The 256,529-nt window shown below is 45.6% G+C and overlaps 5 protein-coding genes and 2 long non-coding RNA genes across 13 annotated transcripts; 2 read left to right on the forward strand and 5 right to left on the reverse strand.

Moving 5' to 3' along the window:
* Positions 1 to 6,749: 6,749 nt before the first annotated feature.
* PRPF39 (pre-mRNA processing factor 39) lies at positions 6,750 to 37,616 on the reverse strand. 4 transcript variants are annotated; one of them, XM_083166702.1, is made up of 15 exons: positions 36,833 to 36,971; positions 34,732 to 34,788; positions 34,520 to 34,645; positions 34,043 to 34,148; positions 33,792 to 33,910; positions 26,864 to 27,031; positions 16,059 to 16,209; positions 15,825 to 15,932; positions 15,353 to 15,517; positions 14,924 to 15,050; positions 14,568 to 14,836; positions 13,839 to 14,023; positions 13,012 to 13,086; positions 9,721 to 9,847; positions 6,750 to 7,609 (listed from the first exon to the last, which is right to left on the reverse strand). In XM_083166702.1, the coding sequence occupies exons 4-15, from the start codon at positions 34,067 to 34,069 to the stop codon at positions 7,550 to 7,552; spliced, it is 1,581 nt and encodes a 526-aa protein (XP_083022828.1). In that variant the 5' UTR covers positions 34,070 to 34,148; positions 34,520 to 34,645; positions 34,732 to 34,788; positions 36,833 to 36,971; the 3' UTR covers positions 6,750 to 7,549. The 4 variants fall into 4 exon arrangements, with proteins under 4 accessions (XP_083022828.1, XP_083022826.1, XP_083022829.1 ...); XM_083166700.1 differs by lacking the exons at positions 34,043 to 34,148; positions 34,732 to 34,788 and adding an exon at positions 37,386 to 37,616 and having other exon boundaries at positions 36,833 to 37,125; XM_083166703.1 differs by lacking the exon at positions 34,043 to 34,148.
* Positions 37,617 to 37,731: 115 nt separating this feature from the next.
* Positions 37,732 to 53,123, forward strand: DORIP1 (dopamine receptor interacting protein 1). 2 transcript variants are annotated; one of them, XM_083167797.1, is made up of 5 exons: positions 37,734 to 37,892; positions 45,648 to 46,172; positions 47,542 to 47,631; positions 47,731 to 47,865; positions 50,493 to 53,123. In XM_083167797.1, exons 2-5 carry the CDS (start codon positions 45,649 to 45,651, stop codon positions 50,674 to 50,676), a joined length of 933 nt encoding a protein of 310 aa, XP_083023923.1. In that variant the 5' UTR covers positions 37,734 to 37,892; position 45,648; the 3' UTR covers positions 50,677 to 53,123. The 2 variants fall into 2 exon arrangements, with proteins under 2 accessions (XP_083023924.1, XP_083023923.1); XM_083167798.1 differs by lacking the exon at positions 47,731 to 47,865 and having other exon boundaries at positions 37,732 to 37,892.
* An 11,919-nt stretch (positions 53,124 to 65,042) lies between these two features.
* On the reverse strand, positions 65,043 to 78,145 carry KLHL28 (kelch like family member 28). Its single transcript, XM_083166119.1, has 5 exons — positions 77,969 to 78,145; positions 72,844 to 73,742; positions 71,033 to 71,476; positions 69,294 to 69,502; positions 65,043 to 66,748 (listed from the first exon to the last, which is right to left on the reverse strand). Exons 2-5 carry the CDS (start codon positions 73,740 to 73,742, stop codon positions 66,585 to 66,587), a joined length of 1,716 nt encoding a protein of 571 aa, XP_083022245.1. The 5' UTR covers positions 77,969 to 78,145; the 3' UTR covers positions 65,043 to 66,584.
* TOGARAM1 (TOG array regulator of axonemal microtubules 1) lies at positions 78,126 to 145,749 on the forward strand. The gene is made up of 18 exons (XM_083166118.1): positions 78,126 to 78,420; positions 82,699 to 84,243; positions 102,483 to 102,612; positions 110,879 to 111,123; positions 112,092 to 112,300; positions 119,482 to 119,582; positions 120,929 to 121,087; positions 121,554 to 121,652; positions 128,304 to 128,458; positions 129,224 to 129,365; positions 130,697 to 130,783; positions 132,615 to 132,750; positions 134,415 to 134,520; positions 135,349 to 135,584; positions 135,723 to 135,881; positions 138,085 to 138,211; positions 141,738 to 141,853; positions 143,296 to 145,749. The coding sequence occupies exons 2-18, from the start codon at positions 83,032 to 83,034 to the stop codon at positions 143,330 to 143,332; spliced, it is 3,456 nt and encodes a 1,151-aa protein (XP_083022244.1). The 5' UTR covers positions 78,126 to 78,420; positions 82,699 to 83,031; the 3' UTR covers positions 143,333 to 145,749.
* Positions 145,750 to 147,819: 2,070 nt separating this feature from the next.
* LOC146049908 (uncharacterized) lies at positions 147,820 to 191,809 on the reverse strand. The gene is made up of 11 exons (XM_083166589.1): positions 191,272 to 191,809; positions 187,535 to 188,078; positions 179,451 to 179,547; positions 178,120 to 178,221; positions 175,611 to 175,711; positions 167,837 to 167,932; positions 154,440 to 154,551; positions 152,732 to 152,830; positions 150,659 to 150,802; positions 149,631 to 149,755; positions 147,820 to 148,127 (listed from the first exon to the last, which is right to left on the reverse strand). The coding sequence occupies exons 1-11, from the start codon at positions 191,534 to 191,536 to the stop codon at positions 147,953 to 147,955; spliced, it is 1,860 nt and encodes a 619-aa protein (XP_083022715.1). The 5' UTR covers positions 191,537 to 191,809; the 3' UTR covers positions 147,820 to 147,952.
* Positions 191,810 to 223,606: 31,797 nt separating this feature from the next.
* Positions 223,607 to 224,547, reverse strand: LOC146050523 (uncharacterized). 2 transcript variants are annotated; one of them, XR_014466322.1, is made up of 4 exons: positions 224,522 to 224,547; positions 224,134 to 224,229; positions 223,953 to 224,038; positions 223,607 to 223,811 (listed from the first exon to the last, which is right to left on the reverse strand). It is a non-coding gene; the product is annotated as an uncharacterized LOC146050523 (long non-coding RNA). The 2 variants fall into 2 exon arrangements; XR_014466321.1 differs by having other exon boundaries at positions 223,953 to 224,229.
* Positions 224,548 to 228,698: 4,151 nt separating this feature from the next.
* Positions 228,699 to 229,647, reverse strand: LOC146050561 (uncharacterized). Of its 2 annotated transcripts, XR_014466333.1 has the most exons (4): positions 229,622 to 229,647; positions 229,226 to 229,321; positions 229,045 to 229,130; positions 228,699 to 228,903 (listed from the first exon to the last, which is right to left on the reverse strand). It is a non-coding gene; the product is annotated as an uncharacterized LOC146050561 (long non-coding RNA). The 2 variants fall into 2 exon arrangements; XR_014466332.1 differs by having other exon boundaries at positions 229,045 to 229,321.
* Between the last annotated feature and the right edge of the window lie 26,882 nt (positions 229,648 to 256,529).

Here is a 256,529-nt window from a genome sequence, read left to right on the forward strand (position 1 = left end):
CGGTGGACAGCGTTTTCTGAGAGGCCAGTGGCAGTGACTTGTTTTAGCCGGTTTAAGGTAGGACACTTCCTTACTACTCAGATACCTCATATGCTTAGAGGATATCTCTCATGGGAATATGTTCATTCAGGTCCTTTGACAGTATGGAACAGCAGAATCTGCCTTCCCCCACTAGAGAAGAGAGTGCCCCTGTGAGGTGAGCCTTGTTATTTTTTTATGCTAATAGGAATAGGGTTTTTTTTGTTATAGCATAGTGACAGGCTTTCTTTCTCCATAGTGTGCCGGATATTGAGGTACAGACTGGAGCTAGGAAGAAAACAATTAAGAAAAAGCATAGAGAAACATGCTGCATGAACTGTGACAGAAAGTTTGAATTTGTACATGGCAAAACACTATGTGGACAGTGTGAAGTACGACCTAAACAGGACTCAGGAGCAAGTAGTGATAGTCATACTAAGATGCTTAAGGATTTGATGGACTGGATGAGAGACTCTTTCGTTTCTAAAACAGAGTATAGGGAGGATCAGGGCTCTAAAAGGTCCAGAGATCAAGCAGGTCTGCCATATGAGGATCCCAATACTTCTGATGAGCAGGACGGGGCACAGGTTGCCGATGATGAGCCTGGTGAAATCAAGGAGGACACTAGAATATTCAATTTTGAGACAGTTGAGATTATTCTGAAAAATATATATAAAACCATGAATTATGAGGATCCGGTAACTCCCGTGGAGGGGGCGGATGTATTATTTGAGGATAGGTCGAAAAAGACAAGATCCTTTCCGGTACACCGTGTAATCAAAGAGGTCATTAATAAAGAATGGACGAATGTGGAGAAAAAACAGGGCAAGTTGTTCCGAGTCGACCGGATGTATCCCATTAAGGATGATGATTTTGTTAAATGGTGCGGATTACCAAGAATTGATGCAGCTGTGGCGGAGGTTACATCTCGCACTACCTTACCGTTGGAGGACGGAGCCTCCTTCAAGGATCCAATGGATCGAAGAATGGAGAACTCATTAAGAAAGCTACACTTCTCCACGGCTGTATCTTTGAAGGCGGGTGTATCCATGGCATCAGTAGCCAGGGCCCTTAGGGTATGGTGTACCACTCTTCATAATGACATTGAGGAGAAAATCTCCAGACAATATTTATTAAAGAATTTAGAGGTGATCCAAAAATCGGTGGAGTTCTTATGCGAAGCCTCATTGGATGTGACAACATTTGCAGCCAGGGCTATGTCAGCTGGAGTAGCCACAAGAAGAGCTCTATGGCTAAGGCCCTGGGCTGCTGACTCCAATTCAAAGAACCGTCTAGTATCGTTACCTTTTGAAGGAGCATTCCTATTTGGGACCAAACTGGATGCACTAATTCATAGGCTTACGGGAGGTAAATCCTTGAAATTACCTCAAGATAGGAAGACTCGTTTCCAATATCCTTCAGGCTCCAGACAAGCGTTCAGAGAAGCCAAATCTTATAGGCCAGGTAGGCCATACAGTCAGAGAGGGGCTTTCGCCTCTTCTCGCCAGTCCTTTCGTCAAAACTTCCGAAGAGGTGGCAGGCAATGACAGTCAGCAGTTTCCCCCGGTAGGAGCCCGGCTGTTACTATTTACCAACATTTGGGGGAATTCAGTTCAGGACATTTGGGTTCAGAACATAGTGTCCGAAGGTTATCAGCTGGAGTTTGCTCAGATACCAATCAAGAATTATTTTATGGAATCAAGAAATCCGAGATCAAAGTTGGAAGAGACAGAATTGAAGAAGATCATAGTCAATCTGCTACTAATAAGAGCAATAGAGCCGGTTCCATCAGAACAGAGGATGGAGGGGTTTTACTCCAATCTTTTCCTAGTCAGGAAGAATACAGGAGGTTTCAGAACGATAATAGACCTAAGGCGTCTGAATCAATACCTGGAAGTAAGGAAATTCCAGATGGAGACTATGAAGACGATCACAGCAGGAGTAAGAAGAGGAGACTTCATGGTGTCTCTAGACTTAAAGGACGCCTACTATCATGTTCCGATCCACAACAGTCACAGAAAATTTCTCAGGTTTTCAATCAAGGGAAAACACTATCAGTTCACGTGCCTCCCCTTCGGGTTAGCCTCATCCCCGAGGGTATTCACCAAGGTGCTAATAACAGTGATAGCGAATCTCAGGAAGAGGGGGATTCTGTTATGGCCTTATTTGGACGATATTTTGATAGCTGCTCCCTCCAAGCAAATTCTAATGAAACAGCTCAAGATAGTAAAGGAGCACTTGCAGTCGCACGGATGGCTAGTGAACGAAGGAAAGAGCCAGCTGGAGCCAACACAAAGAATAAAGTTTCTGGGAGTGATGATAGATTCCGTGAAGTTCACCATTTCCCTGTCAGAGGAAAGATGTTTGAAGATAAGAGAACTAGCGGTCGCCTTGGCAGGAAGAAGAGTTGTAGTTCTCAGAGATTGGGTAAGGCTTTTGGGAATGATGTCATCCACGATCGGGATAGTTCCATGGGCTCAATGGAACATGAGAGAATTACAGTGGGCAGTGTTGCCATACCTAAAGAGAAGATGGACAAAGGCAGAGAAGGTGTCAATTCCGGACAAAGCAAAGAAATCTCTGTCATGGTGGAGCAAGCCAACCCTGAGGGACAAGGTGACATCGTTGAAGATGCCCAAATTTATAGTCATTACAACCGACGCGAGCCAGTTAGGCTGGGGAGCCCATTCCGAAGGAGAGACGGTACAAGGGCTATGGACAAAAGGAGAAAGTCGGAATTCATCCAATTGGCGAGAGGCCGAGGCGGTATGGAGAGCAATCGAGTTCTTTTCTCCAAGAATCAGGAAGTCAGATTTAAGAATCTTCTCCGACAATACCTCAGTCGTGGCCTACATAAATCATCAGGGGGGCACGAGGAGCAAGTCCCTAATGAATGTAGTTGCGAAGATAGTGTCATGGGCAGAGGAGAATCTGAATTCACTATCAGCCTTATTCATGCCCGGGAAACAGAATGTGCTAGCAGACTTTCTCAGTCGAAAACAGATCCTCCCAGGCGAGTGGGAGTTGAATGGGGAGACCTTCAGGGAACTAACCAGCCGGTTTGGAGTTCCAGAAGTGGACCTCATGGCGACACATTTGAACAAAAAGGTAGAGAAATTCTTCTCCAGATTTTGGCTACCCCAAACATCAGCAGCGGATGCCTTGTCAGTCCAGTGGACGTTCCGACTAGGGTATGTGTTCCCACCATTTCCATTGATTCACAAGGTGTTAAAGAAAATAATGGAAGATCAGGTAGAGGTGATAATAATCCTTCCTTTCTGGCCTCGGAGATCCTGGTTCTCAACAGTACAGAGATTGGCGATTCTGGGTCCATGGACCCTCCCACTGAGACCAGATTTGTTAAGACAGGATCAAGTGCTTCACCCAGATCCAGCTACTCTAGCTTTGACGGCTTGGAGATTGAAAGGAACTCCTTGAAGCAGAAAGGTCTGTCAGACCAAGTGGTGGCGATCCTGCTACAAGCAAGGAAGAAAGTTTCTTCGAATATCTACTATAGGGTATGGCGTACCTTTATCAACTGGAGAGGGGTAACATTACCAATACAAGAGACATCCACAGCAGAGATTCTACAGTTCCTGTGTAGAGGGTTCTCCGAGGGTCTGGCCAACTCTTCATTAAAGGTGCAGATCTCAGCCTTGAGCGTCCTGGTGGAGAGAAGGCTGGCAGAAGAACAATTGATTATAAGATTCTGTAACGCAATTAAGAGGATGAGACCTCCAATTAGAGCGCTAGTAGCATCATGGGATCTGAATTTGGTGTTGACGACCTTAATGAGACCTCCATTTGAACCCTTGTCCGAGACTTCGTTGAGACATTTAACATGGAAAACAGTATTCTTAGTTGCCATAACATCGGCAAGAAGAGTCAGTGAACTACAAGCCCTTTGGGCTGAAGAACCATATTTAAAGATACTTCCAGGAAGAATTGTTTTAAAGACAAATCCACATTTCGTTCCAGAAGTGGTTTCTGAATTTCACCTCAATCAGGAGATCTCGCTACCTTCATTCTATCCTGACCCACAGAGTGAAGAAGAAGAATTGTTACACAGACTAGATGTGGTAAGATGTATTACCATTTACCTACAAAGAATGGAGGACGTTAGGCAATCAAGAAGCCTGTTCATCATCCCGGAAGGAGCCAGAAAGGGGCTCACACCTACCAAGCAGACCATCGCTAGATGGTTGAGAGAAGTTATCTCATTTGCATATAAATTGGAAGGAAGAGAAGTTCCGGCGATCATTTCGGCACACTCCACGAGGGCTACGGCGACTTCCTGGGCTCTGAAGGCGAATGCATCAGTCAAGGATCTGTGCGACGCCGCTACTTGGTCCTCAGTCCATACCTTTTCAAGGCATTATGAGCTAGATGTTTCAAGAACTCAATTTGGGAGTCAAGTTTTGCAGAGTGTGTTTAAAAAGTAAAATATTATAGAACATGCTTTCGTGTCCCTCCCTTTCTTATTTGCTTTGGTATTTCCCAATGTTAAGGCTGCCATGGGATCGTAGAAGAAAACATCGGATTATACTCACCGATAATTCCTTTTCTTCTTAGAGACCATGGCAGCCATGGTTTGCCCTCCCTTTTGTGTTCTTTTTTCCCAGGAATGGAAGGAGACACTCGAAAAGACACCAGGGTCTGGGAGGAGCAGGGATTTATACAGGAAGGGGAGGTCCCTGGGAAAAAAGTAACCTGTCTAATTACGAGGAGGAGGGATGGAATCCCAATGTTAAGGCTGCCATGGTCTCTAAGAAGAAAAGGAATTATCGGTGAGTATAATCCGATGTTTTCTGGGGTAGTCTGACCGACTGTCCCGTACAGATTAAGAATCACAGCATCCTGCTAAGTAGCAGAGAATCTTCCAAAGGTAAAGTAGCCAGTCAACTTTTTAAAATGTGCATCTGCACATCATAGAAGAAACCGCAATCGTCTTCTTGCCGTGACTCCAGCAGTCATGGACCAAGCGGAGAACAAGGTCACATCTGGAGGCTTTATATTGAAATTATCTAGAGCGGTTGAATTTATAAGTTTTCATTTAAAAAAAAAAAAAAAAATTTTATCCTCTAAATCAGTATGCATATTAGCGCTCCAACACAGAGCCCTAGATGCTGAAAATACATACACCCAATTTTAACCTTTTGAGTGCTGAATGTCAAAATAGGCGAAATTGCAAAACATACATTTTTATTCATAATGACTTGTAATTAGGGTGGCCAATCCCGGGATCGGGATCGGCGGGATCCCGGGATTTGGCCCTAAAAAGTCTGGGATTTCAATCCCGGGATTGGAGTATCCAATCCCGGGATTTCGGTATTAGACTGCGCATGCGCAGTCTAATACCGGGCAGCGTCTGAACACTCGCTCAGACGCTGCCCGACTGTTCCAGACCCCTGCGTGCGGCCTGCGCAGCGTGACGGTCACGCTGTGCAGGCCACGCACACCGCCCACAGTGTCGCTCCTCCTGCCCGCCCGCCCCCACCTCTTCTCCAGCGCCGGCCAGCCCGCCCCGTTACCGACGCCAGCCCACCCGCGCCTTCCTCCCGGCTGCAAGGATGATCTGAGGAGGTGCACGAGCCCGACGGCACCGTGCACCTCAGAACCCACACCACTCCCGGCCGCCCGCCTGCCAATGTAAGTAAATCTGCGGGTCGGCCGGTGTGGGGATGGGTATAGGGCACATGCCAGCAAGGTAGAGACTAGTTCCCAGCAAACGAAGGATGCCAATCCCGGGATCCCGGGAATCCCGGGATTGAGCATTTTTCAATCCCGGATCCCGGGATTGAAAAAATGCCCCGGGATTGGCATCCCTACTTGTAATGTTTGCCATGTGTGTGTATATATCATTTTTTAAACAAATGTGAGCTGCGCTTTTTTTAAGCGGATATTTTGCATAGCTCTCACATGTTAGCACTCAGAGTAAAGGGCTACTGCAGAACAAACATCCAATTTCTTAAAAAGGAATTGACAAAACTTCTGTCAATCGCATCCTTAACCCCTTGAGTGGTAATGCCTGGAAATTTTCCAGGCTCAGCTGCGCTGCCGCAGTAGGCTGTCCCGGAAAATTTCCAGGCATACCACTAACATAGAATAGGTGTGCACCACTGGCACAGCACCTCTAGAGCCCCCACCCACACACACACACCTGGTAGATACAGGTGTTCTACCATGGATTATTTTGTGCCATTCCTTGGAGCTCTCTCAACCAATCACAGGGCAGCCCAGTGTTTTCAACAATTCTCCCGCCACCACTAACCCCCCCGCCGGCCACAAGCGCTACACTATTTCGCACCCGCTGTCCCGGGCTGAGGATACCAGCAGGTCCGCCGCCAGCAGTCCCCTCCCCAAACTGCTGAATGCGATCCCTCTGACCCCCACCCGCAGATTGTATTTGAACGATCGCATGTGGTTAAAAACTACATGTGATTGCTCCAACAATTTGATATTATGCGCAGCACATAAGATCAATCAACGCAAATTTTGACGGCGTGCCTGCGCATCACGTCGAAATGTCCCTTAAATCGAATGATTGTATGCATTTTTATCAGCCAGATGTGGTCGAAATTGAATGATTGTATACAATATCTCACAAGTGTATGGGCAGCATTAGTGCGAGAGATTGCGCCACGACTGAATATGCATTGCGCAGAGAACAAAGCAGTAAAGACACATCTGTAGTACCCTTTTTTTTTTTTTTATTATTATTATTATTATTATTATTATAAGTAAATTTCAATGCAGAAACAAAGAAAAAAAAAATGTATACTAATAGCACAAGAATAAAAAACAACTCATGCTACAACTGCCAAAAAGCCACAGTACCAGAGCACACTGCACGACCGCAGTGCACATCCCGCCTGGGACGATCAGTGTGGAAACTGCACCAAGACAAACAGTGGAAAAATGAATCCAACTTAGAACTTCAATGTCCATTTAATGTATACGATACAGGAGGTGGCGGTAAATTGCCAATCGTTTTCATTAACAGACCATGACAAATAGTGAGAGAAAAGTTATACAGATGAATATGAACAACGCTTCTAAGCTACCCAGATGCTTCGCAACCGAAAAAAAATATATATATAAATTTAGCATCATGTAATAAATCTCAACGTTATCCTGAAGGTCTTCAGCCATATGTGTACATGTCCCTTTTCAAACACATTTCTAAATAGAAAGACTTGCACGTTTTGTATGGTTTTTTTATTTTTTATTATTAGTCCCAAAAGATTGGTTAAACACTTGTACAAAATGTCAAGAACCGGAGGAAGAAAAAAAAAAATAAAAAAAATCTACATTTGAATTCTACTCCCTTCCAATGAAAGAAAACCCGGAACACAGAAAAATATATAGAGATGAGTGGAGGGAATACATCTTCCCCTTTTCAGTGAATTTCAGGAAAAGCAACAGAATGCCATAAACTTTCCCTCCCCAAAGTGAAAGACAAAAATTAGAACATTTTATAATTTAGGTCAAGGTCGGTTTTGAAAGGAATCTTGGATGAAATGGAGCGCCATCAAGTGGAAGGAGGGTGGTAGTACTGTCCATAATTCCAGGTGTTCTGATAGTTATAATCCTGAAAGAACGCACAAAAAAATTCACATTTAACAGGTATAAATGTTAACATTTTTGTTTTCTAGTCTCCTCTGTAACAGGTGAGTGTTAACCCCTTGAGTCAAAGAAGTGTGTGGGGATAATGAATATCACCACCAAGTGGCGCTGCTCCACTCAACAATGAGGCAATGGTTAGGGAAAATAAAAAAAATCCTTCTTTTAATAAAAGGTCACATATTATACAATAAAAAAATGCGCATTTCCATATAATTATACACTCAAATAAGACATATAACATAAAACACACACAAGGCATGGGCTGGCTGTGAGGCTTATATGGCTGCACTATTATTCTGAGACAATATCCGATTTGTATATGAGCAATAATTACCAGTCCCGCATAAATCTGTGGATTCTCCGCTGCGAATGATACTGGATGACCAGGTCCTATATCTGAACGCTGTATCTTTGCTGTAATGCAATAGATGGTTTGCTCCCTGATGTGGGAGACAGGCTCCAGGTACTGGTTCCACTCCAGAAAGTTCTGAGTCCACAGTGTGGTATTTGTAATCCAACAGGCTGGTGACTGGCAACACAGTGGGGCAAGAACGGGCTCCAAAATGCGTTTCTCCGCCTCCTTCCTCAGCTGGATCCATACCCCACTGTGGACTCAGAACTTTCTGGGGTGGAACCAGTACCTGGAGCCTGTCTCCCACATCAGGGAGCAAACCATCCATTGCATTACTGCAAAGATACAGCGCTCAGACATAGGACCTGGTCATCCAGTATCATTCGCAGCGGAGAATCCACAGATTTATGCGGGACTGGTAATTATTGCTCATATACAAATCGGATATTGTCTCAGAATAATAGTGCAGCCAAATAAGCCTCACAGCCAGCCCATGCCTTGTGTGTTTTATGTTGTATGTCTTATTTGTGTGTATAATTATATGTAAATGCGCAATTTTTATTGTATAATATGTGACCTTTAATTAAAAGAAGGATTTTTTTTATTTTCCCTAAACATTGCCTCATTGTTGAGTGGAGCAGCGCCACTTGGTGGTGATATTCATTATCCCCACACACATCTTTGGTTTTTGCTCACAGATACACATCCCCTCTGTATATGTGGCAGCAGCTCTACCCAACTATATAAATAATCTAAGGGTCTGATCCCCTGTAACAGCCAGCGCTACTGAGTGATTTATTCAACCCCTTGAGTGGTATGGCCGGAAATTTTCCCGCAGCAGGCTGTCCCGGAAAATTTCCGTGCAAACCACTAATATAGAATAGGTGTGCACCAGTGGTGTCGGCGCGGCTCAGGGGGACTCAGGAGCGCTCAGGCACCAGAGTCCTCCCAAGCCGCCGCAAACACCCCCCAGCCTGCCGCCGACATCACTGCAGTGCTGAATATGACAGGCGGCTTGGCTTAGGCAGGGGGGGGGAGCGGAGGCAGGGAAGCTCCGGGGAGGGGGCTTCCAGCTTTCTGTGGTGGGTCCTGCCCCAGCAAAACACACCACTCAAGGGGTTAATAGATACTTGTGTGGATAAGACTACACACACACACACACACCTTACACTGGCCGAGGTGATCCTGCTTTTCTCGAAGATGATGCTTTGCTTGGGCAGTAATACTATGTGCCAATACCTGCAGATTATTACCGTACTTCAGTACAAAACTAACAGCCTGCTACAAGGCAAACCTGTTTGGCCTTTAAGTGGGCGATACCCATGGAGAGATGGGGAATAGACAGACTTCAGAGCTCATTTGCCAAGATCTGGCATCAGGAAACACAAAAGGGATAGCTAGCTACAAACGTGGTCACAATTTATTGACTAGGGCTTACACTTTAATGCAAACAGAGGGGTGGAAGCTACAAAACAATGTTTGTTGTTTCAAAAGGAAGTAAAACGGCAACAGAGGACTAATTCCCACCAATCAGAAACAGCGCTGTACATAAACACATTAAACAATGAAAAAAAACAAAAAACTCATTAAAAAACAAAAAGACTTTAACAGTCATTTGAGATGCCTTAACAAAGAGCTAGTCAAAGATGAAACTGTGTGTACTTGTAGAGATTCTGAAGGAACACTTGGCTAACATAGATAGATGATCAGTAATACACACGTACCTGGTACCAGTTGCTATAGTTATAAGCGGGCTGTGCAGCAGCGGGGAGCGTGGCAGCGGCCATTGGACCAGCAGCCACCACTGCACTTTCTTCTGTGTGCAATCTCTTGGCATCTGGCTGTTCCAACCTGCAAAAAAAAAAATAATTAAAAATCAGTCCCGGGCCCCCAAAATTCCTAGTGGCTGCCCTGAGGGGATGAGTGCGCTTTTTTTTATTTCATTTTTGAAGGACGAAGGTGTTATGACCTACACTAATTTAAAATATAGGTAGTTGTTCACTGATATAAACAAGAGTTATGAGGTTTAAAATTTTTATTAGTTCAAGTTTTGCAGATCCTTAGCGATGAACTAAATCTTAGGTCAATGCCGTCTGTGGTCCCGCATGTCAGACATTATCCCATTTTAAAATATTTGAAAATGTGATTGTCTCACATCAGGCACTCGGGTGCGATAGGTCTTTGAAGATGCATTTTCTTCATTCGCACTTAGATTTTGTTCCCAGTAACTGCGGCGCTATTAGGCTGTGTACACACGGGGGCGATTTTGTCTAATATCGCGGGCAATATGGTCGCTGAGCGGCCATATTGCCCGCGATGGGAGTGTGCACCGGCGATATATCGCTGGGTGCGCGCTCCCGTTTTCTCCCCCGTAGTGAGTGCTGGTCACAGAAACATGCTCCTGCGACCAGCTGATTTCCACTGCCGGGCTCCCCCGGCAGTTTCTGTCTCATCAGCGACCATCTCTGGTCGCTGATGCAAACGGAGAAACTGAGCAATATATCGATCGCGAGCGATATATCCCCCCCGTGTACGGGGTTTTAGTGATGAACACTGAACGTTTTCACCAGGATATTTCTGAGATGGAGGAGATACACCAGGGAAAATGGAATGCTTCAATGCTAGCAGACTATTGTTGGACACTTGTCAGAGATGCTCCGGAAAATAGTGTACAAGCGTTTAGCAAAACAAAAGCGCCATTAAATGCAATGATTTGTATCAGTTAATGTTGTGTACGTATATTAAGCTATTTGTTTTGGAAAACAAATGTTAACTATAAAACGGCAACAAATGTTTCAATTTCATTGTAATTTTTAGCACCCTAAATTCTATTAACATGTTTTATGGTGTGTACACACGGGGGAGATATATTGCTAGCAATATATTGCTTGCAATATATTGCTGAGTTACATAGTAGGTAAGGCTGAAAAAAGACTTGCGTCCATCTAGTTCAACCTGGTAATATATTGCTCAGTGTACTTGCAATATATGTCCGCAATATATTTCTCAGCAATATATTGCTCAGTTTCCAGTTTTTCAGAGGGACCAGCAATTTTCCCTGAAAATTGCTAGCAATTTTGACTAGATTTTTTTTACCCTCTATTTAAATTAATTTATGATTGACATGGGTTGTGGGAAGTCCTTCTGGAAGGGAATAAAAGTGTATATGGTGTATATACAGGTGTAGCAGGGGTCATCTTTGTAGGGGCAGGATGATCTAGCGGCAGCAGCCGCTAGTGCCCCGCTCCTGCCAGGGGTGTGGGGGCACAAGACGGCCGTGCGGCCCCTGCCACCCCGACACCAATGCCCCCTTCATTTATATTGAGTCCACATACTATTGGTGTGGGGCAGCATGGTAATGCTCATGCTGCCCACCGATGGTGCAAATCACCATCGATGGGCAGCATGAACATAATCATGCTGCCCGACACCAATGCCCTCTTCATTTTTTCAATGTCACATACTATTGGTGTGGGGCAGCATGGTAATGCTCATGCTGCCCACCGATGGTGCAAATCACCATCGATGGGCAGCATGAACATAATCATGCTGCCCAACACCAATGCCCTCTAAAGACAGCCTATGCACTGACTAGTGCGGCTGCGGGGCGCGCAGGAGGTGTGGGTGCTGGCAGATTTGGTACTGGCAGATTTGCGCAGCAGCTTCTGTGCTGTATGCGCGGCCAGGGAAGGAGGAGGAAGCAGGGGAGGGGCCGTGTGTCACGCTGTGACAGGGAAGGTGGGCGGGTCCCGGCCAGCGTGTAACGCTGTGACAGGGCGGGTCCCGGCCGGCGCTGGACGTAGTAGGTGTCGCTTGTCGTTGGTGCACAGTGCTTTGTGCACCAGCGACCAGCAATTTTTAGGGAGAATCGGAGGAGCAAGCTCCTGCGACCAGCGACCATGAAGGGCTGGCCGCGGGAGCGCGCTCCCAGCCATTTATCGCTGGCTGCACATTAAATCACTGGCAATATGGTCACTGAGCGACCATTTTGCCAGTGATTTCATGACTTATTGCAGCAGTGTGTACGCACCATTAGGATTCCAATTTTTTTTTTTTAAATTTGTTGTCAAAATAAAGACAGCTGGGTTAAATGCTGCTTGTGAGATCTGGCAAGAGCAGCCCATCATCACTGCCAGTTAAGTCCTCCCACGACGGCCAGACAGCCAGGGGCCAAGTGCCGCTTGCGGCTGCGAACATCAAGCCACTAACAAAAGGCTACATCCATTCCGCTGGGCTGTGTGAGCCTGATACACCTGCCAGGGGACTCCTTTGCATCATTCAGCCATCACGAATGCCCTGACCGCTATTCTCTGCACTATTGGTTGCAACAGTGGAGGTAATTTGCCCCATGAATTTAAATATTAACATAAGGGATTAATCCCCAATTAGCGCCCAACAAAAATAAACCTAGGATTAATGTGTACATGTACATGTGGTAGGGAACAGATTGTAAGCTCCACTGGGGCAGGGACAAGAATATTCTATGTAAAGCGCTGCGGAATGTGTGCCCTATATAAATAAATTTGTAATAATTAACATTTAGCGTACACACCAGACAATTTGTACTACAGGTTGAGTCTCCCTTATACATGTATTCCAAAAACCAAAATATAAAAAAAAAAAATCTTTTTTCAGGGTTCCTTTTTGGAATCGTGACGTCTCTGGCGCGCTCCTGCAATGCATCCTTGAGGTCGGGGATGCTGCAGGAGAGCATTCAGATTCCAAAAACAAACCCTGAAAAACAACGGTGCATTGTGACCCCATGGCAACAGAGATGCCGAACAGCAGATTCCGAAGGCCGCCAGGGTCACACCGTGGACATCGGGGAACCAGGTAAGTATGGTGGATCCCAAGCATTTCGGATAAGGGATACTCAACCTGTATATATAGTAAATCGGAAAGTATACCCAGCTTAAAGCTGAACTGAAAGCAACATGCAGTGAAAAGGAACATGTATTGCATGTTACACTTCCCAAGGTATGAGCAAAACAAAATAGCATAAAGAAAACAGTTACCCATTTTCAGATTTTCTCTTTAGATGTTCTTGGTCTTTTAAAAGCTTCTGGTGCTCATCATAGGTGGACAACAATCTGAAAACAAAATAGAATAAGAAATTATAGCCTTCCAGACCACACTTCACTGGTGACTGAGCATCGATAGTTGGGGTAAGATTTATGCGGGTGTGGTATAGGGTTTCGACAGTCAGGATCCCGACTGCCGGACTCAGACAGCAAGGTGAGCGCAACAAAGCCCCTTGCGGGCTCGCTGCGGTCACCCTACACCTATTTTATACTCCCTCTATGGGGGTCGTGGACCCCTACGAGGGAAAATAGTGGATGGCAGTCGGGCACCCGTCTGTCGGAGTTTCGACAGTCGGGATCCCAACGTCGGGTAAATGACTGTCGGGATCCCGACTGTCGGGACTGCATCCGGCACCCGATTTATGCGGGGTACACACTAGGACGACCCACCCACGTTGCACAGTCAGTGTTTCTTTAGTCCAGCTCACGATGTGCACCGTGAGCGGGTCCGATCCGATGGCGACCCGCACCTGGGAGTATGGTCGTTTCCAGATCATACCTGCTGCAGGAAGGATCTGAAAAACATACGACCGACCCGCGGGACCGTGCATCCGATCGGTATCGGTCCACACCAGGAGAGAAAAGGGCCAAACCACCACACAATCTGCATACAATCGGTCGGAATTGGATCTAGATTGATGGGATCAGATACTGGTCGTCCTGGTGTGTACCAAGTATTACTTAATTTTCACAGTAATTTTGACAAATCCACTTGGCACACAAAGGGTTAATGTCCTAAACAGAGCGCCGTTTTAACTCACTTGTTGATGTCTGAACCAAAATCTTCCAAAAACTCCACTTTCCGCTGTGAGAAAATAATTCTTGTTGCTATCGGCATTGAGCTTTTTATCGCTTTATCAAAATGTCCCAAGATGTTGGCTTCGTTTTGTGTCACATCAGCGCTGAACTCCAGATCGATCAGGTTGAGGTATAGCTTCGAGTTTTCCTGTGAAGAAAGAGGTACAAGTTAGACCTTTCCCACAAGGTATTAACAAATTCCAGCTAGCTGGGCAATGCCAGCTTAAGAGGAACTGGTCTACACTGTAAAAATGATACATTTTATCACTATTGCACGGACCGTGGTAGCAGTCCGTGAAATCATTACCTACTGAATGGACACAATTTGCGGAGATAGAAATGCTGTCTTAGAGACCTCCCCTTTATAAGCTTCAGTACTGTTATTAGGACGATGGCAACATGTGAGAATGCAGTCTGTCAAATTATGCCTTGAAGTGATTCTGAATGAGCGAGTTAGTTTATTGGTCGAGCATACAAAATTAGCGCCTACTTAGTGAAAAATGTAAATTAACATCCATGTCTCGTATATTCAAATAATAAATCACCATTAGTAACTGAAATAGCACATTGCGCATTAAAGTTGGGAACAAAACAGTAATAAAAAGACTGAGTGATGGCAAGAAGAGCGACCTGCTCACAGCTTTTAATCAGGAATTCCTAACTTCTGACACCGGAGGGTTAACATCACTTACTTTGTCTTTCTGTACGGCATCGGTTAACACTTTTCTTGCTTTCGCCACGTTTTTCTGAACCTTGAAGTAGTGTCGGGCAAGCTTCACAGCGTAAAACGAGGAATCGCTTGGAGTGCTTGCGTTTTGCAAAGCCTCGGACAACAGATTCTCGGCCTCATTTAAATTCCCATGGCGTCGTTCTAAGTTGACCCTCCGCAATCTAACCATTGCCAGGCCACCCACAAAAGATTCCAATGTTTTTAATATGCGCTTTGCTTCCTCAATATTACCTAGAAGAACCAGAAGACGCTCAGCACATCCTAGAAGCAGTAATTGCTGGTCAGTAACAGCGGCCGTGACAGGTTGCGGTATCTTACCTTGCTGCTCCTCAAATCCAGCCCATAAGTAGTGAGCCAAAGGCTTCTTCTGGAGGTGGACGTTGCAGGCCCTGTTGTAGACGTGCCTCACACCTTCTACGCTGTGGTTCTCCATATACTTGGCATACTAAATACAAGAGATTGAGAGTGTTAATCTCTAAGAACAATGTGAAATGTGAACAATAATTATTCTTGTTTTAAACCCAGTCAGCACCTTTATTGAACCACTAGACTAGATTCTGTAAGGAAGGGCGAAGAGAGGCAACGCTGTTGGCATATGCAGCAGTCAAATCTGGTTGCAAGCAGACCATCCCCCTAATGCAATAGATACAGTTATAGATGAACAGAATTCAACAAGTATACAGGCTTAGGCACGTGATCAATGCGTCACATCAGACGATATCGCGCGGTGGTTTTACCGGTTCTTACCTTGATCCAGAACTCCTCGTAGCAGGCACAGGCGATGACGCATCTCTCAAACAGAATAACCACTCGCTCGTGTGACCCGTTCTCAATCTCAAAGTCCAAATAGTCCCTCCAGTTATTTAGCTGCACTTTTTCCAAAGACTTCACATGAAAATAGGGTCGCTTAATCTTACAAAAAAGAAATAAAAATGGATACGTAAGCAACGAAATAAATTGTAAGGCCTACAGTATCCCAGAATGCTTTTGAGGTAGAATGCATGCAACCAGTTAGGAACCATGGGTTAGATTTATGAAGAACGGTGTTAATGCGCCAGTCAGCTCCTAATTGTCATTTTACAGGATAGTTAAGAGCCGATTGGCTGGTGCATTAGCACTTCGATAGGCTCAATAAGTCTCCCATTGTTTGAATTAGGATGGCCATAAATTAGAAAAAAATTTAAATCAATCTCCAAACAAAATCGAATATAAAACCTACTCCGTCCTCAAAGGTCCATCGCTTCTGGACTTCAGTTTCATTGGCGTTAAAAACCTCTTGATGCACTTCTATGATCCGATGTCGCATGTTCTCCACTTCAGTCGTTCGCTGTAAAACAAAATAAAAAAATTGAGGAAAGGTCAAATTTGAGGACCCTGCCAAACATATCCAATTTGATAGAAGTGCCGCTTACAATAAATCACCAAATACGATGACCCCTGCAGTGCCACTCACCTGTGCTGGGTCACTGATCTCCTCCAGACCGGTAGGATAGTCCATTTTAGAATTATGCAGATTCATAGCAGAAAGTTCTTTACGTAGCTCAACAAATTTGTCATCCGTTAAAAACGCTCGAGGTAGATTTCCCTGTATGTGCTCTTTAAACCTGGAGGTGGAAATAGCGTTAGGCCCATATAAGGTTTGAACGGCGAACATACGTAATTCAATTAAAGGAAGAAAGGTTATCAAACCTAGTCATCCATTCAATCTGTAAAGCAGCATTTCAAATCCAGTGAACTGAGCCCATGAGCCCTCCTCGAAAATGAACCCTCTGCGTAGTACAATACTTAATCTGTTAAATGATAGAGCACAGTGTCACTTGCTCCTGATGAAGCCGGGGGTGCATACCTCGGGGAAACGCGTTGAGCTTTCATAAAACTGCTGTTTGATCCATCCATCTACCAGTGACGTGTCCATCACCCACAGACGCCCCTCACCATCATCTGGATACCAATTTCTATGGGATATCTGCCTGATCCCTAATCTCCAGCCAATAGAGGAGGACTGTCTTATTGGGAAAAACCTGAGCCCTTGAAAATATAGGGCAACCTAGGACTCTTTCGTAACTCATTCCTGGACATTAATCGCCCAGACACCACGGGATGGTAATATACACAGCACTTTTTATCAGCCGCTTATACAAAAAAACAGCAAGTAGCCCTGAGATATATTTTATGATTGTGCACAAATATTCTTTAAGTCTACAATATTTGCATGAATAGGTGAATCGATTTAAATTAAATAAATGTATGTATTTTTATTTTAGAGAACCGTGTTGTTTTTCTAGTTCTTTGATACAGCCAGCGCCGGCACATATTTCTTCTTTTACACTGGTAAGAAGGATACATAAGCTGGGACACTTTATCAAATGAAGCCATAACTTAGCATCTATTTTGTTGATGCTGCAGGGAACCATTGTAAGCATTTTTTGTCATTCAAGCCCTCCCACACCCCACCCTCTCATGATACATTTGGGTCTCGTAAGTTCACAGGGAGCTTCCCTTTGAACACCCGGAATCAGTGGAGATTTACTTGTATACTTAGAAATAAGCTTTCTTCCTGGCAATATCTTCAACAAGGAAAACTTCGGAATTTGCAGTCATTTTGCAAGTTTTCCATTTAAAAATGGGGTGGTCTTGGAAATCATTCTTTCAGATTTAAGAGCCCCCATACACTAGACCAATTTGGTCACTTTTCACCAGATTACAACAGATCGGGCTGAGGAAACGGGTGAAAAGCGGCCAAAACAGATGTATTTGACATCTGATCCGCTGCTGTGATTATGTCCACAAATTCTTCATATCGCCCCTAGATCCAGTTCAAACTTTTAAAGTTGTGTTAAGCAGACTGTAGATATTCTTAAATCTGATGTCCACCCAGTTTTATAGTATCCAAATAAAAAAAAAAAGTGAGGTTGGCTGGCATATAAGCCAACGGTACCAAGATAGTTTACCATAACAACTCTACACATGCCGAGAGCACTTCTTAGGCTGCAAAGCAGGATCCCTGGGTCACACAGTTCTGCAGGAGGTAGGAAGACATAGGGCGTAAGAGGAGATGGAATGCAACCTACCCATATCTAATGCTCTCGCCACATTACATCTGCCACTCTCGCAGTGCAACATGGTTTTGCCAAGCCGCTTGCTTTACTTACACACGAGTCATGCTCAAGGTACAAAAACAAACATGGTATGAACAGGACAAGAAAAAAAAACTTATTTAAAGCACAGAACACAGGGGGGGGGGGGGGGGGGGGGGGGGGGGAGTGAATATTTATCTCCTTTTCTCATTGACAGAGATCAGTGGCTCCAAGCTTTTGTTCCTCTAACGTAGCCTTTATTGCTGGTTCGCCAATAGCACAGGGAGACGCTGAAGGCAAAACCTAAAGTGGTGCAGCATGGTTTAGCTCAATGGCAATGGGAGACTTCTTCCGCCATTACCAATATTATTTTGAAATAGCCCCAAGTTGGAAACCACTGACCTAGATCAATTGAATATCCTGTTCTGCTTATTCCAATGGAAGGAAGCTCCTGGCTCCCTGACTGCCACTGTATCGCACCAAATCAGTGATTGAATCCTTATGGATTCACACCAAATGAACGAGGACTTCACACCACGCTTAATTCTAGGACTTTAAATCAGTCTGGAGCACGGAGGCTGAAACTGCCAATTAAAGTGTGACCGTGCCGAAGCCACCAGAGCGGACATGCGTTGTACTTCTTGCCCAATTCAGTAATGCAAAAATTAAATCTCTTGTTCTGATATCACCGTATAAGCCACCAGTACAGTAACAAGATTTCTTGGGACATGGCGCTATGTAGTCTGGACACATCATGGAAACAGCACTTGAATGGAACTGGGCGAATCGCATGGCTTCAAAATATTGAATTCATTTTCCAGACCCCTTTCTAGGCCGTGTAAGCGATACTTGGCAACAGGCGAACGACCGAGCCCTGGATAAAAGGAGCAGATAGGATTTCTGGGAGGTGCAAATCCAACTGGGACACCAGTAACTGCTGCATCTTAGTAACGTCATTAACTCCGCCTCGATCAAGAGATTGACCATGTAAGACATGACCATAACACAAGACGCCATAACTGCCACCGATCTTCGTGAAAACCTACGGTGCCATCAACGGGGAAGAAATGGTATCATACTGGAACCGTGACGAGGCACTGGTGACCATCACAGACTAGAACATACAAGTAAACATATGTAGTATGAACATAATTCCTAGAACTTCTTACCATTCCAGGCTGTAGACAGAAGATCGCAATTGTATCTTGAAGCTATACACTTGACCATTAACCACACTCGCCCATTTAAGCTTTTTCATTAGGAGATCAAGTCACCGGCTGGTATTAAGGGCATGGTTATAATCAGAGGCATCCTATATGAAAATGAGAACTCTGCTCCTCACTTCTACGGGGGGAATTCAAGTGTTTTGCTAATGCTGACATTCCTGTTATGTAATGCGGTCATTTTGACAGGCTGGTAAGTAGTGGTTACTAAAATAAGTCCCCTTTTTTATAATGACAAAGCGTGTTGTAGTGTAAGCTGTCTCGTATTAAAAGCCCAAATATGAGAAAAAAGGGCAGAAGGAACCGATCTAGGCAAGGTAAGATATGAAAGTCTTCTCTACCAGACTGAAGAAATCTCTAAGAAACAGCCGTGACTGCTTTAACCTCCCACGCGGTGGCCACTTGGTCCAGCAAAATGAGATAGTACAGATTAGTACCTGTTAATAGGCTTTCCTCTACTCCACCATGGCAGCATACTTCTGGGTTACGCCCTCTTGGGTAGATATCTGGAAAGGAACACAAAAAAACAGACACTGCCCCTATATAAGGACCTCCTACCCTGGGCTCTGTGTCTTAAATTAAACAGCTCCATACACAACACATGTAACAACAAAACGGGTACGGGAAAACGGCTGCCATGGTGGAGTAGAGGAAAGCCTATTAACAGGTACTAATCTGTACTTTCCTCTACCTCCCCATGGCAGCATACTTCTGGGTATACCCAAGCAGTTTTATTTCACTGGGTGGGACAATCCATTATCATAATGAAAAGAAAAAAAGGATACGGTTACTTCACCATCTCCGTCCGTAGCCTGTACATTCTATCGTCATACTACTGCACTCAATATTTTGCTAGCATAAATGACTAGCATCTTGGGATGCCGTAACGTCTACCCTGTAGTGCTTGGTAAACGTGTGTGCAGATGACCAGCATGCTGCTCTGCATACTTCTTCTATTGACGTGGATTCCTTTTCGGCCCAGGATGCCGCCAAGGACCTGGTCGAGTGGGCTTTAAGCCCCACAGGAACTTCCAATTTCCTAATCTTGTATGCTTCCCTGATACATGTCTTTATCCACCTAGAAATGGTGGTTTTTGTAGCTCCCAGCCCCTTATTCCTGCCTTCCATCAGCACGAACAACCTTTTTGACTTTCTGAAAGGCTGTACTTTTCTTATATATGCTTTTAAGGCTCTAGTCACATCTAGATTATGTAACCTTTCTTCCTTAGCATTTTTAGGATCCGCACAGAAAGAAGGAAGGATTATTTCTTGATTGAGATGGAAACTGGAAACTACTTTTGGTAAAAAGGTAGGGTTTGTTCTCAGCACTGCCCTATCTTCGAAGAAATTTAGAAACGGTTCTTGTACCCACAGGGCCTGGAGTTCGGATACCCTCCTTGCTGACGTAATAGCTACAAGGAAGACCACTTTTATAGTGAGATAGTTGAGCGATATCTCTTCTATTGGTTCGAACGGAGCCTCTGTCAGTACGTTAAGAACCAAATTGAGGTCCCATGGGGCCATGGGGTTGTGGAAAGTTGGTCTAATCTTCTTGATCGCTTGAACGAACCTCTGAATGTACTTATTGTCCGCAATCTTGATGTCCAACATTGCCCCAATGGCCGAAATTTGCACTTTCAAAGAATTCGCCGCCAGCTTCTTTTCCAACCCTGCTTGCAGAAAGTCTAGAATGGTCGGGATTAATCTGGGGTTTTTGTTATTTTCTTTACAGAAGAACACATATTTGCCCCATATTCTATAATAAGTTGCTGACGTCGACATCTTTCTTGCCTTCAGTAGTGTATCCACTACCTTCTGAGAAAACCCTTTTCCTCTTAACGTCCTAGTCTCAGTAACCAGGCCGCCAGGCTCCAACTTGCTGGTTGCCGTTGATGATACCGACCCTGCCAAATGAGATCCTTGTGATCGGGTAGGACCCATGGCCCCCCTATCGACATACTTACTAACTTGGCAGACCAAGGTCTCCTCGGCCAGTATGGCAGGACCGCTATTACCGTGGCAGTTTCTCTCTGTACTTTGTTCAGGAACCTGTGGATAATTGTGAACGGGGGAAAGGCATATGCTAACTCCACTCTCCACTTTGCAGTGAGTGCGTCCGTCTGCCATGCTGTCGGTTCCCAGTGTCTGGAAATGAACCTCGGAACCTTCGCGTTGCTCGCCGTCGCCATCAGGTCCACTTCTGGCACACCCCATTTCTGTGTTGCTTGTGCGAACACTGCTGTTGACAACTCCCACTCTCCTGGGGTTAGCCTGTGCCTGCTCAGAGCATCTGCCCTGACATTTTCTTTTCCTGCCACGAACACTGCGGAGATGTTTCTGACATGACGTTCTGCCCATTTCAGGATAAGCGCCACTTCCGACATCAGCTTCCGGCTCCTTGTACCCCCTTGTTTGTTTAGGTACATGACCACTGACTGGTTGTCTGATCTTATTATCAGATCCTTGCCTCTTACTGGTTCCTGAAATTCTTGACATGCCAATAACACCGCCCGCATTTCTCTTACGTTTGAATGTTCCCGGCTCATAGCCTGGTCCCATTCTCCTTGTATCGACTGTTCTTCGCACACAGCGCCCCATCCTGTCTCGCTGGCGTCTGTTGTCACCATCACCTGTGGTCCGGTCGCGAACGACTTTCCTTTGGTCAACCTGTGCATTTTTGACCACCAAAGCAGATCTTCTACTGCCCCTTTTGACAGATATATTCTCTGCCTTCGGTCCTTTGCATCCCCGTTCCACTGTCTTAAGAAGCAATTCTGCAGTGTTCTGATGTGAAATCTGGCCCACCTGGCCGTGTCCAATGCGGCCGACATGAGGCCAAGTACCCTCATGCAGTCTTCTGAGTACACCGCCTTTTTCTTTAGCATTCCTCTTACTTCTTGTAAAAGTTTAAGCGTCTGTCCTTTGTTAGTTTTATAGTCATCTTTCGTGTCTAAAATGACCCCCAGGTATTTTACCTCTTGCTAACTTTTTTCGAGGTTGATTAACCATCCATGTGGTCTTAGGTAGTCCAGCACTACCCTTGTATGTGCCTCTGCCATTTCTTTGGTGTCTGCTGCAATTAAGAGGTCGTCCAGGTACGGCCAGATTGAGACGCCTAACACCCTTAGGTTGGCCACCAGTACCACTAGAATTTTTGTAAAGGTTCTCGGGGATGTTGACAGGCCGAACGGCAGCGATGTGAACTGGTATGTGATCTGTTTTAGGCAAAATCTGAGGAACTTTTGATGTCCTAAAAATATTGGAACATGTAAATATGCATCCTTTAAATCGATGGTAGTCAAAAACATCCCTCTTTCTATATCTGGCACAATGGATCTTATTGACTCCATTCTGAATCGTTTCACCTGAACGTAGGTATTTAGTCTCCTTATATCTAGAATAGTTCTGAATCCCCCTGAAGGTTTTTTCACGACGAAGAATCTTGAAAACCACCCCAGATCTTCGTCTTGTTTGGGAACTCTTATGACTACTCCTTGCTCCATCATGGTTTGTAGGCTGCTGAACAAGGCCGCCCTTTCTTCCAGATTGCTGGGAATAGGTGACACTTCCATCCAGTTTCCTGGTACTGTAACAAATTCTATTTTGTAGCCTGAGGTAATTACCTCCAGCACCCATTTGTCCTGTACTGACTGATGCCAGGCTTCTTGGTATTGCATCAGCCTGCCGCCCACTTTCTCTCTGGCGTCGTTGCTGGTTTTGCCTGAAGGCAAACCTGCCATCTCTACCTCTTTGGCCACGAAAACTATTTCTGTTACCGAGCCAAGGCCTGCGAAAACCTCTGCCCGGCCTATATGTTTTTGCTTCCCTGAAGTCCGTGGACTGGTACCGGGATGATTTATTAAATGACCCCCTTCTTGCGGCCTTATCCTGGGGTAGCCATACCGACTTACCCCCTGACACTTTCGTAATAATCTCATCCAAACAAGTAACTTCCCTGGAAAGGCAATGAGATTAACTTATTTTTGGACTGACTGTCCGCCGCCCAAGGCTTTAGCCACAAGGCCCTTCTTATAAATGCCGTTGTAGCGTTGGATCTGGCCGCCAAGCGCACCATATCAAGTGAGGCATCACACAAAAACTCAACAGCCACCTGTATGTTTTGTACCACCTTCAGTAACTCTGATCTTTTAATGCCGTCCAGCATGTCGGACTCTAGGTCTTGGCACCATGACCTTAAAACTCTAGTAGTCACCGCTGCCGCTGATGAGGCCTTCATTGAAGCCCCTATCGTCGTGTGCTGCTTCCTCAGACTCATTTCAATTTTTCTCTCGTGTGAGTCCTTAAATATATTCGCATCCTCTAATGGGAGCGTAGTTTTCCTTGAGATGCGTGCTATTGCCGCATCCACTTTAGGTGCCTCATCCCACTTTTTAACCTGCTCATGGTCAAAAGGGTACATTTTGGATACTCTTAAAAGGCACCGCCACCTTTTTATCGGGATGCCCCCATTCCTCTTCCACTACTTCCTGTAGCGTCTTAGACAATGGGAATTGTTTAGTTTTTTTCTTTTTGTCCTTAAACAGGAGGTCCTGAAGCTTGCCCTCCTCCTGAGGGTCTTCTATATTGAGTGACTTATGGACCAAACAGAGTAGGTTTTCTAGTAAGTCTGGGTTGAAATCCACTCCTTTTTCTTGGAAGACTTCGCCTTCCTCAATCTCTTCCTCTGCCTTCACCTGGCTCTGAACCCTCTGAGTCAGAAAGTACAGCTCTAGGCCTCTTCCCTGATGATTTGGCAAAATCTTCTTTAGACATAAAGGTGTCTGCCAGCTCAGTCTTGAGTAACTTCACCAAGTCTGTGATCTGGATAGATCCCATTTGCAGCGAACCTCTACATTTGCTGCACACTGAACCTGAGCATTCATCAGGCAACACTTTGTCACAAGATGAACACTTTCGCTTGTGTTTAGTTTTAACCTCGCTTTTTTCTTTGCCAGTTTCAGACCTAGCAAAAGAAACCCATATTCAAGCATATAAAAAAAAACTTTGTACTAAGCAAAAAACTGCATCTTTAATCCGGCTTACCCTGGCTTAATCGGCTGCTTTTTTTCATCCTCCATGTTAACCTCTAGCACCAGAGACTCACTGTAACAACATATGATCTCTATTTAGGCGAAAAAATAATATACCCAAGTCCCAGCAGCGCCGCTGCTTAACGGGACCTTACCCCAGTCTGCTGGTATCGGGAAAACTTCCACTGGCCTGCACCTCCGTGACAGACGCAGCTTCCACACTCACACGGCCGCCGGTATCTCTCTTCCACAAACGCTTTGAGACGCCTTCTGATGACCTCAGACGTCGGCCCGGCGTCTTTCTAATACCACGCGTGACGCCTTGCGTCACCACGCGCCGCGTCACGCTAGTGCGCCCGCTCCGTTTCCATGGCGCCTGTTTGTGCAGATACCGGCGCCATTACCCGCAACCGCTCCCGGCGGCGGGGTACTCCAGCAGACGGACGGCCCAACTGCCCTTGACAGCGGGAGTCCTATTATGCCATTACCCCTTACTGCGCTCGGCAGGGGAGCCAGCTCTACAGCCTCTTCACAGGGTAAGCCCATACATCTACCCGGAAAGGAAAAAAAGACACAGAGCCCAGGGGAGGAGGTCCTTATATAGGGGCAGTGTCTGTTTTTTTGTGTTCCTTTCCAGATATCTACCCAAGAGGGCGTAACCCAGAAGTATGCTGCCATGGGGAGGTAGAGGAAAATTCAATGTTACATTGTGGTCCCAATAACACCTGTATCCATATATAGAGGTCTCCTGTATATCTTCAAAGCAATTAACCTATTAAAAACTAGGTATAACGCGTTTCGACCCTCATGAGGGTAATGAGACGACATGCAGCATAAAACATGGCATGTATACATACCCACTCTCCGTCTCTCCTGCACCTCGGCAGAAAAGATTGGGACATATACTAATGGTTGCCCGAGCCGGCTAACCGCAGGCAGATTTTGTGGGGACACCCAGATCCCGCGATAGGGTGCCCGAAAGACAGCCAAGAAATATACTTTCATTTCCTGAAATTATATACAATGTAAGTAGTCATCTACTACAATTTAAGTCCGACTACGAGCACAGTCGGTGAATAACATGTCGATATGCCGACAATTATAACTAGAGTAAAGAGAAACGCATCCATTCCGTTAGACCATATTACTCTTTTCTTCTAATGCTGTCACACCTACCGACAAGTATATGAAGAGAGTAATGCCACTTATGCTGTTTACGCTACTTACAAATGTTGATCATACACGGATCAATGAAATTAACGTGTCATATAGTCAGACCTATGATTACACACCCCCAATCATCTCATGAATATGCATTAGATGGGTGGAATAAAAGGAGCTTCCGGACGCACACCGGGTGGTCCTGAGGAAGCGTTCTGAGCGAAGCGTACGCTGACCGACTAAACACACTCAGTGTGTTGTAAATCCCCTCTTCCCCATCCCACTTACAATGTTATAAAATTTATCTGTACCGCTGCGCAACCTAGGTCACTGGTTCATTCCGTGACCAAGACGCGAGTCTGGCGCCAGACTCAGCGTCATCTGAGCTAGCCGGGTGAACGAGGCAAGTGCACGCCTGCACACCTCCGATATAGTTCACCAACGCTCAGTACACAGGAGACGGAGCAGTCTCAGGGGCTGACAGCTGCACCATACGGGACTACCCGATCTGCATACTCTAACCTGATCTGACAAGGCGGTCTCTGTGAATGATACAATCTGATGCATACGAGTTAGCACCTAAATGTATCAAACAATAGAGACATCAGACTTAACACCGCAAGTCTTTTGTCCAAACAGAGAGCATTCACTCTCTTGTGGTTGCACACCGTACTTAAAACATATATACATAGGGTAGAGGAGATCTGGGGTCACACTGAGTCAGAGGAACATCTCCCCTTTTTTATTAAATGTTATCATTCTTGTATGTGTGGTTTTATTTCGCAAAATTTTTTTTTATATAAACTTAATAAACGTTATGTATTATGAGTCTCACTTTTTTTCTTAGGTGCACCAGCAAAAGGCATTCTTTCTGTCTTTCCTACTCTTAAGGTCCCAGTATCCACCAATGGCCGTGCTTTCTGTGCTAGAACGCATTACATCCAGTTCACATCGCACGCTGTTGTAGAGCATTGCATGCGATTTGAACTAGATGCGCTACGATCTAGTAAAGAACGCAATGAGTACAAAACAAAAAAAAGTGTGTGGGCATTATAAGACTGGTCGTGCATCATCAGTAAAAATATTTTATTTTTGTCAGAATGCTCTAAAGACTAAAAACTGATGGATCAAAAAACTTAAGCTCAGTTAAATCAGCCAGTTACGGTACATTTTTAGGTTCAAAGCATTAAAATAATGTTTAAACATCTTAGGGGGGGGTATTTAATCCCAGATTCCAACTGTCGGGATGATCTGACAGTCAAATACAGTCTGTTTCCGACAGTCGTTAATTAATGTACCGTATGTTGTGTCGGAAAGTCTGTAAATTGTTGAAAATTCGACAATTTGCAGTCGTTTCCGACAAAACAGATCTGACATAAAAAATAAAAAAAAGTTGGATCTGGCAGCCTTCAAATGGCGCCAACAAGAGCAGCATTGAATAGGTGAGTGACGATCTTTCCATTGTCAGTAAAACACCGGCACAGATTAAATAACCCACTTAGCATTTCATAACAAAAAGGTCTAGTTTGGTTTGACACTGTATTCACTCCTTACTCGTGTACTCATTTGCAGGCTTTGCACGTTCCAGGACCGGTTTCACAGTCTTAATACACCGTACTCTTAAACGAGTTCAATTAACCCATTCATTCACAGATCAATACACCCTACTTTCAATTAGGATCCCTTAAGAAAAGTTTAACATGGTTCATAAAACAACATCAAGTATAGAAGCGTCTCCGTAGCGATGCTGTATTAATATCAACTTACTTGTAAAAATGGGTAGCGTATAGTTGTGTAGGAATCCCCAGCAGGCGGCTGTAAATGGATGTAACCCCGCTTAGGTTTCCTTGCTCAGTTTCATAGGTTATATACATTTCCCATAGCTTGTCGGAATGAAAGTCTAAACCTGCTGACATAATGCCATGCTCAAATGTTCTGAAAGACAGAAAGGCACTGAATTATACATGTGTGTAGCGATCTGAAAATACTTACGCACAAACACTGCAGTCAAAACGCAAGACAGATGAAGCAGATTAATAAATCCAATCTAGGCAAGTAACTTGTTACAGAAATAAATTAACAAAATAGAAATACTTTTTTTTAATAGTATATGGAAACTTGTGTCTCTGCCACAGGGGACATTGGATAGAGACCATAGAGGAAAGGAGGTTGGGCAATAAATAGTTTATTTTTCTGGGTTAGCCCGTGCTGCACAGGCCAGGAAGTTTTCATATAGCAAAGTCTAAAGGTGCACCCACACGGAACGATGGCGGAAGCACCCAGACATCGTTCAAGAGTGTATTGTGCGTGCACACTGAATGATTTGATATACTTCACAAAAGATTGGTCTATGGCAGGGGTGGCCAAACCGGTCCTCGAGATCTACAAACGGTCCACGTTTTCCAGGTTACCTAGCTGGTGTACAGCTGTAGTCATTACTAACTGTCACATTTTAAAACCTGCTGCATTCATTCCTACTATAGATCCATAGGTTGCCTGGAAAACATGCACCGTTGGTAGATCTTGAGGGCAGGTTTGGCCACCCCTGGTCTATGGTCTTCCTGCATCCAAGGAGAGAGAAAAAAAAAAAAAGCACAGTATTTTGTACAAGGTTTTCAAAAACAACGGGTAAAGACAAAGATAAAATGGCGTTACCAGTGTATAAAGTTGATAGCGGGTCCAGACCTGTGCCTTCTATGTTGAGACATCACATCAAGAACACTCAGCCTCAAGTCCACCAGCTCTAAGCCGCTACTTCGTGGGACAAACCTGGAATCCTCACCCATTTACAGACAGCGACACCCCAGACTAACACCCAGCCTGCAGATATTGCTTCCAGACCATACAACAACTCATAGCGTCAATTTAACGAGACTACCTCAGTCAGATTCAATCAACATTTGGACTGGCATTAAGGTCACAGAGCACCAGCACCCTATTCCATTGTCAGTGCCCAAAAAAATAACACTGGCCTTCAGGAGTGCTGGGCCATCAGCCAGCCTGCCAATACCGGGTCAAGATACAGTCCTTTGAAGAGAAGATGATCTTGCCCAAATGAAAGCAGCTATAGACTGGCGTGTGGGATAGGACTAGCATGCCATGAGAGGCTAGTCCAGAGCAATGAGCATGAAGGTGCCTGTAATGCCTCACAGGGCACCGCCCAAATAATAAGGGTCAGTAGCGAAGGAGGAGAGGGGGGGGGGGGCTTAAAGACAAAGTATATCAAAAGAAAACTCCAAGGAACCGAAAGTGCATCAAAGTGAAAAAAAAAAAAAAAAAAAAGAAAAATCGGCCCCCATTTCTCCACCCCGGGATATAAACCGCTTATACCAGGGCTGGGCAATTGCGGCCCTCCAGATGTTGATGAACCACACATACCAGCATGCCTTGCATCAGTTTTAGCATGGCCACATAGCAAAACTAATGCAAAGCATCCTGGGATGTGTAGTTAATATTTCATTCTGTATATGGAACATAAGACTCCCTTTCTGAGTACCTGAAAAGTCGCTTCTTGAGTAACATCCCTAAGCTCCTGAGGCAGAAGCAGCAGTGCGGAAAATCTACTACACGATCAGCAGACTTGTCCAGCAGAGAGTGGCCAGCCTGCAAGGATAATGGAGTCTGGATGTGAAGGTGAAAATCTATCCTTCTGGCCAGAAATTACGTCTGAAAGATCGAGGAATGGAAGTAGGAAAGAGACTCTCCCATGTCGAAGGTAAACCCATCATCCGTAGGACTTTCATGCATTGTGCAGAAACTCTCAGTACCGAAAAGAGGAATTGATGAAATATCTAGCAATACAATCTTGTCCCTAGAAAGAAGTACTCGTTGAACTTTAGTGTGTAAGTGGGCTCCCAGATGCTCCAAACTTTACTTTTGGCAGTTAATAAGCCACTTGTGGAACTGAAGCAGCTGAATGATGAGGGACAGATGTTCTTGCTGAGAGACTTCTTAATGGAATGCCAAGAGACCTGTCTAGGTAAAGTATTCTGATGCTGTAGGGCAGCCAACTAAGAAGCGGTTAACAACCCGAAAAGGCAAATCCCGAAACTGGCAGTGGTCCAAAACCACAAACTGCTGCAACAGCCAATGTTGGAGCAAAATGGGAATATGCAGGTAAGTAGCCATGTAAACAAGAGATGCCAGGAAGTTCCCCCCTCTTCTAGGGAACCTGGGACCACCCTTAGAAACAGGCTTGAGGCAGCTGTAGAAGTGATTAACAACCAGTGAAAGGACACAAAGGATCTCACCATTGAAAGGCAGATATAAAACAGCTCACCAAATGCAAAACCAAAAGGCTTTCCTAACTGCCACTGCCGTGGCTGTAATCAGAGCGGAGCAAATAATGGGAGTCTAAAAGATGCTTCTCTTAGCAAGGTCGCCACCTCTTGACATTCTCCACCATTAAAAGAGGGGGGGGGGCGTACCTGACCAAAAAAACACCAGCACGTCTCCAAAGCAAGGGTAACAAAAGCAAGGCTCATTGGCTCACCTGCAGGTTAAAAAAAATATGGAAGAATCCACAAACAGAAATCACCCAGTTTAATCTAGTAGAATTTTTTATTTTTTTTTAATTGAAATCTGACACCCCTTTTTAGGAAGGGCCCAACTTTCCATTATTAAGGCCTCCATGCTCACAAGACTAGTATGTGCTTTCCCAGGAACAAAATTAACTGTTGGAAAAAAAATCCTCTGGAAGGGAGGAATCTTTAGAATCCTCTTCATTGCCTGACTGAAGAGGTATAGGTAACAAATGCTTAGGAGAACATAGGAAAAGCAGGATCCAGCAAGTGAAGTGAAAACTTGGACTATGCCCTGGACAGACAGAGACCATGTAATAATCAGTGCTGGTATCTTTATGATCACACTTATGTGTGGGCAATGTATAAAAGGTCAGAAGCACTAACAATTCCGATATCTGCAGGTGTCATTGCCCCATTCACAGCCACTGTGGTGGCTGCATGTGGGTGATCTTGCCACAGTTGTTGGATCTCTTGCATGCATACTGGAGCTGGCAGGGGCAGACAGTGCATCTATAAAACGCTGAAGGATGGGGGCACTTTGTCAGCTCGTCACTTAACGTGCCACTGCCTCAGCGATTCCACTCCGATGGAAGAGCATTGTATTTACAGGTGCACTGAAGAATGCATCATTTAATACTTACACCATTCCATTTTACCCTTAGCTGCCTATGAACTTATGTGGTAGCTAGATTTGCGATATCCTCTAGCCAACACTTAGGATGCCACCAGGTCCAATATATCAAAAGTTTCCATTAGTGTGTCTATTAAGGAGAATTCTTATATAGGTGTACACCCGATGATTATTGTTCTAGAAACGTACTTCAGTACACCTGACCTGTGTTGGTGAGGAAGTGGTGACATTTGATAGTTCTTTTAGATCTGGTGGACCTGCTCATAAATTGAGCATCCTTGAATGATAGTTCATTCATTTATAACCCATTACATCCTGGCCCCTCCCATCAACCCGGCTACGCTACTTCTGTGTCGGCCAACCTGCCAGACGCTTAAGCATACGTATAGATTAATGTTTTAGATTTCCTGTGCAGCTAAATACCACTTTGCTAGAGCCTGAAAGCAAGGAACTCCAGTTTCATCAGGAACAAGTGAACCAGATTTTTTTTTAGAATAAAATATTTAACAAGTCTCCAAAACACGGTGGATCCGTTTCACGCAATCTGGCCTTCTTAGTAGGTTTTACATTACGCGACCCTTCCTGGTCTTATAAGATTGTCCTCTTCCTCCTCTTATCTACTTCTATTCTATGGTCCCTCTCCTACTCTTCTCTTACTTCCTCTCATCACCGACTTGCTCCCTCTCTTACTTCCCTCTACTTCTTTGGGTCTTCTGTTCCTGGGACCAGCTTCCGTCTCACGACCTCACTCTCCTGTTTAAATATCCTCATTAGCCCTCATGAAACATTCTACATTGGTTTAGGCTGCTCAGCAGTTCAGTCATTCTTCTTGTGGACAATGTTGACAGGCTAATATCTCAATGTTTCCCCATTCTTTAGAGATTTCCCATTTCCTTTTTTCGCTCAGCCATGTTACTTTGTTTCTCTCTCATACTAGGGCCCATACACACTAGAAGATTATCTTTCCAATCTGGCTGTTTGGAATGAAAATCCAGAATATTTTGGGAATAAATTACAATTAGCCATTTGCGACAAAAAGTTCGAAAATAGACAAGAACAGTCATCTGCACAAATGAAATTTAACTAATTTGTCTGAATGACCATTTCCGTCTATTTTCCATGTTTAGGGATCAAATGGTCAATTGTCATTTGCTACCCAAAATTTCCAGATTGGAAAGAATCTTCTAGTGTGTATTGGGCCTCGTCAGTCAATTTTGACTGCCTCAAGGTGGTCCTTTGTTAATTGCTTAATTACAAATCATTTTCTTGTCAGCATTATATAATCTTTTTTTTCTGCCTACAATCACGGTTCATAAAATACTGTTGCTTTATTATTTATTTACAGTTTCTTATATAGCGCACACATATTCCCCAGCACTTTACAGAGAATATTAAAACAGTCACATCAGTCCCTGCCCCAGTGGAGTTTACAATCTATATTCCCTACCACATGTACACACACACACAGACATTCTAGGGTTAAGTTTTGTTGGAAGCCAATTAACCTACCAGTATACACACACACAGACATTCTAGGGTTAAGTTTTGTTGGAAGCCAATTAACCTACCAGTATATTTTTGGACTGTGGGAGGAAGCCGGAGTACCCAGAGTAAACCCACGCAAGCACGGGGAGAATATACAAACTCCGCACAGTCAGGGCCATAGTGGGAATCAAGCCCATGACCTCAGTGCTTCGAGGCAGTAATGGGGAGGGGGGGGGGGCTGCTTAACATAGAATTTGACGGCAGATAATATCCCAAGCATGTTTAAATTGTACTACTGTATTTGCGTCTACCACCTGTTGGGAGGCTATTCCACTTATCTACTACTCTTTCTGTGAAAGAATTCTTCTTCACATTTCCCCTGAATCTTTCTCCCTCTAGTTTCAGTGCATGTCCTCGTGTTCTGTTGCTCCTCTTCCTGTGAAGAATGTCTCCCACCTGTACCTTGTTAAAGCCCTTGATATATTTGAAAGTTTCTATCATGTCCCCCCTTTCCCTTCTCTGCTCTAAAGTATACATATTAAGATCTTTTAGTCTTTCCTGGTACGTTTTGTGATGTAGGCCATGCACCATTTTAGTTGCTCTTCTTTGTACAGTCTCTAATGTATTTATATCCTTCTGGAGATATGGCCTCCAGAACTAAACACAATACTCTAGGTGAGGTCGTACCAATGACCTATACAGTGGCATTATTACTTCTTTCTTTCTACTGCTGATACCTCTCCCTATGCAACCAAGCATCTGACTTGCCTTCTTCATTGCTTTGTTACATTGCCTACCTGCTTTTAAGTCCCCTGAAATAGTGACACCTAGATCCCTCTTTTCCTCAGTAGTTTCCATTATAGTGCCATTTATACTATATTGAGTCTTTGGATTTCTGAGACCCAAGTGCATGATTCTGCATTTTTTGGCATTAAACTGTAGTTGCCATTCTCATGACCATTTCTCTAATCTGCCTAGATCCTCAATCATTTGTTTTACCCCTCCTGGTGTGTCTACCCTGTTGCATACCTTTGTGTCATCTGCAAAAAGGCACATTTTACCCTCAATTCCATTTGCAATATCACCAATAAAGATATTAAAAAGCACCGGTCCAAGTACAGATCCCTGGGGTACTCCACTTGTAACCTTTCCCTCCTTTGACTGTACTCCGTTTACTACAACTCTGTTTTCTGTCCTGCAACCACGCTCTTATCCATTCAACTATCTTAGAATCCAATCCCAAGCTTTCAAGTTTATTTAACAGTCTGCGATGTGGGACAGTGTCAAAAGCTTTACTAAAGTCTAGATAAGCTACATCTACAGCCCCACCTTGAACTATTACTTTAGTCACCCAGTCAAAAAAGTCAATAAGATTTGTTTGACATGATCTTCCCCCAGTAAACCCATGCTGTTTTGGATCCTGTAAATTGCTGGTTTTGAGATATTCTACAACTCTTTGTTTTAAGAGTGTTTCCATCAATTTCCCTACTACTGATGTAAGGCTCACTGGTCGATAGTTGCTTACCTCTTCCTTGCTTCCACTTTTGTGCAGTGGGACTACATTCGCTGTTTTCCAGTCCTCTGGGATTACTCCAGTACATAGTGACTGGTTGAATAATTCTGTTATTGGTTTTACCAGCTCCCCTTTAAGCTCTTTTAGTATCCTTGGATGTATCCCATCTGGCCCCATTGATTTATCCACTTTCAGTTTTGAGATTTCTGTGAGGACTTTCTCCTCTGTAAATGTACTGGTCTCTCCCTCAGTTTTCTGACTATACTTGCAACTTAACTGTGGCCCCTTCCCCTCTCTTTCAGCAGTGAATACTGAGCAGAAATAATTATTAATATTATCTGCTATGAGCATCCATCAACCGTCGCCACTGCTATACCCCATGGTCTCACTCGTGTCCCCTAACCTTTGTATATGCCCAATTTCATATCTAAAAGCCAGCAGGTAAGGTGGAATATTGACCCATATCAGGGATTGGAGATATACTCTATCATACTATATAAGTCTTACAACTGTAGCTTTTGCATGTGTTCAGTAGAAACTCACCCTCTCAAAGTGTTACAGGTCTCCGGGTCAGCAGGATCCAATGTCTCTTTTAAGAACTGGATATAATGAATCCACAGATCAACACTTAATGTTATAGCCTGAATTCCTCTACGATACACCTGCACAAAAGAGAAGGGGAAACAAAAAAAACAGACCAAGGAGGATGATACACTGGTTCCAAATGAAAAACTTGTATTCGGTCAACCTTACAAATGCTAAATATTTGGAATTTCATTGAAATCTGCCATTACCATTGAAGTGGAGGTTGGATAGAACATGGTTTATGTTCTGAGCCCCACTTGCAGTATCTTGGATCTTCAGTGTGCAGATGTATTCTTAGCAGGAGCTGAGGGCTGGCTTTGGGGTACAGACCATAAGGCACAGACCCATTAGAATCGCATTCACAGCTTCTGACCACAAATTCATAGCAAAAGCAACACAATGTAACCAGCAGAATTAAAAACTAAGCCACCACACAACGAATGACAGAAAAGACCTGCCCCTACATGTTAAGCTGCAGTGTAATAGAGGGTTGCACTGCACAGCTTGACAAACTGTGGAGATATAACGCACCTGTCAACAAAGAAAGGAGATATTAGCACAAATGTCACCGCTCGTGACAAATGTCATAATAATAATCCTGCTTTAATTGTACACAGGGCCTGCATTAGTGTCCGTGCTAAATAGCGTCTGGTCTTCTCGGTCTGTCTACGCAAACATCAAATTACCTCATCCGCTTCCATGATGTTATTGTTCCGCTTCTCCAAATCCGCATACTTCTTCCAGTAGCCGTAACAATACGGATAATGAGCGAGAAATGTGTCAAACGCTTTCCGGGAAGCAGCAATGTGATTCTAGATAAAGAAACAAACGGGTGGTCAGATGGTGCTGTGCCAAATACGCAGGGATAAATTGTATATTTAAAAAAATATACACATACATACAACCTTGAAGCCTTGGTTTTTGACGATTATAATCTGCCATGTGTTTTGGTCCTCTTTAAAGAAAAATGAAACATATTTATACGGTTTATCGCAGAAGTAGGCAAGCCTGCCTTGTCAGTGATTGCAGCAGCTGTATCAAAGCCCGAGATCTTATATAGCCTAAGCTAGGATAATATTTACATTTATGGTTCATATGCTTCAATAAGTACACACTACAATATGCCGGTACAATGGGTACACTTTGTGACAAAGATTCCCTGAATTAGTTACTGGGTTTTTTTTCTATAGGGAGGAAACAAAAAACCTATATAGCCCTATACAAACCGCATTTGCCATTGCAAGACCAGCAGCAGAACCAAAAAAGAATGCTTCTCTACCCACATGCAGCATTGGCCAACAACCATCAGTGATTTGAAATCATTGATGGTTTATGGCCGATCTACAATAGTTTTGACATAGATTGGGGGGGGGGGGTTTCTCTCCATCAATGTCAATCAATCCCCCCCCCCCCCCTTTCCCCCAAGGGGGCCAGGACACGGAGCACAGATCCGCTCCCAACACCCTTGAATACCCACCCGCATGTTTTGATTGGCCAACATGGCCAATCAGTCAAAGAAAATGGATGACCATCGATAGGTTAAAAACATCAATGGTCATCCATTGCATAGTATGCCACCATCAATGGCCAGATGCACTATTACCATCGATGTCCATCCCAACCCACATGGAGCCTATCATCTGAGTCTGATCAGGCCTCCACTAATACATTTGCAAATATGACACTGACTTCCTTTGTGGTGTAAAAAGGCCAGTATTAAAAAAAAAAAAAAAAAAAAAAAAAAAGCCGGACATCCATGTGGGATTCAGAATCTGATGACGCCAGTGACAGAACCTACTTCATACTGAACAACACTTGCTAAAGCCGCTTGTTGGCGTCAGGATGAAGAGCAACAAGTTGTTCCACTGACTGAGGTAGAAAGGGGTTGAAGTAGAAATTCTGGCACCTCCGCGTCCCTGGGATCAGACAAGTGACTTCGGGTTCCAAAAACGTTTGGATGGTAACCCAGAAATGCATCCATGTTCTAAGGTCAGGACATCGGCGAATAAAGAATCCATCATTTAGCATTTTATGCTAAACTTACATGATCACCTTCACAATGTTGATAACTATGGGCAGGGGCACAAACCACAATGGGTAATTGCAGGAGGTAAGCCTCCATTAACCATAAGCCAACCGGGTCCAGAAGTAACAGGTGTTCTCTAATGACGTTGGGTACTTAATTCACCCAGTGAGAACTTACAGGAATTCTTCCAAAAATGACTTCAACTAGATCGTAATAATACGGTTCAATTCAAGCCCAAAGTGGGTCTTCACAAGGAGAGAAAAAGTGGATGAGATTGAGAAGATTAGCTGCCCAGAGAATAAGTGCGGCCCAAGTGAGTCACAACTGTTTCTACAGAGGCCCATACTCATCCATGTTCGGAAGCATGAGTCGTGCAGCACCCTGTACTAGCCTCAAACTTCATAAGAGTTGCTTCAGCCCCTAAAACGTTTCATTTGCTGTACAACTGATCAGTCTACAAAAGAATGACGTCTCATCTTTTTTGACCACAACACTCTAGGAGAGGAACTATTATTTTAAACTGCGCATACCTTATAGATGTAATAGCTTAACCTCACGTTTCCCTGCAAGAAGGGGCAAAGTAACAATATTCTTTAATGTGTTACATAGCTTGTACTTGGTTTCACTTTACCAAGGTCCCAGAAGTAATCAGAGGATGAAATGGAATCTATAGCAGTCATATCATCCAATAATCCCCTCACTGTAACTTGGACAGCTGTTAGTATGTGAACCAGAAGACCGGAGGGAGCATAGTATCGCTCCTCCATGGAAGTGGGAAAAAGCTGAAGATCACCTATGAGAAGGGTCAAGGGTTGGGATCCAGTTTTCCTTGAAAGCTCTGAGAGTGAGGCCTGCCTAGCATGTAGGTCAGAAACAAGAGTGCAGAGAAAATAACCCGGGGGACGGGACACATATGGAGGAAAAGTATCGTAGGTGGCAGATATTGAACTCCCTCTAGTGTTCTGCTACTGACCTCTTGCTCCACATAATGCAGCAGGTACGTCCAGGTGTTGAAGTCCTCAGTATTCGCTTCCAACACCTTCCAGTATTTATCAAACTCGGGAGGAAAAGGCGGCTCTGGGGGCTCAGCGGCCTCCTCCCCCACCCTGACCACATCCTGCTCCGGGGACTGCTCCATGGGCGTCACTTCCAGGACGTCTTTATTGGCTGGTGCTGCCTCAGGCATGGCCGCCGAGTTGTCATCTGCCTCTTTCAGCGGGGGACTGGGATCTGCCTTCACATCCGCCATCTTCACCGTATATTCCTCTAGATTTGTTGAGGAGGGGAAAAGATATATTAAAAAGAACCCAAAATAATGTCTATGTACAATATACAGAGCACCGTACTAGTTAATAGTGGCAACTGCACGACTCAGCAGCACTGGAGCGCTGGCCTACAGGAGATATGAGGCACGGCGGCCTATGGAGGTATATTGCTCAGAGGGGACGCACAGCAACACGCGGGGTAACAGTCCAACACACCCAGCCCTGAGGGCACTGGCCCCGCTCCCTGGGCCTCATACATACCGGTAACAGAGCCTGGGCCTGGTCTGCAGCGCGCACACGCGTCTCTTACGTCCCGGTCACCTCGGCAGCGCCTCTCCACAGTCTCCTGGGCGCCTCAGCTGCAGCAGCTCGCCAATAACACGCGCCGTCAGACAGGGCCACACCGCCCAGCGCGCCCGCACACGTTGGGTAAGCACGTCACTGCGTCGTCGTGACCACAACCACGGCCTGACCCGTTCCTGCGTGTTTACGTCATCACGTCAGAGTGCGTACACACACACCCGCGGCCTGCCCTTTTCCGCGTGCTTACGTCCCAACGCCTGGCGTGCCATGAGCCGGAGGTTCTTCCAGCGTGGAACGCACGCCGCGGACGTGCTGACGTCACGGGTGTTGTTGTTATTGTCGTCGTGCGCAGCTGGGCAGAGGCCGTGTGCGGACGAGCAGCTGGATCCATGTCGGAAGTGGCCGGAGCCGCCCCCTGGGGCCCCGCGACCCACCTTCTAGGCTGAGTGCGAGCACCGCTAGCGGGTGAGACACCCCTCCCTTTTTCGAGGCACGCAACTGTGCTCAGCAGACCGCAGGGGGCTGTGTAGGTGATTCCTGGCTGCGAGAGGGTATTGCATGCAGAGCCAGGGTCACACTGCACAGCACTGTGCATTACATGTCCATTATCAGGGCTGTAAAAATAGTGCAGGTCTGTTCCACGGCGGTTTACAGGGATTACCTAGTCGTTGAGGAGCCTGCACTATGTGTTCCCTGCCCCATGTATACATATTTACACCAAGGGTTAGTTTATGTCATAATCAAATTACCCCATATGTTTTTGGAGTGTGGGAGGAGGTAGGCGCATATGTGGGAAGAACGTACAAACTCCATACGGGTCCTTGGTGGGACTATAACCCAGGACCCCCGTGCTGTGAGGAGGTATTGCTAACCAGCCCTTGCATGTCAGTATACATCTCATTGGTTTCGGTTGATAGATCTACAGTGTCTAGATCTGGGGTAGCCAACCCTAGTCCTCGAGAGCTACCAACAGTGCATGTTTTGCGGGTCTCCTCACAGAATCACAAGTGAGCTAATTAGTTCCATCTGTATATCTTTTAAAATGTGTCAGTGATTAATGAGTGCAGCTGTGCAGCAGCTAGGTTGTCTTGAAAATGTGAACTGTTGGTAGCTCTCGAGGGCTAGGGTTGGCTACCACTGGTCTAGACAATCAGTCAATACTTCTACCCCAACTTGTGTGATATGCACCCATCAGCTAGACACTTCAGGTCCATCCCTGCCAAGTCGTCAAGAACCGCAAAAAGCTTCCCGACAGCTATTCAGCTATTAAACAATGTACTCTAAGATACGGCTAATCTAACCACCTGACTGCTCCATCTAACCGTGCAAATCATAACATGTGAATTGTCATTTGTATGTGCAACTGATGCAATGTATGTATGTCCTGTTATCCCTCTTGTACCATGCTTGAAGCTGCACTGTATCCACAAAAAAATTCCTAGTGTACGAGAGTATACATGGCCAATAAAGTGATTCTGCTAAGTTCAACAGGGTCAAAAATTCGACATGCAATAGGTCGACAGTGTCAAACATGAGAAAGGTAGACACAAGAAAAGGTTTATTTTTTAAGCAGCTTGTTCTTACTTTACCATTCATGTTGGTATAGCGGGAGGCAATAATAGTGTGCCAGCACTGTGCCCGAAGCATGGCTTGAGGGTCTATGTCTCCAGTTGTTAACATTGACTCCCAAAAAGAAAAACTCATGTCTAACTTGTCCTGTCTACCTTTTTTATGTTGACATTTTGACCCTGTCGACCTTTTGGGTTAAACCTACTGACTGTCTATCTAGACACTGTCTATGTAATAATCCGCAACCACGTCTCATTATCTACAAATTACTCTGCTCCTTTCATTGAGCATGCAGCCGCTTCTCGACAGGGTACCCTACTCCACTCATTCACCGTGCAGCTGCTTCACCAAGGATACCCTGCTCCACCCATTCACCGTGCAGCCGCTCCTCTGCAGGAAACCCTGCTACTCTTATTCACCATGCAATCGCTCCTCCCAAGGGTCAACCCAGATCAACATTCCCGGTCTCATACCCTGCTTTATTCCTGGGTCAAAGGCCTGGGAATGTCGACCCAATTTGACCCTTTCACACAAGAAAAGGTTCCGTGTTTAAAGGCAAAGTACCAGGTAGAATAGCTTGACCTAGTCATCTGCTTTTCAGTGTGAATGGGGTATTGGTGAGCTTTATGTCACTGATGATTGCATGGATCAATTTATCGTATTACTGAAAACCACCTGGTATAATTGAAAACTCACTAAACACTATTGTACACCCCTAGTGTTCACTCTAGGATTTTTTTTAGGGCAGGGTGCTGCCCTCGAGTAGGCACCGCCCCATCACTTAGCAGGACACCCCCCCCATATCTTACAACTTACGTCGAGGTGGTGGTGGCAGGGAGGCACCTGGAAGAGCTGACACTCCATTCTTAGTAGAGGTGAGCAGTGTATCAGAGCCTTATGCAGCTGGAACAGCTGCTCTCATCAGAGGAGGTGAGCGATTTGTCAGCGGCGGATGGGATGAGTATAGCAGCGTGTCAGCTCTTTCAGCAGCATCCTGCCCCCCCGCCGCACTGAAAACCCGATGAAATCCTCTGATAAGAGCATCTGTCGGCTCATCACATCCAGCCGGGTTATGATGTAAATCGTCTACACTGTAGATGGTCGACAGTTACAAAGTCGACGGGGTCAAAAGGTTGACATTGAAAAGGTCGACAGGGTCAAAATCTGGACATAGTTAAAAGGTCGACATGGTTTTTAACGTTTTTGGGGTGTCTATGTCAACATAGCTCGACATGGACACTGTCTAAGTGTACCATGTCCTCTTTGCGTTCGGTGCCCAGCTGCGCTCGGCACACTAGTTTATTCTCCCTCCACGCTCTAGTGCAGGCTTTCCAAACCACGGTCCTCAAGGCACACCAACAGTGCAGGTTTTAGCGATATCCAGGCTTGAGCACACAGGTGAATTTATTAAGACCGGAGTGATTCTGATTAAACCATCTGTGCTGAAGCCTGGATATCACTAAAACCTGCACTGTTGGTGTGCCTTGAGGACCGCGGTTGGGAAAGCCTGCTCTAGTGGATGGTAGGGCATGAAATACCACCTGTCGGCACATGTCGGCTAAAATTTTTGTAGAAAAATGCATGTTGACCTTTTCCATGTTGACCTATTGCCTGTCGACTATTTGACCCTGTCGACCTTTTGACTGTCGACCATTAGTGGTCGACCATATGATTGTCTATCATGAGTCAGTCTATAGGTGCGTACACACGTATAGATTTTCTGTCTGATTTATCTGGTGGGAACAAAAATCTGGAAATGTATGGGAGCAACTGACAATCAAAAAATTGGTCCCAAACACTTGAAAACAGACAGTGATCAGTCAGACAAATTGTTTAAATCATTCTGATATAACAAATTTATCAAAGCATTTTTTTTTCCTGCATTTGGGTAGAAATTTTTGATTGTCATATGCTCCCATACATTTCCAGGATTTTGTTCCCACCAGATAGATCGGACAGAAAATCTGTACATGTGTACGCACCTTTAGATCTGTCCGGATACCATCCAGTCACATCCCATCCCCCGCTGCTCTCAGCACAGTGGAGGGTGTCAGAAGGCGAAAAAACAGGCAGGGCACTAAGTTACACATTAAGCCACACACTGTAATGCCCACTACACATTATGGCACACACTGTAATGCCCGCTACACATTATGCCACACACCGTAATGCCTGCTACACATTATGCCACACACCGTAATGCCTGCTACACATTATGCCACACACCGTAATGCCTACTACACATTATGCCACACACCGTAATTCCCATTACACATTATGCCACAAACTGTACTGCCCATAACACAATATGCTGCACACTGTTATGCTCATTACACATTATGCCACACGTTGAATGTAATGCCCCCAGTAGTGCACCTTTCACAATGCCCCACAAAAAGTGCCACTTACATTTTGTTCCCAGTCCAGCCAGGCAGCCCAACATTCGCTGCCTTCACTGCTGCTATGGTGGTGGAAGGAGAGCAGAGCAGCTACACAGAGAAGAGATGTGCTGCAGCTGTCTCCTTTCCTCGGCGCGGAGAGGGAGAAAAGAGGCAGCCTCCCAGCTTCCCCGCTTCGTGCTGCTGCCAGCGGATGGGGGGTTCATAGCCAGAGGGACGGGGTTAGGGGGAGAGGAGGGAAGAAGCAGCTTCTGCTCCCTGGTGGGATGGGAGGCAGCTTCTGTCTTTTCGGCAGCGGCGGGGACACTGATGTAACAGACGGGACACCTGCCACTACTCTGACCTACACAGGAGTCCACGCTCCGGAGGTGGACTCCCGGCCGACACAACACATGATTGTCTATGTACCGGGGAAGCCGGGTAGCGCGCACAATTTGGGCACTTCATTCAAAAAGTATGCAGGCCGCCGCTGTCACTATTGTGGGCGTGCCCCATCTATGGAGATGGAGGGATGGCCATCGTTGCTATTGCCATTGATGGTGCTAAACTATGGAATGGATGGCCATCGATATTTTTACTTATCGATGGTCATCCATTTTGTTTAACTGATTGGCATGTAGGCCAATCAAAACACAGGGGCGTGGCTTCGCAGGTGTCCCAGCACTTAAAACCCCCCCCCCGCAAAACATTGGTTTTGCTGTACCATTGATGGAGGGAAACCATCTGGTTCTCCCCCCATCGATGGAAAAATTATTCTACATTGGCCATAAACCATCGATGATTTTGAATGGTCGATGGCCATCCCTACGGAGATGCTGGGATTCCATCCTTCCCCCGAAGTCTCCCTTGCATTCACTCACACTGGCTGTTTTAGCAAGGCGCTGGTAAACGGGCAGGACGCGATTTGCCCTTTAAAGATTGGGCAGGGCGCAGACTAGCGGGAACACTACACCCCACGATATACAGGTTTGTCACCCCTTGTTCGCTGCTCATATATTCCCAATATTCTGCTTAATTTATGTAATATGCAGGTAATCACCCCTTGTATACTGCGCAACTCTATCCAGTGTACATCTGATCGCCCATTGCTGAATCTCCTTTGTGTCCTGTTATTTGTCCCTTGGTACAATAGTCTACACAAAAGCTATATACAGCGTATTGGCTGCTTTTCCAACTTACACATTCCTTTCGTACATATTCACGCTCTTGTCCCTGAAAGCAAACAAACTATTGACGCCTATTATTTAAAGGCTTTATTGTATTTTGTTCTAAAGCAGGGGTGGGGAACCTTCGGCCCTCCAGCTGTTGTTAAACTACACATCCCAGCATGCCCTGCAACAGTTTTAGTATGACGAAATAGCAAAACTGTAGCAGTACATGCTGGGATGTGTATTTCAACAACAGCTGGAGGGCCGAAGGTTCCCCATTCCTTTTTCTACAGTCTGATGTTGCTGTGCCTTGCATAAGCAGAGGATTTCATTTCATGTGACAGCTGCCGCTGTTCAGATCTCTGGGATCCGGTCCCTGGGTCGACAATGTATGTCAACAATGACTAGGTCGACCACTGATGGCCGACAATGAGTAGGTCGACATACCCTAAGTCAACAAGCCACAGGTCAACATGAACATGGTTGACACTGAAAAGGTTGACACAAGTTGTTCGTTTTTATTTTACTGACTTGGTTTGCACCGTACTATCCAAGTGGGCATAGAGTTAAACAGTGCCTGAAGCATGGCGAGCAGGCGCGGGACACTTATGTTTATGTCGACTTACCTTGTGCCGATCTTTTGCTACCGTCAACCTGCAGTATGTGGACAGTTCTTAGGTGTTGACCATTAGTGGTTGACCTAGTAACTTGATGTAGAGATTGTCTATCATCTGTACCAGTGGTTCTCAACCTCGGTCCACAAGGACCCCCAACAGTGCATGTTTTCCAGGTCACCCGGCAGGTGCACAGGTGCACTCATTATTCACTGACACATTTTAAAAGATCACAGGTGGAGCTAATTAGTTCACCTGTGATTCTCTGTGGAGACCTGGAAAATGTGCACTGTTGATGGTCCTTGAGGACCGAGTTTGAGAACCACTGATCTATACCATAACCAAATCTCTAGTCCTGTTTTTGGATAATGTTACTGACCCTAATCCGGGAGGAGGGACTATTAGTGTCGCCCCAGCACCCTGCACGGTACTTGTTTAGTTTCACGGCGGCACTTCCCAGCAGATTGCATCGCATGCAAATTGTATGCAAATACCGCACGAGATTTGCATGCGATTTGCGTACGATTCGATCCGCGATGCGATTTAGCACACCCCCACTATCCACGTCAGGCCGAAGCGTGGCGAGCGCAGCGATGCGGTAAGTGTCCTCCTGACCTGTTCATACCCCCACTATCCATGTCGTCGCGGAGTGTGGCGAGCGCAGCGAGACACCTAGCCTGAAGCGTGGCGAGCGCAGCGGAAAACGAGCCTGAAGCGTGGCGAGCGCAGCGGAAAACGAGCCTGAAGCGTGGCGAGCGCAGCGGAAAACGAGCCTGAAGCGTGGCGAGCGCAGCGGAAAATGAGCCTGAAGCGTGGCAAGCGCAGCGGAAAACGAGCCTGAAGCGTGGCGAACGGACATGGATTACTTGATGTGTATTCCAAGGCCCCTCGCCATGCTTTGGGCTCGTTTTAAGCGGTACCTCGCAGGACTCGCTGCGCTCGCCACACTTTATAAAATCAATTCCAAGCCGATGTGGATAGTGGGGTATGAACAGGTCGGGAGTATGCGTATCGTGTCCCCTCGCGGGGCACCCTGCGCTCGCCACGCTTCGGGCTGACGTGGATAGTGGGGGTGTGTTAAAACGCATCGCAGATCGAATCGTATGCAAATATTGCATGCGATTTGCATATGATTTACATACGATCTGCTGGGAAGTGCTGCCGTGAAACTAAACAAGTACCCCCTGACCCTTATCAGAGAGGAGGGCGTATTAGTGTCACTCTAGCACCTAATCAGTGGGGAGAGGATATTTGTGTCACAGTAGTTATAGGGCGCTGCGCCCTGCCAGATAGGCCCACAGGACATGCTTCATGGGTACTTGTTTCGTAGCAGGGCGCCCAGTACGCTCTAAGTGTACAGAGCTATTCATTGGCATATATTCAATGCCGTGGGCGAGCGGTGACTGCGAGCAGGACTTTTTGCTCGCAGTCACCGCTCACCCTGTCAGTATTCAACTGACCCCCCCTCATTCGCAAATTCCCCCTCGCTCCGTTTTTTGAGCGAGGGGGAAGTTGCGAATGTGCCTCCAAAAACTGCGAGAATCGAGGCTAATTACAGCGAGTTTGCTGCACTAGCCGCGGCTCTCGCAGTTTAGGGGAATCCTCGCAGTTTTGTGACTGCGAGGATTCCCCCGGAACGTTGCATAGTGCGAGCGGCCGGCGCGGGGGTTAAACTGTGAGGATCACTGGTTTTCTGTGATCCTCGCAGTTTAACCCCCTCGCCGGCCGCTCGCACCGGCATTGAATACTGGCCTTTGTAGTAGCATCGCATCGCATGGGCCATTTTAGTGCGATGCGATTTTTTAATGTAATTTATTCACTGCTCTGTTGGCCCCAGGGGATCGCATCGCACCTCACCTCAAAATCAAATGCGATCATTAGCTATACACTTGCATGACATACAATGAGGTTTTAGTCACCCCCTCACTATCCATGCCACCCCGAAGCGTGGCGAGCGGCGGCGGAATGCGTCCTCCCGACCTTTTCATACCACCACTACCCAATGTCATTGCATCACACCCTGTAAAATCGCATGCGATTTTGCGGGGAGGTGCGATGCGATCCCCTGGGGCCAACAGAGCAGTGAATAAATTACATTAAAAAAATCGCATCACACGGCACTAAAACGGCCCATGCGATGCGATTTCTCTATGGTACCCTACGTAACAAAACTGGGCGCCCTGCTAGGAAACAAGTACCGCTTTATGTCCTCAAGTTATGTTAAGAGAACATTTTTCCAAGATGAAAACACAGGGAGCGCTTGAGAACACTGTCAGTATTTTTTCTGTACTTATTTTTCCAAGATATCCATGCTTACGCACAGGTAATTTAAGTAGTGCCTTATTTAATTGGATTTAACCCATCTGTGGCCACCAAAGACGGTTACGGTGCCTTGAGAACCGATTTTCAAGTACCGCTGTTTCAGAATGCACCATATGTGCCAAGCTGTAACTGATAACTAGGAATACTTTACTTCCGATCTCTCTACAGGATGAAGACATTGTTTCAAGAGATCAAAGCATCCATCAAGAACAACTCTGACCACGACCGCTCGTTCTGGAGGCCGGTGCTCCCCTGGGGCGGTGTGTTCACCATTAAAGCTGGCCGCAAAGCGGTGTCTTGTATGCCTCTTTACGTCGAGATAACGCTGAAGAACACGTGTACCATCGATGGGTTTTTAATGCTTCTCTACGTCATCCTACGGGAGAATAACTCGTTCCCCCGGGAACTGGCTCACTACCTTGGCCGGGAGTTCGTTGATTACTTCCTGCACCTCATGGACACCTACAGTTTCACATCGGTAAAGCTGCTGTGGATATGGGACAAAATGGAGAAGCGCCAGTACAAGTCCGGCATACACAAAGCCTCTCTGGAGATTGACTTGTTTGGCAACGAGCACGAAAACTTCACTCGAAACCTGGAGCACCTGATGGCCACATTGCAGGAGAGCTATTGCTCCAACCCACAGTGTCCGATCCGTGTTCAGGAGAGTCACATGCAAACTATACTGATCAAGTAAGCTGCTATTATCCCAGTGACGAGGCATGTTCCCGTCCCAGGAACACAAGCTAGAATTACAATACGTATAAGCTGAAACGTTGATTGCAGAATTTGTACATGCGTGGTATTGGCGTGTTCCCAGGGGCATTGATAATGCCAAACGCTGATACTACGTTAACAATTTATTTGATCAAAACCTCCAATTTTTAGAACGCCTCTACGTATAACCGTACATAATAAAAAATAAAGCTGAAGAAATACATTTGCAATGCAGACCCCCCCCCCCCCCCCCCCCCAAAAAAAAAGCACATTGGCAGTACGAATGAATCGGAAAATCCATTTGTGGTCTGCTTAAGGGACTGTGGGGGTTATTCGGTCCACACCCATGACGGTGTGCTGGGGTGCCGGGCTGCTCCATTACCATATAAGGCTTTCCCATGTAAATGCTGGGCGTTGTCATGGTAATAAGGCGGTGGAGCGGGGGGCTGGCAGCTGACATCACCGGATGTCAGCTGCCCGCCCATATCCGTGCCAGCGTGCACGCATATGGAAGTGACTTAAAAGTCGAAAGATGTGGGCGGTTACCCGCGGCATACGAATGGATGTCTATGCTAAACATCCATTCGCGGCCTGTGCGGGCAAACCCGCACTGCGAGAGGGGGGGGCGGGTAGGCATCCATTCGCCGGGAGGGGTTTGGTGCATCAACGAGAATATCCCCCTGTATTACAAGCAGTCTGGTGTGTATGTGGCAGTAAAATCTGGTACCGTATACAGGCGACTCCTGTCCAGTTCTGTATAGCATCTGGTAATAACATTATCAGGAGCAGGGGCGGATTGGCCTGACGGAAACCGGGGTAACCGCTCACCCCCCTGGCTGGGCTGCGGACCGCGCGACCGACATCCCCGCGTTTAGCAACCGCAGGACTGTGCCCAAAATCAAGATGGCCGCCACCAGCCTCATGTCTTACAGCACTAAAAATAGCCGCGGGAGGGCTGGTGCGCATGCATGGCCACACACAGCCGCTCCCGCTGGCGTCATCTGATCCCACCCGGGCTGCTTCAAGATATTTCCCAGGCTGGTTTTAATTCCCAATCCGCCCCTGATCAGGAAGTTCAAAAATCAGAGCGTAAAAGGAGGGAGTGTAAAAAAATAAAATTGATGGCCAAAATGGGCTGACGTCCTGCGACCTGCCTGTGGCTCCATTGTCAGGAGCATGGAGGCTGACCCACCACTACTCCAGTGCCAAAAATGAGTTATCCCTTTTCACATGGTCAGTGTTTCGTTACTTTGACTACACATTAAATTCTTAGGAAAAGCATCTTCTCTGATTCTACCATGTGGTTTATACAGTAAAGACTATGCCTGTTTCTCCACCATTTCAGCCCCCCTCATGACATACCACACGGAGACCTCATTCAGATGGCGGTGGATGAGCTGTTCTGCTCCAGGATTGAAGTATGTGACGAGACCGGGTAGGTGACCCCAAGCACTGGACGGTGATATGTGTAGGTATATACAGTATATAGGTGTGTGTGCTATAATGGTAGGTGAGACTTTTCTGTCTCTTCTAGGTGTGGCTGCTTGAGAGAATTTTCTCAGAGAATTTTCTGTCATGGAGCTCCGCCATTTGTTATCTTAAACATGGAACAATGGAAGTCAGAAGACCTGGCTTATGTACCATATAACTTGGATTTATCTGAACATAAGTAAGTACAAAGCGATCGTAAGCTCCGTAATAAGACTCCCAGAGACTGCCTGAGGTATCTCAGACTGTAGGGCAGTGGCGCCAAACTCAAGGCCCTCAAGCTGTTGTGGAACTACACATCCCAGCATGCCCTGCCCCAGTTTTAGCAATCCATTATATAAAATCTGTGGCAGGGCATGCTGGGATGTGTAGTTCCACAACAGCTGGAGGGCCATGAGTTTGACACCACAGCTGGAGGGCCAGCAGCCACTGGTAGCGAGAATGCATGCTGGGACATTTAAACAAGAGCCATACTGTATGTTTGAGGGCAACGTGGTTGTTCCCACATATAATTACTGGGGGTTCCCATCTTCACATGGCTATCGAATGTGCCCATGGACAATTAAAAGTTAATGTTTATTAATACATTTCGGAGGGCACTTACCAGTTACTTTAATTCACATAAAGATAGAAAACTGTGTCCCGTTCAGCAATAAGTAATGCTTAAATGTTTATGGGCTTGAAGTAATACAGAAAGATTTAAGGGGTGTACACACGGTGCGATTGCCTTGTTATTCCATTCCAATTCAATCGGGTTCAAATCGCATGGCAAGACAAACGCATTCGATTTGGACAATATCGTCTTGCCACAGTCTATTTTTTCTATTGAGTTTCGGGATCGAAAGCGTTCGATTTCGGTTCGATTTTGCTTATGTAAGCAAAATTGAATAGAAAAATGGACCACATCTGAACCGTGTGTATGGGGCAATAGTGTCAGGATCACAGGTGGGGGGGGGGGGGGGGGGATTCAATTGGGCGCAAGGTTTACATTTTTAATTCCACATGTGGTCCCGATATCTGCAGTGTCCAATTGAAAAAAAAAATGCATGTATATACGGTTCGATTCATTTCTGCTTACCAGGCTGCCTATATTTGCTGGCCAATGATGCCTGAATCCCCCCACACTAAGCTGTGAGCAGACGTGAATGGTTGCATGCGCCCGCACAGTAAAAATCAATCATCCAATGATTTTTCTTCTGTTTGTTGTGAAAAGTAAGCCAGGACTTATTTTCATTTGAACAAAGACTATTTGGAAAATTGGAACCTAAGGGGTTCCAGAGCAAGTCCTAATTATTAACAATTTGGGAAATGCCAGACCTGCTCTTCAGGTGCGTGAAAAAAAAAAAAACAGTGATTTTTTTTTTCTTTTATATAAAATCACAGTGTCTCATTTTCTCGCTAACGGAATAGTAAAACTCTGTGTCTGGCGGAAACACCACCTGCTGCAGGATTTTTCAACACGCAATTGAATCCCCCCTGTAGAGTTTCGTACTTCACAGTGAAATTGCATACACAGAGCAGTTTGGGATTATATAAAAACAATAGTGGATAATATAAAGTTAGCTGATGGTGGGACACTTGATATTGAGATATGTGCAGGAGACTGTACTATGACTTGTAAACAAACTGCAGAGGGAAGGGAAGAAATGTATACATTGGGCATAGGATGAATTGGAAGTATTGCCAAACCTGGGCTATAACTGCTTTTAAATGTAAACTTTTTTTTCCCTAACAGAATATAGTCCATAGAATAAGATTATTTGTATAGTATTTTACTTTCATGATCTTGTGTTCAGTCAATAAAGATAAATGTGTTACACGTGTCCACACTAACCGACTGCTACACTTCCGTTGTGTAATTAAAGCTAGTCCCCTCTTTTTCTGTTATTAGTCGCAATGGTTGCTGGATGGGTGTTACTGCAAAGACACAAATCTTGTTATCACCCCCACCACCAGATTATCCCCCTGTACCTGCTTTGCCAGTTATTATAGGACAGTGGTTCTCAACCTTGGTCTTCGGGATCCCCCAACAGTTCACGTTTTCCAGGTCTCCACACAGAATCACAAGTGAAGTAATTGGCCCCACCTGTGGATCTTTTAAAATGTGTCAGTGAATGAGTGCACCTGCTAAGTGACCTGGAAAAGGTGAACTGTGGGGGGGGTTCTGAGGACCGAAATTGAGAACCACTGCTATATTACATTGATACACTGCAGCATAAGGCCATCATATGTCCATTTCCCCATCCTGGAAATGGTTACTAATTGCTGACCTTAGTGCAGGCATGTCCAAACTATGGCACTCCAGCTGTTGTGAAACTTCAAGTCCCATCATGCATTGCCACAGTTTTGCTGTTAGGGAATGCTAAAACTATGGCAAGGCATGGAAAGATATGTACTTGTCCTGTATGGTGACAATATGTATTATGATGTATCATACAGCTGTAGGCGGCCAGCTGGTAACTGCAAGGCCATAGCTGTTCTGTCATTAGCTGGGGGATGTGTCAATTATACTGAGCCTGTTATCTTACACGGGAAGCTAGTGACATAACGGACACCTAGCTGATGTCACCAGGAAATAGAGACTTGATAGGCTGCAGTCACATATAGTCCTGTTTTCCAATAGTTTGTAAGCTCTTGGTATGTTTTTTACACGAGTCTTGTTTTATTACTCCTTTGTTAGCAGTTGTAAAGCATAATGTTAATGAATAGTAAATGAGTCCACAAAATAACTGATTCTTGTGGGAGGTCTGTAGTGAGTGATGTTGGATAAAACAAGGCTTGTGATTGGTTTATCTGCTCTGCCTTCAGGTACCTTCTGGAAGGCGCTACCCTGTTCAACAGAGATGAGCACCATTACTCCGCAGCCTTCCAGATTGACGGATACTGGATGCACTACGACGGCTTGAGGAACGTGAACTTAATCCTCTTGAACAAGCCTCCGGAGCTGCTGCTTCTGTCGTCTTTAGTTTATGTGCGGTCTGCAGAGAAATGACTGATGAAATGAACAATTGTTCCTGAAATTCCTTTGTACATTTGTTTTGCAAGGGGAAAAAAAAAATGATGCTGTTCTTAATGTTAGCATCTCCCACATAGCGGACAATGGTCTGTTAAAGGGCATATATGATTAACTGTGGCCCAAGCCATTGGTTAGGCTGATGCAGTAGTCAGGCAATGGCAATAAATGGGTGTGTCAAGAGCAGGGCAGGTGGCTGATGGCCGTGCAACATGACCGAAAAGAAGCGCTTCAGTGATGTCATAAGTTGCTGGCCAATGGACAGACGCGATTCTTCCCCGTAGTGGTCAGGTCATAAATTGGTGACCTGCACTATGTTTAGGGGGTCAGGGACCTTTCAAAGACAAGGATTGGATGTTCTAAGTCAGGGTTAGGAAATTGGGACGTTCTATACAAAGTGCCACACGAACAGCTGCTTCTGCCTTACCTCATCTTATATATGTCTAGTGTCCGTGTGTAAACGAAACACTGCCATCTGCTGGCAGCGAGTGAAACTACATCTTTCACACATACAGAAAAACAGGCAATGAAAAGGTAGCAGATTAGCTTTCAAAGCTTTTGCTTCGAGCGGGCTTAGCTAGTCCGGTATATTAAAGGCGTAGTCATAGTCTGTGACAAACTAAGGCAAACTCACAGAATCTTTCTATAAAACTCTGCACTTAAGCCATGATTGGTAATTATGGGTTATATAGTCAGAAACTAGAGTTAGAAGAGGACTGGCTGACAGCATGTGTTAGTGTAACGTGGCGGGGTTAGTGTGGTACCGTAACGTGGTGGGGTTACTGTGGTACCCAGTCACAGATGCTGCGTAGCCACAATTCTTTTCTGTTATGCAATAACCGGATACTTTTCACATCTGTTCCCAACACTTTATCTTTCCTGTTCTCTTTAAAAAAAAAAAATTTGGATAATAGATCAAATCTAGCATTACATTATAACCGTTATATCTACATTTCGTAGAGGCTCAGTGAGGCAGCTCTGATGCAGCCTCCAATGGGACTACGTCAGTCCTGACCAGGCAACACAATGAAGGCTGAATTTTAGGGTGTCCGTCACACACACAAGGATCCTGTATAGTGGTGCACGGTGCCTGTTGCTGTGATTTGGGTTCTGGCATATATTCAATTGATGCCGTTTCCATTCCGAAATAGTTTTTCCAGAATGGATTTGGCATACATTCTTAATGCAGCTGTGAAATCCAAAGTCGAATTTGACTGCTGATGCTCACCTGGCTGGCATGGGGACCAGGTGAGTGCGGGAGCCAGGACAGGCCTGGGTGAGCTGTTCTCACCTGGTGGTGGTGGTGGGTACGGGAGGCGGCGGCAGACAGGAGGACGGCGCCGTCCTCCCTGCCTCAGTTCGGCATCTTTTTATGTTGAACTTTCGGTTTTGGCTGTGTTTCCGTGAAAAGCAGGTGTATTAGCAGCTATTCAATCAATCCACCTGTTTTTTTTTCGGCAGGTCGGAACATTTCGACCTGCCAGATTAAAAAAAAACAGATAGCATTTAATAAATCGGAGCCTCTTCCGATCGGTTTATGTTGAAAACTGCCATCTTTTCGGCAAGACTGCAGTTTTGACATGCATTGATTATAACCCCTCTGTGGTAAAGGATAACTTTAAAACAGAATGTAGTTGACTCATTGGAGTCCGTCGGGATTCTAAAGACCACTCTTCCATGGCAACTGCTGTGTGGATTACAGAACAGTGATGAGGACAGCTGTTAAAAGTATTATTCTTTTTTTTTTTTTTGTTATGTTGCGCAGAAGTGTTATTTTACAACTGAAGTTGTATTGGTAGTTTGTTTATGGGTTTTTTTTTGTTTACCTTTTTTCCCCTCGCTGTGCAGCAAACTAGTAGTTTGTATTATGCCAGTCTGGCTAGCCACATTGCAATGCCAGTTTACAGGGTTAATGTGCTGCAGCTTCCACACTGCAGGAGAACATGGAATGTACCATAAACTTCATTTCTCTATCTGTATTCTCAATGAACTTATATTTTGGTTCTCAGGACCCCACACCAGTCACGTTTTCCAGGTCACCTGACAAAATGTCAGTCAGTAATAAGTGCACGTGGAAACCGTGAACGGTGTGGAGCCCAGAGGACAGAGTTTGAGAACCTGTGCACTTAACAGATGGCGCTTTCTTCAGCTTTGCAGCCCTATCCTAGAATAGATTGTAATAAATCACCAGGTGACTACTGTGCAGGAACAGAATGGATGATTCCAGATCAATAATACAGAGAAAATACAATATTTTACAATTATTTTTGTACCTTGAGAGTAGGGAACCCTTTAGCTATAGGAATATCACATTGCTCAATGGTAGTATTCGCCTGGGGAACGAATACAAAAATGGTTCATTGGAGAGTTCTTAAAAATGTTTTATCAGATGACAGATGTTGTGTCCATTTCCTCTCTCCCCCCCCCCCCCCATCCCTCTCAATTTCCAGCACTTTTGCTTGAAAAGGAACGTGGAAATAGGTCCTTAATGAATTTTTGTTAAAGTGTGTAATAACCTAAACACTGTTACTGTACTTAGTATATTAAGGGATTCACTGCTTCTTCACACTTGGCATCCAAGATGGAAAAAAAAGTTTGGACTATGATAGTTCTGTAACATGTAATATATATATATCTATATAGCTCAGCTAAAATGATCAGGTTGGGGAGATGGATCAATCCTTGGTGCTAGATCTAAAACCAAACAAACAATCAGATTTTGCCATTTTACAGGCTCTGTATTAAGAAATGGCAAGTTTTGATAAATCTCCCCCATGATGAAAATAAAATAAAGTCTATGCAATACTTTATAATTATTTTACACTATTGTTTACAGAAATAAAATTTATGATAAAAAAAAAAAAAAAACCCACTTGTGTTTATTTCTGGAGCCAAAAGGCATGAGACTCATGCAGAAAATGGTTCTAAGATGAGAGGCAGTGAGAACATCCATGGTGTTTGTGATGAGTCACCGCGATTGGTTCCTAGCCTGCAGACCGCATTCATGTTGTCCATAGAACAGATTTAGGTTCCGTAGTACAAGCGTTGTGTGCACACACTAATAGATGCAGCTTGGAGAGTTCCTATGACCTGTACAGTGCGTGCCTCAACATTCAACATCCAGGACCGGTTTTGAGCGATATTATTTATAAATATTGCTTTGTGCGTTTGTTCCGTATCGCCAAGAATGTGTGCATCTGTGGTGTGGTAGTCCTACCATCGGGATCCCGACAGCGGAATGCTGACTGCCGGTGCATTTAAACAGTCTGGATTCCGATGTCGGAGTACTGACCGTTGAAAACCCGACTGGTCGGGCAGTCATTGAGCATCCGTGGATTATTAACAACGTCCTCAGTAGTCCTGCATGTACAGACGATTGAGCACACCATCAACAAGGGCAGTATGGCTCACACTACCCACCACCAATCGACAAGTGTGTATGCTCTTGCTGATGCCAGCACCTGACCAGATCCCCTCCACCACTGAGTCGTGTAGTGTGCACCCAGCAATATTGTCGTGCCGATAGAACTTAACGGATGTACAGTAGCAAGTAAAGCCAAGCACACACGGGGTGACGGGAGTAGGAGGTGGGGCTAAAATCACCCGTGTATACGCCCCTTAACAGTGAAAGATACACGCAAATGTGAATGAAGGCTAAAGACTTCTACATTTGACTATGTATTTATTAAACAGTTTACAAGTTCACCACAACATTACTGTTACAACAAGTATACGCAGCATGAAAGAAAAAAATAAAATAACAGCTTTTGTAAACAAATATTCTCTTACAATGAACAGTAATATTAAATATACATGTATAAAATGATCGCCCTGCTAAACTGCAGACATTAATATAAAAGTACACCTTCATTCAAGCAGACGGGCCCGCATCTATACACTAGATGGCACCTCAAGTGTCGCTCCATTTGGGCGCGCTCTGACATTACTGTTTTGTTATTCCGTCACTTTGACGAGCTGGTAATTATTTGCAATATATAACCCACACTTGAGCCCCGATCTTGCGGTTCATGTCACCTCAGTGTTTAAGGATACCTATCAGATACGTCATCTTCCATATTGCACGGGGATGGGATAGCGCCGTTGCTGATGGGTTCTGAAAGGAAGACTAGGTCGGGTATACGAAGACAGATCTAGGAGTATATATATAATAGGCCGCTAGTTTTTGGCGATACAGCAGTTCTAATTCTAGACAATTTTTAAAAAGGATAAAACCAGACCGTTATAAAACAGCTGCGTCCAGTCAACGTAGCAGCAACATTGCAGAACACACACATGCTACTAAATATTCACCTGTGGTATATGAGAGGGGCCAGGAGGAACGAGAGAAAAGATATATACACCTTTAAATAGAAGGGTAAGGCTAGCAGGGCGATTGTTTTATGGTGTTAATGTAATACCACTGTATTTACACAGTCTGTCTCATCATACACCGTCTATCGGAATACAAAAACTGCACTCCCTACTTATTTCATGACACTCGAAGGGTGATTCAGGTCGGTTTGTAAGAGCAAACTCCTTTAATAGACAAAACCGTGCTGCACTGCAGGTGGGTCAGATGTTACACGTGCAGAGAGTTACATTTGGGGCGAGTTGTTTCTGTGCAGGGTAAATACCGGCTGCTTAATTTTACAATGCATTTTAGATTTCAGCTTGAACACATCTGCCCCACATGAAGTGCACATGGTTTTGCCCTTTAGAGATTTTGCTTTTGCGAGACAACCTGAATTAGGCCCTTGCTTTGAATGAAAATGACATCGAGGGACAAAACAGCGCATAAGGCAATTCGTACAGTAAATCTCCAGTTTTGCTATGTAAATTAAGTTGGATAATAAGTTTAAGGCAAGCTTGGATTTTTTTTCTTTTTTTTTTTTGCATTTTATCGCTGTATAATGAGTTATGTATCGCTAGTCTCCATAGGAACGCACTTTGCAAGATGTGCAATACGCTCCTTAAAGGGGTTTAATAGTCTTGTGTCATCTCTTACAAATCCTCAGCAATGTAGCATTAAACAGTGGTTTCCAATTTCATTTCAAACCGTGCTTCCTCGGACGTCTTAACGGTAGTACGTGGGGAGAATCCTCATCCCATGACGCATGTAGCAGGGTCCTGGTGCGCACACGTGTAATGCTTTCCATTACAGATGCTGTTTAGGAGCTCAGCAGTGTGGAAGGCAATGGACAGAAGTCCTAGCTGTATCTATAAGGTGGATCATACCACGTAAAGCAAAACGGTAGGGGTCTGCACAAAACTATTATTGGGAAGGGAGGGGATATCGTTATATACTTACAGTGGAAAACTCATTTTGTTATAGAGTTTCTAGTACAGATTTGATGGTACCTTATAGAATTTGTCTAAGGTTTACAATAAATGAAATAAGAGGCGAATCTATAAGAAAAGGCATAAACACATGAATACGGAAATTAAGGCATGTGACACCTCTATGTACCAGTGAAGTTGCTGTGTTATCAGCCATTTCAGCGCTCACTCTAGCATCTACACCTTTCAAAACCGGTGCAGTTCATTTTTCCAAGCACGCAGCGTTTCCACAGCAAACTACACCACCACAGACAGGAAAGAGGAACTGCAGATTTCGATAGGTGCAGGGTGCTAGAATGAGCAAAATAAAAAAAAATCTTACACACAAAAAAACCAGACTACTCTCCCCACAATCCGTCATATACAGCGCTAATACGGAAATCAACAGTTCTCTATCATACAAGGGACATAGAAGTACAACTTTTGAAAGGATGGGTTTTAGATTTTATTGTGTGAACATTTTTTAAATTTTATTCAAACCACAATTTTATCTTTTATCGGATAATTCATTGCGAGACGGGTGTGGTATAGGGATCCGACAGTCATTAGCCGACGTCGGGATCCCGACTGGCCGGACCCAGACAGCATGGTGAGCTCAACTAAGCCCCTTGCAGGCACGGTGGCTACACGAGCCACCTATTCTATTCTTCCTCTATGGGGTCGTGAACCCCCACCAAGGAAAATAGCCGACGGCCGTCGGGAACCCGTCCAGCACCCTGGACAGCCATTACTGCAACCAGAAAGCTTAAAGAGGAAGCCTGATACTACGCATATAGATGAAAGGCTAAGGGGGTATTCAATCCCAGATTCCGATTGTTGAGACGCCCCGACAGTTGGAATCTGGTCCGTTTTTCATTCCTTCCGAAAGGAACACGACAGTCTGTATTGAATGTATCGAGTGTCGGAAAAACAGCCGTGAATACAACAATCTGCGGCTGTTATCGTCAAAACAGATCCCACTTGTTTTAAAATCGGATCTGTTTTGTTGGAATCCGCCTTCAAAGCAGTAGGCAACAGCAGCATTGGAAAGCAACGGATGCTATTTCCACTGGCGGCAAGAGCAGCCGCGATTGAACACCCCCCCTTAATGCTAATGATCAGTCACATGGTTGTATAATGGTTTGCGCAGAAGATATAATGAATCCTGCTCAACTTAAATCAGTGAAAGGTAAGGAAGGTGCATTATTTTGGAACACACAAATATCCTAATTAAGTTTGACAGGAGGTTTGTACCCTGAAGGGCAACCTCCCCTGTATCGCCAAGGGTCTAATAGTCCATACTTTCTTCTTTAATCAAGCGCTATGAAGCTATACCGCAGAGCAGTCGTACAGAATAATGGACCTCAGGAAATGGGAGGTGGAGGAATCGGATATGGCAGCTTAGATTTAATGGTATATAATAAAAAGACAGGATAAGCTACAACATCGTCTGTGCAGCGTTTAGCAAACATTTGCAACAGCGGTCCTCATTATTTTTTGGGGTGTTACCACTAGGACCCCCACAATATTTTCTCCATTTAAAAATACCACGTGACCATAATTAATAAAAGCAATAAAAAATAAAATAAAATGGGGGAACAAGAGGAGGATTTTTGAGTACAGAAACACAAATTATTAATAGTGCTGAAAGTGCCGTGCAACCAGTTATTGCAATTACCAGCAACCCATCTTCTCTTGCTAATTGAGGTGTTTATTCACTGGGAACACTGGATCCCTAGGGAACATGTGGGTGGACAGTAGTATTTTAATCCAGGTTGGTCTGTAAATCTAACTGAAGGACCATCATATTTAAAATTGTTCCAACATTACTGAGAAATCCAGTTATAGGAATAGAACCTCCACCAAGCACAATCTCTAAGCCCCTTATGCTGCCCATACACTTGTGCAATCAGATTCGATGCGACGATGTCCATCGAACCCGATCGCATCTTGTGGTGCTAAAAGTTCCCCCTTTACAGCACCCGATGGCACATCGGGTACTGGAAGAGGGCAGGCAGAGGGCGGTGAAGGTAGCGCAAGAAGTAGCACTAGCGGGCGGCGGGGGTCAGCGGTGGTGGCAAAAGTGTTTAAACACTGGGCAGCCCTATGATTGGCTGAGCTATCTCAGACAATCAGAGGTCTTTGAGCACATCTATAAATTTGCATAATATAAAATTATACAGAGCAGCTAATTGGTTGCCATGGGCCACTCCTCCTCCCTTATAACCGCTTTATAAATCTACCCCTGCATGACTAATAAACTAGGTATATGGGACCGGGGTTATCTTGGCTGTTGAGATTCCAACAGTCAGAAGACCAACAACAATACGCTTGTTTGGTAATTATTAATTTATGCGTAGTAGAGAATAAGCCAAATCCCAACAAGACAGTAATTAGTCTTGTGGGGTTTTTTTTTTTTTTTTTTTTATGATATTTGGGGAGCTTTAAGTTATGATAGTGACTGAAGAAGGTCCCATACAGTAAAAAAACAAAAACAAACAAACCCTCAACAACTCAATACCGCGCATGTGGAAATGTCCAGCGCTGCAAAGAAACTCACAATTTTTGATCCTTTTTACATTGGAGGATAGATCTCATTTGAGCATTTCAGGCCAACATGCTGACCGATCATGTATTTATCACCGCCAGGAGATTGTAATGGATTACTAACTCTTATAAAGAGTGACTATTATTGCTTTTATATTAGGTCTACTTCTATTATTGCTAGATGACATACTCTTAAGTGTACATGTCCCTTACAAATGGGGGCAGCCATTTTGTTGGCAATATTCAACCTATCAACCTCGGGATTAGTCACATCGCTGAAGACTAAAGCATAAACAGACCCACGCATTAGTGGTTATTGGTTCTACATGGACCTGGATAATATTCTCCACGAGCCAGAGGGAAACGTAACAAACCAGCCAGTTTGTAATGTAAAAATATGAAATAAAAAAAAAATATATATAAAGTTATCCAGCTGAGATTATGCATTATACAGGCACTGCTTATCACACCAACAAATACATAACAATTCCACCACCTTTTTGTAAGAAACAAAATTTTCTACTTGTTAAAATCCTGTGAAAATGACGGCTTCTGCAATATACTTAGTTTGCGCTGTGACCGTTTTTACTTTCACTTTGAGCTGTGACCGTTCTTATTTTTTATGATATATAAAATATAGAATAAAAGGTCTTGGAGACGCGTACTTAATTAGCTTTAACCTGATTTTAATTTAGAGAAATATACCATTTTAACCAGCAGTGCTCACATTTGCATACAACTACTGTATGTGGCACGCAATGAAATTAACTTATATGTAACCTACTATGCCACTGTGATTTGAATTATTTTTGGGGGGAAATATGCAAAAATCACAAGCAAACTAAGAAAAAAAAAAAAAAGAGAACACAAATGGTTCGGGAATGATCAGGACAGGACCAAAACTAGGTTCACAATAGATCTATTGAACACAATTTACGATGACTGACATTTTGTTCCAACACATTCTTACAACTGTTCAGTGTGTATGCACCGGGGGTCTAATTCTGGTTGGCTTTCGAGTATAGTTAAGGGATATTTAAGAAGGTACCGAAAGAGAAAAGCTACTGCGTCGTCATTTATTAGACATCATTATTGACACCCCATGAAGGACAGCGCTATACAGTTATTAGGACGACATGCATTGGGTCGATATACTTTATATCGATGCCCGAAATAGGTTGACACAGGTAAGGTCAAATAGGTCGACATGGGTAATGTTGACGTTATTGGAAGTTCGACACAAGCATTAGACCCACAATGGCAAGGTCGAAAGTCAAAATGTTGACATGGGGTTTCTTTTAACCGACAGGCGGCATTTCATGCCCTACCATCCAAAGCGGCATGGTGGTAGAATAGAACAGTGTGCCCAGCGTATCGAGGCACCGCGCCGGAAGCATGGCAACTGTTGACATTCAGTACAAAAAAAACTTGCGTCAACCTTTTCAGTCGACCTTCCCCTTGTCGACCTAATGCTTGTGTCTACCTTCCAATCACGTCAACATGTCCTGTGTTGACCTATTTGTCAAGGCCTGTCAACCTTCAGTGTTTGACCCAATGCATGTCGACCTAAACTGGGTCAACCCACTGACCCATACCCAAACTGCGTGAGGAGCACTACTGAATGTCGCTAGCAGGAAGCAGTTGCCATGGTCATTATGGGTAGAGTATCCTTAGAATATTTTGTTTGTATCATTTAGGCACAATATCCCAAACTACATAAAGACTTCAGAGTAAATGTTACTAAACCTTCTAAAAATTAAGAGACGTTGTGCAAAGCAACCAATGAGATTTTATCATTGATCTATTATGTCCAAGAAAACAAGCAACATGAAAATTTTTTTTAAATCTTTAGAAGTTTTAGTAAATTCAAGCCTTACACTCTTAAAATCCCTGATAATATAGTCCAGCGGTTCTCAAACTGTGGGTCCTGACCCCAAAGTGGGTCCCGACCTTCTCAGCATGGGGTGGTGACTCCATGTTGCTGACTATCAGGCTGATGACAATTCTAATCTCAGTCAGTGATTCAAGGAGTCTGAAAAATTTGTTGAATTGTCTGTCGTTTTAGACTCCTCCCATCACTCTGTGCCTCCACAATGCTGCCATGTATGTGCTGTCTGCTGACTACACCTGTGATGTGATGGGTTATGGTATATTAGACTCCTCCCATTATCTTGTGCCTCCACAATGCTGCCATGTATGTGCTGTCTGCTGACTACACGTGTGATGCGATGAGTTATGGTATATTAGACTCCTCCCATCACTCTGTGCCTTCACAATGCTGCCATGTATGTGCTGTCTGCTGACTACACGTGTGATGTGATGAGTTATGGTATATTAGACTCCTCCCATCACTCTGTGCCTCCACAATGCTGCCATGTATGTGCTGTCTGCTGCCTACACGTGTGATGTGATGAGTTATGGTATATCAGACTCCTCCCATTACTCTGCGCCTCCACAATGCTGCCATGTATGTGCCGTCTGCTGACTACACGTGTGATGTGATGGGTTATGGTATATTAGACTCCTCCCATCACTCTGTGCCTCCACAATGCTGCCATGTATGTGCTGTCTGCTGCCTACACGTGTGATGTGATGGGTTATGGTATATCAGACTCCTCCCATCACTCCGTGCCTCCACAATGCTGCCATGTATGTGCTGTCTGCTGACTACACATGTGATGTGATGGGTTATGGTATATTAGACTCCTCCCATTATCTTGTGCCTCCACAATGCTGCCATGTATGTGCTGTCTGCTGACTACACGTGTGATTTGATGGGTTATGGTATATTAGACTCCTCCCATTACTCTGTGCCTCCACAATGCTGCCACGTATGTGCTGTCTGCTGCCTACACCTGTGATGTGATGGGTTATGGTATATTAGACTCCTCCCATTATCTTGTGCCTCCACAATGCTGCCATGTATGTGCTGTCTGCTGACTACACGTGTGATTTGATGGGTTATGGTATATTAGACTCCTCCCATCACTCTGTGCCCCCACAATGCTGCCATGTATGTGCTGTCTGCTGACTACACATGTGATGTGATGGGTTATGGTATATTACACTCCTCCTATCACACTGTGCCCCCACAATGCTGCCATGTATGTGCTGTCTGCTGACTACACGTGTGATGTGATGGGTTATGGTATATTAGACTCCTCCCATCACTCTGTGCCCCTACAATGCTGCCATGTATGTGCTGTCTGCTGACTACACGTGTGATGTGATGGGTTATGGTATATTAGACTCCTCCCATCACTCTGTGCCTCCACAATGCTGCCATGTACAGTATGTGCTGTCTGCTGACTACACGTGTGATGTGATGGGTAATGGTATATTAGACTCCTCCCATCACTCTGTGCCTCCACAATGCTGCTATGTATGCGCTGTCTGCTGACTACACATGTGATGTGATGACCTTCTGCAGTAACTTGCTGGGGTCCTGTCATTATTTTTATTGTCTAATGGGGTCCCAGAGCAAAATAGTTTGAGCACCCCTGATATAGTCCATACTTGTACACCAAAGGAGTATTGCTACACATTTTAGTAGAGGAAATCGTAAGACCCCTGCCACTCTGAATGATAGAAATTGATACATTCATAGAATGCAATGGACAAATTGTGAGAGTAAAGGTAATTTTCAACAAAAAAAAACCCAACATTTAATAAGTATAAAGAGAAGCATTAATGCAACATTATTTGTAAGTTGAGAAAGCGGCGATACTGTAAGACGAGACAGGAGAAATTAGTAGGGGAAGACACTAGACAGAGGCAGCTCTTTTTGGGTGTATCTGACACTCTCCTAACAGATCCACTGATTAGCAGTTTACAGTGGTAACCGTAGTGCACAAATCCCTACAACGTAATGATCACAGGTGATGCTAACTTCTTCCGATTTCCATCTCCACCCATTCCTGCACACAAGTCATCTACTGTAATACCCAACAGGGAAACAGATTACACAGTTACTAAGTATTCATCAGCTGGATCACACTGCACTTAATCAACATTTTAATAGTTTATGATGGGTCTCGCCAACTGGAACTAGGGTGGCCAATCCCTGAATCGGTGGTATCCCAGGATTTGGCCCTAAAATTGCCGGGATTTGAAAAACACGGGACTGGAGTTTTCAATTCTGGGATTTCGGTATTAGACTGCGCATGTGTAAGTCTAACGCCATGCAGCGCCTAAGCACCCGCCTCCCGGTGGGGTGGCTCTACGCAGATTTACGTTGTCAGAGGTCACGCTGGGCAGCCCACCGGCCGCATCGCCTCTCCTAAGAAATATATTGATAAAAACCCAAATTAACTCCTGTCAAATAAACAGCCCTTTATTCTGGCAAGTTCTATGGTGTCAGATTTTGCAGACTATAAGACACCATAATGACTAATAAATTTGATAAAGTGCTGTAGAGCGTTAAACTGTCCACCCCCCACCAACAAAATAGTTAAAAGTGAACATGTAAACATCAATGTAATAATTATAAAAGAAGAAAATAAAAATCCACTTCTGCAAAACAGAATTGATGGTGATATTTGCAAAGCATCTGGTTGTAAAATCAGGCACTTCTGATCGTTTGTGCTGGAAATTTAAAAGTGCAAAGCTTTTACCTGGCATAGTGTTCCCGCTAGGCTGTTTTAGCAGGGCAGTGCGCCCTGCCTGATTTTTAAAGGGCTAAATGCGCCCTGCCTCTCTGGCAGCGCCCCTCTAAAACAGCCTGCCTTCCTCCCTGCAGGTGAGACCGGGGATGCCCGGCGCCGCTGTAGATAGCGATGCCCGCCGCTTTGCCAGCAGTGCAAAGCCTTCAAGGCGGCCGGGCCCGCCCCCTTCTGTGACGGCTGTGGCGGGGCCCGCCCCTTTTCTGAACGCTGGCAGCCAGGCCCGCCCTTTTTCGTCACGTCGGCAGGCCCAGTCCCCCCCTTCACGCTGCCCACTTTGAAGCGGCACCCTGCCCGCCGAAGTTCCTAGAAGGAACACTACTGGCGTATCTAGTTAGTAAAATCATTGCCCTTTTAAAGAAATTGGACAGAAACAACGATAAAAAGAATTATAAAACTCGACCCAATGTGTGGCATCTACCCTTACAGAAATTAGTTGGCGTTGGTCAACTCAAATTATTTGTGACACTCACCTAGAACTCCTGCTTCTATTTATTTGCAAGTGAGCTGCCATATGATGCTTTTTGGCAAAATTAAACAACTGCCCCTTTTGGCCATAACAGAATGAAGAAAGGTAGCAGCATGCTTACCATTGGTTATCTGGCACAGACCATTCAGCATAAATGGGCGTGTATTATGCTTCAAAAGGTGCAGCTTGTTTTTAGTATAATCACATTACAAAAAGCTGTAAACCACTTTAAAAATAAAAAAACCTCCAGGTAAGAAAAAAAAAAAAAAAAAAAAAAAAAAGATCTTTATGCTAAACCAGCGCATCTATGAGTTACAGGCGGAAGAGAGAATGATGTGCAATTCAGGGACAGGCCTTTGACAAAGTCGTGGAAGATGCACACCCAGCCATCAATCATTTTTTAGTTGGCTTCATGTACTTCCCCAATCTTGTATTACAGCACCTTTTTCTATGCTCCAGTTTCTAGAAATTGTCCCAAAGGGTAAGACTGGAGGACATTGACCGAATACCCAACATGTTATAGATAGCACCGTTGTTTATTAACACATAAAAAGTCTTAAGAAAGCAATGAAGTAACGGACGAGGGGGCCTCTAAAACACAAAGCCTGGACCCTGACGTATACGGGATTGTTAGCCATCTAATATATCCGCCATCTTCCCCATTCCCTGACCACCTCTGCACGTGAGCAGGACTTACAGTAAACCCATCACAATGGTCTTACATCTTAGAACTTTATTTCACATCCAATTACATTTTTTGGGAATAACCTACCCTTGCTTAGTGGCTAAACTCCGCACTGTGTGTACAATTCATAAATGCAAATTGTACTTATTGTAACAATTTAGATTGTAATCTATGGCATTAAATATTTAGGGGGAGATATACTAAGCATTGCAGAGAGATATTGTTGTTTTGGCCAATCTGCTCCTAACTGCCATCTTACATGCTGTGCTTGGAAAATGACCATTGTGAGCACTGTGCGTATAGGACACGCCCCCTTCCTGCTAGCAACCCCCCCCCATTTTTAAAGGAAACCGCTCATGTGTCTGAGACAACCTGTGGATCTATAGTAGGAATGAATGCAGCACGTTTGAAAATGTGACAGTTAGTAATGACTACAGCTGTGCACCAGCTAGGGAGTCTGGGAAATGTGCCAGTTAGTAATGACTACACCTGTGGACCGTTGGTAGATCTCAAGGACCTAAAGTAATAGTATTATCTGACACTCACAAATGTTTGGATTTTCATTGTCATATACAGAGATAGAAGACCATGATTACTCAGAATATTAGATTATTTCTGATTTGCCATTTTAGACCGTTTCCAATAATCTCTCAAAATTTTGATAACATAATATTTAAACATTTATTGAACAGTGCCGTACAGGCACCAATCAGATCGCAGCTGGTCACTGTATAACAGAGAGGCTATGAAGCCAGGGTACACATGAGAAGAGTAGGCTGTACAGCACACGGATGCTTGACAGATAAAAGATTTTTCATCAGGTTTGGTATTTTAAAATCCTACTCCATTAAAATAAATCACACTGAAGTGTACTTGTTGTCCATACAGAAAGGAGGCAGCCATTTTGAACCAATAGTCATGACAATATAATCTCTCAATTAACAAGTGACAAAATGGAGACATGACTTGCATGAGGGGGTCTAGGCCAGAGATGGGGAACCTTTTGGCACGCCAGCTGTTGTTGAACTCTACATACCAGCATGCCCTGCTACCGGTTTGCTATTTGGCCATGTTAAAACTGTTACAAGGCATGCTGGGATGTATAGTTCTGGAGCTGGAGTGCCAAAAGGTTCCCCCACCCCTGGTCTAGGCAATGTGACTGGTTCTGAAAGGAATCCGACACTTTCTGGGTGAAATTGGTATAGATGAAAATGGCGTATGTCAATTCACTAGGGACAAAATGAGAAGACAGACGGTCTAAGCAGGACGTGTCTCGGTGATACGGCTTAATAGTGCGGAACAGGCCGCCATTTTGTTTCACTGGGAACCACTTACATTCCCTTAGAATCTACTTTGCATCTTTGGAATCAGTGACATGTTTACCACACACAGGATGGGTTTTGCTTTTGTTTTAGGACTTAAATACAGAAACCAAGACAAGGGAAGACTGATATTTCGGTAAGATTAAGAAACCCTTCCACAACCAATGTCTAGTGCAATTCAAATACCAACTGTATATATCAATAAGCAAAGAACATATCTATACTTTGAGGACACTGTAGAAGACCAAACAGTGATTTCAAATTTCAATTATTTTGAGATCTTAAATTTGGAAGAACCGTACAATCGCGCCCGCACATTCTCCTGCGACACACCCTGCATGTTACTGATTTTGTGGTTACGTAAAAGGTTTCCCATACGGGCACATTAAAGAAAATAAATTGTTGACATCCCCGCTCACCACCCACTTTCCATGGTAGACATAACATGGCATGTCCTCTATCCGTCGCGGACCCTTATATTGAAACCGTCCTGAAAGGGAGGATTGTCAAGTTACAGAAAGAACAACATATCCGCAAATGTTAAACAGACCCAACACAGAATCCTTTTTTGCTCTTCATTGTAAACTTACATCTCCAGCACCAGCAATAACCACATCCTGTTCTTCCCACGAACTACAACTGCAAATGGTGGGTAATTATTCTAGAGTTTTCCAGAGCTTTTGAGAATACGATAAGATTGGGAAAACGGAGTCATGCTAGTTAAGATTTACTGAATACAAAAATAAGTGACCGTAACTGCTGAAGGGGCGTCACCCGGCAGTCGATCTGAATTCCCCTGAATCGCCACATCTTCGATTTCCTGGAAACGAGGTCTCGGACGTCTGCTCATGCAGGAATATATTATTACACAATGTGCTTATGGTTCATCAAAGGGCCGTTAGACCAAAGTTACACCGAGAATACGCCATTCCGGCCGAATCCAGCCAAGTGTCCGAGATGGGGTCGTATTTCTGCACTGTATTTAGATAGGAGGACCCTGAGTGACCACCGACCACGTAGAGGTAGTTCTCAATCACCGCTGCTCCAACTCCTGCACAGGAAGGAAAAAGAGGACTATTAAGCTCTAGAAATGTTTTTATTACAAGTATACTATATACGAGGATTGGTTATTCTATCATCTTCATTACTTATGACTGGGTGCTCTGATAATGGTTGGGAACTCAGGGCCTTATTCTAGTTCACTCTGACAAAATCCTTCTTAGATGGACAAAACCATGTGCACTGCAGGTGGGGTAGATGTTACTTGTGAAGAGAGAGTTAGATTTGGGTGGGGTTTTACTTCAAAGTGAGATCTATATTGCAGTGTAAAAATAAAGCAGTCAGTATTTACCCTGCACAGAAACAAAATAACTCACCCAAATCGAATTATCTCTGCACATTACACATCTGCCCCCCTGCAGTGCACATGGTTTTGGCCATCTAAGAAGGATTTTGTCAGAAAGAGTGAACTAGAATAAAGGCCCTCAGTCAGGTGCACCAAGTATGTCCGGCCTTGGTGCGAGTGCTCAATGACTCCACTTTTCCTAATAAATAGGGCTGTTCTTGCCTTTAGTTCAGCATCTAGAACTACACAGTTTACCATAGGTTCTAGAGCAGTGGTTTACCATTACCAGAAAAGGGGGAGAGGGGGGAATGGGAGACACTAAGCCACCTAGCCCAGATGTTATTAAACTTAAGGTCCATACACACTGGGGGATTTTGCCCAGCGTGTATGGACAGAGATGACCGCTGTCATCGTTGGGGGAAAAGCCGCTCAATCCATACACAATGAGCGGCTTTCCCCCTGCCCGGCGCTGTCAGAGGTGTCGACGGCTTTGCATAGACAACGCTATGGAAAGCCATCCACAAAGCCGCTTATCTGCTGGTAATACCAGCAGATGAGAGGCTTCCCCGGCAAGGATGTGGGAGCGTGTATCACCACTCACTGCCGTGCCGTACACACTGGGCGGCTTTGAGCTAAAAGCTGCTCAAATCACCAAGTTTGAGCGGCTTTCATATCAAAATCGCCCAGTGTGTATGGGCCTTAAGACTCGGTGCCTCTAAAGCAGTTATTCCTGTACTGTGGTGTTCTGTAGCACATTCCACTAGGATTAAGAGGTGTGGGTGACTTCATACTGCCTTAACTAAATGGTCACCAATACTTTACACTGATATTCTATCTGTGGTTCTTCCATAAAAAAAAGCTCTGCCTTACCGATCCCTGTGTAGGAGGCAGAATGGAACAATATTGGTCCTAGATAACGAGCTTTTATGCTACTACCCTGAGGTTCCGTGTCAGAATCTAAAGGTGCCCATACACTAATGCGATTTGGGCACTTTTCATCCAAATTCAACAGACCAGTTTGATATAATCAGATGAGAAAAAAAAACAAAAACATTGTGAAATCGCATGGGTTTCACCCCCAAATCAGTTGCCATGAGCGGTCCAGTGCACATCTTATCGGAGCCGGAGATCCCAAGGCCTGCATTTTAGAAAGCTTTGCGGAAATCGCCAACGATACAATGTACATAAAAGGACTGCATACAACACACCCACCTGGAAAGATGCCGGGTGGATCAAGGGGGATCGTATGTGACTTCTTCCCCTTGGTGTATGGCCACCTTGTTGTACACCCTCCATTTAAGACCTCATCAGCTGGTCTTTCCCCATTCTCCTCTTATTATTTTCCTCCCAGTTTATTTTTACATGTTAATATCGGCTACATAATACGGTTTGATTTGACTTCATTGCATAAATTGTTCCAATGTTTATGATGAATTAGGATGACCTAGATGTTAAACTGACCTCAATATGTCTGTACAAATAATGGGTTGGTCCTTAATAAAACATAAAGTGCATGAATAAAAACCAACAACAACCCTTAGACTCTGCATTTGTGGCTACAGAAATGTTACATAGGAGTCTTCTCCTACAGGACATAAGGCGTGCCTGCGCAGATGTGGTCGAAATCGAAGGATTGCATGCGATATCTCACACATGTATGGGCAGCATTAGAATGACCTCAAGTACAAAACCACAACAAAATAATTAAAAACCTAGAGAGCACAATAAGTATAATGCAGGGTTTTGTGCAAGACGGTGCAGGTATCCACCAGCGAGCTGCTGGCCTGTCTTGTGGCGTTCCTCTGCCGCAGGTGTAAGGAGAAGGGATCATCAACATATATTGCTCAATGGCTGACCACTGGGGATCATTCCCTCACCGGAGTCAGTCAGACCATCATCTTCCTCAGTCCGGCCAATGTAATGTTTCTCCACATGCTCTCAGATCTGATGCACATGGGACCGCGCATCGCACCTTATGGCACATCAAACATATTGGATTTGGGCTGATTTCTCTGCCCGATCCATCGGGAACAGGTGAAATCAACCCAAATCGTTGAAGTATATGAAGGTCCTTTAGTTATATAATCTGTTCACTTCTTCCTCTTGGCTTATGGAGAGATTATATATTGGGTGAGGAGCAGAACTCCTAGGATTTCACAAACAAAGTAAATAATTGATCAAGACCGCTACTAACATTCACAAGGAGGCCTAAATTATTGATCGTCCATGTTATATTTCACATTTCTCTCACCTGTCCTGGGCTCTGTCATCGGTCTGCAGACAGTCCACTGATTTTGGTGAGGGTCGAACCTCTCGATGCTCGACAAGTGAGACACTCCGTTGTGACCGCCGACGACAAATATAAACCCCAGCATAACGCTCACTCCAAAATTAATCCTTTTGTCTGCCATTGGAGCCACCATATCCCAGGAGTCTTTAGCAGGATCATATCGCTCCACGCTAGATAAAGAGAGCGACAGACAAATAAAGGCAGCGTTTAAACATAATCGCAAGCTGACCGTCATCCATAGGATGATGCAGACAACATTCTGACAGTTAGAAACTCAGGGGTAGATGTATGAAGCAGTGATAAAGGGAAGAGAAGTGATAAAGTGCCTGGTATCACCGGCCAATCATCTCCTAACTGTCCCTTTTTAAACCCAGCCTGTAACTTAACAGTCAGGAGCTGATTGGCCGGTGATAAAGTACCAAGCATCGGCATCCTGTGTTGAGGATCTGCGCATGCATCGGTCTTCTCTACGGGTGCCCTCAGAGACTTGAATAGTCGCAGCGGGGGGGGTTGCAGGGTACGTACTGGGTGCTTTCACATGCGTTTCCTGTGCATACCCACAAAACCGCTTGGTGTGCCGGGGAAAAAGATGGGCTTGTTAATGCAAATGGGGGCGGTTTCCTGCCTTCCATGGGCGGGTAGCTAGCATCACCAGAGAGTGATTTAGCCTTATGAGCACTTCTGAAATCATCCAATGGTCGGTGACCATCGAATGATTTAGGGGCCCCACGCAAGGCTGCTAATGGTTGTTTATGCAAAACATTTATTTGCAGGCCTGCAGGGAAATTCGGCGGGTAGTGGGGGTGGGTGTTCTTGCAGAGCAGCAAAAAAATTCTGCTTTTCAAGTCAACCAGAATGAGGACCATAAGCCCCTGCTTTAACCCACTTCAGATCATGGACACAGAGTCTGGTTTGGAGCAGTTGTTTAAATACTTACCCCAGTCCAAGACTAGGGTTGTCATCCCTCAAAGTTGACCCAGGTATCCTTGTAGTATTGGACGCTTAGAGATTATTTACTATATGGATTTTGAGGACACGGAGGGCCGGACTCAAAATTTTTAATCGTGCCCGCGATCCCCTGCTGTTTTATGGCCCCGGCCAACGTATGAATGCATTCATACTTGACCCGATAAAGCCGCTGTGTCCCATTCGCCAGCGCCGGGCTAGCTAACCCTGCTGCTGGCTCCAGGCTGCACTTGAGATCTCGCGCATGCTCAGAAAGGCTGGCCGGGGGGTGAAGAGACCGCTCATCATCACCGGAGGGAGGAGTTTGCGCTCCCCTGCTTCGGCAGACAAGGTGTTAATAAATCTTGTTGATGTCCCTTCCTGCTTTGCATCGTTACGAAGCAGGAAGTGTTATAGCGCCAGGATAAGCGCCGCTATAATACATCTACCCCTGACTTTTTACATTGTTGAATTATATAAAACTTTAATCATCTGCAGGAAAACCACTGGCTAAAAACCAGTAGTTTGTTAAGGAACACTGAAGACTCTCTGCCGGCTTAGATTGTGGTATCTCTTGTATTTACACATAGAAGTGGTTTCCTTAACAACCATGTATTAATAGCGACAAAGGTGGATAATTAAATCCCTTGATGATTATTACCAGAAGGATTTAAATGCTGCCTAAAACAAACATAACACTACACAACAGTGTGTGTGTTTATCTATATGTACACACACACACACACATAAGGTACCTGTTCATATGAGCTGGTCCATAGCCACCAATAGCATAGATCATTCCATCCAACACCGCTCCTGCAAAGCAGCTCCTGGTTTTTATCATTGGAGCGACTGGCTGCCATTCTTTAGCCTTGGGTATATATTTTTCCACCGACTGTAAGCACGATTGTCCGTCATAGCCCCCTAAGGCATACAGTTCTCCCGCTAAGACCACGGCACCGAGAGTGCTCCGACACTCGTTCATTCTCTCCACTGCCGTCCACGTGTTGGTCACGGGGTCCCAGCACTCCACTGAGCTTTCATGCTTCCTGTAGTTGATTCCCTGTCTGACATGGGTGGCGATACCCCCGACAACATACACTTTCTGGTCCAGGGTGCAAAGTCCAAATTCATAGCGGGTGGATCCCAGGGGTGCCAGGCCTATCCACGAATCGTCCTGGGGGAAATACATCTCCATACTGAAAGGAACGAGAAATGATGAAATAATACTTATCAAGATGTATTGAAAGGTCGATACTGAACTACTAATGCCCATGACTCTGCTCCTGGCTCCAGTGCTGTACACTGATCAATAGAGACAGGATTATATGTATCTGCAGATTTTTCCCATTCTCACAGGTTATTTACCTAAAATCTAGTGATGGTGCATATTTTTTCCAACTGTGGGCACTTCACAATTAGGCCCCGCCCCTTTTCCACCCGCGAATCACGGCACTGCTTTGCCCTGCTGCTGTTGGCCAGGTAGAAGTAGAGTGTACAGGCCGGGCCAATATGTGAGACCTTGGATGTACGCTACGTCTGACACTGCTCTAGGCTGCCAATCCATTTTACTATGTCAGTCGGGGCGGACGCCGTCACAACGCTCCTGAACCTTTGCCTGCCCCTGGACTGGGACTGAGCAGAGGAGGTGTGTGGAAGAGTTGTGACATCACGCGGAGCGGAGGAAATGCCGGGTCATAGTGAGTATGCGGCGCAGGGAGGAAGCCTTCCAACGGCGCTGCCCTCACATGCTATGCTGACATTGGATCCACCAGCGCTGGAGATGAGGGTCCGTGTAGTTGACACAATCTTACTACCGAACATTTGGAACAGTACCTGATTGTTTACATTTTCAAGAGCAACAAAATATTAAATAATTGTTAATTATCAATATGTTATTCTACTGCTTACTAATTGTATGCTGATTTTGAAATAAAGAAGTAAAAAAATTACTTTTTTATTATTATTTAATGTAGCATATTTTAACACTTTTCATGCATATTTGCATGTATATGTCAAGCTTTTTATGTTGCATATAATCCTGTCTCTTCTGATCAGTAACAGTCAAGGAAATGAATGACAAAACCAATCAAGTTGCTCAATTAACAGAGCATACAACAACATATAGATATAGGATGCTTGCAACTAGGGATCATTACAAAAAACTTGTTTTTCTGGCGTATATGATAAATTCCCATCAACCAGGTACAGTCACCTAACACACAAACACCGCTGGGCCGTACACAATGGGCGGCTTTTGAGCTGAAAGTCACCCAGTGCGTATGGGCCTTAAGGTCCATACACACTGGGCGATTTTGCCCAGCGGGATGGACAGCGATGATCATTGTCACCACTGTGGGGAAAGCCGCTCAGTGCATACACACTGACCGGCTTTCTCCCTGCCCAGCGCTGTCAGCTGTGATAATGCGGGAGCATGCTGCAGCTATTAATACTCATCGCTGCCCCGTACACACTGGGCGGCTTTCGCGCTGAGAGCCACTCAGGGAGTTTAGGTCAACAGAAGCTGGGGCACCAAGGGACCCTGGATGAATCTATACACACGTACCTCTCTAGGCATGCGAACAGTCCAGCTTTCCCCCCCACCGCACAAAGCACTTTGGGAGCACAGCGTGGCTGCGTCTTTAGCACCGTCTGATGGGAGAGTCTATGTTCAGGCATAAAATGGTATTTCAGAGCTTCGTTCAACAAGTGTTTACATGTGTGGTCATCGCGTATAAGGTGATTAGCTTCGTACAGCCTGGTGAGAAACTTGACACTCAGCAAGGGCAGACGGACACAGTGCAATAACTGAGAAAGGAACTTCTGCCTCTCTTGCACATCATACTTAATCCATGCTTCTAGTGCATAGAACACGCTCTCCTCGCTAACAACATTCAAACAGTCATTGGAAACGATCTCGTGCAACTCGGAATTCGTCAGCTCGAAAAACTCTTCTGTCTGACAAACGTCCTCAAAGTTCTGGCAAATGAACTTGTTGGCGGCTAGGTAGAGTTCGTGACAGCCGTAAGTCTCGGCAAAACGTGAAATCCCGATGCAATTGCCTACATCTAGCTGGCTCTCCAGGAACGCGCAGCATTCCTTCAGGACGAGCTTGATCTGTAGGAGGTTTGCGGCTGGAAGAAGAGATTCCACTGTTTCCTGCGAGATGAAGACTGTTCCTGTATATGCGTATTCTATGATGGCCTGGAGGGCAGCCTCGTCCACGCACTGGAACTCCACCTGCGAATTCTCTTTCTCCGAAAGGTTTCCGGTGAACATGGCTTTGAAGTATGGGCTAATGCTGGCGAGCACCACTTTGTGGGCGTGTATCTTGACATCGCCCACCTGGAGGACGATATCGCACAGCTCGTGGTGCTGGCGGAGGAGGTTCAGGCCTTGCAGAAGCTGTTCTGAGTGCAAGTGGGTTATGTTGGCAAGCATGTAGGACTGAGAGGACTGGTCCATCTGGAGAGAGAAGGAAACACATTCAGAAGGTCAATGTGAAGGTCATTTATTTTTATGGGCACATTACTATAGGGATCTTGTCAAGGACACAAGTCAGCAAATGTGCTATCCCAAGATTGAACACAGGGGTCTTATTCAGATGTGGTTGGAGGGGAGTCTCATATCGCAGAGTACCGACTACCAGTACCTTACACCAGACCTGTACAGTGTCTTTGCAGCATGGTTCTCAGACATAGGATCCAGTATGACATCAGTCAGGGATTGACAGTCCGGTACTGTTAGGGGGCAGGGGGAAGTGTGTAACTGCCATTGTGGATGAGGCCAGGAACTTTGTGGAAGGACGGAGATTTCCTGGCCTCTTCATTGCATCTACGACCGCCGGCTTTGTGTGACCACATGGGTGTTGGAGGTCATCCGATGCAGCGTCAGAAGTAGGGTTTACTAGGATTTTTTTTTTTAGGGCAGGGTGCTGACCACCGAGCAGGGCACATTTTACACGAGAAACAAACAACAAAAATTATATATAAAAAGTCACATTGCTCCAGGATTACACCTATTACACATGCTACACACTGTAGCCCATTACATATTATGCCACATAAGCATACCTACATGCTAGTTGCCAGGGATTACATGCTCGTTGCCTGAGGGGGTAATTCCATGCTCGTTGCTCAGGGGGCTGGAAAAGCTGACACGTGGCTCTCAACAGAGGAGGGGAGCGGTGTGTCAGCGCCATGAGGGACAGGATACAGCAAGATGAACAGCTCTCAGACGCATCCCATCCCCCCCCCACACTGACAGGCCGCTCAACCCCTTGGTTAAGAGCGGCTTGTTGGCTTTTCCAGACGCATTCCGTCCCCTGCAGACTTCAACATTGCAGCTGGGGGCGCATGGAATGCACAGCAATTTACAGGGCATGGCGGCTTTACAAGTTAAAAAACGGTCAGGGTACAGCACCCTGCAAAAGAAAGCTAGAGTGAACACTAGAGATTGGATCAGTAGTGCATGCAAAAGATGTGATGCCCCCTGCTGCATTACTATATTGGTGCTATCGCTGCTGCTTCCATATAAGCAGCACCAATCGCCTCTTCTACCGCATCTGAATCAGACCCAGTATACAGACGTATATGTTTGTACAATATAGGTGCACATTTGCTAAGTTAGTGTCAGATTTACTACAGGGATCAATTCAATTAGCTGCGGTGGGTGGAATGAGCTCAAAAGTGCTCGTTGCTCCATAAGGCGGCAAGCAACTTTGCGCGAATTTGGGTTGAAACCAGCCCACGAAGGCTGTCAAATTGGCTGCTGTTGCAAACAGCAACGCACCTTGCACCCTACGCATTTAATAGGATCGACCCCAAAAGACTGCTGTGTAATACTGGGTGAGACGATTCAAGGGCTATTAAGAATGAAGGGTAATATTGTACTTCACCATGTCTCAGACATTATAAGTTTCAATTTGTAAAGAAAAGTGTGTGTTAAAACTAATAAAGCTAGTCGATGTTTATATATATTTTTTTAAAAAGGTTACTGCTGAAACCAATCCCCATGGTTACAAACCAGGACTTTGCAGCATCTCAGCTCACTTTACTGATCAAATGGCTGGGGTCACAGCAGCACATGAATGAAGCCCACTGATACCTGTAGGGTCCTTTATTTTTATTTTTCTAACACAGTGATCAGCCTGTGGTCTATCACACACACTTTACTGATCACTTGGGCCGGATCCTAGCTCAGCCTTCACTGCCAGCGGGCAGAGAAGGCTGTGCATGGTGTACAGGAACCAAAGGGGGAAGCCCCATTAATGCTATCTGAAAATAGTGTTATTATGACAGGGCTTCTCAGGGTATTAATATTTTTTTATTTAAGTAAATTCGGGAAGATCACATTTTCCATTATGAGGGCGGGAATTAAATTGTCTCCTCGCCAGCAGATAGCACCCAACGAAGCTGTTAAATTGTCGTTCCGTTTAAGTGAGATTAGCTGCCGCCGCCATTTCAGCTTGCACCCCCCCCCCCAGGGACACAACTCAGCCTTTGTGCCATCACTTTATTCACATTTAGCCGTTTTACGCAGCAAAACCTGACCCTGATGAGTGTGATTCCCATTACTTTAGATGGGAAATCAGGGGTTGATAAAGAATTGAATTTACTCCTACAGTATGTACGGGAAATGCAATATGGTTACAAAAAAAAAAAAAAAAGAGAGAAATGTAAGGGTTTGGAGGAGAATTTTTCTAATTCTCCAATTGCCCATTAGTACAGTGATACTAAAAAAGCAGAGAAACTAAAATAATATTGATACTGATCTAGGTAGACAGTAACAAAAGATCAACAGTGCCCAAGGATCGACATAAAAAGGTTGATGAGTTTTTCATGTTTTTGCAGGTTCCCGCTGCACTTTACAATTAGAAACAGGGATAAAACAAATTGGGTTGTTACAGACAATCAAATGGTAGGAGGGCCCTGCTCGCAATCTTACTTCTATAGAATCAATTGTTTGAGGGAATAAGCTCCTGTCTAGCATTTGTTTGCATGACCAGCCCAGCTGTGGTCACCACATTTCGGCGCCCTTATGCATGAAATTAGGTATGCTGAGTGGCTTCCCTGTATGAAGGACCTGGCACACACATTCATCCCTGAAACCCAACACTATGCAGAATTCTGCTCCAACCTCAGGAGGGGGCGTGAGAAGAAACCCAGGGTAAGTGCAGCCTCGGGACTGGTCGCTAAAAATAATTGAATTAGCTCTCAGCCACAGTAATTCCCAGATACAATTAAATCTCCCCTCCAAAGAAAGATGGACTGTTCCTTTCTCCTACCGCCTGGGATTTATAATCAGAAAACCGCAGGAATGTGCAAAAGTAAACCTCTGATTTAAGCAAAGTCATGCTTGGCTGACTATCAACTGGGTAACCTAGCATGATAAACAAAGTCCTAAAGAGGCCTCACTAGACTACTCCAACCACCAGATACAACTAAACATGATATTACTAACCTACTCCAATAAGCAATCAATTCTGAACATAGTACTAAATCACACACACAAGCAAAACATAGACCTGCAGACTGTTTATTTTTTATTATTAATACTACTTTAAACATAAGCAATAGAGGAAATGATGTGTGCTTATTTAACACAAGCTTTTGGAGCATGCAGCATAACGCTCTAACACACAACATAAGTCCATTTTAGTAGCCGGTTAAGCTCTGGGAGTGTGGAATGAAACCCATGTAAACACGGAGAACATGCAAACGCCACACAAACAAGACTTTACTCAGAATTGAACACATGATTACTCTGCTGTGAGGAAGCAATGCTAAGCTCTGTGCCACTGTGCTGCCCCACAGACTTAAACAGCCAACTGGTTTCACCCAGTGCACTCAGCTCCCCGGCATACGGAGCACTCAGCTACCTGGCACCCGTTACCCCATGCACCTGTCAGTTTGGCCAGCCCCCACTCTGGCAGACATCAATTTGGGTACTCAGCTCCCTGGCAGCTGTCACCCTGGACAATCCTGACTATGACACCCGTCATCCTGTCCAGCCCCCACTCTGGCACCCATTACCCTGGCCAGTCCCTACTCTGGCACCCATCATCCTGGGCACCCAGCTCCGTAGCACCATTCAGCCTTGGTGGCACCTCGCTCCTTTGTCCCCATCAACCTGGGCAGCCCCCACTCTGGCATCCATCAGTTTGGGCAGTCCCCTTTCTGGCACCCATTACCCTGGGCATTCTCCACTCTGGCACCTGTCAGAGTGGGTTGAACTCGATGGACTGACGTCTTTTTCCAGCCTTAATTATTAGGTTACTAAGTAGATTGGGCACCCAGCTCCCTGGGACCTGTCAAGTTGGGCATCGCCCACTCTGGTACCTGTCAGATTGGGCACCTAGCTCCTGGCACCTGTCAACCTGGGCAGGTTTCCCCCCTTCTGGCACCTGTTAGATTGGGCACTCGGCTCCCTTGCACCCTTAACCCTGGGCAGCCCTTACTCTGGCACCCGTCAACCTGGGCACTCAGCTCTCTGGGACCCATCAGTTTGGGCAGCCCCCATTCGCTCACCCGTCAGTTTGCGCAGTCCCCTTTTTGACACCTGTCACCCTGGGCAGTCCCCTCCGGCAACCGAGTAAGCGCAGCGTTCTGTCTGTCACCAGGCACCTCCCCATCCCCTCAGGCGCCCATATCGCCGGCCCCCAGTGACACCAGCACCGCCGGCCCACATACCTGTGTCACCCAGAGACGGCGGAACAGACACGAGCGCGGCCTCCTCTCCGTTCACACAAACCCAAAACACAGCGGAGAGAGCGCGTCACTTCCGGGTCACGGAGGCCCCGCCCTGAAAGATTTGCTCCGCCATGAAGGCGCCCTGGAACATGCGTGCGCACCAAGGGGCAACGCGGCTGCTTCCGGCGTCACGCTCTGCCCTTCCCAATAGTGGGCGGGGCCGTTGCGACTCGAGCCGGGCGAGCTGATGCAGTGGGCGTTTCTCTGGCGGAGTGGGCGGAGCTAGGCCGGCAGCACAGGGAGTGAGGAGGAGACGGGAGAGACAACACACTGTGACTCGGTGTCTCTATGGCCGGACCGGCGCCTGTGTGACCCCGCAGGAGCTCCCCTGTGCTTCCGCCCGAGGCTGCTGCAGGTCGTCATCACCGTCCCTGCACCACGGTGCTTCTTATGTGGGTGTCACTAGCATGTAGTGTATGGCTTCAACTGTGTATTGTGTCATTTGTGTATAGTAATTGTCTCATCTCCATATAGACTGGCGTATTGCTTTACTGCTGTGCATTATATTGCTTTATTTATATACAGTGGCTTGTATGTGTATGTAGTACAGTGTCTCTTTTCCATAAAGAATAGAATATTGCTATATTTCTATACAGTTTATGGCTATCACTAGATAGTAGCTTGTTTTACTGTATATGGATGGGTACTATGGGTCAACGCGTCGATACATCTTTGGTTGACACCTGAAATAAGTCGTCAGGGTCGGAAGATCGACACAAGCATCAGGTCAACAATGGGAAGGTCGATGTGAATTTTGCACTTTTTCTTTTGTCCCAAATGTCGACACAGTCGGCGTGAACACCGTCCAAGTGTACCGCGTCCCCTCGCATCTGCACAAGCCATGCTTTGGGCACTGCTTTATTCTCCCACCGCACTGTAGTGGATGGTAGGGCATGAAATACCACCTGTCGGCTCAAAAAAAGTCAAAAACTCATGTCGACCTTTTGACTGTCTACCGTCCCTGTCGTCCTTAGCCTTGACAGCCAGGTGTCGACTTAAGGTGGTCAACCCAATGCATAATGACCGTATCTATGTATATGGTACCGAATGTCTCATTTCCATACAGTATATTGCTGCATTTGCTTTATTGTAGCTTGTATGACTGCATGTGTATATAGTACATTGCTTTGTGTATGTATATTCTGTTGCTTTATTTGGATCTAGTTCATTTGTGTATTTTCTGTATAATACATTGCTGCATTATTATATTGTCTGGCCCCCAGCCTGGGCAGTGGTTCTTATCTTGGTTTGTACTCGGGGGCTGATAAAGCCGTTACTGCACTTTTCATATAGAAGGTTCCTATGTATAGTAGTACTTGGGATAACAGCTGCCCTGAATTTTCCCTGTATAGATGAACTCTGCAATCAGACATTTAGCAAACTCTATACCATTGGCTTCCAGAGTTTCATGGTTCATTGCACCCTTAGGGTCTTAGACTTGACTTGGTCGACACTGCCAAAAGGTTGACACAAGCTTGGCACACTATTATAATCCCAGTCTATGCCCATTTGGATAGTAAAGTATGCAAGTGGACATAATCATGAAAAATAAAAAAAACCATGTCGACCTTTTGTCAGTGCCGACCTAAGGTATGTCGGTCCTTTTTGGTGTCAACATAGTCACTCTCGACCATTAGTAGACAACTTAGTGAATGTTGACCTAGACTTTTTTTATCCACTGACTCCATACCAACACAAACTAACACACCGGGTCCCGGAGGTTGGGGACATGGTGACACAAAGACACTGGGTCCTTGAAGGAATTGAAACCTGTGACACATACATACTGGGGCCCGGTGGCTACTGATTGCTTGTGGTGGCACAAATTTCTTGCTCCTGAGGGGATTGGAGAATATAAAACCGGGTCCTGGGGGATGGAGACATGGTGCCACACACACCACATTGGGTCCTGGAAGGAGGTGAAAATTACAGACTGGGGTAGTGATTGGTTGTGGTGGCACACATACTTTCATGAGGGGCATGGTGGCACATACACTAGAGCCCGGGGGAAGGAGAGCCACACTGGGTCCTGAAAACCTTAACACAAAATCACTGCACACTGCCAGTCCCCCCCCCCCCCCCCTCGCTGACTGCGGCACACTGCCAGTCCCCCCCCCCCCCCCCCTCACTGACTGCGGTACCCAGTCCCCCCCCTCCCTCACTGACTGTGGCACCCTGCCCCCCCCCCTCACTAACTGTGGCACACTGCGCCCCCTCACTGAATATGGCACACTGCCCACCTTCGCTGACTGTGGCACTCCCACACTGACAAATGCTTAAACTGTTCACTCATTATACATCATTTAAATGAAACGGCCTATTCTGAGCTATTATCCCCTCCACTTCTGTATCTGTTTCATCAAAAGAGCCATTTTCTAGGATATACCACTCTTGGGTGTTCGGTTATGCTCTAATATACGCACGCCTTGGTCAGAATTCACTACCTGCCCTGTAAGCTGTACACTGTGACAGGATGTTGCTCTACAATTTTATTTCCAGATGGCGCTCTTAAAAAGTAGACTGAATGGGTCGTCCATCATTCTAAGAAAGACAGCTGAGTTAACTTTGGTAAAGAACAGCCAGTTACCTTGCATCAAGTGCATTTTAAAAGAAAATTACCAATTGCTGTCATGATTTATTATTATAAGTATAGCTCTGCAGATCACAAATGTAACTAAACACCCCTCAGTAAGTTGTTTTTGATGAAACGCGTTTACTTACTTATCCCTACATCCCTAGTGGCTATTGCAGATTTATAGGCATTTTCCTATTTTAAGCATGTCTAAACCTTACTTTGTATAACTGGTTATCCAGCTGCTGGACAGTTTCAGGAATTCCCTGCCCTCCTGCTATTTCCACAGCAACTGGTGGTTTTTATAGCAGGGCCCTATAGAAATCTGTCCTCCTTGTTGCTCATCTGCTGGTAACGTATGCCGTGTATTTAACTGCCAGGGCCCCTAGCAAAAGTGTTCTGTGACATTATGAGATCATAGGGCCATCGGTACCGCTAGAAGGTGACATGGGTCCTTTACTGTTCAACTGACATAGTAATTATTATTAATACAGGTTAAGTATCCCTTATCCAAAACGTTCAGGACCGCAAGCATTTTGGATAAGGGATTTTTTTCATACTAACTGGTCCTCTGGCGGTCCCCCGATGTCCATGGTGGCCATCCTCTCCAGCGGCATGCCCGGTCCCAAGGATGCATTGTGTGACTTCACCGGTCCACCTGCGCCATGGACACTGGGGGATGAGGTAAGAATGAATAAGGGGGGGGGATGAGTGGACAAAATAATAAGATTTCGGTTTTGGGATATACGGATAAGGGAGACAACCTGTAATAATAATACATTTTATTTATAAGGCGTCACAAATGGTTGGCAGCGCTGTACTTAGGGCACATATATTAGAACAACACAGGGTACACAGGACTACACATTACAGTAACTGAACTGATATAACAGCAGCAGACTTCTGAGTACACAATACAGCTGAGATGTAGGGAAGCAGAGGAGTATCCTGCATGTAACCAGGGGGAAGGTTGTCATTGGTGGAGATGAATGAACACAGGTGAGGAGAGATGTGGGTTAAGCTGGAAGGATGAGATGTACTAAGCTTGAAACCTGATAAACAGCCAGTCAGCTCCTATCTATCATTTTTCAAATGCACCCTGTGACATGGCAGTTAGCTGCTTATTGGCTGGTGGTTTATCACTCTCTATTTTATCACTTTTCAAGCTTAGTACATCTGGCTCTAAGAGAGCTGTAATTGAAATGCAAGAAAAGGGCTGAGTGAACAGGAGGTAAGAGGGCCCTAGTCCAATGAGCTTATACTGTAGACCAGGGGAGGCCAAAGCTTACCTCAAGATATACCACCGGTTTATATTTCTCAAGCATCCTGTGGATCTACAGTAGGAATGAATGCAACATGTTTGAAAATGTGACAGTTAGTAATGACTACAGCTGTGCACCAGCTAGGGAATCTGGGAAATGTGCCAGTTAGTAATGACTGACTACACCTGTGCACCAGCTAGGGAGTCTGGGAAATGTGGCAGTTAGTAATGACTACAGCTGTGCACCAGCTAGGGAGTCTGGGAAATGTGCCAGTTAGTAATGGCTGACTACACCTGTGCACCAGCTAGGGAGTCTGGGAAATGTGGCAGTTAGTAATGACTGCCTACACCTGTGCACCAGCTAGGGAGTCTGGGAAATGTGACCGTAATGACTACACCTGTGCACCAGCTTGGTGATTTGGCAAACGTGGACCATTGGTAGATCTCGAGGACCGGTTTGACCAGCCCATGTCCAGAGGGAGGGGATTATTTCAGTGGGCTCTTCCAGTTATAAGCAACGATATAACTTATACCAGTTATTAATGCAGGTGCCACACGTCACAGCTGCCTAAACTCTCAAATCTGGTTGTTGCACCATAGGGTTCAGCAGTTTTGGGTGAAATCGGGCTGATTGAAGGGTGCGCGTTTGGGTGCCATTGCAGCAAAGGAACTTCACACCGTTCGATTGGATTGAGTCCCAAATTTCTTATGACTTAGCAGTTACTGCTGTCTCATTGCAGCCCCAAAATTCCATTTTGCTCTCTGCAAATAGTTGATGTGTGTTTATCTGCTGATTATTTTTGTTTAATTAGTGTATTGTTCATTCTATTCACACAGGAATCACGCCTGCCTGGGATGTGTGATGAACAGCAGAACTTTTGACGACAATGAAGTGACCAAATCGTTTATTTTCAGCCATAAGGAGCCAGCCCATTGTTATCTGATTGGTTTATTTTGATATCCTTGGGAGGGTGAACGATAATCAGTCTTGCTGCCATTGTCTTTTTGGAAAAATACCCTTATCCTTGTAGCATTTTTATAGCCTGGTTCCTGATCATAATCAGTATTACCATCGGGACAAAATTACGAGGTAGTCCTAAAGGCCACCTCCGTCTCCAGGGTTGTCATGATGAAGACAATGAAGTTTTCTAACCTTAAATACGTTTTCCCATGTTGAGAATAAATATGCTTTTTAATGGGGATACTAAACAGTTGAAAACTGCGTCCGCAAGGAGAAGGTCACATACGCAAGACAGCACTTATTATGATGTACCAAGTGGACCAGTTACGCGGCGGAGTGGTTCTCAAGTTAGGCCACATTCACATACCCACAAAACCTCGCCGGTAATAACGGAAGGCAATGGGGTCCACCCATACGTGTCGGGAAGCGATGGCAGCTGCGGAGTCATCCCACCGGAGCTGCAATCCAGACTTCTCGATCTGAAGGACTATAAATCTAGAACGTACGCCATTGAGGAACTTAAGTATCTTATCCAGGATTGGGACTTTAGTTCAGTATCGCACGCCCATATGGTTGGGTTTATCAGCTTTTTATGCAATCTACTAGATGATAGTAACTTCACCGTTGTTCTGGTCACGTTGGACGTCCTTTATTGCTTTGTAATAAATCTTGGTGAAAATGTAAAGGAGTTCCTCAAACCTATTATTGCCGCAACAGTGAAACTGCTCGGGGATGGGAAGATAACGGTTAAGCAGGAGTACATGAAAATATACATGAGACTCATGAAAGTGGCTGGGCCTGGCACCGTGTTAACCGTGCTGCTTGAAAACGTGAAACACAAGTACTCCCGAGTGAGGGAGGAAGTCGTCAACATTTGTATTGTGTCCTTGTTGACCTACCCAAGTGAAGACTTCAATTTGCCGTATTTGGCCTGTGAAATCGCACCTTGTTTAATAGATAGTAAATGGAGAGTCCGTCATGCCGCGTTGGAAGCCTTTGCGGTCTTGGCTGTCTCGATGGGCCAAGGGAAGACCAGTCTCCTTAAAGCAGTTGATGAAGTAGAGTTACTTGAAGATGGCGATGGATTAATGATGGCTGTTCAGGCCAGATTGGCACGTAAGACTCTACCCAGGATTTCCCCACAAGGTTTGGTAGAGTATGCTCTTCCATTCCCGTCATCTGCTCAGATGAGAGGGACTTATCATTTGCCCGGAGCTGACACCGACTGGCTTTTGACAGGGAACAGAGCTCTTAGTAGACAGTCTAGAGCCGCTGATCACAGTGGTAGAGTCATGGTCCCTCACATTGATCCTGTAGCTCGGAGAATGTTGAGCGCTGGGAAAGGAAAAAATAAGTTCCCTTGGGAAAGTCAAGACCCAGGTGTTGTGGATCTGTTTCCAGGATCTCCGACCTCTGATCAGGTATGTGCTATGTGTTGATTTCATGTTTTCTCCCTGTTGGTTTCATTCATTCGTCACGCAACATCCCTGCATCTGTGACCTTTGCCTGCTCTCACTTCCCATAATATATAACCTTTTTCTGAGCTTTAGGGTTCTTTAGGACCTTTGAACTTACGCTAGTTTTTAAAAAAAGTGTTTGATGGACAAAAAGTATGTGGAATATAGAAAAGTGAACAATATCTTGCATTGTTTGTTGTATGATGAATGCAGCACTGAACATGTTATTTCAAAGGATATGGGGGTATTCCATCCCGGCAGCTATTTTCACAGGTCCAAAATATCCAACTGTAATCAATCCGCCAATATATTCCTCCAGGGTACATGTGAGTTATCCGGACGCCCGATTTGAAAATCGGGTCGGATCGGGCACATCGCATCGCATCGCATGCGACCATCGGATGCGATGCGATGCGATGCGATGCGATGACCCGATTTTTCCATAGGAATCAATGTTAAAATGGACTGAGTCCATTTTAACATGGAATTCAATGGGAAAAAGGGGTCCTTTTCATACCCCTACTATCCAAGTGGGCATGGAGTTGGATATAAACCTGTGGCGAGCGTAGCGAGCCACCGAGCCCGAAGCGTGGCGAGCGTAGCGAGCCCCGCGAGGGGACACGGAATACCGTCCCCTCGCGGGGCTCGCTTCGCTCGCCACGCTTCGGGCTCGGTGGCTCGCTACGCTCGCCACAGGTTTATATCCAACTCCATGCCCACTTGGATAGTAGGGGTATGAAAAGGACCCCTTTTTCCATAGGAATCATTTTAACATTGATTCCTATGGAAAAATCGGGTCATCGCATCCGATATCGCATGCGATGCGATGCGATGCGATATCGCATCGCATCGCATCTGATTGTATGCCTTAACTTAAGGCATACAATCAAAAAATCGGGCGTCCAGATAACTCACAAGTACCTCCTCCAGTCTGAAAAACGGAACCCATGTTGTATATGTTGAATTACATTCGGCATATACAATGTGGACGCTATTTCCGCCCAATGAAAACAGTGGCTGGGATTGAATTAGGGTGGCCAATCTTGGGTTCGGGATCGGCGGTATCTTGGGATTTCGCCACAAAATATCCGGGATTTCGGAATGCGACCCCGGTCTCCGGCCTGTGCAGCTTGACTTGGTCACAGGTCACGCTATGCAAGCCGCACCTCTGCCGCCTGAACCCTCCGCTTCGTAGCTTGCGCTCCTTGCCTCCTGACCTGCAGCTGCAATCTCGGTGGCACATAACCCACCTGCTGGCTGCCTCCCCGGCGGCCGTATCACCTGCCACAACGCTTCTGTCTGCCCCACTCATCCTTGTAAGTAAATGTGGGGGACAGGGGCGTTTTTCTTTAAAGCGTATTTCTTATATTAAGAAAAGTCCACTGAACCTGGTTCAGATCCAGGCATTAGATCTACAGTGTCTACCTAGACAATCAAAAGGTCGACATGGTCTAATGGTCGACAGTCAATGTTCAACACAAGTTTTTCTAAACTTTTTGGGTAAAAACTGTCTTGTTCATAATTTTACCATCCATGTTGGCATAACGTTAGAATATATAATAGTGTGCCTGAAGCATGGGGATCGCAGAGGTAGACGAAAACAGACTCTAGAGAGACACTGTGCCCGAAGCATGGCGATCGGACGCGGTACTTGTACGGTGTCCATGCTGACCTATGTCGACATAAACAACATGAAATTCTCATGTCAATCTTTTGATTGTAGAACTAGACACTGTAGATCTAAAAGACCATAAGCGATTCACATGCAGTCACAAAGCGGCTATTTTAAGCATATTGGATTATGTTTTCTTATGAGCCGCAGTGCACACGTACAGCAAGTGAATTGCTATGGCGGTCGCAAAGTGAATGATAGGAAGACCATGATTGGGGGTGGTAACGGTGAGTGGGTGGATAAATACAGGTGTCATGGGCGTTCAGACGGCGTTTTCTCGGGGTGCATAAATTATCATTATATAATTAATGTGCTTTTGCTCGCCAATACAGATCAGGTCTCAAAGTGGTCCTGGAGAGGTGGTGGAACTACTTTCCCCTGAGTGCTGCACAGTGATTTTTGGTGGCTCATGGAGAGGGGGGGGATGCTTGACAGTGGACCTTGAACGGGGTGGAAAAGTGCTGTGGGGTGGACACTGAGTGGATTGAGGGAGTCTCTGATGCCGGCCCTGGTTCAGTGACCTCATCCTCCAGGCTCCACCTACTGCTGCCGCCGTCTCTCTGTGGTTTGTGGATCCATCCGTGATTGGTCTGTTCCTTCTACTGGCAGATATGAACTGTGCTCTGCGCAGTGTGAGTGATCGCTGCTATTGGTATCGTAGGTGATAAGGGAGAACCGGCTTGCACTGCCGCCCTCAATGACCCGTCGCGGGAAGGTGAGCGGTGCAAGACCTGTAACGTCGGCTCTGTAGTGAGCAGGGCTCCCGGCAAAGGAACATTGTCTGTCTGATCTGCAGCCTCCCTATGTACTGGTTCCCCAGCAGCACAGAGTATGTCAGGACATGGATGCTTGTGATGGGACATGATTTCGGAAGGAGTAGGGACAGAGCTCTCTATGAGCCCATTTATAATAGATTGCTTATTCGCTGGGAACTTCCCCTCCTGACAGATCAGTGGGGCATGGGCAGCGTTGGCCAACGTTCCCCTCTCCCCCTCCTGCTTTTTTTTTATGGTGAGTTATGGTGCCCATACATGGTATGTTTTGTACCGTGTGAGGCGATGCATGCTCCCGTGCATCACACGGTACAAAACGTATGTGTGGCATGTACTTTTTGAACAACATCACATTGCATCTGGTGCACATGGCGCGCTGCTGTAGCGCATCTCATGCATTTTGTAACTAGATGTGATGGGAGCTAAATGCGCCGTGTGTGGGCACCCTTTGGTTGTCTGGCTACGACACTTTCATCCTGGCTCCTAGATTTTCAAAAAATGTGTCAAACCACACAATAGTAACTCCAATTAACATTATGGCACAATCCATATACACATTACCCAGCGTGTAGCGCCCCTGATTCATATTACATTATATAGTGGTACCCCTTATTCACACAGTGGTGCCCCTTATACACATCATTTCCATGTCCCTCCAGCAGCCCACTCTCCTCTTTGTGTCCCTCCAGCCCCCTCTCACCCTGTCTTCAGCAAGCACAGAGCCTGCTCCTCTTATACCCCATTCACACCACAAAACAAATTACCGGGTTAAAGCTTTTCAACCCGGTAATTTGCCGCAAAACCTGGGTTTTTTGGTGGTGTGAAAGGGTCAACACGGGTCTTGAATCCTGGCGCTCCGACCCTGCTCTTGACCAGGGTCGGAGTGACGGGATTCAAGACCCGTGTTGACCCTTTCACACCACCAAATAACCCGGGTTTTGCGGCAAATTACCGTATTGAAAAGCTTTAACCCGGTAATTTGCGGGTGGTGTGAATGGGGTCCGGCTGCATCCGGCGCTTAAAAATACTGGGTATTGCCGGGTGGCTGGTGTGAAAGGGGTATTAGTGTTTCTTCTTCACTCCAGCAGCGGTGACCACATGACATCACATACGCCGTGACTGAAAAAGAAGCCACTGGGACAGGCTTTTCTGTTGGAATGACTGTCCCAGCCTGTGGTGGAGGTGGAACTCCGTCCCTCCTACCATTACAGGTGGTGATGGAACCATGTTCCTCCTCACTGGAGAGCAGCTTGGTTTGCTCATCTATAGAGGCGCTGAGAATCTGCGACCTGAGCCATCGCTGGAGATGGTGCGACATCAGACAGTGGGCATCCCTGTGCTCGGCTAGGTTCTGCCAATATCGGAATATAATTGCGATTACATACCACAAAAGAGATCAGCAGCAACCACATCTCAATTGTGCCCACTGTGCCAGTGACTATTCCAAGTATATACCATAGGTGACTTCATTAGGTGACTTTCCGAGGATAACGAACGTAGTGGGGCGTTGGTTTAGTATTGTATGAGGTATCTGGTAAAATATAAGGGCATCCGGTTCAAAAGGTTGACATAACAATAGTCGACACACATGTCAACACACGTTGTTTTTTTTTCTATTTTTAAAATTTTTGAAGCCTACTGCGATTGGGAATAGTAACTTTTCTGAAGCGTGAAGACACCCAAAAAAAAACCTTTCTACTGTCTACGTATCCCATGTCAATATTTTGCATGTCAACCTTCTGTATCGACTGCTATTTTATCTGTAGATCTGTTGATCCTCACCCCATTGTATGATTAGTGTCTTTTTTGACACTTGGGGCTTTACTTTAATAGTCAAAAATGTATTTTAAAGGTGTTCTATAATCACTGAGGCAGTATACAGGAGTATTTACCATACCTAGAAGTGTTATTTCAGGCTGCTATTAATGATTTATAAATCTGCCGTTACCATGGCGAACACAAACACATGGCGTATGATGTAGTGAGCAGAGAGACGATGGAACACCCTTTGAACTCACATCAGTGGCTCCAGGTGCAAAAATATAATATAGGCCCCTCTCCTCCACCCCAACGCAAGTTCACAGTATGTAACACGGCAGTGGGCGACTGGGACAGGCACAGGGAGGCAGAGTGTCATAGTGAAAAACAGCGGGTGACAGGCTAGCAGTGGGCCCCTTGGTCCTCAGGGGCCCCGGTTCTGCCTCTGACTCACATGACCTACTGTGGAACACTTCTGAACTCATGGGACCTATTGAAAGCTCTGTGGCTATGTGGAGATGTATCAAACCGTAAAGGCCTTTATTCAGATCTGATCGCAGTACAAATTTGTTTGGAAAATGGGCAAAACCATGTGCACTGCAGGTGGGGCAGATGTAACCTGTGCAGAGTGTTAGATTTGGGTGAGTTATTTTGTTTCTGTGCAGGGTAAATACTGGCTGCGTTACTTTTACACTGCAATTAAGATTTCAGTTTCAACACACCCCACCCAAATGTAACGGTGTGGTATAGGGTTCCCACAGTCGGGATCCCGGCAGTCATTAGCCCGACGTCGGGATCCCGACTGGCCAGACGCGGACAGCATGGCGAGCGCAACAAAGCCCCTTGCGAGCTCGCTACGCTTGCCACCTATTCTATTCTACCTCATGGGGGTCAAGAGGGAGAATAGACGCTGGCCGTCGGGATCATGACTGTCGGGATCCCATCCGGCACCCAATGTAACTTTCTCTGCACATGTTACCTTTGCCCCACCTGCAGTGCAGCATGGTTTTATCCACTTTCCAAACAAATTTGTACTGCAATCAGATCGGAATAAGGGCCATAAAGAGGACAAGTGGAGAAGTTTCCCTTAGCAACCCGTGGCTGGGTCCCAGTCCTGAGCCAGCTTCCCTTTTTTTTCACCCACATGGCCAATGACGGCTGTGGCACTGAAGAGGTTAACCTGCGGCATGAGCTGCCCACAGGCGGGATTCCGAGGGTCATTATACCAACGTCGGAATCCTGACTGCCGGGACTCCGACAGGGAGGTGAGCGCTACAATGCTCTCACCATGCTGCGGGCTTTGTATTTACCGACACTGCAAACTCCCAAACTGCTTTTTTGCGATCTGGGAATGACCGTGGATGGATCCGGCTGTTTTATTGAACCACTTTCCAGAGTCTGTTACTTAGTTCATGGGAAAATCACAAATGAATGTCTTTGAGATTAATCTTTTTTCCGAACATTGTGGTGAAGAAATGATGAAGACGGAGATATTGAAGAGTAATACTGAAGCCCTTGGACAATGATATTGGTGTACTGGAAGGCTTTTAAAGAACAGCGGAGACGAGGACCTGGAAGAGGATGCTTTGCTAAAATGATGCCAGAAGAGAAACCAAAAGATGTTGAAGGGGAACTCTCCCGTCTGAGCAGCGCAGACACGGGGTCAGTGTTAGGCTAGGATCTGCAGCTATAATAGCAGCTCAAATATCTCACCGCGAAATAGGACAGGAATCCAATAGGCAACTGAGCATGGAAACTGGCAGAGCAGTAGACTAGCAAGAAGACCTAAGTACGGGAGACTCTGAGAACCACGTGGCACAGAATACTCTTTGCACTGACAGCCACATAGCCCAGGTAACCCCTCTATATACCCAGGGTACTGCTATCATTGGCTGAACAGAGCTTCGGCTGGCCAAATACAATGCTGGCCATTTATCAGACCGCCTTCAGCCGCCCGTCAGACCCTTCTGGCCTCTTACCAGACCCGCCGCAGCCTCCCGCGTCCGGCTGGCAGCATGAAGAGCCGCCACAGCGCATGGATGATTGAGTACCAGGCAGTGTCCCGTGACACCGTAGGCACGGTTAGCCCGTTGTCTGTTTAAAAAAAAGAAATAAAAGACAATTGCATAACTATTGGAGAAGAAAAAAAAAAGGCTTATTATTAACCATGATGAAATATCCACATGGGTCCACAATCGTGGTCTTCGGGGTCAGGGTTGTGAGCCTTCAGCATACGGGTAAGTATTGATACCCTAACCTTTACAGTGATCCTTACCTCTAGTGCCTAACGCCGGGTACATAACTGTCCAATAATCGGACCGATATCCGGTGAAGAGCTGACAATTGTATAGATATGGATGCAGCGCCGATGCAGGAGCATTAACTAATAAACCACTTATAACGCCCGCCCAAAGATGCCACCTCCCGGTCCCAACCGTATGTGCTGGACTGCCGCCTCACATTGTGTCACCGCTGGATACATACCGCTCCTCTGATCTGAAGCATTTTAATATGATTAGCCGGGGATCAAATATGTTTGTACCCAGCTTTACCCTAACGCTCCCGCCCACAACCTAACCATAACGACACTTCATCTGTCGACATTCTGAATGTTGACGTGGTCGTTGAAATTTGAGCCGTATAACAGTTACCGCATAAGATTGAATACTACTGCATAGTAACCCGGCCACATTCAGATCTGGGTGTCACCGTATACAGAAGCCTTTGTCTTTTAAGTCACAATTTCTGCCTGGACGCGTGTCGTTATTATTTATTAGCAGCATAAGTTAAACATTATGTCAGCGCAGAGCAGGAGAAGCTTTTTGTACTTGCCAGGCACAAGTTTCTGTGGGTAATGAATAGAGGAGGTGTGGTGTTGCCAAGAGACGGACAATAGAACTAGTTCCACCGACTGCTCTGTCCAAGCTTGTCACATTTCCCTTCCATATAAACCCATTCAGCTCATTAGAATGACGTTTGCCGGTGACAGTCCTAATTATGGTGCGCTGTAATTGCTTCTATAGCATTACAGTGGAGTTTTACTTCTGTGCCTTAGGCCATGTACGCACTGGCGGCTTTCTTGTGATGTCATTGTACAATAGAAAGTTTGGGAGAGATTAGTCATTTCTTAGGTCACTTTTTGCGTGTTCCTCATTTATGACATCATAATACCGACCTTCACCTTGCCCTAGCCTTAAAAGTCATTGGTTCAGCTGTATTAAGCTTCAAAAAGGGGCCAAATGGAAATTGATAAACAACCAGCCAATCGGCTCCTAACTGCCATGTTACAGGCTGCATTTGAAAAATGCCAGGTAGAAGCTGATTGGCTGGCTGTTAATCACTCTCCACTTTATCACGTTTTGAAGCTTGATACATCTGACCCTTAAGGTGCCCATACACCAGTCCAATTTGCGCTGATTTCACCCAATTGGCTCAAATCAGATGTGTTTGACATCCCCCCCCCCCCTCAGTTTCGATGCATGGTCCCATGCGCAATGAACCAGAGCCGCAGGTCGGACCTGCTGCCCGCCTGACCTCCGACTTGGCCCCACTCCCGACGGCGGGGAACGAGGTCACAGGCGATACATCACATGTAAAAGGACCCCATGGGATGTGTCACATGCGATTCTGCCGCTCGGGGCGGCTCGATGCAATTGAAGTGCAGAATGTCCGCTTTAATTCAGTGGGTTGTACTAAACATTGCAACCATTTTTATAGAGTCCCCTGTTTCCCGCGGACTGAAGTGTGATGGAGAATATTAACATAATCCTACATAAATTATACATTTTGAATACATTGCTGAGAAGCTTTTGCAGACAATGGCCAAAGTGTGAAACCCACGACTTCACCAAATGTTGGGTTTCCTCCTTTTGTTATGTCTTCATTTGTTTGTTTGTGGATCTTTCTGTCTTTGGCTTTGTCTTCAGCAATTGAAATGCATTCTTGATTGATCTGAGATCAGGTGATGGACTGGGCAATTGCAGAATATTACACTTTTTCAAGCAGCCATCGGTGGATGCTGGGATAGGGGGGTATTCCCAGGCTGGAGGACCGAGCACCAATGAGATGAACTTCCTTGTGTCACACTCAGCCGCGGCGGTGCGCGGCGGGCATATTACTCACCCGTCCGCGCCCGCCGTCGGCTAGCGTGTAGTGGTCTCCGGGTCAGCGGCAGCGGGCAGCGGCAGTCTGGTGGGCAGCAGGCAGCGTGGGACGCCGACAGGTGTAGCAGTGTGTGCTGTAATGGCGCCGGGAGGCCGGCGCCGCCATCTTGGTTAAGGGCAAAATAGCAGATTGGCCCAGGTCTGAGGTTTCCTCCCATACTGACCTGACAGCCAATGGCAGCCGCCCTCTTGGGATATAGGGGATCTGCCTAGGGCTGTTCAGCATCAGTGCAAAGAGTCTCCAGAGGCGTTCACAGCTCCCAGCTGACTCCGGCTCTCTGACTCACCTCTCCTGACCTTGGTGCCTTGCTCGTGCTCTGTGTTGGTCTAGGTTACTACTTAACCCCATCGCTGCCAGTTCTCTCCACAGTCTGGTCTCTGCCTGTATCCCTGAGCTTCCTGGCCTAGCCCTTCAAGTCTCCTGCTTCCAAGCAATTCTCCAATCTTCATTCATCATTCATCTTCTTCCAGTCTTCAAGGATCCTTCATTTACCATCAAGTACATTCTCTTTCCGGATCCTCTTATTCTTCAAGACCCCAGCCTGCCGTCCTATGCTATTTGAACTGTCATTATTCAAATGAACTTTCTCCTTCTAAAGTGCCTTGCAGGCTCAAGTATTGTTTATCACTAACTGCCACTTTAAGAAAGTATTCAAGTGTGTATTGTTTCCATTTATGAATTCTATTATTAAACTTGCACGATTTAATCCTTCATCCTCTGGTCCGTCTCCAGTTGCTACACACCACACGACTTCATCCAGCCCTTCAGTTGTGACAGTTTGCACTGACCCGATGGAGTCGGGTGAAGTACAGGCTTCCATGGCGGACGTCTTTCAAGGTATCGTGGCTCGTCTTGAACAAGTGGAAACTACCCAACGCCAAGTGGCTCAATTTCTTCAGGCCTTGTCCCCGCCCCAGGCGGCTCCCTCAGTGTCGGTGGCTCCAGCACCAGAGATTCCAGTTCCTGTTTCCACACCAGGATCCGTAGTTCCTCATCACATGCAACTCCCTACTCCCAGCAAGTATGATGGTTCGCCAAAGGCATGCCGTGGGTTCCTGAACCAATGTGATGTCCACTTCACCTTGCAGTCATCTCACTTCCCAACCTCCAAGGCAAAGGTGGCCTATATTGTGTCTCTCCTGGCAGGGTCAGCTCTGGACTGGGTGTCCCCTCTCTGGGAACGCTCTGACCCCCTGCTCAATGACTATGAAGCTTTTATTACCTCTCTTCGTCGCATCTTCGATGACCCTGGCAGAGTGTCCTCTGCCGCCACTGAAATCCTGAGGATTCGCCAGGGTAGCCGATCGGTGGGACAGTATGTTGTGCAGTTCCAGACCCTAGCCTCAGAATTAAAATGGAACGAAGAGGCTTTCCTCTCCGCCTTCTGGAATGGGCTGGCAGGTCGTATCAAGGATGAATTAGCTACTCGTGACTTCCCGGCTACCTTGGTCGAGCTCATCTCTCTGTGCAACAAAGTAGATCTACGGATGCAGGAATGCCAACTAGAGAGAAATCGCTCTGATCGCCTTCGCCCTCGCTTCACCCCAAATGCTGTTCCCGTTCCTAGACCAAGTCCTTCCACAACTACACCACCTGATGAACCTATGCAGATCAATCGTTCTCGGCTCTCACTGGAAGAAAAGTCCCGTAGACGACGGGAGAATCTCTGTATGTACTGCGGGTCTTCTGCCCATTTGCTGTCCTCCTGTCCATTGCGTCCGGGAAACGGACGCTCCTAACCTCCCCGAGGGAGGCCCGGTTAGGAGTCTTGCTTTCATCTCCCTCCTCAACTGTTTCCACCATTCCAATTACCATTGTGTGCCCTCAAGGGGAAAATAAAGTCCAGGCCCTATTGGATTCCGGAGCGGCAGGAAACTTTCTTTCTTCATCTTTCGTCTTTCAACACTCCCTGGCAGTACAACCCTTGACCCATCCCCTGGTTCTCACTGCAGTGGATGGGAGTCGTATCTGTAGTGGGCAAATCACCCTTCAAACCAATCCAGTGACAGTGCTAGTGGGTGCTCTACATCAAAAGACTCTAGAGTTCTTAGTTCTTCCTCAGTCATCACACCAGGTGGTCCTGGGTCTGCCATGGCTCGCTAAACACAATCCTCATATTGATTGGACCAGCATGGAGATCAAGGCCTGGGGTACGAACTGTTTAACCACTTGCATGACTGTATCATTCCGTCGTGGTGTATCTCGATGATATCCTCATATTCTCTCCTAACCTTCATCTCCATCGTCAAACTGTATCTGAAGTCCTGCGCCGTCTACGCCAAAATCAATTGTTCTGCAAGCTAGACAAATGCGTCTTCGAGGTCACTTCCATTCCATTTCTTGGCCACATCCTCACCAGCACTGGGATAGAGATGGACCCAGGGAAAGTAAGAGCCATCCAAGACTGGACAGCGCCTACCACGCTCAAAGGTATCCAGAGGTTCCTGGGTTTCTCAAATTATTATCGTCGCTTCATCCGGGACTTCTCCACCCTTGCTGCACCCCTTACAGCTCTAACCCGCAAGGGAGTAGATCCAAGTCAGTGGCCACCCGAAGCCTCGCTAGCTTTCCAACAACTAAAGAATGCATTCGTCTCTGCTCCAATTCTTCTTCAGCCGAACCTCGACAAACCCTTCATTATCGAGGTGGACGCATCCTCAGAGGGAGTCGGGGCAATCTTGTCACAGAAAGGGGAGGACCAGGAACTTCACCCCTGTGCTTTCTACTCTAAGAAGTTTCTTCCAGCGGAGAAAAATTACCCCATTGGGGAGCAAGAGTTACTAGCAGTCAAGTTAGCGTTGGAGGAGTGGCGGTACCTCCTGGAGGGGGCACGACATAAGATCACGGTATACTCTGACCATAAGAATCTCTCATTTCTCAAGCATGCCCAATGTCTTACTGCTCGTCAAGCCCGCTGGGCCATGTTCTTCGAACGATTTGATTTCCAGATCAGATTCAGACCCGGGTCAATGAATGCCAAGGCCGATGCCCTTTCACGCTCCTTCGATACTCCGGCCGACCTAGAGACTCCTCCTCGACCAATCCTCGACCCTCTGGTTTTTGCTCAAGTTACGGTCCAACCTTCACCTCCTCCGGGCAAAACCTTTGTTCCCCTCAATCTTCGCAAAAGAGTGCTGTCCTGGGCACACGCTTCCCGTTTTGCAGGACATACTGGTGCACAGAAGACCCTAATGTTCCTGTTACGTTCATATTGGTGGCCCAGCATAAGTCCTCCAGAATATCTCCTGCCTGTCCTCTTCTACCTCTAGCCATTCCTACAGAACCATGGTCCCACTTGTCTATGGACTTTATCTGTGAACTTCCTCCCTCCAAAGGACATACGGTAATCTGGGTGGTGGTTGACCGGTTCTCAAAAATGGCGCACTTCTTCCCATTGAAAGGTCTTCCATCCGCTCCAGTTCTGGCTCAGCTCTTCATCTCCACAATCTTCAAACTTCATGGGTTGCCCAAAGAGATTATATCTGACCGTGGAGTGCAATTCGTTGCAAAGTTTTGGAGGGCTCTCTGTTCCGCTGTACAAGTCAAACTCAAGTTCTCCACTGCATTCCACCCACAAACCAACGGGCAGACGGAACGGGTCAACCAAGACTTGGAAGCCTTCATTCGTTTATTCATCTCTTCTTCTCAAGACGACTGGGTGGATCTTCTGCCTTGGGCGGAATATGCGCACAATAATTCTTATCATTCATCCTCCGGCACCACTCCCTTTTTAACTGTTTTTGGCAAACATCCCCGATCTCCAGATTTCTCAGACTTATCTTCATCCGATGTTCCTGCAGCTGCTGCTTCTTTACAACGGTTTGCGAAGATCTGGTCAGATGTTCATACCGCTCTCCTCAAAGCATCCGCTCGATACAAAAGGATGGCGGACAGGAAAAGAAGAGCGGCTCCCAAATTGAAGGTTGGAGATCGAGTGTGGCTGTCTACCCGCCACATACGCCTTCGGTTACCATCCATGAAGCTAGCTCCCCGATTCATCGGACCGTTCCCAATCACGCAAGTCATTAATCCTGTTGCATACAGACTACAGCTTCCTTCTTCCCTGAAGATCTCAAATTCTTTTCATGTGTCTTTTCTAAAGCCCTTGAGATTGAACTTATATCAAAAGAAGGTGCCCAAACCGCCCAAGATTGGTTCTGAAAGAGAGACTGAGTTCGAAGTGAGGCGCATCATCGACTCACGTTGTCGCAATGCCCATCTGCAGTATCTGGTGGAGTGGCTTGGATTCGGTCCTGAGGAGAACTCCTGGGTTGATGCTGCAGATCTCCATGCTCCCCGTCTGGTGAGGCAATTCTTTCAAAGGAACCCACATAAGGTGCGTAGGTGCCCTGGGGTCACCCAGAAAAGGGGGGGTACTGTCACACTCAGCCGCGGCGGTGCGCGGCGGGCATATTACTCACCCGTCCGCGCCCGCCGTCGGCTAGCGTGTAGTGGTCTCCGGGTCAGCGGCAGCGGGCAGCGGCAGTCTGGTGGGCAGCAGGCAGCGTGGGACGCCGACAGGTGTAGTAGTGTGTGCTGTAATGGCGCCGGGAGGCCGGCGCCGCCATCTTGGTTAAGGGCAAAATAGCAGATTGGCCCAGGTCTGAGGTTTCCTCCCATACTGACCTGACAGCCAATGGCAGCCGCCCTCTTGGGATATAGGGGATCTGCCTAGGGCTGTTCAGCGTCAGTGCAAAGAGTCTCCAGAGGCGTTCACAGCTCCCAGCTGACTCCGGCTCTCTGACTCACCTTTCCTGACCTTGGTGCCTTGCTCGTGCTCTGTGTTGGTCTAGGTTACTACTTAACCCCATCGCTGCCAGTTCTCTCCACAGTCTGGTCTCTGCCTGTATCCCTGAGCTTCCTGGCCTAGCCCTTCAAGTCTCCTGCTTCCAAGCAATTCTCCAATCTTCATTCATCTTCTTCCAGTCTTCAAGGATCCTTCATTTACCATCAAGTACATTCTCTTTCCGGATCCTCTTATTCTTCAAGACCCCAGCCTGCCGTCCTATGCTATTTGAACTGTCATTATTCAAATGAACTTTCTCCTTCTAAAGTGCCTTGCTGGCTCAAGTATTGTTTATCACTAACTGCCACTTTAAGAAAGTATTCAAGTGTGTATTGTTTCCATTTATGAATTCTATTATTAAACCTGCACGATTTAATCCTTCATCCTCTGGTCCGTCTCCAGTTGCTACACACCACACGACTTCATCCAGCCCTTCAGTTGTGACACCTTGAGAGAGTGCAGCCCGTAGCTCCACCCCCCCCCCTCTTAATTCCGCTTCCTGTCCTCAGAGACAGGTTTTTTTCCTTGGTGTTCTGAGGAATAGGGTGCCACTTCAGCCCTAAGAAACCACTAGACCACCAGGGATTTTTTTGTGCTGCGGGGAAACAACAAGGCAATTTCACACCGCAGCGCTCTGTGGTTTCAGGAAAGGGGGCAGCTGTAGCCTTGTTACCCTGCCCCCCTCCCCTCCTGGGTTCCTACCAAGGGCGCTCCTCTCCTTCCCCCTCTCTTTGTGTCGGGGCCACTTTAATCACACGGCAGCTGGCTGTTTGCAGGAGAGGAGCTCACAAATCCCCCCCCCCCCCCCCCCCCTCATACCTTCACTACTGTTTCAATGGTCTGGTTATTTTTCCTTCTCATACTCCTTTGTGTTGGTGCATGATTCAAAGTGATTACTATTTCTTCTGTGTCAAATTTCTTTTCTTATACTGTTCTGTATTTGACAGTCTATTTCAGGAAGCCCGGAAACACCCAAATTTAAGATTCCTGCTTTCAAAGCACATTCTTTTTGCCCACTTTTTACCCTCTTTCGGAGGATTATAAACAATGGGAGGATCCTCCTCAGGTAGATGCCCATGTGACTAGACTAGTCAAGGCAACTGCTCTACCTATACTGGACGTTACGTCACTTATGGACCCAGTGGATGAAAAGTTGGATCAATTTCTAAAATCCATTGACACTAATGCAGGAGCTGCCATTTGTCCATCTACTATGGCTATCAGTCACTTGGCTGAGGCTTTATCAGAATGTCTGCAGCCTGGCACACGTAGAGCTGACTTATTGTCCCTAGTGGACAATATTAAGGAGGCGGGTACTTACCTCAGGTAAATGCAGGCATTTTTGCATCTAAGATATCAGCTGTTTCAGTGGCAGCCTTGTGGTTGAGATCCTGGAAAGCGGATAATGACTCAAAGAAGGCTTTAGAAGCCCTACCTCTTTCTGGATCAGTTATTTTCAGTCCAGAATTGCTTCAATTGCTGCTTCAAAGTCAGCTTGCCTTTCCACAGGTGTTCCAACACCTAGGCAACAAGCCTTTTGTTTTTTTTGCCCCCAATGCAAGGCAAGAACAGACTCCTTCAAGAGTTTAGCATTCTTTCCCAAAAGCTCAGAAATCCAAGCCCCGACAGGGCTCGGCCGGCCGTCGCCAGGCCCCAAAGCAGGCTGACACCATACCGCCATGAGTCAGCTGTCTTGTGGGTAGGAGGCCGTCTTCTTCATTTCGCAGAAGCTTGGCCAAACTCCATGCCCGACTCAAGGGTATTGGATGTTATATCATACCGCTATTCCTAACCTCTTGGTCCATGCCCCCAACACAGTTCTTCACAATGGGTCTCCCAGTAGACACTTTGAACGCCACGTCCCTCGAGACAGCCATCTCAACACTATTGGGGTCTCGGGTGATAGTCCCTCGCCCTCCAGGCCAGAGAGGGGCAGGCTTTTACTCAAACCTCTTTTGTTTGGCAATTATCCACCTAAAGAGACTGAATCTATTCCTCCAAGTGCCGAAATTCAGGATTCAAGATCGAACTGAGGGATTCTCAGTTCGAGTTTGCAGTCCATCTAACCAGGAGATCTGATGGCGTCATTGGCTATCCAAGACGCTTATCTCCACATACCCATAAAGTTGGAACACTAGCATTTCCTTCGCTTTGCGGTACAGGCCCATCACTTTCAATTTCGGCCTCTCAACAGGTGTATTCCCAAAAATCATGGCAGTAATGGTGGCTCGGTTACACCTCCAGGGAGTCAGAATTCTTCCCTACCTTGACGACCTCCTTCTCTTGGCAGAATTGAGGGAAGATCACCAATCTCCATTACAGCTGACAACCATCCTGCTTCAGTCTCACTAATCAATTGGAGGAAGTCCAGCCTAGTTCCCTCGACCTCCATGGTACACCTTGGGGCCCTTATAGACACAATATCTCAAAGGGTTTTTCTTCCACAGAACAAGAGATTGGAAATACAAACCCAGATCCGATCATTCTTGGCCCAACGCAGAGTGTCAATCTACCTCTGCATGAAGATACTGGGGAAGCTGTTGTCCAGCTTTCCACATGGTGGAGTTCGGGCAATGCCATTCTTTTCCGCTCCAATTGACATTGCTGAGTCGCTGGAATCGCTCACATCTCCATCTCAAAACACAGTTTGTTAGCAAATTCTAATCTGGCTTTTCTATTTCTATGGCTTATGAAGTTTGCAAACCAGAGGGTTTATCTGCACTTCTTACTTATACTAGTGGGTTGACATGGCAGAATTCTAACAGCACAATGAGATATATTATAACAATATATATATTTATATGTAAAAAATATAACAAAAATAAACACATAGAATACACCTATATGACGGTCAATAAGATAAGTAATGCCACAATTGGCAAGCCTAGAACTATGTAGACTATACCCTGAATGAATACTAAAAAGGTGGATCTCTTTATAATAGAGACCATTATATAGCTTGAATTGGTGAACTGAAGTGGTAACGTCTTTGTTACCTATGTCTGGGTGTGTAATTAGATGAGAGTCCATCTGTGAGCTGCCGCTTGAGCGCTACCGAATGTGGGGTCCTACGTGCTGGTGAGGCGGCCGCGTCTCTCCTAGCGTTGTCTGCAGTAGACACCCAGGCAAATCCGCATTGGCCGCAGGCGCTAGGTGGTCTCCCTCCTCTCAAACGAATGTCCATGAATGGAGCATAAAACCAATTGTTCAGCAGAGACCGTGGAGAAAGTAACGTGTCCTCTTGCTCTCTAATGCGTTTCGTCCCTGGTGGGGACTTTATCAAAGAGTCTAATGAAAGCAAACCAGGCTGCGGGGAGAGGGGGTTAAGCTGCCTAAAGGGGGGGGGGGGGGGGTTAGGTACTACTGGGGATAGTAAGGGCAAGATTGCAGGGGAGGGGTTTAGGCTGCAGGACAGGAGGGTTAGGGCTAGTTTACTTAGCTGGCCCCTGTCGGGATTCCCTCCTGGCGTCTGTATTCTGACCGCTGGTCGTCTGCATGTATCCTGTTTGTTACATATCCAGAAACAGACTGGTTGTGTGTGTGTGTGTGTACACCTGTGAACATTGTCTGTAAAGCGTTGTGCAATGTATTTGTGCTGTAGAAATATCTGGCCTGACCTTGCGCTGCAGGTCACTGGCTGAGGGCTAGGTTGTTGCCAAATTCAAACCAGGCCTATTTCTACTGCCCTCAGTATAATGGTCTTCTGTGTGCCCGTGTTACCTAGTGACTCTGACCCTTCCGTTTGCTGACTTTGTATTCCAGGCCCCCGCTTTGCCTGACTATGCTTCAGTTTGTTCATTTGGTTCCACACAGTATTTGTTAACCAGCTGAGCCGCGACCTGCTGCCAGATCACCATTGGCTCAGGCTAACAGCATAGGAACAGGTAGAAATGCTAAAAAAAAACACAGCGCAAATAGTGACACTCAGCCCAGGAGATAGAAATAAGCCTTCACCAAAGCCCAAACAACATAGGACAACAACAAGGATTTTTTTTTGTAAATCCACTGGCGAGTTAACACAGAATAAATATATAACACTTACACAGTAAATACACACCGATCTTAAAGTCTTTTGATCTAAAAAAAGGGTCAAAACAAGACAAAGACCATAGTGCAGCATTGTCTGAAATAGGATGGATTTATTTATTATTCAGATTCACTCACATTCTAGTGATATCAATGAGGTCTTTCTCAATCGCTTCCCCCAAACAGTTTCCCTAGGGGCTCGATAAGAAGTATATAGTGCGATTATGTCTTTTAAAGTAAAACATGACCTTTATTAAACAACTCACATTTAATCAATAAAAACAAGCGTATCAACCCTTGGGGGTAGTCCGATCCATATACTGTGCCTCAGAGACGAAAAATAGCTCCCTCCAAATAGCCGGCCAGCGGTCCTTTGTGGGGATGCGGCTACTCCGGGTGACCTCAGGACTGGATCCGTTCGGTGGTGTTCACACAGCTTTAGCGCGCTTTAGGGCAAACCATGCCCTTCTCAGGCAGATGGAGCCCCTCTCCGCCGCGCCCGCATGATCGCTTCTCCGCCAGCGCAAGGGATCTGGCGTTTACCGGCGCTGTGTGAGAGGCACTCGCTAGTCTTGCCAGGGACGCCGGGAACAGCTGCAGCTCACGGGGACAGTACGCTGCCTGACGGGACACTACGCTGACTACGCACAGCTGCCGTGGGGACAGCAAGCTGACTACGCTAGGCGGCAGTTGGGCTACGCTGACAACATAGCGTAGCCTGCCACCGTGAAACTACACAAGTACCAATAATTTTTTTTTTTTTAAAGTGACAGCAAATCTTAAATGAAATGCTAATAAGAAGGTTCCGTGCTTTAGTGTGAAAGCGTTAAACAAGTGATAACGCGCCTGCAGTATTTTTATTTATGGTTTGCTGAATTTGTTTCTTTTCTGATACAAATGAGTTGACTCGACAATTCCGCCTTCTGTTGTCGTGTTGAGGGTCCTCGTTGCTTTGTGTTGTCGGTATAACATACTATGTGGCTATTTACTGATTCCGTTGGATCTTGTATGTTTCTGCCCGCAGCTGCCTGCCACTGCTGAGGTTCCCCACAAACGCTATGTGAGCACCCCAGAGATTAAGATCAGAAATTCACCTATGAGCCAGGCCTCTGCCAACATCGGCCTCCACTCTGAGCCTCTGCCTGCGTTGTCCGGTGAGTTGGTTTTGTTTCTTGTACGTCGCCTTTCTTATATTGATAGTGATAGTCATTTAGCTTCTATCTATGTGCAATACAGGTTGAGTATCCCGTATCCAAAATGCCCAGGACCAGGAGAATTTTGGATAATGGATTATTCCGTATTTTGGAATATTTTAATATTTCAATGATGTATTTTGATGTATCTTTTTTTTTTTCAGTTTCTGGAATGTACGGTTTTCGGAATAATTCGGATAACGGATATTCGGATACGGGATACTCAACCTGTATTAAAAAATAAACCTAGAAAGCAGTTAATAGAGTGAATACTTGTATACGCAGAGGTGTAGATGGCAGCTGTAAGTTGTATGGTGCTGGGGAACCAGGGTATTCAATTGTTGCTGATCTTCCCCGACAGGGGAAATATCGCACTCACCTATTCAATGCTGCTGTTAACGACCGCATTGAAAAGGCGACGGATCTGACTTTGAAGAAAGTCGGATCTGCTTTGTCGGAAACTGCTGTGGATTGTCGTATTCACAACCATTTTGTGGCACTTCGCGGGCGTTTTCGCCCGATCCACGGACTTTCCGACACTCGACAGTCAGAGCATTGAATTCCGACTGTCAAGTTACTGTCGGACCGGATGGAAACGACTCAGGATTCCGTCTGCCGGGACGTTCCGACAATCGTAATCCCGGATTTAATACCCCCTGTAGTATAGTTCTACTGGGTGTTCGTATATATGAAAGGCCTGGCCATGCTGTGGCTCTCCAGCTGTTGTGAAACTACACAAATCCCAGCATGCATTGCCACATGTTTAGCTTTCTCTAATAGCAAAACTGTGGCAAGGCATGCTGGGACTTGTAGTTTCACAACAGCTGGCGAGGCATGAGCTATAGTGTCTTCCTTTAAAATGTTTGTTTTATGGAGGTAAGAGAAAATCGTCTGAGGCCGCTAATAAGGCATCTCTACCATGCAACTCTCTGGCTGGAAACAGTGCTGGAGACTGTAGTACATGGGTCTTCAAACTGTGGCCCTCCAGATGTTGTTGAACTACATGTCCCAGCATGCCCTGATAGTTTTGGCATGCTCTTATAGGAAAAAATGTGGCAATGCATGCTGGGACATGTAGTTTCACAACATCTGGAGGGCCACAGTTTGAAGACCCATGGTGTAGTAGTGTTCACTCTAGAAATTGCATCGGGGGGCGGGCCGGGGCAGCCGACGGCACACTTGTGGGCGGTCCCGGACCGCCGACGTCGCTAAAGTGGGCAGGCCGGACCGCCGACGTCGCTAAAGTGGGCGGGCCCGCCCGGCGGTGTCACTAAAGTGGGCGGACTGGGCCGCCGGCTTCACTAAAGTGGGCGGGCCCGGCTGCGCCGATGATGCTGTCACCACAGGGGGAAGGTGCCTTGATGCCGGGGAAGCTCCGGGCATCGCCGTCTAAGGCGGCGCTGGGCTTCCCCGTGCAAGGAGTCGGGCAGGCACCAGGCTGTTTTAGCGGGGCGCTGCTAGAGGGCAGGGCGCATTTTGCCCTTTAAAAAACGGGCAGGGTGCAGCGCCCCGCTAAAACAGCCTAGCGGGAACACTAGTGTAGTATGACCTTGGACAGGTAACCTTGCTCTTCTGTGTCCCAGTTTCCCAACTTTTAACTCCGCTGGACAAATAGACCGTTCTTGAAACCAAACTGAATGTATATCTATAACTAAGGCCTGACCTAAGATACCCAAACGCACTTTGATTCAGCTGACCATGGGCAATTGGTAACCTAATTGGCTGCAAATCGGCATTCATATAAGAAAAAATGGGTAGAGGGCATCAAGGCGCTCGGGGTGCAGGCAGAAGGAAGACTCTGGTAGAATCGCGACAGCTAGAATCCTGAATGTAAGAATCAGTGGTAGGTAAGGCTTAGGCTGGGGGGGTTGAGGGTTATGGGGGAGGTGGTGAATATACTTATCTTAGAAGTGCCAGAATTGTGGCCGTCGGAATTCCAGGCTCGGTCTTCTGACCACCGCCGTTCTTAGCGCCTGAAACACGGCTACAAGTGGAGGTGCAGGGGAGGGGGGGGGCATGTTGTTACTCGCCTGTACATATACCGTTGAATGGAGATGGGGGCGTCATTAATGACCCACCGGGAGCGTTCATAATTTTTTGGTCATAGCGTACACACTGGGCGATATTTTGAACGTTATCGCTCAGAAGGTGCCAAAGTAAAAGGCGTACACACGGGGCGATTTGAGACCCTCTTCTAATCGATTTGAATCGATCACTTAGAAAAGGATCACAGAACGCTCCGTGTGGATGCCCTGCAGCGTTGGCGAAGCGCATCACTATCACCCACCGGGAAAGCCGGAGCTTGCACTGGCTTTCCCTAGATCGCAGCACTTTGCCTATTACAAAATAGGAAAAACCCCTCTGAGCACCATCCCGGGTGCATCGTGCTGCAGCAATGTCACTAAGGGAAATAGCCGGGTTGCCCCGTGTTTGTGGGGTTTAATTGATTTAATTATCTCGCCCAGTCCTACGCACCTTTACATGAAAGAGAAATACACCGAGTATAATTAAGCAGGAGAGCAGAATGACGGGTCTGCTTACGGCTCAGTATTTCTGGAATGCCAGTGACGTTTCCGCTTGCTAATTATAAGGTGAGAGATCTAAGGAAGTTCGGGCCGTCAGCACAGCACGTAATAGAGGGGTTGTTCAGGCAAGAGCTGCAAAATACCAGTCTTTGTGTCTCGCACAGGTCATTGTAAGGTTATTGCTTACACTTCCCCACGGGCATTTAAACTTGACAAGAGGGCCCTCATTGCATTTACAGTGTGGGGCTAAATAGGTTCTTTATATCATGGGGGGTTTTTATTGGTAAGGAAAAAAAAAGTGTAGTAGAGTTAAATAATATAAGGCTTAAGCAGGAGCGGACACATGTAAATCTCAGTTATGCAGTAAAATATACAGGTACCATATGTCTGGCGCCTGGTTCGTTGCAGAATCTGTCAGTCTCTACAGTTAATGACACACAATGCAGGGACCAATGATGTGGTCTGTGCTGAGGGAGGGGGCTGCATTGTAGTCTACTAGTGGGGCGCTGTAATAGGCAGCACTTACTCAGCGTAGGGAGGGTTCTGCGATTAGTATCCGGTTGGCGGATCTACGATGTCTAGGTTGACCACCCTTAGTCAAACCCGTCTAGTTAGATGCCTACAGATAGTCTACCGCGTTTAGATCGACAGAAACAGAAGTTCGACGTCAATGTCGACGGTCACATGGTAGACGTGAGTTTTTCACACTTTTGTTGGTGCCGACTGTCACAGGTCGACTTGGTTCATACTTCACTATCCGAGTGGACACAGAGTGAGATTATAATAGTGTGTCGATCATAGCGAGCCATGTGAGGGGACACTGTGCACATTCAGCAACAGAAAAATGTATTGTCCCCTCGGCCTTCAAGCATGCTCTTGTCTGTCCTATCCTTAAAAAACCTACCCTTGATCCGAATTCTCTCGCTAACTACCCACCCATTTCTCTCCTTCCCTTTTGCCTCCAAACTCCTTGAGCGTATTGTCTACAACTGCCTTTCTCTCCTCCCACTCCCATGCTCGGTGATATGGTGTGATGGAGCACCCCCAAAAAATGTATTTGCTCCCATTAATGTACGTTGACATCTGTAGGTGCAACATACAGCAGTAATACGGTAGGACATGATTACAGGGTAAGAGTAGGTAAATGCACTATTATGGGAACACAAGTGGCCTGGGGGTCCCAAGGAAGGAACAAGATGGGAGAGGAGTCTGTGCGTTGGAGCATAAATCAGGCATGTCCAAACTGTGGCCCTCCAGATGTTGTGAAACTACACACCCCAGCACGCCTTGCCAGAGTCTTAGCATTCCCCAATAGCAAAACTGTTGCAAGGGATGATGGGACTGTTTCACAACAGCTGGAGGGCCGTAGTTTGGACATGCCTGGCATAAATACTCAGGGAGTAACTGATCTATACTAGGGAGATCGCTGTAAACATATTGGGCCTGATTCTCAGGTTGGAGCAAACCTACTTAGGGGGGGATTCAATCCCGGGTCACGACTGTCGGTCCGTCCTGACGGCCGCGACCCTGGCCCCATTTTTATTCTGCTCGGCCGCAAATCGGCAGGTGTGATTCAATGTCCCGCCAGCTGAGCGCCGAAAAGGAGGCGTGGCCGTGAGAAACGGCCGTGGGTCGTTGAGATACAGCTGTGACCTTGACAATCCACGGCAGTTCTCGGCAAACCGGGCCTAATTGCTTTTAAAGTTGGGTCCGTTCTGCCGAGATGCTTCTTCAATGGTGTTGGGAAAGAGAGCGTTGAAAAGGCGCCCACCGCTATTTCCGACGGGGGATCCAGACTGCCCGGACTCAGACAGCATGGTGAGCGCAGCAAAGCTCCTTGCGGGCTCGCTGCGCTCGCCACCTATTCTATTCTCCCTCTATGGGGGTCGTGGACCCCCACGAGGGAGAATAGCGGGTGGCTGTCGGGCACCCGTCTGTCGGAGTTTTACAGTCGGGATCCCGACGTCGGGTAAATGACTGTCGGGACCGCGTCCGGCACCCATGCTAGTTCTAATTGGCCCTACACAGAGAGATTTCTGCAAGAGCTTCATAACGGGAGATTCAGCATGAGACATTTAAAATCTCTCACAGAAAGGGCCTTATTCAGATCTGATACGCAGTACAAATTTGTTTGGAAAATGGGCAAAACCATGTGCACTGCAGGTGGGGCAGATGTAACATGTATAGAGAGTGTTAGATTTGTGTGAGTTATTTTGTTTCTGTGCAGGATAAATACTGGCTGCATTATTTTTACACTGCAATTTAGATTTAATTTGCAGCACACCCCACCCAAATTTAACTCTCTCTATACATGTCACATCTGCCCCACCTGCAGTGCACATGGTTTTGCCCATTTTCCAAACAAATTTGTACTGAGCTCAGATCTGAATAAGGCCCAAAGTGTTTGTTTTTATTTATTTATTACCAGTTTCTTATATAGCGCACACATATTCCACAGCGCTGTACAGAGAATATTTGAACATTCACATCAGTCCCTGCCCCAGTGGAGCTTACAATCTATATTCCCTACCACGTGTACACACGTACACACAGACATTCTAGGGTTAATTTTGTTAGGAGACAATTAACCTACCAGTATATTTTTGGATTGTGGGAGGAAACCGGAGTACCCGGAGGAAACCCACGCAAGTACGGGGAGAATATACAAACAGTTAGGTTCAAGGTGGGAATTGAACCCATGACCTCAGTGCATTAAGGCAGTAATGCCAACCAATACACCGTCCGTACTACCCTGTTTAGGCGGCTTTTAGGGGGAAATTTACTATTGTGGCCAAATACGGCCGATCCCAGTACGAACAGGTACGACCGGGATCGGCCGTATACGACCTAAAAATATGAATGAGAAATTTACTAAGCTGTCATTTTTTTCTCATTCGTATTTTCAGATGTCATAGCCGTTCGTACCCATAACGTGTCGTAATATGTATTTGGCGGCCGTATACAAATACGTATGGAGTGGCAACATTGCACGGATCAGTGGGATCCGTGCAGTGTAAAATACTGAAAGAATGAATGAATACATTTTAAAAATCGGCATGGGGTCCCCCCCCACGTCTAGAACCAGCCCCGGGCTCAAAGAACCAGTCCTGGTTTTAGAAATTGAGGGGCCAAAAATGTTGGGGTGCCCCCGGATTTCTAAAACCAGCACCAGGCTCAAGGGCCAGCCCTGGTTTCCAAAATACGGGGGACAAAATGAGTACTGGTCCCCTAAATTTTGGCCAACAGGGTAATGCCACAGCCAGGGGAAACTTTTTACACATGTTCCTCTGGCCAAAGCATTCATCCCTGCGGCTATCAGGCAAGGCAGGGACCCTGGGGGAGTGGGGACCCCCCCATGAAGGAGTCCCCCCTCCAGGATACCCCCTGCCCGGCCTGAAGCCCGGGGCTGTCCCCGGTGCCCCAGGGCGGTGGGCACCGGGCTGATTGGACTGTTAAAAATAGTAACGATTCTACATTGTTGTGGAACTACAAGTCCCAGCAAGCCTGCACCTTATGCTGGGACTTGGAGAACCACAAGTCCCAGCATGTTGAACAATAAAGGGCCAGCTGGTACTTGTAGTTCTACAATAATGCAAATAGTAAAAAAAAAAAAAAAGACACACAATATTAAAAATAGAACTTTATTACATACTACAATGACACACAATATACTTACCTATAGGTCCACCGCTGGTCGGTCCTCTTGTCCAGTAAAATCCGTTTGTTTGTCCCGGCGGTGACATGCGGCTGAAGGAGGTTGAGGTGGCTGGAGGAAGCAGCAGGCCTCCAGGAGAGGTACCGCTGGACGCCGGAGATCGCAGAGGCTTCTAGGCGGCCGAGGGCTGGTGCGATCTGTGTTGGATCCTGCTGCTGCAAGCCCGTCCTCTTCTTTTAGCTGGTGCACACCAGCGGGGACAGCAACAAGAGACAACGGGAGAGAGCAAGAGATAGCGGGAGAGACAGCAAGTGAGTGGTAGAGACCGTGTGAGATGTGGGAGACACAGTGAGAGATGGGGGAAATGGGGAGCAAAAGCTAGAGACAGGGAGGGCAAGAGGTTTTTTTCCACTTACCCAAACATTAGTAAGTACCGGCTCTCTGCTCGGCAGTGACTACAGCATTGAGTCCCGGCTCCCCGTTCGGCACCCCACTCTCCAACACAGAAGGCAGCGAGTTCCGGGCTCCTTGCTTAGAAACGAATCTCGCCTCCCCACTCAGCAGTGCTTGGGAGGGATGGAAGTAATGCTGAGTGCGTCCGACTTCCCGGTCTCAAGGCAGTGAAAGTATATTAGTGGGACAGAATCCGCCACTGCCTGGAGGCTTGCTGCTTCCTCCAACCACCGCAACCTCCTCCTCCTTCCTTCACCGTTATGTAAAATCGCTCAAAGTGGCTGAAAATCACTCTGTGTGTAGGACCCAGAACACTGGTGGTAAGATCAGCTGCATCCCCTAATCAAAGGAAATGTGTACCTCTGTGGATTAACAAAAGTGTGGGGTGGCGACAATAAAAATTGACACCTTAGAAGGCGCAGCTGCACTCAATATAATAGTTACAACAATTTAAAATAATGATTTTTAAATTTTTTGTTTTAATAAAAAATAAATGAATTTATAATTCCAGAAGTGCACTTCAATTCCATAATGACCTACAACATAAAACACAAAGATATAAAGAAGCAAAAATTGCCGATTTTCCTTTGAATTTGTAAGGCTTAAATGGCTTGTATTCCCTCTGCACCTGAAGCATCTGCCCCATCTGCAGTGCGGCATGGTTTGCGCAAGGTGCACATGTATTTGCTCTCTTATGCTTTGCTTCCAGTCCATATCAGCCCTAATATATGATACACTTTTTATATTACTTGGGCGTTGCTGGGTATCTGAGAGAGAGCGCACGTTACTGGAGCAGTGTTGGTGTTGCACTAGCGATGGTGAGGTTTACCCTGTAGAAATGATTAGCACAGAACACACTTATCTACTCTCCCAGATAGTGCTGGAGGCAGCCGGTAGTCCCCCAGAAGTGTGGTCGTCCCTACTTTCTAGTGAAGTGGGCAGAATTGGGAGAATAACACTGATACTCCACCAATAACCCAACACCCTTGTTTCAAGCATTGTACCGGATTATCCATGTTGCCAAATTATTGGTGGTACATAGACAAGTCACAAGCATCCTGATGGTTTACCACCACCACTACTTAAATTTGCCTCCCTCTATGAAGCTTAACTGAGCCCTCCCACTGCAAAACACTCCACCACCACCCCTGCCCCGCAGCCAAATATCATCCCAGCCCCTGATTCCATTGTAATCGCATCACGCTATTCAGATATGCAGGATTCATGGCCTGTTGACATGAACGGATTTCTACCACAGGTAAGCTAACTTGGGGGTGGGGCCGGACTGGCCCCACCCCCAAGTTAGCTTACCTGCGGTAGAAATCCGGGGAGGAAACCGTAGTCCGTAATTATGACGTAGAGCTGTAAATCTAGTAAATTATATTATTATAATAATTTTATTTATATAGCGCTCCTTCTCCAATAGGACTCCAGGTGCTTAACAGAAAGCATAAATGTAATACAGTACAGGAACAGTGAAGTACAGAAAAGCTTTTCATAAGTGTATTATGTGCCTTATATACAGTTGTGTTTTTCAGTTTGTCAGTTGGGAAAAAAGACTTCTTTCAGTTCTCATTACGTTTTTAACCCCCAGGTAAGGATGATTCGGCAGTTCCACTTAAAGATCCAATCACGCGACTACCATCGGGACGGAAAGATCTCAATCGGTCCAAACCTGTCCCTCCAATCACCAAGGGGACCAAGTTTCCAGAAATTATTCCAGTAAGAGACCGTTTTGTTTGGAATGATTCTTCACCCGTGGAGAAGACCAGCGATGAAGAGAACCTTGCGATTGACTTCTTGGAATTAAGTCTGAGAGACGAGGATGACCATGAAGAGGTTCGTACTTCATCATCTGAGATAGAGACCATAACTGGAATTTAGCACATCAGAGAGGTGCACAATGCGTTTAGATAGCGCGGTCACACAGTCTAAGGTCTAAATTTACTAAGGGGAGAGTTTTTAGAGGTGCGAGGTGTTACCTCTAGCAACCAATGAGATTGTATCTATTATCCTCTAGATGTTACTAGATCTGATAGATCTAGATCTGATTGGTAGGGACAACATCTCATACTTCTAAAACTTTCACCTTAGTAAATTTACCCCTAAAGGCCCATACACACTTGGCTACTTTGAGCTGAAAGCAGCTCAGCTTTCTCGTTTCAGCCCAAATCCGCCCAGTGTGTACGGGGCAGTGGTAAGCGCTGGTGTGCGCTCCGGCATCATCGCTGCTGTCCGCCACTCATCTGCGGGTATAACCAGCAGATGAGCGATGGGAGGACGGCTTTCCAAATCGTCCTGCTATGGAAAGCTGTCCACCCCTAGGAAAATCGCTTTGTGTGTATATATACGGAGCGATTTTCAGCCCAGTGATTTTCCCCATCATCATCATTGACCATACATGCTGGGAAAAATCACCCAGTGTGTATTAACCATTTAGTTTTCATTGGGATGCATGCTCCTGAATCAGCCCCAAAGTATGCCGCAGAATGGGGGAAATTTACATTTCCCGTCCTTTGCTCATTTACTAGCACGCGTCTTGTGCCAAATGTTCCTTTTCAAATGTATATACCCTTCTTTATCTGGTCATCCCTTCCTACCTTAGTCCTGGTTATTCATATTATTTTTAGATGTAGCGCTAGATAGTTTATACATGAAAATACAATGTTGTAAACATGTGCTATCCTATCTTGAGAAAATTGATAAAGTTGTCTTTAAAAAAAAAAAAAGAATGTAGCGCTAGATCATTGAATGCCGTCATTACAACTGATTTATGTGACGAATCTTGTCTGCGATCCCCGCTGCAGATGATAAGTTCTCTTCGACACCTGCGGAACAGCGCCGCTAAGAAGAGAGCCAAAATTAGCGGCAGTCTCTCTGACCTCGACAGCCCGGATTCCATGAAAATCGATCTGAATATGGATTCGCCGATAGATGATGGCTATAGTGAGAGTGGGGTCTACAGCCGGGAATCTGTGACCTCCCCGCTCTCTCCCACCCCACAGCTGAAGAGAGTGTGAGTGCCCACTTGATTTATTTCTCTTGCAACGACTGCATGAATAGACTGCCAGGTTAATAACTGTTGGTGGCCGGAAGGGTTCTCTGCAGGTATTGCTCCGTGACCTCCTTAGTGACCAGGTATTTATTTACTGACGTTTACTGGCATAGATTAGATGGCTTTTGAATTCATGTTGTCTGCTAGTGTCCTTAGCAATACCGGTTCTTCAACTTGTCTATAGTGATCATTAGGTAAATTATGGATTAGTAAATTGAAAGTATCCAGTAAACTTTGCACCGTGTAATTATATTTGGCAAAGGGGATTTGCAATCCTCGCATCTAAGTTCTCTCAAGGCCCATACACACTGGGCAATTTAAGCTGAATGCACCTCAGTTTTGCCGTTTGAGCTGCTTTCAGTTCCAAAGCCGTCCAGTGTGTAAGGGCCAGCGGCGAGCGCTGATGCGCGCTCCCGCATCATTGCCACCCGATGCCGCTCATGTGCTGGTATTACCAAGGTGGACAGCTTCCCATAGCAGGATGTCCACCCCTGGGAAAATCGCTTAGATGTGCGAAAATTGCTCAGTGTGTATGCACCGAGTCATTATCAGCCCCGCGATTTTCTCCATCATCGCTCTGCAAAAACGCCCAGTGTGTATATGCCCCTTTTAAGGTGTGTACACACGGTACAATTTCGTCGCTGAGCAATTTTCTCTTAATATCTCTCAGCAATATATTGCTCAGTGTACCGTTTTCATCAGCAACCAGCAGTTTGAGCTGGAAATTGAAAGCAATTCAGTTTCATTCTGTCTCTACCTCATTTTGACCACCAGCGACTAGAAATTTTCAGCCGTAATTGCAGGAGCCTGCTGGTACGACCATTAAGGCCTGCTGCGGGAGCACGCTCAGGAGTTTAGACTTGTCTTGGAGGCTTTTCTTCCGGGAGTCTGTCCTTTTACTGATAGACTTTTCCTGCAAGGACACACCCCTTGCAGGAAGACCATGCCCATTTCAGTGAGGCCACACAGTGTGCCACCAAAGAAATATGTAAAAAATGTGCATGGGGGGCTTTAAATTGCATTTTGTACTGTTGGTACTGGGAGCCAAATTGTCTAGAAATGGTTTTAATGTTTGCACAACTTTTGGTGGTGGTTTAAGATTTTTTTTTTATTTATTTTTACTGAGTATATATGTTTTGCAAATGAACCTGAAAGTTGTCGGTACAGTCTATCATGGGAAATCTGACAGTGCATTTAGATTGTTCTAACTTAACAACGAAAAAAATATTGCATCGGTCACCAAGGGCTGTGCCACTACCAATTCTTGTTGAACTGGTAACCCCATCGCCAAGGTCATGCAATATCACTTGCAATCAATCCTATAGTGATCCACCTGATGTGATAAATCTGAAAGGACCTTTTTTCTTTTTCCCTGCGATGTACACGTGCGAGTCGTCAGGCGGGATGGGCTTTTACCGTTTATAAACATTTATTTGAGTAATCTCATGCGTGTGAACGCATTGCATGTGTACAAATGTGCTGCGGTGTGCACCTATTCATGTGCGATTGCGAGAAATATTCATGGCAGCCCGTCTGTTCTGCGATTGAGATGCGAGGTGCACGGGAGCGCGCCTGTCCTCGCAATCGCAGGAAAAGGACATGCAATGTGCCAGTTTGAATGCAATGCATCGGAATCGCGTGAAAACAGGCCCTGTCGCGCTAGTGGATGAGGCGCCTTTACCCAGGACTTTTAGTTCCAAAGATAAGAGCCTTGATATAGTTACTGCCCACAGTAAGCTCGGAGGATTTTGGTTCACGCCATCCTGAAGCATTTGCTGTGGGGCGCAATTGCATAGCTCGGAAACACGTGGCATTGTTAAAATAGGGCTGATGTAAGCAATAGAAATCTCAGTCTCTCCAGTGTCGGGAGGATGAGCAGGTACCTGCGCTCCTCATTATCTAGTCTCCAGTATATGGTGGTAGGCAGTATGTACCACTGAATTGTCCCTCTTATATTGCAGCCAGTAATAGGTCTCATTGACCTGTCCTTGACCTTGCCTTTGCCTATGCTGCAGCCAGTACATGTGCAGTCCAGGCGTCACCAACAACTCGACATGTCTGTGAACAACGGACCAGTATGGCGTACTCGCTCTCTAACCTACAATTTACAACAGACAGACGTTACATTGCCCAGTGTGTACCCAACTGTGACCGCACCTCCTTATCCGCACCCAGAACCTCTCCCTGTGTAATCTGCAAAGCCCTCATTCTCCACCCATAATCTAGTGACACTGCACTGGTCATCGCTCCCCACTTATCTGCACCCCCTTACAGTAGCGGCACGCTCTGCGCTCCGTGGCTACCGCTGTCACCTTAGCGCCAGACTCTTCCTTTCATCCAGTTCGCTGACTCCCGGCCAGCAGCGGTGTTATAGTCTCAGCAGCCTAAGACGCACATTCTCCCGCTCCCAGCACAAGCTGTGCAATCTCCTGCGCTGCCTTTGTCCTCATACAGAGACCCGTCACACTCCGGGTCCAGTCTCCGTGGCAGTACACCCTCTGCAGTAAGTCTTTAGTAAGGGCCTTTATACGCACTAAGGGCCTTATTCTAGTTCACTCTTAGAGGCAAATTCCTTCTCAGATGGACAAAACCATGTGCACTGCAGGGGGGCAGATGTAACCGGTGCAGAGAGAATTAGATTTGGGTGAGTTATTTTGTTTCTGTGCAGGGTAAATACTGGCTGCTTTCTTTTTACACTGCAATATAGATCTCACTTTGAAGAAAAACCCCACTCAAATCGAACTCTCTCTGCACCTGTTACATCTGCCCCACCTGCAGTGCACATGGTTTTGTCCATATAAGAAGGAATTTGTCTCTAAGAGTGAACTAGAATAAGGCCCTAACCGCTTTACTGCAAACTTTGGTTCCCATGAGGCAGTGTGTGTGTGTCTGTATAATAATTATCCTGATGCCCCCTCACTTGTATGTATATAGTCAGCCATATACGAGGCTGAGGCGTATTTCTGAAGACCATGCAAAAATGTTAAATGTTGTGTACAGTGATTGGATGCTGCCATGCAGACGTGACGTTACAGCTAGGCCAGCTTGCAGATTGCAGAGATGTGCCAGATGGACCCTAGATACACATCTGTAAGCAACCAAAACACTGCACTGCGCTGTATAACATGGGGCACAATTAGGGGTTCCATTTCACAAGCCCCCTTTAATCACCAACATGGTATCTGCTGTACATAGTGGGATCTATGTTTTCTGGAAAGTGTGTAGTTTATTTGGAAACGAAGGGCCTGATTTCTAATTCACTCGGTAAGCTGTGAAGCTTGTAGTTTCCCAAGTCCTTGTGACGTTCTACAGAGCAGCAATACGGCGTCTCTGCAGCTGCTGGAGGTGGTTCTGCCATTAATATAAGAACCAAAAAACAGATCCCTAGCGATGATCTTCTACTTAATCTCCTCTGCAGCATCGTAGCTATATACTTGGCCGTCCGCGTGTTTTACTAAGTGTTCCAAGTGCATACCTGCTGTATTGGCTGTAAAAGAGTAACTAGGGCTCAGACGGCCAATGTTTAGAGGAATGTGGTGTGTCCGCATGAAATGAGTTGACATAGTAAATGATAAACCACACAAGTTGTCTGGTTACTAAGAACATTAACCTGTCGCTGTCTGCTGTAGTTCAAACACAGCAGGAATATTCTGTATGTGCTTGTGCGTATATCCTCATATTGTAATGCGGTGGAGGGGGGTGGGGGGCAAGGAGAAAGTCCTGACGTAGCCTTACTTCTTGGCTCTATACGTCACACAGCAGGAGATGGAATATGCAGGAATTACTCCTACAAGACAGTACTTGCGCTTATGCTGGAGCCGCCAGGTCCTATGGTCGATGGTAGTATAGGGATTTGCTTATGGAGGGGCAAGAAATAGACCGGCGCTTGATTGGGGGATAATGGAGGGGCAGGGGGGGATCGAGATTAGTTTCACAGAATGAGGAACAAGAGAATGGAGATAGAAAAGTAAATAAAAATACGGATAAAATAAAAATAAATAAATAAGAATAAAAATAATGAAAATAAAAAATATAATAAAAAATGGCGATAATGTTTTACAGCCCCTTTGAGGTGTTTTAGAATGTCCCGGAGGTTGACCTGTACTGTGCTACCTCTATCCAAAGTACCTGGAGTCCGTTATTGGAGCTCCCGTGTGCAGCCAAGCGATACAGCGGCAATGCGCTGTTTGCTGGTTCCAGCGTGTCGGAGCTCCGGCGGGTGACGTCACCGTCTCTTCGGCAGCTTGTAGAAGTAGCGAGGAAGCGCCTGACAAGTCTTCTTCTATTCTGGGGGTTCTTTTTAGAATGATCCAATCCTTGAAAAAGCGTCCTAGTGACGGGAAATGCGTTGGATCGTTTTAAAAAGAACCCCCAGGCATAGGCGAATCTAGAATTATGGTAATGGGTGGTCCCAGATCTAGACATAATAGCAGGGGGACCTTTGCGCGGCGCAGCCGCGCGTCAAAAAGGGGGCGTGGTCTCATGGGAAGGAGGCGTGGCATCACAAAAAGGGATGTGGTATTACACTTTCGACCATACACAGTAATGCCCATTACACATTTTAGCAAACTCTGTAATACCCATTACACATAAAGCCACACGCCGTAATGCCAATTACACATAAGGCCACACACCATAATGCCCATTACACATTGTGTCACACATCATGATGCCCAGTACATACTATATAACAAACCGTAATGCCCATTACATATTTGCCACATAAGTGCTGCTTACCTACGTGCTCATTGCTAGGGGGTTCTTGCTTGATGGCACCATAGTACCCATTACACATGATGCCGCATAACATAGTACCCATTACACATGATGCCGCGCACCATAGTACCCACTACACATGATGCTGCACACATAATGCCCCTTACACATGATGCTGCACACATAATGCAGCTTACACATGATGCTGCACACCGTAATGCCCCTTACACATTAAGCCACACATTATGCATAATGCCCCCACATACCGCCACTTCTAGCGTCCCTTAAGCAATGCCCCCAAAAGTGCCACTAACTGTAAACTTTTATATGGGCCTTCGCTGCTGCTGCTGCAGGGAGAGATGGAGAGCGGTGCAGCTGCTTCTATGGGGAGAGGAGCAGAGCGCAGCGCAGAGCACGCTCCCACTCCCCTCCTGGTGCCCCCTCTAGCCGAGTGGACATTTGAAATATTGTGCGCGCTGTTGTTGTGCGTGACGTCGGGGGAGCACGCCGGGCGCCGGCACTACATGATTAAAGGGGGGGCGGGCTGAGGTGAAAGCGGGGAGAAGAATTGGATCGGAAGCTGCAGGGGTGACAGCTGTATTCAGAGCACTGCAGGTCACGGCTGTTTGAAATAATACCCCTTTCACAACAGAAAATGCAGGGATTTACCCGGGATTATGGTCCCAGGATCATGCAGGGACATTCTCAGGCTGACCCTCAGCCTAGACTCTGCATTTTGTGGTGTGAGGGGGAGAGAAAACCACTCCCCTCTCCCTACCCCCCTTTAACCAACCAGCTATATTTTCGGAACCAACTGACCCATTTAAATGAGACCAGTATCATATTGAAGAACTTTTGAGTTGGCTTCGAATGATTTTGGTCCCGTGAAACTGAGCTGTTTGGTTCCAGAGAAATCTGCCCTCAAAGAACATAAACAGTCATGAAATGACATTTAAGAAATGAAAAAAAAAAACGGTTTAACCTCAATATCTTTGGAACCAATTAACCCATATGGATCCAGCCTGGTATCAGATTGAAGGCCCAGCGATTTGGGTTGGACTGAGATCAACCTCGAGCTTCATTGATGCCGAAAGGGGGAACTGGCAGCCGTTGAACTGGGTGGGGGTCGGAATTAGCGGGACCCATGTTATCCTATAGGGAAAACGTTCCAGCTTTGCCTGGCCGTATCTCTGGTTCCCAGGGGGCTAGAGACACGGGGCTGGGCTCATTGGAAAGCCCCATCCCTCAGCTACACAATGGGCACCCCCGGACCACCCCCTAGATTCGCCTATGCCCCCAGGGAAGAAGACTTGTCAGACGCTTTCTCGCTATCTCCACAAGCTGCCGAAGAGACGGTGACGTCACCCGCCGGAGCTCCGACACGCTGGAACCAGCAAACAGCGCATTGCCGCTGTATCGCTTGGCTGCACACGGGAGCTCCAATAACGGACTCCAGGTACTTTAGATAGAGGTAGCACAGTACAGGTCAACCTCCGGGACATTCTAAAACACCTCAAAGGGGCTGTAAAACATTATCGCCATTTTTTATTATTTTATATTATATTTTTTTATTTTCATTATTTTTATTCTTATTTATTTTTTATTTTATTCATATTTTTATTTACTTTTCTATCTCCATTCTCTTGCTCCTCATTCTGTGAAACTAATCTCGACCCCCCCCCCCTTCCCTCTCCATTATCCCCCAATCAAGCGCCGGTCTATTTCTTGCCCCTCCATAAGCAAATCCCTATACACAGCAGGAGATGCCTGGTGTCAGTGAGTTGACTGAAAATGTGCAAACTCTGTTAGCTTTGGGAGTCTCTTTTTTTTTTTTTTGGTCTGTCCTGTTCTAGAGGGTGCTAAAGAAATAAGTAGATTCTGATTGGTTGCCCATAACAACATCACATATGAAGTAAAATACACATCTTAGTAAATTTCCACCTCTGTGTTGTTGTTTTTTTGGTTGCATACACACAGATTTGCAGTATGTTATTAATGCCGATAGCAAATTTCTCTTGGTCTAAAAGACCAGCCTCTCTCATAATTCAGCAAGTACTCAGGCATGTCGTCTTCTATGACGTTATATTCTAACATGAGCTTGAATACATTAAACATTCACTGTTAATTGTGCAGCAAGAATATCCATTTGCTGTGACGAGCAGGGCCCTCCCTACAATAAGTCATGTCAGCCCCTTTTCTTGCCTTCCTGTGCCTGTTATATTTATTAATGACTTGACGGCCATCTGTGTACGGTGTCTGTCTGGTGCTGCAGTTGTTTTACCTTCAAAGTAAACATCGATGATCATCTTTATGTGATATGTCCCCTCGTTCTCTAGTGATGTTCCGGACTATACATTTTTTGTTGGGTCATTTTACTGTCTTATTTTCACTAACTTTTTATATCGCTCTGTTCTATGCAATTACAGGCCTGAAGTGTCTTCTGTTCCAAAGCCAAAATTACGCCCCTCAAGAGTACTGTCCGCCAGAAATAGGGACGCTGTGAAAAAGCCAGAGAGTCTCCAACAAGGTGAGTTATCTGTCTATATACTTATTTATTGTCACTTCTAATGTAAAGCTTGGTAACCATGGTGATGACCTAAAAATCTCAATAACTGCGCAGTCTCTTAGCTAAAGGCAATTTTTTTATTATTATTTCTGTTTCTCCCTTACTATCTCTGTTAGGAACATTAGGTCGACATGGGTTTTTCACGTTTTTTTTGGAGCAGACGTGCTGACAGGCGGTATTTCATGCCCTACCTTCCACTTAGGGCATGACTGTCGACCTAATGCTTCTGCCGACCCTTTGACCCTGTCGGCCTTAGCCAAGACGACTTTTTCCAAGCGTCGACCTAAGGACCGTCGGCCCAATGTATGTCGACCTTAGTTCGTTCGATCGAACGATCCACACACTCTCATAGGGTTATACATAATCCCCATAGTACCCAAATAGCTGGCTAAAGTCAATGCAACATTAAAAATTGGATATTTTATTTTAGACGCCAAAAGAGCAGCTTCATTTACACCACATGGACATAGTGGCTTTGAGATATACTGGGTTTGCATAAAGAAACCTTTATGTGTATAATCTCTGTTTATTAGGAAGTGACTATGGTACGTTTTATGTGAAACAGGCGAGGGATAGATCCCTATCACTGAGTATTTTGTGCACATGGGTGAAAAGAACCAGACCTATAAAGATTAAGAAAGCATTACACCTTTTGTTTATTTCATGGTTACAACTTTAGGAGGAGAGTTATACCTGGAAACAAAGCAAAAAATAAATAAATAAAGAAACCTCTATAAAAACATAAGCACTCTATACAAGTGTTGCTTGTATTATATTAATATTTTATTGTTTGTACTTATTTTTCTGTCGGTGGTTTAGCACCTATTAATCTACACTTTTTAAAACCCATTTTTTCTATTGTATTGATTTTATCTTTGTGTCTTTTTTACGTTCGTTTCCATCCTTTCAGCCTCATATTTACTTTTCTCAGTTCCTTTACTTTGTTCTAAAATTAACCCCTTGTCCGTGCTGCCTAATTTCTGCAAATAAACAAGTATATTAACCATTACTATAAAAAAATAAAATAAAATTTTTAACCCACTGGAAAGAGCTATATATTACATAATTTTTCAGCATTTCTTTTGTCATTTGTCGTTCATGTCTCTTCTATCAACTGAGATTCAGTTGCCCCGAGTATCTGTTGCGCGCACACAGACAATTAAGCATGTGATTAATGGGCAGCCTTTGATGTGGAGTACTGGTGTGCGTGTGTGTGTGTGTGTATTCCTGTGTGTCATCAAAGATTTGTCATCTACCCTTATGTTCAGTATTGTTTTTTTAGACCTCTTTTTTTTTCAATTACACAGGATCCCCAGCCAAGGAAAAACCAGTGACTGTTATTGGACAGAGGATGAATTACAGGAATGGGACTACGGATGCTGAGGAGGATTTTCCCAAAGAGATTACTTCTACGGTTACCAGACGTCCGTCCAAGGACCTGCAGAAACCAGCAAGGCCCATGAAAGGTAGGATAACACGCGGATCATCTTTCCGTGACCGGCTCAGTGATTCCCCCCTTCCCCCATTGTCATAGAGCTGTGTAATTATATTTGTGAAGTCTGTATGCCTCTCTGCAAATATCCTAAATGGACTTTTATGCCTAGAAAGCAGTCAGTCAATGAGTGCCAACATCTCAGAGATCTTCAAAATATCGCTAAAAATGCAAAAGTCTCTCACATATGTTATATAAATTCAAATAACAAAAAGTGTCCAAAAATATTATATTTCCTATGTAAGGCAACATTACAGGTCATTATGATAAATACAAATGCTTGCTTGCCAATTTTCACACCTATTTTGACAAATTCACTTGGCACTCAAAGGGTTAATGCTGCTGTGTGCTGAAGTATGTGCCGTCCTATGTCTGGAAAACATGGTTGCTCAATTTTTTTTTTTCACATTTTTAATTTGTTTTTTTAATGTACTATTTAGGGATAACTGGATCAGCCGCAAATTTCCAGCAGACTTACAACCATGACTTTGAAGCGACCAATCACCTATCGGAGGATACTGTGGCTGTGATTGGAAGAGGTGAGAATGAAAGGCAAAACACGCATTTTAGGTTTTTTTTGTGTATTTTTCCATTTATTTTTTGTTGTTAATTTTGTAAATAAGGGAAAAACTCCATTTGTTCAACGACTAAAGGCAAAACCCGATGGGGGATACACTGTCCGATTTGTCTTAAGGACAAGTCGGAACAGTTTGCCATTGAGAGCCCCCGGTAGCTCCCGGGAGGCTCCCATGCGATCTGGCACTTGTGCCATTTTTACATGCAAGAAATCGATTTATTGCATGAAATAATACTCCTGGGGAGCTTCTGCAGGGGCAGGCAGCGGGGTCCGGCCAGCTGGTGGTGCCGGGGGGTGGGTAGCGTGTAGTTGCGGGCAGCGGGGTCTGTCCAAGCAGCGGGGGCAACTGGGCGCTTGCAGCCAGGTGGTAGGGTGGGATGCGGCTGATTGAAATTTTAAAAGGACTGGCCAGACACTGATTGGCTGAGCGAATTCTCTCAGCCAAACGGTGGCCTCCCATCTGATTGGCTGAGAGAATTCTGTCGGCCAATCAACGTCCGGCCAGTCTTTTTAAAATATTCAGCAGCCACATCCCACCCCGCCGCCCGGCAAAATGCCGCTACAAGTTCCCAGCCGCTGCCCGCCACTAGGAGCTGCCTGGACCACATTGCCCGGCGCATGGGGAGGGAGTTCCCAGGATGGGTGGATAAACAGCCAGCAGGTCCGACCACCGGCTGTGGTCCGATTTGCTCTGGACCACGCATCGGACCTGAGGGGACATCAAACTGAGCCGATTTGGGCTGATTTCACCGCCTGATTTGTGGAAATAGGCCCAAATCTGCTTTGTGTATGGGCACCTTTTAGATTCTGTTAAAATTCAGTAAGTGTTTGTTTTAAGCTGGGTACATATTAAGACAATGTGTACCCAGCATTACATTGTAGGTGAAGGGACCTGGGGGAGAGCCCGCATCAGCAAGTGCATACACACTTGCCAGTGCCGCCAGAGCCAGCGGCGTGCATTCGGCAGCATGGGGGCCCTGCCTGCCAACATCCCCTTTGGCCCTTCATTTCGAGTCCACAGAAGATGGTGCAGATGGCACTCTGGAGCGCTCCTTTTCAGCTACATAGTGCCCGCACATTGGACGATTTGACCGCTTTGTCGACCAGATCTGTCGGAACTGGGTGAACACATCAAATTATTATCTAGTGTGTACCCGGCTTTATTGTTGCCTAGTGTGTACCTGGCTATATTGTTGCCTAGTGTGTACCCGGCTTTATTGTTGCCTAGTGTGTACCCGGCTTTATTGTTGCCTAGTGTGTACCTGGCTATATTGTTGCCTAGTGTGTACCCGGCTTTATTGTTGCCTAGTGTGTACCCGGCTTTTAGGTCTTTGCTATTCATAAATAAAGGAGAAAAGAAGAAAAAAAGGGTTTGTATTGGATGCACTCCTTACAGTTGATCAGAGACTTTTTTTTGGTAAATTCCTCTTTACTTATTATTTAAAAAGTGGGAGCTCCTTTTATCTTTATTTGGTATTTGATGGATAAAGAGACGGCCACATGTAGCGAAAATGAGAGGTTAAAAAATACACATTAAGACACAAACATTAATGGTGTTTTAGGAAAGAAAAATTGGTGATTTAAAATGTAGGTAGAGAGGACTGTATAGTGTTGGTGCTTAGGTACATACAGGGGTATATTCCCCACCAGGGTGTATTTCTGACAGTATTATGAGATCACACTTGTAATCTCCACCACTTTACACTTTAGGTATTTGCCTTTAATTGGCTTTCAATAGTGTAAGTGGCTCCCTTTGTGGGATAAACAATATTTTGGGGCAATTCCAGCTGCAGGTGGCTTCGGATAAGTCTCTATGAGCTTGCCACATCTTGCCACTGGGATTTTTGCCCATTCCTCAAGGCGGGATACGGTCATTGGGTCACCACCAAATAGGTCGACAGGGTTATTAGGTCGACATTTAAAAAAAAAAAACTCTTTACTTGAGCCGATATTTATACCGACAGGCGGAATTTCATGCCCTATCATCCACTAGGTCGTGGCGGGAGAATTAAATAGTGTGCCGAGAGTAGCGAGGCACCGTGCCCGAAGCATAGCGAACTGATCCACACCCCTCAAGGCAAAACTTCTAGAAACATAGAATTTGATGGCAGATAAGAACCACTTGGCCCAGCTAGTCTGCCCCTTTTTTAAACATGTTACCTCAAACCATATTTGATCCTTATTTTTTTTGTAAAGATATTAATATGCCTATCCCAAGCATGTTTATATTGTACTACTGTATTTGCCTCTACCACCTCTGATGGGAGGCTATTCCACTTATCTACTATTCTTTCTGGGAAGTAATTCTTCCTCACATTTCCCCTGAATCTTCCTCCCTCTAGTGTCCGTGCATGTCCTCGTGTTCTGTTGCTCCTCTTCCTGTGAAGAATGTCTCCCACCTGTACCTTCCTCCCTCTAGTGTCCGTGCATGTCCTCGTGTTCTGCTGCTCCTCTTCCTGTGAAGAATGTCTCCCACCTGTACCTTCCTCCCTCTAGTGTCAGTGCGTGTCCCCGTGTTCTGCTGCTCCTCTTCCTGTGAAGAATGTCTCCCACCTGCACCTTGTTAAAGCCCTTGATATATGTGAAAGTTTCTATCATGTCTCCCATTTCCCTTCTCTGCTCTAAAGTATACATAGTAAGATCTTTTAGTCTCTCTGGGTAAGTTTTGTGATGTAGGCCATGCACCATTTTAGTTGCCCTTCTTTGTACACTCTCTAATGCAGTTGTGGGGAAGCTCAGGCCCGGGGGCCGTATGTGGCCCTCCTACCCACCCAGCAGCTTTGCCGGGAGTCAAGTACAGGGAACTTCTTGCGAGAGGTCGGTAGTTCTTGCGAGATTCCTCTTAATTAACAGCAACCAGAGACTGTCAGTCCTATTCAGCGGCAGTCACCGGAGCGTGGGATGGCTGAAGTAGGACAATTTGTAAGAGACATTTTTACATATGGCCCCCGAAGGATTTGTCCATCATACAATTGGCCCTTGGCACCAAAAAAGTTCCCCACCCCTGCTCTAATGTATTTATATCCTTCTGGAGATATGGCCTCCAGAACTGAACACAATACTCTAGGTGAGGTCGTACCAATGACCTATACAGTGGCATTATTACTTCTTTCTTTCTACTGCTGATACCTCTCCCTATGCAACCAAGCATCTGACTTGCCTTCTTCATTGCTTTGTTACATTACCTACCTGCCTTTAAATCCCCTGAAATAGTGACACCTAGATCCCTCTCTTCCTCAGTAGTTTCCATTATAGTGCCATTTATACTATATTTAGTCTTTGGATTTCTGAGACCCAAGTGCATGATTTTGCATTTTTTGGCATTCAACTGTAGTTGCCATTCTCTTCACCATTTCTCTAATCTGCCTAGATCCTCAATCATTTGTTTTACCCCTCCTGGTGTGTCTACCCTGTTGCATATCTTTTGTGTCATCTGCACAAAGGCACATTTTACCCTCAATTCCATTTGCAATATCTCCAATAAAGATATTAAAAAGCACTGGTCCAAGTACAGATCCCTGGGGTACCCCACTTGTAACCTTTCTCTCCTTTAATTGTACTCCGTTTACTACAACTGTCTGTTTTCTGTCCTGCAACCACGCTCTTATCCATTCAACCATCTTAAAATCCAATCCCAAGATTTCAAGTTTATTTAACAGTCTGCGATGTGGGACAGTGTCAAAAGCTTTACTAAAGTCTAGATAAGCTACATCTACAGCCCCACCTTGATCAATTACTTTAGTCACCCAGTCAAAAAAGTCAATCAGATTTGTTTGACATGATCTTCCCCCAGTAAACCCATGCTGTTTCAGATCCTGTAAATTGCTGGTTTTGAGATATTCTACAACTCATTTGTCGATAGTTGCTTACCTCTTCCTTGCTTCCACTTTTGTGCAGTGGGACTACATTCGCTGTTTTCCAGTCCTCTGGGATTACCCCAGTAGCTAGTGACTGGTTGAATAATTCTGTTATTGGTTTTATCAGCTCCCCTTTAAGCTCTTTTAGTATCCTTGGATGTATCCCATCTGGCCCCATTGATTTATCCACTTTCAGTTTTGAGAGTTCTGTGAGGACTTTCTCCTCTGTAAATGTACTTGTCTCTCCCTCAGTTTTCTGACTATACTGCAACTTAACTGTGGCCCCTTCCCCTCTCTTTCAGCAGTGAATACAGAATACAGTGAAACTGCTCCAGCTCCTTCATGGTGGATGGTTTCCACTTGTGAACAGCAATCTTCAAGTCTGACCACAGATTCTCAATTGGATTGAGATTGGACTAGGCCATAAATGTTTCCCCCTAAACCACTCGAGTGTTGCTTTAGCTTCGGGTCAATGTCCTGCTGGAAAGTGACCGCCGTCCCAGTCTCAAATAACAGGCAGACAAACGGGCTTTGCTCAAGAATATCCCTGTGTTTAGCACCTTCCATCTTTCCTTCGACTCAAATCAGTTTCCCAGTCCCTGCTGCTGAAATACATCCCCACAGCACGATGCTGCCACCACCATGTCTCACTGTGGGGATGGTGTTCTTGGGGTGATGGGATTTGTTGGGCATTCGCCAGACATCGCATTTTCCTTGGTGGCCGAAAAGTTAAATTTTAGTCTCATCTGAGCAGAGCACCTTCCTCCATACATTTGGGGAGTCACCAACATGCCTTTTGGCAAACGCAAAATGAGCCTTCTTATTAACACTAAGTAATGGCTTTTTTCTGTCCACTCCTCCATAAAGGCAAGCTCTGTGGAGTGCACGGCTTATTGTGGTCTGATGCGCAGATACACCAGTCTCTGCTGTGGTACTCTGCAGCTCCCCAGGGTTATCTTCCAGTCAGAATATTACAATATTTTCATCCTCACTCTTTATGAATAACATTTGTATAACCTGGTAATATTGTCAGTTTTATCCGTGTCGGAAATACCGATTGTTGACCATTTGGCTCTAGAATATGAGACAGTGTACAGTATCCGAGGCCAACGGTTGGTTCAAAGCCAGTGACATCGTTGTACTGATATTGGGATTGCTGCACAGCATGTAACAGCCACAATGTTATGCTGTAGTGTTTTCCCGCCATACACCGTAACATAATGTGGTGAGCATATACAGTCGCATACAAATGTAGTTATTAAGTGTCTTAGCGCAGCAGATTCCGTTGCGCGTTACAATAGGAGACAGTGATACAACAAACTGGGTATTTACAGACCAAGGCATGAGGGCCCTGCACACAGACAATGATATGCTCGGTATGTTATTGCGGCTGTATCCGCATAACACATTATGTTGGTGATTGGCAGGAAAATATTGTAGCATTATATATTTATTTTATGCAGATACAGTGGCAAATAGACAGAGAATACAGGCATGCCACATATCATTTTAATCAGCAGAAGCTGGCTGTGTATCCAATTTGCAAAAGATGTATTTTATTTGAAAAAAGTATCATTAAAAAAAAAAGATTGTTTTTGCAAATGTACTGTAATTTGTGTACTTGTAATTAATTACCATCATTGCTGAATACTAGGTATCCCCAAAAAAATACGAACAAACGCTCCATTTATTTATACCCTAATTTATATCGCTGAGGTCATGGGTTCGATTCCTACCATGGCCCCAACTGTGCGGAGTTTGTATATTCTCCCTGTACTTGCGTGGGTTTCCTCCGGGTACTCCTGTTTCCTCCGACAATCCCAAAATATACTGGTAGGTTAACTGGCTCCCAACAAATTAATCCTAGAATGTCTGTGTGTGCGTGTACATGTGGTAGGGAATATAGATTGTAAGCTCCACTGGGGCAGGGACTGATGTTAATGGCCAAATACACTCTGTACAGAGCTGCGGAATATGTGTGCGCTATATAAGTAACTGTTAATAAATAAATACATAAATAAACACCTTACATATGTATAGGCCCAACATCTCCCTTCTGTAAATGTACAAAAAATTGCGTAATTTTGAGAGGATTTTTAAAGCTTGAATTGAGGACCGGTGTTGGTGGCTGGTCGTCCTCTTGCTATATAATTTGCCTTTTGTATGTGTTGGTCTGGGCCTGTAGTCCCATCTGCCCCCCTGCTAATTTGGCCTTGCTCTTGCGATGAATTAGATGGATGATCTGCAGCGTGACACCAGATCTTACTGTTTCATCACATTGACTTGGCTAATTATTTCTCTGCATCCTTCTTAAACCCTGAACTCCAAGTAGGGATGGCCATTGACCATCGATGATTAGAAAACATTGATGGTTGTTGGCCGATGTCAAGTAGCTTTGCCATCGATGGGGCAGAATCAGATGGTTTCCCACCATCGATGTCCAGGTTAAACTAAGTTTAGTTTTCCTGGGACATGGAGCATAGCTCCGCCTAGGACACCCTTGAAGCTCCGCCTCCATATTCTGATTGGCCCACAGGCCAATCAGTCAGAGAAAATGGATGACCATCAATATGTAAAACATCGATGGTCATCCATTGCATAGTTATGGACCATCGACGGCCAGCTGCCCTTTTGCCATCGATGGTTAACATCGATGGCAAAGGCAACAATGGCCATCCCTAACTCCAAGATTTATACTAGTTTTGTGGATTCCGGAAGTTCCTTGAATTGAGGATGTCTTGTCTTCTTTTTTTAAGGTGTGTTTGAAACATCCCCCTCTGCCTTCCAGTCACACAGTCAGTCTTCCTTCTCCATGCCAGAGGATTCCAGTCCGGTGAAGCAGAACATTCAGCCTCCAACCGGTGTCTATGGCAGAGCGGTACAGCAGAGCACTCCTGCTGTAGAAATTGATGTAAGATGACTATTACCTTGGTGAAGTATTTGTCAGCCTCCGGCATTAGACTTTCCCTCGTCAGGGACTGATATGGTGGTTTTTGTTTTGCGATCGCGATCAAGAGAAAAGGAATCTTCTGATGTACAGAGGGAGCCCTCCTCATCCAGCCCTTTAATAGGAATAAGTGAGCCAGAGCTGTCGGACTTAGGGCCTTATTTTGGTTCATTCTTTCTGACAAAATCCTTCTTAGATGGGCAAAACCATGTGCACTGCAGGTGGGGCAGATGTAACATGTGCAGAGAGAATTAGATTTGGGTGGGGTTTTACTTCAAAGTGAGATCTATATTGCAGTGTAAAAATAAAGCAGTCAGTATTTTCCCTGCACGGAAACAAAATTACTCACCCAAATCTAATTCTCTCTGCACATGTTACATCTGCCCCCCCTGCAGTGCACATGGTTTTGTCCATCTAAGAAGGATTTTGTCAGAAAGAATGAACCAAAATAAGGCCCTTAATCCTATGATAATCCCCTACTGTGTTGTTCTATGTATTGTATTGCAGCTGAGAACAATAGGCCTTGGTGAGCCATGGCTATCCAGAGACGGCTAGCTGAGGAGGGCTCCATCTGTACATGTCTCTCACTGACACGTTCTAAAACTTTAAACTAATTATTACTCTTATGAACTGTTTGGGGTCCTGAGGACTGAAGTTGAGATCCTATTACTTAAAGTTTGAATTTCTGTTGCATTTTAATTAAAAACTAGCATTCATTCTATCGTGCAGGTTAATGTCATGATGTCCACATCTGCCCGGGAGAAGATGAGACAGAAGAGAGAACACAGCCTGAAAGAGCTGTCGGAGTACAGGGATCCGGAGAGGAAAGAGAGACTTTCTCAGACGGATCCAAGCCCTGTGTGCAGAGAATGTTAGTTGACCTTACTCGCTTGTTGGCTCCAATATTCACTATTCCTCCGTTATTGACCCTAGTTCTGCATTTTGGAAAGTTCAGTGGTTCTAATCCAATATGGTCGAGAATTTGCCTTATGGGCTCTTCAGGAATCTTTTGAATACATAGAGATTTCCAAAAATTATCAAGATCTGGTTTCCGCAACTACTCAATTGTATGAGACCCAGAATCAGGCCCTATGTGTTACACAGGCGATCTGTAAAGTGTGTAACCTGCTTTCATTGGTGCATTCACTGTACGGTGGCTTCTGCAGAGATCAGTTGTTCCTGGTACACTGGATGACATGAACTCAGTGGGGGGACTCAAATGTTTACTTTTGGGCATCAATGTTTTCCCACCTTTCAAATTCACGCATCTGACGTCTCTGACGTCTTTTGAAGTGATGGCCGAGTTTGCTATTCAAATGTTTTTTCTTTAGACGTCTAATTTGCTGTAGTTGGTCTTAATTATGACACCCATTTATTCCCTTTTTTTATATATCACAGAATGGGGGTATTCAAATGTTCATTTTTGGGCGTCCGTATTTTTTGATACCTTACAACCTGACGTTTTTTGAAGTGACGATCGGGTGCGTTATTCATTTTTTTTTTTGGGGATCGTCTTACCAGGGGCAGGAGGGCTTTATGATTGCGCCCTTATACTCCCCGCTGTGCTGTGGATATACTTCTGGGCACAGCTGTCTTCAGAGGCTGGCTGGCCGCCAGCCTCTGAAGAACGCTGTGCGGGAGGGACAACCAGAATAACCCCCTATATTAGGGAGGGGGGTAGAGCGTGTTCTGGGGTGGTGCTGGCTTGGGAGGGGAGTGGAAGTCAAAACACTTGCAAGCTGCTGGTAAAGTGTCCCACTGTGCACTGGAAGGGAGGATCAATTAAGATGGTAGCAGAACTTCCACCTCACCTCTTACCAAAGTCAGAATCCAAAATTAATGAAAAAAAAACATTACATTAAACATCACTGTTTAAAGAAAATAAAAAGGATACTTATATCACCACCCGACACCCAGGTGAATAAAATGACGAGAAAATGTCCAAGTTTAGACAACTGTTAAAAGGCGTGAAACTTTTCACCAAACATTTGAATACGAAGCCCATTGAAAATGACTGTGAAATAAAAGATGATCAAAAAACTTTTAAAAGACGGGGAAGAATTGAATATCATACTGATATCACGACATATAAAAAGGAGAAAAGGGGAAAAAGGGAACACGCCAACAATTGACTCCCCCCCCCTGTGTGTCTGGCTGGCTGGTTCTTCCTCTTATGTCATCAGTGTCCTGACTCTGTTTCAGCTTGGAGACCGCGCTCAGACTGCGTGGAGATTGCAGACATCAAACCACCGACGGTCAAGAGGGCTTCCAGCATAAAGCGTTCCACGGGTAAGCTCTGCAGGAAGCGTGGTGCAAGCACTGTGTTATATTCTCATGGCAGGAGAAATAATATTCAGTCCATACATAACATTGTGCATTACCATTATCTGACCACGGTGCAGCCCCTTTTATCTACGCAGCCTTCAAGCTTTCATTGTTAGGGAGGAAAAGGCCAGAAAGCCTCTGATGTAGTAACGGAACGGAATCAAACTATGCAGAGGAAGAGACGGATTAAGAGGGGATAGGGGAGGACGTGGCTCTCTCAGCCACCCCTAGCATTTCATTCCGTGGGATGCAGAATGTGGAGTCTGTGCACGGAACGTAGGCGTGAGGAGGGTAGGAGCAGATGCAGACAGTGGGGTAAATGGATGAAGCTTGGAGATGTGGTATTTATCCTCATAAAGAACGTTAAGTGCAAGGTGATCATGCACCAGCCAATCAGCTCCCATATGTAAATCGACAGTTGGGAGCTGATTGGCTGGAGCATTATCACCTTGCAAATAATGGACCAGATGTATAATGCATGGAGTGAAAGGTGATAACGCACCAGCCAATGATCTGTGGGGTAGATGTATGAAGCAGTGATAAGGTAGATGTGATAAAGTGCCTGGTACTTTATCACCGGCCAATCAGCTCCTGACTGTGAAGTTACAGGCTGGGTTTAAAAAGGGACAGTCAGGAGCTGATTGGCCGGTGATACAGTACCAGGCACTTTATCACTTCCCTTATCACTGCTTCATACATATACCCCTCAGTTTGAAAATGACAGTTGGGAGTTGATGGCTGGTACTTTATCTCCAGTTTATCTCTTCTCCAGGCTTAATACATCGGCCCCAGTGATCTTTATGGGTTGGTTTGATTTGGTGGCTGGCTGACTACTGAGACAGAGCCCAGGTGGGTCTGGAGTAGGCACAGTCCAGCTGGGGGCTGAAGCCAGGGACCAGTGTCCTTGGGAGACACTGGGACCAGGCAGAGGACAGTGTCTATGGGGGACATTTACTAAGATTGGAGTTCTATTTCACCTGGGATGTTGCTATGGGAAACCAATCAGAATCTACTTGTTTTGTACCTTCTAGAAGATAATATAGGATCTGATTGGTTACCGATAGCAACATCCCATCTAAAATAGGACTCCCACCTTATTACATTGTCTCCTATGTGTCTGCACCTGTAGGAGGCCAGGAACACAACCAAACACTGACACCGCACTTTGGACACACTGCCAGCCAGCCATGCCAGGGCAGAGCCTCGGCTATACCCGCAGGAAACCGGCCAGGCGGAGAGACACTTTGTGCTTCTGACTAGTTGCCCATATAGAGAGGGACTATGGGGAAGATGTACTACGCTTCAAAAGTGATAAACATCCAGCCAATCAGCTCCTGCCTGACATTTTTCACACAAAGCCTGTGACATGGCAGGCAGGAACTGATTGGCTGGCTGTTTATCACTCTCCATTTTATCACTTTTGAAGCATAGTACATCTGGCCGTGTGTGTGTGTGTGTGTGTGTGTATATGTGTATATGCATACCCCACCAACTGCCTCATCTTGTCAGGATAGTCCTGGACATGAATAAATAGCACACATCCAGATGTTGCCATTTTTACCCACTTTGTATCCCTACAAACCCACTATGGAGCATCAGTTATTGGAAATGACCGCCAGCCGTCCCCGCAATCTGTGTTGCTTTTCTTTTGTTTTGTTTTTTTAATTTATCGCTTCCCTATCCCCCCACCTCTAGCCTCATGAGCTAACGGTCCCATGCACCTCTCGATGGAAATGAATGCACCTTAGGTGTGACAGTGTCTGATGTGTATTACACCTGTACGTGTCGTCCCCAGCCCCACGGAGCTCAGTCCGGGACCGATCAGCAGCCAGTCGTAGTTCGGAGGTTATTGATGCATCTGTGCCCAGGGAGCTGCCCAGACCGGACCAGTCTCTCGCTGAAGCATTTAAATTGTTGTCCAACGATGACTGGTAAGCGGGTCCATGTTCCTGCGTCTCGCCTGCGATTAATGTCTCTGTCCTGCCAGATTTCCATTATAAATAAGCCCGTTAACCATATTTCTATATCGACATTTGTACTACGAACGCCATATTAGCCGTCAGTCAATGTGTCATGTGCCGTAGCCACAATGGCCGCGAAGCTTAATAACCAATAACTGGAATTCTAAAAATAGCCAAACAGCTCATAACTGTCATTTCTCAAGCACCGCCTGTAACTTGCAGACAGTTAGGAGCTGATTGGCTGGTCCTTTTAGCACTCTCCACTTTTATCTCTTGGTAAGGCCCATTGTATATAGATAAACTGGATCTTTTGCAATCAGACCTGGTTGTGGTCACCGAGTTCTCATTATTGGAAATCGGGATGGCCAGGTCCAGATTCTATTATTTATTACATTGTATAACTATTTGTGAGACTTATAAGCCTTTGTGGGGACGTTTAAATTGTAATTTGGGCACCCACCACTAGAGCGCGCCCGCCAGCAGCAATCCAACTAATTCGACTGCGGACGCTAAAATTTCTAAAAGTGAACTGTTTGCACGGCCAATTACTATCTTTCACAGTGCAGGCAGGATTTTAGCCATTTTGCGCGATTAAACCCGATGTTTTAGATCAGACGCTCTAACATCCGCGCCCCCCCCCCCCCGCGCGCATTACCACTTACCACATCCATACTAATCACATATGCAATTAGTAACACAACGGACAACGCTTGCGATTAGAGCCGTCCTTTGCGATGCTATTCCGGCATTGGACTTCCGGTTCTGAGAACCCGGGAGTCCCTCTGTACAAGTCCGGAGTGATGGCGCCGGACGCAAGGCATGCTGGGTGGGATCTGTGACAGATCCTTCCTATAGCGCTGCAGAAAGAACCCCATAGGCTTCTATAGGGTATTGCTAGGGTTTTCTGGCAATTCCCTCCATGGCGAGGCCCCGACGGAGGGGCTTTAGTGTATACGAATACGCAAATATTGAAAATATGAGATCGCAGCAAAGGAACAGCTTCACCTCTCAGAACATTCTTTTAAAGGGCTTTAAAATGCTTATGCTGAGGGTCACAGGGTTGTATGTTGCCTACATGACAGTAATACAGAATAACTCATAGTACTTGTGTGGCTTCACAGCGCCACTGCCCGCGCATCGCATGCGATTTAGCACACCCCCACTATCCACGTCAGCCCGAAGTGTGGCGAGTGCAATGCGGTACACGTCCTCCCAACCATGTTCATACCCCCACTATCCACGTCTGTGTGGAGTTGATTTTATAAAGTGTCGTGAGCGCAGTGAGCCAAAGAGCCCGAAGTGTGGCGAGCGGGCGCAGAATACACGTCAAGTAATCCGCACCCCCTCGCAGGGCTCACTGCGCTCGCCACGCTTTGGGCTAGTTTTCGTAATACACGTCAAGTAATCCGTGTCCCCTCGTGGGGCTCGCCACGCTTCGGGGTGACGTGGAAGTGCTAAGTCGCATGTGATTTGCGTGCGATGTGATGCAATGGGGGGGGGTGCTAAATCGCATTGCATGTAAATCCCATGCGATGCGATCCGCGGGCAGTGGTGCCATGAAACTACACAAGTACCTAACTCTTTGTGTTGCCCAAGCCTTCCTAGTATATACAAAGTGTTCTCAATGTTCTCAGGGAGAAGAAGATTGAGGGTCTGGCGTTGGTGCGCTCTCTGACCTTGTTCCACTCGGATGTTGTTCTGGAGAGACTGCATGACCTCAGCGTTGCACTGATACAAGAGGTAACTAGATCTTGTACATATAGATCTGCAGGTGTACCGTGGTTATATGTATGTTCTATGAGTGAGGAGAGCAGCGGCTTCATCACTGTAACACAAGTACATGAAGTTGTGTTGGTTCTCATTGTCCATCTCCTCGAGTTATGGTCCATTCTGTATTTCATGTTGTCCCGATCCTGCGCTCACACAATCGTTATTTTAATCCCCCTTCCAGGAGAAGAAAGGTCATTTCTAAAGATGTATCAAGCTCTAAAAAGTGAGAACATGGAGAGTGATGGACAGCCAGCCAATCAGCTCCTAACTGTCATGTGACAGGCTGGGTTTGAAAAAAATGACAGGTAGAAGCTGATTGTCTGGTTTATCACTCTTTTTAAAACTTGCTACATCTGGCCCATAGAGATCTCTAGAAAATCCTGGACCGTGATTCCACGTGTGTGCAATCTAACAAGTAGATCTGCATCAGCTGCAGTGTCTAGAACCTGGGTGGGGCTTCCCTCAGCAGGGGAGTGGCTTCCAATTTCAACCTCTACTATGGCAGTCCCAGGAGGAGCTACTGCCTTCCTAGCATGTGATTCGCAGGGAGGGCTTCCAATGGGAGTCTAGTCTGTGCAGATAGTGTATTTTACTGGGGAGGGGGGATAGTCCGAAACTTACATAATGACCCATAGACTGTTCTGTACAACTGAATAAATTGAATCAAAATATTTTTCCCCCCAAGTTAAAATAACAGCAATTGAAGCTTTTTTCTTTAATAATGTAGCAGGATTTAATTTTTTGTTCTGTATAGTTTGTAGTAAAAAAAAACTTAATTTGTTTGATTCTGTCAATTAGGTGAAGAACTTGCGTTCCAGTGTTTCCCGGGCAGCAATTGGCTGTTTAGGAGACATGTTCACGTACCTGAAGAAGAACATGGACAATGAACTGGACAATTGTGTGCGCGTCCTTCTGTCCAAGGCGGGAGAATCCAATCTCTTCATGCGGGAAGATGTGGACAAGGCGCTCAATGCGATGGTGCAGAATGTGACACCGGTACGGGCTCTCGCCTCCCTCATACACGGAGGGCTCAGGTAATGTCACACTGGGTGACCTTTCAGTATTATTCCTACATTACATTGTGTTATGTAATATATATGTATATTATAATGTTTAGTAGTTGGTAACTTGTCTGCTTGCTGCTTACGTGGGTTTGTGTTCTTAACCCGTAGCCACCTGAACACCGCAGTAAAAAAATGTGCAGCCCAGCACATGTGTGATTTGGTGGAGAGAATGGGACCGGGGCGAATTCTGTCCGGAATAAAGGACATCACAGATAAGACTCTTCCTGCGATCACAAAATTTGCACAGGATAGTTCTCAGGAAACCAGGTTAGTGGTTTGCTTTATCCCGATATGTATGTCTCTATACCCGGTATCTCGCTAGTCCTCCTGGCCTCTCCATACTGTGTAGAACATTGGCACATTGAAACATTTTAGGTCTTTTATCTCTCCTACCTCCCCGTCCTGCAGGCGACTCGGGCTCATTTTCTGCTGCCTAAACAGACTTGGTGATGTTGTTGTTAGTTAATGCAACAAGGTGGCAAATTATAAGTGTAGGCCAGTCTCACTCACCTGCTTTCTTGGTAGAAACCTCCTGTAACCTCAACAACATGAGGGGTCTCTTGTCTCTGCCAACTCTGGCGGTAGTCGTCTGTTCTGAGCTGCTACCATGTGGTTAGGTAGATGTATCGGAACGAGCCTGTCAGTGTGGTAAGAAGCGAAGTGCCTCCTCCGGCCCGGTGCTGATGAGAGTATCGGCACCATCTGTGACCCTTGTCGCATAGGCCTACAAAGGTCGCTTCTCATCTAATAGAGGTGGTCAGAACAAAAACATCTGCTAGATCATGATCCCAGCTCCGACACTTTCACACTAAACACGAGTTGCCCATTATACAGAGGGCGATCCCTGTTTAACCCTTACAACCTGGTTTGAATTGCCGGGTTGGTCGACCCGGGTTATCAGCTGTGGAGCTTTCACACCACACCTCGACCCGGGTCCACACGTTACCAACCCACCGACCCAGGTCCGAGGTGCGATGTGAAAGGGGTATATAAGGCAGATGGGCTAAGCCTTGGAAATGGATAAAGTGGAAAGTGAAACTACCAACTAATCAGCTCATAACTTTCATTTTGAATACACAGCCTAGAACATGGCAGTTAGGAGCTGGCTCTATCAATATCCAAGGTTTAGTACATATCCCCCCTATACCTGATCTGAACGGCTTCCTACTGACACCGTGGTGGTCAGTGAAGGATACATCGATCCATCTCTTTAACTGAGTCTTCATAGAGTTGCCCAAGACGTCTCCGATGTCGGCCTAGTCCTTAGCAATATGAGCCAGTTTGTGTGCAGTGTTTGGCTGAATTGGTTTGAGCTGTGCTGGATCTATTTCTCCGCGTTAGAGAGGTTTCTGGAGACCTCCTGACTGGCTGTATGAGGCTAATTCCTGAGTTCTGTATTAGTATGGTCCGGAAGTGTCTCATTCTAAGTGCTCTTCCCAAGTACTGGGTGATGTGGCAGAGGAATCAGACTATGAGGATGCTATGTGCAGGCAGCTTACCGCGCGATACACGTACACTGCGTAGACTAACCGTACTGTTACTATGAGGAACAAGCAGATGTTTTCCTGTCCTCATCCACATTTCCCTGCTCTTCATGTGGGCCACAGCCAGGCATCAGACATCTCTATATACATGGAATGTGCCATTTATGTTGTGAATGCAATAAGCTGTGAGCTGCAGAAGCCACAGGATGTCATTCATTCCGATGCTAGAATTCATGCCACTGGAACATGCTAATTACTTAATCAGGCCACACATTGGACCGTCTCCAAGAACATGTAGGTAGCTCCTCCCATGCTGTGGAGACCACACCCTCAATTGGGAGTATCCTTATCCTTAGTGGTCCTGTTCTCCTTCACTGCTGGTACCAGGGTCTGCGGTCACCAGGGGACGTGGAGGCTCTGATAATTGTTCTAACATTAGGAGTGTTCTGTCCTTTGGGGTTGGTTAGACATAGAACAGAGGGCCTGATTCGGGCTCGCTAAGCAGCATTCTTTCGCTGGTTAGTGAGCGGCTAAATGCCGCCCGCATCCCCTCTGTAAATAAGTCAGTGGGCGTCAGCGGCTTGCCCAGAGCAGTGAACGCTGCGTGGGTGTTCCCCCTCCAGCCGCCCCTCCCCTACACCTGTGAACACCTCGGCAGGTGTGATGATTGCCGATGGCGTTTGCACAGTGGGTCTACACACTCAAAAATACGCACATGGTTAGATCCAAGCAAAATCACCCCCAGACGAGCAAACGAGCCGCTTTACCCCGTGTTCCACTGTCAGTCAGTGGATTCAGAGACACATACTTTGGATATAAGACCTGGATTCCCGCACCACTCAGTAACACGAGATATATAATGTGGCCGCTGATTCGTGGTACACGCTGTCCCCAATATGCTAATGTATGCAGAACATTGGGACGCGTGGAGATGTTACATTGATCCGATCTGGTGTAACGTCTCCACAAATGTGGTTTTATTGCAGGTTCTACGGCCGGAAGATGCTTCACTATCTGATGTCTCACCCGGATTTTGACAAAATGCTGGACAAATACGTCCCAAGCAAGGAGTTGCCTTATATAAAGGAAATAATCCGACATATACAAGCCAAGGTAAGATAAAGACGTCTTCTGCGGGTCACTTATTGACAATACTTGTGTAGTTTCATGGCGCCGTGCTACTTCCGGGTTCTACGCTCACCACAAACTATCTAAAATAAAGTAACTTAACTCCATGCCAACATGGATAGTTCATACCCCCACTATCCATGTTGGCATGGAGTTGATTTTAGATAGCGTAGCGAGCCACCGAGCCCGCAGCGTGGGCGAGCAAAGCGAGCCCCGCAAGGGGACTCAGACGCACGGCGCCATGAAACTACACCAGTACCGACAATTGATATTTTGCTTCTGTGTCTTTTAGTCTGCATGTGAAATGACAGCTTTTGCAATATCTGTAACGTATAATGCACTGAGCTGCACGTCCTTACAGCCCGCCCATACAACAGTACTCTGTACATAATTGCCAGCTATGGCGGCGGTCCTTTAGTTCAGCAACTGGTTGAATCTGCTTTACCGTTCTCAAGGATACCTTTCAAAGTTGAGAGACCAGTTGCACTAGCACCCTTCAACCCAGGCAGTATGTATTTCCAGCAATGGGGTGTCATTCCTCTGCGGTGTCTGTGCTAGCACAGTCAGGTCTGTATATCAGTGCTGAGATACAGACCAGACTGGTCCAGAAGCACAAAGAGCCATTGACACACCAGGCAGGAAAGAGCAACTGTACAGATTTTTCAAAGGTGCAGGATAATAGAATGAACAACGGTTACAACATCTATGCGCTTATCGTTGTAAATGGTGAGAAACTGGTTTTCTTGCATCTGTAACTTTTTTTTTTTTATATAATTTTTTTTTTTTTATGGTCTAAATGCTTTTTGGTCTAGTTGTTTCAGGACCCCCCTGCCTTGCTCCTCGGCTACTTCAGACCCCCACTCACCCGTCTTGAACCTTCAGCTGCCTCATAAACCCAAATTTTGGCAACTCTCCAAAATTGTGATATGCGTTTGTTAAATGCTCCTGCTACACACATTGCGCTGACCACTAGGGGGCAGTGTGTATATGCTGCTAGCTGCCAATAGAGAAAGGATGCTATTCGCCCATGCTAAAACTGATGCAAAGCATGCTGGGATGCATAATTCCAACAGCAGCTGGAGGTCCAAAGGTTTCCCACCCCTGCCCTAAAGCCTCTGTAGCTGTGCGCTTATCCAGGATGTACAGGAAATGTATTTCTCACCTGTAATCTATCACAACTCTCCATCCTAGAACCTCACACTTCATTGCATCGCATGTCCCAGTATTTGCTGACAGTCATCTGGCAGATAGAGATTACACTAATTGTAGGATGATGCTGTCTTAAGGTGCCCACACACTAGAACGATTTTTTGGCTGATATATTGTCCGATGTTTACTGATAATCGGCCGAAAATCGGTCTGATGTGCGCTCCCGAGGATCTTTTGCTAAATCCTCTGATCTTAAGGCCCCCATACATTAGGCCGACTTGTCCTTAGGACAAGTCGGACCCAATTCTCCTGTGAGCCGCCCGGCAGCTCCCCGGGAGGCTCACATACAATTTGGCACTTGATGAGCCAGTTTTTACATGTGATTATCACATGTAAAACAAATGGGGAGCTGCAGGGCGGTGAGGAGCAGTGGGGGCGGGCAGCGGCAGTAGTGGGGGCGGGTGGTGGCTCTCAAATGAGTTCCCGGCGGGTGCGGCGAGTGATGCTGACCTGGCCGGGCAGCTGTGATCACAAATAGCAGCGCTGCCGCTGCGGGGCGGGGCGGGACGGGCAGTGCAGTAGTGGCGGCTATTACATTTTCAAAATACCTGTCAAATGACCGGCCGTTCTCTGATTGGCTGAGAGAGCTCTCAGCCAATCAGAGAACGGCCTATCATTTGACAGGTATTTTAAAAATCTAATAGCCGCCACTGCACTGCCCGTCCCGTCCCGCAGCGCTGCTATTTGTGATCTCATGCCCGGCCAGGTCAGTGTGTGTGCGCGCTAGTGCTCAGAGACCCGCTGCTCCCGGTCAGTCTGCATGCATATGCCTGTCAGGTGGGCAGGCATATGCATAGCATACAGGGAGGTCGGATGATCTTATGTGCTGACCGTCCGACATCCCTGATCCGATGCGCACGGGACCGCGCATCGGATCAGATCAGATGTCACACAACTGCGATTTTGGGCCGATATCACCCGGTTATCGGCCCAAAGTGCCGACATCGTATGAAATCGGCCCAAAATCGCATAGTGTATGGGGGCCTTTACGTGCTGCATGAAAGATCAGAAGATTTAACAAAAGATCCATAGGAACGCACACGGGATCTTAAGAAAAATCGGTACTTGTTTCCTATCTGGGCGCCCGTCGCGGGCATCGCGGGTACATTTATGCCTGCCCGCGACGCGACGCCCGCGATTTTCCCATTGAAAACCATGTTAAACCTGAAAAATCGCGTCGGTCGCGTCGCGGCCGGCCATAAATGTACCCGCGATGCCCGCGACGCGATGCTCACGATTTCCCATAGGAATCAATGTTAAAAGCCGCGATGGACCCGATTTTACTGTTAAATGCCTCAATCCACCCGATTTGGCCATAGGAATCAATGTTAAATGGGCCACAGAGCCCATTAACCCTTAAATGTCCCCCCAAATTTTTGACGCCACCCCACGATCGACGCCAACCCGAAGCGTGGCGAGCGCAGCGAGCCCGCGAGGGGCGGCGGTACGCGTCCTCCGACCTTTTCATGCCCTACTATCCACTAGGGCGTGGTGTGAGAATATAATAGTGTGGCGAGCGCAGCGAGCCATCGAGCCCGAAGCGTGGCGAGCGCAGCGAGCCCCGCGAGGGGACGCGGATACCTTCACAATTATGCGCGTCCCCTCGCGGCCTTCACAGTGAAGGTATCCGCGTCCCCTCGCGGGGCTCGCTGCGCTCGCCACGCTTCGGGCTCGGTGGCTCGCTGCGCTCGCCACACTATTATATTCTCACACCACGCCCTAGTGGATAGTAGGGCATGAAAAGGTCGGAGGACGCGTACCGCCGCCCCTCGCGGGCTCGCTGCGCTCGCCACGCTTCGGGTTGCCGTGGATCGTGGGGTGGCGTCAAAAATTGGGGGGGACATTTAAGGGTTAATTGGGCCTAATTCAGGGTTAATATGGCCAAATCGGGTCAATTGAGCCATTTAACAGTGAAATCGCGGTCAATCAGCCTTTTTAACATTGTTCCCTATGGGAAAATCGCGGCCATCGTGACCATCCAATTTTACCCGCGATGCCCGCGATCACCGCGATTTTTACCCCCGATGACCGCGATTTTGATCGTGGGCGCCCAGATAGGAAACAAGTACCGAAAAATCTTTGGTAAAGATGTGCGCTTGCCTGAAATCTTTTGTCCAGGACAGACAAAAGATATGAAGGCTAAATTATGTGCACATCTTATGATCGCAGATCTTTCTAGTGTGTGGGCACCTTAACAATCACAAGTCTGTCCCAGCCGCCCCACAGACTTTTGTACATTCACTTTCCAGATGATTTGCTTGTACCGTTTGCACAAACCGATCCTTCTCATTCCGTCTTGCAGGGTGTCGGAGAAATCCAGGATGCGCCCTCAGCCCGAGGGAGAAGATCTTACCATGGCAGTGTCGGCAGTCTGAGAGCTTCCTCTGTCTCGCAGAACGCTCACGTTACACTAGAAAGGTGGGTGGAATGGATGAGCCCGTGCTTAGAATCCTCCACATGTACATCCCAGAGTGGGCTCGCATAGCTCCGCGGTGCACATTGTAGCTCAGCGTAGTTGGAGGTGGTAGGCCACATAGGAGACTAACGTGTTCCTTGAGATCAGCCATGACCAAACTGTGGCCCTCCAGCTGTTGTTTAACTACACATCCCAAAATGCTTTGCTACAGTTTTAGCAAGGCCAAATAGCAAAACTGTAGCAGTGCATGCTGAGATGTGTAGTTCAGCAACAGCTGGAGGGCCAAAGGTTCCCCAACCGTGCTTTAGATCAGCCATGTCCAAACTATGGCCCTCCAGCTGTTGTGAAACTACACATCCCAGCATGCCTTGAAATCGTTTTGGCATTCCCTAATAGCAAAACTGAGGCAAGGCATGATGGATAGTTCCACAACAGCTGGAGGGCCATCGTTAGGACATGCCCGCTTAGATCATAGAATCTTGTGGTGAAGAAATGATAAAGAATCCTTTAGAAACGGTCGTATAGTTCATGGCTAGCTGATCCTGTAATTCGTTCCCGCCCAGGCCCATTCCGAGGTTCATAGAGGCCAAGAGAAACCCAAGCTAACCCTTTGAGTGCCAATTAAATTTGTAAACAAATAGTGACAGTTGCCAAGCAAATATTTGTATTCATCATAATGACCTGTAATGTTACCTTTTTATATAGGAAAATATTTTTTTTTTATTTTTTTTTAACACATTTGTTATTTGAATTTATATAACAACTGTGAGCGATGCCGGCCTTCTTACTGGATACTTTGCATATCTCCCAGAAAGATGCCGGCACTCAAAGGGTTAATAGTACCCCAATCCCCATTTTTCTTAAATGTATTTTAATGCTTATCTATATTACAATATACAAATAAGGTACTGTAGACACAGACTGATGTGCTGGATTTACTAAATGCCAATCGCTTGGGGAAGGAATAATCCCGGCATTAAAATTATTTTCAGTTGGTAATGCAACACCCCTTTTGCTCAAAGCCTCCAATCCGCTTCTGACATTCAACTGACACAGTCTTTGCAATGACACACAGAAGCTGATTGGTTGTTTCGGGTAACTTCTCAGCTCACTGTTTGGTGAATTTCCCCTATAAGGAAGTTTGACATTGCGTGACCTTGTACCCAGTGCTCAGCGAACCCCATCTGTCCGCACATAGCAGGCATATAAATGCTTATAACCTCTGTCACTAGTTACAGCGCCGCTACTAGTGCATTGGCAATGTGCCGATCTGCAGAGACACACTGAGTTTACTCCCCAATCCAACCTGTCAGTGGAAATGTGTGTGGGGTTTGTTGTTTCATTACATTCCTTTCTGTAAGTTATATTAATAATTTGCACACATTTTAGGACAGTAATTGTTTTTTTTCCAGTGTTTAAATATTTTTTTTCTATTTGTATGCAGTGCGTCACACAGAGATGACATCACAGTGCGTAGCTAACGCCTGCAATATACACTGACAATCTATGATAATGAGACCTGCGTACGTGGAAATCCGTCTCTGGAGGTGTGTGTGCAGCATGTTTTATAGATCAAGAGAACACTAAAAGACACTAAGCGTTTTTAGATGGATCTTAATTGTGTAAAGGACCAGAAGAGTATTAAATGCTAATTACCTTGTAACATTTCCTTATTGCTGGGACTGTTCTGTGTCATGTAGGGATCTCCTGGGTCCCTCTCCTGTACAGTACAGTAGCCTCAAGACTTACACAGGTACATCTATGGGGTGGTTTTTGTTATTAATATAATGTGCATTGTGTTTAATTCTTCTGTCTACCCACTAAAAGTAACTTTTACTAGTGGTAAACGTGCATGAAGCGAACACGCTGTATGGGAAATACTAAACTATTGAATGTGTTCTATATCTAGGGAAAAGTAAAACAGTTCATGTGGATTTGTGCCTTTCATGTAATTACACAGAAAAATTTTACAGCAAAAGAACTTTTGTTCACCGTGTGTAAGTAATAATAGAAATTCTGGAATGTAAATGTCGTTCGAAGCGCCAGCGTGCGTTTCCTATCACAAGAATACAGGGCAACGTTTGCCGCATGTGATAAAGGTCAGTGGCGGAAAGGGGAGGGGTCAGTAAAAGAGAAATAAGTCCAAAACTTCTGCATGGTGGTGGGGGGGCTGGTTACTATTTGTACTTGTGCCCATATTACGTTGCCTGACAGGGATCCCCCTGCAGGGTTGGCATCTGTAAAATATTATGACCTAAATCATTCTAGTTTTAGAAGACACCAAATACTGTAGGCCATGGGCACGGTTTTTGGCTGACCGCGTGATCCCTGTGTTACCAGGCAATGCGACACAATTAGAAATTGATAAGAGGTTCCCCGTAAGGCAAATTCCTTTGGGGTACCCGGTATTGGGCTCATGTATCAGAAGATAATATTTTGCTGTAACTGCTGAGCTGTAATTCCACGCCGCTTGGAAAATGTAACAGACTGTAGAAATCTCTTCAGATTTTACGGTCTATGTAACAGCTGCTTTTTATTTCTTTTGTACACTAGGAATGAAACCATTCCTACGATGGTCACCCCTTTAATGATTGTCACCAGTTATTTTTTATGACTTTGTATTTTGGTTTTAACCCTTTGAGTGCAAAATATCCGCTAAAAATGGCAGGGTCACAAAGACTTTTTGTTTTTGGAAGCAATTTTTAACTAAACTTCAATTAATCGACTTCAGATAATTTCCCGCCAATAACTGAAGAGATTCCTATTCCTCCACTACGGCGCTGCCATATTAGCGGCTATTTTGCACATCTCCCACAGCGACGTTGGCACTAAAAGGGGTGTATTCAATGCTTTCTGCGAGCTGTGACAGTGAGCGGTGCTGCCTGCCCGCTGACACAGCTCGCAGGGTCAGTATTGAACTGACCCCCTGCACACGCAGTTTCCCCCTTGCTAGGTTTTTGGAGCAAGGGGGAAACGGCACCCTAGAGCATCAAAATATTTTCAAGGCACCCCGAGGCCAAATGCTTCTTATCGAGAAATTTAGAAAATAAATATTACATTAAGTGCATTGTGTTTATATGTCACAGTTATCTGGTGAGGGAAAGGATTTACTTCTGTTTGTCCACATATATTATGATTGGCAGCCACCAGCACTGGTTTTGTCTGGTACATTGACCATAAATAATATGAATTGATCCTGGTCCACCAACCCAAGGCACCCCTGCAAGTGTCCTGAGGCACCCCAGGCAGCCTAGGCACACAGTTTGGGAACCACTGGGTTAAGCAGTTCAGCTTGAAAGAAGTCACATTGTGGGCTTCCCTGGTACTTCTTTGTAGCATTCTGGTACCTTCAGTACAGTCTAGTCTAGCAAGTTCCAATTCCACTGCTAGGGTGGAGAACCTTTGACTGCAAACAGAATACCTCCAAAACCCCACCGATTATAACAGCGCCACTGGAAATAGAGGCTGGTACACAGATATCACATCAGTTGTGATGTATAAGTCTCATGGTTTCCTAATAAATGACAGTCGGGCCATATTGGCTTATATTGGAATAATTATTTTCATACTGTAGCTCGCTATTTTGGTGTCATATTATATCAGAAGATATAAGGAGAGCAGACCATAGAATATATCACAAATATATATACAGAATTCCATCTCCTTACAGAGTATATTATATATATCATTTATTAAAGGGTAACGGAATGTGAATGAGCATATGTACAGAAAGCCTTATTATTCTCTGCAGTGTTGTGTACGGCTATACGTGTCTCGTTGCGAGTATTGAACGCTATCTGGAAATTCCCATTTCCTTGTCTACATTGTATATTGTAACTATCAGAGGCATTTTTCACATCTGTACTTATCAAATGTTTGGAGTGAACCTAAAAGAAAATTATTATTTTTCCATGTTGTGACTTGGGCTGTGTATTTTATATTTATTTTTTTACATCGTTTTCTGTTTTTTCTCTGGGTCGAATTACGACACTGCTCATTATATGTGAAAATTACACTCAATGTACGTTTTACCTATATATATTTTTAATGATCTATATTAATAAAGAATATTTTTTGAAGTTTGCTGTCTTTTGATGTCTTGCTTAAAATGTTGACCAGGAAGGTGCGGGAGCCAGACGGTAGGTCGACAGTCACTTAATCCCCAAACATGTTGGTTTTAGGGATTTCTTTTTAAAGTTTTTTTGTACTTTGATCGGAGCAGTGAAGTTAAATGGTAGTATAACTGCGCAGGACCCAATCTGCACAGGTGCTCGAGGTGGCTGGAGTTTCTGGAAACCTAGACGTGTCGCCCCCATTCTCCAGGAGTGACCAAGCCAAGGACCGTGCAGTTTCCTTGGCCTCACAAGCCACCGTGCAACAAGCAGCCTGAGTGAGGTTGGACTTACAGTAGGCTGTAGTCGCAGAGAAGCATTGCATTTTCAGTAATCACAAATGCAGGCAGGCGCCGGTATATCTTTCTGTATTTGCATTGCTATAGATCACAATTGTTTGACAATTTCTTAGTTTTTTTACATTTTAACCACTAGATGGCACTAGTGCAGCGGTTCTCAAACTAAGTCCTGACACCAAAGTGTCTGTTTAAACGTATTAAAATATAATATGATTGAGTGAGATGGCTGCACTGTGTAATGAATCTGGACTATAATACCCCTTTAACATCGCCGACACGTTTTAAAAACCGGTATTATAAAACGGTAATTAAAACGGGTCAGAGCCTTAACATTGCCGCAGATTACCGTTTTAAATACCGGTTAAGTCTCATTCAACATAGCAGTCAAACCGTTTCAACCCGAACACGTTTCAAGCCAGAGTGTCAACATTGCCTGTCATTTTAAAGGGGACAGCCTATCACTGCTCTGTAGCTTGTGTTGTTTGCCTGAAATACCGTTTCAGACACATTGTACACATTCACATTGCTCAAAAAAACGGCAAGGAACCGTGTAGGACTCTGCTTTTTAGACGGTTCGAAATACCAGTTAACTTTAAACGGTAAATCGGCTGTGGTGCATTCACAGTGCAGGCTTAAACGTTTTAAAATGAAAAAAAAATCGTCAATTTACCGTTTTAAAAGTGCGATGTGAAAGGGGTATTACAGTGTTGGGAGATTAGGGGGATAGTCTAATTTGTAGCCCCTGTTGCCTACAACACCAGGCCACTTAACATTATCAAGGGCAACAGCTGACTACAGAATTAGTAGAAAAGATCATTTTATTATACAGGTTTCTTATACAATTTTACCTTACGTGATTAAGTTCATTGTATTGATGAATAAATGTATCCATTTAGTAACACAAATAATTCCAACAATGCACATCAATGTACAGAACACTGCTAGTTCGTAATGAGGTCTGAGCCTGACCACAGCAACACGAGTACACTTAGCCTCAAGCAGAAGCTGGTCACATGCAACAAACCTCCCATTATCCGACAACCATACAAATCAGGAACAGTTACTAGAGTCAGGTCAGTCATTGCTATACCATTCAGCAGTAACATATTGATAATACTTCCAGGGTAAATGTGCGCAAGGGCCCATTAAACACTGCCCGCCCTGCACCCATTGAAACGGCTATACATCGCGCCAATGGTTGGGGTAATTTCCCTTTGCCACTGAACATGCCAGAATGCCTGTTTCATTGTCCATTAAACGGCACAGCTCCACATGCACTAGTGGCCGGTAGGCCATGTACAGCGGCTGACCAGAAGATGCCTCAGACAATATGTAAAATTTGGTTTTCCGATATGGCAGATCATGTCGCTATCATCCTGATGTGTACTCACTCTTAACCCTTGGCCGCTGGTGCTGAGCTTCCTGTGATTTCATTGAAATCTATAGATTTTCGAAGAAATCACCAGAAGCGTAAGCGCTGAACCCTTATCTACTACGCAAAAAGTCCCACTTGGCTTATCGCCCCGAAAATCTTACCATAGAGAAGACAACAGAAAGTAAATAAATAAAATATTTTATTTCTCTAAGGCGGCTCTAATGCCCAATCATATTTACAACACATTTATATTCCAGATTGTAAGTTCTGCGGTCTGTATCCAAGCGGAGAAGCATTGGTATCATTGTGGTGATGCTAGCATGGGCAGCAAAGGAAAGTCTTCATCTTACCCAACTGAACGTCCTCGAAGAAGCGCAGTTTGTTTTCCTCAGACACCATCTTCCTCTTCCGTATATAATATAAAAGATCTTCCTTTTCTTTACCGCGAACGTTCCCTTTAATGTTCAAGATGGCCTTCAGATGCTCTTCCCTGATGAGTGAAGGATTTTAGGTCAGGCCACAAGTACACATCAGAGGACGGAATGATTCAGTAGATAAGGGGATACTTCAAACTGTAATTCCATATCAAATACAGTGATGCACATACTGTATATATTATGTAAGGCAGGGGTGTCAAACTCCCGGCCCTCCAGCTGTTGTGGAACTACACGTCCCAGCATGCCCTGCCACAGTTTTAGCACTCCATTATATAAAATCTGTGGCAGGGCATGCTGGGATGTATTGTTCCACAACAGCTGTTGTGCTGCGAGTTTGACATCGCTGATGTAAGGCGTCAGTAGGCAGCAACCCCTTTGTGTTATACAAACTAATGTGCGACATTGGAAAATTGTTACTGGTTTGGTCATATTTTCATTTTTTACTGTGTTTCCCACATTTATTTCTAGGGCTCGGTGTATATTACGGATGCCTGAGAAGAAACCACGTCAGGTCCATGCCACCAGCCACCTCCCTATTTAAGAGAACGTTCTAGTGCCTTGATGGCTAACCTGGACACTCCAGCTGTTGTTGAACTACACATCCCAGCATGCTCTGCTTCAGTTTTGCTATTTGGCCATGCTAAATCTGATGCAGGGCATGCTGGGATGTGTAGTTCAACAACAGCTGGAGTGTCAAGGTTAGCCATCAAGGGTGTAGTAGAATCTTCTGACGCTAGAAGTTCCGCACCCCTGCAATATGTCCAGGTTTTTGGTAATTGTTCTGCACCGTCCGTCATCTGGAGTACGGTGCTTGCAGCAGGAAAATGTAGCACCTCCTATGGGTACAAGAACCTGCTGCGCATATGTGGAGGTTAGCAAGCAGGTTTATACTGCCTGGGCAAATGCACGCCCCCACCGAATTGGGAGCGGGCGCTGATGTCATCAGCCCGTCCCGAGCAGACAGGGGAATGCCTGGCGTGCCCTGGGGTCCACCCACCGTTTTTCTGGGTACACCCACGAAATGCTGGTTGTCCACCCCAGAGCGCACGGCAAATTATACTTTCAACGGAGGCGCTTGCTGCGGGGGTCTGTACTTGCGCATTAGCGCCTATGCCGTCCCCCACCATCGGTGACTGGTCTGAATCAGCCTCATAGTACCATCGCTATAAGCTGTATCAGCCCCCCCAAGAGCTACACCAGTTAGTCACCCTTCCATAGTATAACGCAACATCAATAACCGTACATGTTTCCATACAGTACAATTTTGTTTAAGCAAGAACTATATAAAATGAATGTAAAAGAAATGAATGAAGCCTCATGTTAGACTGCAGTTAGTGGCATTAGAATCCTGCGATATTCTCGTTAATTATCACATTCTATAAGTCGTACAATTACATTTAGCCTGGAATAAATGCCCATAAATGGTTAAAAATAAAGACAAATGGCTAAAAGAAAAGAAAATGATAACTCTATAACTAACAGCGTTGTGTTTCTAGTTTCACTCTACATAGGAAATCAATGGAGGAAGAGAACAGAAGGGAACGGGAGGGATTCACCTTAAGTCCGGGTGCTCAAAGACAAAATATACAATCGTCGTCCGTAAGGATTCGTGGTCTCTGGCAGACAGAATATTTGTTATAAAATCCAGTGGATTAGAACCCAGCAGATCCTCATCTAGAACCTTCACATGAGAAAACGCATTAGCGTGACTAGAATATACACTTCTGGACATTACATGTGTACACAGACTACTAGGAAAACATTTCTATATGATTACATTTTATTTATTTATAAGTGGTTTGCGGCGCCGCACATCAAAGCTTATAAGAAAGGGGCGAATTCTGAATTGGGAGCGAATAAGATTTTTTTTTTTTTGCAGCTGTACAAACATATCGCACTGCAATAGGTATAAATACATTTTCATGTTGCATGCAGGATAAATACTGTCTGCTTGTACATGTAGCCCACAAATGCTGGACACTGCAATGGACATATGAGCTCGGACACAGTCATCCCAAACTGGAATCTCTGTGCACACTTATACCCTTTTCACACCACCCCAGATGTGTCAACCTGGGCCGAGGTGCAGTGTGATAGCACCTACAGATAGGGGCCACACTTATCTGTCCTCCCTCCATGCTGCTGTGAACCGTCTCAGCGGACAGCGCACCAAGGTAGTACGCTGCTGTGCAAAGGGTGGACAGATCAGCTTGGCTTCATCTGCAAGCTTATAACCCGTGTCGACCAACCCAGCAATTAGACCCGGGTTAGGAGAAGGGTAAACCCGGGTCACCCTCTGTATAATGGGAAATCCAGGTTTAATGTGAAAGGGCCAGCCCCGGGTCGGTTTTCCAATGTATTTTACCCAACATGGACACCGTATCCGTGCACCGCTGCGCTCGCCATGCTTCGGGCCTCGCTACACTCCCTTGTGGATGGTAGGGCATGAAACACCGCCTGTCGACACATGTCAACCTAAGCCCATGTCGACCTTCCCACATGCGTGTTTACCACTGTAAATCCCCTGCATATATTTAGAACACCTTTAAAATATATTTCTTGGATCTGGTTTTTGGGCACTTACCCATTTAGAGGCAAATTCCTGCAACTTTTTACTCCCTTTTGAAAAGGTTTCTCCTGTATTTATATGGGATGATTTCTTGCAGCACTTGAAAAATGATTTAATGTACAGAACAACCAGTCTGTGGTATAGAAGTGTCATGAACGTCTGTTGGGAGGAAATATATATATTATCAGTGTATTATTACTACGAGCAAATTCCTATTTTATTCTTTGCAATAACAAAACATAGAAGAGAATGTAACTGCACAGAGCCGAGTGGGGTGCTGCCAATGACCAACGCACCAAGCCCTTGTTATTCATTGTGATTGGCTGGCAGAGGTTTTGTGCTGTTATTGCATGAGATATGCTTAGAAGCTATAGACACTCCCTTACTTATTGTGAAAGCGTGAATCTTCAGGGACAGTCCCTCGGACCATGGACTAAACAACCTCCTCTTTTCAAGGGAAAAATGTTCTAAAGGGCCTACACACCGGAGCGATCGGAGCAGTGTAGATCGCTGTAGAGCGATCTGTCCGGGCTAATGATCTCTGGTAAGAAAACTGGCCCTGCCCGGCGATTACTAGATTTATCCAGCATGCTGGATATTCATGGCCAGGCGATAGCGATGCGCGGGGCCACGCAAAACTATGGCAGCTACACACGGAGAGATTGCAGGGCTGGGGAAACTTCGGCCCTCTGGCTGATGTTGAACTACACATCCCAGCATGCCCTGCAACAGTTTATAGTATACCAAAACTGTAGCAGGGCATGCTGGGATGTGTAGTTCAACAACAGCTGGAGGGCTGAAGGTTCCCCATTCCTGGTCTAAGCAATCTAGTGAGATTGCTTAGAAAATGCCCCTAAATCGCTACATGTGTAGGTCCCATAAGCCTTGGAGAGATATATGCCCCTAACTGTCAGGTTACAGGCTATGCTCCAAAATGTTAGTTGGGAAATGATTGGTTGGTAGTTTTATCTGTCCAATTTATCAATCCCCAATTCTTAGTACATCTCTCATTTGTCTTACAGTCAGTAATAGTGCCTATTATCCCATACCCTCCAACATGACCCATTCGTTTAGGTACAATATGCTCTGTTCCTGGACTTCCCTGCCAGTGACAGTTACAGAGGTGGGACTCCAGCACAGTCTAATATTCAAAGAGGGGGGTCAACTTCAACTGCCAGTGATTCCAGGACAGTGATGTTTGGGGTGGCAGTAGGTGCGGCTTCCCTTTTTGAATATTGGACTGTGGTGCAGCCTCACGACTGTAACTGCCACTGGCAGGGAAGTCCAGGAACAGAGCACTTTGTACCTAATGGAATGGGCCATGTTGGAGGGTATGTTATCCCCATTATTTTCACCTGATAACTAAAATTTCCTATCATAATGGATACCCTCTCCAAAATAATGTGCAATATTTAAGCCATGTTCCAGAGTGCTAAGATGTTCACAGTTGAGTAAATCATATTTGGGGGTGTTTTTTCGTGATAACCTAACTGAGCCCAATAAGCCAGAATGGAGCCAGATTTTAGGTGCACATAAGCAGGTATCTAAAATGAATGATGGAAGGAACATCCCTTATCCCGTGTTTTGTGCCATGGAGCTAGCTCTGGCCAAGCTACGCAGGGTGGACTTACCAGTGAAGGCCTGACCAACCTGCGGCCCTCCAGCTGTTGTGAAACTACACATCCCAGCATGCCCTGCCACAGTTTTAGTATTCCCTAATCGCAAAACTGTGGCAAGGCATGCTGGAACTTGTAGTTTAACAGCTCGAGAGCCACAGGTTGGCTAGAGCATACGTATTCAGGAGTGGATCCCCAGGCTCTGTATAGTGATGTCTTAGAGGGTTATTTACAATGATTGAAGTTCTATTTCAGATGGGATGTTGCTATGGGCAACCATTCAAAATCTACTACTTATTTAGTGCCTTCTAGAAGATAGTAGATAGTATCTGATTAGTTGCCCATAGCAACAACCCATGTGACATAGAACTCCCATCTTCGTACATATCCCCCTTAGCATCACTTTCCTCCTTACTGGCTGTTATATAATAAACACAACACGAATAGCGAGAAGTCCCTCCGGTTACTGTACCAGGTCTTGTAGGTCTTCATTCTGCAATGTGTATTGAAGGCGCCGTAGAATACTTTCATACTCAGTGCAGTTTTTCATAAAATGATTTTGGAACGCTTCCTAGAAAACAAAAAAAAAAATCACAGCTTACCACTGATGATAAATGTGGATATTTTTGTATGTGACAATGTTTTTGTGGCAACCGCAGCGCTTGTTACAGTACAGTGGTGCCTTGTTGACATATGTAGTTTGTACTAGACTGTAAGCTCCTTGGAGCAGGGCCCTCTTTCCTCCTGTTCTCACAGCCCTCTTCTTGTATTTCAATCACAGCTCTCTTGCTGCGCTACCGCAGCTTTTCTCACCCGTGTTCAATCATCTCTACCTATGACAACCTGCCCCTGCAAGCAGGCGGACAACTCCTATGCTTCCCTATATCTTTGCTGTATTGTGTACTAAATTGCAGCCGAGCAGAGCACCAGGAAGCACAGTTGCCCTGCCAGACCCAGTCTCTGTGTGCCGGACAGCCGAGCAGAGAGACAGGAGGCAGAGCTGCTAAACCAGACCCTGTCTCTGTGTGCCGGGCAGCCGAGCAGAGCACCAGGAAGCACAGCTGCTCTGCCAGACCCTGTCTCTGTGTGCCGGACAGCCGAGCAGAGATCCAGAAAGCACAGTTGCTCTGCCAGACCGTCTCTGTGTGCCGGACAGCCGAGCAGAGCAACAGGAAGAACAGTTGCTCTGCCAGACCCTGTCTCTGTGTGCTGGACAGCCGAGCAGAACACCAGGAAGCACAGTTGCTCTGCCAGACCCTGTCTCTGTGTGCCGGACAGCCGAGCAGAGAGACAGGAGGACGAACTGCTAAACCAGACCCTGTCTCTGTGTGCCGGGCAGCCGAGCAGAGCACCAGGAAGCACAGTTGCTCTGCCAGACCCTGTCTGTGTGCCGGACAGCCGAGCAGAGCACCAGGAAGCACAGTTGCTCTGCCAGACCCTGTCTGTGTGCCGGACAGCCGAGCAGAGCACCAGAAAGCACAGTTTCTCTGCCAGACCCTGTCTCTGTGTGCCGGACAGCCGAGCAGAGAGACAGGAAGCACAGCTGCTAAACCAGACCCAGTCTCCGTGTGCCGGACAGCCAAGCAGAGACACAGGAAGCAGAGCTGCTCTGCCAGACCCTGTCTCTGTGTGCTGGACAGCCGAGCAGAGCACCAGGAAGCACAACTGCTCTGCCAGACCCCGTCTCTGTGTGTGTGTCCGATGGCTGGGCAGTGCCAAGGGCGTAACTAGAAATTCGTAGGCCCCATAGCAAAATTTTGTAAGGGCCTCCTATTTAGCAACTGATGGTGATAAATGTATGTAAAACATATTACTTAGGCAGTAGAGATGGGCCCCCTTGAGCTATGGTAGTTACGCCCTTGGGCAGAACACTAAGAGACGGAGTTGCTTGCCCAGGCCTGTCTTTGAGAATCCCGACCGCAGGTACTCTGACAGTAAAGTGAGTGCGATGAAGCCCCTTACGGGTGTGGTGGCTCGCTTCGCTTGCCACAGATTCTATTCTCCCTCTTTGGGGGTTGTGGACCCCCCACAAGGGAGAATAGCCCGTTAGTCAGGATTCTGATGTCAGTGTACTTACCGTCGGAATCCAGACTATTGGGCCGTCATCCGGCACCCATGACCAGTCTTGGCCCAGATTGCATGGCTTAGCTATATTCTGTTACTAGTGGAGAATATTGTACCTTAATAGTTGGCTTTAAAGCATTAAACACAAGGTCAGTCCCTTTGTTCTCACACTGCGCAAGACGTATTTCCATCTCTTGACAATTATTTTCCGAACATCTGGCTGTAACTCTGCATGGGAGGAAAACACAGATGGAGATGTACTGTAGGCAGTAACATTGTTTTGTATGTCAGTGGTCCTCAACCTCGGTCCTCAAATCCCCCCCCCCAGCAGTTCACGTTTTCCAGGTCTCCACACAGAATCACAGGTAGAGTAATTAGCTCCACCTGTGATCTTTTAAAATGTGTCAGTGAGTAATAAGTGCACCTGCCGGGTGACCTGGAAAACATGCACTGTTGGAAGTCCTTGAGGACCGAGGTTTAGAACCACTGTTGTATGTTATATATAGGGCAGCAAATCCCACCAGATCAGTTTATCCTTGGTTTACGTTGAAATTAGGCTTTGTGACTTTACTCTCCCACTTCAATTTCATCTTATCCCTCTTTACCAGGCAAATGGTAAATTCAAACTTCATTATACATTTAGGTAATTTCCATGAATTTGGTCGCTTGTCTGACCATCCCAAAACCATATTCAGAGGTCCTTAAACAGCCAAATTCAAGATCATATTGAACAACTTTGATTAGTTTGATCATTGGTTAGTTATTGGGCAATATTCAATGAGATTAATTGCTATGTGCAGCGAATCCTGTTTCAGATTTGCTGCACATTTGTTGCGTTCTGGAGGGTTGGAGCATTCGCTGCCAGCCCTCCCTCTCCCCCTATTCAACGCCTCAGGGGCTCACTGATTTTTAAACTCCCCATATATATATTCATGTGCTGCAAGCAAAATGGTGAATCATGGCAAAAATCCTGCTGAAAGCAGTTCTCCATCCTAGCATTGAATACGCTCTCGGCCAATCCCAGTGAAAACCCCATTGAAATACACCAGCGAATTGCAGCGAGCATGAAACGGAGAACTGGCCGGCATTCACTGTTTGCTTTCGGCGAACAGTGAACATTGAATAGGGTGAATCACATTTTCAGGGGCTGCCCTAGGTAAAACTCACAACGTAATCCCGCAAAAAGACACTTGACAATAAGGAAGACTTAAGTTCAAATTTATATACCCTAAAAGGAAACAAGCACACAAAACAAAATAACAGAATGACGCAGAGAACGGCCGCTGTAGGCAGTAACTCAAACATATCAAAGTACGCCTAAACAACCAATAATAGTGTGAGAGCCACAACTGCAATACATGTACAAATAGGAGATGACAAAGTACAATGCTGGTTGATTAACCACAGATCAAGAGAATAAAGCATCTTACAAAACGCTGGACTTCAAAGCAAACGAAATACTAATTAACACTAAACAAGCCTGATGTAATTGCTGTTTGAAATCCATCAGTCCGAGCTGCCAATCATTGTCAGATTAGCAAACCCAATAGTAAATCTGCCCCAGGCTTTAACTGTTTAAAATGTTTTTGTGCATACAGGAACGGATATTTTGAACACATTGAAAGGATCGTTCTTCTAAGCTTAACCCTTTCCATTTAACTAAGAATTGAAATTTGCCTCTAAAGAGTCGCATTTATCAATCAATATTTGCGGCTAAATCCCCGAAAACACCCGTCCTCAATGTATTCTTTTAAGACCTTTAACTCTGGTTTATAGAGAATGTTCATTTTTCCTACAGACACTGGAATTCCAGGGACAAAGATGCAGTCCGACGCCAGGACAATAATCAGGCCCAGATTTCTGGACTGTTCCATCTAATAGGAGAACTGTGGCCAGATAAGAGCCAGTAGAGGGCGCAGCTTTGCAATGATATCCACTATTTCTGCAGGTGTTGAGGGACAACTACAGCATCTCTAAGCCTTCGTGACAGTAGTCCAGCGAAGCTTGTGGCCATGACCTGGACCACCAGATGACTGCCTGGAACACCCTCTACAACCAGCGCCCTTTTTAAGACTCATTGCAGCCCATCTATGGAGGTGAATGCAGCACGGATGGTGTAATGGTTAGCATTACTGCCTCTCAGCACTGAGGTCATGGGATCGATTCCCACCATGGCCCTAACTGTGCAGAGTTTGTATATTCTTCCTGTGTTTGCGTGGGTCTCCTCTGGGTACTCCGGTTTCCTCCCACAATCCTAAAATATACTTGCAGGTTAGTTTGTAATTTCCTGACTGAATATTCCTTTCTGATACCATAAATTCTCAAAGTTTAAAACTTTTTCTATCAAGTGCAATCAATTTCAATTATAACTTCTGGAGGCACTTAAACGTTGCTACAGCAAATCGATGAGGAGCCCCCCACCTCTAATGAGATCGTAACTTCAATCTGAGACGTAACGGGTAAGAGCAAGAAAGAGCTTATGTAAAAATCGATGGACCAATCTATAGGGAAAATTATGTTAAATTGTGTGTTATAATGCTGGACATCATCAATTGATTTTTTTACTATTTATTTATTGTCTGTATGTACGGTTTTTATTAATGTGTTAATATTTTATATTCATTAAATAATTGATAGATCAACACCGTACGCTCTCTTAATTGATGTAGTTTAATTTGTACTTTGTTCACAATAAAAATGTAACCCTAGAGTGTATGTACATGTGCGGACTTCCTAGGCCAATGCTTTTTTTCTGACGTCAAATTCTAGGTTTCTATAAGTACTGTTTGTGGCATCATACTTATTTTATGGATAACTTTGATCAGGCGTCTATGTGATCTCCATTATGATAGCGCCAACTGCATTTGGGATAATGTTTTGTTCTGTTGATCTTCGGTGTAATATACCAGCACTGTATTTTGTCATTGCCTATTTATGTATAGAAGGTGTCTGCATTTTTGGCTCTCATACTTTTTTTTTGAAGTTTGGTCAACTTTGATGTCTGATTGTTCTCACCGTAGGTGTTACTGATCACAGATGTTGTTTATTATTTTATTTTTTTCTTGTGTGTGCTTGTTTCCTTCTTGTGGTACTTGTGCTTTAGTCATCTTTATCGTCATGTGTCTTTTGTCTATCTGTGGGTTTGGCATTGTGAAGGTTGTATTTATTTATCCTATGTAGACTGTGTATTTGTTATCCTGGCACCTGCTACTCTTTGGACAGGACCAATGTCTCTGTATTACTATAAATAAATCCATATTTGTTACATCTTACAAGAATGTGCCAATTTATAATTTATCTATTTAGAAAGGTGAGTTCTGCTATATAATTATCCCAATTTTCCTGGAGAATGTTCTCGTGTATGTGTTCTGCTTTCTTATCCCTGCAAACAGTGGCGGATCCACCATGGGTCGATTAGGGGTGGTCGCCCCGGGGCCCCCACACATCCAGGGTCCCCACACTCCAGGTGAGTGTCAGGCAGTGGGGTCCAGGCAGCACGCCTCTGGGGTCCAGCGTGGAGTAGGCACTGCTGCAATTCTTCACACCCTGCGGTGGCTGAACAGTCAACGGCGGGGTCCCTGCAGCGGATGGGAAATAGTTCCCATCTGCCGCAGGGACCCTGCCACTGTCCATTCCGCCACAGCGTGTGAAGCATTGCAGCAGTGCTGGGGGACAGATGCTGTGTTCTCACACTCACCTGCCAGCCCCGCATCTCCACGCTGCCCTACTCTCTTGTCACACTATCTCCGGGGGGACCTACCCCACTCTCCCCACCTCACCCCAGGCACCATGAAGAGGCCGTGCCCGTGCAGCAGCTCCGACTCTGATGGGCAGCGAGAATAACTGCTCAGGTTAGTGCTGCAGGGGGGGGAGGGGTGAAAGAGGGGGCGCCCACAGTTTTTGTTGTCCAGGGCCACCACAGACCTTAATCTGCCCTGCCTGCAAACATTCTCTCACAGGGTGCATGATGGTATAGGATGGTTTCTGTACCCCCTTTAACACCAGAAGGACTAATTTGGGAACTGTGGTGCAATATAGCCCTGAGTATGTTGCCGGAGCCAATAGACAGCTCACCAATCCAGACTTCTATACCACATTAGATAAAGCTCTGACAAAAGAATTTGGTCTGAGGTTACTTCAACTCTTTAAAAAGGAGGCTTATAATGACCAGGTCATCTCCAGGTATTGCGAACACCCCCTTACACCCATTTATTATCACCATCTCAAATACATAAAACACTCACGTCACCTCCTAGGCGTCTTATTATTTCTGGCATCCATTCACTTTCATCTAATTTATCATTTTATGTAGATTCTTATTTACATCCACGTGTCTTTACCCTCAGGTCCCCCATCAAAGACAATATGCACTTCAAAATACAAAATATCAAATGGAAGAACACATAACTATTTCTGACATTGGTTGTAACAAGTTCATATTCCAACATACCACAAAGACTCGGAAAGGAAGTTATTGCAAGATTGGTGTCAGATAGGGACCCTGGGGGAGAGACCCCAACTTTCACAAACTCTATTAGTTATATTCTGGAGCACAAATTATTTTTTATTTTAAGACACTTTTTCTACAGGTGATGTGAACGGCCATGGGGACCAGGTTTGCCCCTAGTTACGCCAACCTCTACATGGGGAGGTTGAACAATGCTACATCTGGGATGGTGACTACGGGGTGAACCTGGTCTTGGCCTATGGCCGTTATATAGACAATTTATTTATAATTTGTGAGGGGGACCCAGTTTTATAACAATTTTTTGTTAATCACCTCAACAACACTAATTCTTATCAATTCACCCACACTATTAATCCAAAGCGAACTTCCTTCCTGAACATGACCCTTGAAATAGAGGATGATATGATAGTGACCTTGAACTTTACCAATAAATTGGGCTCAAATGCCTATCTCATTAGCGCTCATTAGCCTCCCTGGAAAAAAAGGAATCGCAAAGGGGCAACTCCTAACATTGTACGAATTTTACCACATTTGATATAAGAGACTGTTGTGACGTTGTCTGAGAACACTCGAACATGCGACCCCTTTATATCTTCTGCAAAGAATTTCACCGCCTGCCACACCGCTCTCAACTCTCTGTGGTTTGATGACTAGTCCTTCTCTTGCATCGACCACCTTCCTTGGCACGACTTTTCCATCCCATGTGCCCCCCAACCGGAGGCGCTGGCATCTGTAGTTATTACTACAAATGACGGGCTTTCTAGTGACCACTTTCTTTCTTTCAACAGATCGTAGCTCCACCACTCTAGGGATTCTCTTACTGCGTTTGGAATCTTTATTATTTGATCCAACGATGTACGACTTCTTGAGAACCTAAGAAGGAACCATTGCAATGGCCTCATCCTCCATCTTGCCCACGGAGTGACCTCTACTGCTGAGGCCATCATCCCCAACAGACTCATTGCAGTTCTTAAGGGCATGCGAAGGTCGTTGCAAATGAGTGAAACTAACCGTTGAATTTTCTCGCATCTTCTTTCTGAGAGAGCTATTTGGAAAGAGATTGTGTCCACTAGTATGCCTAGGAATTGAATTTTCCATGAAGGGATGAGACGACTCTTCTCCCAATTGATCATCCAACCGTGATCCTGGAGGAACTTGATGGTATAATCTCTTGCTATTACGCTTTCCTCTTCGGACTGAGCTGCTATCAGGATGTCGTCTAGGTATGCCCACACCATAATCTTCTGCCTTCTTAACCTTTCTATTAATACTACTAGAACTTTTGTGAAGACTCGCGGGGATGAAGTTAGGCCGAACGGCAGGCATGTAAACTGGAAATGTTTTTCTTTTATGGCGAACCTCAGATATCTTCTGTCGTTTGGAAAGATGGGGATGTGAAAATACGCATCTTTTAAGTCGATAGCCACTAGATAATCGTTTTTTCTGATCTCCATCAAGATAGATTTGGTTGTCTCCATGTGAAATTTCTTCTTTCTTAGACGATCGTTCAAACTCCTTAAGTCGAGGATAGTTCTGAGCCCGCCTGAAACTTTGCTTATGACGAACAACCGGGAGTAATACCCTAGTCCTCTTTCCCTTACTGGGACTTCTTCGACCGCCTTTGTGTCGATTAGGTCTTGCACACTTGATTTCAAAACTTCCTTTTCGGTTTCTAACAGAGGAAGTTTGGAACTTAAAAATCTTGCCAACCTTGGCTTTGACAGAAATTCTAACCGATAACCTTCGGAAACTATCTCTAGCACCCATTTGTCTGTGATGCTTTGTACCCAGATATGAGCAAATTCCAGGAGTCTTCCTGCTACCGGGATCTGCTCCATGGGACCTCTGGCGTCACTGCTTTTGAGTTGCGCCAGCACTTTCGCCTCTTTTCTTAATGTACTGGCGAAAAAATGCATGCGACGTACCTGAGGCGTACTTGTCACGGAACGGCCTACCTGGCCTGTATGATCTGGCTTGTCTATACGCCTGCCTGTTGGAATAGGAATTAAACCTACCCCTCCTATCCTGGGGTAATCTCACGGATTTGCCACCCGACATTCTTTGAATCATTTGGTCGAGCTTACTTCCGAAAAGAAAGGCTCCTTCATATGGAAGTGTAGCAAGTTTATTTTTAGAATGCGAATCTGCTGACCATGATTTTAACCAAAGGGCCCTTCTGGCTACTACTCCTGATGTCAGGGATTTGGCCGAGAAATCCAACATGTCTAATGACGCCTCACAGACGTTATCCACGGCCATCTGGATTTGTTCCAGACTTTTGCTCATCTGGTCACGAGAAGCTCTGTCTTGCAGATCATCTTGTAATGCTGCACACCAGATTCTTAATGCTCTAGACAGGGAAGCCATGGGTACGCCAGACTTCATTGACACCGATGTAGATATGTGCAACCGTTTTAAGGCACTCTCCATCCTCTTTTCCATGGGGTCCTTTAAGGACGCCCCGTCTTCTAATGGTATGGTTGTACGAGTAGTCACTTCAGAAACGGATGCGTCTATTTTAGGTATGTTACTCCATTTCAAGAACTCCTCATCTTCTATAGGGAACATTTTATCGATTCTCTTAAAGGACCCCACTCGCTTGTCTACATTATTCCATTCTTTTGTTAATATTTCTTTAACGACCTTATGGACAGGAAAGCACCTGCCCTTCCTTGACCTGTCCTCGAATAATGTATCCAACTCTGTTTTCACCGGTTGCTTATAATTCAATGTTCTATAGAGGTTTTTTAACACCACTTCCACCAAACCTAAATCAAACAGGCGTTCGTCCTCAACAACTTCCCCTGACTCAGCAGTGGAACCACCTGAGGCACCGTCATCAGAACCGGCCACAACTGACCCACAATCATCGTCTAAGTCCAAACTGGTCTGGGATCTAGACCTCTTGTTGCTAGCGTACTCCTTCTTTGAAACAAAATTTTTCTCCATCCATTCTCTAAGCTCAGAGATCTGATTAGACACTGAAGAAGCTTCTTTCTTTTGAAGACAATTTTTACATAACACATTCTCTCCAGTAAATGACTTGTCACACTCCGGGCAAATCTTATCCAATTTCTTCTTAGCTGTTTTCTTTTTTACTACTACAGACACACTAAAACGAGAAAAAAGATAGACTAACTAACTTTCCTTTAGCCTCAGCATAAAATAAATAACCAGTCCTCATAGAGGACTTACCTGGGCAGCGGTACATTAACATTGGGAGAGGCATCTTCCATAATGTGCAGCTTTAGAATCCACCTCCAGCTGAGACAATGCAGCAGGCGCTATATATACCGGCACTTCCGGTATCTGGAACGCACGCGGCCTGCTATGGAACGCAGACCGCGTGCAGACGCGCCGGAAGTGCGCGTCACTTCCCTCCGGCGTCTGCTGCACAGAACAGCTACAAACAGACGCCGGGTACAGTGACCACGCCGGACATGCTGCCGCTGACTCTCCCAGTGCTCTGGACTCCACCACACGCGCCCAGGCACCCCGCTCCTCGGGCTCCATTCTTTGGTGAGTTTACACAGAATATTTGGGCACGAGTTTCACCCATTCCGCCCTGTCTTCGCTTGGGTTATAGGCACCGCCAACCCATACCATAATCAGTAGCACTGACCCATGCCACCGGCCCGGATCCAAATTAGGGTAAGGCACCGCCATCCCCTCGCTGCCAGGTTACCTACTATCTATACTAACCTAACTACCTGCTTACAGACAGAGGAGACAGGAAAAAAGACTATGGTCAGAGGGGAGGTGCTCAGTTATATAGGATAAGGAAGAGGAGGAGGAGGAGTTGGATCCTAGGGAGAAAAAACTACCTGTCTAATTGGGAGAGAGGGGGATAAACCCAATGTAATGGCTGCCATGAAGTATGAAGGAGAAAATAGGTATTCTGTGGAAAACCAAGAGATCGAAATCATCTCCACATAAAATGATTAACACCCTAGAATAAAAAGAACTAGAATAATCTTAAGAATGAATATATTTGATGTGACTTTCTTCCTGTTGAACCTAGATTCCTTTTTCGGAATGTTTTTTAATACATTTTTGTGGCATTCAAATGATTACCCCAAGATGGCGTACTAGAGACGTTGATAAAAGGCTATCTCAGACAGAAATGAGATGGATTCACCGCCTTAACACCCTCGGTCCAGGGGGGTTAAATGGTGAATTCGAACTCAAACATTTCTTGTCTTAAAATGACCATCCCTCCTTTTTTACACTATGAAAATCATCTTTTTTTACATACTGTATAATCATCATTTTTAATGTATCCTTTTTAATAGATCACTGTTTTTAAATATATTATTGAATTAAGGATTTTTTAACTTAATTTTACATATATGGAAGTTCACTAAAAAACGTTTTTATAATATATATATATATATATATATATATATATATATATATATATATATCTTGTTAATATTACTGCTTTCCGCACCGTATTGATTCTAGATGTATGCAGAATCACGCTGGAGATATGCATAGTATGTTGCTCCATATGTATTTCAACACATTATGCTGGTGACACGCATAGCGCAAACAGTTGGAACGCACAACCATCTTTAAAACCAGAGTGCGCCCAGCAACGTGTATGCGCATCCACAATTAACGTTGTGGAACGCATTTCCGGCCGTATGGAACGCACGGCCATACTGTTTCCGCCCAGAACGCGGAAGTATGTGTAATTGATAACGCTATTTAAAGCGCTCAGAGACATGGTTAGGAACGCTACTGACGAAGGATCTATATGATCCGAAACGCGTTTAGCGCTGCCTAACCTTTGACATTCACCCTTATCTGGACCTGGGACCATTGTTAAGGAACGGACATTCGGCAGGAAGGACTCTGACCAGATCTAGACTGGATTGCCCTACCGCTGAGACTGCCTTGTATCCTGCATTGCCCCTGGTTGTGGATATCTACATGTTTTCATACCCCCCACAATTGTAAGTGTACATCCTGATTAAAATAGATTTAGTGTTTATCAGTCTGCACTATCTGTTTTTTTCTTTCTCATTCTATGGTACCATTTGTGGAGGAGGAGTGTTTCATTTTGGATACAATCATACAGTGTCTATGAAAAAGGATCTTATGGTGATATAACTTTTAAACATTCACCCAATCACTAAAATTGGTGATTTATCTGATGGGAACCACCTGAGCGCTGGAGAACTGTTCTTTCTTTTTTCTGTACTATTGTTGTTAGGTGCTTTTGAATGGCACCTTAAGGACTGTAGATCCAGCTGCTGAACGGTGTCTATATAAGCGCACAAATTCACAAAAGTCACTCTTTTGTCATATCTTTTTCGGAAGTACCAATCCCTAAAGAATATACTTGCTCCCAGCTTCCTTAACACAAATTATCTTGGTTGAAAGTAGCCAAACCTAATGGTTTCTTCCAGTAGGTCGCCACCCGGTGCCTCACTTGTCAACACGTAGCAGGAAAAAACAGGAATGGGGAAGAGAAACCCTACTATTTAAAAAGCTTCATAAATTGCAGTACTTATAAGTGATTTATATTTTGGGAGGGAGAACAACCTGCTCACTGAAATTAAGTTATCTGGAACATTAATTAATAAGTTACTAACACACAATGGGGGTTATTCTAGTTCACTCGCAAAGGCACAATCACTCTCTAATGGACAAAGCCATGTGCACTGCTGGTGGGGCAGATGTAACAAGCAGTGAGTTAGATTTGGGTGAGGTATTTTGTTTCTGTGCAGGGTAACTACGGACTGCTTTATTTTTACACTGCAATATAGATCTCAGTTTGACGTACACACCCCACCCAAATCTAACACTCTCTGCACATATTACATCAGCCCCACCTGCAGTGCACATGGTTTTGTCCGTTGGAGAGGGATTGTGCCTTTGGGAGTGAACTAGAATAACCCCCAGTGTGTCAAAACATTTTTTTTTGATCACAATGGAAGTGATCCCAAAGGGCTATTTCACACGCTCCAGCTCCTGCTGTGCCGCACACTGTAGTTAATAATGGGCACAATTGTGTCCATTCACACGGGACAGCCACGGCCCGGCCGCCCGGTTGCAGCCGGATCCCACCACTGGAAGGGACGGCTGCTGGGCTGTGGCCATCCCCTCCATTGTAAACTACAGTGTGCGGCACGGCTTCCTGGCCGTGCGGGATTTCGATGTCCGGCAGGAGCCGGAGCGTGTGAAATAGCCCAAAGGCTTATGAATAATAGGGGCTTAATCTATTCCCAAAATCAGAAGAGGAGGGAAACAAGAAGTTTGCTGGATGTACTGAATGGATTCCCTCTTCCTAAAAAGGTGTCCACGCGATTTTTGGGCCGGTTGCCCAATTTTTCGACCGATCAAACGATTTGTACACAATGCTGATGTTCAATCAGCTGATAATGTATTGGTAGACTGTGCAGGTGCCAAATTTCTCTATCAAGGGGGTAGATGTATTTAGTCTGGAGAAGAGATAAAGTGAAAGGAGATAAAGCACCAGCCAATGAACGGTGTTTGAAATGACAGTTAAGAGGTGATTGGCTGGTGCTGTTTATCTGCAGTTTATCTCTTCTCCAAGCTTAATACATCTGCCCCATTGCCAACTACAATTATCATCAAAAATATAGTGCTATGGATGGTTTAAGGGAGGGCCCCAAATCGGTATCTTGACTAGGGCCCAATGAGATTTAAATCCGCCTCTGCTAGAAACCAGTTGCCGATTGCAAGCTTGGTGGTCATCGCTATGCTTTGGAAACAGACCTGTATTTACAGTACATTTCAACATTAGCGTTGTACTGGTTAGATGACTGCTGTTTATAAAACAGCGCATTGTTAGCGGTAAGCACATTGAGACCGAATAATTACTGATTGCTATAGTCTGCACAGTTTAATATTCAAATAGGGGAGCCACACCCCCTGCCAGTGAGTCAGTTTGGAATGGCAGTAGGTGTGGTTCCCCTATTTGAATATTGAACTGTGCTGCACTGCTGCAGCCCCTCCCTCTCTAGCCGCCACTGTTTATAAGTAACGTATTGTAAATCAGACAAATTCAAGGGAAGAAAACGTGATCATACATACATACATACATACATACATACATACATACATACAGTATACCATGGGTGGACATATTTAAAGCAGCTCTTCAAAAGTGAATTGCGAGACAGTACCCACTCTAAGATGCAAAATGGCAATGGAGGCAAATACAGAGAAGCCTCAGTGCTTGGATGGTTCCTGTGGTGCTGGATGCATTCAGCAGAGAGGATAGGTAATATTGCCCATGATGGGTAATATTACCCGGTATTCCTTAATAGGCAGTTTTGGGCACCCGATTTTTTTTATCGGGTCAGAAAAATCGGGTCGACCAAATCACATGCGATGGACCCGATTTTTACATTGGATCCAATGTTAAACGGTCCCTGAGACCCGATTTTACATTGGGTCCAATGTTAAATGCCCCCCAGACCCCATTTTTTATTGCATACCCACCCTGTTTATACCCCGACTATCGATGTGGGCATGGAGTTGATTTTATATAGTGTGGCAAGCGCAGCGTCCCTTTGTCACGCTTCGGGCTCGCCACACTATATAAAATCAACTCCATGCCCACATGGATAGTGGGGGTATGAACAGGGTGGGTATACAATAAATAAAAATGGGGTCTGGGGGGCATTTAACATTGGACCCAATGTAAAATTGGGTCGATTACATCGCATTGCATGCGATTTGGTCACATGCAATGCGATCGACTCGATTTTTCCGAAATCGGGTCCATCGCATCTGATTGTATGCCTTAAGTTAAGGCATACAATCAAAAAATCGGGCGCCCAGATATTACACAAGTACCGCAGTTTCTGACATCCATTCTCTCTGCATCAACAGTTCTGTATCTTACCAATGGCCAGGGTACTGGAAAGTTACCCTAGACCCAAACAGAGGTGAGTGGATGAATGTATAATGTTAGGTATATAAGAAACTGATAGATTTCGGGTGGGGTGTTGAAATGATGTGGAGTACATTCCGGCAAACATCGTGGTGAGAGGGTGTCTGCAGGTCTCCTTCACCTCCCAGTCCTGAAAGCCCTCTGCAAGTGATGTCTACAGTGAGTTAGGGATGACCATCGATGATTAGAAATCATCGATGGTTGATGGCCGATGTCTAATACTTTTGCCATCGATGAGGGAGAACCAGATGGTTTCCCTCTATCGATGACACAGCAGAATTTATGTTTTTTTTCTTTTTTCTTCAAGGTACAGGTTCATGGAGCGTAGCACCATCCTCCGACATCACGTAAGCCCCACCCCCAAATTCTGATTGGTCCGTGGGCCATTCAGACAAAGAAAATGGATGGCCATCGATAGCTAAAATGATCGATGGTCATTGACATAGTTTATTACCATTAATGGCTGGTTGCAGTATTGCCATCGATGGTAACCAACGATGGTGACTGCACCCCGATGGCCATCCTCCTCCTTGCTGCAGCTGAAAAGTGAAGCCGGACAGTGGGCTATGTTGCTAGGGAACAGGTTGTTGCTGGAACTGAGAGGCAGCCAATACAGGAGGCAACGGGGGGGGCTGAAGTAGAGCGGACACTGCCATATCATAGAAACGGAGGCAACATCTGTAATATTACTGACAAGGATAGAGACCTGATGTTGAGTGTGCACGTGGGAAAAATGACAAGGAAGCCGGTGATTGGTTAAAATTCTCGTCTGTTTCCAACGAATGACTAGGAAGCCAGCGATTGGATCAAATTCTAGTCCGTTCTCTAGGAAGCTTCAGGAAGCCAAGGGTGGTGAGAACTTGGCCCTAGCCATATACATGGGACACTCACACAATTTCTAGTTACGTCAAGTTACCGTACTTCACTTTAACAAATTTTGTTTTGCTACAAGAGGAGAAGGGGGGCGCAACCAGACATCTTGCCTATGAACCAGGCTCTCATGCTCCCGTGGCTCAATAGCAACAACAATATCAAAGGACTAGTATCCCTAATTATGTAGGGAGGCTCCTATTATTTTCTAGTTCGCTTTTATTGCAACAACAAACAGTAATTACCTTAGAATGGCGCAATTCTTTACAATCCTCAGCCCAACGTCAAACCCATTTTCTGAAACCATCCCATCAACCTTTTCTTTCAAAAATGTTTCATACCTAGATAAAAAAACATCATAATCAGTGCAGTAAATCAATAACAACCAATTTCATTCGTCAAATGCAGGGGCAAAATATATATATATATATATATATATATATATATATATATATATATATATATATATATATATATATATATATATATATATATATATATATATATATTTTTAAATATATCAAACACTATGGGACAAATGTAATAGGGTGCAAGAATCAGACAGTGATAGATTGAGAGAGTTTTGCCATTTTTTAAAAAGGGGCAATCAATTACACTGAAAAAAAACAAAAACAGGTTGATTTTGCTATGCAATTGATTGCCGCTTTAAAAAAAAAAAAAAAAGACTTTCCCAAAACCTCTGACTTTCTGATTCTCACACCATATTTCATTTGTCTCTAGATTTGTTTATCTAAAAAGTGGATATTGGTTAACCCCACAAAATTGCAGTCTCCATTGTGGAAGAAATGGGTACACTTTATGCTAAATGATTAATATTTTACTAATTATACATTATAAGTTAACAGTAAGTACTGTACATCCTAATGGGATCTGATGCAGGTCACTTGCAGGCCTGGACTGCAGTCATTTAAGCTGCTTTGACATCACTAACATGACTCAAAACATTCACAGTGCAAATGTTTGCAAAACAAGTCTGCAATTTTGAATGTTAAAGGGAGGTTAAAGTTGTATTTTAGTGGTGTAAAATAAAGAGGGCTCCGATTCACATCTCTGCCGGTAATAATATGTACACAGCTAACTCTGTTCAGTGAAACTTTTGTATTTTGACATTGTCAAGATGAATATATTGTAATATCTCATGTACATAAATATAATTGAACAGTGTGTTTGGATGTTCCACGATAACTCTCAAAACGCCGTCTTTAACCTTTGCACATTACCATATCATCTTAAGGAACAACCTAAGTTCGACGATGGGTTTAATCGAGTGAGCCCTTAAGGGTGCTGTCATATCGGTCCATGCATTGTGATATGTCGTTGGAAAGCGAATGACTTTCTGTATACAACACAATAACCAGACCCCCTTAAGTGGATCCTTCATGGCCTATAAGGGTCCATTAATTAAAAACATTTTCACTTTATAAAACGTTGGACAAACTGAAATTAATAAGCGACTCATCGGCAGAGTGATCTGTGAATCGAACACTGTATATCGTTGTAAAATCCATGTGAAATCGGTCAGTTGATCTCTTGATTGTCTGCTTATTCATTGAGGGGTTTTGGGATCTTCTGTACCTGCTGCAGCAGCTTCTGCCCTGCTGTGGTTGGGAAGGGAAGGTAGATAGTTGGGGACTTGCTGTAGCAGCTTCTGCTGTGCAGTGGTTGGGAAGGGAAGGTGGATAGTTGGGGACTTGCTGTGCTTGCTGCAGCAGCTTCTGCTGTGCCGTGGTTGGGAAGGGAAGGTGGATAGTTGGGGACTTGCTGTAGCAGCTTCTGCTGTGCAGTGGTTGGGAAGGGAAGTTGGATAGTTGGGGACTTGCTGTGCTTGCTGCAGCAGCTTCTGCTGTGCCGTGGTTGGGAAGGGTAGGTGGATAGTTTGAGACTTGCTCTGACTACTGCAGCAGCTTCTGCCCTGCTGTGGTTGGGAAGGGAAGGTGGATAGTTGGAGACATGCTCTGGCTGCTGCAGCAGCTTCTGCCCTGCTGTGGTTGGGAAGGGAAGGTGGATAGTTGGAGACTTGCTCTGGCTGCTGCAGCAGCTTCTGCCCTGCTGTGGTTGGGAAGGGAAGGTGGATAGTTGGAGACTTGCTCTGGCTGCTGCAGCAGCTCCTGCCCTGCTGTGGTTGGGAAGGGAAGGTGGATAGTTGGATACTTGCTCTGGCTGCTGCAGCAGCTCCTGCCCTGCTGTGGTTGAGAAGGGAAGGTGGATAGTTGGAGACTTGCTCTTTCTACTGCAGCAGCTTCTGCCCTGCTGTGGTTGAGTAGAGTAGGTAGATAGTTAGAGACCTGCTCTGGCTTTTGCAGCAGCTTCTGTCCTGCTGTGGTTGGGAAGGGAAGGTGGATAGTTGGAGACTTGCTCTGGCTGCTGCAGCAGCTCCTGCCCTGCTGTGGTTGGGAAGGGAAGGTGGATAGTTGGAGACTTGCTCTGGCTGCTGCAGCAGCTTCTGCCCTGCTGTGGTTGGGAAGGGAAGGTGGATAGTTGGAGACTTGCTCTGGCTGCTGCAGCAGCTCCTGCCCTGCTGTGGTTGGGAAGGTGGATAGTTGGAGACTTGCTCTGGCTGCTGCAGCAGCTCCTGCCCTGCTGTGGTTGGGAAGGTGGATAGTTGAAGGCTTGCTCTGGCTACTGCAGCAGCTTCTGCCCTGCTGTGGTTGGGAAGGGTAGGTGGATAGTTTGAGACTTGCTCTGACTACTGCAGCAGCTTCTGCCCTGCTGTGGTTGGGAAGGGAAGGTGGATAGTTGGAGACTTGCTCTGGCTGCTGCAGCAGCTTCTGCCCTGCTGTGGTTGGGAAGGGAAGGTGGATAGTTGGAGACTTGCTCTGGCTGCTGCAGCAGCTTCTGCTCTGCTGTGGTTGAGTAGGGTAGGTGGATAGTTGGAGACTTGCTCTTTCTACTGCAGCAGCTTCTGCCCTGCTGTGGTTGAGTAGGGTAGGTAGATAGTTAGAGACCTGCTCTGGCTTTTGCAGCAGCTTCTGCCCTGCTGTGGTTGGGAAGGGAAGGTGGATAGTTGGAGACTTGCTCTGGCTGCTGCAGCAGCTTCTGCCCTGCTGTGGTTGAGTAGGGTAGGTAGATAGTTAGAGACCTGCTCTGGCTTTTGCAGCAGCTTCTGCCCTGCTGTGGTTGGGAAGGGAAGGTGGATATTTGGAGATTTGCTCTGGCTGCTGCAGCAGCTCCTGCCCTGCTGTGGTTGGGAAGGGAAGGTGGATAGTTGGATACTTGCTCTGGCTGCTGCAGCAGCTCCTGCCCTGCTGTGGTTGAGAAGGGAAGGTGGATAGTTGGAGACTTGCTCTTTCTACTGCAGCAGCTTCTGCCCTGCTGTGGTTGAGTAGGGTAGGTAGATAGTTAGAGACCTGCTCTGGCTTTTGCAGCAGCTTCTGTCCTGCTGTGGTTGGGAAGGGAAGGTGGATAGTTGGAGACTTGCTCTGGCTGCTGCAGCAGCTCCTGCCCTGCTGTGGTTGGGAAGGGAAGGTGGATAGTTGGAGACTTGCTCTGGCTGCTGCAGCAGCTTCTGCCCTGCTGTGGTTGGGAAGGGAAGGTGGATAGTTGGAGACTTGCTCTGGCTGCTGCAGCAGCTTCTGCCCTGCTGTGGTTGAGTAGAGTAGGTAGATAGTTAGAGACTTGCTAAGGCTGCAGAAGCTTATGCTCTGCTGTGGTTGGGAAGGGGCGGTGGAACAAGAATTGCATAAGCATAAACTTTTGCCCATCTATCGGACGGGCCTTAAGACTAGTGAAATAAGAACTGTAACCAGACTGTGGAAACTTAGAATTATATTTAACGAAAAAAGGGGATGTGTATTGAAAAATTCCATTTTCTAGTGAAAACAGCAACATTTCTATTCAGTACTAACACCTACACTAGGTGCACTGACCACATACGCGCTGTGGAGACTTTCACTTCATTATTCCATTCAATCTCAGCTGTCATGTTACACTGAAAGAATCTACACCAAAACCAATACCTATAATATACAGTGATTCATATATAATACACATATAGCAGAAAAAAATAAAATAACTATCAAATCCTGTCATTGAACAGAGCCTTTCATAGTCCTTAACCCTTTGAGTGCCAAGTGAATTTGTCAAAATAGGTGTGAAAATTGCCAAATAAACATATGTATTCACCATAATGACCATTAATGCTACCTTATATAGGAAATATAATTTTTTACACAACATTTTTTATTTTAATTTAACAAATGTGAGTGACGCTGACATTTTTAGCAGATACTTTGGACATCGCTCAGATATGTTGGCACTCAAAGGGTCAGGACAAGTGATTATAATAAAGAATTTATTCTGATTAATTAAAAATTTGACAGTTTGTTAACACATTTATTTGAGATTATCGGGGTGATTTCAAATCTTCTGCATCTCCCGTGCGGATAGTCGCACCCATGGGAACACCCTGGTAAATCAGCCCGTGATGTGGGTGCCGGGGGCGGGCAGCTGTCATCACCGGACGGCAGCGGCCCACCCACTTCCTGGCAAATGTGCACGCATCTCTAAGGTATCCTGAGAGACGCTTTAGATATGCGTGCTCTTACCACATCATTCGATGGTTGGCGACAATCGAATGATGTGGTTATTTCCACATACCCTGTGAATGGATGTTTATGTTAAACATGCATTCGCAGCCGGTGCAAACAGACGCGATGTGCGAGGGGGGGGTGGACGGACCGGCATTCGCCGTCTGAGGGACTTGCCAGGCAGCGGCCAGAATAACCTCCTATATGTAACAGATTAGTGTCACCAGTAAAAAAAAAAGGGTACTTGTTTCCTATCTGGGCGCCCAGGTTTTCTACGTACGGCACCGTACTGAAATCGGATCGCATCGCATCGTACACATACACGATATTGAACGATGCGATGCGATGCGATGCGATGCGATCCGATTTCCCATAGGAAACAATGTTAAATGGCTCAATTTAGCCAAATTATCATAGGAACAATAGTAAATGGGCCAAAAACACCCCTGAACATTGAAATGTCCCCCCAAAAGTAGTTGACGCCACCCCGCCATCAACGTGAACCCGAAGCGTGGCGAGCGCAGCGAGCCCGCGAGGGGCGGCGGTACGCGTCCTCCGACCTTTTCATGCCCTACTATCCACTAGGGCGTGGAGTGAGAATAGAATAGTGTGGCGAGCGCAGCGAGCCACCGAGCCCGAAGCGTGGCGAGCGCAGCGAGCCCCGCGAGGGGACGCGGATACCTTCACAGTTATACGCGTCCCCTCGCGGGCTTCCCAGGTGTCCATGGCGACGCGGACACCTGGGAAGCCCGCAAAGGGACGCGTTTACCTGTGAAGGTATCCGCGTCCCCTCGCGGGGCTCGCTGCGCTCGCCACGCTTCGGGCTCGGTGGCTCGCTGCGCTCGCCACACTATTCTATTCTCACTCCACGCCCTAGTGGATAGTAGGGCATGAAAAGGTCGGAGGACGCGTACCGCCGCCCCTCGCGGGCTCGCTGCGCTCGCCACGCTTCGGGTTCACGTTGATGGTGGGGTGGCGTCAACTACTTTTGGGGGGACATTTCAATGTTCAGGGGTGTTTTTGGCCCATTTACTATTGTTCCTATGATAATTTGGCTAAATTGAGCCATTTAACATTGTTTCCTATGGGAAATCGAATCGGATCGCATCGCATCGCATCGTTCAATATCGTGTATGTGTACGATGCGATGCGATCAGATTTCACTACGGAGAATAGCATGGTGCTCAATTTACTTAGTGGGCGCCCAGATAGGAAACAAGTACCAAAAAAAGTGCTGATTGTGTCACATTGCTGCATTGATGCATTTTGGGTACGGTCAGTACTGTAGTGACGATGACGACATCATTCGGTCCCATCTCTATACATCAAGTTTGAATGCATTCTTGTTTTACTTCTACTATTTAATTGTGGACACTTTTTAAAACTTTGAGAAGTATTTATGAAAGCAGGGAGGGTGATAAAATACCAGCCAACCAGCTTCTGCCGTACAATTTACAGGCTGTATTTGATAAACGACAATCCTGGTTGGTTGTTATATTAAGCAAGCTTTGATAAATAACCCCCTTTATTTTATGTAATGATCCCCTATCCCAGTGTATTGGAGATGGGACATATTTACATGATAACTATGGCAGATCAATAGCTCCAGACGAACATTATAAGAATATAAGGTACTTGTGTGGTCACGTTACTCGATGCGGTCAGCGTAAGCCAACGGCAGCCTATCGGTATCGGTAGCCTGGCAAGACTAGTGACCCCTGGGCAAGCCTAGTGGGCACCTCTCATACAGCACCGGTAACCGCCAGATCCCCGGCAGACGCCGACGGATAGGCGCTCCATCTGCCTGGGAAGCACGAGCGTCGGGGTTAGGGTTTTGGTCGGTCGCACGTGCGCCTCGTGCACAAAGGGGGGGGGGGTGCAGGCACAAGTGCGTCATGCACAATAAAGGACACATTTGGCAGTGCTCAATGTTACAAACAGACTCCATTTAAAACCCCCACTATCCAAGTCAGCCCGAAGCGTGGCAAGGGATCAGAGGTAAGGCTCGCCACGCTTTGGGCTCGGTGGCTCGCTGCCATCGCCACACTTTATAAAGTCAACTGCCTACCGACGTGGATAGTGGGGTTATGAATAGGTCGGGAGTACTCGTCCTCCAGACCTATTCATAGCTCCACTTTCCACGTCGGCATGGAGTCGACTTTATAAAGTGTGGCGAGCACAGCGAGCCACCGAGCCCAAAGTGTGGCGAGGCGGAAAATGAGCCCGAAGCGTGACGTGACATAAAGAAGATAAACAATGATCAATGTTAAATAATAGCGTGGAACAACAAGTCCCAGAAAGGTCAAAAACATTTATTCTTCCCTGACAGCAGCCCCTCCAGATGCAGCTGATGTTGATGCAGCTGATGTCAAGTAGCTGCGTCATACCCGGCACCGGCTGCTTTGTCGGCAGTTGGGACGGGAGTTAAAGCATGTAATATACGCAGGAAAGGTCCTCTGCCCCTAGGGTTTTACGCCACAGAAATTCTTGTAATTAATAGTCCAGGTCCTGGCATGCAGTGCCCCTCTTCCTCTTATTCCTTCATTTGCTGGAGCCCCAGAGCCTCTCAATATTCTGTGTATGCACCCCAGTACCTGGGTCCACAAAGTTGTACCGGTGGTTGACGTGCATGTGGTGGTACTCCGTCTGCTCTAATTCTTGCGTACTGTACACACACCAACAGTCTGAGTAGATGGCGGTACCTGGCTCAATGTGTGCTTTTTTTTAACATCAATAATTTTTATTGAGAATATAAGTACAGTTCAAAATGAGCAATTGAGAAAAAATACAATACAGTTAGTGAGGCACCTAAACCGAACTTCCCACAGCAAAAATAGATATAGGCGAGTTATATGGTTTCTGTGCAGAGAAAATACTAACTGCTTTATTTTTACACTACAATTTAGATTTCGGTTTGAACGCGCCCCAGCCAAATCTAACTCTCTCTGCACACACGTGACCACTTGATGGACTAAATTGCTCCTTAACAGAAAGGGAAAGCAATCTTTGCAGGGACACAGATCTGTTTCTATATATGGAGAGAGGGAGCTGTGAAAACAGAGATTGGAGGTAGGAGCAGATAGGGACTGGGGGTGGGGTGGAAATTTTGCGTGCTAAAAACTGTCACAGCTCAAAGTGAAAGCTCATTGCCAATGATGTCATTTTTTACAGGATTTTAACTGGTCCATATATAATTTACATTTGCTAACTTCACAGCAGCTATCATTTTGCTGCACAAATACTTAGACATAGACTTCGGCGCACAAATAATTTGTAATACCGCGGGGACAATCTCATGAAGTTCGTGCACCTGTATCATTGGTTATGGATGCAACTTGTCCTAATATACCTAGCATCAGGGCTGGGGCAGGGCTCACAGGCCCCCTCTGCTGGTCCCTCACCCAATGGGTGAGGACATCAACAGGGTGTAGGGCTGCCGGAACAATCCTGGTGACACATCGTATATTATTACCTGGACACAAAGCGGGCAAGCTCCTCCCAGTAGTAGGATTTAAGCACAGACGCTAATGTATTCCCGAGGTCCTCGGCTGCCTTACAAATCTCGGTTGCTTCCTAAATTTGAAAAGACAGTTTATGTATTAAGCTCGAAGATATGTCCTTTGTTGCACAGAACTAGCTGGATGAATGTGGTCATCTGTATGAAAAACCACAAGAGGATTAACACAGGAGAGAAATAGTCGTTCTAGAAGGGAGGGGGGGGGGGGGGGGGGGGGGGATGGTCATTGTAAGACACTTTGGGCGGGATGTACTAACGGGAAAATGCGGTAAAACACCTGTTTTACCGCATTTTCCTATGTATCAATACCCGTCCGCAGCATTTTCGCTGGGCAGGGTATCGCCACCCTCTGGGTGGCGATACCCTATAGAAGCCTATGGGCTTCTTTCGCCGCCCGCCGTCCGACGTCCGCGCGCCTACCCCCTCCCGTCCTCCTGTGATCATCTCCTCCCCCTGGTGTCACAGCAGGCAGGACATCCGGCTTCAGGGGGGAGGAGGAGACACAGGGGGACGCTGGCAGCCGCCGGGAGGTGACGGAGACCCCCGCAGCCAACATCACAGGTATCGCGGGGGTCTCCGTTACCGCAGCCCGATGCTGGCCGCATATGTTAGCACATATGCGGTAGCATCGCGGCGGCTGCCGTGCGAAGGGCGGAGGTGTATGTTGATACATCCCGCCCTTTGTCCCGAATGTCGACAGTTGACATGGACACCATGCGATAGCGGATGGTCGGGTATGAAATACCGCATGTCAGCTCAAAGTAAAAACTTGAAACACTCATGTCAACCTTGATTGTCAACCATCCCATTGTCGACCTAATGCTTGTGATGACCTCCGGCCTATTTCAAATGTCGACCATTAGTGGTCAACCAAATATATGTCAACCTTCACAGGCTGGCGGAGAGGCGCTTCATCTGACGGGGAAGCACGAGCATCTCAAACGCTCGTGCGTCCAGTCAGCATGGCGGCGGGTAGCGGATTCCATGCCCGTCTCTGCTTCAGAGAGATGGGCAGGGTTGCAGGGGGCTATGGGCAAGACAGGGGGGAGCAGCGGGGAGCTGGCAGAGGGAGACGACGGGCTCCGTCAGAATGGGGTGCGCGATTGTTTTGTGCGCAGGCTCCCCCTTCTGGTGGATGCTGAACAGCGGTGATTGGCTATAGAAACGCCAGGAGCAGCTCTAACGAGAGTAGTGACCATTTCCCAGAATATGTGCATACATCCCCCAGTGCCTGGAGCTGGGAATAAAAGCCTGATACTGGTACTGCCCCATTCAGTTCAAAGTGTCTCAAATACATTGGCAGGACTGGGAAGAACCATTTGACAGTTACAACCAATTTACTCAAATCTTTAGGGGTAATAGTTGACTTGTATAAAACATTGGGCCCTATTCTAGTTCACTCTTAGAGGCAAATTCCTTCTCAAATGGACAAAACCATGTGCACTGGCGTAACTATAGCACCGCAGCCCGCGCCACCGCGCGGGGGGGCGCTGTGCATATGGGGGCGACGGGGGCTGCAGTGCTATAGTTACACCTCCCCCCAATCCCCCGCAGGCTTACCTATTTCGCTGGTCCCGGCGGCTCCGTTCTTCTGCTGAGGACCACCACAAAATGGCCGCCCCCATATAGCAGACAGTTCTCTGAAACTGTCTGCTGTATGGGGGCGGCCATTTTGTGGTGGTCCTCAGCAGAAGAACGGAGCCGCCAGGACCAGCGCGAAAGGTAAGGCTGCGGGGGATTGGGGGGTTTGAATGGGCGGCGGGGGGGCGTCCAAAACGTATCTACGCCACTGACCATGTGCACTGCAAGTGGGGCAGATGTAACAGTGTGTAATGTGCAGAAAGAATTAGATTTGGGTGGGGTTCTATATATGGGGAAGTGAGATCTATATTGCAGTGTAAAAATAAAGCAGTCCGTATTTTCCCTGCACAGAAACAAAATAACTCACCCAAATCTAATTCTATCTGCACCTGTCACATCTGCCCCACCTGCAGTGCACATAATTTTGTCCATCTGAGAAGGAATTTGCCTCTTAAGGTGCCCATACACGCACCAATTTTACTGTGCTATGCGTTTTTGACTGTACAATGGTTCTATAAAATTTTCCTGCCAGAATGCGATGCGATGTGTATTTTGATGCGTGCGATGCGATTAATCCATGTTTGTACTGTTAATTTTCAGATGTAGTCTACAAAGTATGTGCTGCACATACTTTTTGGAGCATACAATATGGGACTCCCGGGAACACACATCGCATCGCTTCCGCCCATAAACACGCTACGATTATTGTATATGCTATGCGTTTTGTACTTTAAAAGTACAAAACGCATTCGATAATTGGTGCGTGTATGGGTACCTTGAGACTGAACTAGAATAAGGCGGGTACCTTGAGACTGAACTAGAATAAGGCCCATTGTCCAATTCAAAATGCTGAAGAAAACCTTAAAATATCAAAGACACTTACCGCTGGGACGTCACTGAAGTAATATTGAATTTCTGGCTTTGGGAATGAATTCCACACAATCTCACTCTGCAGGATTTCCAGTAGTGCGCTGCGGATTTGCTCCTGTGATGGGAATATGAGACAATGATTCGCTGCGTTATTACCAATCATTATGTGTGATCGTATTACGTACTACATTCACAAGCAGAATCAGCAATCTGTGTTGTTGGACTGCAGGGAAAATGCCTTGTTTCCAGCACATTCTATTGAATGATGCCAATCGACGGAAGGTTGTCGCCACACCAAGGTTTGTGCTTTAGGGTTCTATCACACTGACCTAGATCATGTGCAGTGTTCTTTGCGGATATTTTAGTATTGTCAATAGATTGTCATAGTTTTATGGGAGCGAATGCCCTGAAAAGTCTGAAACTCACCGAAGGCGTTCACTAAGGGAGTTTGCACATGCACAAACCCCCCAAAAAACAGCCAGGGTAGCGAATTCAGCCCATACCGCCTGAATCCCCCCCCCCCCCCGTGACTGGACAGAATATTTACTAATGCTATTTAGCCATTTGCCATTTTCCTGTCCGCCATGATCTGCATTTCAGTGTATAGGATATGTTTTATCTACTCAGAATTAATGGCATGCTTGCCAGGAGGTGGCAGTCCCGTTGCCAATGTGGGGGCCAGGTGGATGGCGTGGGGGATGTAATGGCACAATTGAGTCTTTGTGCCCATCCCTGTTATTTGATGCCAAGATTACCAGCATTGTGAAGTGGTGGTGTTGTAGGCGTGTCATGGGAGTGTTATAGGCGTGTCACAGGAGTGTTATAGGCGTGTCACGGGAGTGTTGTAGGCGTGTCACCTCAAGCGGCTTCCATCCCAGATGAACAGCCACAAGCATGGAAGTCCGCAGTCAGACAGAAAACTACGCCTGCCACAGAACTGGTGCAAGTGTCCATAGTGTGAGCGATGGTGGTGAAGAAACCTGGTCAGTAACACAGCAGGACACTGGGTGTCTCAGGCCTTGCACACGATGAGGCAGGCTTGTACACGGGGGAAGTTAGGATACTAATATTTGCACATACACATTGCTGCGCCTCTGGCAACAGACAACAGCAAACACTGCTGCATCCATCTAGGAGTCAGACCCTTAAGGCCCATACACACTGGGCCACTTCCATGTGAAAACCGCTCAGTTTTCTCATCTGTGGCTTTCAGCATGAAGGCCGTCCAGTGTGTATGGCGCAGCGATGAGCGGTGGACTATAGTTAAGCGCACATAAACACTTTAAAATACGTCGGTTAGTACATCTCACTACCCACATCAAACTACATAAAAGCAGAACTTACTTTTCCTGTGGACTCTATGTTCTTCCCAGTGATGTGAAACCACTTCTCAAACAGCATATGATCAAAGTCCTCTGATATATACTGGGGTATGCAGAGCCTGTATGGAAATGTAGACTTGTCTTTATATATAGAATACCGTACACTGAGAAATACATATATGTTCAATATACAACTCGTGTCTCATTCGCAGGGAAATGTATCATACTCTCCCCCCCCCCCCCCCCCCCACGGCCGGAAGCCTAAGCAGGTTGTCCCTAGTGCTTCCGCCAACCCCTGAAGCTGGAAGGACCTCCGCTGCGTTGCTAGGGGGAGGAGGAGTTTACCTTCCGGGTCCAGGCTACTTGGAGGAAGGTATGCTGGGGAGGGGTTTGTCGGCATCTGCGGCGGGAGCGATAAGAAGCCCATGGGCTTCTATAGGGTATCGCTACCCAAAGGTGGCGATACTCTGGCCGGTAAAAACGCGGTGGTCGGGTCTTAATACATTTGAAAATGCTGTAAAACCCCTGAAAATGGGTGTTTTACTGCATTTTTACCTTAGTACAATGTATAGTCAGACAGTCAAAAAGGTTGACACCTAAAGTTGGACATGCAGACATTGACAAAAGTAACGACACAAGTAAAATGTCAATGGGTCAGATGCACTAAGCCTCAAAAGTGATAAATTGGAGATAAACAATCAGCTTCTACCTGCCATGTCACAGACTGTGTTTGAAAAATGTCAGGCAGGAGCTGATTGGCTGGTGGTTTATCACTCTCCATTTTATCCCTTTTGAAGCTTAGTGCATCTGGCCCAATGGGCCTTATTCTAGTTCACTCTCTCTGACAAAATCCTTCTTAGATGGACAAAACCATGTGCACTGCAGGGGGGCAGATGTAACATGTGTAGAGAGAATTATATTTGGGCGAGTTATTTTGTTTCTGTGCAGGGTAAATACTGGCTGCTTTATTTTTACACTGCAATATAGCTCGCACTTTGAAGTAAAACCCTGCTCAAATCTAATTCTCTCTGCACAAGTAACATCTACCCCACCTGCAGTGCACATGGTTTTGTCCATCTAAGATGGAATTGATCAGAAAGAGTGAACTAGAATAAGGCCCAATACGTGTACATAGGCCCTGTATAAGTGTACCGCTGCACTCGCCCAGCCTTTGGGCACAGTGACTCGGGCACTATTATATTCTATGCCCACTTTGATAGTAAAGTATGAACAAGTCAGTTAAAAAAAAAAGTGCACTCAATATCCCAAAAACTGCCCTTTTTTTTTTAAAACACAATTTATTGAAATAATCACAATACAATTGACGACCATGCCAAAATACAGTAAAAGCAAATAATTAACCAGAAGTCTGGTTATCAGGGTGGCCTCCAAACAAGTCTTGTTGTCAGATATTCAAGTATCAGAGTATCCATATATCAGGGGCCAAATGGGGAGAGAGCATTTTCCGAGGTCAGCCGGGGACACCAGACTGTTAAACGTTTTGGAAGAATTGTGTATTATAACAGTCACGTTACACATACTCCATCTTGTAGACATACCACAGACGGGATAGCATTGCCTGCATGGGGGATGGGGAAGGCTTTATCCAATCAACAGCAATTTGACATGTCATAGCAGAGACAATGGGGGTTATTTTGGTTCACTCTTTCTGAGAAATTCCTTCTTAGATGGACAAAACCATGTGCACTGCAGGTGGGGCAGATGTTACTTGTGCAGAGAGAGTTAGATTTGGGTGGGGTTTTACTTCAAAGTGAGATCTATATTGCAGTGTAAAAATAAAGCAGCCAGTATTTACCCTGCACAGAAACCAAATAACTCACCCAAATCTAATACTCTGCACATTTTACATCTGCCCCAGTAGCGCACGCAGGGGGGGTTTCTGAGTACCCAGAACCCCCCCCCCAGGAGTCTGAGGGCACTAGGCTGAAAGCTGAGGGTCCCCTCTTTCCATGGGTACAAGAATTTTAAAATTTGGCCCTTGGGAATCGGAGATATCGGACTTCAAATCAGTGGTCCCCATCCAAGTCTGTTAATTGCTCTTCCCAGTCAGATATTTCAGGTTCTGTCTGATTTATATTCCAAAAGCTGGGACTCTCTCCCTTTGATGGACACTAGTAGCTTGTCTCTACTGTTCCCAGAACCAGAGATATCAGCCTTCCAGCAGCTGGTTACTGCTCCAGCTCCACACACCTGGTATGTAGTTTTATATCCTCTTTGGCGGATTGCTCTGCCTCCTGAACTCTCATCCCCTAGTAGGTACAGTAGGTGGGATTCTCTAGTTTTTAATTCCATTAAAAGCTAAGAAATCTATTTCTGGGAACTGGAGATATCTGCAGTCAAGGAAGCTGTCCTCCCACCAGAAAATTATGAATAATAAGCCCACTCCCCTATACACCCCTCCTCTGCATATTAAACATCCTCTACCGCCCTGGAAGTTATGTATCAGGGCCCTTCATTCAGCCCAATGCCCCCTTCTCCCACCATCTGTGCAGTAAAGGGGTAATTAGTGGAAATTACTGATCCAGGCCCTACATGCTGAGCGGTTGATATAATACCCCTACCACCCGCGGGACATCAAAGCTTCCCCCACACCTACTGCTGGAGGATCGGTAGGTGCCCCAATACATTGCTATGCCCAGGGGTCTACACTGCTGTTGACGTGTGTGTGTGTGTATATATATATATATATATATATATATATATATATATATATATATATATATATATATATATCAGGGTTGCTTACCTGACCCTCTCCTTCAGGCAGAAAATGCTCTGTTCCTGGACTGCCCTGGTAATGTAGGATTGCCATCACCTGTGGTGACACCTTTCTTATCAATTACCTAGCTCACCACAGGTGATGGCAACACTACATTATCAGGGAATTCCAGGAACAGAGCATTTTCTCCCTGAAGGAGGGGGTCAGGTAGGCATATACTGGGTCACCTAAGTGTCCATCTCCGTGCTTTGCTCCGCCCCTCTGGAAACCCCCTTCTGAAAATCCTGCGTTTGCCACTGTGCCCCCCTGCAGTGCACATGATTTTGTCCATCTAAGAAGGAATTTGGCAGAAAGAGTGAACTAGAATAACCCCCAATGTGTATGTTGGTGCCGGGTAAGAGTGAGGAGAGTTACAGGAAGTATTTTGGATCAGAAGGAATAGGGGTGTCACAGAGGCGTGAGAGTAAGGTGAAGATTTATTGCCAAATATCACCAAGTTTCAGACAAGAGCACCAGATATGCAGAAAGGATCCCTGTTCTGTGCAACCCCTATAGGAAGTATCTGGGAACAAAGGGCCTAATTCAGGTTAGCTCGATATGCTGTGAACATCGTAGCTTACGTAGCACCTGACACCACCTGTCCTGCCGCCGCAAGCGATTCCCATCGGTAACATGCGAGGGAATGTGTAAGGAAAAACACATCCCCTCGCATGCCTCCGCTGCAGGACAAATCATACAATGGGCTCCTGGCTTCGCAAATAGAATTCCGTTGGAACGGCCTTTTTATTTGCGAGCACTAAAGACGGGAGGACAGCTGTCGTCCTGTGACATCAGCTGTCCGCCACCCCACGCCACACATCGTCCCACCTGCGCACACATGGGGCCGCCCATAAAATGCTGGGTATTCCATTGGTGGACCCCTGTCCGGTCACCTTCCAACCTCCACCTTCCCCAATCCTTGCGAGCGAGACGTTTGCAATAAGGGGAGCAGTATATACCATGCGCAGAGCCCCAAACATCACAACGGGGCCAAATTCGCCACGTTCCAAATAAATCAGAATGAGGGCCCAGTACCAGTGGTTGTGGTACATTCATTCTTCCTGAAACGGATGATCCTTTCAGTCCAGTCTTCCTCCTTATCTCCAATCTCCTCCTCCAATCAGGAAACTTTCCTGGTCTCAACAAGCCTTCGCTCACACAACCGCGCACACACTGAGCAGGTAAATGCCACCCTCAGATCAGCGACTCATCTCCTGAAATCAAACTCTCTTCCTCTTTCCCAATCTGGCTTCTCAGAGATCTGGGCAATTCCAGGTGGGAGGGGCAAGACTGTGGGACTACAAATCCCGTCATTATGTGGAATGGGTGTGGCAGCAATAGCGAATCATAGCATCATGCTATCAAGCTGTCGTAATGTGTAGGGGAGTGGCACATGCTATTTATAGGAGTATCCTGGAATTTCCTGGAGAGTAATTAACTATGCCCGAAATATGTTGGGATGTGAGCATCAGGATCGTCTGATTGGTTACAGCATGATCTATTCCCGTCAATCTTTGGACATAATGCGGGAGGAAAGGATGTCAAATGAATAAAAACAGGTTCTCTGACTCTGATCTGAAAAAAGAATTACAATTTAAATTTTTACAGTTTCAAAAAGCTAATGTAGACTGAATTGTACACAGCTGTCATTGACAAACTGTAGACACAAGCAGGGGGGGGGGGGGAGGTGCCGGTGATCGCTACACAGCACAAGGTGCGTACATGCACAGCATCTCAAAATTGCATGGAGAGAGGAGGGCAGCCCAGCACCTCAAGGACAAGCCGGCCCTGAGCTCCCTGAGAGGGAAGGTGGCTGCAGAATTGAAAAATCCTATTCAAAAGACTGAACAGCCACTGATTGGCTGACAGAGCTCTTTCAGCCAATCAGCGGCCGTCCAGTCTTTTGAATCTGATTTTTCAATTCACCCTGCATGCCGCAGCCCACACCCCACCCAGTTTTTGATGCGACACATCGCGGGTGCTTAGCACCCGCGATGTGCCGCTGAGGGCTGCGCATGATCTGGATCTGATCTGATGTCATACACTTGCGATTTAGGCAGATTTCACCGGATTTCTCATCCCGATCCACTGGAATCTGGTAAAAATCAGGCCCCAGTCGCGTAGTGTATAGGGACTACTACTGTTCACCAGCCCCAACATTTCCTAAAATAACATTTCTTGGCACAATAAAGTACAAAACAGACATGGTTGAGTCACGTCCTCTGTATATCACACGGATGAGAATGCCGCCCTATGGAAAGCATGTACAGTGTTTGGCAGCAGCTTCTGGGATGACAAAATAAGCAAAGTCAAATTTCCAAACCACTGCGGGCTGGCCGGGGGAAATTCCCAGGCACCAGACGGTTTCCTTGAATGTTTACACAGACACCAAACAGATCCAGCGTATCACGCCAATATTTTTATATCACATTCCTATCTCGGCTGAGTCTGAGTGCTGAGAACACGGTCACGTTTACAAGCTACTTTCCAGAATCATGTGGGGCCGTCAGCTATTTCACTAGTCGCTATTAGATAAAAAGGTTTTGGTGCTGCTTCATATATAAAAAGCTAACTACTCCTCACCCCTATGAGGTGAAGTACTGACACTGACCACTCAACAGACCAAATTACTCCTTTGTGTGCTGCAAGATGTCATAACAGAAAGTGAAAGCAATTTTTGTAGGGACACTGATCGGTTTCACACTTGCCGGATCTGAAGGGAGGGAGCTGTGAAGACAGAGATTGGGAGGTAGGAGCAGATAGGGTCTGGGATGCTCTAAAGCAAAAATGCGGTAAAAACGCTTATCTTTGCGACACCTGCCACCCCACACTGACCCCCGCCGCTCCGCACTGGCCACACCGCTCCCCCCTCATTTGTGTCCGGGCAGCACAGCAGGAGTTACCTCCTGCTCCTTCCTAGCACCGTACTTCCCCTTCCGGGTGCAGGGAGGAGAGCCCTGCAGCAGCCGCCGAGGACAGCAGGAGCCGAGAACAGCCGCCGGGCACCCGCTGACACATTGCCGGCTGCTTCGCAAAAGGGACGCTCTTAGATCAAGAGTTGCCCTTTGTGAAAATAATGGCATAGCTTAACACATATGCGATTATTATCGATGCGGTAACCGGCGATGTGCGCCCGTGGATGTTAGTGCACCCCCCCAGGGACTGCCGGTGGGGTGGAGAGATTGTGGGCTAAGAGCGGTCACAGCTTAAAATGAAAGTACATTGCAGAAGCGGGCTTGAAAACTAGTAAAAGCAATAAATGTGCAAAAATGTTATTTTAAAGAATGAAAACAGCTAAAATTTTTTGAAGCAGCGCCCTAAATTGGGTAAGGGGTGGAATCCATGGAAGGGGTAAGTTCTGTCCTTTGCGATGATAGGACTTCTGTCTTTTTGAGCTGGAGTCCGATCTGCGCAAGCATCTTGTGATGCACATGCTACAGGGGGTTCTGGGAGGGATCCAATCGGATCCCACAGGCTTCTATAGTGCAATGCCATCTAAAGATAGCGTTGTCCACCACATCCAGGGCACAAAATCTATCATATTCTGGTTGGTGCATATGAGGTATGCGGCCAAACCACGATAAATGGCATTTTGTTTCATGGTGCTGCATCCTGCCCAAGAACTTTGTAACTCAGATAACTATTTGCTGGTGGCACAGAAGCCCCGCCCCTCCTGCCAGTAACATACACACAGCGGCTGAAATCCAGAGTGGACCCATGAAATCTACTCAAGTTAACCAGAGTTTCAATCGGCAACCACAGTCTTATTTTCATAATGGGCGAGGGATCTGCTCTTGCCTCAAGCCTGGTGTCACCCAGCGCTGTGAAGTGGCCTGTGATGCAATATGTTGATGTTTGTATACAAAACATCAGGTGAGTTGCAATAGTCGCGTCACAGTACCGGGAAACCAGGAGTTTTTGCGGGCGGATCGCCAAAGCAATATAGCCCGAGGCGGACACTGCGCTCTTCCACCATCCTGCTCATTCCTTCACACTCCAGTCCCTCCTGACATTCATACAAGTCACAGCACTCAGGAAATAATGTTGCACCGTGCCTACATGACCAGGGCCTGATAAAAGGTTCCAGGTGCCCTGGGCTACCACACATGTAGCTCCCCTCGTAATGCTGCTAAACACACGTGTATGGGAGCTCAGGGACTCGCCAGTCATACTGCCCATGTGCATGTAACGAAGGTTATACAACTGGCGTAAAGGATCTAATGCTGGTGGCGTGTGATGTAGACTTTGGCTTTAGGCTGCCCAGCTGGCGCTGTAGCACAATATACATAGAGTAATGGTTCCGTTAGTAAGTTACATTGGTACAGCCATCTGGCAGTCACCTTAAGAACTTTACCCCCCACAGTACATCGGGAACAGGTGACAGCTAACTAGCATGGAATAAATTAGGCCTTTATTTTATTCCTTGGCTGTCACCTGCAAGTGGCCCCCTACAGTCCTGGGGCCCTAGGCTGCAGCCTAATTAGCCTATAGCACTGTACATGACAGTATGCATTGTGGGGTCCCAGGGGTTCGAGTGTGTGTGCGTGGAACAGTGATCCGCCCCTGTAAGGGTGAAGTGGAACTAGTTTCCAAAGGGGCACCGAAAACCTTAGCGCTGGCCCTGGCTATGCCCAATGAGGGAGGGTAAGGGGGCAATTAGGTGGCAGAGGGAAATAAGTTACCCCACCTCTCCAGAATTACGTTAAGCCGTGTGGTCCCAGTTTTAATACAGAGGGACGCCGAGACATCTGGCAAACCTAATTACTACAGAGTGGGCGTGACAAAAGCCCAGTATCACACCAGAAGCCAAACCGTCTGCACAGACCCCACGCCGGAAGCCATACTGCTTGCACAGATCCCACGCCGGAAGCCAAACCGCCTGCACAGATCCCACACCAGAAGCCATACCGCCTGCACAGACCCCACGCCGGAAGCCAAACCGCCTGCACAGATCCCACGCCAGAAGCCAAACCGCCTGCGCAGATCCCACGCCTGAAGCCAAACCGCCTGCACAGATCCCACACCAGAAGCCATACCGCCTGCACAGATACCGCGCCGGAAGCCATACCGCCTGCATGTTTTGGAAGCCATACTGTTTAGAAACACCCATGTGCATGGTACCACAGTATGGGTGAGATTTAATGGGATGAGATTTTCAGAAAGTGAGAGATTTGGTGAGGCAATCATTTACACTGCAAAATCAAACTGGTTCTTGCAGTGTAAATGATTGCCGCTTTAAAAAAACCTGGAGATTTCTCACCAAATCTCTCACTTTCTGAAAGTCTCATTCTATTAAATCTCACCCTATATGTCATATCATTACTTACCTTCTATGTTGCCTATGCGCCCATTTATACAGTAGCACATGTTGTTGATAATTTAGTTGTGTATCCGACATAGAGGTCAGATGGCTACACATGTAAGCACGCAAGCATTTCAGACAGCTAGCAGACAGATCCTTCGGAAGAAGATCCAGTTTGATTATGATCTCCGATATTTTCTCCTCAAGTTCCCCCAAATGCTTTTCCAGACCCCCTTCATCCGTTTTCTTGTGTACAAAGGTTGGCATGTGCTTCATGATGTAATCATCAAGGAGATGCTCCAGGTCCCTCTGCCACGCTTGTGGGAACCAATCAGGAGCGTTGTTGCACTTCTGCTGCTTAGACCAAACGATGCAGTCACCGATGGCCTGGAGCCCTGCAGCCTGGCCGGGATCCCCATCAAGGGCCTTGATCACCACCCCCCACATCTTCTGCGCTACCTCCTTATAGCGTTCATTTCCATCTCCAATGCCATTTTGCTCCAAATTATAGATGAATAAACAGGCGTCACAGAACTGCATCTTGGCCAGGAGACTTCTGATTGTTTTTTCTAGAACAGGGTGCATAATAGGGGAAAAAAATGAAACATTGCTGGAAGAGCACTGCATTGTTCAAATACATATCTTATAAAATGAAAGGCTCTGCTGCACCTCTTCTCTATTGGGGAAAATTCAAGTGTTTTGCGCACCAGCTGCCCGTCCCATCAGGTCATTACCTTGGGAACGCCCATAAGACGCTGGGTATTCCCACGCCTATACCCCCCAACGCCACCCCACTCCTGCACTGTTAGGTGCAAGCGGGACAGCGAACATGAAATTTCGCCATTCCCGCTCAAACCAAGCGTCTGTGCACATGTGCATAAACTGTGTATGTGCAGACAATAAAAATCCTTCTGCGTGGGGACCGATTGTATCAGAATAACCCCCATAGTATAGTCTGGGAACGCCACCCCTCCGGACTCTGTTCTTAACCCTTTTAAGTCCAACATCTGGTCAGGCTCAACAGCCCTAGCGCTAGCAGCAGATCCAATGGTGAGACACTTTAAAATAAGAACATTAACATCGTTCAACATTCAGTGTAGACCATTTAAAAAAAAAAAAAAATACAATTAATTTAAACCAGACTGTTTGAATTGAAAAAAATAAATAAAAAAAAATGGACTGTGAAGGGTTAATTATCGGACTGTTCAGAGTAATCCTGTATGGGTGGTAACCCTACCGCCAACGCTGACATTGCTGTTCTGTAATTCCGGATTGGTAACTAGTAGGGATGGCCATCGACCATTGATTATTCGAAATCATCAATGGTTCATGGCCGATGTTGAATTCTTTCCCATCGATGGGGAAGAACCAGATGGTTTCCCTCCATGATGGAAAAGCGAAACGATGTTTTTTTTTTCAAAGTGCCGGGACACGGAGCATAGCTCCACCCACGAAGCCCCACCCCCTGTGTTTTGATTGGCCCACAGGCCAATCAATCAAATACAATGGATTACCATCGATATGTAAAAATATCGATGGTCATCCATTGCATAGTTAAGCACTATCGATGGCCAGTTGCAGAATTGCCATCAATGGCAACCATCGATGGCCATCCCTAGTAACTAGTCTCACATAATTGCAAAACTAATGCTGTGTACACACGGTACAATCCAGCATGAGATTATGACTATATAGTCAAAATCGCAAGCAGATTGTATGCAGATTGCACAGGGTTTTTTACCTTGCGATCCCGATGCGCGCTCCCGAGACAGCACAAATCGAAACCCAGATAGACAGGGCAGCAATGACTGTATAGTGCAAATATAATGGTGTGTACACACGGTGAGATTACCTTGCTATTTGACTGCGATACAATCTTTGCTATCTCTGTACTATTTACATACAATTCTTGCTATCTACATTCGATTTGCACTGTATAGTCATTGCTGCCCTGTCTATCTGGGTTTCGATTTGTGTTGTCATGGGAGCATGCATCGGGATCCCAAGGTAAAAAACCTGTGCGAGCCTGCATACAATTTTGACTATATAGTCAAAATCTCATGTTGGATTGTACAGTGTGTACACACCATAATTATTTTGGCTGTTCTACGAGATGTGCTATGTGGCTGGGCAAAGGGGTGAGTAATGCTGTGTACGCACGGTGAGATTTGACATTAGATTTTGACTATATAGTCAAAATCGCATGCAGATCGTATGCAGATGGCACCGTTTTTTTACCTTGCGATCCCGATGCGCGCTCCCATGACAGCACAAATCGAAACCCAGATAGACAGGGCAGCAATGACTATATAGTGCAGATTGTATGAATTGTATGTATAAAGTACAGAGATAGCAAAGATTGTATAGCACTCGAATCTTAATGGTGCCCATACACGTTACAATTATTGTATACAATATTGTATACAATATCGCATCTCATCCGATCTGGGTTTTGCGATGACATCAAATGAGATGAGATCTAGTACAAAAAGTACGTGCTGCACATACTTTTTGTACTAGATCTCATCTCATCTGATGTCATCGCAAAACCGAGATCGGATGAGATGCGATATTGTATACAATATTGTATACAATAATTGTAACGTGTATGGGCACCTTAAGTCTAATAGCAAGGGAATCTCACCGTGTGTACACACATCGGCCACACCGGATTACTCACAACAGTTATTTTCTATAAATGAATACAGTTTTCAGTTTGACTGATAATCACAGGTGTATGGCAACCAAACCGAGTCAGGGGAAATTCTAACCCCCACGCACTCACATTTAAAACACGAGTTTCTCCAGCTGATACACATAAATAACACGAGTGTACGGCCACCGTTCATTCACATTTTACCGTCACGGGATGCGATAGAGTGAAAAAGAGTGAAAATGTGATAAAAGCCCCGTTTTCTGGGTTTTTACCACATTTTAGAATGCATCAAAGCCCCTCCATCCTGGAGGGTAACGCCAGCAAAAGCTGGGGTGCAATATTTAACTAAACTTCAATGAATGGACTTCATTTAAATTCGACGTCCAAATTCAAAATACAATTCCGTATGTTTATCCATTACATCTAGTGACTTGCGCTCTATTTACGGTCAGATATTGGGTGGACCACAGAAGTTCGACATGGCTTAGGCCAGTGATGGCTAACCCTGACGCTCCAGCTGTTGTTGAACTACACATCCCAGCATGCCCTGCATCAGTTTTAGCATGGCCAAATAGTAAAACTGTAGCAGGGCATGCTGGGATGTGTAGTTCAGCTGGAGTGTCAAGGATAGCCATCACTGGCTTACGCCAACACATTAAATAGGTCGACGTGACTAAGTTCGACAAGCATTAGGTCGACAGTCAAAAAGGTTGACATGAGGTTTTCACATTTTTTTATACTGAATGTCAACAGTGGACATGGACACCGTCAGAGTGTACCACCGTGCTCGCCGTGCTTTGGGCACACTATTCCATTTTCCCACCACACACTAGTGGATGGTAGTGCATGAAATACCGCCTGTCGGCACATGTCGGCAAAAAAAAAACACAAATAAAAATAATTTCGACCTTTTGACTGTGCCCTATTTAACGTGTCAACCTTCAGTGGCCGACCCAATGCATATTGGACCCAACGACCATATACCCTATATAATTCATATATGTGCCCGCAGGGATTGCTGGGAACATGCAGCTGACACAAGCCTGCCGTACGTAATGAATGCTACATATGATAAATGCTGCATATAAAACACTGCCCTTTCTTACCTGCAGATTTCCAGGGCTCATCCCGGTCAGAAATAAACTTCATGGTCTTTTTATGCATTACAAAAGCCTGAAAACCTTCTTTTATTTTAAGGATGGCGGCGTTCTCTTTGGGTCGGCTTTCAGCCAGGAGATAATCCCTTTCTGCCTGAGATGCATGTCCGCTCTTCAGGTTCTTCTTGGTGTATTTCTTTTTGCTGGCCATGTATGCAGGCACATGGGACACGCGTGGTGATCTGTGGTGCACGGTGCACTCACTCTGCACCATCCCAGCTGCTCTGATTAAGCTCTATACAAAGTGAAAGCTAAAAATCCCCTGGGCTGATCCCACAGGGATGTGACACACCCATTCATTTGTTTGTAATAACGAAGTAAACAGTTCAGAAACATTTAACTTATCATGGACTCAAGGTAAAATCCTCCACTTCTTCTTTTTGTCATCAAATTGTATAGTACCCCTGAAATACCACAGCATGTGCGAGGCACAGGACCAGCGCTAACAGGGGCGTGAATTCATCCTAGTCGCCCGGAGGCAAGATTCAGTCTGTTACCTCCCCCTCCTCAGAGGCTATGAGCTTGTGTGTGCGTGTGTGTGTGTGTGTGTGTACTTTCCATAAATTAGCATTAGGTAGATACCATTATGTCGACATGCATTAAGGTTGACATGACTGTAGGTCGACATGGGGTTTTTCACTTTTTTTTGTACCAAATTTCGACACAGTCGACATAGGGCGGGATGTACTATTACTCGCATTTCTGTAGTGAAGTGTAGTTGTTTTTTTCGTGATGATTTCGCTCTCTTTTTGCGGAGATCTCCGCGTTATGTACTAATTTTTTTTCCTATCTTCATGTCCGCGTTAACTCTGCTATCCTTCGGAATATTTACGCATTTTTTTTTTTTGCGCATGCGCAATGACGTTTACTCCTGTCATGCGCAGTTGTTTCTGTGTGCTGCGCGGCGCGGGTTTCTCTCACTCCCAGGTGCCACCTACTCTGCCCATCAGCAACGCCCTACCACCCCTCAGAACCTACTGTGCCCATCACCAACGCCCTACCTCCCCTCACCCCTAGCACCTACTGTGCCCATCACCAACGCCCTACCTCCCCTCAGAACCTACTGTGCCCATCACCAACGCCCTACCTCCCCTCACCCCTAGCACCTACTCTGCCCATCACCAACGCCCTACCTCCCCTCAGAAACCTACTGTGCCCATCACCTCCGCCCTACCACCCCTCACACGTGCCTATCAATTCAGCCCTACCACCCCTCACCCTAACAACATCCCTTGCCTTAATTTAACAATGACGACACCTTAATCTGCTTGAAACCAAACCCCATTTTGCAATTTGGCATTACCTCAAACAAATCCATACAATCACATTGCCCTCATAAGCCACGGCTATCCAGCAAAATGCATTCTAATGAGATGCCCACAAGACAACCAACACCCCTATTAACTCAGACAAAAAATTACCTTCTTGTTTAATATATTTGTGACACAAAAAACCCCCCATGAGATAAAACAGTGTATAACGCCTGAAATACAAGGCGAATTAATACCACACAAAGCTGAGCGCTGCGAGTGTTAGTACATCACAAGGTGCTTCAGCTACACAGAGATGAATGAGGGGATCTGCCGCGCCGGAAACTCGTCGAGAACAGAAGCCGGCGGAGTTTTTTTTTTCAACAACACAACGAAACTTGATTAATACATAACACGAAGCCATTGCGGACGCGAAACATGGATGTCTACAGAGCGGTAAGCGTTAGTACATCCCGCCCATAGACACTGAAACATAGCACCGCCTCCCCTCGCATGGCACGCCATGCTTCGGGCACGGTGCCTCGGTGCGCTGGGCACACTATTTTATTCTCCCACCACGCCCTAGTGTCAGCGCATGTCGGCTCAAATAAAATGTTAAAAACCCCATGTCGACCTTTTGACTGTCGACCTTCCCCATGTTGATCTAATGCTTGTGTCAACCTAATGATCCTATCGCCCTAACCCATGTCGACCTTCATGCATGTCGAATTTAATGCATGTCGACCTAATGGTGTCGACCATCTGCTTGAAGACCTAGTGACCGTAACACATTACCATAAACAGAACTGTCGTATTAGTGTTAAGGTGCATACACACTGGCCAATATATATTAACCGTCGGACCATCGGCCAGTATATACCATCGACATATTTGTGAATGGCGCCATGCACAGAAATATCGCGTCAGCTGTGCAACACAGCCAATGCCCGATCGTTCTGTGTGTACGAGTGATCCGCCAACCGCCCGTACAGCCGCTGCAGGAGCCACCTGTGATTGAGAGCTTACTGGGCCGGTGTATGAAAGATAAGCCCGCCCAATTTGATGTCCATCACGACGGATCGGGATTGTCTTCAAAACTGGGTGGGTGCATTTGCATGCTCCTGCCCAGTGATCTGTCAGTCACCGGCTGCTCTGGCAGCGGCTGTACGGGCGGTCCGCGGATTGCCCAGTACACACAGAATACACACAGAATAATCTTTAGATATATTGAGCATCGGCTGTGTTGCACATAGATATATCTGTGAACGACGCCGTTCACATAAATATCGATAGTAGACCATACCTCCCAACTTCTTGGGAGCAGGAGGGCGTGGCCTAATTTTGGGGGTGTGCCTATACTCGCGGCTCACCCGCGAGGCCACGCCCCTGTTTTGCCGCTATGGGGGCATGACCCAGAGGCTCTAGCCATGCCCCCAGCCCCCTGGCTGTGGGAATAGTCGCTGTGCGCACAGCGTTTATTCCCCGCTGCTCACCAGCCGACAGGGGGGGGGGGACTCCCAACAGCCCCCCCTCGCCGCGGGACACTGCCGGCTGCGGGAGGGACGCGGGAATCCCCGAAAACCGGATATCATTGTTTCAAAAAATCGTCCAATATGTACCCGCTTATCACCCCCCCCCCCCATTTCCTAGGTGTCCTAATAGTTGGGGCTAAAGTCAAGTCAGGACAGAAGTGTGCACATGGGGTCCTAGAAGATAAAAAGAATGTGCATAAAAATTAGGCATTGATCAAACTAATCCGCATTACAATAAACTTACAAATTCAGAAGCTTCAGCTCCACTGGGCAATATTCCCTTTGCTACAATACTGTATATGTAATGTGTTTGTGTAGCCTGTGCTATCCGGCACACATCTGTGAGTACACACTACGTTGTACAAAACCATGCAACCAATTCCGTTTTTTAACGGACAAGTTTTATTGTTTGTACACCGCAAGTAACAATGGGTAGTGTGATAGGCACCATGCCAATCAGCACATGGCATTTTCAAGGGTAAGAATGAGGAAAGACTGCTCAAGGCACCTGGCAGGTATAGGAGAACAGTGATCCTTATCTTCAGCAATACACTTTGGGCCTGATTCAGAGCTTATTGCTGGGCTGCGATTCTTCACCTCGCACAGCGATGATCACTGAGATCACTTTGGGCATACACACTGACGCTGCGAACGGCTTTCTATAGCAGGAAATTATGGAAAGCTGTTCAGGATGCTGGTAAGACCATCAGATGAATGGCGGACACTGACGATGATGGGGGACCGCGCATCAGCACTTACCGCCCGGCCATAAACACTGGGCAACTTTTGAGCTGAAACGACAAAACAGCGCTGCTTTCAGCTCAAAATTGCCCAGTGTGTATGAGCCTTAAGTGTACACTGGGGCTGGCCAGTTTACCCATGTTATTTTGGAATTTTCATTCTGACGCAGCAAATACTGGGGAAGATGTATTAAGCCTTAACGAGAGATTAATCCAAGGGTGATAAGGAGAGATAAACGATCAGCCAATCACCTGCTAACTGCCATGTTACAGGCTGTGTTTGAAAAAAGTCAGTAAGGAGCTGATTGGCTGGACGTTTATCTCTCCTTATCACCCTTGCATTTATCTCTTGTTAAGGCTTAATACATCTGCCCCACTGTGCTTTGTAGTTCCACTTCACCGAAAACTAAAAGGCAATGATAAAAATGATAGGGGCAGATTTATTAAGGCTGGAGAAGCAATGAAGTGTCCAAAGGGGGTGTGGGTCATTGTGTCAAGTCGACACATACAAAAAATGTTGACATGCCTAAGGTTGACAGGGTCAAAAGGTTGACACATGAATTAGGTCGACACTGAAGGAAGGTTGACATGGGGTTTTCACTTTTTTTTGTCCCGAATGTCAACGTAATCAACATGCACCTATTGCACCGCGTTCCGAGCACACTACTCTATTCTTCCTCCACGCCCTAATGTATGGTAGGGCGTGAAATACCGGCTGTCGGCACATGTCGGTTTTAAAAAAATGTGAAAAACCTATGTTCACCTTTTGACCTAAGGCCTGTCAACCATCAGTGGTCAACCGAAATTTTTGTTGACCTTAATTGTGTCGACCTCACGACCGTGTCCCGCTGGGGATAAGGTAGCAGCCAATCAGCTGGGGTCCGTATCGCACTAGTGGGTGGCGGCCTCCAGTTGCCTAATTAGACAGTTCCTGCTTTTGGTTATTTATAACCTGCACCAAGTGAGCACAATAGGTGTCCTGTGTCTATTACACAATCAGCAGGGGGATTTCTACCTGAACCATGGCCATTATTGTGTTTAAATAGCAGCCTCATTGCTGGGAGCAATGGCTTTTGTCTATTATTACAGGTCTCTTTTCTTTTCTTAATAATTTAACCCTTTGAGTGCCAGCGTTGCTTTGTGAACCTCAGAATATCCGTTATAAATGCCAGCGCCGCTCACAGCGACTGTACTTTGTTTTGGGTGCCGTAGGCATGCCGAAATTTTCGGGGGCGTGGCCTAATTTGGGGGCTTGGCCTATACTCCCGGCTCTCCCGCTCTCCCGGCTCTCCCGCGCACAGCGTTTATTCCCCGCTGCTTAGCATCTGACGGGGGGACTCCCAACAGCACCCCCACACCGCGGGACACTGCCGCCCCCGGGTGGGACAGCGGGACAGGCCCTGACAATCGGGACTGTCCCGATAAAATCGGGACTGTTGGGAGGTATGCACCTGCCCGGCCATTCCGGGAGTTCCTGGAAATCGGGTCAACCTCCCGGCCCACCGGAACAGTATTGGGCCTCACGGAAGCCGCGAAGCCTTCCGCAACTCCCCCGCAGCAGATGGGGCCGTGGGAGCAAACTATGCAAATTACATCTTGTAGCCCCGCCCCCGCTGTGCAATGCCTGTAATACCGGCATTGCATGGCAGGGGGGCGTGGTCATGAGGGCGCAATCACATTGGTCATGCCCCCACACAGATTATCCGCCGGCTGACAAACCCCCCCCCCCCATGCCACACTGAACTGGCTGCCCTTTTTAGCGGATATTTTGAGGATCGCTCACCACAATGTTGGCACTCCAAGGGTTAAAGATAAACTTTAGGGGGGGGGGGGGGGGGGGGGGGGGAATTACCAGCACATAGTTAGGTTGTTTTTATAACAGATTAATTATATATTGGTGGCTGTGAAAACTTATTTCATATGATATAATAATCACTTTTTTTCATTTTTTGACCGCTGGAGAAGTAATATAATGGGAATGTCCATGGGCAGCACGGTGGTGTAGTGAGCAGCATTGCTGACTCACAGCACTGGCGGATATGGTTCCGCTCAAAACAAAGGGAAACATGTGTACGTTGATTCCTCCAGTGGCACTATATCAAACAATGGGTATGGATCATTGCGTAGACAGCATGATGGTCGACAAACATTAGGTCTACACCCTTAGGTCGCCATTCATTAACCCCTTCCCGACATTTGACGTACATTTACGTCATGGTCGGGATGTACTTCCCGACACATGGCATAAATGTACGTCATGCATTTAAAGTGTCACCGCGTCTATAGACGCGGTGATAGAGGGGAGATGGCTGCTGTCCCTGACAGAAGACATCTTCCCTCATTGCCCAGGGGGGGCAGCGATGCCCCCCCCCCCATCGGCGATCGCTGCGATTGGCTGTTCAAATGTGAACAGCCAATTGCAGTGTTTTCTGTGTACCGGCGAATAACGGCGCTCGGTAACACAGGGATCGGTGGTGATTGGTGCTGTTAAGTACAGCACCAATCACCACCGGGTGTAAAGGGGTCACTGGTGGTCACCCCACCTCACCCCACCTGCCCCCAAGGCTGTGATTGGTCCGTCGGACCGACGGACCAATCACAGCCATTACACCTCAGAGAAAATAACGGAGACAGCCCTGCAGCCGCCATTCCGGTCAGGAACAGCGTGCAGAGCGGTCTCCGTGCCCATCTGTCCTCTTATACTGACCTGATCAGCGTTGGTGGTGTGGTGGCATCCGTGCTGCCTGCTGCTGGTGCTTCCTGGTTGTTGTGCTGCTGCTGCAGCGTCATTGTGTAATATAATTTTGTGCTGCTGCTGCAGCGTCATTGTGTAATATAATTTTGTCTCTGCTGCCCCCTGCTGCCCCCCTTTTGTGCTGATCAGTATAAATTAACTGATCAGCAACTTTTTTGGGGTGCAGGTTTTTTTTTTTATATATATACCCCGTCAGGTTGCACCAAAAGTTGTGCGCCTGCTGCCCCTCACTGCTAATCAGTGTTGCATCACTGATCAGCAGTTTTTTTAAATTTTTTTTTTTTTGGAGGGTGCTGTGGGGTCTTTTTTTTTAATTTTTTTTACACCCACGGTGATTTTGTGGGTGTCCTGTGGCCGCTGAGCGCTGATCAGTGACGGACGTTACTGACCAACATCTGTGCTCAATTTTTGGCGCAGGAGCTTTTTTTTTTTTCTTTTAACCCCTTCAAGGTTGTACCAAAAGCTGCCTTGAAGCTGCTGCCCCTTAAGTGCACTTGCACGTGTTAAAGCACTACATACACACTACATACCCCCCGTGTTGAAATAAAGTTTGTACCCCCCCTACACTATACACGTGTTGAAACACTACACTTACACAAACACAAAAATAATAAAAATGTCCCAATCATCCCAAAGACTGTTTTCAGCGGAGGAGGCATATGCCCTTATTGCCTCTGACATTGACACAGCCAGTGATGTAAGCGATGAATTTGCATTCGTCTTAAGCTCCTCTTCCTCCTCTAGTGATGAGGGACCCCCTCAAAGACGCCCCCGTAGAGCAGCTGAGACCCCCCCCCCCCAAATGATTGATCCCGTATGGACCCCACCCCCAGACAATTTTGAGCCCCAGGTTCCTGAGTTTTTGGCCAACCCAGGAATCCAATTTGATACTACAGGCCTCAAAGAAATTGACTTTTTCAAAGTATTTTTCTCTGATGATTTTATAAATTTAATGGTGGACCAAAGTAATTTATATGCCCAGCAGTTTATTGCTCAAAACCCCACGTCATCATTTGCTAGGTGGACCCCTGTAGATGCAGTAGAGATGATGACGTTTTGGGGTCTGGTGTTACATATGGGCATAGTTAAAAAGCCAGAAATTAGACAATATTGGAGTACAGATGTTCTGTACAGCACCCCACTTCATCGTATGGCCATGACCCGGACTCGTTTTGAGACGATCCTTAAATTTTTGCATTACAACGATAATGCACAGTGCCCACCCAGAGATGATCCCACCTTTGACCGGCTATTCAAAGTCAGGCCGGTCATTGATCATTTCAGCGCCAAATTTGCTGAGATGTACATCCCCGAAAAAATTCATTTGTGTAGACGAGTCACTTATACATTTTAAAGGAAGGGTTAAATTCCGCCAGTACCTTCCCAATAAGAGGGCAAGGTATGGCATAAAAATGTATAAGCTGTGCGAAAGTACCTCAAGGTACACCCACAGGTTTAGGGTATATGAAGGGAAGGACACAAGAATTGAACTGCCAGAATGCCCCCCCTCCCTCGTAGGTGTTAGTGGAAAGATTGTCTGGGATTTAGTGCACCCCTTCCTGGATAAGGGTTATCACCTCTATGTGGATAACTTTTACACCAGCATCCCCCTGTTTAAGGCCCTTGGTTCAAGAGGTACAGCAGCTTGCGGTACTGTGCGCAAGAACCAAAGAGGCCTCCCAAAAACGCACATTGCCCAATTACTGAGAAAGGGTGAAAGCAGGGCACAATCCACCGAAAATATGTTGTTGGTCAAATATAAGGACAAGAGGGATGTCCTTATACTGACAACAATTCACGGAGACAGTACCACCTCCGTCCCTGTACGAGGTACCAGTACCCACACCTCAAAACCTATTTGTATCCTAGATTACAATAAGTACATGGGCGGAGTGGATCTTTCAGATCAGGTACTGAAGCCGTACAGTGCCCTGCGGAAAACAAAAATATGGTATAAGAAGCTGGCCGTGTATATCATCCAGATGGCACTGTATAACGCTTACGTACTATTCCGTTCTACCAGCCAGACGGGGACATTTATGCACTTTCAAGAGGAAGTCATAAAGGGCCTAATATTTGGGAACCAGCAGGCAGAGGGCCCCAGTACTTCTAGTACTGGCCCCAGTACTTCTAGTACTGGCCCCCGTATTGTATCAGGGCAGCATTTTCCTAACGAAATCCCCTCCACTGGAAAAAAGGGCAGGAAACAAAAAAGGTGCAAAGTTTGCTATAAAAAGGGAATAAGAAAGCAAACTATTTTCCACTGTGAAACTTGCCCCGACAAACCCGGCCTATGTATGAAGGAGTGTTTTAAAATATACCACACATCTATGGATTATTAGGTTCATCATTTCACCGTGCTTCGGGGGTCTTGCTAATGCGACATAGCACCCACCATTCATTCCACCAGAATCTGTGCTGCAAAATTCAAATATCACTCCTTCCCTTCTGAGTCCTGCCATGCACCCAAATGGTATTTTTTGGTCACATATGAGGCATTGCCATACTCGGGAGAAATTGCGGCACAGATTTTGGGGTGCTTTGTCTCCTTCATTCCTTGTGAAAATGAAAAATTTTGAGCCAGAACTGCATTTTTGTGTAAAAAAATGTAATTTTTCATTTTCACAGCCCAGTTGTACCAAAATTGATGAAACCCCTGGGGGTTTGAAATGTACACTATACCCCTAGATGAATTCCCTGAGGGGTGTAGTTTGCAAAATGGGGTCACTTGTGGGGGGGTTCCACTGTATTGGTGCTTCGGGGGTCTTGCTAATGCGACATAGCACCCACCATTCATTCCACCAGAATCTGTGCTGCAAAATCCAAATATCACTCCTTCCCTTCTGAGTCCTGCCATGCACCCAAATGGTATTTTTTGGTCACATATGAGGCATTGCCGTACTCGGGAGAAATTGCGGCACAGATTTTGGGGTGCTTTGTCTCCTTCATTCCTTGTGAAAATGAAAAATTTTGAGCCAGAACTGCATTTTTGTGTAAAAAAATGTAATTTTTCATTTTCACAGCCCAGTTGTACCAAAATTGGTGAAACCCCTGGGGGTTTGAAATGTACACTATACCCCTAGATGAATTCCCTGAGGGGTGTAGTTTGCAAAATGGGGTCACTTGTGGGGGGGTTCCACTGTATTGGTGCTTCGGGGGTCTTGCTAATGCGACATAGCACCCACCATTCATTCCACCAGAATCTGTGCTGCAAAATCCAAATATCACTCCTTCCCTTCTGAGTCCTGCCATGCACCCAAATGGTATTTTTTGGTCACATATGAGGCATTGCCGTACTCGGGAGAAATTGCGGCACAGATTTTGGGGTGCTTTGTCTCCTTCATTCCTTGTGAAAATGAAAAATTTTGAGCCAGAACTGCATTTTTGTGTAAAAAAATTTAATTTTTCATTTTCACAGCCCAGTTGTACCAAAATTGGTGAAACCCCTGGGGGTTTGAAATGTACACTATACCCCTAGATGAATTCCCTGAGGGGTGTAGTTTGCAAAATGGGGTCACTTGTGGGGGGGTTCCACTGTATTGGTGCTTCGGGGGTCTTGCTAATGCGACATAGCACCCACCATTCATTCCACCAGAATCTGTGCTGCAAAATCCAAATATCACTCCTTCCCTTCTGAGTCCTGCCATGCACCCAAATGGTATTTTTTGGTCACATATGAGGCATTGCCGTACTCGGGAGAAATTGCGGCACAGATTTTGGGGTGCTTTGTCTCCTTCATTCCTTGTGAAAATGAAAAATTTTGAGCCAGAACTGCATTTTTGTGTAAAAAAATGTAATTTTTCATTTTCACAGCCCAGTTGTACCAAAATTGGTGAAACCCCTGGGGGTTTGAAATGTACACTATACCCCTAGATGAATTCCCTGAGGGGTGTCGTTTGCAAAATGGGGTCACTTGTGGGGGGATTCCACTGTATTGGTGCTTCGGGGGTCTTGCTAATGCGACATAGCACCCACCATTCATTCCACCAGAATCTGTGCTGCAAAATCCAAATATCACTCCTTCCCTTCTGAGTCCTGCCATGCAGCCAAATGGTATTTTTTGGTCACATATGAGGCATTTCCGTACTCGGGAGAAATTGCGGCACAGATTTTGGGGTGCTTTGTCTCCTTCATTCCTGGTTAAAATGAAAAATTTTGAGCCAGAACTGCATTTTTGTGTAAAAAAATGTAATTTTTCATTTTCACAGCCCAGTTGTACCAAAATTGTTGAAACCCCTGGGGGTTTGAAATGTACACTATACCCCTAGATGAATTCCCTGAGGGGTGTAGTTTGCAAAATGGGGTCACTTGTGGGGGGGTTCCACTGTATTGGTGCTTCGGGGGTCTTGCTAATGCGACATAGCACCCACCATTCATTCCACCAGAATCTGTGCTGCAAAATCCAAATATCACTCCTTCCCTTCTGAGTCCTGCCATGCACCCAAATGGTATTTTTTGGTCACATATGAGGCATTGCTGTACTCGGGAGAAATTGCGGCACAGATTTTGGGGTGCTTTGTCTCCTTCATTCCTTGTGAAAATGAAAAATTTTGAGCCAGAACTGCATTTTTGTGTAAAAAAATGTAATTTTTCATTTTCACAGCCCAGTTGTACCAAAATTGGTGAAACCCCTGGGGGTTTGAAATGTACACTATACCCCTAGATAAATTCCCTGAGGGGTGTAGTTTGCAAAATGGGGTCACTTGTGGGGGGATTCCACTGTATTGGTGCTTCGGGGGTCTTGCTAATGCGTCATAGCACCCACCATTCATTCCACCAGAATCTGTGCTGCAAAATCCAAATATCACTCCTTCCCTTCTGAGTCCTGCCATGCAGCCAAATGGTATTTTTTTGTCACATATGAGGCATTGCCGTACTCGGGAGAAATTGCGGCACAGATTTTGGGGTGCTTTGTCTCCTTCATTCCTTGTTAAAATGAAAAATTTTGAGCCAGAACTGCATTTTTGTGTAAAAAAATGTAATTTTTCATTTTCACAGCCCAGTTGTACCAAAATTGTTGAAACCCCTGGGGGTTTGAAATGTACACTATACCCCTAGATGAATTCCCTGAGGGGTGTAGTTTGCAAAATGTGGTCACTTGTGGGGGGGTTCCACTGTATTGGTGCTTCGGGGGTCTTGCTAATGCGACATAGCACCCACCATTCATTCCACCAGAATCTGTGCTGCAAAATCCAAATATCACTCCTTCCCTTCTGAGTCCTGCCATGCACCCAAATGGTATTTTTTGGTCACATATGAGGCATTGCCGTACTCGGGAGAAATTGCGGCACAGATTTTGGGGTGCTTTGTCTCCTTCAATCCTTGTGAAAATTAAAAATTTTGAGCCAGAACTGCATTTTTGTGTAAAAAAATTTAATTTTTCATTTTCACAGCCCAGTTGTACCAAAATTGGTGAAACCCCTGGGGGTTTGAAATGTACACTATACCCCTAGATGAATTCCCTGAGGGGTGTAGTTTGCAAAATGGGGTCACTTGTGGGGGGGTTCCACTGTATTGGTGCTTCGGGGGTCTTGCTAATGCGACATAGCACCCACCATTCATTCCACCAGAATCTGTGCTGCAAAATCCAAATATCACTCCTTCCCTTCTGAGTCCTGCCGTGCACCCAAATGGTATTTTTTGGTCACATATGAGGCATTGCCGTACTCGGGAGAAATTGCGGCACAGATTTTGGGGTGCTTTGTCTCCTTCATTCCTTGTGAAAATGAAAAATTTTGAGCCAGAACTGCATTTTTGTGTAAAAAAATGTAATTTTTCATTTTCACAGCCCAGTTGTACCAAAATTGGTGAAACCCCTGGGGGTTTGAAATGTACACTATACCCCTAGATGAATTCCCTGAGGGGTGTAGTTTGCAAAATGGGGTCACTTGTGGGGGGATTCCACTGTATTGGTGCTTCGGGGGTCTTGCTAATGCGACATAGCACCCACCATTCATTCCACCAGAATCTGTGCTGCAAAATCCAAATATCACTCCTTCCCTTCTGAGTCCTGCCATGCAGCCAAATGGTATTTTTTGGTCACATATGAGGCATTTCCGTACTCGGGAGAAATTGCGGCACAGATTTTGGGGTGCTTTGTCTCCTTCATTCCTGGTTAAAATGAAAAATTTTGAGCCAGAACTGCATTTTTGTGTAAAAAAATGTAATTTTTCATTTTCACAGCCCAGTTGTACCAAAATTGTTGAAACCCCTGGGGGTTTGAAATGTACACTATACCCCTAGATGAATTCCCTGAGGGGTGTAGTTTGCAAAATGGGGTCACTTGTGGGGGGGTTCCACTGTATTGGTGCTTCGGGGGTCTTGCTAATGCGACATAGCACCCACCATTCATTCCACCAGAATCTGTGCTGCAAAATCCAAATATCACTCCTTCCCTTCTGAGTCCTGCCATGCACCCAAATGGTATTTTTTGGTCACATATGAGGCATTGCCGTACTCGGGAGAAATTGCGGCACAGATTTTGGGGTGCTTTGTCTCCTTCATTCCTTGTGAAAATGAAAAATTTTGAGCCAGAACTGCATTTTTGTGTAAAAAAATGTAATTTTTCATTTTCACAGCCCAGTTGTACCAAAATTGGTGAAACCCCTGGGGGTTTGAAATGTACACTATACCCCTAGATGAATTCCCTGAGGGGTGTAGTTTGCAAAATGGGGTCACTTGTGGGGGGGTTCCACTGTATTGGTGCTTCGGGGGTCTTGCTAATGCGACATAGCACCCACCATTCATTCCACCAGAATCTGTGCTGCAAAATCCAAATATCACTCCTTCCCTTCTGAGTCCTGCCATGCACCCAAATGGTATTTTTTGGTCACATATGAGGCATTGCTGTACTCGGGAGAAATTGCGGCACAGATTTTGGGGTGCTTTGTCTCCTTCATTCCTTGTGAAAATGAAAAATTTTGAGCCAGAACTGCATTTTTGTGTAAAAAAATGTAATTTTTCATTTTCACAGCCCAGTTGTACCAAAATTGGTGAAACCCCTGGGGGTTTGAAATGTACACTATACCCCTAGATAAATTCCCTGAGGGGTGTAGTTTGCAAAATGGGGTCACTTGTGGGGGGATTCCACTGTATTGGTGCTTCGGGGGTCTTGCTAATGCGTCATAGCACCCACCATTCATTCCACCAGAATCTGTGCTGCAAAATCCAAATATCACTCCTTCCCTTCTGAGTCCTGCCATGCAGCCAAATGGTATTTTTTTGTCACATATGAGGCATTGCCGTACTCGGGAGAAATTGCGGCACAGATTTTGGGGTGCTTTGTCTCCTTCATTCCTTGTTAAAATGAAAAATTTTGAGCCAGAACTGCATTTTTGTGTAAAAAAATGTAATTTTTCATTTTCACAGCCCAGTTGTACCAAAATTGTTGAAACCCCTGGGGGTTTGAAATGTACACTATACCCCTAGATGAATTCCCTGAGGGGTGTAGTTTGCAAAATGTGGTCACTTGTGGGGGGGTTCCACTGTATTGGTGCTTCGGGGGTCTTGCTAATGCGACATAGCACCCACCATTCATTCCACCAGAATCTGTGCTGCAAAATCCAAATATCACTCCTTCCCTTCTGAGTCCTGCCATGCACCCAAATGGTATTTTTTGGTCACATATGAGGCATTGCCGTACTCGGGAGAAATTGCGGCACAGATTTTGGGGTGCTTTGTCTCCTTCAATCCTTGTGAAAATTAAAAATTTTGAGCCAGAACTGCATTTTTGTGTAAAAAAATTTAATTTTTCATTTTCACAGCCCAGTTGTACCAAAATTGGTGAAACCCCTGGGGGTTTGAAATGTACACTATACCCCTAGATGAATTCCCTGAGGGGTGTAGTTTGCAAAATGGGGTCACTTGTGGGGGGGTTCCACTGTATTGGTGCTTCGGGGGTCTTGCTAATGCGACATAGCACCCACCATTCATTCCACCAGAATCTGTGCTGCAAAATCCAAATATCACTCCTTCCCTTCTGAGTCCTGCCGTGCACCCAAATGGTATTTTTTGGTCACATATGAGGCATTGCCGTACTCGGGAGAAATTGCGGCACAGATTTTGGGGTGCTTTGTCTCCTTCATTCCTTGTGAAAATGAAAAATTTTGAGCCAGAACTGCATTTTTGTGTAAAAAAATGTAATTTTTCATTTTCACAGCCCAGTTGTACAAAAATTGGTGAAACCCCTGGGGGTTTGAAATGTACACTATACCCCTAGATGAATTCCCTGAGGGGTGTAGTTTGCAAAATGGGGTCACTTGTGGGGGGTTCCACTGTATTGGTGCTTCGGGGGTCTTGCTAATGCGACATAGCACCCACCATTCATTCCACCAGAATCTGTGCTGCAAAATCCAAATATCACTCCTTCCCTTCTGAGTCCTGCCATGCACCCAAATGGTATTTTTTGGTCACATATGAGGCATTGCCGTACTCGGGAGAAATTGCGGCACAGATTTTGGGGTGCTTTGTCTCCTTCATTCCTTGTGAAAATGAAAAATTTTGAGCCAGAACTGCATTTTTGTGTAAAAAAATGTAATTTTTCATTTTCACAGCCCAGTTGTACCAAAATTGGTGAAACCCTGGGGGTTTGAAATGTACACTATACCCCTAGATGAATTCCCTGAGGGGTGTAGTTTGCAAAATGGGGTCACTTGTGGGGGGGTTACACTGTATTGGTGCTTCGGGGGTCTTGCTAATGCGACATAGCACCCACCATTCATTCCACCAGAATCTGTGCTGCAAAATCCAAATATTACTCCTTCCCTTCTGAGTCCTGCCATGCACCCAAATGGTATTTTTTGGTCACATATGAGGCATTGCCGTACTCGGGAGAAATTGCGGCACAGATTTTGGGGTGCTTTGTCTCCTTCATTCCTTGTGAAAATGAAAAATTTTGAGCCAGAACTGCATTTTTGTGTAAAAAAATTTAATTTTTCATTTTCACAGCCCAGTTGTACCAAAATTGGTGAAACCCCTGGGGGTTTGAAATGTACACTATACCCCTAGATGAATTCCCTGAGGGGTGTAGTTTGCAAAATGGGGTCACTTGTGGGGGGGTTCCACTGTATTGGTGCTTCGGGGGTCTTTCTAATGCGACATAGCACCCACCATTCATTCCACCAGAATCTGTGCTGCAAAATCCAAATATCACTCCTTCCCTTCTGAGTCCTGCCATGCACCCAAATGGTATTTTTTGGTCACATATGAGGCATTGCCGTACTCGGGAGAAATTGCGGCACAGATTTTGGGGTGCTTTGTCTCCTTCATTCCTTGTGAAAATGAAAAATTTTGAGCCAGAACTGCATTTTTGTGTAAAAAAATGTAATTTTTCATTTTCACAGCCCAGTTGTACCAAAATTGGTGAAACCCCTGGGGGTTTGAAATGTACACTATACCCCTAGATGAATTCCCTGAGGGGTGTAGTTTGCAAAATGGGGTCACTTGTGGGGGGGTTCCACTGTATTGGTGCTTCGGGGGTCTTGCTAATGCGACATAGCACCCACCATTTCACCTACACTTTGTTTTAATTCCTGTGAAACACCTAAAGGGTTAACAAACTTCCAAAATGCTGTTTTGAATACTGTGAGGGGTGCAGTTTTTGAAATGGCATCATTTATGGGGGTGTCTCACAAACAAGTCCCTCAAAGTCACATCAGAACTGAACTGGTCCCTAAAAAAATCAGTGTTTGAAATTTTCTTGAAAATTTGAGAATTTGCTATTCATATTTTAAGCCTCCTAGTGTCCAAAAAAATTAAAAGGAGGTTGAAATAATGATGGCAACATAAAGTAGACATATGGTCTTTGTTAGTTATTAACTATTTTGAGTGGTATGATTATTTGTCTCACAAGCAGAAAATTTAACATTTTACAAATTGCAAAATTTTAAATTTTTTTACGACATTTTGGTATTTTTCACAAAAAAACACAGACTGTATCGACCAAAATTTACCACTAACTTAAAGTACAATGTGTCACGAGAAAACAATCTCAAAATCACTGGGATAAGTAAAAGCAATAAAAAGTTATCCCCACATAAAGTGATACATGTCAGATTTGAAAAAAAGGGCTCTGTCAGGAAGGCAAAAACAGGCTGCGGCGGTAAGGGGTTAATGTCGACATGCAGGAGTGTCGACATGACTGTAGGTCGACAGGGTCATTACATCAACACAAGCATTAGGTTGACATGGGGGTTTTCACATTTTTTTGGTCCTAAATTTCGACACAATCGACATGGACACTGAAACATAGCACCGCGTCCCCTCGCATTGGCTCGCCATGCTTCGGGCACGGTGCCTCGATGCACTGGGCACACTATTTTATTCTCCCACCACGCCCTAGTGGATTACAGGGCAAATACTGCCTGTCGGCACTTGTTGGCTCAAAAAAATAAAAAAAGTGAAAACCACATGTCGACCTTTTGACTGTCGACCTTCCCCGTGTTGGCCTAATGCATGTGTCGACATAATGACCCTGTCGACCTACAGTCATGTCGTCCTTCCTGCATGTCAAACTAATGGTGTCAACCTAATGCTTGACTACCATCTTCTTGTAGACCTAGTGCCTGTATCCCCAAATCATTGCCCAGAGACAAGTACAGCCACAATAGCTGCTACCGGTATCTGGTCCCTGGGTCAGCAACATCAAGGTCGACAGTCACTAGATGAGCCACTATTGGTCGACAGTGACTAGGTCAACACCTATGAATAGTCGACATACCCTAGGTCAACAATGACAGTCAACACAAGCTTAAGGTCGACATTTACATACTCTGTCAACAAGCGTAAAGTCTAAATGTACATGGTCAACACTCCACAGGTTGACACAAGTTTGTCATGATTTTCCTTCCCTGTAGCCGGTCACAGATGCAAATAGAGCAATTAATAAAACAAAGCTGAGGCATCGTACCTCATAGCTGCTTAAACTAGAACAAACTGTAACAGTGACGTAATCATGGAACATCATGTATGCAATGAGCGGGTATTACAGTCTGTGTTACATAGATCCGATATACGCACATGAGCGGGTATTACAGCCAGTGTCACATAGATCCGATATACGCACATGAGCGGGTATTACAGTCTGTGTCACATAGATCCGATATACGCACATGAGCGGGTATTACAGCCTGTGTCACATAGATCCGATATACGCACATGAGCGGGTATTACAGTCTGTGTCACATAGATCCGATATACGCACATGAGCGGGTATTACAGCCAGTGTTACATAGATCCGATATACGCACATGAGCGGGTATTACAGCCAGTGTTACATAGATCCGATATACGCACATGAGCGGGTATTACAGCCAGTGTCACATAGATCCGATATACGCACATGAGCGGGTATTACAGCCTGTGTCACATAGATCTGATATACGCACATGAGCGGGTATTACAGTCTGTGTCTCATAGATCCGATATACGCACATGAGCGGGTATTACAGTCTGTGTCACATAGATCCGATATACGCACATGAGCCGGTATTACAGCCTGTGTCACATAGATACGATATACGCACATGAGCGGGTATTACAGCCTGTGTCACATAGATCCGATATACGCACATGAGCGGGTATTACAGTCTGTGTCTCATAGATCCGATATACGCACATGAGCGGGTATTACATCCTGTGTCACATAGATCCGATATACGCACATGAGCCGGTATTACAGCCTGTGTCACATAGATCCGATATACGCACATGAGCGGGTATTACAGCCTGTGTCACATAGATCCGATATACGCACATGAGCGGGTATTACAGCCTGTGTTACATAGATCCGATATACGCACATGAGCGGGTATTACAGCCTGTGTTACATAGATCCGATATACGCACATGAGCGGGTATTACATCCCGTGTCACATAGATCCGATATACGCACATGAGCGGGTATTACAGCCTGTGTCACATAGATCCGATATACGCACATGAGCCGGTATTACAGCCTGTGTCACATAGATCCGATATACGCACATGAGCGGGTATTACAGCCAGTGTCACATAGATCTGATATACGCACATGAGCGGGTATTACAGCCTGTGTCACATAGATCCGATATACGCACATGAGCGGGTATTACAGCCTGTGTCACATAGATCCGATATACGCACATGAGCGGGTATTACAGCCTGTGTCACATAGATCCGATATACGCACATGAGCGGGTATTACATCCTGTGTCACATAGATCCGATATACGCACATGAGCCGGTATTACAGCCTGTGTCACATAGATCCGATATACGCACATGAGCGGGTATTACAGCCTGTGTCACATAGATCCGATATACGCACATGAGCGGGTATTACAGCCTGTGTTACATAGATCCGATATACGCACATGAGCGGGTATTACAGCCTGTGTTACATAGATCCGATATACGCACATGAGCGGGTATTACAGCCTGTGTCACATAGATCTGATATACGCACATGAGCGGGTATTACAGCCTGTGTCACATAGATCCGATATACGCACATGAGCGGGTATTACAGCCAGTGTCACATAGATCCGATATACGCACATGAGCGGGTATTACAGCCAGTGTCACATAGATCCGATATACGCACATGAGCGGGTATTACAGCCTGTGTCACATAGATCCGATATACACACATGAGCGGGTATTACAGCCAGTGTCACATAGATCCGATATACACACATGAGGGGGTATTACAGCCAGTGTCACATAGATCCGATATACGCACATGAGCGGGTATTACAGCCTGTGTCACATAGATCTGATGTACGCACATGAGCGGGTATTACAGCCTGTGTTACATAGATCTGATATACGCACATGAGCGGGTATTACATCCTGTGTCACATAGATCCGATATACGCACATGAGCGGGTATTACAGCCTGTGTCACATAGATCCGATATACGCACATGAGCGGGTATTACAGCCTGTGTCACATAGATCCGATATACGCACATGAGCGGGTATTACATCCTGTGTCACATAGATCCGATATACGCACATGAGCCGGTATTACAGCCTGTGTCACATAGATCCGATATACGCACATGAGCGGGTATTACAGCCAGTGTCACATAGATCTGATATACGCACATGAGCGGGTATTACGCCTGTGTCACATAGATCTGATATACGCACATGAGCGGGTATTACAGTCTGTGTCACATAGATCCGATATACGCACATGAGCCGGTATTACAGCCTGTGTCACATAGATCCGATATACGCACATGAGCGGGTATTACAGCCTGTGTCACATAGATCCGATATACGCACATGAGCGGGTATTACAGCCTGTGTCACATAGATCCGATATACGCACATGAGCGGGTATTACAGCCTGTGTCACATAGATCCGATATACGCACATGAGCGGGTATTACAGCCTGTGTCACATAGATCTGATATACGCACATGAGCGGGTATTACATCCTGTGTCACATAGATCTGATATACGCACATGAGCGGGTATTACAGCCTGTGTCACATAGATCTGATATACGCACATGAGCGGGTATTACAGCCTGTGTCACATAGATCCTATATACGCACATGAGCGGGTATTACAGCCTGTGTCACATAGATCCGATATACGCACATGAGCGGGTATTACAGCCTGTGTCACATAGATCCGATATACGCACATGAGCGGGTATTACAGCCTGTGTTACATAGATCTGATATACGCACATGAGTGGGTATTACAGCCTGTGTTACATAGATCTGATATACGCAGATGAGCGGGTATTACAGCCTGTGTCACATAGATCCGATATACGCACATGAGCGGGTTTTACAGCCTGTGTCACATAGATATAAAAATAGTAGCAGCTCACAAACGGCAAACACGTAGACGTAATAATAATAATAATAAACCAAATTCCGCTTTGGGTTACAGGCAAATGAATACAATAGGTTTGTGTTATGGGATTACCTAATCCCCATTTGAGAAGTTCAAGACAATTGTGCACCTGTCACCCAGCGTTCAGATGGGGATTTTTTTTATCTAAACCCAGTGATCTAAATGAAAATGTCGAAAAATGTAATTGGATAAAATGTGGTATAGTATTTCTATAGAAGCAGCAGAAGTGGCACTCATAGGCGTGCACAGCCCATTTTCTTAGGAGGTGCACCATTGGAGGGGCATGTCCATCACTGCCTACTGGGCGTGTCCATCACCGCCTACTGGGCGTGCCCATCACGCCTATTGGGAGTGTCTATAAAAGCCTATGGGGCATCAATGCAAACTAAATAGAAGGTGACATGTATATGCACTTCAGAATTAATCCCCCCCCACACACACATACTAGACTAATGCCCATTAGATGTTGCACCTCACACCGTGATGCCCCTTACATGTTACGCCTCAGACCATGATGCCCATTACACATTACGCCTTATACCGTGATGCCCATTACACATTAATCCACACACTGTGATACTCATTGCGCATTATTTGACATGCGTGATGCCCATTAAACATTATGAACATGCCGTAATGCCCAGTACATAAAATACCACACATCATAATAGGTGTTACATATGATGCCACATAAGTGTCGCTTACCTACATGATAATTGCTAGGGGTTTCATGCTTGATGCCATGGGGGCTTACATGCTCGGAGGGCTCAGGAGGACTCTGGGACAGCACACATAAGGCTGGAGCACAGTAGTACTGTACTTGCCATGAACTTATTGGGGGCAGCAGACTGGGCACACTGGGACTGGCTGGACATCGACAGGCAGCAGCCAGATGTCAGCCAGCCTTGTAAATTGAAATGGCGCTGGGTGCAGCCCCAGCATCCTTCAGTAGCTTCTGCATATGTGCGGAAATAGTGCGTTGCGCGTCCAGTGCTCTTCCAGTGACAGCAAAGCCGATTTAAGAGACCAGAGGGACTTAACACAGGGGGCCCCTAAGGACTAAATAAATGGGGGTGAGAGCAGGTGTGGTGTCGGGGGGGGGGGGAGGGGGGCAGGTGTGGTGATGTCGGTAGTGTGGTGACAGGGGGGTGTGAGAGCTGGTGTGGTGATAGGGCGAGAGGGGGTCAGTTGACGGCGGGCGAGAGGTGGTGAGGTTATGGTGGGTGAGAGGGGGTGAGGTGACAGGGCCAAAGTGGATGAGGTGATGTGGGGTGAGAGGAGGAAGAGGAGAGGCTAGGGAGAGGAGGCAGGTCTATTTATTTTACCAGCATTGGCTCTCAGAGCTCCCCAACACCCCTGCAAGTACACCCCCTGATATCACTGTGTCACCTACATGACATCTGTCACCCCAGCCTGACTGAGATGCACATCTATTGAACAGATGTGATTCTCAGCAAGGCTGCTGTGGCAGATGTCATGGCTCTGATATTTGTATACTACCCCTCTTTGCACTTATGCCACTCTGACCTGTGTATGCTGCCAGCATCACCTGTTCTAGCAGCCGCAAGCAGGGGACAAATTCATCAGTGTCCGGCTGCTGAAATCACATGCCCCGGCTTCCCCCTCCGTACAGCAGCCATCCCTACTGCACATCTCCAAGGTAGCCGGCCCAGCGCGGACTGTGAGGGCGGTTGTGGCTTCCAGCTTCTTGTCTCTCAGGAGAAGCGGGAGCCTGACCGCACACAGGAAAGGCTAGCAGCAGGCTGCAGAAGACCCCCTGTCTCGTCTCTTGCTAGAACTTCCTGTGCACATCGCAGCGCTGCGAGCGCTGGTCAGAAATGGTGTGGGAGGTGTTGGAGCAAGTGCTCCGGGCGACCTAAAAATATATATATGTGTAGTGCTTGGCCGGTTATTAGGGGGTGCCTGTGCACCCATGGCACCCCCCGTGCGCACGCCTATGGTGGCACTATGGCCTACCATTGCATTAAAGCCCACTCCGATCACCCCAACCTCAGCATCGCCCCCAAGTGTTTGCTCCTGAATGCCAGGGGCGTAACTAGACATTTGTAGGCCCCATAGCAAAACTTTGTAAGGGCCCCCTATTTAGCAACTGATGGTGATAAATGTGTATAGCACATATAACTATAGACTGTACAGATGGTGGGCCCCTTCAGCTCTGGGCCCCATAGCAGCTGCACCGCTTGCACCTATGGTAGTTATGCCCTTGCTGAATGCTAATGGTGTATATGAGGTTGCACAACATGGTTTAAACTCACTTTGGGACCGATTCAGACCAGCTCGCTTGGGTGTGTACATTCGCTGCCTAGTGAGCAGGTAAACATTGCCCCGCTTAACACACGCCCACCCCATTGTCCGATTCCCCACGCTAGGCGGATGTGTAGGCTTACACATCCACTCGCATTTGATGGTCGCTCACAAATTATTTTTCCTCTCTTTGCAGATAAAAGTACTGTAAAGGCCCCCATACATCGAGGCGATTTGGTCCGATTGCGACCAATCGGCCCGTTAAATCGGACCAAATCGTCTCTTCCTGACATGCCGTCGGGTCTGATGCGCGGTCCCGTGCACATCGGACCCGACCAGGTGGTCGGACCGGCAGGCCGCCTGACCACCCGTTCCTCCAGGCGGCGAACCGGGCGGGAAGCAGGGACGCATGTGATCCATCACAACGGACCGCATGCGTCCCTGTCGCTGGGAAGGTGTCGGGTGTCCGTACACTGCAGGGAGACGTTGCAGGCAGTGTATGGGCAACTTTATAAAGATAGAGGGGATTGGTTTGAAATCCAGGCGATCGGAATCCCGGTGGTCAAAATCCCAATGCAGGAATCCCGATCGCCGAAAACCCAACAAGGGGGCGGGGGGATGGGTATGTGTGTGTTTGGATCGCCCCCCCCCCCCCTTACGGGCTCGCTGTATTCTCCCTCTATTGGACCGCCTCTGCAGTGGTCCGTCACCGCCCCTGTCATTACTTAATCTGCAATCTTTTGCCGAGATCTATTCATGTGTCTAAATCAGGCCCTTAATTCAATAAAATAATGGGGGGGGGCCAATAAAGAAACCTTCCTGGAAGGGGCGCAGATTACATATAAAGGCATAGTGCCCAAATCCATATGAGCAATGAAGCAAGTATAGGATTTGAATGAACAGACGCAGGGAAGTTGTAGCAATCAAGCTTCGCAAGTACCAAGACCTTTGATGTACGTGCCTAGGGCGGGATGCACTAACCTTTTCTGCAGCGCCCCTTATCAGAGTCGTAACTACAAATACAGTGCCCCCCCCAGAAAAGTTAACAGCCCTGTTTCCACTTGCCGCCGCCGGCACCTCTGGGACATGCAGATCTAATTCTCTGCGGTGACCGGTCCCGGCTGTCCTCCCGGCTCAGCTCCTGCTGCTATTATGATAAATCTCCCAGACAAAATGTCCGCCGCCTTACAGCAGACTGTTTTTTTGGATGCTATTTTTTTGGATGCTAGAGTAGGCCGCCTCCTCTAGCATCCCAAAAAACGGTCTTCATTAAGGGACGGACATTTTGTGAGGGAGATTTTTCATTATAGCAGGAGCTGAGCCAGGAGGAGCACCGGGACTGGTCAACGCAGAGAAGTAGATCTGTGTTTCCCGGTTAGAGGCGGCGGCAAGTGGAACAATAGCCCTCACAGACCCCCGGTGCTCACACTTTACTCAGCACCTCCCCGTGGGGTCTGTGGGGCTATTGTTATGCCACTGCGCTCCGCTCTTCATATATTCTCTATTCTTCCCCTCAGGAGGCTTCTTCCACACACTTCCACAGCTGTCTCAGGCCCTGGCCTCTGGAAGGGCCCGGGCAGCTCATTTTGCCCACCACAAACCCCCCACCCCTGCCTGCCTCCACTGTGCTGCCTGAGCTGCGCTCTGTGCAGGTCCCGAAGCACAAGCTTCATCAAATCAGGACGCCGGCGGCACCGGTAAATGCTGCACCGGCTTTTGAGCCAATCAGAGCTTGTGTACCATTAGCCAATCAGAGTGGCTGCCAGCACACAACCTCACCAGCCGGTGCTGCATTTTAATTGTCTGCCGGTGTCCTGCATTGAAGAATCCTGTGCTTTGGGACGTGCTGCGTTCAGCAGGAGGGCGGTAAGTGAAGGGAGACGAAATAAGGGGGGTCTGGATAGGAAATCAGTCCCGGGCCCCAAAATTCCCAGGGGCAGCCTTGGACTGCATTGTCTTCCTGCCTAGTGGCATGCTCTAACATCTGCGCCACATCAAACCAGGCTGTACGTTATCACCACCTCAAGCTTGCGATTAGCTAGCTGAGGTGTGTGTAGAAGAAGGCAGTAAGGGTTTTTTAGAATGCAGGGAGGTGTGATGAACTATTTTAATGTTGGGCGAAGTATTCGGGAGGCGTGACAAACTTTGTTGCGTCTCCGCACAGGGAGGATGAGATGCGCACTTGCTTCTGGAATAAGAGACCAGCAATGTCCGGAAGAAGCAAGTGCGAATGACTGCTAAGCACATGCGCAGTAGAAAAAATAAATAAAGACGGAGATCACAGAGGGGGTACGATACCGCATAGTGAATGCGGTACACAAATAATTAGAGCATTTGAAGAAAGTGCTGACTATAACGGCGCGATATTGAAGCTTAATAAAAACGAAAACCTTTAGAACTCAGCACGAATGTAAGTGCATCTCCCCGATGGTCGCATGCGATGCGATGTGCCCGATTCGACCCGATTTCTAAATCGGACGCCCAGATACTACATAAGTACCAAAAAAAGTTTTGTCCTGGTTATACTCAAGAGCAAGAGGCAGGGCTGCCATCGGGAATTTTCAGGCCTGGGACTTCTTTCCCGTCCCCCCCCCCCTCCCTTGACTTACCGTAACCAGGCTCCTGCCCCCCCATCTCCTCTTCCGCTGAGCTGTAGCCCAAAGGTCCTGGAGCGTAGGCTTCTTCAACTCAGGATGTCGGCGGCCAATTCAAATGCAGCACTAGCTGGTGGGCCAATCAGAGCTTGCATACCAGCACCCGCTCATATTGGCTGCCGGTACAAGAGCTGATTGGCTCAAAAGCCCGTGCTGCATTTTAATTGGCCGTCAGCATCCTGGGTTGAATAAGCCTGCACTCCAGGACTTGCTTTCTTCATCGCACTGAGCACAGCGCAGCAGAGTCAGTAAGGGGGGGGGGGGGATTGCGGTGGGCAAAATGAGCTTCCCGGTCCCTTCCAGAGGCCAGTGCCCGGGATAGCTTTACCCACAGCACCCCCCCTATGGGCGGCCGTGGCAAGAGGATAATGGAAACACTGAGACAATTAATGTGGGTACAATAATGACAATTGATAAGAGCAAATGCAGAACCAGTTAACGAGTCATGACATAATAGATCAGAGAAAGGACCCTGGAGTCATTCAAACCAAGCACAAGTGTTATGCAATTATGTTCTAGGTACTTTTTTTGTGTTTTGGGAAGTTTTCATGTGAGACAATGATTGACTGTCATTCCTATCATTTGTAGCAGACAGGAGCATAGTGTGTCCGCCAGGTAAGATATGCACAATGGTAAACAATTAGGGAACATGTTATTCCCACCAGTGCAATTTTTCAGAAGGAACTCAGCTCCTGAACCTCTAGCTAAATACAACATCGTCGGGAACTGAGATCCTGAACCTATTCTGGGCCAAAATGTACTTTGTATAAAATAAGTTTTATCTTAAAGTCTCCTGTGAGTGCCTTTGTTTCTAAATACAATATAAATCTCTCTCTCTTTGTTTAATTGATCCACCCCAGACATGCAGACCTGTAGGTGTATTCATTGTTCCCATTTTACTTTGTCGAGAAGGCCAGTCGTCTCTCCAAAAATGTTCCTCGCCCTATTCAACTCTCCCAGTTCACCCAAAAACAACAACAGCTTTGCCCTGTTCGCCGCGAGTAGATAAAATGGAATAGGAAGGAAAACAGCTGGATACAATCCTGGAGGATGCCGTACAAATGTGGGAAAAAACAAACAAAACAAGCCAAAGACAGACCACTGATGAATGAATGGCATATGGAACGGAACCTATATAAAATTATATAGGCCAAGATTCTCGTTGAGCCCTCTGGGTTGTAGGGAGTCTAGCTTGAAAATCCATTGGGATTCAAGTTGTAACAGTTTTCTGGATCTGTTGCCGCCTCTGATAGAGAACGGCACATGATCCACTATCTTGTACCGCAGGGTCGCCATGCTATGTTTAAAATTGGCAAAGTGGCGGGCCACTGGTTGTTCACTTTTGCCAGAAATTAGGGCTGCTCGTATGGCACAACGGTGTTGTGCCATTCTGACTTTAAAAGTACAATCTGTTTTCCCCACGTAATATAAGCCGCAGGGGCAGATGATCACATATATAATGTACTTTGATGCACATGTCAAAGGCCAGCGTATTTTTGAATTTTAGCCCAGTGTGAGGGTGTTGTATAAACGTGCTCGGTGTAAGAGAACTGCACGTAGTGCATCCTAAGCAGCGGTAGCATCCATTTGCACGATGTCTGGTGCCAAGTGGAGGAGAGTGAAACTCAGTTATGTCTAATTTCACTAGCCGGTCTTTAAGGTTACTGCTACGCTTGTAGCTTGGCAACAGTTTGGAGGTTTTAAGAATTTTTAAATCAGGATCAGACGTAATGATGGGCCACCACTTTTTGGCAAGTTTGGTTGTAGTCACACTGGACGTACAATATTCGTTAACCCAAGGAAGGGCCGGGGTTTGAATTTTTTGGGGTTGACTACTGGTGATCATAGCCATCCTATCTTGTGCAAGTGCCCTGTCTTTGGCCTTGTGTAAATTTGCCCGAGGGTATCCTCGCTGCTCAAATTTATACACCATTTCGTCCAATTGTTGTGAACGCACTTGGGGATCAGAAGTGATTCTGCATATGTGCAGAAACTGCGAGTACGGCAATCCTTCCACAGTGGAACGGGGATGGAAACTGTTGTGTCGGAGTATGGTGTTCCGATCAGTGGGCTTAATATACAATGCAGTGTGTAACTGTTCCTGCTTTATGCTGATGTTTACATCCAGGAAATGAATTTCCTGTGTGCTGGAAGTTAAAGCCAATTTAATGGGATGATTAGAGGCATTTTGTGCTGTGATAAGATCCTCTAAAGTGGCCAAAGGCCCATGCCAGATGATCAGAAGATCATCAATGTAACGGGTGTATAAATCCAGGTGCCTACGTATGGGCTCCCTGCGCAAAAACAAACCCTGCTCAACTTCCCACATGTAGGCATTTGCAAAGGACGGGGCTACTGAAGAACCCATCGCACACCATGTCCTTTGCAAATAAAACCTACCATCAAACAGGAAAAAATTGTGTTTTAAGGTGTACTCCAACAGTTCTAAAAAGAACACAGGGTCCGGCCCATGATATAATGGATTGTTGGAGATCAAGTTACCAACCGCCCGAAGGCCATCCGCATGTGGTATACATGTGTACAGGCTTGACACGTCTAGCGTTGCCAGAATAGTGTCCTTGATGACATGATCGTATGTAGATAGGACACCTAGTAGGGCATTGGTGTCCTTGAGATAGGTGGGTAATGCCTGTATGCATGGTTGCAGATACATGTCAAGAAAGATGGAAACAGGCTCACACAGCGACCCCCTGGCAGATATGATGGGTCTACCAGGGGGGCGCTGTGTGTCCTTATGGATCTTGGGTATGGTGTAAAATATGGGCACCACTGGATATTCCACCGTGAGTTTTTTTACAAACAACGTTAGTGATGATATGGTTATTAACCGCCCGAGACAACAAAGCATCAAGGGATTTTTATAATCACCGGTGGGGTCCTGTGCCAACAAGGAATACGTGTCAGTATCATTAAGCAAACGATTACATTCCTCTACATACATACAGGTATCCATGACCACTATGGCCCCACCCTTATCAGCCCCTCGTATAATGATGTCTTTCCTGCCACTGAGTTCAACAAGAGCTGTGCGCTCAGGGGCCGTGAGATTGGGGTGTACCTGGGGGGGTGGGTCAGGTAAGGCACTGTCCAGCAAACGATGGTATGTCTTGATGGCTGCGTTGGTGGAGTGTGGATCGAACCTGGAAGGTGGGCCCAGGCGTTGTATGGCTGTGAGCAAAGATGCAGCCTCAGGATGTGGGGCTGTTTTACCAAAAAATTCTTTAAGTTTCAGTGTCCGCTGGAACTTGAATGTGTCCACTTTCCATTTGAATTTATCAGGGAGGGGGGGGGGGGGTGGTGTGGAGACAAAAGAAAGTCCTTTGCTCAGGAGGCACATCTCGGATTCGGTGAGGGGTGTTGTAGACAGATTAAATATTAAGTCCTGCTCCCCTTGGGGGGGTTTTCGGCCTTTGGCGGAGGCACTGGCCCCCCCCTGCGGGTAGGTCTTGTACGAGGGGTAAATTGGCTGACCGGGTATGTACCCCTAAAGGGCCCCGACCGCGGATTGATGGAGGAGTACCCCTAGTGAGGGATTCCAAGTCACTACCAGACATGCTGGTCTGTATAGGTTTAGGGCGACGTTGCCGGTATCCCTGCCGTGAAGACCTCTGCGTGGGGCGGGTGGTGGTGCCAAGCCACGGGTACACCATGTGTTGCTCGTAGTCCCCTTGGACCTTCTTAAGCTTTTCTTTTTTGTAACAAAGTAATTCGACTCTGTATGCTTCGACCTGAGTCTGCAATTTGTCCAACCACTTATTCGAGGTGTCCGCCTTGAGTGTGGGTAAATGGGCTTCCTCGTATGATTTGATCTTTTCTTGAGTGGCTTGCTGTTCGCGTGTCGATTCTTCAATTACTAGTAAGATAAGGTCCATAGAACATTTGTTAAGTATCGCCACCCAACGCTTGCAGAATGGGATACTGTGTCTTCCAATCGTCGGAGTATTGTGCATGCGGAACCCGCGGGGGATTTGCTTGCTCCTATAATAATCCGAGAGAGTCCGTCCGTGATAAAGGAAATCAATCTCCCGTTTCTTTAATTTGTAGAGATCACGGTAGATGTCATCATTGGAGCTGCGGTAGTTGTCATCAAAGGCCGATTCCTTATGTAATATCGTGTCGACCTCTGCTTCGGAATAACTGTAAGCATCCGAATGATCACACTGCACCACAAGGGAAAATGCTGCAGCAGTGTCTGGCTCGATCTGTGACATATCACCAGCAGTTCTTAGATGTAAACGCCTGCCGTGAGGTAGGTGTCTGCAACGTGCGGCTGTAGTAATACAGGTGGCAGGAGACAATGCTGCACTGAAAGTACAGCTGCAGGTATGAAGGTACCTATAGATGAAAGGAAGGCTTGCCTGGTGCCTTGTCTGCCAGACTACACGGATGTCCCAATGGTGGGAAGTGTGGTCTGTGTAATACACAACAATGAGGCCGGCACTCAGGACTGAAAGTGGATGCCACAATAGCTTGCTCCGGTGCCCTCTTTCAAAAGGGGTGTCCTTGAGTGGTATACTGCAACAATAAGCGGCACTCGGAGGCTTGTTCAATGGTGAAGAAACAGGAATATTTATTCCTAGTGCAGGGAAAACGTTTCGGAGCACGGAGGCCCCGTCGTCAGTTCAGGTAATGCACAGTGAAAAAAACATATACTGTACAGTGTGTTATATAGGAGACTTACCCGCCCCCGGAGCGTCCCGTTCGTGTCCTCCTCCTGTGGCTTCCGGGTTGGCGCCGTCTCTGTGACGTCACTGGCGCAGGTTCGATGGTCGCGATGGTTTCCTGCGCAACGTCACTGATGCGCGCTCCCGGCGGCCAACTGCAGGGTCACGTGGGGCTGCTGTGCGCTACAATAATGCAAAAAGACATGTAATGAACAAAGTGTACTGATCAACATAGCATAACGCAAAAAAACAATACAATGTAACACATGCTTCCGGATACACATAAAACTTAGGGGAAACATTAAACTTTAACATGCTAGGTTGTGAATGATCAGTGTGGAGGGTGAACAGTGGTGTGAGGCTGCCATCTATTGGGCAGTAAGTGTATCGAAAAGACATGTAAAAATATGACATTTACTAAGACAGACTGTTTAAAATAATGCGAACAGCATTAGGGAACTGTCCTGCCGTCTGAGTACTCAGTTCAACATATGCCAGAGCATGATGAACAGGGAATATGCTGTCATGTATAAGCGATTCCCATGTACTGGAACAGGCAATATGTGTCAGCACGGGGGCATACACCAGAAGTGACTTTCGGAAAATGGCTGCCCCCATACGAAAGACAGTTTTTTAAAACTGGTTTTCCTATGGGGCAGCCATTGTCTGAAAGACGCTTTTTTTCATAAGTGCTTCCCCGACCAACTGCAGTGCCGGATCACGCAACGGAGGTACCGGCTGCACGGGGTGGGGGGGATTTGGGGGTGTTAACCCCCGGGGGAGGGGGGGCGGGGGTGGCGCGCGCTGAAGACTGGCTTTGACCCTGTTTTTGGAAAGTTTCCAAAAACGGGTCTGCCAGTGTCAAAAAAACCGCACTTAAACGGAAATATACCGTTTAAGAGATGCGGTGTGAAAGGGGTTTTACCTGGCAGACCCGTTTTTGGAAACGTTTCCAAATACAGGGTCAAAGCCAGTTTTGCGGTCTGAAAGCAGCATAAAATAACGTTTTTGAGGCAGTGGGAATGCCTCTTAAACGTTATTTAGTGATAACAGGCTACAATTCAGTGATAGGCTGTTGCCTTTGTTCTGACCCTCCCCACAACCAGGAAGTTTGTGGGGAGAAGATTGTAGAAGAGTGCACACGTTTTTGGAGCATTGCTGGTGATATTTAATTAATCAAACAGCAGAATGTAAGGAGCTGCAAAACCCTCTCACATTCTGAATCAATCAGCATTACAGCAGAAACAATGACAAAATCCACAGAGACATGTGCTCTGTCAGCCATGGTGATTGTAGGGATGGCCATCGACCATTCAAAATCATCGATGGTTCATGGCCGATGTCGAATACTTTAGCCATCGATGGGGGAGAACCAGATGGTTTCTCTCCATCGATGGAACAGCAAAACGATGTTTTGCTTTTTTTTTTTTAAGTACCGGGACACTGAGCATAGCTCCGCCCCTGACACCCGCGAAGCCCCGCCCCCGTTTTTTGATTGGCCCACAGGCCAATCAAACAAACATAATGGATGACCATTGATATGTAAAAATATTGATGGTCAACTATAGCATAGTTTAGCACTATCGATGGCCAGTTGCAGAATTGCCATCGATGGCAACCATCGATGACAATGGCAACGATGGCCATCCCTAGGTGATTGCTGCACTAATCCGTCCTGGCCCCTCCCCCTCCTTTTATACTGTGAAAACATCATAGGTGTGTGCCTTTTTAACCCTGAAAAGCCCATTTAAAATGACAGGCACTCATTTCTGCTGTAAAAACGTTTTGAACAGCTTAAACGTTTTACCTGCAATGGGAATGGTACTTAAATGGTATTTAAAACGGTAATCTGCTGCAGTGGGAATGCTAATACTGTTTTAAATACCTTTTAAGATTACCAGTACTTTAAACGGGTCTGCAGTGGGAAAGCAGCATAACTCACCTTAACATTCAAATAATCAATAAATAAATAATGGAGTTTTAGTTTATGAATTGATCAATGCATTTAAGCTTGCAGCCCATTGCCAAGGGACCCCTGTGTTTGGGATTGTCTCACCTTTAAAAGCCACAAGGTACTTGGCAGTTGAGCATTAACCCAGGAAAAAAAACACATGTTCATTTTAGCTATGATGTGTAAGCAGGTGCCAGGTTCCTAAGAAAACCAGTTGCTAGTGTAGAACTTGCAGTGAAATGGGGTCCCTTGGCGATGGGCTGCAAGCTTAAATGCATTGATCAATTCATGAACTAAAACCCCATTATTTATTTATTGATTATTTGAATGTTAAGGTGAGTTAGTTTGTTATAGTGAGTGCTGGGCCCCCTGTGTTTTTGTATATATATATATATATATATATATATATATATATATATATATATATATATATATATATATATATCGAGAAAAAGAAGGCCACACAATGCGCTCAGTGAATTTAGTTAAGCAGCAACCCTGAGGGGGTCCCCTGTTAGATAGGACCCAGTATAGAAATAGAGAGAAAAGGGGTTTTCAGGGTGCGCTAGGACCTTTCAATTATTTAAGACAGTATGGTTTAAAATAGGAAAAATTTAATAAACATTTGCTCACAGAGCATAGCAGTATAAACAAAGGTCGAATTGATACACTTTACAATGTATAAAATGACATAAACACAATTCAGGTCAACAGTCGAAATGCGCCCAATAGGCCCAACGCGTTTCGTCGTGAACACGACTTCCTCAGGGGCACAATACAACAGTAGGCAACGATGGTCACACTGTGAATTACAGTAAATACAAATAAATACAATGTCCATAAATTGGATAAAAACAAATAATAAGAAGAGGGTAATAGGTTGAGCAGGTGTAAGAAAAGGGAGAAGGAAAACGATTAAATATTGGTCCTTTGGATCACATACCAGTCAATGGTTTAGGGTTTGGACACCAACCAAATATAGAAATTTCACAAAGAGGAGATGTCCTTAGGTGATTATAACATAATGTCCTAGAATTAAAGTTCAATAAAATCCTCAGTATAACATTTCGCTTAATTCAAAACAGATTATTTTCCTTTTGAAGTATGATGAAAAAAGTACATACCACCAGCTTGTTTACAGATGGATAAACAAATAGAGAAACCATTCAAAGTTATACGGCTATAATGACCACTTTCAATTGTAGATAGATAAGGGGAATCTGGTGAAGTGAATAAGATTGACACTCTATTATAATCAATTCAGCAACCTCTGCAAGTAGGGTAGAGATTGACAGAAAAATACATAGAATTAAATAAAGTATATATCAATACATACTATTTCCGACTAAAGAAATGTACATAAAAAAAAAAAAAAATATATATTTTTCATAATTTTTTAACGGATTACATTCTTGAAAAAAATTAAGTTTAGAGGAACAACAGCATGTTCAACTCACATATTAAACCATAACATCAAACAGCAAAAATTTACCAATATAGGTGAGTACTTACTAGTAGCCCAATGGAAAGATGTGTACTGCTCAGCTCCAAAAGTGAGAGTGACAGACCAGTGAGTGAGCTGGGTATATATAGGGTGTAGAAAAAACGTCACTTCCTGTAGCTGTTAATGGGATGTGAACTATAAAGTGCCTATAAATGGGCATATGAAAAAAAAAAAAAAAAAAAAATTTTTTTTTTTTTTTCTTTTTTTTCTTTTCCACCTAAAGGAAATGCTGCTAAATAGCGCTACTATAGGTAAAAATAGATTGGGGAAGTTAAAAAGAATTTTTTGTTGAAAAATATAATTATATGGTGCTAATATAGATACGGGTGTGATATCACTTAAGGGAATGTGAATATTGATATTAATCGATTATAACTAATATACATCAATGGTTGATTGAATTACTAAATTAGCCTCACAATGAATATAGATGGTGAGGTGATAGTGATAAATAAATATTACAATTCATCAAAAAAAGAATGATGATGAAGGTGATAAAAAATAGCTATGAGATCATGGTTTAATTTACAAAAAAACTGCATATAGTACAAAACAATGTAAAAAGAAGGATTCAATTGTATATTACTGAGGTCAGAAAATTGACAATAATTAATTTTAAATTGTAAAAAAGAGAGAAGTGGAAAAAATTATAAGGAGAATGAAGAAAAAAGGGGGGGGGGAGCCACAGAATTTCTCAGAGAAAGGCCACTATGTCGACCCCTTCATTTAGACCTCTAGGAGATAATGTATCTAGAGTGTATATCCAGTAGCTTTCTTGCTGGATGAGCTTGCGGCATCTATCTCCACCCCTTGGATTCTCATTGACTTTTTCGAGTATGGTAAACTTGAAATTATCTTTTGTAACTTTCGAATTGTGGTGATCAAGAAAATGTCTAGGCAGACTATGAATGCGTACTTTGTTTTTAATATTTCTCATGTGTTCCTGTATCCGTATTTTTGCTTGTCGGATGGTCTTACCAATGTACTTCAGGTTACAACTGCAAGTAATCATATATATAATATGATCCGAATTACAGGTTACAGAGTCCTTGATGGTATAGATTTTTCCATTATTCAAAGTGCAACTGAATTTGGTCTTATCAATGAATTTGCAACAAATGCATTTGTTGCATGGTAGAATGCCTGCTCTTTTTTCAAGAAAGTTGTTGGTAGCCGGTACTTTATTAATTGATGATTTCAATCTACTTGGAGCCAATATAGTTTTGAGATTGGATGCTCTCCTAAATACAAGATTGGGTTTATTCGGAAGGTGAGATCCCAGTACGGGGTCCCGCAAGAGTAAATCCCAATGGCGCTCAAGTGTCCGCTTAATTTGTTGGTTTTCACAGTTGAATTGTGTTATAAATGGTCGGCATTTAAAATCAACTTTGTCTTTCTTAGATTGTATTAGTAATGGATTTCTTTCTTGGGTAAATGCTTTATCCTTCGAAGATTCGATGAATGGCCTATCGTACCCCCTTTCAAGGAAGCGATCAGACAACAGTTGTGATTGTTGTTCGAAATCAGAGGTTTTACTACAGTTACGTCTTAATCGGAGGAACTGGGCGTAGGGGACGCTCTTTTTCCAAGTGGGGTGATGACAACTGTTAGCCGGGATGTAACTGTTGGCGTCTACAGCTTTAAAATGAGTTTTTGTGGTAATTTCTTTGTCTGGTATACCTTCAAGTTCAAGATCTAGGTATTCGATTACCATTGGATGGGATTTAAAAGTAAATTTCAGATTGTACTCATTGATTTGTAGATGTGTCATGAAATCCTCAATACTTGTTTGGTCACCTCGCCATATAAAAAGCAAATCATCGATATATCTGCGGTACAAGATGATGTTTTCTTCAAAGGCAGTACCATAGATGTGGTTCTCCTCCCATGCCCGCATGTACAAGTTGGCATAGGCGGGGGCAAATTTAGTGCCCATAGCCGTGCCTTGTTGTTGGAGGAAAAATTGTCCGTCAAATTCAAAAAAATTATGGACGAGAATGAAATTCATACTTTCAGTCAAAAAAGTTAATTCAGAATCTTTCATCAAGGGGTTGTTCTTAAGGGTTTTTCCCACCGACTCGAGGCCTTTGATGTGTGGTATAGAGGTGTAAAGGCTCTGTACATCAATAGTGAGCCAACAAAACTCGGAGGACCAAATTTTACCTTCCAATAGATTTAACACAGCGGTACTATCTTTAAGATAAGAGCGTGTTTGTAGGACATAAGGCTGGAGTTTTAAGTCCAAATAATGGGACAAATTGGCCGTAAGAGAATTGACTCCAGCAATGATCGGACGACCAGGTGGATGCAATTTGTCCTTATGCACTTTAGGAATGTGGTAAAACACTGGCATGGTGGGGAATTTGACGTTCATAAAGTCAAATTCATCTCTGCAGATGACTCCCTTTTGGAGGCCTGAATGTAAGAGAGACTCAAGATCCAGTTTGAAGTCCTCCGTCGGATTACTAGACAATTTGGCATAGGTGGTTTGGTCACCAAGGATCTTGTTGGCTTCAATTAAATAGTTGGTTTTGTCCTGCACAACGACAGCTCCTCCTTTGTCTGCTGAACGTATGATTGTATCTTCATCTTTTTTGAGGATATTCAAAGCTTTATTTTCCCTGATGTTCAAATTGTGGGAAATGTGTTTGTTAGGTTTGATTTTCCGGAAATCCTCACGGACAGCTTCATAGAAAATTTCTATATGACTGCCCCTTGATTCTACCGGGTAAAACCGCGAGGGTAGGGAAACCAAGGGGGCATCATTTATGGGTACCGATTGAATGGAGGGATTTTTCAGAAAGTGTCTTTGTACGGTCAAGTTCCTAACATATTTATTAAGATCGATAAACAGATTGAAAGGATCAATGTGGTTGTTAGGAGCAAATTTAAGCCCTTTATCTAGAACCGATGTCTCGGCTGCAGATAACTCCTTCGCGGAAATGTTGATGATTCCGGAACCAACTGAGTGGATGGGGCTTTTTTCTTTTTTGGGGAGTTTTTTCCCCCCTCTAGATCCTCTACTTCTCCATCGAACCTTCTTTTCTGTCCATGGGGTGAGTCTAACCGGGTGTGTAGTTCTTCTCTGGTAACCCGTGGCGGTGGATTCGAACTGGGACCTTCCTCCAAAAAATGACGTTGGTGAGTTCTATCTACTGACGGAGATCTAAATACTTCAAATCTGTTATGGTGAGGATTTTCACGATATGAGGGGAACCGACCCCTATAGTTTCTTCTGGATTGAAAATTCTCTCTCTGGTCATTATGATCATATCTATTGGATCTATAAGTATGTCCATATTGCTCGTTGTGTCTATGGGAATTTATCCTCTGTCTACCATAATCAAATTTGTTATAAGGGGTCCTTCTGTGATTATCTCTGTAGGGGTGTTCTCTGTAGGGGTGTTCTTCCCTTTGAGGTTGGAAACGTCTGATGTTATACTGAGGGTTCTTAATTTCTTTAGGCCAATTGTGAACTTGGCCATTGGCATAATCTTTCTTGTCCCGAGTAAACTTTTTTTGTTTTCTCAAAATTATTTCTTTTTCCAGTTTACTCATTTTATTTTGTAGATCGGTTGTGTCCCTTTTGAAATCCTCATTCAGATCAAATTTGGATAGTGAGGATTCGAGTTTTCCGATTTCATTATCGATTAATATAAGTTCCTTTTTACGTTCATTGACCAATAGATTGATAAGTTTGGTGGAACAATCGTCCAAAATTGAATTCCAGTTTTTCAAGAACGAAACATTATCGCTTCCATAGGTCGGGCTTTTTTGTATTCTTAATCCTCGCGGGATACGCCCTACTTCTAGGTACTTCTCTAACGTGATGATGTCGTACCAGCCTTTCAACTCTTTTGTTCCCAATTTTTCCAGAGTATTAAGGTATCCATAATAATCGTTATCGTTGTCTTCCATCTCTGACACCTGCTCATCTTCTGAAAATATGCTTTTGGCATTAAAAGATCTTTTAGTTCTGTCATTGAGAAAATGCATGGCTGCAACGTGTGGAATCTAACAGCAAAGATGATATCGAGAAAAAGAAGGCCACACAATGCGCTCAGTGAATTTAGTTAAGCAGCAACCCTGAGGGGGTCCCCTGTTAGATAGGACCCAGTATAGAAATAGAGAGAAAAGGGGTTTTCAGGGTGCGCTAGGACCTTTCAATTATTTAAGACAGTATGGTTTAAAATAGGAAAAATTTAATAAACATTTGCTCACAGAGCATAGCAGTATAAACAAAGGTCGAATTGATACACTTTACAATGTATAAAATGACATAAACACAATTCAGGTCAACAGTCGAAATGCGCCCAATAGGCCCAACGCGTTTCGTCGTGAACACGACTTCCTCAGGGGCACAATACAACAGTAGGCAACGATGGTCACACTGTGAATTACAGTAAATACAAATAAATACAATGTCCATAAATTGGATAAAAACAAATAATAAGAAGAGGGTAATAGGTTGAGCAGGTGTAAGAAAAGGGAGAAGGAAAACGATTAAATATTGGTCCTTTGGATCACATACCAGTCAATGGTTTAGGGTTTGGACACCAACCAAATATAGAAATTTCACAAAGAGGAGATGTCCTTAGGTGATTATAACATAATGTCCTAGAATTAAAGTTCAATAAAATCCTCAGTATAACATTTCGCTTAATTCAAAACAGATTATTTTCCTTTTGAAGTATGATGAAAAAAGTACATACCACCAGCTTGTTTACAGATGGATAAACAAATAGAGAAACCATTCAAAGTTATACGGCTATAATGACCACTTTCAATTGTAGATAGATAAGGGGAATCTGGTGAAGTGAATAAGATTGACACTCTATTATAATCAATTCAGCAACCTCTGCAAGTAGGGTAGAGATTGACAGAAAAATACATAGAATTAAATAAAGTATATATCAACACATACTATTTCCGACTAAAGAAATGTACATAAAAAAAAAAAAAAAAAAAAAAAAAAATATTTTTCATAATTTTTTAACGGATTACATTCTTGAAAAAAATTAAGTTTAGAGGAACAACAGCATGTTCAACTCACATATTAAACCATAACATCAAACAGCAAAAATTTACCAATATAGGTGAGTACTTACTAGTAGCCCAATGGAAAGATGTGTACTGCTCAGCTCCAAAAGTGAGAGTGACAGACCAGTGAGTGAGCTGGGTATATATAGGGTGTAGAAAAAACGTCACTTCCTGTAGCTGTTAATGGGATGTGAACTATAAAGTGCCTATAAATGGGCATATGAAAAAAAAAAAAAAAAAAATTTTTTTTTTTTTTTTTCTTTTTTTTCTTTTCCACCTAGAGGAAATGCTGCTAAATAGCGCTACTATAGGTAAAAATAGATTGGGGAAGTTAAAAAGAAATTTTTGTTGAAAAATATAATTATATGGTGCTAATATAGATACGGGTGTGATATCACTTAAGGGAATGTGAATATTGATATTAATCGATTATAACTAATATACATCAATGGTTGATTGAATTACTAAATTAGCCTCACAATGAATATAGATGGTGAGGTGATAGTGATAAATAAATATTACAATTCATCAAAAAAAGAATGATGATGAAGGTGATAAAAAATAGCTATGAGATCATGGTTTAATTTACAAAAAAACTGCATATAGTACAAAACAATGTAAAAAGAAGGATTCAATTGTATATTACTGAGGTCAGAAAATTGACAATAATTAATTTTAAATTGTAAAAAAGAGAGAAGTGGAAAAAATTATAAGGAGAATGAAGAAAAAAGGGGGGGGGGGAGCCACAGAATTTCTCAGAGAAAGGCCACTATGTCGACCCCTTCATTTAGACCTCTAGGAGATATTGTATCTAGAGTGTATATCCAGTAGCTTTCTTGCTGGATGAGCTTGCGGCCTCTATCTCCACCCCTTGGATTCTCATTGACTTTTTCGAGTATGGTAAACTTTAAATTATCTTTTGTAACTTTCGAATTGTGGTGATCAAGAAAATGTCTAGGCAGACTATGAATGCGTACTTTGTTTTTAATATTTCTCATGTGTTCCTGTATCCGTATTTTTGCTTGTCGGATGGTCTTACCAATGTACTTCAGGTTACAACTGCAAGTAATCATATATATAATATGATCCGAATTACAGGTTACAGAGTCCTTGATGGTATAGATTTTTCCATTATTCAAAGTGCAACTGAATTTGGTCTTATCAATGAATTTGCAACAAATGCATTTGTTGCATGGTAGAATGCCTGCTCTTTTTTCAAGAAAGTTGTTGGTATATATCTCAATACAATATCACCAGGTACTTGCGCTAGATATGGGGCGGTCGCTATTAACACTAGATCCCCTACTAGAGGGATCCACACAATCCAATACACAACCCAATAGTGTTATTAAGCGCCCATATACAATTTTATCAATACAAAATAAAAAATATCTTTCCACTCAATGTAGAATTAACATCCACTAGGACTTCATTCAAATAAAAAACATTTATTAAAAATATATAAAAGGTAATACACTTGGAAGACTTTTCTCGGAATAGCGATCAAACAAAGAACCCGACGCGTTTCGTCCCTTTATGGTTCGTCCGTCAAAGGTTTTAATTCCCACACCTCAAAATGAATGGTGCAGACACCTTCTAATTAAAATGGAGGTGGATTAAAAAGTCCCCTAAGTATCGCCTGTGCAAGTGCACTCTCCAAGAACCAAAGGGCAAGTCGACTTAAAACCTTTGATACCTACTTGCAGCATTGGCTCAAACTCTAAAATATAAAAAGTAGTCCTTTGTTGGAGGTTGGTCAGGTTGGCGATTTTGCCGGAATTGGCCACCCTGATCCAGACCAATAAGGTCCATCTATCTGGAGGGTCACTCCCTTATTAAAATCCATTAAACACATTTGTTGCACATTACGGTCCAGCCACATGATCTGAATAAAGACGGATCATATAAGTCTAAAAAAACATCTTCTAAATAAGGGACAAGTACTACAGTAGTAATTTACCTTTAGAAGATCCAGCGTGAATAAATCTTCCAAAATTCCGTACCAATTTAAAAAAAAACATCTCTTATTGCTGAAAAGATTTATGTCTAACCCCTGATGAAGTCCCATAAAGGGACGAAACGCGTCGTTCTTTGTTTGATCGCTATTCCGAGAAAAGTCTTCCAAGTGTATTACCTTTTATAAATTTTTAATAAATGTTTTTTATTTGAATGAAGTCCTAGTGGATGTTAATTCTACATTGAGTGGAAAGATATTACAAATTGTATTGATAAAATTGTATATGGGCGCTTAATAACACTTTTGGGTTGTGTATATATATATATATATATATATATATATAATTATTATTATTATTTTTTTTCGTGGTTATTTTTCGACCCCATGATGCATTTTATTCTCACTGATTATTCTACCCATGATTCACCTCAATTATTATGCATGATTCACCTATCCTTCCTCACTGCTTCGTTTGGAGCGATTCGGTATGAAATCCCGACGGTCAAAATCCAGAATGGGTCAAAATCCCGACAAGCTTTTCACACATCAGCTGCTTTGGAGCCAGTAATTCCTTTAATGGCAGATTGGTCAATGCTCGCTGTCAGGGGCGGCGAGCAGCTCACACGTTGAATAGGGTGAGCAGGAGGCATGGGCGAGGGGTAGAAAAAAAAATGCAGAATGCACAGTGAACTAAATACAGAGAATGCTGCTCCTGGAGTTCCTGGACCTATTTATCCAGAAAAATAGTAGAGAGACACACACACACTTTTAATATCAGGACAGCACACAGACTGCTCCCCCTGTATAATAATAATAATAATAATAATAATAATAGGACACCACAGGCTGCTCCTCCTGTATAATAATTTATGTGTCATGCATTACTTTTATTATATTATACAGGGGGAGCAGCCTGTGGTGTCATGCCATTATTATTATTATACAGGGGGACACCTCAGTAAAAAGCAGAAATATAATTTTATTTTATTTGTGAGTTTGATCCTCACTTACTGTATGTCTCTCCATCTGTCCTGCTGCTGCGGATCCCAGCTTTTCTACAATGCTTGCTGCCTTCTGCGGCCACAGTCCCCGACTCCCCATCCAGCCTGACTGCTCCTACTTCCTCTACAGACACATGGGCGGGCGGCGACATCGTCATGACGTCCACACCCAGCGTCTGGAGCCGTGGAGGTCAGCTGCCATGCTCCTGTAGCCGCAGACATGTTTTAAAAACCTACAGGAACATGGCCGCCGACAGTAGAGGAATAGGTAAGGCGGCCGCGGACGCGGCCCGCAGCACTCCTGTAAGAAGAGCCTGGGGGTACATGGCATCCTGCCCCCTGTCCCAGCCCACCCCTGTTCATCACCGAAAACATTAATCAGTCTTTTCCAGAGGACGGAGGCTGCACCAACTTGGAATGGGGTGATCTATCCACTGACACCATACTATCCCTCCCAAACATCCCTCATTTGGCATTAATGTACCGCTATACCTCCCATAGGCCATAGTGTCCAGTATTTGGAAGAGGTTACATAGAAACACAGCAATTGATGGCAGATTAGAATCACTTGGACTAAAAACACACACACACACACACACACACACACACACACACACAAACCATACTTGCCTACCTGACCCTCTCCATGCGGGAGAAAATGCGCTGCTCCTGGACTTCCCTGTTAATGTATGATTGCCAGCACCTGTGGTGAAACACCTTTATCTAGCTCCCCACAGGTGATGGCAATCATACATTACCAGGGAAGTCCAGAAACAGAGCATTTTCTCCCGCATGGAGAGGGTCAGGTAGGCAAGTATGACACACACGCACACGCACACACACACACACACTAGGGTTAATGTTTATCAGGAGCCAAAGAATATACAAACTCCACACAGTTAAGGCTGTGGTTGGAATTGTAACATGACCTCAGCGCTGTGAGGCAGTAATGCTAACCATTACATCATCCATATTGGTATGGCACTTTCTCTAAAACAACATCCGGCCTTCACTAAGAATTGCTACTAGGCAGGATGGGCCTTGCTATGAGGAGTCTACATGTTGTGGCCCTCGAGCTGCCTCCCCCCTGGAGGTGATGGTGTAACCAAGCAAGGTACAAAATCAGCAGGCAATAACATTGTGCCTTATTAAGACTTGTTCTCAAAATGGCCAAAATCATGCTGTGCTGCAGTGTAGTTCTAAAGCAGCCGGTATTTACCCTGCACAGAAACAAAATAACTCACCCAAATCTAACTCTCTCGGCACATGTTACATCTGCCCACCTGCAGTGCAGCATGGTTTTCTCATTTTGAGAACAAATTTGTCCTGCAATCAAGAGTGAATTAGGCTGATAGTAAGGAGTTTTGAGGTCAAGGTGATTTACAATACACTACATCGGATTCTGCGCTGGATTCTATAGGTCGATGTATGGTGGTGGATATAGAAATGGAGGGTGCACGATATACCTTGGTAAACGTTTACCTCCTGAATGTCTACCCTGGACTGTTTTGTAAATTAAATCAAGTGTGGACTCGCCGCACAATATACTCATTAATCATTGGGTGTGACTTTAACATGGTGGAGAATCCAGTAATTGACAAATCTCCCCCAGCACCTAGAATGGCTTTGCAATGTTGGCATTGTATCAAGAAATGTAAACATACACTCCACTTAGGGGACCCTTATATATGACAGATAGATCATATACTTATCACACAAGAGCACACAACTCTGCATCAGTGGTGTAACTACATATGTGGCAGACCCCGCGGCGGCTTGGGGGAGCGGCGCCAGCGGGGTCTGTGGTTGGTGCCGTTGGCTGAACTGACTTGTGACCCAGGCAGCAGTGAGCACTAAGCTGGTCCCGCCCTGTACATATGTAAAGAGCGGGACCCAGTGCAGTGCATATTGAATGAGCGGCTCCCCGCCTGTGCATATGTAATGAGCGGATCCAATTTGTTTTGGTGGGGGGGGGGGGGGGGGGGATTTCTAGCTAAGCCACTGCACTGCGTCCCATGTAGATTACTTTTTTATTAGCTACCTCTCTTCCGACGCAAGTGAAGTCAGCTAACATAGATGACATCATGATTTCTGTTCATGCCTCAATACATATACATTTGTATCCGTAGGCGAATCTAGAATTATGGTAATGGGTGGTCCCAGAACTAGACATAATAGCAGGGGGACCTTTGCGCGGCAAAAAGGGGGCGTGTCCTCATGGGAAGGAGGCGTGGCATCACAAAAAGGGGTGTGGTATTACATTTTAGACCATACACAGTAATGCCCATTACACATTTTAGCAAACTCCGTAATACCCATTACACATAAAGCCACATGCCGTAATGCCCATTACACATTGTGCCACACATCATGATGCCCATATAACAAACCGGATATAACAAACCGTAATGCCCATTACATATTTGGCACATAAGTGCTGCTAACCTACGTGCTCATTGCTAGGGGGTTCTTGCTTGATCGCACCATAGTACCCATTACACATGATGCCGCACACCATAATACCCATTATACATGATGCCGCACACCATAGTACCTGTGAAGATACGGGGTTCTTCAATCACTCAGACACCGAGCAGATGAAACCAAAATATGGTTTATTTTTATCACAGCACACACATGTAGATGAAGACAGGAAAAAGATTCAAATGGTAGCATAAAAACATCCGGGTAGCAAAGTCCTTGTAGCATCACAGTCCAAATAATGAAACTATCACTTATTCCACACAGCAGTGATAGCAGATAAGTCCACATGATACCTAGACAGAGCATAACCTCTTAGTCCAGGACAGTCCATCAAATCTCCCCCCTGGCTTGTGTGCCAGTCATTTTAAAAACTTCTAAATTCCCACGCGTCTCCATACCATCAGTGGGCTTGCACTCAATCTCTATTGGTGGATTCAAGTCAGGTTTATCCCCCCTCCCAGGTACTGCTGCTGCCCCCTCCCCCTGCTGGGTCAGGCCCCAGAAAGTCTGGAAGGGGCCAGAGATATGCAGAGCAGTGTCAACACAAGATACAAAACACAGTCTGATTACATTATGTCCTGATTACCCCCTGTGAACATTTCCTGTTGATAGCAGGGGAATTGGATCACCCCCTGTGAAGACTGTCCCTCAGCTACCACCCTCCTGTGATAGCAGGAACAAAAGTATGGTAATTGGACATAACCTTTTGGTGAATTCTTTCCTGGGTATTTCCTGTCAGACCATATTTGGGCAAGAGCGATCTGATCTGGAAATACACGCAGCTATGGGGAATATAGACATATATGGAGAACAAGAGGGCACCGACGGACTAAAATAGTACATTAATTACTACACCTAATAAAATATAATAATTACAGATTTACGGTCAGTTTGCTAACCTCACATTCCTTCCCCTACTATTTTAGTCCCGGTACCAAGTTGTTCAGGAACCAATAACAACCTGTAGTGGGATGCAGAGCAGAGAATCTGAGGTTTGAATGTACCACCTGAGTCCCACAGAGTGACATCATACCAAACCCATCTTGGAAGAGGCGGCTGGTTTGCAGAATCAGCAAGGGCAATATCACAATATAAGTTATGCATGTTAACTAACAAGTGAGTTAGCAATCCCCCGTCCTCAAATGCGGGGTACCCCCCCTCTACAACATCGTAAACTTTCACACCGGGCACACCTATAGGGTGTGCTAATACTTTTGTCTCTGGCACAAGGGGGCAGGGAGCAGTGTCCACCTCCCCCTCTTGCCCAAGGAACATCTGCCCAGCGGCAGCCCAATATCGGAGCTCTGGCCCTGGCACTTCCGCCACTCTGTCAAGTACTTCCTCCCTCAAACCCACACTAGGGGCATGGCAAATTTCAGTACAGCATTTGGTCTCAATGCCCAGGGCTGAGAAGGGACCCTCCAGCAGGAACAATTCCGCTGGTGGCTGCAGGGCAGGCTGGTCCAAGGCCAGTCCTATCCCCTCAAAAGCCTGGGTCTCACCTGCCGCTTCCTCTGCGCAGTCCTCAGTCTCCAGGATAACCACCTTCCCCAGCTGAATATGCTGGGCAGCCTGAAGCACGACATCATCTGCGACTGGTATGCTTGTGGCCTGGATGTTGTCATATACTCCTCTAACCACGGTGATCTCCTCCTGGACGCAGTCCTCATAGATCCCCTGGCAGCAGGTTAATAATTCTGCATCTCCCACCTCAGCAAAAGGGAAGCTGTAGTGCAGCTCCTCCCGGGGTGCCTGGCTCAGAGGCCTCACTTCCTTCACGTTGGGGATAACCTCCCCCTGCAGAGAACACTGAGCAGCTTCCTCCCTAGGATGGGGGAGAAGCAGTTGCAAACGGTGCCTTTCATAACGCCCCCTGCGACACTGATCTTGCCATGCTGGGGTATCCAGGAGCCCGCGATCAATCGCCTCTTCCTCTGCCACCACGAAGCACTCCTCCAGACACTGCAATTGTTCCCACACACTCAACTGTGCACCGAAATGGAGGATCCATGCCCGGTAATCAGCAAATGCATTTGTAGGATCTCCCTGATCGTGAAGGATCTGCTGAAGGATTTCCCCGCGAGTGCAGGATCGGATGGGTATACCTCGCAGCTGACATTCTGCTATCAGCTCCTCCATACTCATTTCTTCAAGGGCAGTTAGGGGCCCCCCTGACAACGACCCTTCTCTTGCGGTAACCATTAATTCTGTGGCAGACCCCTCGGTTGTCTGCCCAGATTGCAGTAGCCCCCTTCTAGACCCTTCCTCTGGTTCTATCTGGGGCATCAATTTATTCTGGACTTGTCCTTCAGCCTCAGAATATTGTCCTCTTTGTAGCATCTGGGTAACTGTAGCAATCACTTCCTCTGTAAATTCTACAAACTCTGGCTCCCCCAGCAGATTCCACGAGGTGGCCTCACCTTTACAGTGCAGGAATGCATCCCCCAGGTAACACAACTTGTCCTGTATGCTGGATACTCTCCACCCGCTGATCATCTGCTGAGCTTCTTCCCAGTACTCCCAGATATACTGCATTTTCCTGACAATAAATAACAGATCCGGCTTCCCAGCCTGCCGATACACTGAAGAACCTCCGTCCCTGAGCTCCTCCGCTCCAGGGGTCTTGAGGCATCGATTTTCTTTCCTTGGAAACATTTTCCCTTTCACAGGACTGACACCTGCTCACTTGCTGAACTTCACCTTATTGCATTTTCCGTTTCCTTCCATATGGTCTGATCCTCTGTTCTCTGTGCTTTCTGTGCTCGATGGTTGGTGTCTGAATGATCCCACTGTCGCTGCCGCCAAATGTGAAGATACGGGGTTCTTCAATCACTCAGACACCGAGCAGATGAAACCAAAATATGGTTTATTTTTATCACAGCACACACATGTAGATGAAGACAGGAAAAAGATTCAAATGGTAGCATAAAAACATCCGGGTAGCAAAGTCCTTGTAGCATCACAGTCCAAATAATGAAACTATCACTTATTCCACACAGCAGTGATAGCAGATAAGTCCACACGATACCTAGACAGAGCATAACCTCTTAGTCCAGGACAGTCCATCAAATCTCCCCCCTGGCTTGTGTGCCAGTCATTTTAAAAACTTCTAAATTCCCACGCGTCTCCATACCATCAGTGGGCTTGCACTCAATCTCTATTGGTGGATTCAAGTCAGGTTTATCCCCCCTCCCAGGTACTGCTGCTGCCCCCCCCTGCTGGGTCAGGCCCCAGAAAGTCTGGAAGGGGCCAGAGATATGCAGAGCAGTGTCAACACAAGATACAAAACACAGTCTGATTACATTATGTCCTGATTACCCCCTGTGAACATTTCCTGTTGATAGCAGGGGAATTGGATCACCCCCTGTGAAGACTGTCTCTCAGCTACCACCCTCCTGTGATAGCAGGAACAAAAGTATGGTAATTGGACATAACCTTTTGGTGAATTCTTTCCTGGGTATTTCCTGTCAGACCATATTTGGGCAAGAGCGATCTGATCTGGAAATACACGCAGCTATGGGGAATATAGACATATATGGAGAACAAGAGGGTACCGACGGACTAAAATAGTACATTAATTACTACACCTAATAAAATATAATAATTACAGATTTACGGTCAGTTTGCTAACCTCACAGTACCCATTACACATGATGCCGCACACCATAATACCCATTATACATGATGCCGCACACCATAGTACCCATTACACATGATGCCGCACACCATAGTACCCATTACACATGATGCCGCACACCATAGTACCCATTACACATGATGCTGCACACATAATGTCCCTTACACATGATGCTGCACACATAATGCCCCTTACACATGATGCTGCAAACCGTAATGCCCCTTACACATGAAGCCACACATTATGCGTAATGCCCCCACATACCGCCACTTGTAGCGTCCCTTAAGCAATGCCCCCAAAAGTGCCACTTACTGTACATTTTTATATGAGCCTTCGCTGCGGCAGGGAGAGATGGAGAGCGGTGCAGCTGCTTCTATGGGGAGAGGAGCAGAGCGCAGCGCAGAGCACGCTCCCACTCCCCTCCTGGTGTCCCCTCTAGCCGAGTGGACATTTGAAATATTGTGCGCGCTGTTGTTGTGCGTGACGTCGGGGGAGTACGCCGGGCGCCGGCACCACATGATTAAAGGGGGGGCGGGCTGAGGTGAAAGCAGGGAGAAGAATTGGAGCAGAAGCTGCAGGGGTGACAGTCATTGACAGCTGGACAGAGAGCAGGGGGCTGCCCGGCTGTATTCAGAGCACTGCAGGTCACGGCTGTTTGAAATAATACCCCTTTCACAACAGAAAATGCAGGGATTTACCCAGGAATATGGTCTCAGGATCATGCAGGGACATTCCCAGGCTGACCCCTTTTACACCAGCCTAGTCTAGCCTGCATTTTCTGGTGTGAGGGGGAGAGACAACCACTCCCCCCCCCCTACCCCCCCCCCCTTTAACCAACCAGCTATATCTTCGGAACCAACTGACCCATTTACATGAGACCAGTATCATATTGAAGAACTTTTGAGTTGGCTTCGAATGATTTTGGTCCTGTGAAACTGGGCTGTTTGGTTCCAGAGAAATCTGCCCTCAAAGAACATAAACAGTCATGAAATTACATTTAAGAAATGAAAAAAAAAAAAAAAAAACGTTTAACCTCAATATCCCTGGAACCAATTAAGCCATATGGATCCAGCCTGGTATCAGATTGAAGGCCCAGCGATTTGGGTTCGACTGAGATCAACCTTGAGCTTCAGTGATGACGAAGGGGGAACTGGCAGCCGTTGAACTGGGTGGGGGTCGGAATTAGCTGTCCCATGTTATCCTATAGGGAAAACGTTCCAGCTTTGCCTGTCCGTATCTCCGGTACCCAGGGGGCTAGAGACACAGGGCTGGTGGTCCTGTGCACCCCCGGACCACCCCCTAGATTCGCCTATGTTGTATCTACATAATACCTATCTTGGGATGGCTTTTGGAGTTTCCCAGATTATGCCGCCCAATTAGAAGATGGTAAACATTTCTTGGCACTCTCCTGGAATAAATTCTTGGATGATAATATAGAGCAGGGTTCCTCAAACTAATTTGCTCTGGGACCCCATCAGACAATAAAAATAATGACAGGACCCCAGCAAGTTACTGCAGAACGTCATCACATCACATGCGTAGTCAGCAGACAGCACATACATGGCAGCATTGTGGGGGAACAGAGTGATAGGAGGAGTCTAATATACCATAACCCATCACATCACATCACACGTGTAGTCAGCAGACAGCACATACATGGCAGCATTGTGGAGGCACAGAGTGATGGGAGGAGTCTGATATACCATAACCCATCACATCACACGTGTAGTCAGCAGACAGCACATACATGGCAGCATTGTGGAGGCACAGAGTGATGGGAGGAGTCTGATATACCATAACTGTCACATCACATATGTAGTCAGCAGACGGCACATACTGTACATGGCAGCATTGTGGAGGCACAGAGTGATGGGAGGAGTCTATATACCATAACCCATCACATCACACGTGTAGTCAGCAGACAGCACATACATGGCAGCATTGTAGAGGCACAGAGTGATGGGAGGAGTCTATATACCATAACCCATCACATCACACGTGTAGTCAGCAGACAGCACATACATGGCAGCATTGTGGAGGCACAGAGTGATGAGAGGAGTCTAATATACCATAACCCATCACATTACACGTGTAGTCAGCAGACAGCACATACATGGCAGCATTGTGGAGGCACAGAGTGATGGGAGGAGTCTGATATACCATAACTGTCACATCACATATGTAGTCAGCAGACGGCACATACTGTACATGGCAGCATTGTGGAGGCACAGAGTGATGGGAGGAGTCTATATACCATAACCCATCACATCACACGTGTAGTCAGCAGACAGCACATACATGGCAGTATTGTGGACGCACAAAATGATGTGAGGAGTCTAAAATAACAGATTTGTCAGTCCCCTTGAATCACTGACTGAGATTAGAAAAGTCATCAGCCTGATGGTCCACAACATGGAGTCGCAACCCCATGCTCAGAAGGTTGGTACCCGCTTTGGGGTCAGAACCCACAGTTTGAGAACCCCTGATAAAGAGCATTTGGTAAAATTCTGTTCTTTTCTGGAAGACGCCAAAGGTGGTGATGTGGTCACAAAGGGAATATATAAATCCTTACAGGAAACAAATTTGAAGCAATACTTTCAAAATCTTAGGAGTAAATTTACCCCTTAGAGTCTTTTTTTTTTTTAACTTCCCAGGCAACTCAGCGGTTAGATTATACAGAACATTCCTTTTATTGGTGGGGGGAAAAGGTAGCCAAACTGCTTGCTATGATGACAAGGCTCTGAAAAAAGTATTGATTCATTTCAACAGCTCTGACAGAGCCATTGAAATGAAGTGACATATAAACACAATGCACTTCATTTAATATTTTTTTCTGAATTCACAATTGAATTGGTTTTATTCTGACCTGTACACCACAAAACCCATTGATACCGCTACACATGCTAGGTTATTGTAGAAAGAAGTTCTCCATAAACTTACTCAATCAAAAATGTCACAGGTAATGGCTAATTCTCTAGCACAGGAATTTCTCTGACTGATGTCATTACAATGAGAAAGCAGCTTATCAATGCCATCTACTGGCCACTTCTATAACTACAATGGCTATGTTAGAAGGGTTGCAGAGGCATCACTAGGGCTGGTGTCACCCAGTGCAGTGACTCTGGTGTCACCCCCACTGGGCTTCCACCTGTCAGGCCCCTGTGCACATTGCAGAATGATAGCTGCACTTTGCATTACTAATTGCATATGTTAGTGTTAAGGTTTCAGGTGTGCACCTGTAGCCGGGACTGCTGTTCAGGACAGCCATGGCGGATTCCTACACTACCTCTGTTGACCCCGCATTCGCCTGTAGCTGCCACGTTTGGAAGGGCAAGTTAGGCCCGCCCTGGCTCCGGTGCAGCCAGGTGTTAGGTATAGACAATGAACCGGGGATCCCCCCAGGGTACAGTCAAAAGGATAATCTAACTAAAGGATCCTAACTGGAATTAAAGGAAAAAGGCAACTTGTCTTTACTAGCTAATGCGGCTAAAAGCGCCAGCGACCGCGTCGCATACATCAATACACCACACCAAAAGGCACACGATGAACAACAAGCACGAACACAAAACACAGAATGAACTCCCACTGGGAGAACCCCGTAGGGACAGAACTGAGGACACAGCAACTGCTGGAGGAAACCCCTACACACAGAAATAGGGGAAATGGCAACAAAGAGGAAATGCCCAGGAGGGCACCTAGCAAGAAATAAAAAACCAGGTCCCCAGAGATGGGGAACTTACTGCAACAGGGAACGGACTGTCAGCCAGGAGATGACCACATGAGAGTACCAGAAGCAGACAGGAGCTGGAACAGATTGTGATCAGGCAGGTGAGACAGCGTCTGGGCAGAAGCTGAAACTGCCAGACATGATTCTGTAACTGAGTGAAAGCAGGCTAGAACTGCCAAAGGCCAGGAAGGCTGCACTGAGCTAAGTGCAGGGAGAAATGACAATTGCCAGCAAACGGCTGGTGAACTCCAACAGAGCAGTACCCAGACAGGTGGCCAGCTGTGGATCGGGAATAGCAGCTACTTGCTCAGGAAACAGGAAGCTATCACTGGCAGAGTATTGCAGGAGAGCCTGCCCTATAAAGGGCTCAAGTGATTAATTACACCTGGTAGAGATCCAGGCAGCTCCCAAGCTGTACTTAACGAGCAAATTACCTTGCAGACTTGTAAATGAATTAAGCTCACAGAATATTGAGATGTTATGACACAGACCTATCACTGGAGGCCACCAGTGAGTCAAATGCAAGCATGCTCCTCCGACCAGCGACCATTCAGGGGCTAAAAACGGGAGCGTGCACCCAGCGATTTATCGCTGGTGCACACTCCAATCACTGGCAATATGGTCGCTCAGCGACCATATTGCCAGTGATATTTGCAATAATCACCCCCGTGTGTACGCACCTAAAGTTCCACTGGGGCAGGGACTGATGTAAGTGTTGAGGGATATGTGTGCGTTAATAAAAAAATGCAATTAGTACTGGTTCAATGGGTGGTGGGTATACATATATAGGGAGAGAGAGAGATAGAGCTAGGGGGAAATATTTGTTTACTTAGATATAAGTGAGTTGACTGCACCATAGCAAAAGTGCTTCTTGTCTGCTACGTGCAGACCGTGGATGCGGGAGGTGTGGGTCAGGTGAGTACAGCTTTGCTTGCTGTCACCCTACCAAAGGATGACACCTGGAAGCGGGCTGTACCCACCACCAGTAATGCCACTGAATGGGTGTAGTCTTTTTCAGCATCGTGAGTGAATATTCTATATCAATAATCATGCTCTGCTCATGGTAGTGCTATTGAATCCCGAAAACACTTATTCACTATTTGCAGTGGTCATTTCATTAAAGTTTGTTCCACTATGTAGGTATTGCTCTGTGGCATCCCATTAACCTCTAACTCACCTCCTCACATTATTTTCTATATCCCCAACCATATATCCCACACTCCATCCACATCACAAGCAAAACATTCCTTAATGACATGATATCACTGGCTGACAAGTCACTGACACCCACAAGAACAGCACTCATGACAACTTAAATACTCTGTGCTGACGTATTTGATCTGACAGGACATGTGCATGAAGCTGAAGTAGTGAATGTGGTAGATGTGCAGGTAGGGGACTAGCCTACTGATTTCTCATCAAATATATATATGGTTTATCATACCATACATTGTATCATAACTCTATTATGACTACAAGCAGATGATTAAAAAATACAATTTCATAAATATATTCACTGTGTATGTTCTGCATGAAATTTGGAACTGTATATGATCAATAGGAAATGGTTCACCCTAATGGTCATTGTCCTGTTTGCATACAAAAGATGGACACAATCAAATAATTAATTTAGAATGTAAAATACTTAATAATACAAAGCTAGGAAGCTGGTAATAACAATACAATGGAGCTGTATTGTTCATGCTGCTATATATAAAATGTAATAAATAATATTGACCACTCTGGTATAATTCCATCCTAAAGTAATGAAACATAATAAAGAGACTGTGTCATGCTTTGTTGGCTAGGTTGCTCCACACTGGCTATTCACAGGTGCAATCCCACTACTGATCAGCATGGGGGATTTGACCTGCTCTGTTTCCAACCTGGGCCGGTTCACCCCTCTTTAAGCAACCTGGTATCTCTGAGCTCCCCCAGAGTCACCATATTGATGCTGATCTTAATGTGGACAACCGTTCAACATAGCTCAGTACGGACCAGAACTCCTGGCCTCAAGCACTCCAACAGCCTCAGCCTCCCAAGTAGCTGGGATTACAGGCACACGCCACAGTGCCCGGCGAGGAACTGTGATTGTTATTTAGCATAGGAATTTCTCTGACTGTGATGTCATTACAATAAGAAAGCAGCTTATCAATGCCATCTACTGGCCACTCCTGTAACTACATTCTTTATATGTTCACAGGCAATGGCTAATTTAGATTGGGTGTAGTCTTTATTCAGCATTGTGAGTGAATATTCTATATCAATAATAATGCTCTGCTCATGGTAGTGCTATTCAATCCCAAAAACACTTATTCATTATTTGCAATGGTCATTTCATTAAGGTTTGTTCCACTATATAGGTATTGCTCTGTGGCATCCCATTAACCTCTAACTCACCTCCTCACATTATTTTCTATATCCCCAACCATATATCCCGCACTCCATCCACATGACAAGCCGAACATTCCTTAATGACATGATATCACTGGCTGACAAGTCACTGACACCCACAAGAACAGCACTCATGACAACTTAAATACTCTGTGCTGACGTATTTGATCTGACAGGACATGTGCATGAAGCTGAAGTAGTGAATGTGGTAGATGTGCAGGTAGGGGACTAGCCTACTGATTTCTCATCAAATATATATATGGTTTATCATACCATACATTGTATCATAACTCTATTATGATTACAAGCAGATGATTAAAAAATACAATTTCATAAATATATTCACTGTGTATGTTCTGCATGAAATTTGGAACTGTATATGATCAATAGGAAATGGTTCACCCTAATGGTCATTGTCCTGTTTGCATACAAAAGATGGACACAATCAAATAATTAATTTAGAATGTAAAATACTTAATAATACAAAGCTAGGAAGCTGGTAATAACAATACAATGGAGCTGTATTGTTCATGCTGCTATATATAAAATGTAATAAATAATATTGACCACTCTGGTATAATTCCATCCTAAAGTAATGAAACATAATAAAAAGACTGTGTCATGCTTTGTTGGCTAGGTTGCTCCACACTGGCTATTCACAGGTGCAATCCCACTACTGATCAGCATGGGGGATTTGACCTGCTCTGTTTCCAACCTGGGCCGGTTCACCCCTCTTTAAGCAACCTGGTATCTCTGAGCTCAACCAGAGTCACCATATTGATGCTGATCTTAATGTGGACACCCGTTCAACATAGCTCAGTACGGACCAGAACTCCTGGCCTCAAGCACTCCAACAGCCTCAGCCTCCCAAGTAGCTGGGATTACAGGCACACGCCACAGTGCCCGGCGAGGAACTGTGATTGTTATTTAGCATAGGAATTTCTCTGACTGTGATGTCATTACAATGAGAAAGAAGCTTATCAATGCCATCTACTGGCCACTCCTGTAACTACATTCTTTATATGTTCACAGGCAATGGCTAATTTAGATTGGGTGTAGTCTTTATTCAGCATTGTGAGTGAATATTCTATATCAATAATAATGCTCTGCTCATGGTAGTGCTATTCAATCCCAAAAACACTTATTCATTATTTGCAATGGTCATTTCATTAAGGTTTGTTCCACTATATAGGTATTGCTCTGTGGCATCCCATTAACCTCTAACTCACCTCCTCACATTATTTTCTATATCCCCAACCATATATCCCGCACTCCATCCACATGACAAGCCGAACATTCCTTAATGACATGATATCACTGGCTGACAAGTCACTGACACCCACAAGAACAGCACTCATGACAACTTAAATACTCTGTGCTGACGTATTTGATCTGACAGGACATGTGCATGAAGCTGAAGTAGTGAATGTGGTAGATGTGCAGGTAGGGGACTAGCCTACTGATTTCTCATCAAATATATATGGTTTATCATACCATACATTGTATCATAACTCTATTATGACTACAAGCAGATGATTAAAAAATACAATTTCATAAATATATTCACTGTGTATGTTCTGCATGAAATTTGGGACTGTAAATGATCAATAGGAAATGGTTCACCCTAAAGGTCATTGTCCTGTTTGCATACAAAAGATGGACACAATCAAATAATGAATTTATAATGTAAAATACTTAATAATACAAAGCTAGGAAGCTGGTAATAACAATACAGTGAAGCTGTATTGTTCATGCTGCTATATATAAAATGTAATAAATAATATTGACCACTCTGGTATAATTCCATCCTAAAGTAATGAAACATAATAAAGAGACTGTGTCATGCTTTGTTGGCTAGGTTGCTCCACACTGGCTATTCACAGGTGCAATCCCACTACTGATCAGCATGGGGGATTTGACCTGCTCTGTTTCCAACCTGGGCCGGTTCACCCCTCTTTAAGCAACCTGGTATCTCTGAGCTCCCCCAGAGTCACCATATTGATGCTGATCTTAATGTGGACAACCGTTCAACATAGCTCAGTACGGACCAGAACTCCTGGCCTCAAGCACTCCAACAGCCTCAGCCTCCCAAGTAACTGGGATTACAGGCACACGCCACAGTGCCCGGCGAGGAGCTGTGATTGTTATTTAGCATAGGAATTTCTCTGACTGTGATGTCATTACAATGAGAAAGCAGCTTATCAATGCCATCTACTGGCCACTCCTGTAACTACATTCTTTATATGTTCACAGGCAATGGCTAATTTAGATTGGGTGTAGTCTTTATTCAGCATTGTGAGTGAATATTCTATATCAATAATAATGCTCTGCTCATGTTAGTGCTATTCAATCCCCAAAACACTTATTCATTATTTGCAATGGTCATTTCATTAAGGTTTGTTCCACTATATAGGTATTGCTCTGTGGCATCCCATTAACCTCTAATTCACCTCCTCACATTATTTTCTATATCCCCAACCATATATCCCGCACTCCATCCACATGACAAGCCGAACATTCCTTAATGACATGATATCACTGGCTGACAAGTCACTGACACCCACAAGAACAGCACTCATGACAACTTAAATACTCTGTGCTGACGTATTTGATCTGACAGGACATGTGCATGAAGCTGAAGTAGTGAATGTGGTAGATGTGCAGGTAGGGGACTAGCCTACTGATTTCTCATCAAATATATATGGTTTATCATACCATACATTGTATCATAACTCTATTATGACTACAAGCAGATGATTAAAAAATACAATTTCATAAATATATTCACTGTGTATGTTCTGCATGAAATTTGGGACTGTAAATGATCAATAGGAAATGGTTCACCCTAAAGGTCATTGTCCTGTTTGCATACAAAAGATGGACACAATCAAATAATGAATTTATAATGTAAAATACTTAATAATACAAAGCTAGGAAACTGGTAATAACAATACAATGGAGCTGTATTGTTCATGCTGCTATATATAAAATGTAATAAATAATATTGACCACTCTGGTATAATTCAATCCTAAAGTAATGAAACATAATAAAAAGACTGTGTCATGCTTTGTTGGCTAGGCTGCTCCACACTGGCTATTCACAGGTGCAATCCCACTACTGATCAGCATGGGGGATTTGACCTGCTCTGTTTCCAACCTGGGCCGGTTCACCCCTCTTTAAGCAACCTGGTATCTCTGAGCTCCCCCAGAGTCACCATATTGATGCTGATCTTAATGTGGACACCCGTTCAACATAGCTCAGTACGGACCAGAACTCCTGGCCTCAAGCACTCCAACAGCCTCAGCCTCCCAAGTAGCTGGGATTACAGGCACACGCCACAGTGCCCGGCGAGGAGCTGTGATTGTTATTAGCATAGGAATTTCTCTGACTGTGATGTCATTACAATGAGAAAGCAGCTTATCAATGCCATCTACTGGCCACTCCTATAACTACATTCTTTGGTACTCTTTACCTAGAAGGGCGCCCGCGATTGAAATCGCGGTCGTCGGGGGTAAAAATCGCGGTCATCGCGGTCATCGCGGGTAAATCGCGGGTACATAAAAATCTGCTACCCGCGATGACCGCGATTTTCCCATAGGGAACAATGTTAAAAATGCTGATTGAGCGCGATTTTCATGTAAAATGCCTCAATGCCCGCGATTTGCCCATAGGAATCAATGTTAAATGGGCCACAGAGCCCAAATAGGCACAATTAACCCTTAAATGTCCCCCCACATTTTTAACGCCACCCCACGATCCACGGCAACCCGAAGCGTGGCGAGCAGCGGCGGTACGCGTCCTCCGACCTTTTCATGCCCTACTATCCACTAGGGCGTGGAGTGAGAATAGAATAGTGTGGCGAGCGCAGCGAGCCACCGAGCCCGAAGCGTGGCGAGCGCAGCGAGCCCCGCGAGGGGACGCGGATACCTTCACAGTTATACGCGTCCCCTCGCGGGCTTCACAGGTGTCCGCGTCGCCACGGACACCTGTGAAGCCCGCGAGGGGACGCGTATAACTGTGAAGGTATCCGCGTCCCCTCGCGGGGCTCGCTGCGCTCGCCACGCTTCGGGCTCGGTGGCTCGCTGCGCTCGCCACACTATTCTATTCTCACTCCACGCCCTAGTGGATAGTAGGGCATGAAAAGGTCGGAGGACGCGTACCGCCGCCCCTCGCGGGCTCGCTGCGCTCGCCACGCTTCGGGTTGGCGTGGATCGTTGGGTGGCGTTAAAATTTTGGGGGGACATTTTAGGGTTAATTGTGCCTATTTGGGCTCTGTGGCCCATTTAACATTGATTCCTATGGCCAAATCGGGTCCATTGAGGCATTTAACAGTAAAATCGTGTCCATCGGGCCTTTTAACATTGATTCCTATGGCAAATCGGGAGCATCGCGTCGCGGGCATCGCGGGTAGATTTATGGCCGGCCGCGACGCGACCGACACGATTTCCATGTTTAACATGGGTTTCAATGGGAAATCGCGGGCATCGCGTCGGTCGCGTCGCGGACAGACATAAATGTACCCGCGATCACCACGACGGGCGCCCATCTAAGTAAAGAGTACCCATTCTTTATATGTTCACAGGCAATGGCTAATTTAGATTGGGTGTAGTCTTTATTCAGCATTGTAAGTGAATATTCTATATCAATAATCATGCACTGCACATGGTATTGCTATTGAATCCCGAAAACACTTATTCATTATTTGCAATGGTCATTTCATTAAAGTTTGTTCCACTATGTAGGAATTGCTCTGTGGCATCCCATTAACCTCTAACTCACCTCCTCACATTATTTTCTATATCCCCAACCATATATCCCACACTCCATCCACATAACAAGCAAAACATTCCTTAGTGACATGATATCACTGGCTGACAAGTCACTGACACCCACAAGAACAGCACTCATGACAACTTAAATACTCTGTGCTGACGTATTTGATCTGACAGGACATGTGCATGAAGCTGAAGTAGTGAATGTGGTAGATGTGCAGGTAGGGGACTAGCCTACTGATTTCTCATCAAATATATATGGTTTATCATACCATACATTGTATCATAACTCTATTATGACTACAAGAAGATGATTAAAAAATACAATTTCATAAATATATTCACTGTGTATGTTCTTCATGAAATTTGGGACTGTATATGATCAATAGGAAATGGTTCACCCTAAAGGTCATTGTCCTGTTTGCATACAAAAGATGGACACAATCAAATAATTAATTTAGAATGTAAAATACTTAATAATACAAAGCTAGGAAGCTGGTAATAACAATACAATGGAGCTGTATTGTTCATGCTGCTATATATAAAATGTAATAAATAATATTGACCACTCTGGTATAATTCCATCCTAAAGTAATGAAACATAATAAAGAGACTGTGTCATGCTTTGTTGGCTAGGTTGCTCCACACTGGCTATTCACAGGTGCAATCCCACTACTGATCAGCATGGGGGATTTGACCTGCTCTGTTTCCAACCTGGGCCGGTTCACCCCTCTTTAAGCAACCTGGTATCTCTGAGCTCCCCCAGAGTCACCATATTGATGCTGATCTTAATGTGGACACCCGCTCAACATAGCTCAGTACGGACCAGAACTCCTGGCCTCAAGCACTCCAACAGCCTCAGCCTCCCAAGTAGCTGGGATTACAGGCACACGCCACAGTGCCCGGCGAGGAGCTGTGATTGTTATTAGCATAGGAATTTCTCTGACTGTGATGTCATTACAATGAGAAAGCAGCTTATCAATGCCATCTACTGGCCACTCCTATAACTACATTCTTTGGTACTCTTTACCTAGAAGGGCGCCCGCGATTGAAATCGCGGTCGTCGGGGGTAAAAATCGCAGTCATCGCGGTCATCGCGGGTAAATCGCGGGTACATAAAAATCTGCTACCCGCGATGACCGCGATTTTCCCATAGGGAACAATGTTAAAAAGGCTGATTGAGCGCGATTTTCATGTAAAATGCCTCAATGCCCGCGATTTGCCCATAGGAATCAATGTTAAATGGGCCACAGAGCCCAAATAGGCACAATTAACCCTTAAATGTCCCCCCACATTTTTAACGCCACCCCACGATCCACGGCAACCCGAAGCGTGGCGAGCGGCGGCGGTACGCGTCCTCCGACCTTTTCATGCCCTACTATCCACTAGGGCGTGGAGTGAGAATAGAATAGTGTGGCGAGCGCAGCGAGCCACCGAGCCCGAAGCGTGGCGAGCGCAGCGAGCCCCGCGAGGGGACGCGGATACCTTCACAGTTATACGCGTCCCCTCGCGGGCTTCACAGGTGTCCGCCACGGACACCTGTGAAGCCCGCGAGGGGACGCGTATAACTGTGAAGGTATCCGCGTCCCCTCGCGGGGCTCGCTGCGCTCGCCACGCTTCGGGCTCGGTGGCTCGCTGCGCTCGCCACACTATTCTATTCTCACTCCACGCCCTAGTGGATAGTAGGGCATGAAAAGGTCGGAGGACGCGTACCGCCGCCCCTCGCGGGCTCGCTGCGCTCGCCACGCTTCGGGTTGGCGTGGATCGTTGGGTGGCGTTAAAATTTTGGGGGGACATTTTAGGGTTAATTGTGCCTATTTGGGCTCTGTGGCCCATTTAACATTGATTCCTATGGCCAAATCGGGTCCATTGAGGCATTTAACAGTAAAATCGTGTCCATCGGGCCTTTTAACATTGATTCCTATGGCAAATCGGGAGCATCGCGTCGCGGGCATCGCGGGTACATTTATGGCCGGCCGCGACGCGACCGACACGATTTCCATGTTTAACATGGGTTTCAATGGGAAATCGCGGGCATCGCGTCGGTCGCGTCGCGGACAGACATAAATGTACCCGCGATCACCACGACGGGCGCCCATCTAAGTAAAGAGTACCCATTCTTTATATGTTCACAGGCAATGGCTAATTTAGATTGGGTGTAGTCTTTATTCAGCATTGTAAGTGAATATTCTATATCAATAATCATGCACTGCACATGGTATTGCTATTGAATCCCGAAAACACTTATTCATTATTTGCAATGGTCATTTCATTAAAGTTTGTTCCACTATGTAGGAATTGCTCTGTGGCATCCCATTAACCTCTAACTCACCTCCTCACATTATTTTCTATATCCCCAACCATATATCCCACACTCCATCCACATAACAAGCAAAACATTCCTTAGTGACATGATATCACTGGCTGACAAGTCACTGACACCCACAAGAACAGCACTCATGACAACTTAAATACTCTGTGCTGACGTATTTGATCTGACAGGACATGTGCATGAAGCTGAAGTAGTGAATGTGGTAGATGTGCAGGTAGGGGACTAGCCTACTGATTTCTCATCAAATATATATGGTTTATCATACCATACATTGTATCATAACTCTATTATGACTACAAGAAGATGATTAAAAAATACAATTTCATAAATATATTCACTGTGTATGTTCTTCATGAAATTTGGGACTGTATATGATCAATAGGAAATGGTTCACCCTAAAGGTCATTGTCCTGTTTGCATACAAAAGATGGACACAATCAAATAATGAATTTATAATGTAAAATACTTAATAATACAAAGCAAGGAAACTGGTAATAACAATACAATGGAGCTGTATTGTTCATGCTGCTATATATAAAATGTAATAAATAATATTGACCACTCTGGTATAATTCCATCCTAAAGTAATGAAACATAATAAAGAGACTGTGTCATGCTTTGTTGGCTAGGTTGCTCCACACTGGCTATTCACAGGTGCAATCCCACTACTGATCAGCATGGGGGATTTGACCTGCTCTGTTTCCAACCTGGGCCGGTTCACCCCTCTTTAAGCAACCTGGTATCTCTGAGCTCCCCCAGAGTCACCATATTGATGCTGATCTTAATGTGGACACCCGCTCAACATAGCTCAGTACGGACCAGAACTCCTGGCCTCAAGCACTCCAACAGCCTCAGCCTCCCAAGTAGCTGGGATTACAGGCACACGCCACAGTGCCCGGCGAGGAGCTGTGATTGTTATTAGCATAGGAATTTCTCTGACTGTGATGTCATTACAATGAGAAAGCAGCTTATCAATGCCATCTACTGGCCACTCCTATAACTACATTCTTTGGTACTCTTTACCTAGAAGGGCGCCCGCGATTGAAATCGCGGTCGTCGGGGGTAAAAATCGCGGTCATCGCGGTCATCGCGGGTAAATCGCGGGTACATAAAAATCTGCTACCCGCGATGACCGCGATTTTCCCATAGGGAACAATGTTAAAAAGGCTGATTGAGCGCGATTTTCATGTAAAATGCCTCAATGCCCGCGATTTGCCCATAGGAATCAATGTTAAATGGGCCACAGAGCCCAAATAGGCACAATTAACCCTTAAATGTCCCCCCACATTTTTAACGCCACCCCACGATCCACGGCAACCCGAAGCGTGGCGAGCGGCGGCGGTACGCGTCCTCCGACCTTTTCATGCCCTACTATCCACTAGGGCGTGGAGTGAGAATAGAATAGTGTGGCGAGCGCAGCGAGCCACCGAGCCCGAAGCGTGGCGAGCGCAGCGAGCCCCGCGAGGGGACGCGGATACCTTCACAGTTATACGCGTCCCCTCGCGGGCTTCACAGGTGTCCGCGTCGCCACGGACACCTGTGAAGCCCGCGAGGGGACGCGTATAACTGTGAAGGTATCCGCGTCCCCTCGCGGGGCTCGCTGCGCTCGCCACGCTTCGGGCTCGGTGGCTCGCTGCGCTCGCCACACTATTCTATTCTCACTCCACGCCCTAGTGGATAGTAGGGCATGAAAAGGTCGGAGGACGCGTACCGCCGCCCCTCGCGGGCTCGCTGCGCTCGCCACGCTTCGGGTTGGCGTGGATCGTTGGGTGGCGTTAAAATTTTGGGGGGACATTTTAGGGTTAATTGTGCCTATTTGGGCTCTGTGGCCCATTTAACATTGATTCCTATGGCCAAATCGGGTCCATTGAGGCATTTAACAGTAAAATCGTGTCCATCGGGCCTTTTAACATTGATTCCTATGGCAAATCGGGAGCATCGCGTCGCAGGCATCGCGGGTACATTTATGGCCGGCCGCGACGCGACCGACACGATTTCCATGTTTAACATGGGTTTCAATGGGAAATCGCGGGCATCGCGTCGGTCGCGTCGCGGACAGACATAAATGTACCCGCGATCACCACGACGGGCGCCCATCTAAGTAAAGAGTACCCATTCTTTATATGTTCACAGGCAATGGCTAATTTAGATTGGGTGTAGTCTTTATTCAGCATTGTAAGTGAATATTCTATATCAATAATCATGCACTGCACATGGTATTGCTATTGAATCCCGAAAACACTTATTCATTATTTGCAATGGTCATTTCATTAAAGTTTGTTCCACTATGTAGGAATTGCTCTGTGGCATCCCATTAACCTCTAACTCACCTCCTCACATTATTTTCTATATCCCCAACCATATATCCCACACTCCATCCACATAACAAGCAAAACATTCCTTAGTGACATGATATCACTGGCTGACAAGTCACTGACACCCACAAGAACAGCACTCATGACAACTTAAATACTCTGTGCTGACGTATTTGATCTGACAGGACATGTGCATGAAGCTGAAGTAGTGAATGTGGTAGATGTGCAGGTAGGGGACTAGCCTACTGATTTCTCATCAAATATATATGGTTTATCATACCATACATTGTATCATAACTCTATTATGACTACAAGAAGATGATTAAAAAATACAATTTCATAAATATATTCACTGTGTATGTTCTTCATGAAATTTGGGACTGTATATGATCAATAGGAAATGGTTCACCCTAAAGGTCATTGTCCTGTTTGCATACAAAAGATGGACACAATCAAATAATGAATTTATAATGTAAAATACTTAATAATACAAAGCAAGGAAACTGGTAATAACAATACAATGGAGCTGTATTGTTCATGCTGCTATATATAAAATGTAATAAATAATATTGACCACTCTGGTATAATTCCATCCTAAAGTAATGAAACATAATAAAGAGACTTTGTCATGCTTTGTTGGCTAGGTTGCTCCCCACTGGCTATTCACAGGTGCAATCCCACTACTGATCAGCATGGGGGATTTGACCTGCTCTGTTTCCAACCTGGGCCGGTTCACCCCTCTTTAAGCAACCTGGTATCTCTGAGCTCCCCCAGAGTCACCATATTGATGCTGATCTTAATGTGGACACCCGTTCAACATAGCTCAGTACGGACCAGAACTCCTGGCCTCAAGCACTCCAACAGCCTCAGCCTCCCAAGGAGCTGGGATTACAGGCACACGCCACAGTGCCCGGCAAGGAGCTGTGATTGTTATTTAGCATAGGAATTTCTCTGACTGTGATGTCATTACAATGAGAAAGCAGCTTGTCAATGCCATCTACTGGCAACTCCTGTAATTACATTCTTTATATGTTCACAGGCAATAACTAATTTAGATTGGGTGTAGTCTTTATTCAGCATTGTGAGTGAATATTCTATATCAATAATCATGCTCTGCTCATGGTAGTGCTATTCAATCCCAAAAACACTTATTTATTATTTGCAATGGTCATTTCATTAAAGGTTGTTCCACTATGTAGGTATTGCTCTGTGGCATCCCATTAACCTCTAACTCACCTCCTCACATTACTTTCTATATCCCCAACCATATATCCCACACTCCATCCACATCACAAGCAAAACATTCCTTAGTGACATGATATCACTGGCTGACAAGTCACTGACACCCACAAGAACAGCACTCATGACAACTTAAATACTCTGTGCTGATGTATGTGATCTGACAGGACATGTGCATGAAGCTGAAGTAGTGAATGTGGTAGATGTGCAGGTGGGGGACTAGCCTACTGATTTCTCATCAAATATATATATGGTTTATCATACCATACATTGTATCATAACTCTATTATGACTACAAGCAGATGATTAAAAAATACAATTTCATAAATATATTCACTGTGTATGTTCTGCATGAAATTTGGAACTGTATATGATCAATAGGAAATGGTTCACCCTAATGGTCATTGTCCTGTTTGCATACAAAAGATGGACACAATCAAATAATTAATTTAGAATGTAAAATACTTAATAATACAAAGCTAGGAAGCTAGTAATAACAATACAATGGAGCTGTATTGTTCATGTTGCTATATATAAAATGTAATAAATAATATTGACCACTCTGGTATAATTCCATCCTAAAGTAATGAAACATAATAAAGAGACTGTGTCATGCTTTGTTGGCTAGGTTGCTCCACACTGGCTATTCACAGGTGCAATCCCACTACTGATCAGCATGGGGGATTTGACCTGCTTTGTTTCCAACCTGGGCCGGTTCACCCCTCTTTAAGCAACCTGGTATCTCTGAGCTCCCCCAGAGTCACCATATTGATGCTGATCTTAATGTGGACAACCGTTCAACATAGCTCAGTACGGACCAGAACTCCTGGCCTCAAGCACTCCAACAGCCTCAGCCTCCCAAGTAGCTGGGATTACAGGCACACGCCACAGTGCCCGGCGAGGAGTTGTGATTGTTATTTAGCATAGGAATTTCTCTGACTGTGATGTCATTACAATGAGAAAGCAGCTTATCAATGCCATCTACTGGCCACTCCTGTAACTACATTCTTTATATGTTCACAGGCAATGGCTAATTTAGATTGGGTGTAGTCTTTATTCAGCATTGTGAGTGAATATTCTATATCAATAATAATGCTCTGCTCATGGTAGTGCTATT

The sequence above is a fragment of the Crinia signifera genome, chromosome 12, assembly GCF_055691185.1.
Source record: "Crinia signifera chromosome 12, ASM5569118v1, whole genome shotgun sequence".
Classification (NCBI taxonomy): domain Eukaryota; kingdom Metazoa; phylum Chordata; class Amphibia; order Anura; family Myobatrachidae; genus Crinia; species Crinia signifera.

What these genes read in the sequence shown, in the direction of transcription:
- PRPF39 (XM_083166700.1), bottom strand. Translation starts at nt 37,108, where the DNA reads ATGGCGGATGTGAAGGCAGATCCCAGTCCCCCGCTGAAAGAGGCAGAT. An exon ending in TACGCTACCCATTTTTACAA is followed by an intron (nt 16,210 to 26,863) that starts GTAAGTTGATAT and finishes TTCCACCTCCAG; the next exon opens with GTTTAAAGAGCACATACAGG. An exon ending in ACGAGGAGTTCTGGATCAAG is followed by an intron (nt 15,051 to 15,352) that starts GTAAGAACCGGT and finishes TCTTGTATTTAG; the next exon opens with TATGCCAAGTATATGGAGAA.
- DORIP1 (XM_083167797.1), top strand. Translation starts at nt 45,649, where the DNA reads ATGAAGACATTGTTTCAAGAGATCAAAGCATCCATCAAGAACAACTCT. An exon ending in ATGCAAACTATACTGATCAA is followed by an intron (nt 46,173 to 47,541) that starts GTAAGCTGCTAT and finishes CCACCATTTCAG; the next exon opens with CCCCCCTCATGACATACCAC. An exon ending in GAAGTATGTGACGAGACCGG is followed by an intron (nt 47,632 to 47,730) that starts GTAGGTGACCCC and finishes TGTCTCTTCTAG; the next exon opens with GTGTGGCTGCTTGAGAGAAT.
- KLHL28 (XM_083166119.1), bottom strand. Translation starts at nt 73,742, where the DNA reads ATGGACCAGTCCTCTCAGTCCTACATGCTTGCCAACATAACCCACTTG. An exon ending in GGACCAGCTCATATGAACAG is followed by an intron (nt 69,503 to 71,032) that starts GTACCTTATGTG and finishes CTCTTTATCTAG; the next exon opens with CGTGGAGCGATATGATCCTG. An exon ending in GATGACAGAGCCCAGGACAG is followed by an intron (nt 66,749 to 69,293) that starts GTGAGAGAAATG and finishes CTTCCTGTGCAG; the next exon opens with GAGTTGGAGCAGCGGTGATT.
- TOGARAM1 (XM_083166118.1), top strand. Translation starts at nt 83,032, where the DNA reads ATGTTGAGAATAAATATGCTTTTTAATGGGGATACTAAACAGTTGAAA. An exon ending in GATCTCCGACCTCTGATCAG is followed by an intron (nt 84,244 to 102,482) that starts GTATGTGCTATG and finishes TTCTGCCCGCAG; the next exon opens with CTGCCTGCCACTGCTGAGGT. An exon ending in TTGTTGTCCAACGATGACTG is followed by an intron (nt 132,751 to 134,414) that starts GTAAGCGGGTCC and finishes CAATGTTCTCAG; the next exon opens with GGAGAAGAAGATTGAGGGTC.
- LOC146049908 (XM_083166589.1), bottom strand. Translation starts at nt 191,536, where the DNA reads ATGGTGCAGAGTGAGTGCACCGTGCACCACAGATCACCACGCGTGTCC. An exon ending in CTTTAAAGCCAACTATTAAG is followed by an intron (nt 152,831 to 154,439) that starts GTACAATATTCT and finishes TTTGTTTTCTAG; the next exon opens with GAAGCGTTCCAAAATCATTT. An exon ending in AGGAATTTGCCTCTAAATGG is followed by an intron (nt 149,756 to 150,658) that starts GTAAGTGCCCAA and finishes TCTCATGTGAAG; the next exon opens with GTTCTAGATGAGGATCTGCT.